The 241,398-nt window shown below is 42.9% G+C and overlaps 1 protein-coding gene and 1 non-coding gene across 2 annotated transcripts; both read right to left on the reverse strand.

Moving 5' to 3' along the window:
- Window positions 1-38,038: 38,038 nt before the first annotated feature.
- LOC126162174 (probable glutamate receptor) lies at window positions 38,039-165,735 on the reverse strand. Its single transcript, XM_049918529.1, has 10 exons — window positions 165,660-165,735; window positions 156,773-156,951; window positions 150,276-150,911; window positions 137,609-137,724; window positions 122,629-122,796; window positions 81,827-82,101; window positions 70,583-70,779; window positions 59,012-59,286; window positions 54,222-54,425; window positions 38,039-38,132 (listed from the first exon to the last, which is right to left on the reverse strand). The coding sequence occupies exons 2-10, from the start codon at window positions 156,854-156,856 to the stop codon at window positions 38,039-38,041; spliced, it is 2,049 nt and encodes a 682-aa protein (XP_049774486.1). The 5' UTR covers window positions 156,857-156,951; window positions 165,660-165,735.
- Window positions 130,985-131,058, reverse strand: Trnas-cga (transfer RNA serine (anticodon CGA)). The gene has a single exon. It is a non-coding gene; the product is annotated as a tRNA-Ser (tRNA).
- Window positions 165,736-241,398: the final 75,663 nt, after the last annotated feature.

Consider the following 241,398-nt stretch of genomic DNA (forward strand, 5'->3'; position numbering starts at 1 on the left):
TTACTTTCACTGTAATTAGTTAATTCGAAGAGTGCAGTCATGATAATTACCTTAGTGCAAAGTCAGGTTCCCTTACCATTTGTTCTGTACCCAATATATTTCTCATTACTTCTTGTAATGACTTTATTTATCACTGATGCATCATTATCTCTGTATTCAAAATTCTTGATTATTATCTCATTACTTCATTATCTCATTAAACAATAAAATAAACAGAGCTGCTGGTAAACATTTTGGGATGTGAGGTCGTGGTCCAAGAAACTCTTCTGTTGGCACAAAGAGTTTCTTGAATCATGACATCACTTCCCGAAAGGTTTACCATCAGCTATGTCACCCAGTCATGAGAGCCTTCATTCTATGAATAAATAAACACCTTTGCTACTGTGGAGTGTTATTAACGCTATACATTACTCAAGAAGCAAATCATATTCTTTGTGATACAACAGACATTATGTTCGCAGAGTTCTATACTTTGTTTTGTACCCTCATATAATTTTGAACTAGGGCTTGAAGGCCAGTATAGATACAAACCTTGCTTCTTTTACTTACTGAAAACTGGGTAACTAGGGTATGACACATTCCTTTACAGATGTACTTTCTCACAAGTGCTGTAATTTCATCTAATTTTTTATTAGTGGTTGAAAACCAACCTTCATCTATCACATTTTGCCAAATCAGTGCGAAATAAAACAAAATTTCTGTTTATTTGACTCCTGCCTTACACTAGTACACTGACCATTTTGTGTCCAGTAAACACAAAAACATTCAACAACACTAACAATTACTGCTTGTACATTTATGTGGAATGTTACTTTTTGCAAACTACTGAATCCAGCATTACATCCAAAAATTCTTTCCACCAGCACATCCTGTGGGGCCCCCTGCGGGTCCGGGGTTAGAATAGGCCCAAGGTATTCTTGCCTGTTGTACAAGGCAACTAAAAGGAGTCTCACACATTTCAGCCTTTATGTGATGGTCCCCTGTAGGGTTTGACCTCCATTCTTCAAAATTTTCCCAAAGAGTGAGCCAATTGGGGAAGGGCGCCTTACAAGGTGCATCGTGTCCATTGTGCATTGAGATCCTTAGCCCACTTTCTCGTCGTCGCATTGCAGTCCTGCCCATTCTCCATTTCTTGCATGAGGACACCTTCCTGGGTGCATTTTCCACCACTATGCAGTGTCGATTTCTGCGTCGACGATGACTGTGGCCTTCTTTGCACCTGATATCCATCACGGTAGACAGTCTGTTGTGGTGGGGCCGCCATGTACCCAGTTGGTTGTAGCCCCCTGACCACACAGGGATTGATTGCTCTGTCGATGCCTGCGCCATTAACTCCCCACGTATGCCAAGGGGTAGATGCCCATCCCCCTGGGGCATTGGGACTTCCGGCAATGGCCATCCTGCCAGGTGGCCTTTGCTGCAGCTGGGTGGCGCCCGTGCGGAGTGCCCCTGGTTGGAGTGGGTGGCATCAGGGCAGATGACACGCAATGAAGCGTAGTCATTATCTCTTGCTGGTGGTAAAACACCAGCTGTCTCTAAGTGATCAGGAGCTCAACTCAACACTCAGAAGTACGACCTCTCTGGCCACACCATGGGAGGAACGTCAGGCTAAGGATGGCAGCAGATCTTATTCGCCCTGGTACCTCGTATGTTTGAGAGCTGATGGGGAATCTTTCATGACAATGAAGCCTCAGTTTTTTATTGAGCATTTAGAGGACAAGGTTGGGGATGGAGGGCTTGTTCAGAATGAGATCTGGATCCGTCTTGATCAAAACAGCATCCTCTGGCCAGTCATGGGAGTTACTCACTTGTGACAAGCTGGGGAATGTTTCTGTAACTACCACACCCCATAAGAGCTTAAATATGGTCCAAGGTATCATATTTCACAAAGACCTGCTTTTTCAGTCCGACAAGGAGCTGCGCACCAGTTTAGAGAGGCGAGGTTTACATTTCATCTGGCGTGTCCACTGGGATCCAAAGGATAATCAGGTTGCCACCAGTGCCTTCATCTTGGCCTTTCAGGGTGATACATTGCCCGAGAAGGTCAAGGTGATGGTCTACCGGTGTGATGTAAAGCCCTATATCCCTCCCCGATGAGGTGCTTTAAGTTCTGGAAGTTCGGTCATATGTCTTCCTGCTGTACTTCCGACGTCACATGCCGAGATTGCGGACACCCATTGCCCATCACATCACATCCCAATACTCCATGTGCCCCACCTCCCCTCTGTGTCATCTGCAGAGAGCACCATTCGCCTTGCTTGCCTGACTGCAGGATTCTCCAGAAAGAAAAGAAAATCATGGAGTACAAGACGCTGGACAGACTGACCTACACTGAGACTAAGAGAAAATTTGAATGCCTGCATCCTGTGCATGTGACATTGTCTTACACCGCCGCTACAACAGTTCTGGCACCATCAGCTCCGCCAACCCTGGTCACCTCTCAGCGCCGGAAAACTACACCTGCCCTCTGGTGGGGGGCATTTCCCTCCCTGTTGCTCCTGCACCACCTACTTTGGGAGCAACACCCCTCCCCCCCCCCCCCCCCAACCATCGGGGACGTCCGTCCCCACTTCTAAGCCAGAAAAGCGTAAGTCTTCTTCAGCTTCTCCCGCTAGGAAGGGGTCCCTTGGGTCACTCCCTTGCCAGGTTTCTTCTAGTGGGAAAGACTACACCCACCAGTGGCTGAAGAGCCCAAAAGCAGCTGGTCGTAGGGCTTCATGCTCATTCTCAGTCCCGGAGACTGAGCTAGTGAAGTCCTCCCAGCCAGGGAAACCCAAGGAGCAGCGAGAGGAATCCAAAAAGAAAGGCCCTAAGACCAAGGAAATTGTGGTGGCACCCACACCACCGCTACCTACAAGCTCTGTGGCTGAGGATGGGGTGTAGATTTTGGCATCCGCTCATTGAATGTTCCATGCCTTCCCAGTCTCATGATGTCATCCTCCAGTGAAATGGCGGCAGTTTTTTCCACCGCCTGGCTGAGCTACGGCAACTGTTAAGCTTTACACCACCTATCTGCATTGCTGGAAACCTGGTTCCCAGCAGTGCGGACCCCTGCCCTCCGCGGCTGTAATGGATATTACAGGAACCGTAGCGACGATAATCAAGTGTCAGGTAGAGTTTGTGTTTATGTCCTAAACTCGGTCTGTAGTGAACATGTGCCCCTTCAAACCCCTCTTGAAGCTGTGGCTGTCAGAATAAGGATGACGCAGGAAATACGAGGCGTGTTTCTTAAGTAAGCACCATTTTGAAATTAAAAAAAAGATGTTGTAAGATATCTCAATAATTTTATTGTTACATGAAAGCCTATACCTTAATCTATGCACTGACGCCATTACAGTCTGATTCTTCCTTGTTTACATTGTGTACTGAGTGTTTAAGACGCCTCCAATAATCGTGAGTCCCACCGACTGTGAAGTACAGGCTGTTATAAGATTTCTTAGTGCTAAAGGCCTAAAAGCGATCGATATTCATCATGAGATCTGTGCAGTTTACGGAGAAAACATTATGAGTGATGGAATGGTAGGAAATTGGGTGAGAGCATTTAAAGATGGCCACACACACGTGAATGATGAACAACGGAGTGGGCGTCCTTCAGTCGTTAATGAAAGTTTGGTGCAGGAAGTGGACAATAAGGTGAGAGAAAGCAGACACTATACAATTTCCCCTTTGCGGAATGGCTTTCCCATTGTTTCTTGTAGTGTTTTGTATGGCATTGTGAGCGAACACTTGAATTACCGAAAATTGTGCGCACATTGGATACCAAAAATGTTGATGGATGTGCACAAAACCAAACGTTTAGACAGAGCATTGACTTTCCTTGGGCGATACCACAATGACGGTGCTGATTTCTTAAGCCAAATTGTTACAGGCGATGAAACATGGATGGCCTACTTCACACCAGAATCAAAGCAACAGTCCCATGGAAGTTGAGCAAGGGCATCGTTTTGCTTCAAGATAATGCCGTCCGCATGTGGCGAAGCAGACCAAAGATCTCATCACACCTTTTTGATGGGAAACTCTAGATCATCCTCAGTACAGCCTCGATCTTGCGCCAAGTGACTACCATCTGTTCCTGCACTTGAAGAAACATCTGGGCGGTCAACGTCTTCAAGACGATGACAAAGTCAAAACAGTGGTGATGCAGTGGTTAACAAGTCAGGCGGCAGACTTCTATGAGGAGGGTATTCAAAAACTTGTACAAGGTTATGACAAGTGCCTCAAAATTGACGGAAATTATGTAGAAAAGTAGATTAAGATACAGGCTTTCATGTAAAAATAAAATTATTGAGATATCGTAGCATGTCTTTTTTTAATTTCAAAATGGTACTTACTTAAAAAACACGCCTCATAACTGTCTGCAATGTATGTCTTCCTCCAGATGGTGCAGTACCCCTGAATGTATTAGCTGCACTGATTGATTAACTCCCTAAACCTTTCCTACTTCTGGAAGATTTTAATGTCCATAACCCCTTGTGGGGTTGTACCGTGCTTACTGGCCGAGGCAGAGATGTCAAAACTGTACTTTCACAATTCGACCTCTGCCTCTTATATACTGGGGCCAAAATATATTTCAGTGTGACTCATGGTAGTTACTCGACCATTGATTCATCAATTTGCAGCCCAGGACTTCTCCCATCTATCCACTGGAGAGCACACGATGACCTGTGTGGTAGTTATCACATCTTCCTGTCACTGCCTCAGTGTCAGGCGCACGGACACCTGCCCAGATGGGCTTTAAACAAGCCAGACTGGGGAACTTTCACCTCTGCTGTCACTGCTGAATCTCCCCCACACGGTAACATACACTCCTGGAAATTGAAATAAGAACACCGTGAATTCATTGTCCCAGGAAGGGGAAACTTTATTGACACATTCCTGGGGTCAGATACATCACATGATCACACTGACAGAACCACAGGCACATAGACACAGGCAACAGAGCATGCACAATGTCGGCACTAGTACAGTGTATATCCACCTTTCGCAGCAATGCAGGCTGCTATTCTCCCATGGAGACAATCGTAGAGATGCTGGATGTAGTCCTGTGGAACGGCTTGCCATGCCATTTCCACCTGGCGCCTCAGTTGGACCAGCGTTCGTGCTGGACGTGCAGACCGCGTGAGACGACGCTTCATCCAGTCCCAAACATGCTCAATGGGGGACAGATCCGGAGATCTTGCTGGCCAGGGTAGTTGACTTACACCTTCTAGAGCACGTTGGGTGGCACGGGATACATGCGGACGTGCATTGTCCTGTTGGAACAGCAAGTTCCCTTGCCAGTCTAGGAATGGTAGAACGATGGGTTCGATGACGGTTTGGATGTACCGTGCACTATTCAGTGTCCCCTCGACGATCACCAGTGGTGTACGGCCAGTGTAGGAGATCGCTCCCCACACCATGATGCCGGGTGTTGGCCCTGTGTGCCTCGGTCGTATGCAGTCCTGATTGTGGCGCTCACCTGCATGGCGCCAAACACGCATACGACCATCATTGGCATCAAGGCAGAAGCGACTCTCATCGCTGAAGACGATACGTCTCCATTCCTCCCTCCATTCACGCCTGTCGCGACAAGTATGGTGGGTCTGACACACCGGTGTCAATGTGTTCTTTTTTCCATTTCCAGGAGTGTAGATGTGATGGTTGAGCAGGTGACTAGCACAATTGTTTCTGTGGCAGAAAACGCGATCTGCCTGAGGCGTAAGGCAGTCCCTTGGTGGTTGCCGGAAGTCGCTGAAGCAATTAAGGAGCAGCATAAGTGGCACCCTTCCCTGGAGCAACTCATAGCCTTTAAACGGCTGTGTCCATGTTAGCTACCTTATCAAACAATGGAAGAAGGAGTGTTGGGAGAGATACGTCTCCACCATTGGGTGCCACACATCTGGGCAAAGATCAAACGTCTGTCCCTGGTGTTACCATAAATGGCGAGTTATGTACCGACACAAATGCAATTGCCGAGCACTTTGCTGGAGCCTCTGTGTCGGAGAATTACCCCCGAGGCCCTTTCGCACACTCAAACGGCGGCTGGAAGGGAACATCCTTTCATTCACCACACGCTACAGAGAATCCTATAATGCCCCATTTACAGAGTGGGAGTTCCTCAGTGTCCTTGCACATTGCCCCAACACAGCTCCTGGTCCTGGTCGCATCCACAGCCAGATGATTAACCATCTCTCATCTGACTACAAGCAACATCTTATCATCTTCAACCGGATCTGGTGTGTGATGGGGACTCTCCATCGCAATGGCCAGAGAGCACGATCGTTCCAGTGCTCAAACCCAGTAAAAATCTGCTTGATATAGATAGCTACGGGCCCATCGGCCTCACCGATGTTCTTTTTAAGCTGTTGGAATGTATGGTATGTCGGCGGTTGGGTTGGGTCCTGAAGTCACGTGACTTGCTGGTTCCATGTCAGGGCGGCAGCTGCCAGGATCGCTCTACCACTGACAATCTTGTGTCCCTCGAGTCTGCCATCCAAACAGCCTTTTCCAAGATGACAACACCTGATTGCTGTACATTTTGACGTACGTAAAGCATACGACACGACTTGGCGACATCGTATCCTTGCCACATTGTATGAGTGGGGTCTCCGGGGACCACTCCCAATTTTTATCCAAAACCTCCTGTCGCTCCGTATCTTCCATGTCCGAGTTGGTGACTCCCATAGTTCCATCCATATCCAGAAGAATGGATTCCCGCAGGGCTCTGTATTGAGTGTATCTCTATTTCTAGTGGCCATTAACGGTCTAGCAGCAGCTGTCGGGCCCTCCGTCTCATCTTCTCTGTATGCAGACGACTTCTGCATTTTGTACTGTTGCTCCAGTACTGTTGTTGCTGAGCGGCACAGGCACAGTCATGGGCTCTAGCCCGCAACTTCCAGTTTTCAGTGCAATGTCGTGTGTCATGGGCTTCTGTCGGCATCGTACCGTTCATATGGAACCCACACCTCACCTTAATGACGATCCACTCACAGTAGTGGAGACATATAACTTCCTAGGACTGGTGTTTGATGCTCGATTGACTTGTCTGCCTCATCTTTGTCAGCTTAAGCAGAAGGGCTGGCAGCACCCGAATGCCCTCTGTTGCCTGAGCAACACCAATTGGGTTGCAGATCGCTCTACGCTGTTGCAGCTCTACAGAGCCCTTATCCAATCCCGAATTGTCTATGGGAGTGTGGTTTATGGTTCAAAAGCGCCTTCAGCATTGCATTTACTTGACCCTGTGCACCACTGTGGGGTTCGATTAGTGACAGGAGCTTTTAGGATGAGTCCGGTGACCGGTGTACTGGTGGAGGCTGGTGTCCCTCCACAGCAGATCAGACGTGTGCAACTGCTCACCAGTTTACGCAGCACACATTCATAGTTCCCCTGAGCATCCAAATCACCGTCTCCTTTTCGCGCCCGCAGCAGTCCATCTCCTGCATCGGTGGACCAGATCAGGGCTAATGATTGCAGTTCGCATGCAGTCCCTTCTCTCCAAACTGGAGTCCTTCCCTTTACCACCTCTACTTGCAGTCCGTTCATGTATGCCTTCATGGTGTAGCCTCAGCCACAGTTTCATCTAGACCTTCTGCATGGCCGTAAGGACTCCATTAACCCTGCCACTCTCCGCTGTCACTTCCTCTCGATTCTTGACGTGTTCCGGGGCTCTGAAGTGGCAGATGGTCACATAGGCTTCGCATATGTTCATAGAGGACATATTGAGCAGCCCTCCTTGTCAGTTGGGTGCAGTGTTTTCACTGCAGAGATGGCAGCCATATCTTGTGCTCCTGAGTACATATGCTCATGCCCTGGCGAGTCATTTCTCCTGTGCACTGACTCATTGAGCAGCCTACAACCTACCGACCAATGCTACCCTCGCAACCCTCTGGTAGCATCCATTCAGGAGTCCATCTATGCCCTGGAACAGTCCTGCCATTCCGTGGTGTTTGTGTGGACCCCAGGACACATCAGAATCCACTGCAACGAACTTGCCGACAGGCTGGCCAAACAGGCTACGCGGAAACCGCTTCTGGAGATAGGCATCTCCGAAGCTGACCTGCATTCTGTCTTACACCGCAGGGTTTTCCGGCTTTGGGAGATGGAACAGCATAACAACATGCACAGCAAACTGCATGTCATTAAGGAGACTATGAATGTGTGGAAGTCTTCCATGCAGGCCTCTTGAAGGGAATCAGTTGTCCTCTGTCGGCTCCGCATTGGCCATACGTGGCTAACGCATGGTTACCTACTCCATCGCGAGTACCCACCTCATTGTTGCTGTGGCTCCCAAACGACAGTCGTCCACCTCATGCTGGACTGCCTGCCCACTTTTAGCCACTCTGCGGCAGACTTTTAACTTTCCCAGCACCCTGCCTTCGGTGTTGGGCGACAATGCCTCCACAGCAGCTTTAGTTTTACATTTTATCCATGAGAGTGGGTTTTATATTTCTATGTAGGTTTTACCGCATGTTCTTTGTCCCTCTGTGTCCTCCACACTAGCGCTACTATTAGGGTGGAGGTTATAATGTGTTGCAGAGTGGCTGGCTTTCCCTATCTATTCTCGTGGTTGGCCAGCCACTGTAATCTGCTTTTATGTTTTACTCTCTTCTGTTTCTAGAGTCTCTTTTGTTGCTTTTAGTGTCTGTTGCCTTCCCTTAGTTCTTGTGGCTTTTCCTTTCTTTCCGTTTTGTGCTATATGTTTCGTCCATTTTATTCTCACAGTTGTGGCATTGTTTTATTAGGAACAAAGGACTGATGATCTCATAGTTTGGTCCCTTATCCCACCTTTAAACCACCCAACCAACCGCATCCTGTGGTACATTCTCCTTTCCATTTCTACTATCAGTTACTGTTAACATTACACAAGCTACCCAGAAATACAGTTAAGCTTCTATTCATTCCCATTTTTCTCTTATATGGGTCATAAATTTCACTGCACTTTTACTACCAAGACACATTCTGTTTCAATCTTAATTAGTTTAATCCAGTTATCTGTGATTTATCCACTCTGCTGACCACTATCATGTACAGTCAAACAAATGATTACATTTTCAGAAAAATTGGATGGTTTATTCAAGAGAAAGTGCTTCAAAAACTATGCAAACAGCTATTCAGCTTCGTGTTGATAACTGGATTTGTTGGATGTCCTTAGGGATATCATGCCAGATTCTGCCCAATTGGTGTTCTAGGTCATCAAAATCGTGAGCTAGTTGGAGGGCACTGCCCATAAGGCTCCAAATATTCTCAGTTGGGGAGAGGTCCAGTGACATTGCTGGGCAAGGTTGGGTTTGGCAAGTATAAAAACAAGCAGTAGAAACTCTTGTCAGTGCAGGTAGGCATTATCTTGCTGAAACGTAAGCTCAGGATGACTTTGCCATGAAGGGCAACAAAACAGGGCGTACAATGTTGTCGACGCACAGCTGTGCTATGAGGGTGCCACAGATCACAGCCAAAGGGATCCTGTTATGAAAAGAAATGGCACTCCAGATCATCACTTGGTAGTTGTCAGGTCATATGGTAGGTGACAAATAGCTAGACCACCATTGTCTGGGTCATCTCCTGACACATCTTCACTGGTCTACGGGACTTGATTTGAAGCAGGACTCATCATTGAAGACAGTTCTACTCCAGTTAATGAGTTCTGAGGCCAAAGATATGTCTACAGATGCCTCAGACAGAAGTGGAATGCCAGCCTGACTGTCATTCACCATATGGCCTGACAGCTAGGGGTGATGGTCTGGGATGCCATTTCTTTTTGGGGCAGGACCCCTTTGGTTGTTGTTCGTGGCACCCTTACAGCACATGGTAAGTCAGCAATATTCAACAGGCCATTTTGTTGTCCTTCATGGCAAGCCATCCTCGGCTTACATTTCAGCAAGATAAAGCCTGCCTACCATGGCAAGAGTTTCTACTGCATGTCGTCATGTTTGTTAAACCCTACCTCAGGCAGCAATTGAGAATGTTTGGAGCTTTATGGACAGGGCCCTCCAACCATCTTAGGTTCTAACATGCCAGCTGGACAGAGTTTGGCATAATATCCCTCCTCAGGAGGACAGCCAAAACCTCTTGTAAACCAACACCAAACCAAATAAGTGCTTGAATAAAGGTCAGAGATGGACCTATACATTATTGACTTACTCAGTTTGTGAAGTTTTTTCCCTTGAATAAATTACCCAGTTTTTCTGAAATTGTAGTTGGTTGCCCGTTTGTACATGTATGTCACACCTACCAATTTCTGTTCCATTTAGATAATTCCTTCATGGCGCATACCTCTTTTTTTTTTCCTGGGAGTGTATTTCAGTATCCTTACCTGCATCAATATTTACATCTACATTCTTTGTAGCAACCCCCATTTTTTCAGTATCGACAATTTTGAGTGCTTTACTTCTAATAGCAGTTTGGACCACAAAGAAAGACACTTAATTTGCTTTGATTTCTTCAGTTGTTTGTAATTTTGTCAGCATCCTCAAATACCTTCCTGTAACTGTCTGTACACTGAGTAGTTAAAAACAATTCCTCCCTCACTAATTTGATCTATCATTCTGCCTACTTCATTCTGCATTATAGGATTTGAACTACAAGAAACACTTTTACTCAGCACAACATGATCTACTTTCTTAACTAACCCCATTACTACTGTTTACTTTCGTATGCTCAGAAATTACAGTACAGATATTTACAAATGACTCGTCCCTGTGTCTTGCCAAGTGTGAGTGCCAACAGGAGCAATTCCTAGTTTAAATGACCTAACACAGAATTACAATTATTTGCAATATATCTCCTTGAGAATTTCTTCTACCACTTATATTTCAATTCGGACCATTGTCCATTCATTTATTCCTAGGACCACCATTGTTCCAAATCTACTCTATTCATCCTATCTATATTTACATAATAAACTGTCCTTGAATGGTTCCTATGTTATGAGTTCCTCCCATTTTCTTTTACTGAGGGCTTGGCTCTTTTTTTTCATCATATAGTTCACAATATCATTAATATTATTCCTAGGAGCAGGCATAAGCAAATTTCTAATTCTCTGTGGAAGTTTATTTTCCAACCCCATAGTTACTGATTCACTACACAGTTCTTTTTCTAAATATTTCAATTTGTTAATACAAAATTGACATAGACCCTTAACAGTACCTCTCCTATGATTATATCTGTTACCTACTGAAAATTCACTCAAAATTCTTTCTTGTTCATTTTTGGACCTACATTCTTTTAAAAATTATTTCTGAATCTCTTCCCATGAACTACAAGATACTGCAGCTACAGACGCCCAACCATAAACATCAGACTTCAAAAATCCCCTTACAAAAGAGATTTTCTCTTTGTCAACTTTAAGGCAAACCATTAAATATCCCAACAGATGCCATTCTCTTTTTCACTTAGTTTCCAAACTCTGTTATTGGATAAAACATTCTCGGTTTTCAAGTTTTCATGACCATCTCCGCCATCGTCGTCAGGAGTGTTGTCAGGAGTTCACTGACTGCTGGGGCTGCTAAGATTTCTCGCTTATATGGGCATCATGCCTATATAAGTGAGAAACTGTAGCAGCCCCGGCAGTCAGTGAACTCCCAACGATGATGGTGGAGATAAGTCATCAAAAACTAGAGGAGTTTATTCGAATTGACGTGGCTTGAAAACCGAGAATGTTTTCTTCATGTATGCAGTTGCGAAAGACTCTGAGGACACAAACTCTGTTATTGTTATCCATACAAGCACTGCTAACCTTATTCAGTTTCACTTTTGTATCCATTATTACTGCCTTTATCTTGTCCTCACAAGGAATGTCCAAATACAATTATTTTCTTATGTTGTTTAGTAAGATTAATTGATTACACTAATTTCTCTCTCTCTGTCTTTCACATCACCTTTTAAACTATCAGTATATTCTTTAGTATACATTTTTGATTTCAAACTAACCACGTTTCAAACAACTGATGTCATTTTTCGGATCACTCCTCATTTCTTAAAAAATTTTCTCCTGTTGTTTCATGAACTGCACCAGTAATGAATTAATGTCCTGATTTCTCAGCTTATCTTGCATTTCCTGTTTTGCATCACATGCTTCTTGTGTAATATTAACTTGTTCCACCAATTCGGTCCTGTTCACTACTTCATTCACACTACAGTGAGCAGTGGGTGAAACCCTAGACATTTTGTTCACAATTTGGCTGTCATCAAGTTCATCATATAAAGATGAGTCTAACCTGCTAAATCCACTCCTATCTTCAGGCTCAGCTTTACTGTTTTATGTTCATCTACCAAGTGAAACTCCTCTATTATCTCCATAAAAACACTATTTTGCTCAAGTCCATCCTCAGTGATTACTACTTGTCCATCACCACCCAACACACTGTTTTTAATCTCACTGTCACACATTTTTATAAAATAATTAAATGTCAGTTTACCTTAATAATGTTCCTCACCTGTCACAGCTGCTGTTATGTCATCTGTTGGCTGCTACAGCTTGAAATCTCCATGCTGGCTCAGCTTTCCTTATTGTTTACAGCCAGTCATGATGTGACATTAGCTGAACTCATGCTGTCAGTCATGGGCCCACATGTTGATGGACTGCTTGTCCAAGACGGATGATTGGTTTAATGATTAAAGGGACAAAAGTACAAGGTCATCAGTCCCTATAAGATGGAGCCACAAACATTTTTTCCATAATGGCTTCCACTTCTGTCCATCACATATCAGCTAGTAATAAAATTTCAGTCCATCCTAGAATTTCAGTCCATTCTAGAATTCAACTGTGCACTGCCTTATCTTCAGTTCATTTGTGCTACACAAAAAAGTAGTTGCTTCCTCTGCCCACTGTTCATCACATGTCATTGTTAAAGTAACTGTTACTTCGCCAAACATTTTGTAAATTCATAAATCTGAATTGTGCCTAGATGGAGTATTCCAAATCTGAAAAAGAGCACCCAATGTAGCTTTGGTGCCACATGAAAATACAGTTCATTATTCAACAGTCACTTTAATAGTTCTAAAGCCACTGTAATGTCACTTGAAATCTTAAAATCATATTTTCACTGTAAAGTCTCTTCAAACAGGATAACATTTGTATGTGACAATGGGGTGTTATAAACAAAGTTTATATTATTATTGTTGATTAAATGGTGATTTAGCTCATATAATTGAAGTTCATTTTATTTTTGTGTAACTAAACTGATAGTAAACTGTGAATTTGCCCATACATGTTTACCTTGGTAACATAAAGACAGCTATTCTTTACATATGTACAAAGTCCACCACACGCCCACTAATTGTTATAAGAAAAGGTGCAACTGCTTGAAGTTTAATATAGAAATTCTAAGAGTCCTCAGAGTATATTTTGCAAATGTCCAAAAAGAACACATACCATGCTTTCATATAATTGATTTGCCTTGATGAGCAATAAACCCACAAACCTCAGTGCAAATGCATATATACACTCGATCTCCAGTGGGAATCTGAAATTAGCGGACACGGATGCCCTGCATGGGGCTGTGGATAGGTGGCACTAGGTGGGAATGTGAGTTGGTTGGGGAGCTTACCGAGGTAGTCCGCGCATTTGTGATAAACACTGTGTCTGGATGGCACAGTGGCTAATGCAGCTGCCTAGGAAGCAGAAGCTCCTGGGTTCGAGTTCTGGTCTGGCACACATTTTCACTCTCACCACTAATTCCACACAAAAAATCCTGGTGCAGCTGATATCATGAGTTCCTTCCCTTCCCTTCCTCTCCCCCCCCCCCCCTTTCTCCACCCTTAATTTACATAAAGTCTTCCGCTTGGCAACAACTAGAGAATGCGTTAAAATTCTGTAACATGGAAAATGTGATCCACTGACCTACAAGAATAACAACAGATACTAGACCAACTTTTCTTATTAATGCCAACATACCATCATTATGAACATTAAACAATATTTTTAATGGTTTATTAGATCATAACTGTTTTATATTGAATATGTCTGTACCAAACACAGATACACAGACGAAAAATTCCAATGTCTGTACAAACAAACAACAGTGGGCAACAAAAAAAAAGAAACTTTCACAGATTTGCTCAATAATTCTGACTGGAGAGTGTTTATAGTGCCTGTGAAGTTGATAGTATGGTATATGAATTGATGGGTACTCTGCAGTACTGTTATTATAAATCATTTCCAGTCAGGTTTTATTTACACAACAGCAATGCAAGAAAAATGTAAGAGATGGTTAATATTATAAAAGCAAATCTCTTTGGAAAATGAGAAGGGTATGATATTCCTGGCTGTGGCCACCAGTATTTTATTTTGCTAGAAGCTTACCTTGATGTAGCTTAATACACGTGAAGTAGCATCAAGTACAAAAGTGGAGTGAGGTACAAGCAACAGGTCCCCTGGGAGAGTCCACCAATTATACTGAACTTGCTTCTGATTGGTCGGCACATTCGGGTGATAGACATCAAAACACCTAACTTCTGTTATTAATTATTTATATACTTTTCATTGTATTTAACCCAGTTTTCAGTATGACAGTCTCTCATGATTACCCTACGAGTCTATCATTTTTATTTATTAAGTTTCACTAGTTTGGAAAACATGAGAGTAATCATATTGCAACCAAAGTGGTTCGGACACCTTCGGGTCACTTTGGCGTGCCTGAGAGACGAAGTACTTCAGCTGCGCTATTCACTCTGTTTCGGGTGTCCTAGAGGGACAATCGCATAACTCTGTTTTTGGCATTCTGGAGGGACAGACACATCTCTATGTCGGTCATTCTACAGAATTGGACATGTATCTCTGTTTCGAGTGGACATGTTGTACTCTATAGCGGAAGTGGATAGAAAAGTTATCGTACAATTACGAAAGCTATGTTGAGTTTTGTAAAAGACAGTGTAAAATGTGTGATTATTTAAAGTATAAACAAACAGGATACATTAATGAGAGGTATTTCCTACCATCATTGTCAGTAGTACAGATCTTGTCCTCTGTAGATACAGAGACTAACCTGGGCAAATGGCATCCCATAAAAAGCACAATCACAGGTTCAAGTTGACAGCATAGCAGCCTCCACTGAAGAAGATCTCATGACTGACGAGTTGTCTTCTGGGCTCGGGACACAAGTTTAGAAGACAACAGGTTGGTGGAAAGAACAGGACTCTTATTCAATCTCTCCAGTATCCAGATCTGACTTCCGAAGCATGCATAATTTATAAGGGTTACTCACATATTGCAGAACTACTGACAAAAAGTTATTTTAGATTGTAAAATAATTTTAACAAGGCTATTCATGAAGCTAAGAAATTGTACAGCTCAAGGAATAAATCAAAATTCATTGAGACAGTTGATTAGAGAAGCAAGTGTCACTCAATAACACACATTAAGAATGAGGATAGTGTTACCCTTGTTTCTGAAGAAAAAGGTGAAATATTTATTTCTTCAACCAGCCAAACCATGTGAAATCTGCAGTATTATGAAGCAGAAATCAAATTCATGTGGTTTATGTTGGTGTATCTGATTACCTTTTCACACATATCCGCTATCATATCTCTTATGCACTGTCATATTTAATAAAACCACCCCTTTCTCTCTTAATGTCCCTGCTCACAATATAGACAAATATCAAGTTAAAATTTCAATTGAAAAATTAATTATTTGCAATATCCACATCATAATATCATAGTTATTGCCACATGATAAAAGAAAGCTTTAGAGCAGGAAAACTCTATATTTATGATTGGTTACTTACCTTGTTGAATCAGAGGTGACAGGGTGTTCATAGAGGAATGATCAGTATTAAGGTATATCATAGGAACCATCATCTGAAGTTTATGTGGTCATATATAGACACATTTAATGTGCATTATTATTTATTTTCTGTATTATGGAATACATCATCAGGTGTACACATGTACAACAGTTAGTAAACATTACATGTATTTTACAAAGTATCAGTTGAAAAATAAATATTTTTAACACATTTACGAGTTGTCTTCTGGGCTGGGGACACAACTTTAGAAGACAACAGGTTGGTGGAAAGAACAGGACTCTTATTTACCTCCAAGCACTATTGTGCATGTCACATTACAGCTGTTCTTCAATGCATATTTGCATTCTTGGAAGAACATGTGTTGTTTGTATGAGTTCCTCTGCACATCCTGTAATGAGGGCAGGAGCATCCATGACGCAATGAAGCAGTTCATCTCACATATTCACCTTTCATTTATACACCACAAACTTCATCCAAGTCCATGGCGTAAGGTCTGGCTATTTCGTTGGCCAATTAATTGTACTGCCATGACCAATCCAGCTGTTAGAGTAAAGCCAGTTGAGATGTTCCATCACACATCTAGTGGAGGGGCTTCGTCATGCTAGAAGTGCTTTGCGGTCCATGTGGCCAAAAGAACATGATTGAGGTGCACAACAAATGAATTTTCAAAAAAAAAAATTAAAGTACGTCTGTCCCACCATTCACTCTTATAAAATGACTGGATCTATCAACATGTTATGGATCATGCTGCACGAAACACTGATCGAAAGAGGAACTTGGAAATTGGTTTCCACTGTAGCTTTTGGATTTCTTTGTGACCATTGATCATTATTACTTGTGTTGTGGACTGCATTCCATGTAAACATGGCTTCATCAGTGAATAATATTAATGGAAGCAAATTACAATTGTCGTTTAGCGAGTGACAAAATTCAAATAATGTGTTTTTGCTGATAATGTGAACATGATGCACGTGGAATGGTTAGAAGTTTCCTACATGTAACGTTCCATTGGCACATATTCGTGGATTATTGATACATGCAGAGAGTTGCTCTTTGCTGGTAGTAGAACTATGTTGCAGCATTTCAACAATGTCATTAGGTTGGATTCCGTTAGTAACTGTTGCACTTAGTGACTGTGAAATGATTATAACCAGGGATGAACACAGCAATTGGTTGCATGTCAGTCTGTATTTTGTTGCAGGTATAGCTAGATTTCAGCTACAATATAGCCTTAATCAGTGCATTTAGTAGCAAGCCTTGTAGACCCAGAAAGCCGGTATAATCTGATGATGATAAAATAAACCTGTCAATATCTCAATTCACACTGTTAAAACAATGTTAAACTGTCCATAGTTCAGTTTGGTGTAACCTGAGCTCTGGACATTTTAATGTCATTATAATGACATACATTATGTGATCAAAAGTATCCAGACACCCCCAAAAACATACATTTTTCATATTAGATGCATTGTGTTGCCACCGTCTGCCAGGTACTCCATATCAGCAACCTCAGTAGTCATTAGATATTGTGAGAGAGCAGAATGTTGTGCTCCATGGAACTCACGGACTTCAAACATGGTCAGGTGATTGGGTGTCACTTGTGTCATATGTCGGTACGCGATATTTCCACACTCCTAAACATCCCTAGGTCCACTGTTACCAGTGAAGTGGAAACATGAAGGGACATGTAGAGCACTAAAGTGTATAGATCGACCTCGTCTGTTGACTGACAGAGCTCACCAACAGTTGAAGAGGGTCATAATGTGTACCAGGCAGACCTCTATCCAGACCATCACACAGGAATTCCACACTTCATCAGGATCCACTGCAAGTACTATGACAGTTAGGCGGGAGGTGAAAAAACTTGGATTTCGTGGTCCAGTGACTGCTCATAAGCCACACATCATGCCAGTAAATGCTAAACTATGCCTCGCTTGATGTAAGGAGCGTAAACATTGGATGACTGAACAGTGGAAAAACATTATGTGGAGTTACAAATCATGGTACTCAATGTGGCGATCTGATGGCAGGGTGTTGGTATGGCGAATACCTGGTGAATGTCATTAGCTAGCATGTGTGGTGCCAACAGTAAAATTCGGAGGTGATGGTAGTGGTATGGTGTGGTCGTGTTTTTCGCACCCCTTGTTTTGCATGGAACTATCACAGCACAGGCCTACATTGATGTGTTAAATACCTTCTGTTCCCACTGTTGAAGAGCAATTAGGGGATGGCAATTGCATCTTTCATCACAATCAAGCACCTGTTCCTAATGCACGGCCTGTGGCAGATTGGTTACACAACAATAATATCCCTGAACCTATAGAACACCTTTGGAATGTTTTGGAATGCCGACTTCATGCCAGGCCTCAGTGACTGACATCGATACCTCTCCTCAGTGCAGCACTCCATGAAGAATGAGCTGCCTTTCCCCAAGAAACATACCAGCACCTGATTGAACATATGCCTGTGAGAGTGGAAGCTGTCATCAAGTCTAAGGGTGGGCCAACACCATATTCTTAAGAGCAAGGCGAGTATAGGAAAAGGCAGAGGAGACATGTTCAGAAAGTAAGTTATTGAGCAAACAGGGTGGAACCTCTTGAGGAATGCATGCATCACAGTAGCATGAGCAATAGGTCACAGCCTAGCAGAGCCACAACACACAGACAGTCTGATGTGTGTGACATGCATAATGTAGGGAAAGAATATGAGGCAAACGCGAGGGTACGCTTCCTGTACAAACATCAGGCAAAAGTTAACCTTTGGCACTGTGTGGTGGCTCCTAAATGAACAAAGTTCCAGCTAGGACAACCTGTGGCCATTGGATTACTGTCTCAAGGTTCTTCCACCTTAAGAGGCAAGTCAGCTAAACTGTGAACACAACTGCTAAGGCCTAATTTGTGCGATAAAATGCCAGAAGAAAACAGGTAGTTTACTTGGGGCAGCAGTGGTAGCAGGAAGCCAAGCCTTCTGAGAGGAATTCAGTCTGTGAGTAGCACTACGGAGAGAGGTAAGTGGGAATACCTGTTGACATGTTGTGAGTGGCTGTACCATATGTGATTCATGTGTGAGGATAAGTATTCTGAAACTTAGTAAGTGTGACTCGAAACACACCATTTCATTTGTGAGTTGACACAGCTTGTAGTAAGAGGCAAAGTATCTGGAATTTTCTGTGTGCTTTTTAGTTTAAACTCTTAAATTTCAAGCATGTTTGTGTGTTTATCATGCATAGTTTTGTGCTTTAATAACTATCTAGAGTGTACTAGCGCCAGCTTTAGTATATTTAGGAAACATGACTGCTCTGTTTAGATGCGAGCTGAGCTGGTGACCATTCATTCACAGCTCCGAGCAGTATTGGCTTTGGTCATGTATCTTGAGTCTGTTGCCAATGGGTGCCACCATGGGGGGCCAGACATGGGGTGCAAGAGACATTCAGCATAGATGTCTCCCAATCAGTCCACTACTGTGTCTGTCCCAGGTATTGCCCCCATTCAGATTCACCCCTAACCTTGATTGTGTGGGATGTCATTCCAAGGTGTGGCAGGAAGGGAAAAGTGTTTTTTGGGGGTGGGGTCAGAGGGGAGGGGCGGGGCATTATGGGGCCTAGCCAGTTTTAAGGGGAGACACTCAGCCCACAACATCTGGGCTGTCACAGAGGGTGAGATTATTGGTAGTTGGGAGCTTGAATATTAGGCACATAATGGGGTCCCTTAGGGATATGGCTGCCAAGGGGAAGAAATCCAGTTTGTACTCTGTGTGCACACTGAGAGGAGTCATCCCACATGTGGAGTGGGTGTTTCTGAAAGTCACAAGGAGCACAGGGTGCAGCCAACTGCAGGTGGTGGCTCAAGTCAGTACCAATCATGTGTGTCACTTGGGATTGGAAGAAATTCTCTCTGCTTTCAGGCAGCTATCTGAAGTTGTAAGGACTGCCTGTCTGAACTTGCATGATGAAGGTGGAGCTCACTGTCTGTAGCATAACTGACAGGGCTGACTGTGGACCTTCAGTACAGAGAAAAGTAGAGGCTCGGAATCAGAGGTTGAGATTCATTGTCTTGCCCCACAGTGTGGTGAGTTTTTGGATCCTATTTAATAGGTCAAGGTGTCCAATACAAATGGGTAGTAGGGGCTGAGTGGAGGGGACTGGTCCATATTTCATTTTATGATTTTTTTTTCTTTTTAAGTTAAAGGTCCTCAGGACTCTACAGGAATGGTATCAGTTTAAAAGGGTGCACAAAACCTTGCTGATGCTGAAGTTCAGTCAAATATTATGCTAAGGACCTAATGGTGTTCAGAAAGGACAGATTAAAGACATGTTGAAAATGTGTGCCCCAACCGGGACTCGAACCTGGGATCTCCTGCTTACATGGCAGACGCTCTATCCATCTGAGCCACCGAGAGCACAGAGGATAGTGCGCCTGCAGGGACTTATCCCTTGCACAATTCCCGTGAGACCCACATTCCCAACATGTCCACACCACTACATTCGTAGTGCGCCTAATAGATGTTTGCCCATCATACTCATTACTCATGGCAGATTAATCTACCAAGTCCTCTAAGAGTTCAGGCATAGCGTGTGGGTCTCACGGGGAGCGTGCAAGGGATAAGTCCCTGCAGGCGCATTATCCTCTGTGCTCCCGGTCGCTCAGATGGATAGAGCGTCTGCCATGTAAGCAGGAGATCCCGGGTTTGAGTCCCGCTCGGGGCACACATTTTCGACATGTCCCCAATAAAGTATATCAACGCCTCTTTGCAGCTAGGGTGTCCATTTAATTATCATTTCATTCTAGCAAAGCTGCATGGTCACCAAGGGTAACTGTTCTTTCGGGAACAGATACTACCATCATATATAATTAATAATAATTGATTCCTTTTAATGACCCACTGACTTATATGATATAGTTGCTGAACAGTTCAAAGAAAATGTGAGCCTCATTCTAAATAGGTACCCCACTCATACAATTAGAGTTAATGGTGACTTCAATCTACCCTCGATATGTCACCGAAAAGAAATGTTTTAAGTCAGTTGTAGGCATAAAATGTCATCAGAAATCGTCCTGAACGTATGCTCTGAAATTTATTATTGGCAGTTAGTTCAGGAGCCTACTTGACGTGTAAACAGCTGTGAGAACGTACTTGACCTCTTAGCAACAAATAAAACTGTGTGTATAGGAAGCATCAGGAAGGATGCATGGATTAGTGGCTATAAGGTTACTGTAGCAAGACTGAATATTAGCAAGTCTGAATACTATAACATCCAGATCCAACAAAAATAACCACAAAATATATCTGTAAAAAAAATAAAATAAAAAATAAAATAAACCAGATAAAAATTCACTTGACACTAAGACAGAGTTTCTACTCCTTCAAATCTGACTATCTAAGCATAGAGTAGATATAGTCTAAATTTAAAGAAATACTGAAGACAGAAATTGGGAGATATGTACCAAATAAATTAATAGCAGATGGTACAGATTGACTACAGTACACAAAACAAGTCAGAACACTGTTGTGGAAGCAATGAAAACAGCATGCCAAATTTAAAAGAACTAAAATCTACAAGATTTGTGATCTTCTACTGAAGCCCAAAACTTAGTGCAGACTTCAATGTAAGATGGTTTAATAGTTTCCACAACGAAAGCTTTTCTTGAAATCTGGCAGAAAGTCCAAAGATAGTCTGTAAAGTACACCAGCAGCAAGACATGATCAATACCTTCAATGCATTATAGCAACGGCAATGTTATTGATGACAGTGTCACTAAAGCAGAGTTACTAAACACAATTTTCTGAAGCTCCTTCACCAAAGAAGATGATGTGAATATTTCAGGATTCAAAGAAGAACAGTTGCCAATATGAGTAACTCAGTAGTAGATATCCTTGGTGCAGCACAGCATTTTAAATCACTAAATAAAGGCAAGGCCTCCTGTCCAAATAGTTTACCAATTAGATTCCTTCCAGCATATGCTGGTACAACACCTTCATACATAGCAATACTATACAACTGTTCATTCAATGAAAGATCTGTACCAAGGACTGGAAAAGTTGCCTAGATCACACGAATAGTCAAGAAAGGAAACAGAAGTAATCCACTGAATTACAGACCCATACCACTAATGTCGATTTGTTGTTGGAATAAAAATAGCCAAAATGGATTCAGAAAATATCTTTCTTGTGAAACAAAACTAGCTTTATTCACATGAGGTAATGAGTGCTGTTGACTGGAGATCTAAAATTGAATCCATATTTTTAGATTTTCAGAAGGCTTTTGAATACCATTCCTCGCAAGTGACTTCTAATCAGATTGTGTGCCTGTGGAGTATCATCTCAGTAGCACAACTGGACTCTTGATTTCCTGTCAGAAAGATCACAGTCCATAGTAACTGACAGAACGTCATCAAGTAAAACAGAAATGATATCTGGTATTCCCCAAGGAAGTGTTACAGTGGATCTGCTGTTCCTGATTTATATAAACCATTTAGGAGACAATCTGAGCATCCTTCTAAGGCTGGTTGCAGATGGTGCTGTAATTTATCATCTGTTAAAGTAACCGGATGATGAAAACACATTGTAAAATGATTTATACAAGAGATGTGTACAGTGCAAAAAGTGGCAATTGACTCTGAATAACAAAAAGTCTGAGGTTACCCACATGAATACTAAACAAAATCCATTAAATTTCAATTACATGATAAATCACAAAAATATAAAGACTGTGAATTCAATAAAATACTTAGGGATTATGAAACAGACTTTAAACTGCTGTAAGACTGCTCATTTTTTTTTTTTTTTTAATTTCTTCACCGTTTCTTGTCATGACATATTTCGGAATCATCCCATCATCTTATGACCATAGAGTACATATGTACAACATGACTTTGACATATGAATTGTGTATTGTCAAGACTATAAGTTATGCCTGTTAGGTTTCTTGTTAGTATTAAATTTTAAATGGATGAAGCTTAAGCTTCAATTGATGTTACACAACTGGTATGTCAAAGTTGTGTTGTACATGTGTACTCTATGGTCATCAGATGATGGGATGATCCCGAAATGTGTCATGACAAGAAACAATAAAGAAATTCACAAAAAAATCAGTCAATATTTTTTAGCAACATTGCAGCATTTTCAAAATTACTGTGATAATGATTACATTCCTCTGTAAGGATTTTCAATCCAATTTAGGTTAAATTACAATTACAAATAATTTAAATTGGAATGGTCACATAGATAATATTGAAGGGAAAGTGAACCAAAACTGATTTATTGGCAGAACACTTGGAAGATGCAACAGGTCTCCTAAAGACACTGCCTGCAACATGCTTGTCTGCCCTCTTCTGCAGCATTGCTGCACAATGAGGGAACTTTACCAAAGATGATTGACAGATGACATAAAAACTTCAAAGAGGAGCAGCTTGTTTTGTATCATTGTGAAGTGGGGAGAGAGTGGAAATGAAGTGCAAATTGAGGCTGCAGTAAAGGCATTTTTCATTGGGATGGGATCTTTTCACAAAATTTCAATCACCAACCTCGTCCTCTGAATCTGAAAATATTTTGTTGGCATCCGTTTGTGTAGGGAGAAGTTATCATTGTAATAAAATACGAGAAATCAGAGCTGGCACGGAAAGATTTAAGTGTTTGTTTTTCTGAGTGCTATTTGAGAAAGGAATGGTAGAGAAGTAGGTGGAAGTGATTTGATGAAGCCTCTGCCAGGCACATAATTGTGAACTGAAGAGAAGTTATATAAATGTAGATGTAAAAAGCCTCTGCTGTTTGGTGAGTGATTTCCTCTACTCCTAAATTATTTACATTCTGCCCGAACTATCCTGACTAATAACAGGGTACATTCAAACAAACGAGAGACTTTATCTGCCATATGAAGTCATCAAAATCCAATGGAAATTATGTTAGTATCGTTGAATCCTGTGGTAAACATGGTTTTATTAAGATTACGTGGAAGGTTGTTATTTTAGGAGATTGTTAACTTTCTATATTGATATAAAATCAGCCAATATATAAAAAATACATTGATAATTTCCTATGTGAGTCTGCAAGTAGGCATAATGGACAATGCCAACGCCACTAGTAGTGGCATCCGTGACGTATCTGGCTGTGATGAGAAACTCTTCCATCAACTATTCCAATTGTGAATCAGTGTGAAAGTTGCTAACCAGATTCCCTAGTGGGACCTATAGGAAACCATGACAGAGTGACTACATTCCCTTGCTGGTCCCATGTATGATAACGAATGCAGTATTGGTAATTTGATAACTGAAGTGTTCAACATTGTAGTAACCTCCGAGATATCCATTCAGGAAACTTTGACTTAGGGCCAAATATGGATACAGTGGCTTATAATCTGTGACAAGATTAAATTAGTTGCCACAGGAAACTGCAGAATATCTGGATTCCAAAGATAATTTTCAGTATCTCCTTCCTTACCTAGGAATAATTTTTTTGTACTTTGATGAGCATATTGGAAACAAATACAATGGGCCATTCTGAACCATTCAGAGACAAAATGGCCTCAGCGCCATAGGATGATGTGTCTGTGGCCAACACTAGAGGTAAATCAGGCTGATACAAAAATCAGGCAAGAGCAGTTTGGAGAAATTTTTTCATCATAAGAAATGCTTGGTGACAATCCCTGGCCCACTGGAAAAAAAAGAACCTGTTTGCTCTGCAAATGATTGAACTATAATTGCAATTTAGTTAATAACTTGTGCATAATGTATAAACTTTCCTATAAAGACCAGCAGGTCCTTAACATTCTTTGGTACTGGAGTATATTAAATGGCTGCCACAACTTCTGATGTCAATTTGAGGCCTTCCTGACCAAGGATGTGTAATATTTACTTAATGCAAAGCTGAAAGAAGGAACATTTTAATAAGTTGCAGTTTAATCTGGCTTTCAACGAATGGAAAATACATGCCTTAGGTTCAATAAATGTTCCGTCTTAGTTCTTCCTGTCACTGTTATTTCATACACATAATTAACCCACTGTAGAATGTTGGCAAAAATTGTTCTAGAAACTTCTGAAGGACTCCTTTTATGCAAAGAACACAAAGTGTAACCTGTTACATTGACAGAGGCCAGCCAAAAGGTGTACTTCATACCAGAATGGCTTTAGAAGCTTCATCAAAAGGAAATTGAAAATATTATTCTGAAATATTGATGTTAGGGAAATACTGACACCTGCGTTTTGTAAAAAATTCATTAGGACATGGAAAGTGGTCTGAGTCAATAAGTGACTGCGCCTTTACTGTGTTTTTTAATTCCCCACAAGGTGTAACACACTACCTGGTTTATTAACACTGACTAAAGGTGATGTTCATCTGCTAAAAGGGATTGACGACAGCGCTTTTAACTCCTCTAAGCAATGGAGTTCTACTTTAACCTCATCCAGCATGGTTGAAGTTATTGAGTGGGTTTTGAAAAATTCCAGTACTGTTGACTCCTTTATTGTAATGTGGGTGAAAAGAATTAGAAGCCATTCCCAGGACAGAGAAAATAAGAGTGCATACTGAAAACATATAGAATCTACTTTTGCACACGGAACATTGTTAAGAATTGTTTGGACTGAGTGTTGGACAGAAAAGACAAAGACAAAAATTCACATCCAGGCTGAAAATATTTTCCATTGTGGGTTGTTCTACTACAGAGAAAATGAAAGGTTCTGGTTACTTGCTTATATATTAATTCCAGGACTACCTCGCATATATCAGAATTTTGTAATGAATGGGAGTCTGCAGTTTAGGTGATACTGATTTTAAGGGTGGAGATCCTTAATCAGAGAAACATAGGCTGATTAATAATTTAGACAGAGGCCTCAGTAACAAAAATGAATAAAATGGGAATACAATTAACCACTGCCAACAGCATAAGATGGTATGGTGCTACCCTTGACTCTGTGATGTTGTTTATTTGCATTAGCACACTTAACTGCTAGTGATGTGGCTGGCTGTGGAAAAACTGTTAACAGATATAATTCATTTATGGGCAACTACTTCTAGCATGTAGAGAAAAACAGTCAGAGCAACTGGGCAGAGAGTGGAAATATTTTTGAGGCTGTGTGCAGAAACTGTTGTGCTGTCACCTGGATTACATGGCACGTGATATTTTTTGGACAACTCCAAATGGTTCCCGACAGTGGACGAAATATTGGCAGCTGCGGAAGGATTCTAGATACTAATAAAAGTGCTCATCCCCAGTTTTGATCTCGACTCTGTAATTAGGATGGTCAGTGCCTTCACGTAAAAACGTTTGCGGTTGCATATGGAACCATGATTATACCGAGGCGTTCACGTCTTTCAAAGCAAATCGAAGGCCACGAATGTCTTTCCTCAGGGTTCCAAAAATACGGAAATCGCTTGGGGGTAGATCGGAAATGTATGGAGGATGTATAAGGGCTTCCCAACGAAACTTCTGCAGCATAGTCGAAACAACCTTAGCAACATGTGGGCGAGCATTGTCGTGCTACAATATGATGCCATCCGTCAACATTCCTGTGTTTGATGGCGTGTTCAGTTTTTGCGACGTGTCCACGTACCGCTGTGCGTAACCTTGCCGCCGTCATCCAGAAATTCAATGACCAGAGGATTATTTAAACCAAGGAAAAAGGTCTCACAACTTTTACAGAGCTGGTGGGCTTGTTGTTTTACCGGTACTTCAGACGAAGACATGCACGCCTGAGTACAATCAACAACCGCAAACATTTTTCCATGGAGGCACTGACCGTCTTGTTTCACAGTGGGATAAACGTATTAACAATACAGCGATAACTTTCAGAATACTAAACAGTTTACTTTCTTTTTCCATCGGTTTCGTTTTCATAAGGACTCTATATCGGCCTAGAAGGTGGTAAGATTCTGTTGTGTATCAGTGGCGTATTAGTGACAGTCATGCAGTATTGGGTTAAAGTTGCTGAAAAAATGGTGGCATATCTGTTCGCAGGTGAACACAACGTTGGTGGTATATGTGCAAGCCATGATAAATAATGCGACTAACCGTCGCTTGTTGACATAACAACGGAAAACCTCCTTTTGTAATAAATGGTGGAAGAAATACTGAACGATAATACTAGCCAACAGAATTTTACTTTTTTTTTTCTTTAACCAGCATGGAGACAGCTATCTTTAAATTTTAGTGCGTGCTGATAACGTAAATATTAATGAAAATGCAAGATTAGCTCTCGTTTTGAATTTATGATAACTTTACGTTATTGCCTCTACATAAGCTTATGAATGTATTTACCTTGGTGTTATCCCTCGGAGGAAGGTTGGTGCAACCGCTTTGACTGGCAAAGTTTTATGCTGGTGATTCCCTGATTAGTTCGAGCAGCAATCGCTGACATAGATGCGCTCCATTTTTCCTGGTATCTCATTTCCACGTCCGAAGTTTTGCTGGTGGAAACGTTCTCCGTACTCGTCGGCTATAGCAACAAAGTTGTCAGCAAAGAAGTTCAGGTGAGTGTCTAGGACAGGGCCGGCCAGAAATTATGCACGCGTGCGGTGGTCCTGCACATGTGCAACTTCCGGGTCACAGCGTGCACGCCGCAGCCGTCAGCGTTCATGTAGTGCATGTTTCTACGCACAGATGTCGCTTTATCCACTTGCTGGGATACTCTGTACCGGCACATTCTAGTGCTCTTTCCGCAGCTTGCAAGCCAACCATGGGAAGGTATTTCGCGTATTAAACATTTAAAATACTGTCACAGTCTACTCATTGCGACGTCTACTTTTATGTTAACAGTTTAACCCTGTAAGACAAGTAATACAGTTAACAACCGTGGGTTTTTATTAAGGCAGCTTGACTGACGGCACGTAAATATGCGTAATGTTTTTGATCTAGTATTTAAGAAAGAGAGCACTTAGCAACTTCGAACGAACCTTATTCATATTGTCAAACTCAAGGCTGAAGAGCGGCGTACTCTGCTGCTGACAGCCCGCCTTTGTATAAGGTGTTTAAAATCACAATAAAGAAAAAAAACCTTATTCATGATTTCAAATAACATTAAACTAATGCAAGGTTTTCTATAACTAATTCTCGGTGCCCTCAGTTACACCCACATAATTTCTGCCTCACTGACCTCTGAACAGAATAACCGCAGACCTCTCGATGATCACCTGTTATTTCAATACCGTTATTGCTATATCTTTCATCAGTTCCGTCTGAAATCTGCATAATAACCGACAATTAGATGAATGTTACGTTTTATTGACTTCAGCTGAGCGTAGCCCTTCAATTATTAAAAAAAACCCTAAATGTAAGTATACATTGGAACAACCGGTTTAATGACCAACTTTCCTGATAATAATGTAACATGGAGTAGAATGAAGCAATAATGCACAATTAGTAAACAATAATTTTTAATTATGAAAGGAATAAATCCAAACACGTTTATCACTGGTCATGAGAAATGATAATCCGGTTTATGTGTCTCATCCATTTTCTTAAGGACATTTAATTTTGCTTGCCGTTCTTCACTGTAGAGTACATTACACTCGTCTTTGTGATATGTATTGTAGTGTCTTTCAATTGAAACCTTACGCTGGCAGCCTATTATTCGGCTGCATAGCAAACACTATGAGTTTTCACCAACGGCTACAAAAAAGAATTGCAGTTCCCAGTCATTTTTAAACGACTGAGAACATAGATCTCCCTTCCTTTTTTTCTCTTTCACAGCACCTACCATTTCTCAGTACTCTGTTAAGGTTAAGGTTACGGTTACCAGGGGTAAACGAGACTGGGTGTGTTGCGCTCTTGCTTGTACCACATAAACAGGGAAGTGGAGCCGCCGCCGTTCATTTAGGACACATGTCTAATAACAGATGTCGCTGTTGCTCGCTGTCGCATACGTGCGCACATGTGCAGCACTTCCGCACGTCTGCACACTGTGCAGCGTTTGGCCGGCCCTGGTCTAGGAAATGTGACGTCCGAAGTTTTGTTGGTGGAAACGTTCTCCGTGATCGTTGGCTATAGCACCGAAGTTGTCAGCAAAGTAGTTCAGGTGAGTGTCTAGGAAATGTAGCTTTAAGGAAATGATGCTCCCTAATTTATTGCAACAGTACAGGAAACTTGCCACAAGATCCTAGTAGTTTTCTGCCCTCTTGTTTCCTAGAAAGTCTGTTGACACTTGAACAAATGCATCCCAAGCTAACTTTTCATCACCTTTCAAGACGGTGTTGAAATGTTCATCCCGGTACAGTTTGAGTATCTGGAAACCGACGAAAATTCCCTCTTTTATTTTCGCCTCACGTGGTCGAAGAATTTCTCGCACAAATAGAGAAATGTTTCCCCAGTTTTTCCAAGGTCTTAACGAAGTTTTCCATTAGGTCCAATTTTAGATGAAGAGCTGGGAGAATTATTTGCAAGTTGACAAGTGCTTGGTGCATAACATTGTGAGATCCTGGTCCAAGTGATTGACGCTTATGCCAATCTTTCTTGTACTTTCAATCTTTCTTTTATAATGAAGTGCTTCGGTGCGACTATGCCACAGGCGCAGGAATCAACAGAATTTGGTGTAGCTGTGTTGTAGCCCAAGTAATACGGCTGTGACCTTCAGATCCCCGGAAATCTGTCATTTAAACTTATCACAGATCAATCTTAATAACAACTCTTTCATCATATCATGTTTTTCGTGTAAGGTGCTTACCTAATCGGAGCCGATGGTAACACGTTGCCATTATGCAGTAGCACACACTTGTGACTTACTTTGGAGGAGTCGATGAACAAACTCCACTGATCACTTTTATAGTCAATACCCATAGCTGCAGCACTATAAAATACCAAGCTCTTTTCACTTTTGATAAATTGGAGGAGCACCATATGACTGTTACGGAACGTAGTTACATTTACCGTCTTACCAAGACGATTCCCCCGGGTTCCCGGGTTCGATTCCCGGCGGGGTCAGGGATTTTCTCTGCCTCGTGATGACTGGGTGTTGTGTGATGTCCTTATGTTAGTTAGGTTTAAGTAGTTCTAAGTTCTAGGGGACTGATGACCATAGATGTTAAGTCCCATAGTGCTCAGAGCCATTTGAACCATTTGAAGACGATTCCACTGTTACAGTGCTGATGCAAACAGTTCAACTTTACCTTTCCGCAAATTCAGATGTCTCACTAGGTCATTAAGGTCACACTGTGTTATTTTGTGTATGTCTGTACACTCATTTTCACACAAAGTCAGAATCTTTCGAAGAATTGGGTTTTGAAGATGCTGGTACAGCAATAGTGTCACAGCCGCCTTTGTCACTATCAGAATCTGGTGGGACAGGAACAGGCAGTCCGTCTCAGTGAGCGACCGCTCGCGTGGCCGAAGGTATGTTAGGGTACGTCGAGGAAGACTTTTCTTGGGTCAACAGAAACATCCGATCTCACGCGTCGGCTTTGACCCGTGACGTAAGGGTGTTGTGGTGTGTGACGTCATTACGGCGCGGAGTTTGTTTTGTGAGTGTGGCGTGTTTGTAGATGTTGCCTCGTTGAGGTTACCTTAAGAGTTTTAGGGCCTGTAATATATAGTTTACCTTTTTACTGTACTTTTTGTTTTAACGTCGTCTGAGGCTTTTATCAGTTTGCCATTAGATTGTTCAATCTTTATGGTCTATATGTTTTGTCGCTACTCGTTATGTCTAATGAATCAATATTGTTTTTTCCTTTTTTTTGTTTCTTTTTTTTTATCTTTTGATTGACCTACACGTTGATCTGTAGCGTAGCCCTGAATACGAGGTTAGGTTGGGAGTTTTTTTTTGGCGGGGGGGGGGGGGGGGGGGGGCGCAGCCCCCCCTGCCTGGCCTTGAGTACCACTTGTTTATTATTATCTTTGTTTGCTATCAATGTTAGTAGATTGTTCTTGTGAAACCTTTGTGTGTGTTGTTTTTCTATGTGTTTTCGTCTTTGTGATACGTATGCAACGTTTTTATATCCGCCATATTGGAATTGTCGTTTATGGTCGTTTCCGCCATATTTGTGACGTCATGGGTCAAAGCCGACGGGTTGGATCGGACGCTTCCGTATTTCCCTTTTCTTGGAAATACCATGTGTTAATGGGTTCGTCATACAAACGTAACAATCATTCACGTGGTCTGATGGTTTTCGCCAGATCTTAGATATAGCAAAGTCCATGGAAGATCTTTTACGATTGAACCACGAATGAAGACTCGAGACACAAAATACATGAGGAGCCCATGGCTTGTCCTGGTCCCTGTGTTCGCAGCCAAAGTACAGTCTGTACGATTACCTAATGTATGGCGTTATTGACCTCATTTGCAAACCAATGCAGTCTGTCCGCAAATGCACCAAAAATTGTCTCTACTGTTTACGCATTTGCGAGATACATTCAGCCACAGGAATTATGACTACACGCACTAGTTACACTTTAATAACACGCCTTTTCAACGCATGAACAGAACACGGCTTGTAACAGACTGAAGCTACGCTTATATGAAACCTGCTCCGCACCTTACTCTCTACCACTTCGCCTTGTTGCTACGATCCTAGGCTAAAAAAAACGACAAAACACAGGCAGCTGTTGTTGCATGAAATTCATCGTTCTGTCTACCATCAGCGATATTTCGAAACCTATTTGAGAAGTGATTGACAATGAATGTTAATAAAATACGAGCTTTCGTTATCAGCAAGCTAACAAATATATATTTCGTCCTAGTTGTTTTTTCACTGTTGGCTAATGTAAAAAGTTAAGATTTCAGTATGGAAATGCTCATTATTTCAACCTGTAACATGGCAGTGAGAATATTGACGCTTAGGAAGCTATAAAATTCGTCTCAGTGGGCTGGCTGGGTTACAGAATGCGATCCCTCACGGCAACATGCCGTATGTTGCATCTGTTCTCACTTGATAGTCGAAGGCTGCCAGTTTCTTACGCTCTGCAGATCGTTCAAGTTGCAGAGCAACCAGTGAATTAATGAAGTCATTCGTCTACACCAACTGACATGCAGTTTTGCAGAGCCTTTCAGAATAACAACAGTTAACTGTTGTACGATTCTCAGTTTTGTACTTGATATAATTTTGAAGATGTTTAAAATTACCTGAAGACTAAAGCCCGTGTCATTTTGGAAGGCTGTCCAATTTTCAACCGTTCTGCGCATCCCTCTCCACTATCCACTGGCAGCCAATAATATTCATTCTCTTTCCGAGCAGCTAACATCAAGTTACAGCTAGACAGCGAGAATCTCGCTCCTACATGCTGAAATGTTACCGTACTTTGCAACAACCGAATTATTCATTCAACTTTTTTTTTACTTGTAGCTGTATAGAGGTGAATGTATACCTGTAAATGCTTAAGTGCGATTTTTCTTAAAAAAAAAAAAAAAAAGGCCAGGTGATGGCAATAAATGTGAGGTGCTTCACAAGCAGGCGAGGGGTATTATTTACCGCATTTATAACTTTTTCAAACGTGAATTTGAAAAGAATGGGTTTAACAACGACGTTTCAAAATGCTCCACCTGAATGATGAATGCCCAACATCAGAAAGACGTGTTACAGTTATGCAGGAGAAAAATTACTTCTATGGTAAACACTTCGTCAATCTAAAGAATTTAAAAAAAACGTTGGTTCCTGATATGTTAAGAAGAGTTTTTAATTCAGAGAAGTGACATAGGTGCAGCACGAACTACATAGCATATACAGATTCACGATACAATAGGAGGAGATAGTTCAACAGTGTATTACTTTGATGAAACGTGGGCCAATTAGAATCATTCCAGGAAGATCTGCTGGAAAATGAGTGGTGGTACTGGCGGTTTTAAAATTCTCGTAGGAATAGGTTCCCGGATAGTTATTCTGCACGCTGACTCTTCTTGTGGTTTTGTTTCTGAGAGTGAACATGCATCTACATGTAAGAAAAACAGCAATGACTACCATTCGGAAACGAACGCTGTCAGTTTCGTGAGTTGATTTACAATTCTTGTCCTACCATGCTTCGAAGTCGGCCGTTATCAGTTATAATTCAACTGTTACAGAGAAAACACCAAGTATAAACACCAGAGAAGAGGATATTTTTCGCTGGCTTAAAAATAAAAACATTAAGTACAGTATAAAACAGACTCATGCCGACCTCCTGCAACTCGTTAATTTATACAAGTTACGTGACAGAACATACAAACGTGACTTTCTTGCTCGTGAATGGGGTCACACAGTTTTGAGTTCACACACGTGTCACTGTTAATGTATCCCTATGGAATTAATTTGGGCAAAGGATGTCTGTGGTTTTCGATGTTATCTGTCATCATTCCCCAGAGTTATTCGCAGGTGATGGTTAATTGTTTGCTTATTCAATGGATTATAAATGCGGTCTCTCACTGTAATGTCGAACGAGTTAGTTTACACCCATAATGCCCGTTAACAGCGAAAAATATGACAACTTAGTGGCCATTTTTACGATAGTCTTTTCATTAGTCTTTCCTACCATTAATTCTTTTTTGTGCACAGTGATTGCTCTCAACAACAGTCAAACACATCAACACACACACCTTATACACATTTTTAAAAATTCTATTGAGTAGAAGCAGTTGTCAAGCAAATATAACGATTTCGTTTGTGCTTGGAGTTAATTTTGTTGTGTATTACATTTTTACTTATAATACAGTTCAAATCACAATAAATGATAATTATTGCAAGCAGTTTCATAAATCTTGTCGTTAGACAATTGTCATTTTGAGAAAAATTGTACTTCACGTCTTCACAAAACTGAGTCAGCTGTTCTCGCCTCCTGACGTCAGTCAGAGTAAATCTGTGGAGCAGTGGACACAACGTCAAGACGTAAATTAATATTTCTCTCATGACGACTGATCGAAATTGGTTTTAATATTTACTATTTCCCTCATATGTTTGAACGTACAATACGATGTACCGCAGGCAAATGAGCCTTACTGTTGTCCGCAGCAACGCAGTTCGGCAACATAGACTTTGCCAGCTCTCTGCTGCCGCGCATCCGCAGTTCTCATTCCTCCACTGCTCCGCCTCTGTACGCGGAAGCGCCTTCTTACATGAGGTGAGCTGTAATCTCTTTTCACGTTCGTATTATAATCGACCTTCAGTGGTTTTGATACATATTTGTAGTAATTTCATCAGACAATGGCTTAAACCCAGTACTTAATCACCAAAAGAATTAATTAAAGAATATTTTGTATAACGGTGTAAGTTACACAGTGTTCTCAGTGTGTTTGAAATTATTAGCTTGGTTTATTGCGCTTATAGAGTGAGTGAGGGAGTCAATGCAGAGTGTACGTCACATATGCATCATGAATAATTTGCTTTTATTTATGATGAAACAGCGTATAAATTATGTTGTATAACTAAATGTTATGTACAAGACGATATTTTTTTGTAACAATTTTCGGGTATATGGCCGGATCCCGTCGACATTCTGCCACAATATTTCGGCCCAGAGACGTCTTGCCATCTTCAGGTAGGTACACAACTACTGAAGAGCCCAGGTGCATTCATGGTATTTACGCTGAGTCTTGTGCATGTGAAATTTGATGGCACCATGAGTCAGTCGATGGCACGCGCGGGAGTGCCCAATAATATGTGCTACATTCGATGGTGGAAGTGAGAAATGATCTAATCATTGAGTATCGAATGAGCCAGTCTAATCCGTTCTGAATGGATAATTTTAATTATAGGGTTCCGATTTTTATCCAGTTGAGAGCCATTGTCACGATTTGTAAGATTATTCCACCAATTCTTTGATTACTGAATCCCAAAAACTGTAAAGTGGAGCTGAAATTTTTGTTCTATTGTGTTCCATTGAGTGTCTCATGGAAATACAGTGTTCAGCTGATTTTAACGGTTGCCGAAGACGGGTTTATCTTTCTTGTTCTGTACAACGCTCCTGGACAGTTCGTGTCGTCTGGCCTATACGTAAGTCGTTTTTAACAGATCCAACCAGGGCCAAGCTATGAGCTGGTGGACGGATGATATCCTTGATTTCATTTTTTCCTAGGCCATCTGCCTATTTTAGAAGACATAGTTGATTTGTAATCGTCATCAGTGTCCTCAGTGCTTTGCGTCTTATTATTATATAGTTGTGCATGGCCGTTCTTATTCGATGTGCAGTGTAGCCATTATCTTTAAAAACCTTCTCCAAGTGTTCTAATTCTGCTTGGAGGTTTTCATCGTTCAATATTATGTGCTCCCGATGTATTAAGGTACTAAGAACACATGCGGTTTGGGTGGGCTGATGGCAGCTAGACGCCTAGTGATATAGATCTGTGTGCTTGGGTTTTCTGTGCTCAAAATGTCCCAATGATCCATCATACTACAGCATACTAGCAAGTCTAGAAAGGATAAAGGCCCATCCTTCTCAGTCTCCATTGTAAAATTGGTGTTCTCATGTAATGAGTTTAAGTGACAAAGGAATTCTCGATTTCTTGTCTGCCATGAGCCCATACAACGAAAGTATCGTCTACATAACGCCAGAAAACCGTGGGCTTTACACCAGCAGACTCAAGTACTTTCTCCTCACAGTCCTCCATTAGAAGATTAGCCACCACAGGGAACAAAGGGCTCTCCATGGCGATGCCGTCTGTTTGTTCATAGAATTCGTTTTTAAATAACAAGTAGGTCGAGGAGAGAATATGTTCAAACAACGCCATCAGGTCAGCACTGAATAACTTGCCAATAAGATGTCCATTAAAGGCACTCTGGCAAAAAGTGAGCCACATCAAAGATAACTAGTAAATCCGAGCTGCTTATCTGAACTGTCATCAAGTAATTGACAAAATCCTGTGAATTACATGTATGGTGACAACACTTACCCACATACAGTTTGAGTTTTGCACTCGAGTAGGTTGAGGCAACAATATTACTTACTATTAATCGCATTGGGAGACCATCCTTGTGAATCTTGGGAAGACCAAGTGGTCTTGGTGGTAACGCTCTCTGTGGTCTCAGTCTATTGATAACTTGTTTAGGTAGAGAACTATCGTTCAGAAGAGTAGCAGTTTTTCTTGATCTACAGCTCGTTGGGTCCTTTTCGATTTTGTGATACGTAGAATCACTTAGCTGATTATACATCTTCGTGTAGAAGGCTTCCCTTATCAAAAGAACCGTGGCATTACCGTGATATTCGGGGAGTACGACAGTGTTAGTATCCTCTCGGAGGCAGCGGAGAGCAGCTCTTCCAGCTGGCGAGACGTTACTACATTGTGGCGCACATTTCACCAGCGTTCGGCAAGATTCTCGTCGAATCCACAGAGACAGGTCTAATGGCTTCCTCAATAGAAATGATGAAATCCATTAAAGGAGCTGAAGTATGTTTAGGAGCGAAGTTTAAACGCTTCTAAAGCACTGATATCGTCGCATCGTCAAAAAACTTATTCGTTATGTTCACCGTGTATCATCCAGCACATCTCGTATGCGCGAGGTTCGTTATAAATACGGTGAGTGCCCCTGGGCTCTTCAGTAGTTATCTATTCATCTGAAAATGGTAGGACGTCTCTGGGCCGAAATATCGTGGCAGAATGTCAACGGTATCCGGCTGCGCAGCCGAAAATTGTTAGAAGAAGAAATACACCGGGAAAATTTCAGAAACTGCAAAGTGCAGATTAATTTCGGTTTATTTCATTTCAGGAAATACAGGCTCTGGGAACTGATGTAAGTAAATTTAGAATTTAGATTGGCTAAAGAAGGTCATTACCAGGTTCAGCGTGAAAAACAATGAAGCTGGTTTGCTACAACACGTTTCAGTCAATCAGCAGGAAGATCGTTCGCAGTCTGAAGAGCGAGAAATTTGTGGGCTCTATTGTCGGCGGGGGGGGGGAGGGAGGATCACCTACCGTAGCGTGTGGAAGTATGCTTATGCATGCTACCAAATGTTGTAATTTGGTTCCGCTAAAAAGCAGAGTGGTTCAGGAAATGATTACGATCTGGCCTAAACAATGTCTCCAGAAGTTTCCAGATTTTTGGAGAATTTTGCGACTTTCTTACGATGCGCTTAAAAATTTCGTGTGGCCTGCTATGCAGTCGTAATTCCGAACACAGATTGCTGAATGTCTGTGAATTTTGTAGTATTGCGCAAGTGTATCACAACTGACAACCATCATTGCAAATACAAAGCATTTTTTCACTGTTGTAAGTCGCGGTTCTTTAGACAGCAGGTCGCGAGATCTGTTCTTGTGCTACTACTGACAGAATGTGCTACGCACGTCGGCGTGATAACGCAAGCTATGAGCAAATATTTCATTTTGCGTCAAGCATTGTGATATTTCTGCACTTGGTAGCATAGGGTTTATCGTTCAAATGAGGATATAGCACAAACACTTTAGATCAGAACTTATTTCATTCTGTTGCTTCAGTTGTACATATAGTTCAGCCTTTCTTTTAAACTGATTTTCAGATTGAAATACATTGTATGTCGTTCCAGAACAGGTTATGATTCTAAGGGAACTTATGGAAGTAAGGAATAAATTACGAAAGACATACTAGACCCGCGTTGTTTCAAATAGTTTAAAGAATACCCAATGCGAAAAATTTGAAAATAGTAGGTGATTATATACATGAGTAAAGGACAAGCAGTTACATAGGCTTATGTTTACTTTGGCTTTACTGTGCACATGAAGTCAAATATCCGTGTTCCTGTTGGATGTATTGAAAATATAAGTAATATCCCAACACTCATTTTTAAATAACTAGCCAGATCGACATTTTATTAAGTGCTCAAATGCACTGAAAGTTACGTCTGAGAGGTTGCTGATGCACAATTTATTGCATTTGAGTCAAGAGAGTATACATATGCAGAGTATGCAGTACCAACGCTAGTTTAGAAATTTGTCATTTTGTATAAGTTCGTAGGCTTCCACGGCCATTGTCACTGTAAAACTCAAAGCTTCAACCTACTTGCTGCAGTCTTCTTCAGGGCCGTTCAACGCCGTGAAGAAAACTGCAGCAAGTCGGTCGAAACATCGGCAGTTTTTTTGTTTTACAGTGAAGCAGCCTAATATCCAAAATTATTTCATTCAAAATTGACATTTAACGTTAACTATATTACGTATCAGTGCTGTGGATAGGTGTCTAGCGGATAGTAATACCCTCCAGAATTACATTTTCACATAGTTTATTGAAACCATAGGATAGAAATAACAGCAGTGCTTGATATCCAAGCTGACACATAAACAGCAGTTTTAAATTAAAGGCCGTGATCGTAATAACAAGCCTAATCAACGCAGGAGAACGAGTGTTGGCCGTGAAACAAGAATCCTAAAAATTCTGAGCAAATATTTTGTATTTGGATTAGATGGTAAAAAAATATTTTGTTCTAGGTAACAGTAGTATTCATAATTATGCCATGTCTTTCCTTTAATTTATTGGAGTGTACGTATTGAGAAACTCGATGTTTTACGATCTTCATTACGTCTTGTGTTCATGACGGTCACAGTTGTTGTCCTCTTCACTTTTCTGGAAATAAATTGAAAGCATTAATAGCGTCAAATTAAAAGAAGAGATCCACACAGCGGATACAGTGCTGCTCACTCTGTTAAGTTTTACTGTAGTCAGCGTAGAGTGCAAAACAAAAAAAAAAAAAACAAAAAAGAATCATGTTACATTTTATCCGTTTCTTAATTTAAGGGACAGAGAACGCAGATCTAGTAACATTCATACATAAATTATTTTAATAGGATCTTGACGCTGTATCAACAAATTTTTAATATATGGCTTGAATTCAGTTAGATTTAATCTTAAATCTCCTGGATAAGTGTCTTCCAATCTGTTTTTAGGGTTCTGTATCTCAGTCAGTAAAAACAGAACCCGTAATAAAATCAGTTTGTTGTACGAGTGTCTAAGTCAAAAGATACGGCCATTAATGTCACCTATTTTGATATTCGCAAATTCACTTACCAAAACCTACAGGTACGTCCCATTGGCCTAGAATCACGAAATTTGCCAAGAAGGATGGTTGCACAGCACAGTCAAAGGAAAAAAATTCGAAAACTGTAAATCTCTAATTGTACCACACGAGAAAGATATTTCTTTTGTCATTTGTTATCCAAAGCCAAGCTTGGAATTAATACAGTCTGTAGTTTTGCATTCAGGCTGACTGGTTCGCAATGGTAAAAGTTTAACATCAGGCAAGTAATGACTTTATTTGCTTCATTTGCAGACTAGTCTGCGAATGTTGGCTTCATATACAACTTGAAACGCCATATCTACGTGTAGCAATGGCTCTTGGAAATCTGATAATGGATGAATTCCGAAATGCATCATATGAGCAATAGAGTCATTGCTTGGCTGATGTTTGTCTTTTACCATTGCGACCCACTCGACTTGAATGCAGAATTATTAATTATTATAATAATGGCTGCCCTGCCTCCTGCATGACTTTGTCACATTTATGTTGCTAAAGTTAGGACATTCTCGACAGTCTTGAAATCTCTGAGAGCGATATCTTGCCAATGCCAATGTCGATAACAGGCAAAAATTATCCAGATTCTCGATTCCCGGAATGGCTGAACTGTTTGTATACATAATTAAGTCTGTACGGAACTACCAGTGTGCGAGTCCTACAGGCACATGGTCATTTGTTTGTTTAAATCCTTGTATTTGTAGTTTATTTTATTTTTGTAATAATTTTAGCAGCTGCACTGAAATTCCGTCCCACGATGTACGAAGATGGAAAAGTTATCAAAAAGCGCCTTGCAATAGTTTGTAATACATGATAAGTAGTAGGTATGTCTCTCTGAAGCCAGAACTGCTTCCAGAATGTACCTTAAGTTGTTCGTTAGTGCTTAATACAGTTAGTTCTGACTATAATGTGGCATCCAGTTTTTCAGTGTGGCTGGTAATCTACTAGGGTATTTCCATACTTACAACATCTTCAAACATACTTTCAAAGCCTGTGTGAAGTACGTTTATATGTTATAGGTTGGAACATCACCATCCTGGCAGTTTGTCTGTCGCAGACAGGAAAACTAGAAAAACTCGCTCCGGGCAACGTTTTGCTTCATAAGTTTAATTCGGTCAAGACGAGCTGAACTGATGGACTTTGTTTTTGATCAAATTCACACTGTCACCCTGTAACTGCAAGGTAACTTCATTAAATATAGTAAACAAATCTGATAAATTAGCAATGACTAGTTTACAATTAATTAAACTTTTAATTGGCCTATGCATCCACGAAAGCAGCCAAATGTGATAGGTGCTCCATCTGCTGCCCCTGATGTTACGAGGGTTGTCCAGAAAATAATGCACTGCATTTTTTCTTCAACAATTCTCTATTGAACATAATGAGAATTTCACGCACGAAAGAACGGTGTTTTATCTACACACCCTATTAGCGTCCGCCCTCGCGAATGACATCAGTTCGCTGCAACATGTCAGCTGTGACAGCCGTGGATTGTCTCCCTGACCGCTGCAAATCGTGGAGTTCCGCCGAACCGCCGTCTGATGACCTCATCCTCCGTGCCCAGTGGCTAACGGTACTTCTGTCGACAGCAGATTCTCCATAGACTTTGCACAAGCGTTTGTGGATATTCCCCACAGTTTCTTTCTCTGCAATGAGAAAGTCAATGACGGCAGTTGCTTGTAACGCCATTTTGAAACTGTCCTGCAGCTACGCTATCTGTCGGAAGTGGCGGAAACTTGGCGCGCTCCCTCAGGAGACTTCAAATAATACATACGTAACGTTTCGCATTCGTAGCATTGTTTTCGGCGGAGAAAACAAAAAATGCTGTGCGTTACTTTCTGGGCAACCGTCGTACATTCTCCATAAAATAATCTTTCAAAACATTAAATCCTGACTGACCTTTAGTGCCTGTTGTCACTGTTTTCGTGAAGAGCAGTTCTTAATGGATTTCTTGGTCCACAACAAAGCAAAAACTTACCAATAACAGTGCTTCATTACAAGGGAAAGTTGATTCGTCCAGTTATGTGGAAAAAGGGGCCCTCTGCAGATAACTACATAAGATGCTTCCAATATTGTCTCATTTCATCAACACGTCTTTGAACTGTGTTGTTGCTTAAAGGAATTCTTTTGATTATATCATAAGCAGGCTTATGTAGAACAGTTTTTGAAACTTCTTCAGTGGCTTGCAAAATTAGCTGTTCCCTAATAGTTCCTCGTTCCCTAGATTTTGCTGTAAGTAGCAAGATATTGTGTGATGCCAGCAAACCATCATTGTCTCTCTGTGACACAGAAGTGAACATGCTGTTTACTCTGTGTCTCTTTAGAAGCTTTTCTTCAAGTACACTAACGAAAAAGAATCGTAACATCAAAAAAAGTAATATAGTTATGTAATTTCAGGAATGCATTTGTCTAGATAACATGTTTAAGTGATTGACCCCGCAAAATCATAGGTTAATATAACCGCGAGATAAGCCATTGCACGTGTGAAATGCTGGTACATTAATAACCGGTGTAACCGCCAGAATGTTGAATGCAAACATGGGAACGGGCATGCATTGTGTTTACGAGTACCAGATCACTTTGTGGGGTGGAGTTCCATGCCTGTTGTAATCGATCGGTCAATATAAGGGCGATTAATGCCCTTTGCGGATGACGCTGGAATTGCCATCCGATGACGTTCCGTATGTGCTCGATTGGACACAGATCTGGTGATCGAGGAGGCCAAGGCAACATGTCGACAATGTGCAGAACTTGTTGGGTTACAACAGCACAGAGTCCTCCTGCTATTATATGAAATCGCATCCCAGACCATAACTACAGATGCAGGTCCAGTGCGTCTAGCACACAGACAGTTTAGGTGCAGGTCCTCAACTGCCTCCTTATAACCCACACACAGCCATCATTGGCGCCGAGTCAGAACCAGCTTTCATCAGCAAACGCAACAGGCCTCCACCCTGAGCTTCAATGGGCTCTCGCTTGACACCAATGAAGTTGCAAATGGCGGTGGTTTAGAGTCAGTGGATACACGCTACAGGTCGTCTGGCTCGGAACTGTCCTTCAAGTAACTGATTTTTAACAGTGCGTTGTGTCACTGTGGTGCGACCGTACATTCTCGTGGCCACCGCTGCCAGCAGCTACGTACAGTGGCTACATTACTGCCAGATCTTTCTGCGATATCGCAGAAGGAACATCCAGCGTCTCGTAGCCCTATTACACGACCTCAATCAAACCCAGTGAGGTGTAGATAATTGCGTCTCTGTGGCCTTAATGATATTCTTGACTAACATCAACTCACCACGTCCAGTCTCAAAGGCAACCAACGCTGACGACCTTTACAGTGCGTATTTAAAGCATCCTCATAGTGGCGCTACTCTTGTACGACTGGCTTGAAATTTGAGTAGATATCGTCTTTCAGACGTAGAAATACGCCTACCAATTTTCGTTGTTATCGCACAACTCCTTCTTGGTGCTGCGATTTTTTCTGTCAGTGTATTTCAAAGTATTTCAAATTTTTACCTGATTTATCAGGGTGATACATTTAGAGGTGATCCTCCAGAGTGGATGGTTTCATGACGTTATTACTTAGCACTTTGTCGCATAAAAGGCACATAGGTAACCGTTTGTCTGACAGTGATGGAATGAAGTGAAACTTCAAATAATCGACCGAGGGAGGTGGTGCAGTGACTAGCGCCCTGGACTCGCATTCGGGAGGACGACGGTTCAACCCCGCGTTCTGCCATCCTGATTTAGGTTTTCCGTGACTTCCCTAAATCGCTCCAGGCAAATGCCGGGATGGTTCCTTCGAAACGGCACGGCCGACTTCCTTCCCTGTCCTTCCCTAATCCGATGAGACCGATGACCTCGCCGTCTCGTCTCCTCCCCCAAACAACCCTCAAATAATCGACACTGTACTATCTACCTTTCTTTCTAGATTCATCAATTTTGGCGAGATCCCACGAGCCATATGGTTTTATACCTGACTGATGCAGTTTCGCCGTCAGTTCGCTATTCAGGAGCCAGTGCTGATTAATTAAGCTACGCAATGGAATTTAATAAAACGCTATATGTTATGGGCCGCTGAGCGCTGTATCTTAATTTGATCTCACTGAACTTTCTATTACTCCTACATACAGAGATGTTAATCATGAACTACGAAATGAAAATTATTGAGTAAAGTATATTTATAATTTATTCCGCAACTGACATATTACATCATGAAGGGATTAAAAATTCATTGCTGACAGTTTCAATTCAAGTAGTACATAATGGTCACATTGGTGACAGTACCTAGTTATTGGTAAGGCTCTGAGATGGATGGAGGTGGTAGTTTGGTTACGACAATTTACTATCATTGTTGCTAAATCGCGAAGGTGTATGACAGGTGTACAGTGACTGCAAGGCGTGAGAATGACAGAAAATGAGGACAATCATCTTACTGGGGCATAGAGACAGACAGAGGGTTCGCTGCTGCCGTAAAAGTTAACAAGTTATCGCACGTGTCTGCGCCTACCATGCTGGCACTGCAGTGTGTTCTTACTGTAAGCAGCGATTGTCGACGTCGAACCACAGTGGCGTAACTTGAGAGAGTTCTGTCTCTGCCAGTCCGGCGTCTGCTCCTCTGAGTCTGCCCGTCTCCGAATCTCAGGGTCCAAAAATTCGACCCCAAACGTATCTTGTTCCGGACTCCATGACCAAATGTACGTGAATGTCCTGTTCTTCCTTCCGTGCCCAAAAGTTTGCGAATATCATAAAAACGCACTCCTCCATGCCCAGCGACAGTTCTTCGCGCGCTTAATATTTCCAACCAATCACCCAGTTTGCCTCCCACACTGGCTAGCGATATAATATTGTAATGTGTTTCGACCACCCTCCAGCGGGTCCTTAAAAACTCCTCTCCCAGTCAGTTTTACTACCCTTCTCAGTCTAAAAAGCCGAACCTCAGGACGTACGTCAGAGGCCGTCTGCCAGTGACAGACTGTGTTTTTCCCACCGGCGCGACTTCGTCATTGTGGGGAAAAAAGAAGAAAAAAAGCCCTATTCTCTCGCTATCGGTTTGGCGAGCGACCAGCCAAACAATACAGTCAGAATCAGTGGTCTTTTTGATACACTAACGAAAGATGTGATCTGCAGATTGAGCCTATACCTTTGCACTCCCAGAGTAGCATTTCTTTGAAATTCCTCACACAACCAGGCCACGTTTCCTTGTTAACCAGAGGGTGTATTTCACGGCCCGCTGGTTACACTGGACGGGAGCTATATGGGTTGCGTTTTTAGCACAGTGACTACATCCTGACATATAGTCCCTAGCCCTGGCAGGCTGTGGCTATTTTGTACAGGAGCAGAAATGATAAGCGAAAACGTAAATGTAGTAATCAGAAGTTGTACGTAACTTGTAAGTTTCTCGAAGCATTGCGAAGAAATTTTACAAGAGAACAAACGGTAATAAGGTCCAGCTACAACCAGAAGCAAACTAAAGAATATGGTACAGTGTGAGGCTCCACTACTAACACACGAGCAAACTGTCGAAGGCTGATGAAGAGCGAAGACTGTTTAAGACTGCAACTGAGGTGGGCCATGTAGCTGTCACCAGGCATCTTATATCACGACGGCGGAGGGTGTTCATAGTCGGAGCCACTGAAGACATGGCTCAGCGGGCGTGTATCATTGGATCCGCTTGGTCCCCGCGCGACAGCTATCGCCGTCTGTCGGAAACGTGCGTTTCCAGCTTTGAGACGCCAGTGGGGCTCGTATCGATCTGTGATATCACAGTGGAATATTGCCGGCCGGCAACTGCGCAGCCACATGCACAAAGCCCCGTCCTTCTGATTTCCCTCTGCTATGGGTTCACTGTTCAGCCCATAAAAGACACAGCCTGCTGCGTCCTAAGGGACTGACCCTCTTGCCAGTCCTTCACTCTCTCTAGTGCTCGCCTGCCCCTGCCTCTACGTGGTTTAATAAGATACATACGAAATCCCATCAGAACAGAAAACCACAGAGAATTAGTACTGTCCCTGCAGTAACTGCCATATCCGTCTTTAAGATTCCAAGTACAATTGGCGTGTTCAGTTGTCGTTAGCATACTAATATGTTCCATCACTGCTTACATGGATGACATGTGACTAACCAGAATGATTACCCACCTCTCAGTTTGTGGACAAAATTAAGCTGTTTGGGTAAATATCATAAGACATAGTAACCAAAATCAACTCTGTCAAACTCAAGTCGTGGTCAGCACATCTCTGCGTAATAGAGGATAGTACAAAAAGAAAATCTGATAAAAAAAATAATTTACTTACTTTTCTATGGCTCTGTCAGACAACGTAAGACTGACTCACTGTAACTTTCAGATACATACGCAGATCTTAATTTGTAATCCTATCCATTTATTTCTGCAAACATATTTACTGTGCTGTTACAAATGATTGAAGCGATTTCATAAATTCACTGTAGCTCCATTCATTGACATATGGTCACGACACACTACAGATACGTAGAAAAACTCATAAAGTTTTGTTCGGCTGAAGCCGCACTTCAGGTTTCTGCCGCCAGAGCGCTCGAGAGCGCAGTGAGACAAAATGGCGACAGGAGCCGAGAAAGCGTATGTCGTGCTTGAAATGCACTCACATCTGTCAGTCATAACAGTGCAACGACACTTCAGGACGAAGTTCAACAAAGATCCACCAACTGCTAGCTCCATTCGGCGATGGTATGCGCAGTTTAAAGCTTCTGGATGCCTCTGTAAGGGGAAATCAACGGGTCGGCCTGCAGTGGGCGAAGAAACGGTTGAACGCGTGCGGGCAAGTTTCATGCGTAGCCCGCGGAAGTCGACGAATAAAGCAAGCAGGGAGCTAAACGTACCACAGCCGACAGTTTGGAAAATCTTACGGAAAAGGCTAAAGCAGAAGCCTTACCATTTACAATTGCTACAAGCCCTGACACCCGATGACAAAGTCAAACGCTTTGACTTTTCGGCGCGGTTGCAACACCTCATGGAAGAGGATGCGTTCAGTGCGAAACTTGTTTTCAGTGATGAAGCAACATTTTTTCTTAATGGTGAAGTGAACAGACACAATGTGCGAATCTGGGCGGTAGAGAATCATCACGCATTCGTGCAGCAAATTCGCAATTCACCAAACGTTAACATTTTTTGTGCAATCTCACAGTTTAAAGTTTACGGCCCCTTTTTCTTCTGCGAAAAAAACGTTACAGGACACGTGTATCTGGACATTCTGGAAAATTGGCTCATGCCACAACTGGAGACCGACAGCGCCGACTTCATCTTTCAACAGGATGGTGCTCCACTGCACTTCCATCATGATGTTCAGCATTTCTTAAACAGGAGATAGGAAAACCGATGGATCGGTCGTGGTGGAGATCATGATCAGCAATTCATGTCATGGCCTCCATGCTCTCCCGACTTAACCCCATGCGATTTCTTTCTGTGGGGTTATGTGAAAGATTCAGTGTTTAAACCTCCTCTACCAAGAAACGTGCCAGAACTGCGAGCTCGCATCAATGATGCTTTCGAACTCATTGATGGGGACATGCTGCGCTGAGTGTGGGAGGAACTTGATTATCGGCTTGATGTCTGCCGAATCACTAACGGGGCACATATCGAACATTTGTGAATGCCTAAAAAAACTTTTTGAGTTTTTGTATGTGTGTGCAAAGCATTGTGAAAATATCTCAAATAATAAAGTTATTATAGAGCTGTGAAATCGCTTCAATCATTTGTAATAACGCTGTATTTTTCTATAATATAATTTATGTAATATTTAATTCCTGTAATGTTTATTTATTCTGTAATATTTACTTAACTGCAAAACTTATTTTTCTATAGTAGACCTAAGCTGTGGATACTTTAATATGAATAATAGTACTACTGCCCGGCTAGCCGCGCGGCCTAATGCTCTGCTTCCCGAGTGGGAAGGCGTGCCGGTCCCCGGCACGAATCCGACCGGCACATTAGTGTCGAGGCCCGGTGTGCCGGCCAGCCCGTGGATGGTTTTTAAGGCGGTTTTCCATCTACCTCGGCGAATGCGGGCTGGTCCCCCTTATTCCATCTCTGTTACACTATGTCGGCAGTTGCTGCACAAACAGTGTCTCCACGTACGCGTACACCATAATTGCTCTACCACGCAAACATCTGGGGCTACACTCGTCTGGTATGAGACGTTCCCGGGGGGGGGTTCCAGGTTCCACTGGGGGCTGAACCGCACAATAACCCTGAGTTCGGTGTGGCCTGGCGGCTGGGTGGGTGGGCTATTTGTGGGGTTGTAAACCACTGAGGGCTATGGCGGAACGAATCCTATCCGTCGTTTCTAGGTCTCCAGTTTAAATACATAGTACAATACAATGCTACTTACATAACACCATAACAAATTTGTAAAACTGACGCAGTCCATATCCTGCGATATATTCACAGCATGGATCATCAGAAAACTAAATAAGAAATAAAGAAAAAAATATTCGTATGGTACATAACCGTAGTCTCTTCACAAAGATATGAAAGAGGGCTCCCTAATTCTAGTTCGACCTCCGCCCACAAATGTCTTGCGCCTGTCCACTGTGAGCCTCAGCGATGTAACACAAAACCTTGCATATATAGCCATATTGGATTCTTGTGCCACTTAGTGTTGTGTTGCAAATTGATACATCTCCTGATAAGTGACAAAGCAATTCCGGGACCATCATGGGCTGCACAAGATACTTTTTCCACTACATGGAGAAGGGTAAGGGGTAGTATTTTACGGTATGGAGCTAGAAGAATAATAATGTTGGGAGCAGGAAAGCGAAAATAAGGTTGCTCCAGCCTCTTCTTAGCAGATGAGACGAATAGTGATGCACGTACAAAGAAGCTAGCTTCAGTTCTGTGAAAAGTATTAGGAATTCTGCTTGGTACCTGTCTAAATGAAATACATTTTCGTGGATCCCATTTAAATCTAACGCATCCCCCAGTTTTTGTTTCCTCTGACAAGGATGCCTTGCAGGTCGGAGTCGACCCATGGGCGTCGATACGGATCGCTTTTGGACACACTGCTCCAAAAATATAGCTTGTGTGTAAATAGCCGCAAGAGTAAATATTAGGGAACCAGCCGACCGAAGTGGCCGTGCGGTTAAAGGCGCTGCAGTCTGGAACCGCAAGACCGCTACGGTCGCAGGTTCGAATCCTGCCTCGGGCATGGCTGTTTGTGATGTCCTTAGGTTAGTTAGGTTTAACTAGTTCTAAGTTCTAGGGGACTAATGACCTCAGCAGTTGAGTCCCATAGTGCTCAGAGCCATTTGAACAATTTTTTTTAGGGAACCATGAAAATCCCTCGTACCATTACATCACTCTAGAGGTGGCAGTAAATTTCTGGTGGCCGTGATTCGTATACAAAGCGATGGTGGCCTAAATTGCATGGTTATAACTGCAACACGCCCGGGTTTCCGGGTTCGATTCCCGGCGGGGTCAGGGATTTTCTCTGCCTCGTGATGACTGGGTGTTGTGTGATGTCCTTTGTTAGTTAGGTTTAAGTAGTTCTAAGTTCTATGGGACTGATGACCATAGATGTTAAGTCCCATAGTGCTCAGAGCCATTTTTTTATAACTGCAATGTGTCGGAGGAATTCTGTGAGACTCATAGACAAAGTGATGGTGGAATAAATTGTGATGCTAGAGCCAGAATCAATGCAGCGTGGATAGGATTACATGAAGTCATAGGAATTCTGTGTGACAAAAAAATTCTATGATTCAAGCGCGGAAATGGATTCACGTTCTCAGTACAGGGCGAGTTCATCCCGCTATTCCTAAGGGGCAGCTGCCTTAATTGCCTGTTACCTACTGAGCTATGTGCTTCATCCTTTATGTCGGTTCATTCTCTGTACATCTCGGCTACATTGTGGGATCGGAGGCGTGCGCACGCCGGCTGTACTGCAACCTTTCTTAAACGATTTTAAACGATTTTTAAGAAACTATTCGCTGAAAAAATTTAATTCTCCTTCCATCTCATAATCTCATGCGCCAGCTTCATGATGAACTAATATCATTTTAAGCAAGATACTGCATTAAATTTGAATATTTTTCAATTAAATTTACGGCTCACCTGAAATTGCGTTTAATCCGTTTTAGACCACATAATGCTGCCGAAATTTTGACACGCAATGCGTAGGATGCAATGCGGCAGGCAATGCGTAGGATGCATGCAATGCGTAGGATATTTTTCCATGAACACACAAAACTTTCTTATCTGTTGCGATATACAAGCGACAACAGTTTTTTTCAATGAAGTAATGTAATTATTTTAAGAGTCACCGATAGCTGGTCACATGAGAGAACTATTTCAGGTCTGTGACAATATAAGTGAAGGAGAAAAGGACCGAATAAGTAATCAAAGGGTAATTTTCTAGGAGTCGGGGCGTGGAATGTCGGAAGTTTGAACGTGGTAGGGAAACTAGAAAACCTGAACAGCGAAATGCTAGGCCTCAGTCTAGATATAGCGATGGTAGTGAACTGAAATGGAACGACGACAAGGGTTTCTGGTCAGAAGGGTGTAGGGTAAAAGCAGCGGCAGCCGAAAACGGTATAATAGGAATATTATTCGTTATGAGTAGGAAGGTAGGACAGAGTGTGAGTTACTGCGAACAATTCCGTGAACTTTTCAGTCATGGAGGACTGAAACGCAGTTTTAGGGGAGGGAGTAGAAGAAAGGGTTACGGTAGAATACGGACTTGTTAGTATGAATGAGAGAAGAGAAAGAAGAACTGAATTCTCCAATGAATTTCAGATGGTAATAGCGTATACTCTGTTCAGGAACCACAAGAGGAGGAGGTATACTTGGAAAAGGCCGGGTGATACGAGAAGATTTCAGTTAGATTACATCATGGTCAGACAGAGACTCCGGAATCAGATACTGGATTGTAAGGCGTACCCAGGAGTGAGTATAGATACGATATAGTAATGATGAAGAGTACGCAAAAGTTTGAGACATTAATCAGGAAGAAACAATGCGCAAAGAAGTGGAATAAGGACCTACTAAAGAAGGAAAAGACACGCTTGAAATTTTCTGAGGCTTTAGCTACTACGATAGAGAATAGCTCAGTAGGCAGTTCAGGTGAAGAGGAATGGACAAATTTAAAAAGGGAATCATAGAAGCTGGAAAGAAAAACATAGGTACAAGGAAGGTAAATGGGAAGAAACCATGGATAACAGAAGAAATACTTCAGCTGATCGATGAAAGAAGGAAATACAAAAATTTTCAGAGAAATTTATGGAATGCAGAAATGCAGTCATTTAGGAACGACATAAATAGGAAGTGCGGGAAAGCTAAGGTGAAATGGCTACATGGAAAACGTGAAGAAATTGAAAAAGAAATGATTGTCGGAAAGATTAGCTCAGTATATAGAAAAGTCAAAACAGCCTTCGGTTAAATTAAGAAGCGAGGGAGATAACATTAAATGCAGAGATGAGCGGATAGGTGGAAAGAATACACTGAAGGCCTGTGTGAGGGGGAGGACTTCTCTGATGTGATAGAGGATGAAACAGGAATCGACAGGGAACAGATTGGGGACCCAGTATTAGAGCCAGAATTTAAAAAAAGCTTTGTAAGATCAAATAACGCAGAAGGGATGGATAATATTCTATTAGAATTTTTAAAATCATTTGGGGAATGGCAACAAAATGACTACGCATGATGGTGTCTAGAATATATGAGACTAGCGAACTACCATCTGATTTTCGGAAACGCTTCATCCACAAAATTTTGAAGACAGCAAAAGCCGACAGCTCATGCATGAACACTTACAATAATAACACACAGAAAATGAAAAAGAAATCTGAGGATCTGTTGAATGACCATCAGTTTGGCTTTAGGAAGGTAAAGGCAGAGGCAGTTCTGAGGTTGCGGTTGATTAGTGGAAACAACACTGAAGAAAAATCAAGAAGCGTCCATAGGATTAGCCGGCCTGGAAAAAAGTTCGACGATGTAAAAAGGAGCCAAACGTTCAAAGTAGTGAGAAAAACAGGGGTAAGCTGTAGGGAAGACAGGTAATATACAATATGTACAAGAAGCAAGAGGGAACAATGAGACTGGGACACCAGGTACGATTTTTTCGCATTAAAAGAGGTGTAAGACAGATATGTAGTCTTTCGCCGTACTGTTCAATCTATACATCGAACAAGCGGCGATGGAAATAAAAGAAATTCAAGAATTGGATTAAAATTCAATGTGAAAGGGTATCAGTGACAAGATTTGCTGATGACATTGGTATCCTCTGTGAAAGTGATGAAGAATTACATGTACTGTTGAATGGAATGAACAGTCTAATTGAAACTAAGTCGAAGACAGAAGAAAGTAATAAGAAGTAGTAGAAATGAGAACTGCGAAAAACTTAACATGAGGATTGGGGGTCACGAAGAAGACGAAATTAAGGACTTTTGCTACCTAGGCAGCAAAATAAACCATGACGGACGAAGCAAAGAGGATATAAAAAGCACGTTCGAATCCTGCCTCGGGCATGGATGTGTGTGATGTCCTTAGTTAGGTTCAAGTAGTTCTAAGTTCTAGGGGACTGATGACCTCCGATGTTAAGTCCCATAGTGCTCAGAGCCATTTTGCTGGACTAGCACTCTTGGTAGAAAGGATATTTTGGAGGAATGGCTTGACCTCAGTCTGGGGATGTTTCCAGAATGAAATTTTCACTCTGCAGCGGAATGTGAGATGATTTCAAACTTTCTTAGTAGATTTAAACGGTGTGCCTGACCTTTTTCTTGTTTGGGTATCTCCGCTGGTAGAGCACTTGTCCGAAAAAGTTAAAGATCCAGAGTCTGAGTCTCAGTACGGTACACAGTTTTAATCTGCCGGGAAGTTGGATTCCTTCACGTTTGACGTCTTCCCCGACGGTGATGGCATCTTCGAGCAGGATAACTATGCATATCGGACTTCCAGAACTATGCTACAGGACTTTGAGGAGCGCGATAGTGATCTGATACTGATGACTTGGTCTCCAGAACTATCTGATCTCAACCTGTGTCAGCTCCACCCCATAAACACCGGCCCATAATTTACAGGAAGTATATGAACAGAATGTACACATCTAGTGCTACATATCTCCTGAGAGGACTTGGCGAATCCACTCTGCGCGGGATCTCTGTTACACTGCGTTCCACATTAGGGCACGCAAGTGGGCTGGTGGTCGTAATGACTTGGCTCAGCGGTGTAGCTCGACGAGTGTTCACATACTTCTGGTAATCCATCAAGCAAAGTGGGACTGCAGCCGGACGTGAAGTACTTGAATAATGATAACAAAACTAGTGGTTGAATTTGAATCCAACGTCGTTTATTCTTTTTATTCTTTTTAGCACATGCTACCTGTTTCGACAACAAGTGGTGTCAATTTCAGGCCCTAAAGCATAGTGGCTAATGAATGTCTTTGAACAGTAGTGTGTAAAAGTAGGATGAAGCAAACAGCTTGGTGGAATGATACAGTCAAGGCAGCCTGTAAAAGGAAAAAGAAGGCGTATCAAAAATGGCTACATACCAGAACCCAGGTAGACAGAAAGTTATGTTGAAGAAAGAAACAAAGCCAAACAGATAATTGCAGCATCCAAGAAGAAATCGTGGGAAGACTTTGGAAACAGGTTGGAGACTATGGGTCAAGCTGCTGGAAAACCATTCTGGAGTGTAATTAGCAGTCTTCGAAAGGGAGGTAAGAAGGAAATGACAAGTATTTTGGACAGGTCAGGAAAACTGCTGGTGAATCCTGTGGATGCCTTGGGCAGATGGAGGGAATATTTTGAAGAGTTTCTGAATGTAGGTGAAAATGCGATAAGTAATGTTTCAGATTTCGAGGTAGAATGGGATAGGAATGATGATGGAAATAGGATCACATTTGAGGAAGTGGAAAAAATGGTCAATAGATTGCAGTGCAATAAAGCGGCTGGGGTGGATGAAATGAAGTCGGAACTCATCAAATACAGTGGAATGTCAGGTCTTAAATGGCTACACAGGATAATTGAAATGGCCTGGGAGTTGGGACAGGTTCCATCAGACTGGACAAACGCAGTAATCACACCAATCTTTAAACATGGAAACAGAAAAGATTGTAACAACTACAGAGGTATCTCTTTAATCAGCGTTGTGGGTAAAATCTTCTCAGGTATTGTTGAAAGGAAAGTGCGAGTATTAGTTGAGGACCAATTGGATGAAAATCAGTGTGGGTTTAGGCCTCTTAGAGGTTGTCAGGACCAGATCTTTAGCTTACGGAAAATAATGGAGAAGTGTTGTGAGTGGAACAGGGAATTGTATCTATGCTTTATAGATCTAGAAAAGGCATATGACCGGGTTCCTAGGAGGAAGTTATTGTCTGTTCTACAAGATTATGGAATAAGAGGCAAACTTTTGCAAGCAATTAAAGGTCTTTACATGGATAGTCAGGCAGCAGTTAGAGTTGACGGTAAATTGAGTTCATGGTTCAGAGTAGTTTCAGGGGTAAGACAAGGCTGCAACCTGTCTCCACTGTTGTTCATATTATTTATGGATCATATGTTGAAAACAATAGACTGGCTGGGTGAGATTAAGATATGTGAACACAAAATAAGTAATCTTGCATATGCGGATGACTTAATTGTGATGGCAGATTCGATTCAAAGTTTGCAAAGTAATATTTCAGAGCTAGATCAGAAATGTAAGGAGTATGGTATGAAGAGTAGCATGTCCAAAACGAAAGTAATGCCAGTGGGAAAGAAATATAAACGGATTGAGTGCCAAATAGGAGGAACAAAGTTAGAACAGGTGGACGGTTTCAAGTACTTAGGATGCATATTCTCACAGGATGGCAACATAGTGAAAGAACTGGAAGCGAGGTGTAGCAAAGCTAATGCAGTGAGCGCTCAGCTACGATCTACTCTCTTCAGCAAGAAGGAAGTCAGTACCAAGACTAAGTTATCTGTGCACCGTTCAATCTTTCGACCAACTTTGTTGTATGGGAGCGAAAGCTGGGTGGATTCAGGTTACCTTATCAACAAGGTTGAGGTTACGGATATGAAAGTAGCTAGGATGATTGCAGGTACTAGTAGATGGGAACATTGGCAGGAGGGTGTCCACAATGAGGAAATCAAAGAAAAACTGGGAATGAACTCTATAGATGTAGCAGTCAGGGCGAACAGGCTTAGATGGTGGGGTCATGTTACACGCATGGGAGAAGCAAGGTTACCCAAGAGACTCATGGATTCAGCAGTAGAGGGTAGGAGGAGTCGGGGCAGAGCGAGGGGAAGGTACCTGGATTCGGTTAAGAATGATTTTGAAGTAATAGGTTTAACATCAGAAGAGGCACCCATGTTAGCACTGAATAGGGGATCATGGAGGAACTGTATAAGGGGGGCTATGCTCCAGACTGAACGCTGAAAGGCATAATCAGTCTTAAATGATGATGATGATGAAGCATAGCATGCCATCCACAACAGTTTTGGCCCGCTGTATATTATTCTGTTCATTGCGCAAGTAAACGGTTGCGGATGGCAGGTTATGCTTGAGGCCTGAAGATGAACCACCTGGTTTCGAAACTGTTAGCATGTACTAAAAGGAATGTTGGATTCAAGTACAGTGACTGGTTTTGTTATCACTACGCAAGTATTCACATAGTTTTGTTCAAGGAGGCGCAACGTACCTGCGGTGGAATAGTATCTCGAGCAAGAGGGCGACGACGGCGAAGGCGACGCCGTAGACGGGCACGAGCAGCGCGGGGTAGCAGTCGGCGATGCCCACCGACACGAAGCTGCTGCCGCGGCCCGCGGCGCACCGCGGCTTCCGCGTCGTGTACAGCCGGGACAGCTGGCGGTGCTGCAGGCCGCACTCCCAGATGCGCCGGTACCTGCAGGGCACGCACAGCAGGTGTCAGCGAGCCGAGCGCCACGACCGAGGGCGGCGCACACTGCTCAAGCCACTGGACTAGCGTTCGGGAGAAGTGAGGCGAAGTACTGATGCTAAGCCGTGTTCGCATCGACCCTCTGTCCATAATTATGTTGTATAAACGGAGATGATGTTTTAACTACTGACGACGCCTTTGGCACAATTGTTTTATGAATCTCCACTGCAGGGTGTATTTTACTTCTGATGAAGGTATATTTAGGTATACCGAAACTGTGGCCAAAAATTTTAATAAATCTATAAACTGTTTTGGCTGTCATCATTTACCGTTTGATGGCAGTTCCTATTGATCGGGATGGAGGCTTTGAACTGAATAAGGCATGGGACCTGGCGACTTCCTTAGTTTCTTTGGAAAGGCAATGTTTTACACTTAATGACAAATCTAGTTACTGTTAATGTTATTATGTTGACATCTGAATTTCAAATCAGACCCGTAAGCTGACAGAAGGCATACAAGCAATATCATTATTATGCATGCTACTGCACGCCACAGATGGAGCAGCACTCTAAGAGGGAGCTAAACTCGACAGACGGCGCTAACAATGCAGGAACCTAAGTACACACATCAAAAAAAGTTTTGCATCACCCTGGTTCCCAAAACTCCTGAAGATAGACGTTAACTGTAGATACTGTATCACAGACACAGTCCTTTTGACTATTCAGAGATGTCACTAAACCCGCCCAAAGATGTAAAAGACCTTGCATGAGCAGCGCCTATTGGCCGGAGGGGGTCCGACAGCCGATCAGTTCCAGTCATTCCACCAGGAAGGAGGTACACGGCTCGTGTTGTCTGTAGTTCAACCATGCCTAGACGGTCAATACTGAGGTTCGATCGCGACCGCATTTTACATTGTGCAAGGTGGTAATAGAAACCAGTACGTTGTCCTCGATGGTGAGTGTTCATCGGAGGCGAGGGTATCATCTGGAGTGCCCCAGGGAAGTGTTGTAGGTCCGCTGTTCTTTTCTATCTACATAAACGATCTTTTGGATAGGGTGAGTAGCAACGTTTGCTGTTTGCTGATGATGCTGTGGTGTACGGGAAGGTGTCGTCGTTGAGTGACTGTAGAAGGATACATGATGACTTGGACAGGATTTGTGATTGGCGTAAAGAATGGCAGCTAACTCTGTAACACCCCACCTGTCACTTATCTGGTTTTGGCGTGTGTTCGCTCCAACTAATTGACTAACAGATCAACAGAGAGTGCAAAACTGCCGCAATATCGGATAACGCAAAAAAAATAATAAGGCTCTGTGACTGCTGATTGAACAGTGTGGCAGTGTTGACATTAATTGATTCAGAATTAATCACTTTTAATTAAAATGGGGTGCACATTGATGTTATATTCAGCTATTGAACACCAGATGCAAATGTTGAACATAAAATTAATTAACAAAGTGACTTGGGATTTCAACTACTTCATTGAAAACAGATGCAGTCGATTAGCAAAAATTTATTTTAACTCCAGACCTTAAATCATCACATTACAAGACTCTCCTATCAGGCAGTGGTAGTAAATTGCGTTTGCGTGGAGTAAAGCGCGATAACTCAAAAGTAATTCCTATCGACTGACCCAGGCGTAATGCGAAGTGCGAGAAGAACTCTACAATACACGGCCCATGAAACCCTCGAGGAAACTTTGCCAGCGTGATCCAACAAATTAATCAGTGGCCGGAGTGGGCGCAATATCACCGAATACAGCGTGGCGGAGCGGCATCGTTGTGAAGACTTCGGACGACCTCGTGGTGCTGCAAGGCTGCGCTTGTCTATCCACTCCTAGCTATCTTGCTCAGCACATAGCTGAACCAAAACTTCCCGTCTCCAAGCTCAATCGTTCCATTTGCTAAGTCCTAAACCGCAGAGATGCTCACTCTTTCTCAGGCAAGCTGAGTAAAGAACGCCACGTCCGCACTCTAGGCGAGCTGGGAAGGAAAACCAGTCCGCTCTTCACCTCGGTTTCCCCTCCAGCAAAATCACTTACGCCAACTGCAGTGCAAGCCGCATCAATTATGCGTCGCTTCTCAGCGCCGACCAATGCCTGCTCTGGGAAGTGAACAAATTCCCACAAAATTTCCCTTCCTCTCAACTTCTGCTATTTAGCTCCTCCCAGGCCACCCATCAAGGTTAACGTCTGCACAAAACACAATTTTTCCAGAATTCTGACTCCCAGGACAGTACTTCAAATTTCTTGGTCCTATGTTCCCATCGGAGGCCGGCATATTTCATTCTGTCGCTCTTCACCTGATTTGCTTCAGACTCTGTGGACCATGAATTCAGCGTGAAGTTGCTACAGTCACGAACATGCATATTTCGGCCTCTGTTGACCGCTCCACTGTAGCTTTGCACAGCTTACTCGCATGTTTCACTGACAACGGGATGACGGACATTTATCAACAGGCGTACAAGTTCTCCATCTACTTCCCGGTACACCAGCATGGGGTCAACCACCCACTCGCTCATCTTAAGGCAGCTAGAGGCCACGCCCCGTTACAGCTTTCTCAGAGCTTGAGCCGCCCTAAGCTGCCTATTGCCGCTTCCCATCGGCGCTCCCCAGCCAGCCCACTTTCCTGGGATAAACTAGCCTCCAGTAAATCGATGTGTTTCCACCAAGTTTTCATGTCGTGTGAATTACTTTAAAACCATCACCCGAGATTAATTATTCCAATACGTCCATATTATACCCTCTAGAAGATGCATTGTGCCTTGTCAGTCATATTTGTTCCACCCTACTGTTCGCTCAACGTGAGTTAGGTGATCTTTAATGACTTCATGTAAAGGGTATAGTTCTTGCCATCTTACAACTCTAAATATAGATAAATGTAAATTAATGCAGATGAATAGGAAAAAGAATCCTGTAACGTTTGAATACTCCATTAGTAGTGTAGCGCTTGACACAGTCATGTCGATTAAATATTTGGGAGTAACATTGCAGAGCGATATGAAGTGGGACAAGCATATAATGGCAGTTGTGGGGAAGGCGGATAGTCGTCTTCGGTTCATTGGTAGAATTTTGGGAAGATGTGGTTCATCTGTAAAGGAGACCGCTTATAAAACACTAATATGGCCTATTCTTGAGTGCTGCTCGAGCGTTTGGGATCCCTATCAGGCTGGATTGAGGGAGGACATAGAAGCAATTCAGAGGCGGGCTGCTAGATTTGTTACTGGTAGGTTTGATCATCATGTGAGTGTTACGGAAATGCTTCAGGAACTCGGGTGGGAGTCTGTAGAGGAAAGGAGGCATTCTTTTCGTGAATCGCTACTGAGGAAATTTAGAGAACCAGCATTTGAGGCTGACTGCAGTACAATTTTACTGCCGCCAACTTACATTTCGCGGAAAGACCACAAACATAGGATAAGAGAGATTAGGGCTCGTACAGAGGCATATAGGCAGTCATTTTACCCTCGTTCTGTTTTTGGAGTGGAACAGGGAGAGAAGATGCTAGTTGTGGTACGAGGTACCCTCCGCCACCCACCGTATGGTGGATTGCGGAGTATGTATGTAGATGTAGATGTAGTTGGAAGGCGCCAATACAGCTGTACGATACGCGAATCCATTCTCCGACAGATCGTGCAACCATATCGGCAGCATATTGGCGAGGCATTCGTCTTCATGGACGAGAATTCGGCCCCTATCGTGCATATCTTGTGAATGACTTCCTTCAGGATAACGACATCGCTAGACTAAAGTGGCCAGCATGTTCTCCAGACATGAACCCTATCGAACAGGCCTGGGGTTGATTGAAAAGGGCTGTTTATGGACGACGTGACCCACCAACCACACTGAGGGATGTACGCCGAATCGCTGTTGAGGAGTGTGACAATCTGGACCAAGAGGCCCTGATGAACTTGTGGATAGTATGCCACGACGAATACAGGCATGCATCAATGCAAGAGGAGGTGCTACTGGGTATTTGAGGTGCCGGTATGTACAGGAATCTGTGCTACCAGCTCTGAAGGTCTCGCTGTATGGTGGTACAACATACAATGTGTGATTTTCATGAGCAATAAAATAAGTGATGTTTACGTTGAGCTCTATTCTAATTTTCTGTAGAGGTTCCGGAACTCTCGGAACCGAGGTGATGCAAAACTTTTTTTGATGCATGTACATACGCCCCCGCACAAACTATTGGTGTAAACATTCTCCAATGTAAATTTTCGCCTCAAGATGGCTAAATCATTGTCTGCCGAAACATCGTGCCAAGACGTCAGCGACACCTGGGTGCAATTGCAAAACTTCATCTGTGATAGTCGGTGGTGTAGGATGACACACGTCACCATTCCCCTACTAAGGTACTACGTATTTGAAAAAAGAAAAGAAAGAACATTTTTTTCTCCTGCTTAATCTTTGTAAAAGTTCAGTGTCAGAGAAAACAGAACCAAAGACGAATGAGATTTTCACTCTGCAGCGGAGTGTGCGGCACACAGTTTTAATCTGCCATAAAGTTTCAGAACCAAATCGTCCTGTAATTTAGAATCAGAAGCACAATAGTTTTTTTTGATTGATTTTAGTTGAGAGCGGCGGCGACACTCACGCTATCTTGAACATCTCCTTGTAGGCGCCGTTCTTCTGCACGGCGATGTAGGGGTGTATGAGCTGCAGGAATGGGATGGCCTGCAGGCCGCACTTCTCCTCCTCGCGGAACGTCTCCTGCACCAGCTGCCAGGCGGGGCTCAGCTCCGAGTGGAAGGCGAACGGCTCGGTGCGCATGCGCCGCACGCCCTCCTCCAGCGTCATGAAGTGCGGTTCGGAGCCCGGAGGCGCCACCTTCTGCCGGTACAGCGCGCGCCGCACCGGTTCATCTGTCGCCTGCGACACACGGCGGGGCGGCGAAGGTTTGCACGGTGAGGATATTGTCTCAGATCGAGGTGAACCTTTCTGCTTACTTGAATCTGATAGATTAACAAAATGGTTCAAATGGCTCTGAGCACTATGGGACTTAACTTCTGAGGTCATAAGTCCCCTAGAACTACTTAAACCTAACTAACCTAAGGACATCACACACATCCATGCCCGAGGCAGGATTCGAATCTGCGACCGTAGAGGTCTCGTGGTTCCAGACTGTAGCGCCTAGAACCGCTCGGCCACCTCGGCCGGCGATGGATTAACACTTGGATAGGAACAAATACAGTGCGTTCCGGGGAACAACCGCTTGGGAGGAGGATGGGCGGTTCGAACATCCGCTTGTGGGGCGAATATCGCTTTTTTCTGCCATTTACTAAGCCATTGTTTAATTTTAGATTTCGTAAAAATAAAAATATATAAACTGTTCAAATTAGAAGAAGCTAATTGTTTATTGTATTTCAGAACGAAAATCCATCAGTGTGAAATAAAATTTCATCAGTTTTGTGCAATATTTTAGCTATACACAAATAAGGAAGAGTCACTTCAGTAGTCCTAACTAATTCCTACATATCTCAATTTATTGATGAGGTAGATAATTGCTTTCCTAGTGTAAATAATACAAGGTTGTTCTAAATAATGGACCAATTTTGAAAATTTCGTATTTTTTCAAAAACAAATCCAAAATGAACAAGATTTATTTCAATGAAAAGAGTAACTTTCAAAACAATTTCATAATGTTTGATACCAATTTAATAAATTTGTCGTGTCACGGACTGCGCCCCTCCCCTCCCCACCCCTAGCGGGGCGGTTAGAGTCCTGCTTCGGGCATGGATATGTGTGTTGTTCGTAGCATAAGTTAGTTTAAGTAGCGTGTAAGTCTAGGGACCGATGACCTAAGCAGTTTGGTCCCTTAGGAATTCACATACATTTGAACATTTAATTAGTTTATATTAATTATTTAATAATCAGAAACGTGATAAATGTTATAAATGTTCAGCGTGGCCACAGTTGGCTGCACGGCAAACTACCACGCGGTAGCCAAATTCATCCCACACACGCGAAAGCATATCTGCTTTTACTGAGTGCGCGGCAGCAGATCGTTCAGAGTGGTTGGTAGAGGCGGGACGTAAACAGCTTCCTTCACATAACTCCATAAGAAATAGTCGCAGGGTGTGAGATCAGGAGATCTCGGTGGCCAGAAGTGCAGAGCCAGTTTCTCAAGTCCCTTGCGACCGATCCAGCTCTGAGGAAGGGAGTCATTCGAAAAGCCTCGGGGGGGGGGGGGGGGGGGGGGGAGCTCCTTCCTGTTGGAAAATGAAGTCCTGGGAATCTTCTATAGCTTGAGGGAACCTCCATTGTTCCAACATATGATGTATGGTGCGGCATTATGGAAGGAAGGATAGCCCGCATCTCGTGGTCGTGCGGTAGCGTTCTCGCTTCCCACGCCCGGGTTCCCGGGTTCGATTCCCGGCGGGGTCAGGGATTTTCTCTGCCTCGTGATGACTGGGTGTTGTGTGCTGTCCTTAGGTTAGTTAGGTTTAAGTAGTTCCAAGTTCTAGGGGACTGATGACCGTAGCAGTTAAGTCCCATAGTGCTCAGAGCCATTTGAACCCATTTTTGGAGGAAGGATAATTGGCCCCATTGGCAATCTAAATGGTACAATGTATGCTGATTTCCTACGTAATGTTCTACCAATGTTACTTCAAGATGTTTCACTGCATGACAGAATGGCGGTGTACTTCCAACATGACGGAAGTCCGGTACATAGCTCGCGTGTGGTTGAAGCGGTATTGAATAGCATATTTCATGAGAGGTGGATTGGTCGTCGAAGCACTACACCATGGCCCGCACGTTCACCGTATCTGACGTTCCCGGATTTATTTCTGTGGGGAAAGTTGAAGGATATTTGCTATCGTGATCCACCGACAACGCCTGACAACATGCGTCAGCGCATTGTCAATGTATGTGCGAACATTACGGAAGGCGAACTACTCGCTGTTGAGAGGAATGTCGTTACACGAATTGCCAAATGCATTGAGGTTGACGGACATCATTTTGAGAATTTATTGCATTAATGTGGTATTTACAGATAATCACGCTGTAACAGCATGCGTTCTCAGAAATGATAAGTTCGCAAAGGTACATGTGTTACATTGGAACAACCGAAATAAAATGTTCAGACGTACCTACCTTCTGTATTTTAATTTAAAAAACCTACCTATTACCACCAGTTCGTCTATAATTGTGAGCCATATGTTTGTGGCTATTACAGCGCCATCTATCACAAAGCGAAAAAAGTGGTCCAACTAAAACATTCATATTTCTTTACGCACTACACGAATATGTAATTAAAAATGGGGGTTCATATTAAAAAAAACGCAGTTGATATTCGTTTGACTTACGGCAGCGGCATCTAGCGCGCCAACCATAGCGCCATCTGGTTTCCCCCTTCAAGCTAGACAAGTTTCGTTCTTTGAAAGTTTTTCATTTGACGCTTATTTCGTGAGATATTTGGCCCAGTCACGATCAATGGGCCACCCTGTATATGAATATTTAAGGAAGACTGACATTGTCACGTACACCTTGTCAATAGTTGTTAACACTTATTGCATGAAAGGTGATGGATTGTCTTTATTATCAAAACTGCGTAACGAATGATTGCCTATAATAGCAGAGGTTGGAACGCCAGTGGAAATGAAACGGCAGGCGTAACTCAGACCCTGGGTGGAGAAGCCCGCACAGGTGTGTTGGTCCTGCTTAACACAGGGAGCAGCCCAAGACAAACAGTCGGCGCACCTAAGAGCTGAAGCGCAATAGGTTGGTGGCTGGCCGGTGTTGTAGCGAGGCCGGAAGGATAACCGGATAATACTTCAGAAACTCTGAAAATCTTGGACGTGACAGAGAGGAATGAGGTAGCGTTACCTCGTAAATCACGCAGGCTGGGTTATTTCCGAGGGTTTTTACTCTGAGAAGTGTACCATTGTATGAATTCCTAATTAACGGGAACAGGTATTTCCTCGCAAACTTTCCGCGCTGGACGACAAAAGACTAAAGTATGGTTGGTCGGCGTTTGGAAGAGTCTATAGAGAGGGAGAATATTCCGTGGTTTCGAGGATATGATTCGCCTTTTGCAATTACGAGGGAAGAGAGCTGAGCTTTGCTGGGATGCCAGCAGTGGAGAGAAATCGGTCTTCCGTTTTGAGCGCCCGTGTTTGACAGTCGCTGCTCCGTATCAACTTTTGTTGGTGCAGACGGACTTGCTGTCTTTCGTCTCAGGACGTTTGATAGTTAGTGAACGATTAGACACTGTACTTTTGAGAACTTACACGATTCTCCACTGCGCCTCTCGGTGCGGAGTCATCGTTAAGTACGCATCGTTTAGTGATTGAGAGCACTTCTTCCGTCTATACTCACGTTGAGACGTTATCTAAACTCCGTTCTTGTGGCTTGGACTTGGCGTTTCTCGTCTGCAGAAGATGACAGTATTAGATTATAGTAGTCAGAGAACCGCCTTCTGCCATCCTAATGTTTGAATGAGTTTTTATATATACATTTTGTGGCTGATTTGGTACCTAGATGATGTCAGTCATGTGTCGTATTTGTATTAGATTGCATAGCCATGAAAAGGGCATGTTTGGGCAATTGATCTATAATATTAGTTAGGAAATTCATTTATATCTCTTTATGTCTGTTGGACATTGATATATAAACATGTACGATATATAAAGGGGTTTTAATCTACAATATCTGTATAAGCATAAACAACATTTATCATTTTGTAGTTACTAGTTCCCCTAATCATTTATTTATGTTTTATGTTGTAATTTGTATGTTAAAAAAATAAGAAGGAGGAAATAATATTAACAGTAAGACCTCCTAAGATCTGTTTCAGGTGGTAGTCAGACAGGGCCAAATCTTCATTTTCGCGTTCTGTATTTTCCATTGCGCACATTCATTTCTACACCCGCCCGCTTGGACTAGCATCATGGAAACTCCGAGCAACACTCTGTGTCGTCCTGCACTATTGGTCGGCGACTAGCAGCTACCACACTAGGGAGTTACCGACCTACGCATAAGCTGCCGTTAACACCACAACGCAAACGACTTCGTTTGGAGTGGAGCCGCGAGCGGGAAGCGTGAAATACTGACGAAGGCGTCGCATTGTGTTCAACGACGAACCGGTGTTCCACCCCTCTGCTTATCATTTCAGGTCACGGCTGGTAGGGTGGTTGGCAGGATTCTGATGGCACAACGCCTCCTCGTGTGTAGCTTCTCATGTAGCAATATTGTGTAGCCATATTTCAGCAAGAAAATGGTCGTCAACAAATGGCAGCTGTCTCTATGTACTGATGAGGTGGTAGTGTGGCCAGCGAGATCTCCTGATATGATAGTGACAAAACATGTGTGGGGCCAGTACAGAGATCAACTCTGTCCCTGTGTCTATATTCCATATATCAAGGACCAGTTACAGCATGGAAATGGATACAGAGGCTTTTGTGGGCTTTATGACACACTTACCACCCGAATCAGTTTATGCATACGGGCTAGAGCTGCCGCAACTTCATATTCGTAAGAGGGTTCATACGGCCAAGCCCTTGGTAAATTTGGCTCGATTTTGTTATCACCAAAATAACGTCACATATCCTCTCAACCCGTGAAATTCAATTTCAATTCCTCTTCTCCTTCTGGCTGCTGCACTTTTTGTGTCAGGTTGAGTACTAGTGTGCCTTCTACATGAATCACGATAGAACTTGGGTTAAATTTTAGCTTGCACACCGGAACTGAAAGTTTGCCTTGCTGCCATTTGTATGTTGCCTGACGACATGGTTGCCGATTAGCGTCACCATGGTGCTGCTTGTAACACAATTTAATGCCTTACTTATTTTTCAGCTGTATTCTAAGATAAGTCGAATGGTCAGTATTGCCTCGCGTGTCCCTACATTTCTCCGGAATCCAAACTGATCTTCCCCGAGGTTGGCTTCCACCGGTTTTTTCATCTTTCTCTAAATAACTGGTGTTACTATTTCCCAACAATGACATATTAAGCTGATAGTTTGGTGCTGTTCACACTTATAAGCACCTGCTTTCTTTGGCATTTTCTTGAAGTCTGGCGGTATTTCGTCTGTCTCATACATCTTGCACTACAGATGGAACAGCTTTGTCGTGGCTGGCTCTCCCTAAGCTATTAGTAGTTCTGGCGGTATGTCATCTGCTCCTGGAGCCTTGTTTCGACTTATGTCTTTCAGTACTCTGTCAAATTCTTATCGCAGTATCGTGTCTCCCATCTCATCTTCATCTACGTCCTCTTCCATTTCTATAATATCATCTTGAAATTCATCTCCCTTGTGTCGATCCTCTATATACTCCCATCTTTCAGTTGTCTTTGCTTAGGACTAGATTTCCAGCTGAGCTCTGTATCTTCATACTGCTGCTTCTGTTTTCTGCAAAGGCCTCTTTAATTTTCCTGTTGGCGGTATACATCTTTTCCCTAGTGCTACATACTTCTAAACCCTAACAATTATCTTCTAGTCATTCCTGTTTAGTCACTGTTAACTTCCTGTCAATTTCATTTTTTTAGACGTTTGTATTCCCTTTCTTCTAGTTCATTTGCTACCTTATTTAATATGCTGTCACTATTATTGTACTATGTGGTTTTATTTTACACCTCAGTTACTGATTACCGTGTATTTCCTGTAGTTTTTAGCACTGAGGATGGCTATTCATCTGAAATCTTGATCTGTAACAAAATACATATTTGATTTGCGAATAATTGCTGAATTCTTCTTCTTGAAATATACTACAGTCGCTGCGTACAACTGTTCTGATGGACTCCATGTTTGTTAACCAAAGGGAAGCCTTAATTGGTTTACAAAGGGCATCAGTATATAGCGGACTATGTCAACAATGATGATAAAACTTACTGGATTTGTGTGAAGGTTATAAAGAATAAATTCAGAGGAAGACAGCAACAAAAAATAATAATGGTTCAGGCGACGATGACCATGCTTGAATTACAGGCGAAACAACAAATGAAGTGCGAAAACATCCTGCAAGCGCAAAAAATGATACTACAATTTTGCCAAATCGTTTGAAGACGTAGGGCAGCTCTACAAACGAGGTTACAGATTAGTAACACCGTTATCATCACGCAGAAGTGCGAGTCACTAGCTGAATGGTATTAGGAGAAAATAAGTGGGACCTAGCAAGATACGACCGATTCTGGAGCAATATTATTTGAAGAAATTATTTAGTTATGAATGATGGGAGCAAATTTTTTATTTGTAGATGACAACAGAGGACCGAATGAGACAACGTTGCGGTCTGTCAGCGAAAAGAGACTCTTACGTTTGTCAAACTGTGGCTCATTCCTTGTGGCTGGTACGTTCAAGAGTTCCAACAACCAGTTTGCACTCGTGTTTGTTCCTAACACCAAACGAAGAAGTTCTTGGGAGGAAACTAATACTATTCCAACTGGCTATATTTTGCTGCTGAACGAAAGTCGAGAAACATATGCATTGGTCACACGCTCCTATAACATTTGCACGTTGTCGATGGCTTAGACGTACAATACACCAGTACCAGGTCCTCCAGCATAGCCTCCCAGTTCACAAGAACTGAATCCGTTGAATTTCTGATAAGGGAACATTTAAGGGCATTGGTGTATGTCCAACACATCGGTAATGTGCGGACGGTATAGGCGCTTGTGACCGATGCATATGACACTTCCGAATGGAGGGAGGCGTATTTGGAAGAGGGCGTGGTTGATTCAGTCGGGCGAAATGATGCGTCACAAGATGAATGGCATCCACATGTATCACTGCCTGCTGTGTCTGCTTCTACGGAACACATAGGAAGGAGTGAAAAGATTGGTCAATATCTCAAAAGGTATTGGTTTCCGGACATATCACTATAGGAACTTTTGTTCTACTTTTGACCGATACCTCCTGTAGAAATATGTCACACTTTTCCAAGCACTCTGCATACCTTAATCCAAAATCATTTACTTCATGGATTTCGTTATTCATTTCGCACTATCTTACGTTAAAAAATACAATAGACTACCCTAAAATTTAAACTTTTCCTATGGTATTCAGTAGTTTCTGTATTTCGTCGATCTCTCCTTGTTGGAAACCTTTAAGCTGTAGCAAGATCACCACTGAACGACCATTCCACAGCTGAAACTGTGTTCAAAATCATTGTTGTACATTTCAAGAGATGTTGTTTCTCCTACGTCATATACTTAAATGCTGAAGGCGACTGCCAACAGCTGTTAAGTAGTTTATGAAATGATTGCCACTGAGCTATCTGTATGTCCTGCATTATAACTACTGGTTTCGGTTAACAACCATCACCCCAACATAAACGTTCATATATTTCTTATGTATCATGTAATGTTGCATCAATAGCGCCCCAGCTGCATTAATGACATTGCCATACTGATAAGATACGACGTGATACGCAAACAATATACATTATATGCACTATTGACCACTAGATATCAAAACTGACTAAATCCACAGTTAACTATCTGGCCGAAATGGAGAGGCAGTCACAGCTAATTTAAGACTAGGCAGATCTCATTTACTGGAGCGCAGGTGCGCGGGCTGTTCAATAAAGAATGATCATAATTTTTTTGACAACATACCTTTACTCATCCTCATAATTTTGATGGTCCTTCTCAAAGGAGTCTCCCATGAATGCGATGCAATTGTCCCAGCGTTACTGCCAGTCATCAAATACATGCTGGAAACCATTTTTTGAGAGGTCCTTCAAAATCGGCTCCGCAGCCTTCACCACTGCTTCTGATGATTGATAATGCCTCCCACGAAGGCGTTTCTTCGCGTTAGGGAATAAAAAAAGTCACATGAAGCTAAATGCGGAGTATAGTTAGGGTGAGGGATGCACTTGACATTGATTTTTGCAAGGTATTCAGCAACAACACTGGTAATATGCGGCCGCGCATTATCGTGGTGCAGCATCCAGCGCGCTTCATGGAAATGTGGTCTTGTGCGCCTGATATGGACTTGCAATGTTTTCCGGACATCCCTGTAGTATTATCCAGTTACTGATGTGTGCGCAAGTACAACATTCTGATAAACCATTACATGACTATCAAAGAATGAGGACTATAACTTTCCCAGCAGAAGCAACCACTTTTGCTTCATGGGGGTTGGTGATGGAGATTTCCCCACTGAGTTTTGCTGTTTGCTCTAAGGATCCAAATTATTTAGCCAAGTTTCATCAGTAGTGACTACATTTGAAAGAAACTCCGGATATTCCTCTAACATCAGCTATAACTGTATACAGACCTGCACGCTAATGTCCTTTTGTTTGGGAATCAACAGTCTTGATACCCACCACACACAAACACGTAAAACTAAACGGAACTCCTCCCGAACAGACCGTGAAGGGACAACGGTACCGACCGGCCACCGTGTCATCCTCAGACGACGGGCGTCACTGGATGTTGATATGGAGGGGCATGTGGTCAGCACACCGTTCTCCCGGCCGTATGTCAGTTTCCGAGATCGGAGCCGCTACTTCTCAGTCAAGTAGCTCCTCAGTTTGCCTCACAAGGGCTGAGTGCACCCCGCTTGCCAACAGCGCTCGGCAGACTGGATGGTCACCCATCCAAGTGCTAGCCCAGCCCGACAGCGCTTAACCTCGGGGTACTGACGGGAACCGGTGTTACCACTACGGCAAGGCCGTTGGCAAACAAACACGTATCATATGTAATTTTTCTGTTACCCACGTGTGGGTGGCACCCAATGAAATGTTCAGTATTTCAGGAGGTAATTCGTCGATCCTCTCTCATAATGACGGCAGTAGTGTTGATGTTTTCTTCCGTAAGAGCAGTAACTGGAGCACCGGGTTCACCTTCCTTTGAAACTGATTGTCTCCCCTCTTCAAGCATTTTAAACAACCTTCCAGCTGTGCTGTAGGGAAGAACAGACTCTCTATAACATTGTATAGGCCTCAGCTGAAGTGTTATTGAGACAAAAGCAGAATTTCAAAGACGCATTTTGTTCCTCGCGTGTTACCTCCGTTGCAGCAGTAGGCGATACTGAACACCTCTGACCCTGCCTGCGTCTGACAGGCGGGAACAAGGAGTGTCAACAATGAAACTAGTACGGCGTGTTTGTTGCACATTAAGCTAACAGAATATCATAAGATTAAACTTTAGCGCGAGAAGTCATGACCATAAAAAAATTATGATCATTCTTCATTGAACATCCCTCGTAAAACGTCGCACGAAATCAGCGGAAGGATTCATTCGTGAGTTTCAAAATACTAGGCGCAGTCTAACTAGCACAATGTCTGTTCTTAGGGAGGTAGAAAGAAGGGAGTACAATGATCGTGCTGTTCCTCATAACCCACACATTTTTGTAGCCAACGCTAGCGACGTTTGGGATCGTATAAAGAGCGATGCTGCTGGTTCAAGAACGATTCAAATCGCTCTGAGCACTATGGGGCTTAATATCTGAGGTCATTAGTCCCCTTCACTTAGAACTACGTAAACCTAAGTAACCTAAGGGCATCAGACACATCCATGCCCGAGGCAGCATTCGAACCTGAGACCGTAGCGGTCGCGCGGTTCCAGACTGAAGCGCCTAGAACCGCTCGGCCACACCGGCCGGCGACGCTGCTGGACGTTGGGTGACTGTAAGCGGACCTGTGATAAATCACGCTGTAACCTGTAGCAATCCGATGGAAGTGTTTGGACTTGGAGTATGCCTATAGGATGTTACCTGCTATCATGTATAGCGTTAGCAGTGAAATACGGAGGAAGTGGTTACTGTACTCTCCTTAATGTGCTGAAGAAAGGCTAAATTTGGAGAAGAGCAGATGTTACAGCATTGTGTAATGTATACAGTAGAGGAACAGTTCGGAGACGATGACTGCTTGTATCCGGATCACAGTGCACCCTAGGAAATGGTTTGTCGACAATAACATTCCTGAAATGGAATGGCCCGTCTAGACTCCCGACCTGAACGCAACGGAACACCTTCGGGATGACTTGTAGAATTCTGGCTGAGAGATTGGTTTTTGAGTTATCATACTTCTGAGTGGTTTGCTGCGGCCCGCCGCGAATCCCTCACATGTGCTTCCAACCTACATCCTCAGTTATTGCTGCATGTATTCCAATCCCTGTATTTCTCCACAGTTTTTACCCTCTACAGGTCCCTTACTACTGTGGAAGTTGTTAGCTGATGTCTCAACATATGTCGTTTTGTCCTATCCTTTCTTGTGTTTTCCATTCACCCTTTCCTCGTCGAATCTGCGGGGAACCGCCTCACTCCTTACGTCATCAGACCACCTAATTTTGTACATTTTCTGTAGCACTACATCTCGATTTATTCGACTCTCTAATTTTCGAGTTTTCCCAGAGGCCATGTTTCACTACCGTACAATGCTGTGCTCCAAACGTACATTGTCATAAATTTCTTCCTCAAATTAAGACTTAGGTTAGATACTAGTAGACTTCTCCTGGCAAGGAATGTCCTTTTTGCCGGTGCTAGTCTGCTATTACGCGATAATAATTCGGCAAAAAATCTTATTGCCATCGTCAGGTGGTTCCTGATGACTGCTGCTCCTCTCCTGTCGGCGTCCTATGTATGCTGGCCGTTAGCCCCTCCGCCACTCCGCTCCTAGTGCTGTCCTCGAGGCGCCCGACATGGATGGTGGCGGTGGTCTGGATAGCTGCCCTCGGCTCTCAACTCCTGATTGCAGTGTACGTGCTATCGCTGTCGGATACGGACCTCACTGTTCGGAAAGGCTTTTCTTTTTCTAGGTTCAGTGCAGGGTTCCACGTCTGACTCAATTGTAGGCCACTATCTTTGTTTTGGACCCTGATTTCAAAGACCTCTTTAGTCACGCAGTCCCAGAAGGAGGAAGATTGCCTAAGTATTTTAGTGTTGTTGTAGTCCATAGTATGGCCATGGAGTCATTACGAGATGACCCTGCTGGACTCCCGAGAACTTACAAATACGCTAGGAGCACGTGGGATACCTTCGGGATGAGTTAGAATGTTGACTTCAGTCCAAATCTTATCGTCCTACATCAATTCTTTTTCTGGTTTCGGTTCTTGAGGAGGAATGGGCCGCTATTCCTGGACGGGCATTCCAACACCTCACGGAAAAAGTGTCCCCAGTACAGTTTTGATACTGTGATGGTTGCTATAATGCTTTGCCATTTATTTCGTAAAACATCAATACTGAAATTGACAGAAACTCCTGGTTTACTTTCATCGCCTTATTACCGGGAAGAAGTGCCTGTTGTAGACGATGTCGTGGACGCCGAGCCCGAGCGGGCTGTAGAGCAGGTCGGCGAGCGTCCGGATGGAGGTGGTGGTGGACTGCAGCAGCACCACGATGCTGGCCGAGTAGGAGGTGTACAGGAACATCACCGTCACCAGCAGGGACAGCGTCACGATGCGGCCCGGCACGCCGCGGCTCTCTGCTGGCGAACCTGTGCAAGAGGAGACCGAGCCGGTGCTGCCGGATTCTCGCGATTCCCACTGCCACGGCGTCATCCCGAAATACTGGCGCCAGCAGAATATACAGTACAGCACTGGTTCAAATCACTAAGTGTGAATTACCGTGACGCGGTATACGTGGATCGAATGAGATGTCTGCTAGAGGCGTTCCAGGCTAGAAATTTGCGATCGTAGTTTTCGCGCGGTTCCATACTGTAGCGCCTAGAACCGCTCGGCCACTCCGGCCAGCGGAGGAGGAGGAAATCGGGTTTGGTCATTTAATGATAAGTTAGCATCCTGGGTCATATGTTTATTGATTTCAAGTTTTTCCATGAGGGTCATATTTCTATTTTTCTTAACAGTAAGTAGAGCGTAAGAATCTGCAACCTATGTGTATTTTCCTGTTAAAAGATGTTCGCCAAATGTTGAATCTACTTTAATCCATGTCCAGCGTCCCTGAAGAAACCACACATATGTAGATTGTGAAGTTTTACAAATAGTTACGAAAGAGTTCGACAGTAAAAACTGGCGTAAGATGTTCTAAAATCTGAGAAAAATATGGCTAAGCTATAGGGAAAAACGGGTAATATACAATATATACAAGAACCAAGAAAAAACAACTACTGCTCAATCCATACGTCGAAGAAGCAATGAAAGAAACAAAGAAAGGCTCAAGAATGGGATTAAAATTTAAGGTGAAAGGGTATAAGTGATCAGATACCTGAGATATTGCTATCCTCAGTGAAAGAGAAGAAGAATTGCAGGATCTGTTGGATGGACTGAATAGTTTAATAAGAACAAAATATGGATTGAGAGTAAATGGAAGAAAGACGGAATTAATGTAAAGTAGTAGAAATGAATATACCGAGAAGCTCACTTTAGCCCAACTGTGCAGGTGAGCTCAAGGCAGCCCGCCGGTGGACACATAAGCGGATTCATCTCCATCTACATCAGAATTGATGATCACGAAGTACATGAAGTTAAGGCATTCTGCTACCTAGGCAGCAAAATAACCAATCATGAAAGGAGCAAAGAGGACGTAAAAAGCAGACTGGCACTGGTGAAAAGGACATCCCTGAAAAGGACATTCCTAAGATGTAAAACTTAATTTGAGGAAGATATTTATGAAAACGTACGTTTAGAGCACAACATTGTATGGTATTGAAACACGACCTGTTGGAAAACCGGAAGAGAAGATAATCGAAGCGTTTAAGATGTGGTGCTGCAGAGGAATGGTTGAAAATCAGGTGGGCTGATAAGGAATGAGGAGGTCCTCCACAGAATCGGCCAGGAAAGGAATGTTTGGAAAGCACTGACAAGAAGAAAGGATAGGATGATGGGACGTCTATTTAGACATCACGGAATAACTTCCATGGGACTAGAGGGAGCTGTAGACGATAAAAGCTTAAGAAGGAGACAGAGATTGGAATACATCCAACAAATAATTCAGGACGTAAAAGAATAGTAGGGAAGGCAGCAACAGTGCTCGACAGGGTGACATTTCATTGTGCCCAAGACATTATCACACTAAGTTCAATGCCCCTCAAGGTACGTGATGTGGCTGTATGATCAGCTGAGCGAACATTTCTGTCCCGTCGGGCGCTAGTACCGTGGGGCCTGTGTGGTACTGCATGGCACAATTAATAACGCGCCGATTGAATATTCGTATGACAATCGTAGGATCCCTTCCAACACGAGTAGAAATACCGTGGAATAATAAACCGCAGTCTCGATGAACCACGATTCTCGTCTGTTGAATTCCGACATGTGCTGGGTATTTCACTTGTATACGTTAGACAACACGACATCGTTAAATACGATTCCTGTATTAGAAACCTGTCGTGCCATATTTCCTTTTCCCTTATATACAGAACATGGATGATATCGATCACAATTATTTTCTGCAGTTTGTAAGAGGTCCGAGCAGATGTAATACAGATGTAATTTTATGTAAGAGGTCCGAGCAGATGTAATTTCGATGTATTGCTCATGCGCCGCCTGCGATATGCAAGGTACAAGAGAATCGCTGACCAGAGAGCAGTGTTGACTGAGTAGTAACTGTGTAGCTGTAGCAGTAAGTAGTTGCTAGTCTGCGCTTGTGTGGAGTCTGCTCTGGTCTGGTCTGGTGTATCGTGTTGGCTGGTCGGTCGCGGTGCAGCGATGCCGGAGCCTGAGTATTATTGTATAAGGTAAAAAGCATCCTCGCGCATATCTAGTAATGTTATGTGAACTCCGATGTAAATGTTTTAAAAATGTCCTAATAATAATCTTTGTGATATAAAGTATTTTTTTTGTACGAGCATTCATTTCAATTTAAAGAATTTACTAATTTCTCCAATCCATGATCATTCCGATTGTTGCAAAAGAAAAATCAGTTGCTTCCTTTCATAAATGACAAATGTATCGGCCAGCATTGCACAGAGCTGTGCCGGAAAAAGGTTATTGTAAGAGCAGATAGTTGGCGACTTTATTGAGATAAGAATTTTTTTTGCTTTTTGATTCAGAATGGTCTTACATGGCCATGACGCAGCACTGCTGTCGTCCAAAATTTACCAGGTTACTGAATTTATTTTTTATTACGAGGTTTAGGAATTTTTCTGTTTCGAGCTTACATTAAATGAGTAACAAATTTTGTGTGGAGGTTAAATGTGAATGAATTTCTGTAGGGAGGTTATAAATGGGAACCAATTTTGTTCTGAGGTTATACTAAAATTAGATTCATATTCATATTCATTATTATTATTTATTATAATTTTGTGGGGAGGTTACACTAAAATTAGAATCATCATATTATATATACAATTTTTTGTGGGGAGGTTACAAGTTGCACTCAATATCTAAGCACCTGCATATCTAAGTATCTAGTACACTTCACCAGTTCGAAATTCGTTGCATGCTGTCCCAATCTTAATGGCCATCAATATATTGTCGTTAAATATTGTTCACGTCCAGTTCTGTAGCGTTGAGAACGTTATTAATCCATGGAGCGATGACATGCTGCACCTATCTGTTCCAAGTCCCAAGCACATCGATGTCGAACCTGCCATACCTTTTCCCATTGAAAATCCCATCACCTTTTGAACCATTGCCCTACCTGTATGTAATATTTTTAATCCCATTCCACCTACTGCCATAAAACTAATGCCAAACGTCCTCCGACTAAACTAGAACATACTGTCCTCATCCGCCCAGCTTACACATTACTGCATCCAAAGAATTCTGCCTGTCCCACTCTTGCTGTAGAAGACACTGTCCCTTTCATTTTCACCACCCATCTGAACATCTATGCTTTTTAGTGACCCCATATCCTTCAGAAAATAACCCTGGGGATCTGTATTCCACCTAAATGTCACCTCAACATATCTTCAAAATCACTACCCTTTACTATTCACCCATCTAGACAACGAAGTACAATCACTCCTCCAGTTTGTTTCGTGCAGGACATCCCATCCTTCTGAACCCATTTACATTCCACAGCAATATCTTTCCTCATTTACCTTCGCCTAAAAGCTTATTCCCTCAACCCTTGGGTTAGGTTGTTCCAACGCTGCCCCATAGGGCTCCGGCACTTCTAGTGTTCCTCGGCTCAATTGCCAGCAGACCCAGATAGTGTGAATACAGGCTACCCGCCATTCGGTGCTATGACGTGCATTCTACGCATGTACTAACACTTGGCCAGTGCTGAAATGTTGCATAGGTTCCAGTCTGGCTGCCCGTGTGTCAGCTGTTTGCTCGCTTTTGCCCACCTGTGCAAGTGGGCTCTAGGTCGGTGGACACATAAGCCGATTTATCTCAATCTACATCTACGTGATTACTCTCCAGTTCACAGTTGAGTGCCTGGAAGAGAGTTCATTGAATCACTTTCAAGGTATTTCTCCACCGTTCCAACACTCTCGAACGGCGTGTGGAAAAACGAGCGCTTAAATGTTTCCATGTCAGCTCTGATTTTTTTTCTGATTTTATTGTGATGCCCATTTCTCCGTACATAGGTGATCGAAATATCCTGAGAAGATTCCGTCGTAATATAAAATGCCATCCCAATTCATGTATCATATGCGTGGCACTCTCTCCATTATTTCGCGTTAATACAAAACGAGCCGCCCTTCTTTGAACTTTTTCGATGTCCTCCATCAGACGCTCTGATGTGGATCCCACACTCCACTGCAGCACTCCAGAAGAGGGTGGACAAGCGTGGTGTACGTAGTCTCTTTAGTAGTCCTGTTGCGTTTTCTAAATGTTCTGCCAATATATTGCAGTCTTTGATTTCCTTTCCCCACAACATATCTACGTGATAGTTCCAATTTAGGTTACTGTAATTGTAATCCCTAACGAATTTGTGGCACAACTTGACTAGAAGAAGGGATCGGTTGGCAGGACACGTTCTGAGGCATCAAGGGATCACCAATTTAGTTCTGGAGGGAAGCGTGGGGGGTAAAAATCGTAGAGGGAGGCCAAGCGATGAATACACTAAGCATATTCAGAAGGGTGTAGGTTGCAGTAGTTACTCGGAGATGAAGAAGCTTGCACAGGATAGAGCAGCATGGAGAGACCTGTATCCAACCAGTCTCTGGACTGAATTTACGGCCTTTAGATCTGTGTGATTTAAAGTGTAAGAGAAATTTAGCAGATTTCTTTTAGAACTCATGTGGAATCATTATTTAGAGTCAATTCCACTTTTCGCACCACACAGATGTCTTGTCTAAATCATTCTGCACTTCATTTTGTTCATCTGGTGAGTTTACTAGACGGTAAACGCCGGCACCATCCGCAGAAAATCAAAGAGGGTGGCTTAGATTATCTCCTAAATTGTTTATGTAGATCAGGAGCAGCATACGCCCTATAGGGAACACAAAATGTCGGCCGTGGTGGCCGAGCGGCTCTAGGCACTTCAGTCTGGAGGAGGAGGAGGAGGAGGAGATGAGTGTTTAACGTCCCGTCGACAAAGAGGTCATTAGAGACGGAGCGCAAGCTCGGGTGAGGGAAGTACGGGGAAGGAAATCGGCCGTGCCCTTTCAAAGGAACCATCCCGGCATTTGCCTGAAGCGATTTAGGGAAATAACGGAAAACCTAAATCAGAGTGGCCGGAGACGGGATTGAACCGTCGTCCTCCCGAATGCGAATCCAGTGTGCTAACCACTGCGCCACCTCGCTCGGTACTTCAGTCTGGAACCACGCGACCGCTGCGATTGCAGGTTCGACTCCTGCCTCGGGCACTGATGTGTGTGATGTCCTTAGGTTAGTTAGGTTTAAGTAGTTCCAAGTTCTAGGGGACAGATGACCTCAGATGTTAAGTCCCATAGTGCTCACAGCCATTTGAAACAAGATATTATTTCTGTTTCACTCCACGACTCTTCGTCAGTTACTATGAACTGTGATTTTTCAGAAAAAAATCATCACGAATCCAGTCGCAGAATTGTGTCATAGCCCATATGCATGAAATTTGGTTAGAAGTCGCTTGCGAAGCATGGTGTCAAAAGCCTTCTAGAAATCTAAAAATATGGACTCAATTTGACATGCCCTATCGATAGCACTCATTACTTCGTGAGAATAAAGAGCTAGTTGTGTTTCAGAAGAATGATATTTTCTGAATCTGTGGTGGCTATTTGTCAATTAATTCATTTTATTCGAGGTAATTCATAATGTTCGAACACAGTGTATGTTACGAAGTGCTACTGCAAATCGACGTTAGCGATATGGGTCTATAATTCAGTGGTTACTGATATGAGTCTGTAATTTAGTGGATTACTCATATTTCCCTTCTTGGGTATTGATGTGACCCGTGCAGCTTTTCAGCCTTACGGTACGGATCTGTTGACGAGCAAATGGTTGTATATGGCTGCCTAGTATGGAGCTATCGTATTAGCATAGTATCTAACGAACCTAACTGGTATACAATCTCGGTCGAAGCTTTGCCCCTAATAAATGATTTAAGCAGCTTCGAAAATGGTTCAAATGGCTCTGAGCACTATGGGACCTAACATCTGACGTCATCAGTCCCTTAGAATTTAGAACTACTTAAACCTAACTAACCTAAGGACATCACACATATCCATGCCCGAGGTAGGACTCGAACCTGCGACCGTAGCGGTCTCGCGGTTCCAGACTGAAGTGCCTAGAACCGCTCGGCCACTCCGGCCGACAAGCTACTTCGATACACCGGCATGTATACTTCTAAGATACCGATGCTGCCAGTTGTTCTTGATTAGAATTCTGGAATATTTATTTCTTCTTCTTTTGTGAAAGAATTCCGGAAAACCGTGTTTAGTAGATAGCTGTGTCATCAGTAACATCACCACTGTTATCGCGAAGTGAAGATACTGTTGCGTTTTGCTGCTGGTATACTTTACATACGACCAGAATCTCATTGGGTTTTCTGCTAAATTTCGAGATATACTTTCGTCGTGGAAGCTGTTAATAGCATTTCGTCTTGAATTTCACTCTAAATTTCCAAGTTCTGTAAAACATAGAGATATTTGGAGATTTTGAGTTGTGTTAGATTTGGCAGATTTTTTTCGTTGCTTCTGTAAAGTGTTCCGACCTGTTTTGTGTGCCGTTGGGGATCAGTTCCGTCTCTTATTAATTTACATATATGTCCTTTAATTCCTATTTATCTGGATTAAAACCACATCTCGTCTCCCTTACATAGATTACATAGTACAGTCTGCCTTACATCTTAATCAAATCCTTATTCACAAGCCATCCGTCCGACCTATTTATCTAGTCATCGAACTTCCTGATAACCGCACCAATCTCCATCACCACCAACCTCACTGGTCTCACCTTTGATACGAACAGAAAAAGAAATCGCAACACCTAGAAGGAGTTGTGTGACATAAACGAAAGCTGGTAGGCGTGATACTACATATGAAAGATGATGACTATTCAGATTTCGCGCCAGTCGTGTAATAGAGGTGCTATGAGGATGAAAATCAGGTTTGCTTTAAATAGACGCTGAAACGCTCGTGACCGTTAGTTACCTTTGAGACTGGACGTGGTAAGTTTATGTTAGTCTAGTGTGCCATTACAGTGACAAAGACGCAGTTATCAACACCTCACTGAATTTGAACGAGTTGGTGTAACAGGGCTACAAGAAACTGGATGTTTCTTCCGCGATACTGCAGGAAGACTTAGCAGGAATGTAGGCACTGTACACGGTGCACTGTGGCAGGCAGCGGTGATCAAGGGAATGTACGGTTGGTAGAAGACTGGGCTCCGGACGGCCAACGTGGCACCACCGAGAGGGAAGGCCATTGTACGGCTCTGGCACATCGTACCGCATCTGCACCAGCAATTTGAGCAGCAGTTGGCACCACAGGGACGCAACGAACTCTTACGTGTCATGTACTTCAAGGACATCTCCGAACCAGACGCCCTGTGGCGTGCAATCCACTGCCCCCAAACTACCGCCATTTGCGACGTCATTGGTGTCAAGCGAGAGCTCACCGGAAGGCAGGCTGCAAGTCTGCTGCATTCTCTGATGAAAGCTGGTTCTGCCTCGGTGTCAGTGATGGCCCTGTGTCGGTTAGAAAGAGGCCAATTGAGGGCTTGCAACCACTTTGTCATCGTGCTATATACAGGTCTATTACAAATGATTGAAGCGATTTCATAAATTCACTGTAGCTCCATTCATTGACATATGGTCACGACACACTACAGATACGTAGAAAAACTCATAAAGTTTCGTTCGGCTGAAGCCGCACTTCATGTTTCTGCCGTCAGAGCGCTCGAGAGCGCAGTGAGACAAAATGGCGACAGGAGCCGAGAAAGCGTATGTCGTGCTTGAAATGCACTCACATCAGTCAGTCATAACAGTGCAACGACACTTCAGGACGAAGTTCAACAAAGATCCACCAACTGCTAACCCCATTCGGCGATGGTATGCGCAGTTTAAAGCTTCTGGATGCCTCTGTAAGGGGAAATCAACGGGTCGACCTGCAGTGAGCGAAGAAACGGTTGAACGTGTGCGGGCAAGTTTCACGCGTAGCCCGCGGAAAATTGGCTCATGCCACAACTGGAGACCGACAGCGCCGACTGCATCTTTCAACAGGATGGTGCTCCACCGCACTTCCATCATGATGTTCGGCATTTCTTAAACAGGAGATTGGAAAACCGATGGATCGGTCGTGGTGGAGATCATGATCAGCAATTCATGTCATGGCCTCCACGCTCTCCCGACTTAACCCCATGCGATTTCTTTCTGTGGGGTTATGTGAAAGATTCAGTGTTTAAACCTCCTCTACAAAGAAACGTGCCAGAACTGCGAGTTCGCATCAACGATGCTTTCGAACTCATTGATGGGGACATGCTGCGCCGAGTGTGGGAGGAACTTGATTATCGGCTTGATGTCTGCCGAATCACTAAAGGGGCACATATCCAACATTTGTGAATGCCTAAAAAAACTTTTTGAGTTTTTGTATGTGTGTGCAGAGCATTTTGAAAATATCTCAAATAATAAAGTTATTGTAGAGCTGTGATCGCTTCAATCATTTGTAATAACCCTGTACAATGGAACTACACCCGGAATTATGGTCTCGGCGGGCGATTTCTTATGACAGCAGGAGCACTCTCGTAGCTTTCCCACAACCGTGAGTGCAACTTTCATCTACATCTACATGGATACTCTGCAAATCACATTTAAGTGCCTGGCAGAGGCTTCATCGAACCACCTTCACAATTCTCTATTGTTCCAATCTCGTATAGCGCGCGGAAACAATGAACAATTATATCTTTCTGTACGAGCCCTGATTTCCCTTTTCTTTTTATCGTGGTGATCGTTCCTCCCTATGTAAGTTGGTGTCAACAAAATATTTTCGCGTTCGGAGAAGAAAGTTGGTGATTGGAATTTCGTGAGAAGATACCGACGCAACGAAAAACGCCTTTCTTTTAATGATGTCCAGCCCAAATCCTGTATCATTTCTGTGACACTCTCTCCCATATTTCGCGATAATACAAAACGTGTTGCCTTTCTTTGAACTTTTTCGATGTACTCCGTCAGTCTTATGTGGTAAGGATCCCACACCGCGAAGCAGTATTCTAAAAGAGGACGGACAAGCGTAGTGTAGGCTGTCTCCTTAGTAGGTCTGTTACATTTTCTAAGTGTCCTGCCAATAAAACGCGGTCTTTGGTTAGCCTTCCCCTCAACATATTCTATATGTTGCTTCCAATTTAAGTTGTTCGTTATTGTAATGCCTAGGTATTTAGTTGAATTTACGGCTTTTTGATTAGACTGATTTATCGTGTAACCGAAGTTTAAGGAGTTCCTTTCAGCACTCATGTGGGTGACCTTACACTTTTCGTTATTTAGGGTCAACTGCCACTTTTCGCACCATTCAGATATTTGTTCTAAATCGTTTTACAGTTTGTTTTGATCTTCTGCTAACTTTATTAGTCGATAAATGACAGCGTCATCTGCAAACAACCGAAGACGGCTGCTCAGATTGTCTCCCAAATAGTTTATATAGATAAGCAACAGCAAAGCGCCTATAACACTACCTTGGCGAACGCCAGAAATCACTTCTGTTTTACTCGACGACTTTCCGTCAGTTAATGCGAACTGTGAACTCTTTGACATCACAAATCCATTCACATATGAGACGATATTCCGTAAGCACGCAATTTCACTACGAGCCGCTTGGTGTCAAAAGGCTTCCGGAAATCCAGAAATACGGAATCGATCTGAAGTCCCTAGTCAATTGGTTTTGATGCTCGTTATTAACTCAGGATTATTTGTTGCTAAGAGGTCAAGTGCGTTTTCACAACCGTTTACTATTCGCGTGCGCTTATGAACTAACTGCTCGAAATAATTTTCAGAGAATGCGTTTAGCACAATTTCGGATGATATTATATGCGTACCTCCGGAATTAAACATGTATTTTCGGCAACATGTCGAGGGTAAATTAAAATCACCATCAACTATTATCGTATGAGTCGGGTACGTGTTTGAAATCAAACTCAAGTTTTCTTTGAACCTTTCAGCAACAGTATCGTCTGAATTGGGAGATCGGTAAAAGAATGCAAGTATTATTTTATTCCGGTTTCCAACAGTGGCCTCTGGCCATACTAACCCACAGGAAGTATCTACTTCAATTTCGCGACAAGATAAACGGTGGTGTCACCGCCAGACACCACACTCGCTAGGTGGTAGCTTTAAATCGGCCGCGGTCCATTAGTACATGTCGGACCCGCGTGTCGCCACTGTCGGTAATTGCAGACCGAGCGCCACCACATGGCAGGTCTAGAGAGACGTACTAGGACTCGCCCCAGTTATACGACGACTTTGCTAGCGACTACACTGACGAAGCCTTTCTCTCATTTGCCGAGAGATAGTTAGAATAGCCTTCAGCTAAGTCCATGGCTACGACCTAGCAAGGCGCCATTAATCATATCTAGAGAGAGTCTCACTCGTATCATCAAGAATGCTGTATACAAATGATGGATTAAAGTTAAGTATTCCAGGAGCTACGTACTTTTCTTTATAGCATTCATTACGTATCCTGTTTCAGACCTACCGCCCACCTGCGTGAGTTGACGCGTGCATTTCGGCCTCCTTCTCTAGCTATATAACATAAACTACTTCTGAAAGCAACAAAAAAACTACGTCTTTCTGGTGATTCGACCTGTTGTACCGCCATTCGTGAATAGCATTCCAGGGGCTGTTTTCTAACAGGATAAGGCCCGTTTGCATGCTTGCATTTAACATTCTGGCAGTTACACAGGCTACATATAAATGTACCAGTATTTCACCTTTTCAATGGCTTCTCTCGCGCTGACGTTAACCTGTGATCTTGCAATGTTAATCACTTAAATATGTTATCAGACAAATGTTGTCCCGTAACTGCATTACTCGTAATTAATTACTTTTTGGTGTGGCGATTTTTTTTCCCGTCAGTGTATAATTACCACCAGTTTCAAATATTATTCATCCTTACCACAGATGAATGTTTTAATGACTGTAACTTGTAAACCAGTATGCCCGACGAGTAGCCACATTCTTGCGCCTTTGATTTGTACCTGTTAGAGAGCGTCCACGGACTGACTCACCCTGCTGGCAGACGGCGCCCACGGCGAGCATGGCGACCTCGCCCCACTTGTCCCGCAGCTGCGCGCCGGCCGCGTGGAACTGCTGCAGGTAGGCCGTCAGCTGGGGGTCTCCGCGGTGCCGCTCCCAGCGGGTGGCGGCCAGCAGCAGAGCGGCGCACATCGCCACCAGCACTGCCGCAGAGGCCCAGACGGCGCGGCTGAAGGGCAGCGTGAACAGGTTGCTCACCAGCGACAGCGGCGGCTGCCGGAACACGAACGCCGCCCTGCAAACACCGCAACAAACCAGTGTCCAGAGGTCAGTCACGATACGGGAACACTTCGCAACCAGACGAGACAGAGTCGTTTTAGACGATCCAACACTGAAGTGTGTGGTGCCACCGCCGGACACCACACTTGCTAGGTGGTAGCCTTTAAATCGGCCGCGGTCCGCTAGTATACGTCGGACCCGCGTGTCGCCACTGTCAGTGATTGCAGACCGAGCGCCGCCACACGGCAGGTCTAGAGACACTTCCTAGCACTCGCTCCAGTTGTACAGCCGACTTTGCTAGAGATGGTTCACTGACAAATTACGCTCTCATTTGCCGAGACGATAGTTAGCATAGCCTTCAGCTACGTCATTTGCTACGACCTAGCAAGGCGCCATTATCATTTGCTATTTATCTTGTGATGCATGTACCGTCAGACCGATGTTCACCAATTATGGATTAAAGTTAAGTATTCCAACAGCTACGACCTTTTTTGCTAAAGCCTAACTTCCTTAAATGTTCCAGACCTCACGCCAGCCTGCGTGAGCTTAACGCGTGTCTTTCGGCTACCAATCATAGTAGCTTGGCTGTCTTGCCAAGTCACAACAAAGTGGACGTGCGATTGCTGCTGGTCATGAACTTGTAGAAACACCAACAGCCGTACTTCATTAAAACATGTGAATTACGCGACCCGTTTCGACACTAAATTAGCGTCATCTTCAGGCACCTATGGGGTACGATGTATATTCATTCGCTTTAAGGATTTCTATATACACAAAACGTGCACTTCATCCATCTAACAATACACGAACATACATGATACCCGTCCTAATGCACTGGGTGGTTTGGATACCACCATGAACCATTCATGACTCGTGTTCCCGCCATCATGTATTTTACACCCAATTTTAACATACTTACACCTCACTACGTTAATTACTACTGTCCCTGAGTTGCTGCTTTGCCTGACCATGAGCAGCGTTAGCAGCGCGTTTCAACATATCCCCTATCGTAGTATCTTTGCTCGACTGCTATTACTTCCCGTTCGTTGTCTGTCCTAAGGAGTTCGTGTCGGGAGTTGGGGTCTGCCAGTCAGTTGGAACGCGTCTGGAGCGCAGTCCGGACCTGCCAGTCGGGGAGTTGCAATGAGGCACTAGTCCAGTCGGGTTGGAGCAGCAGTGAGGTCTGCGTCGACATGGCTCGCCCGACCATTGCCACCACGCATCACTTGAGCTGGGCCACGGTCTTGGTGGATCGTCGGTCGGTCGTCCTACCGGACGACGCGTTTTGGCTCGCCGATCGTCCATGAGTCGGCTGTGTGTGTGTGTGTGCGTGTGTGTGTGTGTGTGTGTGTGTGTGTGTGTGTGTGTGTGTGTGTGTGTGTGCGTGTGCATCGACTCCCGATTTCTCTTCGTGCATGCTTAGTAATTGTTGGGTATCGTTCATGTCTTCATGCAAGTGTGTCTCAGGTTGTGTGTGTAGTTGGTGTTATTTCCACTGACGACTATTTTAGATGTTGTCGGCATTCTGAGGAGAGTCGGTCGGTTGTTGCGGACCAGGGAAGTTATCTCCACGCGGTGCAGTCGGCTGGGTCTGCTGACGGTCCGTGCGCACAGTCGGAGCATGTGTGGAGCTGTCCGATTGCTACGAGCCTCGTGGTTCACCGGCCCAGGACGTCAACGTTGAGTAGTGGTGTCAACTTCACAAGGCATGTCCATTCGTGTTGGGGAGTTCGTTTCGGTGGTTCGTTGTTGGGGAGACTTTCCTGTGAGCAACACCGAGTGTTTCTATTGCTGAAATTTGCCGCCATGCGGTGCAATTAACGATTTTGGATGACTGCAATTCAAGTACACCAGTGGAATTTTCTGCCTTGTGGCCGTTAGTGTTCCGGTTACCTGCCCTGGCCACTAACGTAATTCCAGGCAGCGTCCTGTTATTGCTGTCCAACATGGTGTGTAATTTTGACAGCTAATACATACTCGATTGTGGATTATCACGTTTGTAACCTTTTCTGTTTGAGTTCTCATGTACTGATTGATGGGAAGCAAGTCGTTTTGTCGGTCGGTCCGTTGCTGTCCCCTGGTTGGGTTCCGATGGATCAAGTGTAGTTGGGCTCACCACCTGTCTCGCGTAAGTCAACGAGGGCAGATCGGCCTCCCTGTAGGCGTCTGAGTGCCGTTGTCTTTATTGTCTTACCCACCGGTGTTTAATTATCTGTTTTCAGATACTTAAAATTTAAGGCTTATGGTTATTTTTCCTTGTTCTATTAAAAATTTTGAAAAATTGTGGCCTTTCGATCTTGCAACCTTATCCTTAAAATTATCTTTCAAGCTTAAACAATACGGCCTTCTGCCTTTAAAAGATTACGGTAATATATTTTAAAATTTTGAAACTTAATTGCGGCCTTCAGCCATTGCTATTGCACGTTGCATGTGTTTGTTCTATCTGCTTTGCCTTGAGCTTTCCACTTAGCCGTGATATATGTTTTTTTAAATATATTTATTTGTTTTTTTTTTTAATTGCATTTTGTCTTGTTGATTTTAAGATTTCTTGTTTTTAAACAGTGTCACCTTCTGCCTGTAAAAGTCTATGGTAATATATTCTAAAATTTTGAAACTTTATTATGGGGTTCAGCCATTTGTATTGCACCTTGCATTGTTTGTTCTATCTACCTTGCTTTGAGACTTTCCACCTAGCTGTGATGGATTGTTTTAATGATTTCATTGCAATTTTCTTTTCATTTTTATCTTGTTGATTTGTTAAGATTTCTTATTCGGAGGCCTTCAGCCGTGAAAGAGTTGCATTTGGTAAAGGTTCGGCTATGTGCCACTTTGGTTGTAAATGTGTTATTAAATTACAATAAATTACAATTAGAAGGTGAAACTGACCCCAACCTTATTTGGCCCTTTCCACAATCCTAATTACCTGTTCTGCCCAGCGAGTTTGGCGGGCATCTCACACCATTCGCTTTGCACAGCGGCCTGAAGATGACGGGAATGTAGTGAAATAAAATGAAATGATGGTATGACATCGATGGTGTGGAGGCCCCACTTGGGGTAGTTCGGCCGACGAATTGTCTTTCAGGTGACGTCGTACTGGATGGCTTGTGTGTCGATGATGATGAACTGATAATGAGGACCAAGTAACACCCAGTCTCCGAGCGAAAAAGAAAAAACTCCGACTTTGCCTGGAATCGAACCCAAACACGCTCGTGACAACCGAGTGTACACGCTGAGTACTCGGCTAAGGAGACAGGCAACTAATATAGTGTCGAAACTGCATGTAATTAATATGTTTTATATAAAGTACGGTTGCTGGCATTCGTAATTTCTCAAAAAAAAAAAAAAAAAAAAAAAAAACGGAATCATGTCTGGTGACTTGTGTAGAGTAGCAAAGATTCGAAAGCAACAAGCTGAAGTAGTGAAATGGCGATCACACAAGACGCCCGAGCCACGGACGCAGTTCGGCCAGCAAGTCGTTTGTCGAAGTACATCGGCGGAACGATCAGAAACCAGTAAAAAACCAAAGTCGTCAAAAGGCAAACTCTTAAGTACCAAGAGAGAATTCCGAAAGTGTAGTCCAGTATAGAATATACATGATCGCTGTGTTGGCACCGTTATGGCACCTGTTCAGTAGCGTTACAGACATACTGCAAGTAAGCCTATTGGTTTTGCGAGCTGCGTGATTCTTTAAGACGGGACGTTAATGAAAAACACACACTATTTAAACGACGCTCCAGATCCAGAATTGTACAGATACGGCAATGACATTTTGTCCCATGCTTTACGTGAAATTAACATACTTACATGGTGTCCATAAATGAACATCCAATTAATGATCTATGCCACATTAGCTGGTGTAAATATTTACAGACTCACAGGGATAACAGCCTTTACTTAGATTATATATATTTAACTTTTTATGAAATTTAAAAATTTAATTTTCAGAAAATGTGTGTACCATTTTCTCAGAAACTAATGAAGAGATTTCTAGAAAATTTTCTTTGTTTAATTTATTTATGTATGTTGAGCTTCTCGCATGAGGCATTTTGAATATGTCGAATAGGACAATTTTAATAACTTTTTAATTATAGTTCTGTAACTTCAATAGAAAATCCATGCAAAAGTCCAAGCCCTTTGCTCCATATTTTAGTTTACTCTCAGAATTTCAAAATTTTGTGTTGAGACAACATTTATTGTGCTTATCGAAAGAGTGTACAAAATTTCATAATTCTGGCCTTCATAGATCCTGAAAAAACGGTATCTAAATTTATAAGAAAAACATAATATTTTTGAAATGCAGTTTTTAAAGTTCAACTTAACGTTTTTTCTTCTGGCACCTCTTCAGAAGGTTCTAGATTTGTATTCAGGGTCCTCTTTCCCATCAAGGCTTCTCTTCTGTTTTCTCGTTTTCTTCCTTCGTTTGTTTACTGGGTCTTCAACTGACTTTTCAGATACAGAGAAGCACTATAAATGTATTTCTCTCCTAAGTCTTGAGTGAAATTTCCTATCTTAAAGCCCATTTACTGTAACACATTTATCTTCTCCACGTTCCCGTCACTTAACACAAGAACTGCATCGTAAATTGCAATTCTGACAACTGTAACAGATGAAAATGTGGTTTTAGGAAACCGTTATCACACCAGTGAATTTATAGAATCATCTGGATTCCGGGTTTTGCTGTTAACACAATTTTATAGAAGTTCAGGGTCGGCAAAAACCTGTAAGTGGGCTTGACAACATCCAGGATACAATTTGACAACCTCTCCTTGTGGATATGGGAGTTGTGACCCCTTTGAGCCCATAGATATTTACACCAGCTGATGTGGCACGAATGATGAATGGGTTGTTCATCTGTTGACACCGTGTAGAAATATTTAGCCCATACTGCATAGCTTCTGTCAGACAGCCTTGTCGTAATACACTTGCAGAGCGTCTCTTGTCTTCTTTGTGTGTCTATTGTGTCCACCAGCGGAATTGCTACACCATAAACAAAGTATCTGCTTTTTTATTGTTTCTAAGATATGGAACAGAGCCACAGATGATATATGAAACTAAAGAGTGTAACAATACCAGCGAAGGAAAGTTGCTACTCACCATATAGCGGAGATGCTGAGTCGCGATAGGCACAACAAAAAGATTCACACAATTATAGCTTTCGGCCATACACAATATAGTACACAATATACTCGTCCATCCTTACACAACCCCTGCTCCCAATCCCTTACCTCATGGCTCATACCCCTGTAATAGGCCTAGATACAAGACCTGTCCCACACATCCTCCTACCATCACCTACCTCAGTCCAGTCACTAACATCACCTATCCTATGAAAGGGATAGGTGACCTTCTCTCCTGCCCTCCGTCTAAGCTGCAACACTTCACTGTCCGCCACTCCCACCATACATCCCTCCCCCTCCCCTCCCCAGCCTCCTCCTTACCCCCCACCCAGTCGCCACTCCCATCATGCACTGGTGCTGCTGCTCACAGTGTGGTTTCAGTTCTCTGAGACTGCAGACGTTTGTCCAAGTTGCGTTTGCGTGTGTGTGTGTGTGTGTGTGTGTGTGTGTGTGTGTGTGTGTCTACTGCTGACAAAGGCCTTAATGCCCGAACGCTACAATTGTTGTGTCTATCGCGACTCAGCATCTCTGCTATGTGGTGAATAGCAACTTTCCTTCTCTGGTATTGTTACATTCCATCCTGGATTTTCCATTGATTGAAACCAAAAGTGTGTATCACAGCCTTCTACATGTATCCTGTGCAAGTTTACTTGAAAGTAATCCACGAAATGTTGTTCACCAAGCTAGTACTGAAGTGTTGTTTCAAAAAGAACGCGTGCAGGAAATTCATGTCATGTATTTAATTATTTTTTAAGTACTTCAAATGCGACTTCAACACTGAAATTTTCGGGAATTATTATCTATGTGTACTAGTAATAAACAAAAAATTAATTGGAAATTTATATTTTTGGGCAATTCCATGAACGTTCTCTCTTAAAGCTGCTCACCTGCTTGTTTGTGAACGTGTCCAACATACCTGTCACTGGTGCCTCACACGTCTACGATCTTAAGACGTATGTCTCTGAGTTAATACTGACTTCCTAAGATACTAAAGCCTCCCTCCTTTAACAGGCACGTAACGCTCTAAAGTTCCAGCGTGATGACGTTGGAGGCGTGACTAGTCGGTGGACGAGATGGGCGTGATTGATTTAGTGTTTGCGAGGCATAACGTGGGCCGCATTCGGGGAGATGGGTGCCAGGGGAGTCCAGATTGGTGACCATGGTTCTTTCTACATTGGCAACCATCGTCACTCAATCGTCGTTTTAAGGGCGCAAGTGGCTTGTGGTGGGTTCGGGGGTGGCACTGCCACCGTGTCATCGGCATTGGTGTGAGCGGCGGTGGTGGCAGGTTGTGCCTCGCCAGATGGGCTACGGGAATCTCTGGGATCCTGAGTATGTGTGTTGCTGACTGGATGAGGTGGAGGCACTGTATAATTCTGATTCTTATAACGCACTAGCTTCTGCAGTCCACGACGTCCAAACACTGGCCACCATGTGACCAGTTACTTCGCTTTGTATACACCCCGAGACTCGGCGAAAGGTGCGAGCTCAGCCTTGGAAGACCGCACAATGTTTGTAAGGAGCGTAACGATGTTTACCCATCTCAGATTAATGATAAGTGCAAGCACAACAGTTTGATAATGAATACGCATCTATCCTTAATGAGTGTACTTCTTCTGAGGGTGTAAGTAGGCTGTTTAGATTTTTATATTGGTAATGCCACGCAGCGCTCTGTATGAAAATCACTGGCTGTGCTGTGTGCAGCCTGTGGCTAGTTTGCATTGTTGTCTGCCATTGTAGTGTTGGGCAGCGGCAGCTGGATGTGAACAGCGCGTAGCGTTGCGCAGTTGGAGGTGAGCCGCCAGCAGTGGTGGATGTGGGGAGAGAGATGGCGGAGTTTTGTAATTTGTCGTGAACTGCTATATATATATATATTATGACTATTAAGGTAAATACATTGTTTGTTCTCTATTAATATCTTTCATTTGCTAACTATGCCTACTAGTAGTTAGTGCCTTCCGTAGTTTGAATCTGTTATTTAGCTGGCAGTAGTGGCGCTCGCTGTTTTGCTGTAGCTTGAGTAACGAAGATTTTTGTGAGGTAAGTGATTTGTGAAGGGTATAGGTTAATGTTAGTCAGGATATCCTGTGATTCACATTACTGTAAATGACGTAAAATTTACGGCCGTACTTGACTCTGGCAGTCCCATTTCAGTAATTAGTGAAACAGCTTTTAGCAAATGCAACAAATCGAACGATTGCCCCACACTTCCGTTACGTAAGATTAAATTACAAGGTGCAATCTTTGCAAAAAGTGTAGATGTACGCCAACAAACCAACTTAGAATTCTCTTGTCAAAGCCACAGCTTCTCTATGAACTTTCTTATTGTTCCATTATTGTCGACGGAAATTATACTGGGAGTAGACTTTTTGAATGAATACAAAGCAATCTTAAGCTTTCACGATGCTGAAATAAGTTTAGAGAAAGAAGGTAAGTCAATAGCTTTGAAATTTGAAGACTGGCTCTCAAACCATGATGAGGAAATTAATCGGCTTTACGTTCTGTTAGACAACAGTTCGAAATTTTCTACGGAACTAGACACTAACAATCACTCTGCAAGTACTGACAGGGATGATATCGACGCCATATTTGAAATTAATGAGTTAATTCAGAATAAAATTCAAACAATTGAGAATTGTAATGACACTGATAGGCAGGACCTTTTGAGATTTTACAAGCACATTCCACAGTTTTTACTCACAAAACAGGAACAATCAAGGGATTTCAATACCAATTTCGTGTTCGTGAGCATACTAAATTTTGTGTTAGACCATACGTAATTCCAGCACATTATAGGGACCGTGTTAGAACAGAAATACAATCTATGCTTGACGAGGGCATTATTGAGCTTGCAGTAAGCTCATACAACAATCCGTTACATGTTGTTGAGAAGAAAAATGGATCGATCAGGCTTGTCTTAGATTCGAGGCAAATCAATACTATCATTATTCCTGAAACAGAGAGACTGCAGACGATGGAAGAACTTCTTCAAAATTTTAATGGTGTAAAAGTGTTGTCTTCCATTGATCTCAGATCCAGCTTTTATCAGATCGAACTTCATCCAGAATGCAGAAAATACACAGCTTTCCTTTGTTTCGGCGTTTGTTATCAGTTTCGGAAACTTCCTTTTGGTTTGAACATTTCTTCGGCAGCATTCATTCGCGGGTTAAATTCCATATTACCTGAGTTCTTAAAACGTCACATCACCTTATATGTGGACGATATTCTAATAGCAGAAGCTTCATGGGAACAACATAACCGCATCCTCAACAGTTTGTTACGTATTTTTGCAGAATCTGGAATTACAGTTAACTTGGAAAAGTCTGAATTCGGTACGTCAAAGGTGAAGTTTTTGGGACATATTATTTCTTCTGAAGGCATTCAGCCGGATCCTGAAAAGTTAGAAGCAATCAGAGCCATTCCAGTTCCATCCACAAATAGACAAGTCCGCAGTTTTCTAGGTCTCGTAAATTTTTACCGTCGTTTTCTGAATATGCAAATTCTTGTTACACCAAAACTTTTTTCTCTCACTGGAAAAAATACTATTTGGAACTGGGACGAACAAGCACAGTTGGAATTCAATTCTTTGAAAGAAGCGTTACTTCACGCGCCAATACTAGCTCATCCAGATCAGTCACAAGATTTCTGCCTTAGCACGGATTCTTCTAAAGTCGGTCTTGGTGCCCACTTATTTCAAGAAGCCATAGAAAATGACACTACCATTCAGAAAACCATTGCTTTTGCTAGCCGAGTGCTAACAAAATCTGAAAAAAAATTATTCCGTTACTGAATTAGAAGCTTTAGCGATCGTTTGGGCATTTAACAAATTCCGTTTCTTTCTTTCTGGTAAGGACGTAAAAGTATACAGTGATCATCGTGCATTACAATTTCTTATGTCTTCAAAATTAAATCATGACAGGTTAAAACGTTGGGCATTGTTTCTGCAAGAATTCCGCTTCACAATAGTCTACATTCCCGGCAAGGAGAACATTGTTGCGGACGCGCTGTCACGCGCACCGGCTGGGCTTGAGAAAAGTAACACAGAAGGCAACCTCGAGAAAAATTTCAGTATTCTTTACATTCAGAAAGTCGCTTTGAAAACTTCATCACCACATCTTTAAAGGACATTGCTCATGAACAAGATAAAGATCCGATTTGGAAAGACATCAAAAGTAAATGGCATGAAAAGACACACACTCAGATTCGGCATTATTACCTGGTTAGAAACAACATACTGTTCAAACGCTGCACTGTTGATGACAAGCTATGGGTACTTTGCATTCCAGACGATTTTGTTAATAAGCTCATTTGGTATATTCATTTCAGCTACGCACATTTTGGTCGACTAAAATGTTATCATATTCTTCGAACGACTTTTGATTTTAACAATATGGAAAAGAGAATTCGAAGAGTCTTGTCTATTTGTAAACTTTGTCAAAAGGCGAAACCATCTACTGTCTCACATCGTGCTCCGCTGTTTCCTATCATTCCTTCTAAATTAAAAGAATTTGCTGCTGTTGATCTTTTGGAACCCCTTGTCAGAACATCGAATGGATTTTCGTACGTTCTAGTCGCTGTTGAACTTACTTCAAAATTTGTTTCTTTCACACCGTTACGTAATGCCACTGGATGGTCTGTATCCAACGCCTTTGTTAAAAATTTCTTACGTGAAGTTGGACACGTCAGTAAAGTCATTTCAGATAACGGACCGCAATTCAGATCTGCTGTTTGGTCACGCATGCTTCGGAATCATAAAATCAAACCTGTTTTTATTTCATTGTGCTCACCACATAGTAACCCATCTGAACGGATTATGAAAGAAATCAATAAGCTTTGCAGACTTTATTGTCACAGAAATCATCAGCATTGGGACAGATATTTACACTTATTTCAAAATGCGCTGAATGAAATGCCTCATGATTCCACTGCTTTACCACCTACTCTTGTACTGAAGAATGAAGAACCACCGAACAGAATCAGAGAGCTTGTACCTTTCCCGAATACACGTAAACTTCGACACAAAGACATAATTGATTTGGCTCTTAAAAATATAAAATCTGCAGCAGACAAAAGGAGAAAACTACACGGTAAAGCAAATGCAAAGAAATTATATATTGGTCAGAAAGTTCTCATTAAAGCTCATTCATTGTCACATAAGAAGAAACACTTGAGTCACAAATTCTTTCTAGTTTACAATGGACCTTACAGAATCCGACGTATACCACATGATAATTGCGTTAAAGTCGAAACTCTGCGTACTAGGAAGAGTAAAGGTTTACACCACATTTCACATGTAAAACCATTTATTGACAGATAATCTGCTTTTTAACTTAGTCTTTGCAATTTTCACTTCACACTACTTGTGGAATTTGTCACACTGAGAAACTGTTAACATGCAACAATGTTTTGAAGTTCAATATCCACTCAAGAACCAAGAGAACTTATTTAAACAGAAATTACGAATGCATTGTTATTGCGAACAGACGACACAGTGTTACTGTGTGTGTACATTCTTACTTGGTAGTTGCACGATTACGTAACGACTATGAGGCTTACATACTTAGGACATATACTGGTACTGCTAATGAGATTTTAATGAACATTTTGGTTTACGTGAAAATACATTCCGAATTAAAGTACTTTTTGAGAGATACCAGATGACACAGTGGTTAGTTTGTGTGACAGCTACACGATTTTATCACGACGCTACTAATGAGTGACAATTTACAATGTTGCCTTTGCAGTGTTTCTGTTTTATATCTGCACAGTTTTTCTGAATTATTCTGGGAAGTAAAAAATGTTTTAGTAATAACTTTTGTGGTATAGCTACAATGAGACAGCCTTTTCCGTAGCACAACAATACGTTACAGCACAGTAATTTCTTCATCACAACAATAAGTGTAATAACTAAGAAATCTATACGCAAAGCATTTCACTTTTGTTTACCATGAGGTAAGTACATTGGCTTCTGCAGAACTTAGCTTTTGGAGGAAAATAACTACGACACTTCCACAGAGATTATCTTACAACAAGATGCACATTTAGTGCTACAGGACACGCATTTCAGTGATTAATTTTGTACTTAAAACATTTATTTTTAAAGATTTTTGAATTACAAAGAAAGTTTTCTGTGATACATTTCATTCCATTGCTGTAATCTGTAACACCTGAGGGTATAATTACATTAATCCTCAGGGGGGTACACGCTTACTTTGTGTACCATGTGTCTGGCAAGCACAAGGAGCCCTAGCTAATATGGTATTTGCTTATACAACTTTACACATCGGTACCATATTTCTCTAACACATAAATTACACAGCTATCTGATCATTTAACAGAGAAACAAACATCTTTTTACTACGTCAGTGACACATGTTTACGCAATTACAGAGTTGGATTACTTCACACTTACGAAATTGTATTTTGTCTGTGCACTGTTCATATTTTTTCGGGACCCATTGTGATATTATGAGAGCTTTGAATGATATATTTGGCATGGTATCACGATTTTTAAAGTACGTTTGAGGCAGATGACACTTTTGACATGAGCAGAGAATTTTTTTAATTATTGGAGGAAGCTACGACGATTTTGAGATTTGACTGAGGTGTTATGATGTTATTAGTACGATGACGATGTGTATTATGCTGCTGAGGTATGTTTGTGATTAATAGGCTGATGCTATATGAGTTATTTGATTATGCTACGTATCTCTTATGATGAAATATTGAAGAAGTGTCGACGAAAATATATATATTTATAATGAGGTAAGGAATAATGAGTAGTGGATAGGGACTCTGACTTGTGAAAAAGGATGTTGGAAACCAAGAATCGTACTTTAAGAGTTATGAAATGTGTGTAAATGCGTGAATGTATCACAATGCCGGCGAAAATTTTTTGGACACTGTTATATTCACAGGATTTTGTTTCTACAGAACTGAAACGCAAATTCTCGACCTGTGAAATATTTTTATATGAGACTGTCACTGTAGAAGAAACTGCTGTTGTAAATATTTCAGTAAGAAAGGTAAGTGACCTTGGCGTAATGCGTTTTGGGCGCCTAGCTGAGAGGTAGTCATCTGACAAAAGAAAGCCATTAGGTGGAGAAAAAAAAGGGAGGCCATTATCCTCGCTATTGACGTTCCTTTGTAGAAAGCATTGCAAAAACGACATGGTCGAACTTGAAAACATATGATTACACTGTGGAGCTCTTAATTTATGATATTAACTGAAATGCCTAATGAAATGACGAGAAATATTTTTATGTCTATACACCTGATTATGACTACTGTCTCTCTAGCTGAGACATTTTTCTACTAACTTATGAAATGCCTCATGACTACTGAATGATGTTCTTATGCTTTACTTTGTACATAATTGATTATTTCATTTGATACCTGTTTTCCAGCTGTGTTGCAGCATTAGTTTTATAAAATAAACTTAGATACATTTGCTAATGTGAACACTTTCTGTCAACAGATCTATTAAATAATTATTTTATGATCCACATTCTTCGAAAAAGGAGCTTTTGGAATGGAAAGAACAATAAGAAGGGACTGATAACAATAACTGCATATATAATTTTCTTTTCAACTACTTGGTAATATTTTTCATAGAGTAAGTTGTGTTGCACCACTTTAATTACATAGACATTAAGATGTGAATAGACATTTCCCTTTTCTGCATTGTTGTTTTTACTGTAATATTTTTTCTGCTTGAGCTATGTCATGTTTAGATATAAGTTTTGTTGTCCGCCGCTCGTGGTCTCGCGGTAGCGTTCTCACTTCCCGAGCACGGGGTCCCGGGTTCGATTCCTGGCGGGGTCAGGGATTTTCACCTGCCTCGAGATGACTGGGTGTTTGTGTTGTCCTCATCATTTCATCATCATCCAGGAAAGTGACGAAATTGGACTGAGCAAAGGTTGGGAAATTGTACGGGCGCTGATAACCACGCAGTTGAGCACCCCACAAACCAAACATCATCATCATCATAGATATAAGTTTTGTTATTTGGTGCTGCTGTTTGCCAGGCATAATGTTACAGAATTTGACTTTGTATTACGCTAGTTTTACTACGGATTTAGTTTTCTTTTTTGCTGCACAGTGCCTTATATTAGTTGTAATATTGCAATTGCTTTGCCAATTTGAATTTTTTTGTCATTGATGTTTGTGTTAATTGTTTTGTGCTGCTGCATTGCCTCGTCCCTTAGTTTAGCATCTGAGCTCAGTAGATTTAAGTTAGCTTAAGAGGGGGTAGACTATATAAGAGAATGAGTTGCGATGAATTGGAAGAAATGCATTGAGAAGTTATACGAAAAAAAGTTCAGAAAACAGGTTTAGGTAGGATTTTCTTGGAAATAAATGATGAGGTAAGAAATGTGTGAACATATAAATACAGAAAGCATGCTTAGATAGAATTTTTTTGGTGGAAACAAAGGATGAAATAAGAGGAAAGATATATGGAATGAAGTTTTGGGGTGGACTGCAGTACCAAATGTTACACTGAAAACAAACCCTGTCCTTTCCTTTTGTGTTATCCCACTATGTGTTTGTGTACCCTTGTGTAGTTGTTTTCTTCCTGTCTCTGTGTAGTTTCACAGAATTTTTTCTTCTTCTAATACTAAGCTATATTCACTATGATGAGGAATACTGTTATCCTCAAATATAATTGGCATTAATAATATGTTATTTACCTTGTAAAGATGCTTAGACATTATTTATTCTGTTTTGTTTTAATGCTCATGTGTAAAGTTGATGTTTCAAAAGTTATTCTGATCGTTTATGTATTTACTTATGTCATAATTCCTGTAACACTGATGTATATGTTTATTTCTATTCTGTTGTAAAGCCTGTACTACAAATGTTATCTGTATTGTTATGTTCTTTAATGACGTATTTTGTACCTTTGTAATTGTATTCTCATGTTATAAAATGGTAATTGACACCAGTTCATCATATTAGTAACTTGTAAGTTACATTTCACTGCACATGTTTCCGTTGGTCATAGTATATGGACAATATGTGAGAAGTAGGGACTGTTAGTGTTTGCACGTGTGTTTGATAATTCAGCAAGGGACTGGATAACAGCATTGCTGGTTCTAAGGACAATTCCAAAAACTTTGTGAGTGCACAAGTGGTGGTTATGGACTTGCTATATTCTCCGCAAGACTCTTCGATGGTGAATGTGCACCTACACAGTTGCAACAGATGGCTGCTGGCCATCTCCACAAGGACTACAGTGGGTCTGCATCTTTGATGGCCCACCAATACCATTATCGCTACAAGGACTACAGTGGGTCTGCATCTTTGATGGCCCACCAATACCATTATTTCTACAAGGACTGCAGTGGGTCTGCGCCTCTGGAGGCCCACCAATACCATTATCTCTACAAGGACTACAGTGGGTCTGCATCTTTGTTGGCCCACCAATACCATTATTTCTACAAGGACTGCAGTGGGTCTGCGCCTCTGGAGGCCCACCAATACCACAATCTCTACCGGGACTACAGTGGGCCTGTCCACAATCTCTACCAGGACTACAGTGGGTCTACTCTGTGATGACCTACCTACCAATATTCTTCAAAACGTCGAATGACTCTGTTGTGGGTTTGCTCTGTTGTGACCCATTACCTGTCAGCATGTCAAGAGTCAGCACTGTCTTTCAGTTGGAAGGACAACACTACTTCTTCAAGACTGCATGGAAATCCACTACTTCCCTGTGCATTGTCTTTTACTGCTCAGACTATGAAAAAAAAAAACACTGAAATTTTACTGTGATGAACAATCTGGACTGTCTTTATGGACTGTGAGAAAATTTTAGCTTTTGACCAACATTGTATTAATAAGTGTGTGCATTTGATTTCTTTGTTATTGTAATTGTGAAAAAAATTTTCACAAATATGTATTGGCCAGTGCCCAAACAAATTTGTAAAATTTTTTGTGGGGAGCATGGGGGCTATGTAAGTAGGCTGTTTAGATTTTTATATTGGTAATGCCACATAGCGCTCTGTATGAAAATCGCTGGCTGTGCTGTGTGCAGCCTGTGGCTAGTTTGCATTGTTGTCTACCATTGTAGTGTTGGGCAGCGGCAGCTGGATGTGAACAGCGCGTAGCGTTGCGCAGTTGGAGGTGAGCCGCCAGCAGTGGTGGATGTGGGGAGAGAGATGGCGGAGTTTTGTAATTTGTCATGAACTGCTATATATATATTATGACTATTAAGGTAAATACATTGTTTGTTCTCTATTAATATCTTTCATTTGCTAACTATGCCTACTAGTAGTTAGTGCCTTCCGTAGTTTGAATCTGTTATTTAGCTGGCAGTAGTGGCTCTCGCTGTTTTGCTGTAGCTTGAGTAACGAAGATTTTTGTGAGGTAAGTGATTTGTGAAGGGTATAGGTTAATGTTAGTCAGGGCCATTCTTTTGCAGGGATTTTTGAAAGTCAGATTGCGTTGCGCTAAAAATATTGTATGTCAGTTTAAGCACAGTCGTGTATAAATTGTTCTAAGGGGACGTTTCAAGGGGAAAAGCCATTCAGGAACAAGGGAAGTCATCAACCAACGAGTCATTCCGCTAGCCGTCTCGACCGAAGAATATATGTCACACGCAATCTTAACGCTGACGTGCTAGAAGCAGGGCTGTGGCCTACAGCCTATAACGACCATACAGCATTAATATGTACAATCTCTCTCCGGCGACAGCAAGCGTGGTGTAGCCGCGGTCCTTGGTAAATGAACGACACACGCCCGCGGGAACCAGCTTGTCGTGACTTCATTGAAGATGTTTGGAGATCTTGCGAACGACACGACCCTAAGTTGGTGGATGGGTTGCGCCAAACCGGCGCTGCCCCGTGCAATGATGACATATGGTCGTGAGCAGGCAGTGTGGCGACGTCAGACGATGGACTTCTTTTCACGGTGCTACGGGAATGTGCCGAACAAATGCCTTCTCCGAAGTGGGAAGAGGCGGTACAACGAGAAAGGGCCAAAATTATATCCGTCATGTGACGCCACCTCAAAGGTACAGTGGTCAGGTCACGGACACTAGATCGGTTTGCAGCAGAACGCCCATCGATGCATCACATCACCAACGAAAACAAAAGACGACGAAGAGCCCTAGTACATGCCGTGGACACGGGTGATGGGATACACCTAACATCGCAACAAGGAATAGGCAATGCCTTTGTACAACATTACACTCAACTTTACACCGCAGTGGATACCGATATGGCGGCCATTAACAAAGTTAGGCATACGGTTTTCGCCACCATTGATCCAGAGGCGGAAGCACAACTGATGGAGGAGATTAGAGAGGAGGAAGTGATGGAGGCCATTGGTAGGGGAGCGGTGAACAAGTCGCCTGGATCAGATGGCCCCCCTCTGGAATTCTACAGGTCCTTTAGCTGTGTGATCACACCGCGATGGAGTACCATCTGCCGCGAATTAATGTCTCCTGATTTGCCCTTACCGCCGGCTTTTGTGGAGGGGCTGGTTATCCCGATACACAAACCCTCGGTTGGTACACTGATACGGTACTACCGACCACTGACGCTCTTTAAAGTATTCACCAAATTATTAGCAGCACGCGTCCGAAGAGTATTACGCCAATACTAAAAAAAATGACTCTGAGCACTATGGGACTCAACTGCTGCGGTCATAAGTCCCCTAGAACTTAGAACTACTTAAACCTAACTAACCTAAGGACAGCACACAACACCCAGCCATCCATCACGAGGCAGAGAAAATCCCTGACCCCACCGGGAATCGAACCCGGGAACCCGGGCGTGGGAAGCGAGAACGCTACCGCACGACCACGAGATGCGGGCTTACGCCAATACTCGATCAAACTTCGCTCGGCGGTGATAACAACATCTAGACGGCGCTTGTTAATGTGATTTGATCGCCCTAGGAAAGGCGTGCCGCCTCCACGGAGGAGGAGGAGGAGGAGGAGGAGGAGGAGATTAGTGTTTAACGTCCCGTCGACAACGAGGTCATTAGAGACGGAGCGCAAGCTCGGGTGAGGGAAGGATGGGGAAGGAAATCGGCCGTGCCCTTTCAAAGGAACCATCCCGGCATTTGCCTGAAGCGATTTAGGGAAATCACGGAAAACCTAAATCAGGATGGCTGGAGACGGGATTGAACCGTCGTCCTCCCGAATGCGAGTCCAGTGTCTAACCACTGCGCCGCCTCCACGCCGCACTAGCATCAATAGATTTTGATCAAGCCGTTGATAGTCAGCCACAAGTATCTTGCAGAAGTCTTGACACGCATGCGATTTCCACGACCATTTATCGCTGTCGTGATGCGGCTATCCAACAATGCCTCCTCGAAAGTGCTCGTCAATGGAGTACGATAAAATGTCTCGTCGTAGCGAGATGGATCAGACAAGGACGGCCCCAAGGATGTCCCTTATCAACGACATTATATGCACTGGCTCTCGACCAGTGACTTTGCGGTCTACGACACCGCTTGGCAGGACTGACTTTGCGAGGATACACATTTACGTGCAAGTCATACGCGGATGACCTGGTGCTGATAGTATGGAATGAAAACGATTTGAGTGTGGCTTTAGATTGGATACGCAAGTATGGAACGGCCACTGGCAGCCGTGTAAATATGGAGAAGTCCGTAGCGACGGATATCGGTGTTGAACTGACGGAAGAATGTGTGTAGCACCCTTAAGCCTCATGGATACCTTGAAATGCCTAGGTATTGTTTTTAACAACGACATATGTCGCACAGCAGCGTACAACAACAAGAGACAACTACAGTCAGTCCGGATGGACGTTAGAGGCAACATCACATGGGCGTTAGACATGATCCAGCGGGTCACGTATGTTAACGCCTACCTGGCGTCACGAATTCCGCATTTTGCTCACGTTCTCCCAATGCCGGTGACGATAGCACGTCGAATACTGGCGGCGTTCGGTTCCTTCGTGAGTGCAGGTCTACTGTTTAAGATACGACGCCCTTATCCTCCATCTTAGTAGGCATGGACTTGATCTTGCGCTTGTTCGTGATCGAGCGGTGACACTATATATCAGCACGATGTTGAAACTGTGGAGACGACATCAGACTTGTCTGACAGAAATCGTAATAGAAGAAGTAACACCAGTTTCTCGAATGGCGCCAGTGGCTGTCCGGGACATTTCCCAGTCACTCCAGGATATACGCACTTTTTTCATAGAGTACTGCTACGTCCAGACCGCTCTGCCGGAAACCAGACCTGCAACGGCCCTTGACATATATCGGATACTAAAGACCGGACGGTACAGCAATCCTATTAAGACGAAGCATCCACATATCAAGTGTGTTTCCAAAGCCCCGCATAACTGGAACGTTCAGGATAGGATAAGTTAAATTTTCGATGCGAAGAAATAATGAACAGAAGATAAGAATCGGTGGATACATTATATTTACGAGAAGACATACCCGGATGACATACGAGCGGGGGGATTGGAAATACGATTCTCCGTTGTGACGTGTGTTTCTTTCTGTATGTAATGCGACAATAATGTTGAGTTTACTAGTTTTCAAGCAATACTGACATTATTTGTAGTATGACATTGCAGTGGCTGTTACCGAAATTTAACTTCACTTAAATGTTACATGTGAACCAGGATTTGCTTTAATTTGTGAAAGACTTTCATTGAAATTTGAAGCATAGTTGGAGAAGTATTTCTTTTTAAGGTAATGTGTTTTTCATTTTTTACGTATGATTACCTTTCCAAAGCTTACTGCTTATCACAATGTTAATTTTATGTCAGTCTGGTTTATAGTTATCCTCTCAACTTATATGTGTATATGATAAAGATATTGTTAATTTCATTTTGTAATACCAACATAAAGGTAGTTTTTTTATTTCTGTTGTTCCTGTTTAAATGTAAGAAAAGGCGATAGAGCACTTGCCTGCAAAAAAAAAAAAAAAGTAGGAAAGAAAGGTAAGCAGGCGACATGAATTCGATTCCCGTCAGTGGAACAAATTTTCACTCGCCACTTCAGTCTACATACATAAAACCAAATGTTATTTTACTTATACCTTCTGTCTGGATGATGTCAGTTTTAAATAAGGTTTTAACGATGTCTTGAGCTGTCATGACAATTAAGCTAATCAAGAATGCTTTTATGATCTGACGATGTTCATGTGTAGTTGAAACTAGAAATAAAATGAAATAAATTATTTGCGATCTTGGCCGGCCGTGTGTCCTTAGGTTAGTTCGGTTTAAGTAGTTCTAAGTTCTAGAGGACTGATGACCACAGCTGTTAAGTCCCATAGTGCTCAGAGCAATTTGAACCATTTGCAATCTTGACTTACAGAATATTCAACGCTTCATGTACCAAATATGTCAGTCGGTGCTGGAGCAATGCTAGTGTAAGAGCGTACTTGTTTGTGAATTAACTGTCCTCTTAGCGGCATCCGCTGACCACTGTAGGATGTCACTTGTCTCTCTGTTCTGCGAAGCCGAGTGGAGCCAGTCAGCCGGCGAAAGTTGATTAACGAGACGACTTTCTCTTTCTTTTTGAGGTGTTTGAGAAATACTGTTAACTTTGGTCGCTGGACTACTTGGATGAGTGATTTAAGAGTAATTTTATTTCTTCTTCGTATTTAGTTGGCCTATGGGCCCTATGGTCCTTTTACGCCTACCTTGGTAAGGTTACTACATATTTTAAGTTATTGCGATTCCTCTATTATTTTTCATGGTACTTCAATTCGATGCCATCTTTCTGATGCAACAGATACTGTATAATCAAGATGTCCGTCTTAGTAAAAGCGTTTTTTTCCGGAAGTTTTTGTATACGCTTTGTGATTTGATTCTGGGTTATATCCCTGTCTAATTCTTGGTGCACCTCTTGTGTTCGTGCTCATCTTATCATTCGGAATCATTCATTCTGTAGAACTTGTTAAATTTTGATGTCGGTGTTGCTCGTTGTCCCTTCACCTAGAGCAGCCTCAGGAAATGGCCGGAACTATTGTTGCCTTGTATGAACTTACGTTTGTTCTGATATTAATTTGTGAACATGTTCAGAGCGTTTTTAGTAGGCTGGCGATTTTTCCCCTGTAAAGGTGAGTGAGGTAGGCTGCCAGGCTGTGGGCTGGGTTCTCTGTCGATGGTGGGGGATGTGGACAGCAGCAGAGGTGGGTCATGGTGAAGATACAACAATCCTTTATTAGTTCTTTACTGATTCAGACCTCTTCTGATTGTGCTCCATCCTCTAGTGCGGCCCGAAGTCCCCTCGTAATATTCTGGCGTCGTAGCTGCAGACGTTGACGTATGGCCGGTGGCACGCACGCGCCGCTCCGGAGTGTTGCACTGTGTCTCCGTCATGTGAGGATGTGGCCACCATGTCTTCTCTAGCTCAGGAGGCCGCATCGTTCCAGTGGCACGAAGATGACGTTTCTCCAGCCGGGGTGGCCGAGCGGTTCTAGGCGCTACAGTCTGGAACCGTGTGACCGCTACGGTCGCAGGTTCGAATCCTGCCTCGGGCATGGATGTGTGTGATGTCCTTAGGTTAGTTGGGTTTAAGTAGTTCTAAGTTCTAGGGCACTGATGACCTTCGAAGTTAAGTCCCATAGTGCTCAGAGTCATTTGAACTATTTATTTTTGATGACGTTTCCCGGAGTCGAAGTCTGGACCGACGGTGAGGAGCAGGGGCCGGCGGATGGAGCGGTGTTGTGTGCTCGGACTGGGCGGATAGGTAGAGGTCCCTCCTTTGTGGTTCGGTGGCGGCAGAGTTCACAGCGAGGATTCCCGGCTGGCACAAGGCAGGAGCCGGGTGTGGCCCCCGAGCGTGGTGTGCTAGGCTGGGTCAGCGTTTAACTACTAAATGCTGGTTCCCGACACAGAATTCGCAGAAGGGCTGGGTTTTGTGAGCCATTGCGAATCATCTGGAACAAGGCAATGTTCGCGTCTAGCGCAAGTCAGTCGAGCCGGAATGGCTTCTGGAAGGCCGACCCCGGGGCATTGACACCCGGGACAGTGTCACGCAGGTGTTTCTGCTGCTCAGGGGTGCTGATCATGCAGGAGCGACGGTCGGCTGCGGCTGATCCTGTCGTGTGATTAGGGCCTCCCGTCAGGTGGACCCTTCGCCGGGTGCAAGTCTTTCGATTTGAGGCCACTTCGGCGACTTGCGCGTCGATGGGGATGAAATGATGATGATTAGGACAACTCCACACCCAGTCCCTGAGCGGAGGAAATCTCCGACACATCCGGGAATCGACCCCGGGCCCTGAAGATTGGCATTCTATCACGCTGACCACTCAGCTACCGGGGGGACGGGGGGGGGGGGGGGGGGCGACGGCTGCGGCTGATGTCCGTGGCTTGATTTCGGCGCTCGTGGTTCGACGTCCAGCATCTGCTGTCTGGCTGCGGCCTCGTTGCAGTTCTGGGCCCTGATTTCAGCTTAAAGTTCTCCTACAGTTTTGTCCTGTTACACCCCTCTTGTTTTGTATGTGCATGTTATACCAGGTGATCAAAAAGTCAGTATAAATTTGAAAACTGAATAAATCACGGAATAATGTAGATAGAGAGGTACAAATTGAGACACATGCTTGGAATGACATGGGGTTTTATTAGAACAAAAAAAAATACAAAAGTTCATAAAATGTCCAACAGATGGTGCTTCATCTGATCAGAATAGCAGTAATTAGCATAACAAAATAAGACAAAGCAAATATGATGTTCTTTACAGGAAATGTTCAATATGTCCACCATCATTCCTCAACAATAGCTGTAGTCGAGGAATAATGTTGTGAACAGCACTGTAAAGCATGTCCGGAGTTATGGTGAGGCATTGGCGTCGGATGTTGTCTTTCAGCATCCCTAGAGATGTCGCTCGATCACGATACACTTGCGACTTCAGGTAACCCCAAAGTCAATAATCGCACGGACTGAGGTCTGGGAACCTCGGAGGCCAAGCATGACGAAAGTGGCGGCTGAGCACACGACCATCACCAAATGACGCGCGCAAGAGATCTTTCACGCGTCTAGCAATATGGGGTGGAGCGCCATCCTGCATAAACATCGTACGTTCCAGCAGGTGTTTATCAGAGCCAGGCTGGGGATGATGCGATTCTAGAACATATCGGCGTACCTCTCACCCGTCACGGTAGCAGTTTTGCTGTCCAGCGCCATCTGTCGGACATTTTGTGAACTTATTTTTTTTTTTGGTTCTAATAAAACCCAATGTGATTCCAAGCATGTGTGTTAATTTTTACCTCTCTGTCTACATTATTCCGTGGTTTATTAAGTTTTCAAATTTATACTGATTTTTTGATCACCCGGTATATAAGCTTTTTATCTATTAATCACCAATGTACCTGACTTCGTGTGTCCAGTTAATGGCTGCGTTTTTGATAATGGGTCTGTCACACGGGGCTGGTCTACATCTTATGAGCACTATAACTTTAGTCTCCTCTGCATTTAGTTTGATTACGTTTTTACTTGCCCATTGATCTGTTGTGTTGAGTTGTCTTTGTAGCTGCGTAATTGTTGCTTTTATCCTTCTATTGCTTATTAAGAGGGCAATGCCATCTGAAGACTAGGCTAATACGACGTGAGGTATTACTGATCAGTCGTTTATGCACATTATGAACAGTGGAGAGGTGGGGGAGTAAATGAGAGAACCTTAGTGACACCACTGACCCTTTGTCCACCTAGAAATTCATCTGCTGATTGCTGATGACTAGCTGAATCATTGGCCTAGTTGGAGCTCCATATGCTGGTGCTAACGGTGTGGTGTGCAAAGTGGAGAGCTACGCCGAGCAACCGTCGACGGATTCTTGGTCAGGCACACACTGGCTAGGCGGCCTGATTGGCGGCGTACGTCACACTTGACGTCATGATACAGACTCTGATAGAGTTCGTGTTTTGTGTAGAACATTACCATTTACATAAATTTATGTTACAGAGCCGTGTAGGCGACGACGTGGAGGAGGAAATACGACATGTCGCAACGGCTCACTACCGACCGTAAACTTTATACTCCTCTACTGGCGCATCTGTCAATGTAGTGGTGGGAAAATTATTCGCTACTTTGTGGCGCACTGAGAGACTTAGAACTACCGAATCTGAGGATGATATCCATAAATGTGCGTCATCAGTTGGATAACAACTTTGGCTTCTGAATAATCTACTGATATTAACGTTATTTTAGAAAGAAAACAGGATGTTGTAAACATGTAAACAAGATAAGTTTCTAACTTTACATTTTTGTTGTTGCACCTGTTTTTCGCTTTGTTTTTCATTTCTTTTTTCGTACGAATGGAGAGGAAAGACAGCAAACACCACCCAATTTGCTGCTCTTCAGCCTAGTGCTTTTAAAAATAGTCCCATTAATTGTGATATGATTCTGTTGAACTGATTTCTCTTTTCATCAAATATCGATTACAAGCAACTTATTGATTGCTTCAGACTTAAAGCCTTTTGTCCCTTATAACCTAAATATCCACATAATAAAAGGTAGTTCTGATGTCTAACATTGCTGACAATTATTAAAAGTCAGAGGCTCCTTTTATTTATAATGAGATAATAACTTCGGTGGCACATTACTTCCATGATATAATGCCAACCAGCCTGACAGAAACGCGATGCTCTCTTTTTTAAAACAGTTAGTTGAAGACATCGAGTTATCTCATTTAAAGCAGCAGGCCAAAATACCTCGGCTGAGACAATCGTTTCACATGAAACACGTTTTAATTAATATCAATTAATCAGTCCGTGTACGATAGGGCACAGAACCAGCATGTTCAATAAAATTTCATTCTTCAGGGGGTCATATCTCGCCTTCCGTTGATCAAGTTTTTGGATAGCTCTTGGCTTACTGATTATTTGTATACTTATGGAAGGAACTGGTATACTGTAGCTGCAGTACAGTACAGTCCCGCGCAGTCAAATTGAGAAAATCTGTTGGGGCTTTTGGATTAGTTGCGGTCTAGGGTGGGCCTTTGACGGAATATAAAAGCACCATTTGTTCATTGGCGGTTCCTGAGAAACCCCGAAAAACGATTATTTCTGTGTCCCAACAGTACCAATTGTGGGGATGGCCACTTGTGAAATTTCTATTCATGACAAGCCGTCGAAATTTTTATCATATGTTCTTGAGATGATTTTTTTTTGGGGAACTCTGAAACTTTTTTCGATATCATTATCTGTTATCCAGATCCTGAAGTTTAAAGTTAACGTACTTAGGCGCGTAAAATATGCACATAATAGAGACGTAAACGTAGTTTTAACTGGCGTAGTAAACGCGTAGAAAAGGTTCTAGGGTCATCGCGAGGGTTCTGACATCGCCGAACTAGTTGCCATTTTTTCACCAATAGAACTTTATAACACACAGTCTCTGTGTAATGAACACTTCACGCCTGTTTTGACTTGGAAGTTGTTCGATGTTGCCACCTGACTGCGCAAGCACTTTAACAAATTATTTTGCCCTATGAAATTCTTTGTACTTCCAAATCAGTCACCTCACTTTTTGTCATACTCTAGTTGTAGCCTAAAAATGTTGTGCATTCTTATGTAAAGGGAACTTGCGTTGGATGAGAGAAGATTTTGTTTTAAAATTATTTTATTCGTATTTATATGTTGTTTATATTTGTTCATATGATTTATGGATCATATGTTGAAAACAATAGACTGGCTGGGTGAGATTAAGATATGTGAACACAAAATAAGCAGTCTTGCATATGCGGATGACTTAGTTGTGATGGCAGATTCGATTGAAAGTTTGCAAAGTAATATTTCAGAGCTAGATCAGAAATGTAAGGACTATGGTATGAAGATTAGCATCTCCAAAACGAAAGTAATGTCAGTGGGAAAGAAATATAAACGGATTGAGTGCCAAATAGGAGGAACAAAGTTAGAACAGGTGGACGGTTTCAAGTACTTAGGATGCATATTCTCACAGGATGGCAACATAGTGGAAGAACTGGAAGCGAGGTGTAGCAAAGCTAATGCAGTGAGTGCTCAGCTACGATCTACTCTCTTCTGCAAGAAGGAAGTCAGTACCAAGACTAAGTTATCTGTGCACCGTTCAATCTTTCGACCAACTTTGTTGTATGGGAGCGAAAGCTGGGTGGATTCAGGTTACCTTATCAACAAGGTTGAGGTTACGGATATGAAAGTAGCTAGGATGATTGCAGGTACTAGTAGATGGGAATAATGGCAGGAGGGTGTCCACAATGAGGAAATCAAAGAAAAACTGGGAATGAACTCTATAGATGTAGCAGTCAGGGCGAACAGGCTTAGATGGTGGGGTCATGTTACACGCATGGGAGAAGCAAGGTTACCCAAGAGACTCATGGATTCAGCAGTAGAGGGTAGGAGGAGTCGGGGCAGACCGAGGAGAAGGTACCTGGATTCGGTTAAGAATGATTTTGAAGTAATAGGTTTAACATCAGAAGAGGCACCAATGTTAGCACTGAATAGGGGATCATGGAGGAACTGTATAAGGGGGGGCTATGCTCCAGAGTGAACGCTGAAAGGCATAATCAGTCTTAAATGATGATGATGATGATGATGATGATGATGATTATAGTTGTCAAAGTATATAAAGGTATCAACGGTACTGACATAAAGAATTCGTTAAGCAGCACACCCTGCTGTAAGAAGGAAAAGGAAGTAATCAGTTGAAAAGTACTCCTGACGGAACACAAAAGGGCGAATATTTTCCTCTTTAAAATACTGTGACACAAAAATGGGGACCCAACTGCCTCAATCCTCGCTCCACCTTCTCCACCAAAAATGTTGGCATGCGAACATATTCGCAATTTTTTGTGCTAAAAGAGAACAGCAGAAAGACACTGATGGTGGAAGAGAGGGGAGACGGTGCCAGTAGGAGGGAAAGAGAGAGTAGGTATTAGAAATGGAAAAGAGAGCTTACCCCATCACACATACCCTCATGGTAAAGTTTCCCGGTCAGGAGGTCAAAACCCTGAGCGAACCATCCAAGAGGATATGTGCAGAAGGAAGCCAATGGTGGGTGAAGAAAGAGTCAGCACACTGTAACCGAGAAAGAAAGTGAAGGGGCCAATGGGAAATGTCAGGCAGCAACAGCCGGCCGAGACACACGCATCAACAGGGAAGTAACCAGTTTTGTGACTTTCACGAGTTCTCAACCAGGAACGAATTTTATAATATCATCTGTGTGCTTTAACAGTGTAGTTTCTTGAGATTCTGCGTGCTAATTTAATATCTAGTACCACAGTTCTCGCTTTTTCGGAAACGATTTTGTGACATACTAAAAGTTCTCGATCAGGGGAGAGTCATCTAGTTTCACCTGAGTGCTTTGGTAGTTAGGGTTTTGAATCTATGCATAATAATGTAATTTATTAGACCCAGTTCCTGCGTTTTCGTCAGCGTCTACATTAGAGTTCCGCAGCACGTGCCAATAGTCCGTTTATCTGGATAGTTCAGCTTTCCACGGTCTTTAGTATGGACAGGAACTGTGACTGTTGTGTGCGGATGCGAGCCGCGTTGGTGACACTTCACTCTCTGCTCAAGGCTGTGATGGCTTCGGTTACACAGCTTGAGGCTGCAGTGGATGGGCACCACTGTTGTGGGCCGGCTGTGGGGATTCAACGGACGTCCAGCACGTCCGAGTCCTCCGATCGGTCCTCACCAGTGGCTAACCCAGTTGCTGCTCGCACTGAGGGTGACCCCTCACCGGTGGTCGAGTGGGAGGTCGCCCCTGGGCGTAGCAAGCTGCGAAAGACTTCCCAAGGGGCCGCAAAAATGGTTCAAATGGCTCTGAGCACTATGGGACTTAACACCTGAGGTCATCAGTCCTCTAGAACTTAGAGCTACTTAAACCTAACTAACCTAAGGACATCACACACATCCATGCCCGAGGCAGGATTCGAACCTGCGACCGTAGCAGTCGCGCGGTTCCAGAGTGAAGCGCCTAGAACCCCTCGACCACCACGGCCGGCAACAATCACGGAAGGTGGGATTATTGATGGTTGGGAGTTCCAGCGTTAGGCACATTATGGGGACCCTTAGGGGCATGGTTGCCAAGAAGGGTAAGAAAACCAATGTGCACTCCGTGTGCATATCGGGAGTCATTCCAGATGCCATGAAGAGCACAGGGTGCAGCCAACTGCAGGTGGTTGCTCACATCGGTACAATGATGTGTGTCACTTTGGATCACAGCAGATTCTCTCTAGTTTCGAGCGGCTAACAGAAGTGGTAAAGGCTGCCAGTCCTGCTTGCGAGATGAAAGCAGAGCTGACCATTTCCAGCATAATCGACAGGACCGATTGCGGACCTCTGGTGCAAAGCCGGCTACATGGGTAGCAGGGACTGTGTGGCAGGGACTGGGACGTTTTTTAGTTAGAGGGTCTCGAGAAAACACAAGAAGGGCTTCAGTCACAAAGGGTCCAGACCGAACACAGGAAAAACATAGACACAGGAATCACCGGTATAACGTAAATTGTCATAGCTGTGTTGGGAAAGTAGCAGAGCTCCAAGCGCTAATAGAAAGCACTGATGCTCAAGAGACAAATGTGAGATAAATAAATGATGGACTGATTTAATGCGAAAAAGACCAAGAAGACAAAGAAAAGGCGCAACGGGAAGCATTCATTCGAGTGGGGATAAAATCGGCAATGTGATGTACATATACAAACAAATTAATACTATTTCAGAAAAGCTGGCTAAAGCCGGACATAGCTCAACCGGATTAAGAACCAACGGCGTTTCGAAAGGATAGGCTAAACACGATTGGCGGTGGCCTGTTTGTTGTCCTTAGAAGTAGTTTATCTTATGGCGAAATTGAGTAGGTAGTTCCTGTGAGTTAGTATTGGCTGAGGCCATTGTTGGCAACCGGAATATAATAATAATAATTGGATCCTTTTACCGACCTCCCAATTCAGATGACACAGTTGCTGGAAGGTTCAAAGAAAACTTGAATTTGATTTCAGACACGTACCCGACTCATGTGATTATACTTGATGGTTTAAATTACCCTCGATATGTTGGCGGAGATACATCTTTAATTCCGGAGGTACGCATAAACATCATCCGAAATTCTGCTAAGCGCGTTGTCTGAAAATTATTTTGAGCAGTTAGTTCATGAGCCCAATGCGAATAGTAAACGGCTGTGAAAACACTGTTGACCTCTTAGCAACAAATACTCCTGAGTTAATAACGAGCATCAAAACGGATACAGGGATTAGTGAACACAGGGTCGTCGTAGCGAGACTGAATATTGTAACCTCCAAATCCTCCAAAAATAATCGAAATAGATAGAATATGTCTATTCAAAAAAGCAGATAAAAATTCACTTGGCGCCTTCCTCAGGAACAGTCTCCACTCCTTCCAAATTAACAATATAACTGTAGAGCAGCAATTGAGAGATTTATACCAAATAAATTGACAAACTACGGAGCTGATCCTCCTTGGTACACAAAACGGGTCAGAACGCTGTTGCAGAATCAACGGAAAAAACAAATTTAAAGAGACGCAAAATTCCCAAGATTGGCGATCTTTTATAGAAGTTCGAAATTTGGAGCGGACTTCAATGCGAGATGCTTATAATAGTTTACACAACGAAACTTTGTTTCGAAACCTGGCAGAAAATCCAAAGAGGTTCTGGGCCCATGTGAAGTAGGTTAGCGGCAAGACACAATCAATGCCTTCTCTGCGCGATAGCAATGGAGATACTATCGAAGACAGTGCTGCCAAAGCAGAATTTCTGAACACAGCCTTCCGATAAAGCTTCACAATAGAAGACGAAGTAAATATTTCAGAATTCTAATCAAGAACAGCAGCCAACATTAGTAACGTAAAAGTAAATATCCTAGGAGTAATAAAGCAACTTAAATCAAAACTTAAATCACTTAAAGAAAAGCAAGTCTTCTGGTACAGACTGTATACCAGATAGGTTCCTTTCAGAGTATGTCGATGCAATAGCTCCATACTCATTAATCATATACAACCGTTCGCTCGACGAAAGATCCGTACCCAAAGACTGGAAAGTTGCACAGGTCGCACCAATATTCAAGAAAGGTAGTAGGAGTAGTCCACTAAATTACAGGCCAAGGGAGAAACGATCACCATGATAAAATAAGGGAAATCAGAGCTCATACGGAAAGATATAGATGGGCGTTCTTTCCGCGCGCTGTACGAGATTGGGACAGTAATGTGAAGAAGGTTCGATGAATCCTCTGCCTCGGACTTAAATGTGGTTTGCAGAGTATCCATGTAGACATGTAGATGTAGAAAAGGAAGGGACAAAGAAAACGGTAGTGGGACAGAGGGGCTGTGAAACTGGCAGAGAAGGAGACAGTGGTAAGGAAGAGCTAGAGAAAAGGCTGAAGATAGTGAGAATGGGAGACAGACAGGAGAAAATACCAATGGGAGAAAAAGCAGGTAGTGGGAGAGAGAGAGAGAGAGAGAGACAGACATGTGTAGACAGTGGCAGTGAGAGGGAGATGCTGAGCTTGAAGGGTTCACTACAAAGGGAGACGGGGTAAAAGGATTTAGTGCGAAAACATTCGCTGCGGAAATTTTTGGTGAACATGGAGGAATGAGGATTGAGGCGGGTGGTTCCCCAATTTTATGTCAGTATTTTAAAGAGGTACAAATTCACCTTTTTGTGTTCTGACAGAATTTTTCAGCTGGTTATTACATGAACAAGAATACTTCGACAACATTGCTTTCATAAAATGTCATTGTAGATTCACACTACCCAAATCAGATCCTATCGTGTAATACACATAATCACACATTCAATTTTTATTTTGGAAATTAGGTAGTTAATTTAATTTTTCCAGTTTTTTACCCTATCTTTTTTCATATCAGTCCGTTTTAATGAAGATATTATATACGAAATTTTCACGCAAAAAAGATGAGCATTCGATGAGAAACTTCCATTTTTGTTACGATTCGTTTAGTCATGTAGACAACTGGCCTTCATTTTAATTTAAAATCATGTAAAGCTGAACTAAAAGACATGTCTTCAAGTGTGGCTTGGCTGATGCCGAAATACGCTATCTGATCAAAGGAATCCGGGCGACTGTTAGAGGACATTAATAAAGGATGTACTCACCATTCGCTCTCCTTTAATGTTTCTAAAATCGGTATCTCTCTTTTCGTATCTCTCCAAACCTTCTTTAATTCAACACACTGTTCTCTGGTGATTACTCGTATTTTACGATCGGAGCAGGTATTCGCCCCAGGGTAATGTTTTGTCTTTCTCGAGCAATTTCTCGTCTCCATACATGTCTTCGAGCTGGAATCCAATTGACTTGAACATAATTGTCTTCAGTGAGAAGTTCCGCTTCGAACTGAGCCCCGGTGGCCAGCGAAGTCTTTTCTGGAGACGGTCCCGACAGGGTGGGATACCAACCAACCTGAGTGTCGCCCGCCATACGTCCCCACAACCAGGAGTGATAGTCTGGGGTGCCATTTCATTTTATAGCAGGCCTCCTTTGGTTACCGCCCGCTGCACCCCTTCGGCACAGCGGTACATCAACGATATTCTACCCTCCATTTTGTTGCCATTCTCGCCAAGCCATCCTGGACTTCCATTTCCCGACGAATGTGCCTGTTCGCACACTTCTTGTCCTCGTGCTTGCCAGACACTCCCTTGGCCAGCAGGGTCGCCTCGTCTCTCCACAACTGAGAACGTTTGGAGTATTATGGGCTACAACCATATCGGGATTTCGACGATCTAACGCGCCAGTTGAGCAGAAGCTGTGACGATATCCCTCAGGAGGACATCCAACAACTGTATCAATCGATGCCAAGCCGAATAAGCGCTTGCATAAGGGCCATGGGTGGACCAACGCCTTATTGGCTTGATCGATTAGTGAGGCTCCTTCTCTTGAATAAATCATCCAACTTTTCTGAAAAAGTATTCATTTGTTTGTATACGCACATCACATTGCCGATTTCCTCCCCACTCGAATGATTGCTTCCCGATGCGTCTTTTTTTTTTTTTTTTTTTTGTCTTATCATACAATGAAGGCTTTCACGACCGGATGTTTCAGCTGCCGAGAATTCTTCCGGGTTGTATGGCCGTGGTAAATGGAACTCTTTTATCCCTGACGTTTCGTCCAAACCTACGTTGGACATCTTCGGAGGTCACCAGTAAACAGCAGCCATCATGGGTGCATGAACCAAATGCTTTCCGGGCGGGGTGACCGACTGGTTCTAGGCGCTTCAGTCTGGAACCGCGCGACCGCTACGGTCGCAGGATCGAATTCTGCCTCGGGCATGGATGTGTGTGATGTCCTTAGGTCAGTTAGGTTTAAGTAGTTCTAAGTTCTAGGGGACTGATGGCCTTAGATGTTAAGTCCCATAGTGCTCAGAGCCATGTCTTCGGAGGTGCTCCTGGTTGTGCTGAGTCTTGCCAACTGACGAGTCGGAAGTCGAAGGGCGGCCTAAATTCCGTGGAAAGTGGGCGTGGTCTAGATTTCACGTGATGGCACAGATAAACCTTGTCAAAGATAAAATATAACTATCGATCATAGTACGCCAAAGATAAAAACTTCTCATCGATTTTGTAGCGCCACTGTCCATATGTCGCTGAGTTTCATGGCTTCTTCTTTTCTGTTAAAATTATATCCATGTTTAAATCTTTCGATGGCTTCTCTATACAGCCGTTGATAATAGTTCGACTTAGCACATAAAACTTTAGTTTCTACGTGATCACCCGACTGAATATCACGTTCCGCCACGTCGGACTTGTATGTTTTCCCTTGTCGGCAAAGACTTTTATGTTCCTTCAACCGTGTATTCACACTTCTCTTTGTAGTTCCAATGTAGACCCTACCACATGTACACAGAATCTTATACACTCCTGGAAATTGAAATAAGAACACCGTGAATTCATTGTCCCAGGAAGGGGAAACTTTATTGACACATTCCTGGGGTCAGATACATCACATGATCACACTGACAGAACCACAGGCACATAGACACAGGCAACAGAGCATGCACAATGTCGGCACTAGTACAGTGTATATCCACCTTTCGCAGCAATGCAGGCTGCTATTCTCCCATGGAGACGATCGTAGAGATGCTGGATGTAGTCCTGTGGAACGGCTTGCCATGCCATTTCCACCTGGCGCCTCAGTTGGACCAGCGTTCGTGCTGGACGTGCAGACCGCGTGAGACGACGCTTCATCCAGTCCCAAACATGCTCAATGGGGGACAGATCCGGAGATCTTGCTGGCCAGGGTAGTTGACTTACACCTTCTAGAGCACGTTGGGTGGCACGGGATACATGCGGACGTGCATTGTCCTGTTGGAACAGCAAGTTCCCTTGCCGGTCTAGGAATGGTAGAACGATGGGTTCGATGACGGTTTGGATGTACCGTGCACTATTCAGTGTCCCCTCGACTATCACCAGTGGTGTACGGCCAGTGTAGGAGATCGCTCCTCACACCATGATGCCGGGTGTTGGCCCTGTGTGCCTCGGTCGTATGCAGTCCTGATTGTGGCGCTCACCTGCACGGCGCCAAACACGCATACGACCATCATTGGCACCAAGGCAGAAGCGACTCTCATCGCTGAAGACGACACGTCTCCATTCGTCCCTCCGTCCACGCCTGTCGCGACACCACTGGAGGCGGGCTGCACGATGTTGGGGCGTGAGCGGAAGACGGCCTAACGGTGTGCGGGACCGTAGCCCAGCTTCATGGAGACGGTTGCGAATGGTCCTCGCCGATACCCCAGGAGCAACAGTGTCCCTAATTTGCTGGGAAGTGGCGGTGCGGTCCCCTACGGCACTGCGTAGGATCCTACGGTCTTGGCGTGCATCCGTGCGTCGCTGCGCTCCGGTCCCAGGTCGACGGGCACGTGCACCTTCCGCCGACCACTGGCGACAACATCGATGTACTGTGGAGACCTCACGCCCCACGTGTTGAGCAATTCGGCGGTACGTCCACCCGGCCTCCCGCATGCCCACTATTCGCCCTCGCTCAAAGTCCGTCAACTGCACATGCGGTTCACGTCCACGCTGTCGCGGCATGCTACCAGTGTTAAAGACTGCGATGGAGCTCCGTATGCCACGGCAAACTGGCTGACACTGACGGCGGCGGTGCACAAATGCTGCGCAGCTAGCGCCATTCGACGGCCAACACCGCGGTTCCTGGTGTGTCCGCTGTGCCGTGCGTGTGATCATTGCTTGTACAGCCCTCTCGCAGTGTCCGGAGCAAGTATGGTGGGTCTGACACACCGGTGTCAATGTGTTCTTTTTTCCATTTCCAGGAGTGTATATACCACTCACAGACAGATGGTGACGAAGTGCTTGGCTTATTTTCTTAGTTGGTCTGGAAATAGGTCGATATATTTTACCTCTGACAAGGTTTATCTCTGCTATCACGTGAAATCTATACCACACTCACTTTTTTTGTCTTCTTGGTCGTTTTCGTATCATATCAGTGTGACATTTATTTATCTTAATATTGTATCTTTTCATGGTTCATGGCGTGGGTTCCTGTAGTCATGTCCTAGTTCATGAACCACGGGCAACGTATGAGTGGCCAAGTAAGTGGTCCCGACAGTCGGGATACCAGTTACTTTGGGATAAGGCTGGGCATCTCGGACATATTCTGAGTCGTGTTCACCTTTGTGCTCATACGGCAAAGACTACCAAATCCACCGGTTAGTCCCTCAGCCGTTAGGGGTAAAACCCAATGGGACTCGGGGCAAGTAAGGCTAGCAACCTGCTTCCCTGGTACTTTAAATATGATGCTAGCAACAATCAGAGCAAAATGCCTCGGACCTTTGGAGGTGACGGAGTCCCACCTCTAACTGACAAACCAGAGACTCGTAAGTTACGACTTGGCAAACAAATGGTAATGAGATGGGGAGCTATTAATATCAATGGGGGCTACTCTGGGAAGAAGGTAGAGCTGGCAGAGGCTGCAAGTAAGATGGGGCTGGACGTTTTAGCTGTTAGTGACATTCGGGTAAGGGGTGAGAAAGAAGAGGAAGTGGGAGAATACAAGGTCTACCTGACAGGAGTCAAAGCAGGAATAGCACAATGGGGTGTAGGGCTTTACATCAGGAAAGAAATGGAACCCAGCGTAGTTGCAATAAGGTATGTAAACGAACGACTGATGTGGATAGATTTGACAGTGTCTAGCAAGAAAATTAGGATTGTGTCAGTATATTCGCATTGTGAAGGGACAGATCAAGATAAGATGGATAGTTTTTATGAGGCACTCAGTGATGTAGTTGTTCTTTACTCTAACAGTGTTCTGCTCATGGGTGATTTTAACGCCAGGATTGGAAATCGAACAGAAGGGTATGAAAAGGTTATGGGTAAATTTGGAGAGGATATGGAGGCCAACAGGAACGGGAAACAACTCTTGGATTTCTGTGCCAGTATGGGCTTAGTAATCACAAACTCCTTTTTTAAACATAAGAACATTCACCGGTATACTTGGGAAGGCAGGGGAACCAGATCTGTCATTGACTATATAATAACAGATCAGGAATTCAGGAAGGCTGTGAGGGACACACGTGTATTCAGGGGATTCTTTGATGACACTGATCATTATTTAATCTGCAGTGAAATTGGGATTATGAGGCCGAAAGTGCAGGAGGTCAGGTCCATATGTAGGAGGATAAGAGTGGAGAAACTTCAGGATAAGGAAATCAGGTACAAGTACATAACAGCGATCTCAGAAAGGTACCAGTTAGTTGAATGTAGTCAGTTACAGTCATTGGAAAAGGAATGGACAAGGTACAGGGACACAGTACTAGAAGTGGCTAAAGAATGTCTTGGAACAGTAGTGTGTAAAAGTAGGACGAAGCAAACAGCTTGGTGGAATGATACAGTCAAGGCAGCCTGTGAAAGGAAAAAGAAGGCGTATCAAAAATGGCTACATACCAGAACCCAGGTAGACAGAGAAAGTTATGTTGAAGAAAGAAACAAAGCCAAACAGATAATTGCAGCATCCAAGAAGAAATCGTGGGAAGACTTTGGAAACAGGTTGGAGACTATGGGTCAAGCTGCTGGAAAACCATTCTGGAGTGTAATTAGCAGTCTTCGAAAGGGAGGTAAGAAGGAAATGACAAGTATTTTGGACATGTCAGGAAAACTGCTGGTGAATCCTGTGGATGCCTTGGGCAGATGGAGGGAGTATTTTGAAGAGTTGCTCAATGTAGGTGAAAATGCGATCAGTAAAGTTTCAGATTTAGGAGTAGAATGGGATAGGAATGATGGTGGAAATAGGATCACATTTGAGGAAGTGGAAAAAATGGTCAATATATTGCAGTGCAATAAAGCGGCTGGGGTGGATGAAATTAAGTCGGAACTCATCAAATACAGTGGAATGTCAGGTCTTAAATGGCTACACAGGATAATTGAAATGGCCTGGGAGTCGGGACAGGTTCCATCAGACTGGACAAAAGCAGTAATCACACCAATCTTTAAACATGGAAACAGAAAAGATTGTAACAACTACAGAGGTATCTCTTTAATCAGTGTTGTGGGTAAAATCTTCTCAGGTATTGTTGAAAGGAAAGTGCGAGTATTAGTTGAGGACCAATTGGATGAAAATCAGTGTGGGTTTAGGCCTCTTAGAGGTTGCCAAGACCAGATCTTTAGCTTACGGCAAATAATGGAGAAGTGTTATGAGTGGAACAGGGAATTGTATCTATGCTTTATAGATCTAGAAAAGGCATATGACCGGGTTCCTAGGAGGAAGTTATTGTCTGTTCTACAAGATTATGGAATAGGAGGCAAACTTTTGCAAGCAATTAAAGGTCTTTACATGGATAGTCAAATGGTTCAAATGGCTCTGAGCACTATGGGACTCAACATCTTAGGTCATAAGTCCCCATGGATAGTCAGGCAGCAGTTAGAGTTGACGGTAAATTGAATTCATGGTTCAGAGTAGTTTCGGGGGTAAGACAAGGCTGCAACCTGTCTCCACTGTTGTTCATATTATTTATGGATCATATGTTGAAAACAATAGACTGGCTGGGTGAGATTAAGATATGTGAACACAAAATAAGCAATCTTGCATATGCGGATGAATTAGTTGTGATGGCAGATTCGATTGAAAGTTTGCAAAGAAATATTTCAGAGCTATATCAGAAATGTAAGGACTATGGTATGAAGATTAGCATCTCCAAAACGAAAGTAATGTCAGTGGGAAAGAAATATAAACGGATTGAGTGCCAAATAGGAAGAACAAAGTTAGAACAGGTGGACGGTTTCAAGTACTTAGGATGCATATTCTCACAGGATGGCAACATAGTGAAAGAACTGGAAGCGAGGTGTAGCAAAGCTAATGCAGTGAGCGCTCAGCTACGATCTACTCTCTTCTGCAAGAAGGAAGTCAGTACCAAGACTAAGTTATCTGTGCACCGTTCAATCTTTCGACCAACTTTGTTGTATGGGAGCGAAAGCTGGGTGGATTCAGGTTACCTTATCAACAAGGTTGAGGTTACGGATATGAAAGTAGCTAGGATGATTGCAGGTACTAGTAGATGGGAACAATGGCAGGAGGGTGTCCACAATGAGGAAATCAAAGAAAAACTGGGAATGAACTCTATAGATGTAGCAGTCAGGGCGAACAGGCTTAGATGGTGGGGTCATATTATACGCATGGGAAAAGCAAGGTTACCCAAGAGACTCATGGATTCAGCAGTAGAGGGTAGGAGGAGTCGGGGCAGACCGGGGAGTAGGTACCTGGATTCGGTTAAGAATGATTTTGAAGTAATAGGTTTAACATCAGAAGAGGCACCAATGTTAGCATTGAATAGGGGATCATGGAGGAACTGTATAAGGGGGGCTATGCTCCAGACTGAACGCTGAAAGGCATAATCAGTCTTAAGTGATGATGATGATGATGATGATGATTGTATCTTTTCGTTACCTTCTCGTGACTGTTAGTATTTCAGGTCTACAACTAGCAGCCCCGTAGTTCGCTGAGCAGTAAAATATAAAATCTCCACTGTCGCCCTCTCCGCTGTCTCCCTGCCTTACTTCGCTCAGATCGAGTTCATTTCATTTATAAACTTTTCATGATGTCAGAAATAGTTCTGTATCTACATAAACACTCCGAAAAACCATTGCACAGTGAATGGCGGAGGGTTCTTAATACCAATGTTATCAACAACCTTTACAATTCGATTCCCGTACTGAGCGAAGCAAAAACGATCGCTGTATGTCCCTGAGCGCTTCCTAATCCCTCTTATCACTTACGATCTCAAAATTTACACAATAATGTTTCGCAGGAAGTGTATCATCTTTCTTCCACGTATTTACATTTAAGTTCGCCCCAAATGTCTGTTACACTTTGGTATGGGTTATACACACCAGTTACGATCCTAACAGCACCTCTTTCGAATCTTTCGATTTATGTTGTCACTAAAATTAAAATTTAAAACAGTCTTGATCGCAATCTTGTTAAAATATTTTTTTATTGGAATGAGTGACCGGTTTCGACTCTATGAAAGAGTCATCTTCAGACTCTGTAAAGATATATTGCTAAAATAGTATAGACGTTATAATAAGCATATAAAATATATATAAATAAGATAAATAGTAATAAATTATACCCAGAGCGGTGGATGGACACTGCTAGATGAGTTCCATCGACCCTCGACGCTCGTGTAACTGCTGACTGTGCACGGAGGGAACGGGTATTAATAGGGCTGGTCACACCCACCGTTCTGAGTATGACATCGTAAGTATTCAATCAGAAAACACATTCATGATTAGAAAGCTTAATACATAACTACGAAGGAACAGTTACAGTTGGAATATATCGTAATGTCAATTATTTATCATTATTCGTCAATGAATATAAATTATACTACTAAAATAGTTCATTGGTATGAAATAAGGCTTAGAGTATGCTGACCTCTAAACTCAGACCTACAAAATCTGCTCTAAAGATTGTCGTTGCCCAGAGTTTACGTGGGTAATCGAGGGTTACCATTGAAATGGCGTCCTGTTCCGCTGTGGACGTTAGTGGTGCTGTCAAAGATTGTACTAGGGAGAGATACGTCGTATGTTACGGTTATGTGATACCATAAAAATACGGATAATTTTGCTCTCTTAAGATGTCAGCGCCATGGAAAATAACTGTTCTGTGGCGGAATCACACCAACATTTCTGTAATAACAAGATTGCGATCGATACTGCTTTAAATTTTAATTTTAATTACTTTTAAGATCGCTGACAATGTATTCAAAAATTTCAAAAATCTTCTGTTGTCACGCCTACTTGATAAGAACTCCAAACACTGGAACGGTAGTCTATAATTCGTGCCATTAGTATTTTGTACGCAATTTTCTGTACAGATACACTAAATTTTCACAGAGCCTTTGCAACAACTCTAAGATTTACACCAACCTCCTGTAATATAGATTATAAGTGATCTTCCCTTTCATATCGCTTCTTAGTATCATGATTAGATTAGATTAGTTTTTCGTTCCATAGATCCGTGCGGAGGAGATCCTCGTGGATGTGGAACATGTCAATTTTTTTTAAAGCTGAAATAACAATACTAATAGTACGAGCATATACAATACATTATTTTTTTAAGCTGAAATAACAATACTAATAGTATGAGTATATACAGTAAATCATTTGATTCTATTAAAAAATTCATCAATGGAGTAGAAGGAGTTGGCCACTAGTAAGTCTTTCAGGCTCCTTTTAAACTGATCTTTATTTGTAACTAAATTTTTTATGTTTGCTGGCAAATTATCGAAGATGAGTGTTCCTGAGTAGTGGACCCCTTTTTGAACTAAAGTAAGTGCTTTTAAGTCCTTGTGCAGATCATTTTTGTTCCTGGTATTGTATGTATGAACTGAGCTGTTTGTTGGAAAAAGAGATATATTATTTAGGACAAATTTCATTAAGGAGTAAATATACTGAGAGGCAGTAGTTAGTATACCCAGTTCTTTGAAGAGGTTTCTACAGGACGTCCGTGAATTTACTCCGCAAATAATACGTATTACAAGCTTTTGGACTCTGAAAACTTTTGTTTGACTTGAAGAGTTACCCCAAAATATTATACCATATGACATTATGGAATGAAAATATTCAAAGTATGCAAGCTTTTTCATTTTTATGTCGCCTATGTCTGCTAACACTCTAATTGCAAATACAGATTTGTTAAGGCGTTTCTGCAGTTCTGTGGTGTGCTCCTCCCAACTGAATTTATTATGAAGTTGTAATCCCAGGAATTCAAGACTGTCAACCTCTTCTATCTGCTCTTCTTCATACTTTATGCATATGCTGGGTGGAAACCTCTTACAGGTTCTGAATTGCATATACTGAGTCTTTTCGAAGCTTAATGTCAGTGAGTTGGCTTTAAACCATTTACAGGGTGATTCAAAAAGAATACCACAACTTTAAAAAAGTGTATTTAATGAAAGAAACATAATATAACCGTCTGTTATACATCATTACAAAGAGTATTTAAAAAGGTTTTTTTTCTCTCAAAAACAAGTTCAGAGATGTTCAATATGGCCGCCTCCAGACACTCGAGCAATATCAACCCGATACTCCAACTCGTTCCACACTCTCTGTAGCATATTAGGCGTAACAGTTTGGATAGCTGCTGTTATTTTTCGTTTCAAATCAATGGTGGCTGGGAGAGGTGGCCGAAACACCATATCCTTAACATACCCCCATAAGAAAAAATCGCAGGGGGTAAGATCAGGGCTTCTTGGAGGCCAGTGATGAAGTGCTCCGTCACGGGCTGCCTGGCGGCCGATCCATCGCCTCGGGTAGTTGACGTTCAGGTTTCATAACTAACCTTTTTCGTAGGACTCTCCATACAGTTGATTGTGGAATTTCCAGCTCTCTGCTAGCTCTGCGAGTCGATTTTCCTGGGCTGCGAACAAATGCTTGCTGGTGCTTGGTACATTTTCATCACTCGTTCTCGGCTGTCCAGAACTTTTCCCTTTGCACAAACACTCATTCTCTGTAAACTGTTTATACCAACGTTTAATACACCACCTATCAGGAGGTTTAACACCATATTTCGTTCGAAATGCACGCTGAACAACTGTCGTCGATTCACTTCTGCCGTACTCAATAACACAAAAAGCTTTCTGTTGAGCGGTCGCCATCTTAGCATCAACTGACGCTGACGCCTAGTCAACAGCGCCTCAAGCGAACAAATGTACAACTAAATGAAACTTTATAGCTCCCTTAATTCGCCGACAGATAGTGCTTAGCTCTGCCTTTTGTCGTTGCAGAGTTTTAAATTCCTAAAGTTGTGGTATTCTTTTTGAATCACCCTGTATTAATATCCATGAAAATATCATTAGCAGATCTTTCTAGAACTACACTCGACATACTATTTATTGCAATACTTGTGTCATCCATAAATGTTTCGAACACTGTTTGGATTGAACTTCTTTTGACTAAGGAAATTAAGTGGGTCTGTTTCAGAGGGCTGTACACGTAATGAGGCGTGACGGTGACGTGGGCGAGCGAGAGCTACTCACACGGAGGGCGTGGTCATGGCGATGTAGTCGATGAGCCGCATGCGGTCCGCCGTGACGAACAGCGCCGTGCCGCCCACGTCCGCCTCCGACCGCTGCAGGCTGCCCACCATGCCGCTCCACGAGCCGTTCGACTCGTAGCCCCACTCGTCCGCCACTGTCAGCTCCAGGCTGTGACAGCACACAGGCAACACGCTCGAAACGCTTGCACGACACTACTGTCTACTAAAACTGCTACACGGGGAAGGATACTTATTGTACACCTGAGGTTGCCCTCGCATATCAGTAGTGTGAAGTTGATGCATTAAGTTGTTCTGAAAGCGGTGCTCATATTTAAGATAATAAAAGCGGGTTAAAAGCTGTGAGCTATCTGGGGGAGTTAACCTTGCAATACTGAGCAACTGTTTCACCATGTATCCAGTCTAGTTTACCAAACTGCCAACTAGACTAACATTAATTATAATCTTTTAATAGTCATCTTATGACAACTATTGATATATATATATATATATATATATGAATATAATAGAGGGAAACATTCCACGTGGGAAGAATATATCTAAAAACAAAGATGATGAGACTTACCAAACAAAAGCGCTGGCAGGTCGATAGATACACAAACAAACACAAACATACACACAGAATTCAAGCTTTCGCAACAAACGGTTGCTTCGTCAGGAAAGAGGGAAGGAGAGGGAAAGACGAAAGGATGTGGGCTTTAAGGGAGAGAGTAAGGAGTCATTCCAATCCCGGGAGCGGAAAGACTTACCTTAGGGGGAAAAAAGGACAGGTATACACTCGCACACACACACACACATATCCATCCGCATATACACAGACACAAGCAGACATGACTCCTTACTCTTTACTCTCTCCCTTAAAACTCACATACTTTCGTCTTTCCCTCTCCTTCCCTCATTCCTGACGAAGCAACCGTTTGTTGCGAAAGCTTGAATTTTGTGTGTATGTTTGTGTTTGTTTGTGTGTCTATCGACCTGCCAGCGCTTTTGTTTGGTAAGTCTCTCTCTCTCTCTCTCTCTCTTTTTCTTTCTCTCTCTCTCTCTCTCTCTCTCTCTCTCTCTCTCTCTCTCTCTCTCGCTCTCTCTCTCTCTCTCTATATATATATATATATATATCTCTCTCTCTCTCTCTCTCTCTCTCTCTCTATATATATATATATATATATATATATATATATATATATATATATATATATACAGGGTGAGTCACCTAACATTACCGCTGGATATACTGACGAATCGATTCCTCAGACCGAACGTGAGGAGAGGGGCTAGTGTAATTGGTCAATACAAACCATAAAAAAATGCACGGAAGTATGTTTTTTAACACAAACCTACGTTTTTTTAAATGGAACTCCGTTAGTTTTGTTAGCACATCTGAACATATAAACAAATACGTAATCAGTGCCGTTTGATGCATTGTAAAATGTTAATTACATCCGGAGACATTGTAACCTAAAGTTGACGCTTGAGTACCACTTCTCCGCTGTTCGATCGTGTGTATCGGAGAGCACCGAATTACGTAGCGATCCAAAGGAAACGGTGATGGACCTTAGGTACAGAAGAGACTGGAACAGCACATTACGTCCACATGCTAACACCTTTTTATTGGTCTTTTTCACTGACGCACATGTACATTACCATGAGGGGTGAGGTACACGTTCGACGGGCGTTTCATAGGACGCGGAGGACGCATAAATTGGCCAGCCCGTTCTCCTGATCTTACATCTCTGGAGTTCTCTCTGTGGGCTACGTTAAAGGAGAATGTGTACCTTGATGTGCCTGCAACCCCAGAGGATATGAAACAACGTACTGTGGCAGCCTGCGGCGACATTACACCAGATGTACTGCGGCGTGTACGACATTCATTACGCCAGAGATTGCAATTGTGTGCAGCAAATGATGGCCACCACATTGAACATCTATTGGCCTGACATGTCGGGACACACACTACTCCACTCCGTAATTGAAAACGGAAACCACGTGTGTACGTGTACCTCACCCCTCATGGTAATCTACATGTGCGTCAGTGAAAAAGACCGATAAAAAGGTGTTAGCATGTGGACGTAATGTGCTGTTCCAGTCTCTTCTGTACCTAAGGTCCATCACCGTTCCCTTTGGATCCCTACGTAATTCGTAATTCGGTGCTCCGATACACACGATCGAACAGCGGAGGAGTGGTACTCAAGCGTCAACTTTAGGTTACAATATCTCCGGATGTAATTAACATTTTACAATGCAACAAACGGCACTGATTACGTATTTGTTTATATGTTCAGATGTGCTAACAAAACTAACGGGGTTTCATTTAAACAAAAAAAACGTAGGTTTGTGTTCAAAAACATACTTCCGTGCATTTTTTTATGGTTTGTATTAACCAGTTACACTAGCCCCTCTCCTCACGTTCGGTCTGTGGAATCGATTCGTCAGTATTTGATGTGGTTTACGAAATATATCCAGCGGTAATGTTAGGTGCCTCACCCTATATATATATATATATAAACTTTGATCATTGTTCCGTTAAAATTTCAGCATATTAAACTTTATTGATAACTAAACTGGTGCCTTATTTAGGATTGTGAAAATGTGAGTTTGTAATCTTACGGAACACATCAAATATGGAGCCAAGATTGGGAGACTCCATGCAACACTGCATTCATAACATAACCCACGAAGAATGTTGAAACATATGCAAGAGGAAATTAACCACAACTGACCGATTCGATTGTCAACCCAAAGAAGTTATGGTCGTAGCGCAATCCTGTCTGTCATGAAATTACCATACACTGGTATACTGAATTCATTATAATTGTCTGTGTAATCTTCTCTAAAAGAATAGCTGAGGGCTACTTTGATGATTCCACCAAATGCTTCACGTGGTCAACTTGGTTTACACAAAGAGTGTAACTTTACAATAATTTTGATAATTAAAATAAATTACATCGAAATACAATTTACAAAAGAAAAACCTCCAACTGGTTACTATCGTCATACTATTAACCTGATGGGTCAAACAATTATATAAGCACGTGGTACTGGTCTCACAAAGTACACACCACATGGGTTGAACATAAAGAAAAGTTGCTATATTGAAAAATATTGTCAAGACGAGACTTTATAGTCTCACCCACAATCGCATTTAAGATTGATGATCTTAGGTAGAATTATGGATCATCAACACGTGGTTCCACTTTGCTCACAAAGTAGTGACAAAGCAACTACTGGAAAATATTCTGAACTTCACACTCGAATTACACTGTGTTGCAATTTAAGATAACAGAACATACTTTAGATCTAAACCTGAAACAAAGGTGATTAAATTTTCAGTTAGGCTGACTTTAAGAAATCCATTCGCCTATGGACTTAGCAGAGACGTGCTTAGCCAGTGATCTTACCACTTCAGACGCTCGCCGCAGACAGACTGGTGTGGGCCCCTACCGAGGGTGCCTCACAGATACAAACGGAAATGACCAGAGAGGCAGCTTCCTATACCAACATAACAAGGGACGGGCAGGACCATACCAAGAATAGAAATCTCTTTGCTTTTAGAAAGCGTAGCTACCTGTTCTGACGTTGGTCCTACTGTTCTCTAGGAGACAGGCTTGTCTGCTACCATCAAGCATGCAGCTAGAAATACATTTGCTCATCCTTTCACACACAAGGGAAGGGGGATGACAGTATCTTATCATATACACTATATAAAAGAAAGCGGATGCAGGTTCCATATGAGACTGTGTGACAGGAATTACATATAAACTGTGTTTTAAAGTGTAGTAGTGTGACAGATCGTTCTTCTTTATGTGTAAAAGTAACACGTTCCACTGCTCAGTCTCCTCCCAGATAGTCAGAAACACCACAGTAAATTTAGAAGTGGAATGTAAGATGTAAATGACAACAGATTTAAGAAATTAAGATGAAAGGAATCCAACAGAGACCTTTCAGCATGCTGACCTTGTATAGGGCAGTAAAACGGGTAACGTTTTCAGAGTCCCAGAGTGAAGCTCTCACACTACAATACGACAACGACGTAACGATGCAATGAAAAAATTTCGCCACTGAGAGTGGGTCAGGGCAAAATACAACATCGGCATTTCTGGCGAGCCAGGCAGCAGACTTAAGCAGAATCTAGTGGTTCAGAGCAGCCAAACAAGGTCATGTCACCTTCGTGATCAAAGAAAGGCTAAGACAAATGCAACAAATGGTAGCAAGAGCTTTTACGGACCAGTTCTGTAATGTAATAAACTCATTAAGCGAGCACGGCAGCAGGAAAAAGTTCAAAACCCAAAGACAAAATAACTTTTTCAGAGTAAGTATGTAAATTTGTGTTACATTCAATACATTTGTCACTCAGTTAAAAAAAAATTACGTGTCATCTATTTGTCCTTCGGTATACTACGCCGTGACGAACGTATCACTGAGATAAATATCCGAATGACTAAGCTGCTCTGACTATTTTAGATAAAACTTTAAACTACGATATCTTCTTTTCCGTGTTCCGATTTTGATGAAATAAAGCCTGTATGTTGCCCCAAGCTATCCTCACGTTACCTGTGGAAGCTCCATGAAAATTCCTCTATTAGTTTTGGAGAGTAGTGTGTCAAACAGACAGACACGACGATTTCAGCGGTGGAGAGGGAGACACTGACAGTGAGAGAGGACAGTATTAGTATGACAGAAGGAAGGAGACGGTGGCTGAGAGACGGTTGCCGGTGACAGCTGGAGGGACACAGAGAGATGACGACAATGAGTTGGACTCAATTAGTGAGAATGGGCAAGTGAAGTGGACGGATATGAGCGACTTACAGCGAATCTTACTGAAAAGAATCTACAAAGGTACGTATAAATGTTCGATACGGTTAAAAGGAAGCTCCTGAACAAAACCAGGAAAGGAACAGTGCTTAAATTCTGTAATACAGGGTATTCAAAAAGAAGGAACAATTTCAAACATTTGTTGCTTCCAAACTACAAAATATAGAAAGACATTTCCAACGTTCCTGGAAGGAGAAAAGTTCAAATTTATATGCATTCAGTGTGAGCACCTTATATTACACGACAAATATCGAAACAGTGACTAAAAAAAAATGGTTCAAATGACTCTGAGCACTATGGGACTTAACATCTGCGGTCATCAGTCCCCTAGAACTACTTAAACCTAACTAACCTAAAGACATCACACACATCCATGCCCGAGGCAGGATTCGAACCTACGACCATAGCGGTCTCGCGGTTTCAGACTGAAGCGTCTAGAGCCGCTCGGCCACCCCGGCCGGCCAGTGGCTCATTTCCTGCCACGCACGAAACAGCTGGTCTCTTGTTATCGAATTCAAAGTTTCAACAATGCGATGTCGCAGACTTTCGAGAATGCCAGGCATAGGGCGAATAAAAACGCTGTCTTTTACGTAACCTCACAGATAAAAGTGAGGTCTGGAGACCTGGGAGGGTAACGGGGATGAAGTTCATCTTCTGATCCTCCTCTGCCAATCCAACGTGCTGTGATGGTGCCATTTAGGTAATGTCGGACGTGCTTAGAGAAATTGTCGTGTGTGTTTCTATCTTCTGTTGTTTGGAAGCAACAAATGTTTGAAATCTGTTCCTTGTTTTCCAAATGTTTCAAATGGCTCTGAGCACTATGGGACTTAACATCTAAGGTCATCAGTCCCGTAGAACTTAGAACTACTTAAACCTAACTAAACTAAGGACATCACACACATCCATGACTGAGGCAGGATTCGAACATGCGACAGTAGCAGTCGCGCGGTTCCGGACTGAAGCGCCTAGGACCGTTCGGCCACCTCGGCTCGCTGTTCCTTGTTTTTGAATAGCCATGTACTATGCCAATACCTCTACTACTGTATGGATCGGAAGTATAGGTTTTTAACGATCAGACAGATGTGCCGCACTGGCAGGGATGAGACTTCTGACACATTTGGCAGGATATAAATTAGATCATGAGGGGAACAGTAAGGTAAGAGAGGGGGTCCATGTTCTAGGAATAGTGGTGTGATAAGCGTTAGTTGCTTCTTTTAGGAACAGGCAAATATGTCTAACACGAAAACGTATATAAGAATGAATTTTATCAAAAAAAAAAAATGGTTCAAATGGCTCTGAGCACTATGGGACTCAACTGCTGTGGTCATAAGTCCCCTAGAACTTAGAACTACTTAAACCTAACTAACCTAAGGACAGCACACAACACCCAGCCATCACGAGGCAGAGAAAAATCCCTGACCCCGCCGGGAATCGAACCCGGGAACCCGGGCGTGGGAAGCGAGAACGCTACCGCACGACCACGAGATGCGGGCATGAATTTTATCTTTCGTGGTTCTACACAATATAGCCACCATGTTACACAACGTTGCAGAATACATAACGGAATATTATACGTCTCACAAATGAAAAGTCATCCTTTTCTCTCTTATTTTGCTTTAATGCTACACGTGGCTGTGAGCAGCCAGGTTGCTGTTATTTAGCCTTGGTTTACAAGAGTAAAAGTAGTAAAAAATAATTGGTGGAATGAAGCAATGGTGATATAAATGACATGATGATAATGATGTATTTGTTCTGCTCTGCGAGGACGGTGATGATGGGTCCTCCTTGTAACTGACGAGGAAGAGGGAAGTATGCAAAAAAATGTTACATCGAAACGGATGTGGGATGATAACAGAGATGCAGGAATTAGTCGGTTGGATTTCAAGTAGGCTGGAACAGGATGCAATGGAGTCTTCGTTTGCGATGGAACAGGTGGTATGAGGCTCAGTTGATAGGATGGACAGATCTTAGGAATTATTTCAGTGCCTGGAAGACGGAGGAAAGCCTGTGAAATATTTGGTGGTGTCAAAAGGTGGGACTTGTGGATAGAGGTGGTGCAGAAAGAGGCAAGTTTATGAAAGATGGGGAATGCAATTCGAATGTTGGGACTCTAGGTTGTAGGAGATTTAGGCCAGGTGTTGTAGGCATTGGCTCTGAGCACTATGCGAATTGACTTCTGAGGTCATCAGTCTGTTGTAGGCATTTGAGGAGGTGATCTGAGTTGATTCTATACGTGATACAGGTGGCAGAAAGTAATCGGTTGTGGAATGTTTGGCAGAATGCACGTAGTTCAAGGATTTGGGAGGTGTCCTAAAACTTGTGAGAAGCAGAGGAACATCGGTGTTTGTGTGTGTGTGTGGGGGGGGGGGGGGCGGACGGGAGGGGAGGGCTGCAAATTAGAGCCTTGTGCGTGTGGATGATTGTCGTACCAAAATAATGTTTGATCTAGTGTTAGTCTTAGGTAGTTCAGTGTTTTAGTCCGCTGAAGTGGGCGGCTGTGAAAGGTTAGAAAAATTCTAAGGAGTGGAATGCACAGGTGGTTTATTCTATATTTATTACTAGGTTTTTCAAAGGGTAGATGAAAGACTTCTGCTGGTTACACTAGAAGGTATTTTACGCGCCCTTGGCATTTGAGTGATTTCATTTTTATTACGTATAGTCTGTTAGATATTTAATTAATTATGACAGTCACAAAATATGGAAACCAGTAGTAAAGGTATGAATTTATACAACGAGCATTGTTCCATAAGCTATTGTAAAGTAGCTCACGAACCTGGCAAAGGCAGGGTGTTATTTCCCGAATGTCTATTAAAAATGAAAACAATAAATATATTGTTTTCGTTGTGTAATATCGAAAACATTTCATTTCCATGTATTCGTAAAGACACCACTGAAATCAAGGAACATTCGTACAAAGAAATATGCATAATGTACAAATGTATAAATACAGTATTCAAATTAAGAAACATGATCTGGAAAATAATGTTGCAAACAGATGCTTCACGTGTCTACAATATTATTTTGTAAACATCTCTAAAGCACTGCCTCTTCATAGCCCTGTAACTAGCTACTGTTTTCGGCTACAGCACATTGCGCTTTATAGTCGAAGCGTGTCAAAAGCACTGCCAGCTGTCAGGGATTGCCTTATACTGAATCGACTGTGGGAGTTTCTCAGTAGTAACACATACGTGTATTAAAACTTCATACATTATGCGGGAGTTTTCATTCAACGTAGTGTTTATGACGTCATATCTCCTGAAATGTGAGAGGTAGGTAGTTTTTACGCCCGCCCCCCCCTCTCCCACTCCGATTTTTACCTGATAGGACGATGTGTATGTACCAAGTTTGGCTGAAATCGGTTCAGTGGTTTATCCTCTACAGTCCTCAGGTATCATATACACCTACAAATTTTTTTTTTCCTCGGGTGTGTATGCAGCTGTACCTTTTCTGGCCTGTGGTATCATGCACGATACTCACTGCACTTGCCGCAGCCCACTTGTAAATCAAACTTCCTGGCAGATTAAAACTGTGTGCCCGACCGAGACTCGAACTCGGGACCTTTGCCTTTCGCGGGCAAGTGCTCTACCAACTGAGCTACCGAACACACTCCGCTGCAGAGTGAAAATCTCATTCTGGTCACTTGTAAATCGTTCTGTCGAGCACCACAAAGTAGCACGTAGCAGTACTTGTTGCATGTGGTGTCACCGCCAGACACCACACTTGCTAGGTAGTAGCCTTTAAATCGGCCGCGGTCCGTTAGTATGCGTCGGACCCCCGTGTCGCCACTATCAGTGATTGCAGACCGAGTGCCGCCACACGGCAGGTCTAAAGAGACTTCCTTGCACTCGCCCCAGTTGTACAACTGACTTTGCTAGCGATGGTTCACTGACAAAATATGCTCTCATTTGCCGAGACGATAGTTAGCATAGTCTTCAGCTACGTCATTTGCTACGACCTAGCAAAGCACCATTATCAGTTGCTATTGATCTTGATAATCATGTACTGTCAGACCGACGTTCACCATTAATGGATTAAAGTTAAGTATTCCACCAGGTACGTCCGTTTTACTAAAGTCCAATTTCCCTGTCCTGTTCAAGACCTCACGCCAGCCTGCGTGAGCTAAAACACGTGCCTTTTGGCTTCCTCTAGTATTCCTGGGTTGGCTCTCCTGCCAACCCACAACATTTGGCGACGAGGCCCCCGCGTTCTTATCGATATTGCCCTGATTTACTTGTGTAATGGCTTCGCCACAGTCTCCAGATGTACTGTCCGAATTTTATCGCTTACAGAATCAGCAGACGCAGGCCTTACTGGATGCCCTTGGACAGCTCATCCAGGGTCAACGTGCAATGCAAAACGATGCGGCAGCCGCCGCTCCACCGCTAACGCAGCCACAACATGCAGTTGCACCAACTTTTCGACCTTTTGATGCTGCACTGGAAAGCTGGACGGAGTGGTCACACCAATTTGGATTCCCTCTCGCAGCCTACAGAATTCAAGGTAACAAGCGGCAGCCTTTTTTATTGTCCTCCATTGGGGTGACCACGTACCATGTGATAGTCAAATTATTTCCCCGAAGCGACGTAGCAACTCTGTCCTACGACGAAATTTTGTCTGCATTAGATGCATTTTCAAAGAATCAGTCAATGTAGTTGCAAAAAGGTATACCTTCTTTCGTACAAAACGTACGGCAGGTCAGACTAATTGGGAGTGGGTTGCAACTTTGCAAGGCCTTACTAGGGATTGTGCTTTTGAGTGTCAATGTGGACTCCCTTATTCAGATACTATGGTACGTGATGCAATTGCACAGAACGTTTCTGATGTTCGTATAAGGGAGCAGATTTTGGAACTAGTCAATCCCTCCCTTCAACAAGTGATAGACATATTGGATCGGCAGGACACACTTGACTTTGCTCAGGAATCATTTGAAACTTCGCCACCCATGTGTCAGGTTAACCGGCCCGCCGGGCGAGCTGCACGGAACAGTAAACAGTCCTCGCGCCCGGCTGCGCAACTGCCGCCAGGCTCTCAGCCACGCGTGCCGCGCAGGCAAGCAAATGCAGTGCTAAAATCATGCCTGCAGTGCGCTACTAGACATTCGCATGAGAATTGCCCGTCACGCCAAGCTATTTGCTTTTTCTGTAATAAAAAAGGACATGTTCAGAGTGTTTGCCAGAAAAAGCTCAGATCAGACACTCACAACCATTCCAGGCCCTTTGCTTCGCGCCGAATTCGAACCAAGGATACTCAGGCTCCTGAAACTTCGCCCATGGATATTCATGTACTTCATTCCACTCTGCCCAGTGCCCCTCTCTCTAACAGTGACTGTGTTCGTCCCGCAAATAGTGTGCGTCGACATCGCCGGAAAGCCCATCAAGTCGCAAGTGATTCTGTACCAGTGTCAGTTCACGTTGCACGAGACAGTCGCTCTTGTCATCAGCAGGACAATAAACTTTTTGTAGATTTGGATATTAACGGCAAAGTGAAACCATTCCAGCTCGATACCGGAGCTGCAGTTTCACTGATCAATCGAGACATGTACAAACAGCTGGCCACACCTCCGTTGTGTGCCGCAAATGTTAAGTTAAATAGCTCTTCAGGTCCTATCAGTGAACCAGACTGTGCCTTCAGACAGCGTTTCTCGTCTATGTGAAGAATTTGCAAACATTTTTGCACCGGGCCTTGATTGCGCTAAGAACTGTAAAGCATATTTGGAACTGAAAGTAAACACGCAACCGAAATTTTTCAGAGCGTGCAATGTTCCCCACGCATTGCGTGATGAGGTCGCAAAAAAATTACACGATTGGAATCACGAGGTATAATTGAACGTGTGCAGGCTTCTCTCTGGGCATCACCCTTAGCAATTTTGCCAAAACCTTCCGGAAAATTGAGACTTTGTGTGGACTTCAAGGCAACAGTGAATCCGCAACTAGTGATTGCAACTTTTCCTTTACCCCGCCTGGAAGATCTTTTTGACAAACTGTGCCTGGGTAATTATTTTTCGAAGTTGGACCTAGCAGATGCGTACTTGCAAATACCGGTGGACGAAGAATCCCAGCGCATTTTGGTGGTTATCTCGCATCTTGGTTTGTATCGATTCAAACGACTGCCATTCGGGTGTGCATCCGCCCCTGCATTGTTTCAGCAATATCTACAAGCTGTTTGTGTGTCGGTCCCTACTGCAGCAAACTATCTGGACGCTATTGTGATCTCCGGAAAGACAGACGAAGAACATTTAGCCAATCTCAGAACATTATTTCAGGTCTTCTGACAAAATGGTCTTCGCTTGCGGAAGGACAAATGTGTGTTTTTTGCTCGCGACTTGCCCTACCTGGGACATGTACTCAATGCCCAAGGCATACATCCCAGTCCCGGGCACCTCCGTGCCATACAAGACTTGCCTTCGCCGCAGAATTTGAAGCAGCTACAGATTGTGCTGGGAAAAATCAACTATTACCATAAATATGTGCGCTACGAGTCTTCCATTTCAGTTCCGCTTCATCGCTTACGCCGTAAAGGTGTTCCGTTCGTCTGGACGACGGAATGCGAACGCGCCTTTCGCCAGTTGAAATCGGCGTTGCTATCCAATACTTGCCTTACGCCATTCGATCCCCAGAAACCCGTTTTGTTGATAGTGGATGCATCGGATTTCGGGATCGGTGCTGTGCTTGCGCACAAAGATGGATCGCACGATCGCCCTGTTGCCTTTGCGTCCAAATTGCTTTCGTCGGCGCAAAGAAATTATTCACAGATCGAGAAAGAAGCATTGGCTCTCGTATTTGGTGTTACAAAGTTTCATGATTTCTGGTATGGTCGTCACTTTATCATCATCACAGACCACAAACCTTTGACATCGCTTTTTCATCCGAACAAGCCTGTACCTCCACGTACAGCGCAGAAATTCATTCGCTGGTCTATTTTCCTCTCGCAGTACCGTTACGATATCTGGTATTGGTCCACTGCTAAGCACGGAAACGCCGATGTGTTGTCCCGTTTGCCTGTTGCTGAGGATAGGGCATTCGATTCCTCCGAACTTGCTTGCATGTTCATTGATGCGGAAACCGATGACGTGGTCGAATCGTTTCCGATTGGTTTTCGTCGAGTAGCTACAGCCACAGCTGCTGACCCCGTCCTTGCTACCGTTCTGCGTTTTGTTGCTATGCAATGGCCCTTGTCAAAGTCACGGATCTGGGATCCGTTGGTTCGCCGATTATTTGCTCACAAGGAGAGACTTTTTGTACGACGTGCTGTTTTGCTGTTGCGTTCTGATAATGATCAGTCCAGGGTCGTGGTACCACGCTCGTTACAGTCCTCTGTCTTACAGCTTCTCCACCAAGGACATTGGGGTATAGTGAGAACGAAACAACTTCAAATGTCTCTGAGCACTACGGGACTTAACATCTATGGTCATCAGTCCCCTAGAACTTAGAACTACTTAAACCTAACTAACCTAAGGACAGCACACAACACCAAGCCATCACGAGGCAGAGAAAATCCCTGACCCCGCCGGGAATCGAACCCGGGAACCCGGGCGTGGGAAGCGAGAACGCTACCGCACGAGCAGAATTTCAGTCATTCTGCAAGGCCAATGGTATTCAACATCTGATGTCCGCGCCGTTTTCGCCACAGTCAAACGGTGCCGCTGAACGATTGGTCAGGACTTTCAAGTCACAGATGTTGAAGTTGCGAGAGTCGCATTCTCGGGAGGACGCGTTATTGCTCTTTTTGTCCTTGTATCGCTCTCAGACCCCAGATGGTTGATCGCCGGCTGAGTTGCTCCACGGTCGTCATCATCGAACCTTGATGTCTTTCCTACATCCGCCGCATCAGGTTCTTGTGCAGCGGCAGACACGTGCTTTTGATCCAGGCGACGTTGTCTACTATCGTCACTACCGAGGTTCACGGCGTTAGCTCGAAGGGCACGTTCTTCGCTGCCTCGGCCGCGCTATGTATCTGGTTTTGGGGGCCTCTGGTGAGGTGCGCCAGCATCTCAACCAGCTGCGCCTCTGTTTTCGCACGGGATCTGCCGCTCGCCGTCTGCTTTCAGCGACGGTGCCGTCCGGTCAGCGCCCTGGGGACCCATCTACTGGCTCGCCTCAGCCCCTGGTGTTACCGACGCTGCCTTCCATTTTGCCCCATGGCGACGCGCCGCCGCGGCCGCCGCCACCTGTTCTCCCGCCGGCGACGCCCGCAGTAGACGCGTCGCTGCAACCGCCGGGCGCCTCCCTGGGTCACGCGCCGCCGATCGCTTCCCCTGACCAGTCGTCCTCCGACATGGAACTCTTGCCCGATCCGGACCATATGTCGTCTTCGCCCGTCGGGTGCCCCTGCCCGATGGAGGTCGACCCTTCGGCCCCTCCTGTCTCTCTGCGGGCGCATACACCGCATGTTGGCGTGCACCCTGGAGCAGGTTTTCAGGCGTTTCCTAGCTCCCCTCGGACCGAATGGCAGGGTGCGGGTGGCACAGCCTCGCCTGTTGTTAGGCTCCCCACCTCGTCGCATACGTCAACATGGGGTCCTCCCCGCGGCGGGCGGAAGCCTTATAACACGACCGTACGCCGATTTGCGGGGGAGGAATGTGGTGTCACCGCCAGACACCACACTTGCTAGGTGGTAGCCTTTAAATCGGCCGCGGTCCGTTAGTATACGTCGGACCCGCGTGTCGCCACTATCAGTGATTGCAGACCGAGCGCCGCCACACGGCAGGTCTAGAGAGACTTCCTTGCACTCGCCCCAGTTGTACAACCGACTTTGCTAGCGATGGTTCACTGACAAAATACGCTCTCATTTGCCGAGACGATAGTTAGCATAGCCTTCAGCTGCGTCATTTGCTACGACCTAGCAAGGCGCCATTATCAGTTGCTATTGATCTTGATAATCATGTACTGTCAGACCGACGTTCACCATTAATGGATTAAAGTTAAGTATTCCACCAGCTACGTCCGATTTACTAAAGTCTAATTTCCCTGTCCTGTTCCAAACCTCACGCCAGTCTGCGTGAGCTAAAACGCGTGCCTTTCGGCTTCCTCTAGTATTCCTGGGTTGGCGCTCCTGCCAACCCACAACATTGCAAAATTCGACTTCTGCAACCGCACAGCGTGTCTCGGCGAAATAAAGGTAAAGACATGTCTTTTTCCAATTACAAATGTTTTCACATGCTTTAATAATTTATTAAAGCTGTGCGGACACTCCTCAGTTACTGGCTAACTGTAAATTAATGTTATAATGGATTTATAACCACTGAACTTTTGGGTATCAAATATACCTCAGGACCCAATGTTAACTTTTTATCTCAGTGGAAGTGAGGCTATTTTCATTTTAGTCTGATTGCCAGGCTTCACTGCCATTTTGAGAAGAACAGGTCAAAGTGCCACGCAGAAGGCTGCAGAGGCCTTATCTTTGTACGGTGTGAGGAGAACGAAGTATTTTGACAGGAATTGCTTTACATATACCACAAAAACTACAATTAAATTAGCACAAGTAATATTAATTTAATACAGATCCATGTGATAATATTACGAAAAATAAAAATGCGTTGAAAAATTTTGCTACGGTAAGTTTGTTTACGTATTTTTATATGTTTACTTACAGTTGTTGAAAGTTTTGATACCAAGAGTGTATTTTGACCAATCTTGAAATCTACAACAAATATGAGGAATGTATGTATAAATGTTTTTTTTTTCTTTTTTTTTTTTTTTTTTTTTTTTTTTGTAGCAAAGCAACATGAAGACGCAGAGTTGTATGAATAGTTATCCTGCTTACGTCCTGTGGTATCATATATGCTACGATCCATAAAAATTTCGGTGGTTTCAAAAAAAATTTTGATGTCATTCATTGTCAACTAGCATTAACGCAAAGCTATTAACAAAATAGTAGCGCACTTTCAATTTTTAACATGTGCTTGGGTTTGAGGAGGTTACGAGGAGGTATGGAACATAAACACACACACATACACACACACACACACTCAATTTTATAATACGCGTGGATGTATGAATTTAACTTTGTCTGATGGAAAAAATGCCTCAAAAGATATTTAATCTGATTAAGTAGAAGAATTTTATTGTGTGTTCAGTGCAAACCAAAAGTTGAAGGTTATAACATATGAACATACGTTCGTTTTCCACGATAAAGAGTTCGTGCATAATACTCACCTAGCATTCAAAACGTCGGTTGCGTGCAGAAGGAGAAGGTAGTTGAGCTTAGTGACTGTATCGATGTGCCTGTTGTGAAGATCATTCAGGTGATTTAGCGTCTCTGGGTTGGTGACCTGTAAAAGGCAAGTCCTGAAACGCAACAAAAACTCGAGAGAATGTTGCTTTTGGACTATGAATTGATAAATGTGTGAACACCATGAAAGCATGTAACATTACACGGCGGACTGGGTTTGTTTCCCATTACCGAAAAGCATATTTCCTTGGTCCAAGAAGCCACTGAGCGGCTTGTTGGTGAGAGGAAGCAACTGGTCAAGTTCTCTGAGTGTTTTTTTTTTAAATTTGTGTTAGGGACTGAAAACCCATGAAATCAAGATTGCGCACGAAATCTTTATTTGGATTGCTTAATATTTTAGGCTAACAATCTAACCATCTTCAGATCATAAAACATTCTTGATTAGCGTTGGTGCCATTATAGCTTCACACATCAATAAAGTCTTTCTTAAAGTGACAATAGATATACACGACATAATTAAAAACAGCTTTTCATCGTCCGTGGCCAGTGTAATTGAATGATGGTCATGAGATCATTATATGCAGGAACTTATATATGATGACCTCTGTTACGAAATTATGTAAATACGGATTGCGTCAGTTACTGACTTGTAACGACATAAAGACATTGTTTTATGACCATGCTTCAATTACATGGGCAACGAACGATGAAAAGCTGTTTTTAATTGTGTTATGTATGGATGCTGTCATTTTAAGGAAATTTTGGACATTTGTGGCGAGGTCCACTTTGGTCCGTGCTGTGGTCGTCGGCCCTAATCTTACACACTACTTAATCTAACTTAAACTAACTTACGCTATGGACAACACACACAGCCATGCCCGAGGGAGGACTCGAACCTCCGACGGGGGCAGCCGCACGGACCGTGACAAGACGCCCCAGACCGCGCGGCTACCCCGCCCTGCGTCATTTTAAGAAAGATTATAACGATATGAAAATCAGTAATGGTACCAACCTTAATCAAGAATGTTTCAGGATCTGACGATGGCTTGATTGTTAGCCAATCAATCCAAATAAAGAAGATTTCATGTGCGACGTTGATTTAATGGGTTTTCAGTCCCTAACAAAACTAAAAGAAAAGTTATAACAGTTGCTCAACTGTGACAGACACGCAACGTTGTTAGGAAGCAGTCATGCGTGCGGTGTAGACCGGCAGTTGTAGGAGATATTAGGTAAGGACTGCTGAGTCATCATCATTTTTAAACTAGATTCTGGGGCCATTTAGGAGGTCAGCAAATTTTACTGCTGAAGGCCCTATACTGAGATTGTAGGGCAGTATCTCGGGCCACCTATGTACCTATCTTATTATTAATTGTTAACTTACATAAATTAGTACGTTATGAGCCTCCAACAGGCTAGATGTAGTAACTACACGGTAAGGTGGCCTCCGGCCCCTAGATATTCACGGCTGACAGTCGCTTCTTGAAGTTCTCCACGAGTCTTGTGTTGCAGGAACTGTCAGGAAGTAGACGGCACTACGTAGAAAACCGTCCAGACATGTTCGCCAAGGGAGGGGAAAAAGAACAGCAAGAGGACAGACATGCAGCATGGAAGGGAAAAGATGCTGCAAAGGCTGGGGCCCGGTGATAGCCAAGAACGAATCTGCCAGAAAGCGGCGAGCCCCCTTTAGGGATGATCTGTTAAGCTGATTGTGCGATAGTTCTCGCACTTATCGGCTCTTGTAGTCTTCGGAATTGTGTGGATGATATTTTTCCGAAAGTCAGATGTATGTCGGCAGACTCATACATTTGACACACCAGCGTGAATAGCCGTTTTGTTGCTATTTCCCCAAATGATTTTAGAAATTCGGATGAAATGTTATCTACCCTTTCTGCCTTATTTGATATTAAGCCCTGCAAAACTCTTTTAAATTCTGATTCTAATACTGGATCGATCCCCTATCTCTTCTAAATGCACTTCTGTTTCGTCTTCTATCACATCAGACAAACCTTCCCCTCATAGAGGCCTTCAGTGTACTCTTTCCATCCGTCTGCTCTCTCCTCTGCATTTAAAAGTGGAATTACCGTTGCACTCTTAATGTTACCACCCTTGCTTTTAATTTCACTGAAGGTTGTGTTGATTTTCTATATGCTGAGTCAGTCCTTCCGACAATCATTTCTTTTTGAATTTCTTGATATTTTTCATGCAGCCATTTATTTCATTCCTCAGCGACTTGTATTTCTGTATTGAATTTCCATAAACATTCTTGTACTTTTTTCTTTCATCAATCAGCTGAAGTATTTCTTCTGTTGCCATGGCTTCTTCGCAGCTACCTTGTTTGTACCTATGTTTTTCTTTCCAACTTCTGCGATTGCCCTTTTTAGAGATGTCCATTCCTATCCAACTGTGCTGCCTTCAGGGCTATTCGTTATTGCAGTATCTACAGCCTTAGAGAACTTCCAGTGTATCTCGTCATTCCCTAGTACTTCCGTATCCCACTTCCTTGCATATTGATTCTTACTGACTAATCTCTTAAACTTCATCCTACTCTTCATCACTACCAAATTGTGATCTGAAACTATATCTGCTCCTGGATATGTCGTACAATCCAGTATATGATTTGGGAATATCGTCTGACCATGATGTAACCTAACTGAAATCTTCCCATATCAGCCGGCCTTCTCCAAGTATATTCCGCCTCTTGTGGTTCTTGAACAGAGAATTAGGTATTACAGGATGAAATTTATTATAGAACGCAATTAGTCTTTCTCCTCTCTCATTCCTTGTCCCAAGTCTCCTGTAACTTTTTCTTCTACTCTTCTCCCTACAACTGCATTCCAGTCCCCCATGACTATTAGATTTTCATCTTCCTTTATGTATTGTTACCCTTCCAATATCCTCCTATACTTTCTCTATGTGTTCATCTTCAGCGTGCGACGTCAGCATGTATACCTCATCTATCGTTGTCGGTGTTGGTTTGCTGTCGATTCTGATAAGAACAACCCTATCACTGAACTGTTCCCAGTAACACACTCCCTACTGATTATTAATCAGTGTTTCGAATCTGGGGCCGAGGATGATTTAATTACCAACCAAAGTGGCTACCCCCCCCCCCTTTTTTTTTAGAACCTTCCCGGCGTCCAAATGGAGGGATGGGAGCGAAGTGGGCAAGGGTCGCAACCCAAGGCTTGGCCACCATGCCCCACTCCCATTATCCAGGAACCAAGGAAAGCGTAGGTACAATGAACATCGTTTATTTATTTATTCTCCTTTTCGTTTTCTTTTATTTTTATTTATTTATTATTTTTGTCGTTAATACCACCGAGAATATCAGGAAGCCGGCGTCACGAGAGGAGGAAGGCTCAGTAAGACGTCAGACTAATGGAGACTATCAACGTAGAGTTCTTCCGAGTAGGACATTCCGGTGACCAGCGAATACAACGGCTCTAAGTGTGGATGAGGCAGAGATCAACTCTTCATGACCGGAACACCTCAGGTCTGTGGTGTGTTAAGGAAGACATCAAAGGAAACTTGAGAAAAATTGTCTGTATTTTGGATTGCGGATAACTGCACAATGGCGTTCATTAAGGAACTGCCAAAAGTCAAGGATACATTTCGCGCCATCAACAAATCTCACAGAGTTCGTCTTTGGTTGCGGGAAGTATCCCGCTTCCGGTAAGAGAAGCAGTTGAGTAGGTATCTGATGAGGAGTCGTATGGGTAATTAGGGCAACATCTAACGGACCAAGAACCAGACACCTCTCGCCAATGTTCACTCCATAACATCAGAGAGACACACAACAGGATGCCTGCGAGGTGAATCCTGTGAAGGCGTGACCGGCGTACTTGCTTCCCATTGACAGTAAGGTACCATGCAGACTGGACGCCCGTGTCAAGATAAGGAGCGCAAACCGATTGCCAAACGGCACGCCAGTCGACGTGGGGAAGCTTCCCCTCAACCACATTCGGTGAACTGCGCTGCCGAAGGAAACCATAGATCGCCTTCGTGGAAGTCAATTGCGCCAGCAGTATCACAGTACGGACGTAGCTCAGCTCAGGGAAGAACTGACGGGAGTAAAAGAAGGGCGGCGAGAGAGGTGCTGAGAGAGAGTGTGGTGCAAGGGCCTCCAGCAATAGGGTGGTAAAGCACGTAGGGCTATGGTGTCACAACGTCATGTGCTCTGTCAGGCACATGACACAGACCTAAACTGCCCCTGCACTGCGGGAGGGTGAGGGTCTCGTTCCTCATCTTGAACAGCAAGCCTTGGCAAACAAACAAACCCAATCCGCTTGCATGCGGCGGGCAATGGATGGCGGAATATGAAGTGTCTGTGCCACTTGGGGGATACGTGAGGCCAAATATAGATTTACGTATTTTGTGCGTTGCAGAAGATCGAGTGCTCGTAAACGGTGATCTAAGAGTCCAGCTCGTAGTTGGGAAAGTTGATGTCTTCAGTTGAGGGCAATTGTCCGCCGCAGATCACTTGCGAAATCGAGTCCTAAGCATGGGAGAGTATCTCCTACACGGAAAGGAGCAACACTGTTCGCAGGAAGCCCCCACCTATAGCCATGGCGTTCGATTTTCGGACGCTATGACAGCTACTAGAAGCTTCGCCGTAGCTGGTAACCCATGCCAGTGACTCCCTGCCCTCAGCACCGCTATGAAGAACGATGACGAGATCGTGTGCATAAGCAGTGCAGCTGAATACATGGTCACCGAGAACGAGAGACATCCCAGAGGGGCGTTAACGGAGGCTGCACAGCAACGGTTCCATGACGAATGAATACAACAGTGCAGAGAGCGGGCAACCTTAATGCACTGATTGACGGGTCGGGATGGGTGGAGTAAGACGGCCATTGTAGATTACACGAGACGTAGCTCCACGGAGGAGACGGATTACGACGTCGACGGTAGTATCGGGGTAGCCCATATTGCGGAGTACACTTTCCAGGAAATCGTGAACAACTCGAACGAACGTGTGTCTTAATTCAAGAGCTGCCAAAATTCCAGGCATACCACGAATGTGAGCAAGAGGTTGGTTGGTTGGTTTTTTTTTGGGGGGGGGGGGAGGGGGAAGAGACCAAACAGCGAGGTCATCGGTCTCATCGGATTAGGGAAGGACAGGGAAGGAAGTCGGCCGTGCCCTTTCAGAGGAACCATCCCAGCATTTGCCTGGAGCGATTTAGGGAAACCACGGAAAACCTAAATCAGGATGGCCGGACGCGGGATTGAACCGTCGTCCTCCCGAATGCGAGTCCAGTGTGCTAACCACTGCGCCACCTCGCTCATGTGAGCAAGAGCGAGTAAGTCCAGATGCTGACAAAGGGGAGTGCTGATGTTATTGGCAGTTCCCAATGAAGTTTGATCGGGAGAAACCAGGTACTAAGTTGTTTATTTAAGCAGCGCAGCCAACAGCCGGGTAAAGGTCTTTGTATCATTGTTGAGTAATGTCAAGAGGGGATAATCGCATATCCGTGAGGTACCCCTAGGCTCGTGGCTGGGAATGAGGAAACCATCTAGGAAATCGTCTGGAATCGGCGCAAAAGGTGACATAAGGTTCTGACAAATTTCCGTCCACACTGGTGCCAGATTGAGACGAAATATCCGATAAATCTCCAGTGGGAAGCCGTCAGTGCCAGGCGACCTTTTCGTAGAACCCTCCTGCATAGCAACATGGACTTCGTCCTCGGTGACGTTAGCAATCAGATCCATCGTCGTATCTACGGGAACCGAGCCAAATGAGAGTCTGGAGACCGCCTTAATGCTGGCAGGGCGATGACGTAGTTCAGAGTACAACGTAACATAATTTGCATGGAGGAGAGAACCAATATCCCGTTGGGTATCAAAACGTAGCCCATCATCAATCGTAAGAACATTAATCAAATTCCTCCGACGGTGGCGTCGCTCCGCTATGACATGATACATAGATGGACGCTCTTGCACTAACCCATCGTATGTGCGCGACCTGACTATAGATCAAGGTGGCGGCAAGAGAGGGACGTGGGCTGTGACTTGGCACGATTCTCTATCACCTGGCGCTCTGGCGAATACGGCATCATAGTAAATTCCCAGAGAAAGGTGAAATAGAATTCCTGAGTTCGTCGCCGCCACGCCGCAACCTCTCTTCGGTAACTAAAGAAAACAATGCGGAAAGCAGGCTGTGCACAGAGCACCCAATACGACAGCGCAGACTGACAGGCATCATGACGTCGACGACTAGCTGCTCACGTGGTCTCCATGAGCTGCCGGCAGTTGGGTGGAGTAAGGTGGATCGTGACCCGTCTCCGTGGTCCACGGCCGTGCTACACCCTTTGGCGGCAGAGATTGATGGTGCAGATATATGCGTCATGGTCAGAGATCGCAATGGGCCAGACGTCAGTAGCCTGAACCCCACAGACAATATCGCGGGAAATGTAAACACGATCGAGTCAGCTGAAAGAATTGCTCCTGAAATTGCTAAACCCCGGATGCTACTAAAAGTGAGAACCATACCTCTGGCATCAGGGATATAGTCAACTGCATCAGAGAGGATACCGCCACGTAAGAGGATCGTCACCTCACTACTTGTAGGGGAAGCATGAGACACATGTGCCGTAAAACCATGAGGAGCACAGAAAGTTGCAACATGCACCTCCTGAAGGAGAGCTACGTCATCATCCATGGCCTACAGCATGTCATGGAGTCAAATCAGGATGTGGTAGATACAGCTTGCAGGCTTTCAAATAGAAAATGAATGAAATGAGGTGGCCCTCAACTACGTACCCTCCGACTCAGAGTTGCAATATTGAAAGTTTTGGTTGGTTTCGTTGTCTAGGGGCTGGGATACGTAGTTGCCGCATTACAAGCCCAATACTGCTGAGTCTACAGTATATGATAAGAATACACACATGAGTCGATTGGTCGAACGTTTCTGTCACTCCGCAATTGCGAATTATGAATGTAACATATAAATTTATAAATGAAAAACTGCAATTAAATAAAATCTGCACGTACTATCTTAACGACTTTAAATGATGAGTACGATAGTAGAAGTACTTTTAAAAATGCGGTATATTTCGGCAAAACACTTATTGGTGTCGATGGTCCAGCAATTAAATAAAATACAAGTTGAATAACAGGGAAACGAGAGATTCCTACTGCATGTAATAAGTTACGAACAACAACATAGCTCCCAAGATATTCACTTCCAAATGCGTACTACGTGTTCACTGCAGAAGCCACGGAAATCTCACAAATACACAAGTCGGCACTACGAAATATTTGTATCTCTCGCGATCAAGCGCGAACTGATCCAGTCCAAGTCTTTCCCGCCACTGTCTGTCCGTCGCGCCATCGCGTTCAGCACTTCCTGTGTCCTGTGCCGTTCTGTCCCTCACGCCACACTCTTCCGAACTCCCCATTCACGAGCGCTGTTATTGGCTAGAGCGCTCGCGCCATGTCTTCAAGCCAACACACCCACACACAAACGTATTGAAACGTATACGAATACTTCAGTCGACGCCACATTGGGCGACTTGCGCGTCGGTGATGAGGATGAAATGATGATGAGTACTACACAACAGCCAGCCCCCAGTGGAGAAAATCTCCAGCCCGGTCGGGAATCGAACCCGGGCCCACTTGCATGGGAGGCGTGCACGTTACCACCCAGCTAAGCCGGCGGACACTTTTAGGTATTATTGCCGATTCACCACATGTGTATGTTACTATATTACTCTTACATTTGTAGTTCTGTTTTGTATATATCTTGTGAACCGCACTTACGTAAGCAGACTGACCAGTAAACTCCCGTTTCCCGCTCTCTGCAGCTATTTTCTTTGGTTCCCCTTCTCACTGGCTCCTACTTCAGTCGTTTCCGTCGCCGCTGTCATCTGGCTTCTGGGCCGTCTGCACTAGTTACTGCCATGCGGGGTAGCCGAGCGATCGAAGGCGCCTTGTCATGGTTCGCGCGGCTCCCCCCATCGGAGGTTCGAGTCCTCCCTCGGGCATGGGTGTGCGTGTTGTCCTTAGCGTAAGTTAGTTTAAAGCTGTTTGGTTCCATAGTACCTTACCACAAATTTCCAAATTTGCACTAGTTACTTCCGTGTCGTGCCGTCCAAGCGGTCGCTGCGACTGCTAGTCCTACTCGTGATTACAGTTACTTATATTTACAGTATTACCGAGTTCATTTCTGTCGAGAAGGTAGCGTTTTTGTTCGAGTCCCATGTGGTGTGATTCCTCATGACTCAATGGCCCGACCGCGACACATTTATGTTCCGATAATTAATGCGGGTACACCACTTCCCGCAACTGTAGCTTTCATTCTAGTATATTAGCCACATGTTATCTGTACGTTAGTAGCCCCTCTTGTTGTTCATATTGGGTGCCACCTGAAGAGAAGGCTTTAAGCTCCGAAACCGACAGTGGAATAGATTAAGAAAACTACTGGTAGCTGAAGCGGATATTATATACAGGGTGTTACAAAAAGGTACGGCCAAACTTTCAGGAAACATTCCTCACACACAAAGAAAGAAAATACGTTATGTGGACATGTGTCCGGAAACGCTTACTTTCCATGTTAGAGCTCATTTTATTACTTCTCTTCAAATCACATTAATCATGGAATGGAAACACACAGCAACAGAACGTACCAGCGTGACTGCAAACACTTTGTTACAGGAAATGTTCAAAATGTCCTCCGTTAGCGAGGATACATGCATCCACCCTCCGTCGCTGCTGATAGTGCCTGCACACGCTGTACATAGTACGGAAACAACTGGTTCTCCCGTAGCACTCTCCATACAGTGACGTGGTCAACGTTACCTTGTACAGCAGCAACTTCTCTGACGCTGACATTAGGGCTATCTTCAACTGCACGAAGAATTGCCTCGTCCATTGCAGGTGTCCTCGTCGTTCTAGGTCTTCCCCAGTCGCGAGTCATAGGCTGGAATGTTCCGTGCTCCCTAAGACTCCTATCAATTGCTTCGAACGTCTCCCTGTCGGGACACCTTCGTTCTGGAAATCTGTCTCGATACAAACGTACCGCGCCACGGCTATTGCCCCGTGCTAATCCATACATCAAATGGTTACCTGCCAACTCTGCATTTGTAAACATTGCACTGACTGCAAAACCACGTTCGTGATGAACACTAATCTGTTGATGCTACGTATTGATGTGCTTGATGCTAGTACTGTAGAGCAATGAGTCACATGTCAACACAAGGACCGAAGTCAACATTACCTTCCTTTAATTGGGCCAACTGGCGGTGAATCGAGAAAGTACAGTACATACTGACGAAACTAAAATGAGCTCTAACATGGAAATTACGCGTTTCCGGACACATGTCCACATAATATCTTTTCTTTATTTTATTTGTGTGCGAGGAATGTTTCCTGAAAGTTTGGCCGTACCTTTTTGTAACACTCTATATATACAAGGTGAGTCACCTAACGTTACCGCTGGATATATTTCGTAAACCACATCAAATACTGATTAATCGATTCCACAGACCGAACGTGAGGAGAGGGGCTAGTGTAATTGGTTAATACAAACCATAAAAAATGCACGGAAGTACGTATGTTTTTTAACACAAACCTAGGTTTTTTTAAATGGAACCCCGTTAGTTTTGTTAACACATCTGAACATATAAACAAATACGTAATCAGTGCCGTTTGTTGCATTGTAAAATGTTAATTACATCCGGAGATATTGTAACCTAAAGTTGACGCTTGAGTACCACTCCTCCGTTGTTCGATCGTGTGTATCGGAGAGCACCGAATTACGTAGGGATCCAAAGGTAACGGTGATGGACCTTAGGTACAGAAGAGACTGGAACAGCACATTACGTCCACATGCTAACACCTTTTTATTGGTCTTTTTCACTGACGCACATGTACATTACCGTGAGGGATGAGGTACACGTACACACGTGGTTTCCGTTTTCAATTACGGAGTGGAATAGTGTGTGTCCCGACATGTAAGGCCAATAGATGTTCAGTGTGGTGGCCATCATTTGCTGCATACAATTGCAATCTCTGGCGTAATGAATGTCGTACAAGCCGCAGTACATCTGGTGTAATGTCGCCGCAGGCTGCCACAATACGTCGTTTCATATCCTCTGGGGTTCTAGGCACATCGCGGTACACATTCTCCTTTAACGTACCCCACAGAAAGAAGTCCAGAGGTGTAAGATGAGGAGAATAGGCTGGCCAATTTATACGTCCACCACGTCCTATGAAACACCCGTCGAACGTGTACCTCACCCCTCATGGTGATGTACATGTGCGTCAGTGAAAAAGACCAATAAAAAGGTGTTAGCATGTGGACGTAATATGCTGTTCCAGTCTTTTCTGTACCTAAGGTCCATCACCGTTCCATTTGGATCCCTACGTAATTCAGTGCTCTACGATACACACGATCGAACAACGGAGGAGTGGTACTCAAGCGTCAGCTTTAGGTTACAATATCTCCGGATGTAATTAACATTTTACAATGCAACAAACGGCACTGATTACGTATTTGTTTATATGTTCAGATGTACTAACAAAACTAACGTGGTTCCATTTAAAAAAACGTAGGTTTGTGTTAAAAAACATACTTCCGTGCATTTTTTATGGTTTGTATTAACCAATTACACTAGCCCCTCTCCTCACGTTCGGTCTGTGGAATCGATTCGTCAGTATTTGATGTGGTTTACGAAATATATCCAGCGGTAACGTTAGGTGACTCACCCTGTATATATATATATATATATATATATATATATATATATATATATATATATATATATATATATATATATTTTCCTCAGTTGCGAATATTCACCTGATCAGATATTTGGTACTTGCTGTTTATGTTGTAAAATTGTGGGATACGGGAAAAAACTCAAAACTGGTTCACTTCGCATCTACAAAGTAGGAAGAAGACGGTTATTCTCCATTGTCAACGAGATTTATTTAAAATTACAGCAAAATCCAGACCTTTAGCTGCTTACAGGCGTTGATAAATATCAAGGTGGACAGTTGAAAATGTGTGCCCCGATCGGGACTCAAACCGCGGATCTCCTGCTTAGACGACAGACGCTCTATGCGTCTGAGCCACCGAGGGTACAAAGGATAGCGCGACTGCAGAGACTTAACTCTGGCACGCTCCCCGTGAAACTCACATCTCCAACTTAACTGTCCACACACATTTGTAGTGCCCTACCCACTGTACTCATTACTCATGGCAGTCGATCTACCGATTCCCGTAAGAGTTTGGGCAATGTGAGTGCATCCGCACTGCAGAAGATCATTGGCCGGTAAGCCTCATATTGTATCTGTTCTTTCGGAGAGTAAGAATGATCACCACTGTTTCTGACGCCGAAACTCGAAGACTTGTTGTTTACTTTGGTTACTTTCACTCAATTACTCGTATGGTGCTGCGTTTTGCGGAACTCTGTTAACCCACCAAGAATGCTGTCAGCCCAGAACCGCGCGGTCAGACTGATCGGTGCTGTCAGTTTGGTAACTTCGTGTAGGTCGTTGTTCAGATGTTTCGAAATTCTAACTCTGCTGTCCCTGCACACGTACTGAGTCATGGCATACGTTGTTGACAATAGTGATTCACTAAGAATAAACTGCAGTATTCATTCAGTGAGCACTAGACGTAAAAACAGTATACGGTTGCATAGCACTGTACATTGTTCAGAAATGTTTGCCTCAGCCATTGTAAGTAAAGGTGTGCATAATTCAGCCGGTTTCATTTTCAGTAGGCTTACTCTGGAATGGAATGAAGTGTGATAAACACATAAGTACTCAAAACCAAGTTGAAAGGTTTCCTCGCGGTGCGAGCCTGGGCGGGAGAATTGAATTCTACGTTGTACTCAGAGATCTATGACATCACTAACTGCCTGAGATCCGCCAGTGCAAGGAATGTGGAATTCTGCGTTGTACTCAGAGATCTATGACATCACTAACTCCCTTAGAGCCGGCAGTGCAAGGAATATGGAATTCTGCATTGTACTCAGAGATCTATGACATCACTAACTGCCTGAGAGCCACCAGTGCAAGGAATGGGTTCCCCATAGTAGTAATGTCAGCTGCAGCTATTGGGTAGAACCGTACAGGAGCTGTTCGGAGTATTACCTATAATGAGTTATTTATTGGTATAGTCCCAGTTTTTTCGTGTTTTATTAATTCTTTAACTCTTCGTTTATAATTTTTCTAATCACCATTCCGTAAACTACGTGCTGATTCTTTCCGTAACTAAGGAGCTGCGGTTCGCATAGTCCGACGGAATCAAAGAAATAAAGAAATAAAAGCAATGCTCCGAGATGAGTAAGCTGACTGTGTGCCCCCCTCCCCCCACCCCCCTTTTCCCGCCTCGACCCATTTGTTGTTGCCACTGATGCACGGGCAGAAGCTGAAGCAGAAGTCATTCAACAGGGTGAAGACCTCCATGATGTTTTCTGCATGGAATAGATGGATAATGTTCAAAGTCACAAGTCAGGGAACGTAACTAAAGTCTACGCTGCACTCAGGAACCTATGAATTACCAACTATCTGAGGGTCGTTGGTGAAACAAATGAATTCTCAAAAATAGTAGTGTCAGCTGCACCTAACGCATGGAACTATGTAGCTTTTTAGTAACGAATGAGACTTAAAAGATATCTACTTTGTAATTATGTTGAAACTTACCACAATGGATGCCACCACCTTTGTGCGCTTCAGGTCAAGTCTCCTTACCGCTACTTCGCGGACAGCTTTCCAGACGACGGCAGCTGACCTCTCCCAGTACCCCAGCTCCGAAACAACGAGTTCGCCGTGTTTTCTACGCCTGTAGGCTTCCAGAATTGTGTACTTACTATCTGCATCCCTTCTACCCACAAGCACCTGACTGTCAACGAGGATGTTCAGCTCACGAAATACTTCACAATAAAAACAAATTTCTACAGTCTCATCCACTGGAGTATCGTCACTAATTCCTTTAAAGTTGAATTCAGAGTTTTCCTTGCTGGTGCGAAAAGGAATTTTAGTCACGTGCATACTGTTACTGTTTGTGTACCCCGTGTTTCTTATTGAACTGGTCCCATCACTTAGGTCACAGACTTCCGCCGAATTGCAATCTTTATCTCCCAGATTTATTACATCCGTCGTTATTGTATTGTTGAAAGTGGGCACGGTAATATGTTGTTCTTTTACAAAGTTCCTTCCGTTGTTTATCCGTGTTGATACAGGTAACTTAATGTCAGAGACAGTATCTGTGAGTCGCAGAGCACCTGCAGGAGAAGCATCGTGCAGGATCAGCCAAACATGTGGAGGTTTGAAGAACTCCTGTAAAGAAAGTGGTAAATGACTTTTAGAAACCGTAGCCATTATTTTATTATAAATTACAGATTTAGATTATGATGATAAGCATATAAGAGAAAAGGCGGATTATCACTGTGCACATTCAGGCCTCAGGACAGTGAGAAAACATAAGACAATAATTTGATTCAATTTTTGGTGTTTGATTTCCACGCCGTCTCTCTGGAGATCCTGATAATATCTCAGCATTTTGCTTAAAAAAGGCACTTGGAAGTAGAGTGGATCACTGCCTCTGAAAAATGCTCGTCTGCTCAATGTTTTCATGTTTTTGTTGTTGTGGTCTTCAGTCCAGAGACTGGTTTGATGCAGCTCTCCATGCTACTCTATCCTGCGCATATTTCTTCATCTCCAAGTAACTACTGCAACCTACATCCTTCTGAATCTACTTATTGTATTCATCTCTTGGCCTCGCCCTACTATTTTTGCCCTCCCTGCTGCCCTCTGAAACTAAATTGGTGATCCTTTGATGCCTGAGAATGCGTCCTACCAACCGATCCCTTCTTCTACTCAAGTTGTGCCACAAATTCCTCTTCTCCCCAATTTTATTCAGTACCTCCTCATTAGTTACGCGATCTACCCATCTAATCCTCAGGTTTCTTCTGTAGCACCACATTTCGAAAGCTTCTATTCTCTTCTCGTCGAAACTTGTTGTCGTCAATGTTTCACTTCCATACACGACTCCATACAAATACTCTCAGAAAAGACTTCCTGATACTTAAACCTATACTCGATGTTAACAAATTTCTCTTCTCCAAAAGCCGCGCGGGATTAGCCGAGCGGTCTGATGCGCTGCAGTGATGGACTGTGCGGTTGGTCCCGGCGGAGGAGTCCTCCCTCGGGCATGGGTGTGTGTGTTTGTCCTTGGATAATTTAGGTTAAGTAGTGTGTAAGCTTAGGGACTGATGACCTTAGCAGTTAAGTCCCATAAGATTTCACACACATTTGAACATTTTTTCTTCTGCAGCAAGCTTTCCTTGACATTGCCAGTCTACATTTTATATCCTCTCTACATCGACCATCATCAGTTATTTTGTCTCCCAAGGAGCAAAACTCATCTCATTACCTAGTCTAATTCCCTCAGCATCACCCGATTTAATTCGACTACATTCCATTATCCTCGTTTTGCTTTTGTTGATGTTCATCTTATATCCTCCTTTCAAGACACTGTCCATTCCGTTCAGCTGCTCTTCCAGGTCATTTGCTGTCTCTGACAGAATTACAATGTCATCGGCAAACCTCAAGGTTTTTATTTCTTCTCCATGGATTTTAATTCCTACACCAAATTTTTCTTCTGTTTCCTTTACTGCTTGCTCGATATACAGACTGAATAACATGGGGATATAGGCTGCAACCCTGTCTCACTCCCTTCCCAACCACTGCTTCCCTTTCATGCCCCTCGATTCTTATAACTGTCATCTGGTTTCTGCACAAATTGTAAATAGCCGTTCGCTCCCTTTATTTGATCCCTGCCACCTTTAGAATTTGAAACAGAGTATTCCAATCAACATTGTCAAAAGCCTTCTCTAAGTCTACAAATGCTAGAAAGGTAGGTTTGACTTTCCTTAATCTATCTTCTAAGATAAGTCTTAGGGTCAGTATTGCCTCACGTGTTCCAGTATTTCTACTGAATCCAAACTGATCTTCGCCTAGGTCGGCTTCTACCAGTTTTTCCATTCGTTTGTAAAGAATTCGTGTTAGTATTTCGCATTCGTGACTTATTAGACTGATAACCTGGTAATTCTCACACCTGGCAACATCTGCTTTCTTTGGGATTGGAATTATTATATTGTTCTTGAAGTTTGTGGGTATTTCGCCTGTCTCATACATCTTGCTCACCAGATGGTGGAGTTTTGTCATGGCTGGCTCTCCCAAGGCTATCAGTAGCTCTAATTAGATGTTGTCTACTCCCAAGGCCTTGTTTTGGCTTAGGTCTTTAAGTGCTCTATCAAATTCTTTAAGCGGTATCAAATCTCCAATTTCATCTTCATTTACGTTCTCTTCTATTTCTATAATATTGTCCTCAAGAACATCGCCCCTGTATAGACCCTCCATGTACTCCTTCTACCTTTCTGCTTTCCCTTCTTTGCTTAGAACTGAGTTTCCATCTGAGCTCTTGATATTCATGCAAGTGGTTCTCTTTTCTCCAAAGGTCTCTTTAATTTTCCTGTAGGCAGTATCTTACCCCTCGTGATATGCGCCTCTACATCCTTACATTTGTCCTCTAGCCATCCCTGCTTAGCCATTTTGCACTTCCTGTCGATCTCATTTTTGAGACGTTTGTATTCCTTTTTGCCTGCTTCATTTACTGCATTTTTATATTTTCTCCTTTCATCAATTAATTTCAATATATATTCTGTTACCCAAGGATTTCTACTAGCCCTCGTCTTTTTACGTACTTGATCCTCTGCTGCCTTCACTATTTCATCTCTCAAAGCTACCCATTCTTCTTCTACTGTATTTCTTTCCCCTGTTCCTTTCAATCGTTCCCTAATAATCTTTCTGAAACTCTCTACAACCTCTGGTTCTTTCAGTTTATCCAGAGATAGCCCACCTGCTTAAATTCCCACCTTTTCGCAGTTTCTTCAGTTTTAATCTACAGTTCATAAGCAACAGATTGTGGCCAGAGTCCACATCTGCCCCTGGGAATGTCTTACAATTTAAAACCTGGTTCCTAAATCTCTGTCTTACCATTATATGAACTATCTGAAACCTTCCAGTGTCTCCTGGCCTCTTCCAGGAATACAACCTTCTTTCATGATTTTTAAACCAAGTTTTAGTTACGATTAAGTGATGCTCTACGCAAAATACAACCAGTCGGCTTCCTCTTTCATTCCTTATCCCCATTACATATTCGCCGACATATTTTCCTTCTCTTCCTTTTTCTACTATCGAATTCCAGTCCCCCATGACTACTAAATTTTCGTCTCCCTTAACTATCTAAATAATTTCTTGTATCTCATCTCGTCGTCTGTGGAGCTAGTTGACATATGAACTTGTACTACTGTGGTAGGCGTGGGCTTGGTGTCTGTCTTGGCTACAATAATGCGTTCACTATGCTGTTCGTAGTAGCTTACCCGCGCACCTATTTTTTATTCATTACTAAACCTACTCCTATATTACCCCTATTTGGTTTGTATTTATAATTCTGTTTCACCCGACCAGAAACATTGTTCCTCTTGCCACCGAACTTCACTTCCCACTAATTTTAATCTATCCATTTCCCTTTTTAAATTTTCTAACCTACCTGTCCGATTAAAAGATCCGTAGAACGTCAGTTTTCTTTCTCCGGATGACGACGTCCTCCTGAGTAGTCCCCACCCGGAGATCCGAATGGGGGATTATTTTATCTCCGGAATATTTTACCCAAGAGAACGCCATCATCATTTAACCATACAGTAAAGCTGCGTGCCCTCAGGAAAAATTACGGTTGTAGTTTCCCCTTCCTTTCAGCCGTTCGCAGTACCAGCACAGCATGGATTTCGAAAACATGGTTTATGCGAAACTCGTATAGCTCTTTTCTCACACGGATCAAGGCAAGCAGACGGATGCAGTATTCCTGGACTTACGAGAAATATTTACTCAGTATCACACGAGTACTGATAATGGTACGACCACATAGGATGTCAAACGAAATCTGTGACTGGATGAGGATTTCTTGGTTGAGAGGATGCAGCTTGTTATCTGGGATGGAGATACGTCGACATACGTAGAAGTAGCTTTGGGCGTGATCCTTGGAACTGCTTCGGGACCCTTGCTGTTCATGTTGTATATTAAAGATACGGGAGACAATTAATAAGAACCTCAGATTTTTACGGATGATACAATTGTCTATAATGAAGTATTCTCTGAAAAAAAAACTACACAAATATGCAGTCATATACTGACAAGATTTCAAAGTGAAATAAAAATTAAAACACCTGCATTTAATTTATTTATGCAATAGGTTCCGGTGTTCCATAACAGCATCTTCAGGCCCCTTGATCAACGTAAATTGGGTGGAATCCAATCTCGCGTGCCCTCATAACAGGAATAAATATTGAGTCGTCGGTTGATGAACGAAGGGATAGTGTCGCGTAAACCAGAGATAATAGTGTCTCCTGTTATGACTGCACACGAGATTGGATTCCTTCCAATGTACTATTGTCAAGGGGCGTGAAGGTGGTGTAACGGAACACCGAAATTCACTGCCTAAAGAAATGAAATGCAAAAGAGACGGCTGCAGTTGTTTTTAAATTTCATTTCATGTTAATAAATAAATGGTTCAAATGGCTCTGAGCACTATGGGACTTCACTTCTGAGGTCATTAGTCCCCTAGAACTTAGAACTACTTAAACCTAACTAACCTAAGAACATCACACACATCCATGCCCGAGGCAGGATTCAAACCTGCGACCGTAGCGGTCGCGTGGTTCCAGACTGTAGCGCCTAGAACCGCTCGGCCACCCGGGCCGGCTTTCATGTTAATAGCCTGCGTCCTTGTAACCATATATTACAAGGAGGGACATACAAACAAGTTTCAGAGTGTTTCTAAGACCAGCTGAACTAAACTCTGCGATCGGGCCTGGAGGAGCGCGCAGTGAAGTTCGTCCGCCGTGCCATATGGTGTCATTCGGCCGGGCTGCTGTGTGGGTGGGCGTGTTGATAGACACCGGCCTCCCGGTCGTCGGCTATTCAGACTATGGAGGAGCTGTTTCGCATTCAAGCAGCACGTCAATTGGCATCTAGAGGCCGAGCGCACACAGTTCAAGTCTTTCCACGAAGAACAAAAATTACTGACAGTACCGGAAATTGAACCAGGGTGCTCCGTATGATCCTTAGCCGCACTGATCACGCAGCTACTGAGGTGTACTGCAAGAGTGGCTGCTTGCTTTAGAAGTTCAGAAATGTAAAATGTGCCCTCCAAAAAACGTAATATCCTACGATGAGAACGAGTCACTTGTAGAATCAGTCAGCTCGTATAAATAACTGGGTGTAATAGTTGGTGAGGATTTGAAATAGAATGCTCTCATAGGTTCAGCCATAGGTAAAGAAGGTAGTTATCTTCGCTGCATTGGTGGACTACAGAGAAAATGTAATCAGCATGCAAAGGCTTCTGTTTACAAAACATTCGCACTACATGTCCTAAATATTGTTCAGTTGTAAGGGATTCATACCTAATAGGAATATCGAGGGGGGGAGGAGGGGGTCGGAAGCATACAGACAAGGGCAGCGCGACTGATGATACGGCAGAGCCTCACGAAGATGCTGAAAACCTGAAGTGGCAGACGCCTGGAGGTAGCCGACAACTATACCAAGAAAACCTACTTGCGTAATTTCAAGAATTAGTATTAAGTGAAGACTGTAGGAGTATAGTACAGCCCCCTACATATCGCTCTTGTAGAGAAGGCGAAGACAAGATTGGACTAATCACGGCGTGCACAGAGATCTTCAGGCAATCATTCTTCCCATGCTCCATTCGCAAATAAGGGAGAAACGCTAATGAACGACACCAGCGAAAGTGCCATCTTCCATCCATTCCTCATTATTTTGCAAATTATGGATGTAGATGTAGATTTGATAACATTCTAATTGAGTACAATACACTGTAATACGGACTACAGAGCCATCTAGTGTAAAGACATAGACGTTGGTTATACATCCCAATGATGCATCATTATAGTTAACTGTAATACTTAAATGCTGTATGTTATAATACAAACGACGTTAAAGTTAGTGGAATGAAACAGAAATACACAGCAGACATGCCGAAAGAATAGACGACAGCATACACTTATACGTTTTTCTGTCGTTCTATTCACTCTATAAAATTATTTTATACTAATACTTACCCCGTTTTCCCCTGCTTTCTTCAGGAGAGCGGAAGATTCTTTACATTCCAAGTCAAGAATGAAGAGCAGAGAATTCCCGTCCATGTGAAATGTGGGAAGCTGTTCCCAGTGCTGCCAACCATTGTACACTGACGATAGTACTCCATCGCGTGAGAGCGCCTTCAGTAGTTGGAGGTCACCTGCAATATGTAGGAATCACGAAGACCCATACGAGCAGAAACGCATTTTGCGTGTACAGAGACATACTGAATGTAAGTGATTTAACCCTTTGAGTAGCAGTGATTTGTATCTGAAACCATAATTTTATTAATTTTTTCTTGAAGTACCAGTGCCTTTCGCACGAAACTACCGATGCCATTGCAAGACAGGGACATCTAGCGGTAAACGGAGGTACTTTTACGGATGTAGTGCATTGTAACACTCACTCACAACGTTCAAAGCAACGGTCGGCGTGAATAATGTGCAACATGACTGTAGGAGATTGTGACAAGTGGTTTTTCATATAATGATCATATTGAGGAGACCTCTGACAGTGAGTGTAGTGTATCTATAGTTACTGTAAAGTAAATTTGAGTTTGTATTAATACTTTTATGAGCGGTTTGGAAATGAAAATACTGACGCAGTATGTGCTTTTAATACAAATATATTAAATTTTAGGCCCATTTTTGCTTGTTATTTAGGACCATAATTTGTTTTAATCATTATAAGCCCATGGAAGATACGAGATGTGGGATTGTTTCTAGGAAAAATGCGAAATTGCTTTTTATTATATATCATGAAGTGAAAGCTGTATGCCCCATTGGATACAAAGTGAAACCACCCGCTTCAGGCAACTGGTCATTTACTTTTTGCCAGTTTATTCCCGTGTTCATTGCTTACTACGATGATTACGCTCAGTTTTGTGAAAAGATTTAAAATGAATCTTTTTCTATATTTTTCGGCTCACAGGGTTAATAGAACATTAGGAAAGTAAAATTTCGACCAGAAACAGCAAACAAATGAATTGCTATATAAATAACTCGTATTCAAAGAGATAAGCTACTGATTGAACAGTAACAAAGTTTACTAGTAGTTTCAATTGAACAGATCATCATCAGCTACCATGAAATGTTAGGCAAGTTTACATACGATGTATAATACAATGTTGTAAATAAAATGTAGACTGTAGGATACAACAATCATAGTTACCATGCTATGTGGTCTTTTACTGGTTACGATTATAACAGGACCTCACATGTTATATTTTGTGATTGGCAATAGGGTGTCATAGTATACGGTAGCTATTGTCATTGCAGGCTACTAAAATAGAAACGTCAGGAACGACAGCGAATAGGAAAATTTTACATATTGTACATGTACACTGTAGTAGGTAGAATTCAAAAATTTGTATCTGATTTGGGGTTATGCATAACTTCGAACTCCAGCTATGGAGTCGAGTGACCATAGATGACAGACAGGAATACGTCACTGCTTCAGCGCTATACAAGAATACATAGATAGTAGTGGCTGACGAATGCTGGGATGTCAGCCTCTCCGCTGCCAAAGACCAGCTGTTTTCAGTGGGTGAGAGATTCGGAAATCGTGCTGGGCGGGGCTACAGTCAAACATCCTCTCTATCGAGATAGGTCAGGACAGCACGGAAACATTCTGTCTTGCGTTATATTGTTGATAAACGATGCCACGGAAACCTCGTAGATAGGTCATAGCCAATGACCTTAAAAGTGAACTCATCTGTCAAAAGTACCGGCTGTATGAAACAAAAGTGATCGTATTGTGTACCGAATGGCATCCCATACCATAGAGCCAGGAGCTGGGTTTGTATGGCAATGGCAAATTCAGTCTGGCAATGTTCGTTCTCTTCTGAGCATCCACACCTGGGAACCTGTATTGTGATGATTTACACAGAACCGGGAATAACCTGTGTCCTGTTGCACGAGGCGTAACACAGTTTTCTTACAAATAACCAATACTCAAATCCAATTTCTGAAAGGAAAACTCGCTGCTTAGTCTATTCTTACATACAAAACGTGATGATGCTACTCTTACCAATTATGTCATTTCCCTATCCAAGCATGTAGTACACTACATGTCAATATGACCTTTGTTTCATGCCGCCCCAATGCAGTTGAAATTTTGATTTATCATTGCGTATCTTTTGTATGCTCGAAACCGGTAGTATGTAATTTTTTTGTTCAATCAGCAGCTTAAGGGGTATGATTTTCTTTACACATTTACATGCTTGAATACTTCGTTCATAAAGAACAGCATCATGACGTCTACAGTTGGTGAAAAATATAAATACAACAGTTTACTGCGTAGGTCATTTATTTATTTTTCCAATAGACATTTCGTTGCTTCACACCATCATATTCAGTTGGAGAACTGTGTGGCTATATCGCAGGCGTTAGTGACGAATACAGACGCTTTTTCACAGCAGAAGACCAAGTGCAAGGCAGATTATGTGCTGTTGACAGAAATGTCTTTTCAAAAAAGACACTGTTAGTGTTAAAAACATGAATTTGCCAGAGTAAAGGGTACTTACAGGAGTGGTAGAGTGAAAAAAAATACTGCATACTGCCGCTCAACCACTTTGAGCTCACACGTTTCACAAAAAACCCATCATTGATTCAAAGAGCTCAGTTATAGAGAAAATATGTAATTGTTGAATTGAAAAACAAAGATTATGTCCAGGACGTCCTCCAAACCTTTAATGCCAACTTTCATCTGTGAGCATGAAATAAATAATACTATTGGCTTACTTGATCTAACCATCACGAAGAAAGGTGAAAAAGTCTTATAAATTGGCAGGAAACCAATCACCACTGAGATACATGCACATGCTCCTTCCTGCCCCTCAATTTGCACGAACTACCAGCATAGCACTAAATGATTCATTAAGCTCTGAAAATCCTATTGACTGATGTGAGCCTTCAGAATGAAATGAGAATCAGAAAACAACTAGCTGCAGCTAATAGACATAAACCCACACTAATGAGCAGTTTAGCTATAAAAGTGAAAGAGAAAATGAACAAAATAGCCATCAAGAAATACAAAAATACAATGACAACATGCATCTTCTTCCTTGGTTATCTCCTAAGAAATTGCCCATGTCTTCAAAGAACGTAAAATTAGAATTGCATTCCAAATAAAAAATAAATTAACAACAGACTACATCATGATAACCTAAAAACTAACCATGATAAATTTAAACGTCTAACATATACAAACTCAATTGTAGTACATGTCCAGCTAAGTACACAGGACAAATTGGCTGTAGCTTCCACATCAGATTCAAAGAACACATCAATTTCTGCCAGTACAACACGCTACACAAATCGCCAATAGTCTCCATTATAGAAATACAGGACATCCATTTGATGGTGTACAGAGCAATCTTAAGATACTACATGCAGTAAACAAAAGACAGAAGATGTATCTCAGTGTGAAGAACTAGAAACCTGAATGCACAGAAAGAAACGTGGTTAAAATCTAGTCAGTGACAATAATGAAACTTGCTGAAGCCACATTTTCAAAAGCTTTAACGAAGCACTTTAAACATTATCCTAATTTATGATGAGTTTCAATGCACAACAATTTATTTAGTCTCTTCCATTTACATTTCAATAACTTCCACCTACAGTGTTTATACAGAACCTGTTATAACCAGCCGTGCAACACGAGAAAGATCTTCAAAAATATAGACACATAGGAATACGTTTTGTTAATACAACAATGCAAATAACCAAAGTATGGCGCATGCAACATTATATTGTTAGATGTTGAGCGTTTCTTTCTTTAAATCCACAACGTATTTATAACTAGCAAGTTGTCTAAATTTAGGAACAAGTCAGTAAATTAAATTATTTTTGCTGCTACCATTGATGACAAGTCAGTAAATTATTATTGCTGTTACCATTGATAACTTTGTATCACGCTTAAGCACAAATCGATCGTGTTTTGAAAATGAAAGAAAAAATATTTATGTACACATAACCATTTAATATAATATCTGAACTGTGATGTATAGAAAACAAATAGCCAAGCTCTAGAAATTGCTCCATTCATTTGTATTCAATGTAGGCAAGCATAACTCTGACATGACTCGTATAACATCTTTGAAGTGATATTTAAACAAATGTTCAATGAAGAGAACATACAACAAGCGGCAGTATGCAACATTTCTTCGACTCTGCTTACCTTTTAAGTACACTTTACTCTTACAAATTCATGTTCTTTAACTTTAAAAATGCCTTTTCTGAAAAAATAATTTTGTCACTAGCAAAAGGCGTACCATAACCTACCTTGGACTTGGTCTACTGCTGCGAAAATACGTCTGTGCTCTCCACAGCAATGTAGCTACACAGTTCTCCACCTAAAGATGATGATGTGGAGCAACGTAATGCTCAATGGAAAAATATATAAGTGATTGATGCAGTAAAGTGTTTCATTCGTGTACAAAAGTTTTGTGCCATCTTATAAAGGGTATGTAAATAAATCAGAGTCTCGTAATTATTAAGTGATCTCTTCTCAAGCCCATTACCCAAACCAGGTTTCGTCTTTTCAGATGTTATATATAATCTACTCCACTATGCTGTTCTTATACACGTGGTGCGATTTCAAAACCAACATCAAACTCAATGAGAATAGAATAATCAACGACTTTTACGCCCCGTCGAGATTGAAATCATTAGACTCGGAACACAAGCACAGATGTACACAGCGAGACAAGGAGATTGTTGTAGACACCGTACGGGCTTTATTCTCAAGTCGTTTATAGAAACCACGTAAAACTAAAATGAGTGTAACGTAACGGGGACTTCAGCAGCACTCTTCTGGAATATGATATCTTTATAGGTTGAAAACCGCGGTTTTGTGGGGCTGCAATATTTTTCCAAACATTAAAATTCATTAGCACAATACACTTGACCAATTTAAAGTAATAACAAAAAGCTACCAAAAAGACATACCTCGAAAATGGTCAAACTGGCCCATCTTGATATATCAATAAATTTGAATTTTTGGCAGAAGATTGCAGTCCTGACTAAAACATGGTTTTATCAGTTAACAAGTTTACAGCAGGTGCGGAAAGTAGCGTGAAGACGTTGAAGCTAAAAAGTTTGTTTCCGTCAACTGTTCACATAAATTTGTTAGCCGATGGCTGCGTTTATGAGTGCCAGAGCTCAAAATTTCATTAAGGCTCTTACTAAGAGTCACCCTGAGCAATGTCCGCCCCTGGTAGCTGAGTGGTCAGCGCGACAGACTGTCGTACCCAACGGCCTGGGTTCGATTCACGGCTGGGTCAGGGACTGGGCGTTGTGTTGTCTTTCTCATCATCATTTTATTCCCATCGACACCCAAGTCGCCAAAGTGACGTCAACTGGAAAGACTTGCACCAGGCGAACGGTCTACCCCACGGCAGTGCCTAGCCACACGGCTGAAACCCTTAGCAATAATGTCGCAAATATAAGGGGTACTCAAAAAGAAATGAGCCAGGGACTGTAAAATGAAAACTACTCTAATGATCGGGAAGGGAAGGGAAAGGAAGGTAGGGAAGGATAGGGAAGAAGGTATTGTCTCTCTAACAGTGCTGAAGCCCCATACTCGCCGCTAGGGGGACATGGATGTGCACCGACGTGACGAGGGAGCGAGTGCATCTACGCGTCGACCGTCTACTGCGCTCGGTATTGCTAAATGCAGAGAAATGGAGGAGTCAAAAGAAGAGCAGTGGTGTGTAGCAGAAAGAGAGAATGGAACAGAAATTCCTCCAAGAGCGGCGCAAGTATGCGGAGACTACTGAAAGTCTGTTCCAATTCCGACTCTTACTCCAATCTCTGGGGCAATGGCTGCCACCATAACCCACCGGTCTTCATTACTGAGGGCATCCACCTGCTGAACAATGGTAACGCCGTTCTAGACCGTGTGTCATCTACGTCCGTCCTTGTGCCACGGCTTAACCCTTACAACGGACATGTGTTGCTCTTGGTACACCTATTCTTCGATGAATTTACATTGTCCTTACTCTGTCAGGAAGTGCAACGCACAACCTCTGCTCTTTATGAAGTCTCCATTTTTTTAGCACTGCTGATCGCAGTGGACGATCAAAGCGTACACGTTCTCACTCTATCGACATTTTGGTATGCGCCCATGTCCATTTAGCCTCAGCTCTCTTATAGGGGCCACAGCTTCTTCCGTAGGGAATGGCATTATGATCCCTTCAGCAGTTTCGATTTTACAGCGCCAACGGCCTCGCCACATTGGTAACACCGGTTCCCGGAAGTTAAGCGACGTTGGGCTGAACTAGTACGTGGATGGGTGACTTTCCGGGGAACGCCGGATGCCGTTGGTGTTCCGGACACGCAAGTCGCCGAAGTGATTACCAATCGAAAGACTTGCATCAGGCCGCGGTGCCACAAGACATTTACCTTATTTTACAGCCTCCGACTTGTTTCTTTTTGAACAAAAAAAGAAATTGATCTCGAGTATAGGCACTGCTCTACCACAACGACCACTCAACCACTAGCATAAAAAATTAAGATTCTAATAACAATAATAAATAATGAAACTTACTGGCAGATTAAAACTGTGTGCCCGACCGAGACTCGAACTCGGGACCTTTGCCTTTCGCGGGCAAGTGCTCTACCAACTGGGCTACCGAAGCACGACTCACGCCCGGTACTCACAGCTTTACTTCTGCCAGTACCTCGTCTCCTACCTTCCAAACTTTACAGAAGCTCTCCTGCGAACCTTGCAGAACTAGCACTCCTGAAAGAAAGGATATTGCGGAGACATGGCTTAGCCACAGCCTGAGGGATGTTTCCAGAATGAGACTTTCACTCTGCAGCGGAGTGTGCGCTGATATGAAACTTCCTGGCAGATTAAAACTGTGTGCCCGACCGAGACTCGAACTCGGGACCTTTGCCTTTCGCGGGCAAGTGCTCTACCAACTGAGCTACCGAAGCACGACTCACGCCCGGTACTCACAGCTTTACTTCTGCCAGTACCTCGTCTCCTACCTTCCAAACTTTACAGAAGCTCTCCTGCGAACCTTGCAGAACTATCACTCCTGAAAGAAAGGATATTGCGGAGACATGGCTTAGCCACAGCCTGGGGGATGTTTCCAGAATGAGACTTTCACTCTGCAGTGGAGTGTGCGCTGATATGAAACTTCCTGGCAGATTAAAACTGTGTGCCCGACCGAGACTCGAAGATTTCTTAAACAGGAGATTGGAAAACCGATGGATCGGTCGTGGTGGAGATCACGATCAGCAATTCATGTCATGGCCTCCACGCTCTCCCGACGTAACCCCATGTGATTTCTTTCTGTGATGTTATGTGAAAGATTCAGTGTTTAAACCTCCTCTACCAAGAAACGTGCCAGAACTGCGAGCTCGCATCAACGATGCTTTCGAACTCATTGATGGGGACATGGTGAGCCGAGTGTGGGAGGAACTTGATTATCGGTTGGATGTCTGCCGAATCACTAAAGGGGCACATATCGAACATTTGTGAATGCCTAAATTAACTTTTTGAGTTTTTGTATGTGTGTGCAAAGCATTGTGAAAATATCTCAAATAATAAAGTTATTGTAGAGCTGTGAAATCGCTTCAATCATTTGTAATAACCCTGTATATATATATATATATATATATATATATATATATATATATATATATATATATATATATATATATATATATATATATATCCACTTATGAAAAGGCATATTGCACTTCATATCTTCGTAACGAAGACATTTACAAGAAAGGCAGTCATGCTGGTTAACATGCTCCTGATAGCTAAACAACATTTACTTCATACCTTTTCCGTTTTACTTCTGGACAAACGGTTATTTGCAGTGTTCTAGATACATGGGGACATCCAATACATCTCATCACTTTTCGAGTCTCTCTTTCTCTCTCTCTCTCTATACGCTGACACCAGTCCACTCACACTACTTCCCAGCTCACTTCGTCAGCTTCCTGCCTGCCCGACTATCCGACTATCTGAAATAATCGAAAAAGAGAAACGAAGTACCTTTCTTGAATATTTAAGGCATACAGCGTAGTTCCAGAAGGCGAAAACATGATACTTGTTACGCGGAATCTGTTGAAAAACTTATAAAAAACATGGAAAATAATTATGTGATGAAATAGAAACCCCTTTCCATCCCAACAACCGTCCGCCCCCGGTAGCTGAGTGGTCAGCGCGACGGAATATCAATCCTAAGGGCTCGGGTTCGATTCCAGGCTGCGTCGGAGATTTTCTCCGCTCAGGGAATGGGTGTTGTGTTGTCCTAATTATCATAATTCCATCCCCATCGACGCGCAAGTCGCCGAAGTGGCGTCCAATCGAAAGACTTGCACCTGGCGTACGGTCTATCCGACGGGAGGCTCTAGTCACACGACATTTACATTTACTTCCTAATAACCATAGTCACAAGTTTTGGACAATCTCGTTTGATTTTGGACAATCTCGTTTGACGCATGCCACAGTAATCGATTCGCTACAGCAATTACAAAGTCACATTGAGTTTATATTGCTGTTAGATTCTGATATGACCGACAGACTGATCAAATACATTCAATAAGAACTGATGTGATAGCTTTTTCCCCGAGAAAGTCCGTTTGTTTCTTGTTTCCTGTCCACCTCTGCCCCTCCCCTCTCCACGAGACAGAGTGATCTTCTACAACGCCAGCCACTCATACTGAGGAAACATCGGAACAACAACAACCGCACAACCGACAGGACGCTGAAGGGATGCTCATCAAGCAGCGACAAACAAAGCACCAATCAAATAAATCTTTAAGTGTGTTAATACCGGCTGCTAAAGGCAACACAATGCACACATACGAAGTAACTATTGCAGCTTTTTGGCGCTGAACATACCTGCATTCCAGCAGACGAAAGCGTGAACTCCTTTAACGAAGGATGCTGTGCTCGTGTGGCGGATGAAGTCGAGAATAAAATTAATATTGCTACTGTGATCATTTAGACGTTTACAGAGAACTGTGGACGTTAAACAAAGAATGAATGCCACCCTTATTATGAATGTGTTGCCAAGTAGTGCCATAGTTTCCAAGCCCATTCAGCACTACATACGTGAACCTTAGACAATGAATGGACTCTCCGTCTGTGCTAGTCCGTTTCTCACATCAAAAGCGCTTCCAGGTGCTTCCTCGAGACCTTTCTCTTCCTCCATTTTTAACGAAAATTAGTTGGCAGAGGGCAACGTGGCCGGTAATAAGACGGGGAGCGATAGGGACGACAGCCCGAGCATTACGCATTCGGTAACAAGCGACGCGAGCTCTTTGTTATGGAGATGACTAGGCTGCTCACTGAAAGCTGAACCACTGCCATGTAATTTTTGTCATTGTCATCGGAAGCAGTAGCGACTACGTCTGCCGTGTCGTGTGCGCGGTTTCGAGTAAATTATGAATTTCCGGTGACCCTGAGAATCACCACAACGGTATACACGGAGCAGAAAGCTTGTGAAATGAGACATCTACGTCAGTACCCTGCGCCTTGCAAATTTTAATGATCCTAATAGCAATATAATGTAATTACAACTAGATGATAAACGGTTTCGGTTAACTAGCAACCACCGCAGATCATGCTTACAAAATAATTGGTACCTTGGAACTGTGTCAACGACAGCAACTATGCGTAACTTACCAATATTTAAAGGCTGATAGAACTACGTCTGTTGGCGTACGAAACCAGTATGAGATTCTAAACACGAGACACTAAACATCGCGCTTTGACCTGGCTTTTATTATTCACAAGATACGCTTATTAACGGTATTGTTGTAGTTAACACAATACCTAGTTACTAATTGTTCCGTAAGCATGACCGGAGGGTGGCTATTACTCAGGCGAAACAGGTTATGAGAAGTTTTAATTACATTATATTGCGAGTAACACCACTAAAATTTGTAATAAATAATAAAGACCACTATTGAAAAGAGATTCTGCCAGGGCTAGACTCAGAATTACGAGTAAAATGTGTATTTGTTTTTTGAGAAGTCTCTACTCCTTTCCCGATTTTTAAAACCAAACAAAGGCGCACACATCAAGACCGTACTTCTACCTGTTTAGTTAACTCCTCCGATTACTGCAGTTTCACGTTTCAAATTTTTTTAAATATACATATCCACTGGTAGAAACCGACCTCGGAGAAGATCAGTTTGGATTCCGTAGAAATGTTGGAATACGTGAGGCAATACAGACCTTACGACTTATCTTAGACGGAAGATTAAGGAAAGGCAAACCTACGTTTCTAGCATTTGTAGACTTAGAGAAAGCTTTTGACAATGTTAACTGGAATACTCTCTTTCAGATTCTAAAGGTGGCAGGGGTAAAATACAGGGAGCGAAAGGCTATTAACAATTTGTACAGAAACCAGATGGCTGTCGAGGGACATGAAAGGGAAGCAGTGGTTGGGAAGGGAGTGAGACATGGTTGTAGCCTCTCCCCGATGTTATTCAATCTGTATATTGAGCAAACAGTAAAAGAAACAAAAGAAAAATTCGGAGTAGGTATTAAAATCCATGGAGAAGAAATAAAAACTTTGAGGTTCGCCTATGAGATTGTAATTCTGTCAGAGACAACAAAGGACTTGGAAGAGCACTTGAACGGAATGGAGATACTTGAGACACTTGAAGTACTAAAGGAGTTTTGCTATTTGGGGAGTAAAATAACTGATGATGGTCGAAGTAGAGAGGATATAAAATGCAGACTGGCAGTGGCAAGCAAAGCGTTTCTGAAGAAGAGAAATTTGTTAACATCGAGTATAGATTTAAGTGTCAGGAAGTCGTTTCTGAAAGTATTTGTATGGAGCGTAGCCGTGTATGGAAGTGAAACATGGATGATAAATAGTTTGGACAAGAATAGAAGGTTTCGAAATGTGGTGCTACAGAAGAATGCTGAAGATTAGATTGGTAGATCACATAACTAATGAGGAGGTATTGAATAGAATTGGGGAGAAGAGGAGTTTGTGGCAGAACTTGTCAAAAAGGAGTGACTGGTTGGTAGGACATGGTCTGAGGCATCAAGGGATCACAAATTTAGCATTGGAGGGCAGCGTGGAGGGTAAAAATCGTAGAGGGAGACCAAGAGATGAATACACTAAGCAGATTCAGAAGGATGTAGGTTGCAGTAGGTACTGGGAGATGAAGAAGCTTGCATAGGATAGAGTAGCATGGAAAGCTGCATCAAACCAGTCTCAGGACTGAAGACCACAACAATCCACAATAATCTCCTACTTTTCTGGTATTCATTGATTAAAACACAGGGCTTCGACCAAAACATCGAAACACCACGAGAAATGTATGCTTCATTAGAAATGCAGATGCTAGCCGAGGCTGCAGGTTGCACTGTTGATCACGAAACGGAGGCTGTCCGATATTCTCAGCACGTTGCAAGTGACGGTCGTGGTCAGAACAGTGGCTTTATATTGTTGTAAGTGCTTTGCCAGACCTAAAGTGGATTTGAAAGTGGGGAAATTGCTGGTGGTCGTTTGGTGGGTACTTCCGCAACGAATGTAACCAAAGTGTTTGGTGTTTCAAAAGGCACGGTGTCGGAGTTTTATACCACGTACAGGGAAAGCAGAAAGACATCTTCCACTAAGTCAAAGCGCGCACCAAAGCTTGTGTTGGGAGATAGTGACAGACAGTCATTGAAGATGAAATTAAGAGGACGACAGTTGTAGAAGTCACTTCAAAACTGGATGTCACACTCTCGAACCAGGTCAGCACCAAAACAACACGCAGAGAAGTTCGTATGCAAGGAATTAGAGAGCGAGCTGGAATTACATAACCACTCATCAGTGATGCAAGTGCCCTTAAAAGGAAAACGTGGTTCCGAAGCCATAAAACCTGTACTATTGTGACGTCCCCTCTCCCCTTTTTGTTTTCGCTGTTGATGTTCAGCCGCTACTGGTTCAGCTCGGTCGATGGAATGGAGACGCGACGCGCAGTGATGGTTGTCCCCGTCGGATAACGTGGAACAGCACCTGAAAATCTCTAAAGACAATTGTTCCTCGCGTAATGTATGAAAGTCCATTTGCGAGTGCGTAAAGTCTTCTCAGCGATGCGAACTGCTGATTTTAATTGTCTGTTATGGTTTTATGATGATTTGCTATGCCCGGTTAGTTAGTTATTGCCGTATTGAGTGAATAATTCATCACCGGCGTCATTTCACACCACTGAAGCGAGGAAAAATTCACTTGCGGTTCAGTATCAGTAGTTGTTATGTTGCTAGACAGAATTGTTCACTACGGCACGACGCAAACCCAGAGATAATCTATAATGCTGTCTTGCTTTCGTGCGTCGTAATATTATTTCGGAGAAACACTCCTTTGAATGCTCAATGTTCATCAAGTCACTCTTTCAATTAAAATGTTCACAGTTAATTGATTTTGATCATCAGCTATCACACAGTTCAATTAATGATGGAGCCAAGACGTGAGATTTCCATCACTGACGAACAATTTTTATTGTTCCTTCATTTCATCACACCACACACAGACCGATGGATCAGATCAACTACAATTCTTTTCAGTTCGGTGATCGTGACAATTACAACAACTTTTACAATCGGTGTATTAGTATTATCGTCGTGTGGTCGTATTAACGTTTCCTACTCAAGGCTAATCAGGTATTGCAGTCTTCGATACTACGTCCATTCTTCGTTGTAACTGTTCACTTTGATGAAGGTTGAGTCCAACAATAATATCTCCAATAATTAAAGTTCATTAACTTGTCGAACACTATTAGAATTTCACTTCATTTCAAGTTCTCGAGTCAGAAGAACTGAGAACAAAGCCCGCGCATCTCTATCACGCAATAATACTTTCTTTGAACAGAAACAATCTCGTTGCGTTCCGTTTGTAGTACTATAACAAACGATGCTCTCTGACGACTTGATAGCAAGCAAGCTAGCATGCGACTAACATTTCCATGATCGAGCATTGTAGACGCATTGAATTACCTTTCCGCAGCGTTTACAACTCTGTTTCACAATAAACGTTATCTCTGACCGACATATTACTTTGGACTTAACTTTCGTCGTACAAATTTGCGGTTATTACTGAGATGTTTGATAGCTAATTAAAAATAAGCTTTCTTTCTTTCTACCTTTATATCGTGACGTACTCAGTAATTACTGAAATTGGTGTTCATCAAAACTTTAAGGTGTTATATTATTGTCGAAGTTGTCGTACCTGTCAGGATAACACTGTTCCCTACTTTAAATTGTCATGACATTCGTATCTGGGTTTTCGGGTTTCTTGGGGTGTTACACTATGGAGCAATGGAAGAAAGTAATTTGGTCGGTCGATCCTTGTTTCACGAACTTGTGGACGATTTTACGTGCCAAAAGTGAAACGTGATGGGCGTTCGATGATAATTCGGGTACAAATATCGCGGTAATCGAAGTGCCCCATGGTTACGCTGCAAGGCCGTATTACAGACAAGGATTATGTAACCGCTTTGGCTGATGAGCTCCAGCCCGTGATACAACGTTTTTCTCCAATGGTGATGCTGTACTGCAAGACGACAGGGTTCTCTTTCACACATCTCGCATCGTCCGCAACAGATTTTGTGAGCAAGAAAATGAATTGTTGCATCTCCCTTGATCACCAGATCACCAGATCTCAATATTACTATCTGTGGTTTACTTTCTAGAGAAGGATGCGTGATCTCTCTCCATTATCGTTATCATCGTTACCTCAATTTGCCTTTCTTTCGCGGAAAGAATGGTATAAGATTCCTCTGAAAACAATATGTGAGCTGTACTTATCCATTCCGAGGTGACTGGAAGGTGTTACGAATGCCAACGAGTTTCCCACAACGTATTATGCACGGTAATGTCTTGCGTTTTTAGTTTCCATATTATTGGATAGCCCTTCAGTTCTTCCACGTTTGAATATCGACAACTTCCATTACATATAAATGAATAAAATATCTGGTTTGAGTAGTGCTAAGCTCGTACTAACTAAAAGTTTTACGTAAGTTATATTCTTGCTAGTATTTCTGTGTTTCACATTCGTGGAATGACACACAGGTGGGGTACTCTGAGGTCCTCCTAGACACTCCGTACGATGTTGGTAGCTCCGTGCTACACCAACTATGATATAAAGATTTCTGCTGTTGAATTCAACTAGCCACTCGCTGACAAGGAGTACCTCAAATAAATAATAAAAGTATAAAACAGACATTTTAACAAATCTATACGATTTCATCTAAATGTAAATAGCAGTTTTTTGTATTATTTAGCTATTATTATAATTGTAGTAAATTTAGTTTGTCGCACGCTTACTTATTTATAGACGAGGAAGGTGTAGAAACTTTAGCACCTCTAATGTTTATGAGGAAATTTAATTCAGCCGAATTCTATACCCTCGCATTGCGTCTCTCGCAGATAGCGATGTAATGACTTACAAATACTCTATGAATTAGTATAAACATTTTTCAGAGATACAATAAACTGCGTTTGTGTTTTACACATGGACGGAATGCGAGAAGAACGGGTCTGAACGTATCTTGGTTCGAACTTCACATCCTCTGGAGCGAACTGAAGAATATTTAATCTTCGTTCATCCATATTTAAATTGGATGATGGTGGGACATCAGATGGTATAATTTTTATTAAATATGAAACTCCTCTAGCTGTACTTAAGATTTCATATTTATTTGGCTACTAGTTTCGACGTTGCGTCAACGCCACCTTCAGGCCCTATATAAAACACCATACATAAAACAAACAATGTGAGACATCGGTAGTCTGTGAGCTATTGTACAAAATAAATATATTATAAACATATTATATAAAGGATGACTTCATTAAAAGTAGTTACATTCCGTTTATTTTTATTAAGATGCAACTTACCTTGACATTAGCAGTTTTATGGAACAAACAAGTACAAATGCGGTTATATATACACGGCTATTTCCATTACAGATCAATACCAGACATTTGCATAAAATATGGGTATACATAAGTCTAGGTGACAAACCGTTACTCTTAAAGGTAATAATATAAGCACGAAACAGTACTAAAATTGTGTTAAAAGCGAATGATAATACGCTAAACCCTTCTTTGTGTGCACAATTTAACTAACAGGAAAGAAAATATGCATTACCAATCAGACACATGTAACGTATGATCCCACTGTTTATAGATAGTGAAAGGTGGGAAAGGTGGACAGGAGTTACGTTTGCATAACACTGTATCGTCATCACTATTAAGTAACAAAATGACATAGGTTGCTAAAACCACATCATCTACAACGATACGAAACACAAGTGAGGAGGAACTGGAAGAATGGTATGGAACCCATTCAATTTATTAAAAGTTAGTCAGTGCTGTAAAATAAATACACATGAGTCAATTCATGAATCTACTCATTCCAACAAGAGAAATGTAAGCTATAATGCCACCAAAATGTGCATTCCATACTGAAAACAAGTCGTTGGAGTTTAATAAGTCTCATTTCTACTATTTTTTGATTTTGTTTCTTTAAGCACGTGTCTATGAGCTGAGCTTTCCTCAGTTCTGCTTCATTCCCGCACCAGTAAGTCAAATGAGTGGCCATTTACACTGCCGTATTTTGTGTGCGTTCGACGGTCCTTTTAGTCTGTCCTAACGTTGATTGCACATGTTTCAAAAGTATTCCAGTGCATCCCTTATAAGTATTTTGTATGTAGTCTGCCATTTGCCAGCATCCTGTTAAGTAAGTGAAGGTTCAACGTTTTCTTTACCTGTCACTCGTCTATGTAATCCGTTCACACCTTACCCAAATACATTATTATACCGAGGTATGTGTGTGTGGTGTCACCACCAGACACCACACTTGCTAGGTGGTAGCCTTTAAATCGGCCGCTGTCCGCTAGTATACGTCGGACCCGCGTGTCGCCACTGTCAGTGATTGCAGACCGAGCTCCACCACACGGCAGGTCTAGAGACACGTCCTAGCACTCGTCCCAGTTGTACAGCCGACTTTGCTAGCGAAGCTACACTGACAAATACGCTCTCATTTGACGAGACGATAGTTAGCATAGCCTTCAGCTACGTCATTTGCTACGACCTAGCAAGGCGCCATTACCAGTTAATATTGAGATTGTAAAACCTGTACCGTAAAGAGCGATGTACACCAATTATGGATTAAAGTTAAGTATTCCAGAAGCTATGTACTATTTTTGGCTACTATAATTCCTTGTCATTTTCCAGACCTCACGCCAGCCTGCGTGAGCTTTAACGCGTGCATTTCGGCCTCCTCTAGCTATACGGTGTTGGCTCTTCTGCCAATACATCAGTGTGTGTGTGTGTGTGTGTGGTTTGAGGTTTTCGGGCGCTAAACAGCGTGGTACCGAGGTATGACAGGACTTACTACAACTATGATTCGTTAACTGTGTAGTCAAAGTCTGTCAGCGCTTCACTATTCGTGAAATTCACAACTTCGCTTTTCTCCAAATTAAGTGCTGATTAGCAGTCTCTGAACAAAATTCATACGTTTTTGAAGGTGCGGCTGTTTCTTACTAATTTATAGTGAATAATCAGATGGTTTGAGAAAAGCATGAAACTGCCTCTTGTATGTTTCGATAAGCCATGACTGTACTCCGTGAACAGAAAATACAGTATCATACTTGCACACAGTATCATACTTGCATGGGTCTAATCCAAAATCACGTCCGCTTCTGTTGAAGAGTCTCCACCTAGAATAACGCGCTACGTTGTGCCAGGCAAGAAATTCTCAGTTTATTTGGAAACCCGGTTGAAGGATTTGTACGACATTATTTTCTTCGCTAGAAGTTGGTTGGTACTAAACGAAACGCATTTCGAATGTCAAGAAATACCGAATCGTCGTGTTTATCGCAGTCATGTGAGCAGATCACCGGTTGAGGTTTTAAAGCTCGAAATTGGGGAATCCATGCTGGTCCCATGGAAACGAGGGTTGTCAGGTATCCTGATTTACGCGGGATTGTCACGAATTTCTTGTTGAAAACCCGACACCCGATTACACCTAGTCGGGATAGGTAAAAATCCCGATCACAAACAATCGACAGCATTTCATATAATATTGTAGTCTCCCCTTTAAATTGTTCATTGTGGATTAAAAACTGAATGGAAGTCTTGTAAAAGTCACTAAAATATCAAATTTTGTTTTTAGTTCAAGCGCTTTTAGTCAGAACACTAAGTTGGCAAACCTGAGCCAACAGCCGTTGTTTTCGGGTAGCGAGTCAGAAGCCGGGCGTAACAGTGCTTAATCGTTCTCTGCAAGAACAACTAAGTAGTGTTGTGCAGTTTGCTCCCTCTGTGGCATCCTCGGTTGTCGGTAACAGATGATTGTTCCAAACCATTCAAAGGAGAAAAGGCCGATTACTTGCAGTGTGGTGTGGACTACCTTGACAAAGGATTTGACGTTTTTAGAGATCATGTACAAAGCTTTCAAACCATTTTCATTAACAGGCAAACAGTGCTCAGTTTCAGAATTCACAGAAGTGATTTCTCGATATGAATTTCGTGTAGATGAGGATTTGATGTTCGCAGAATGTGTACATTCAAACACTTTTCTCAAGAAAGAAGAGCAGGCGTTTTTATAAGTTGAAGTATGATGATAAGTGGGTGAATTTTTTTCGTTGTTATGAAAACTGTGAAAACCTGTCGAAAGTTGTTTGTCTTGCCTTTCCTATATCCCACTGCAAGGGGATATAGGCGAGTTGAGAGAAACCGTTTGTCTATGGCGACATTAAAATCAATGGTGAAGAGAAATTACTGAGTTACGTGCCTGCAGTTTCGTCGTTTTCTAGACGGGGAAGAAGGGACGGTTCTAATAAGGAGAGGGCGGAAATATTGAAAAGGTAAAATGCAGTGCTTTGTTATATTGTATTTTTGAATTTTATACCTTCTCTTTTCTCTAGATTTTGTAAAAAATTCCGATTTTGTTCAGAAAAATTCTGCAACCTGATGGAGACGCCGCAAGAAGGCCGTTATGCCAAGATGTAGAAACTGTTCTAGAATAATGATACATATACTTGTAAAGGATAAGGACAGTATTTTTGCAGATTAGTTTTACTGCCCATTCTGCGTATAGATGTGACCAGTGAGTTTTTCATGTCACTGGGAACATTTCCCCGTTCACAGAAATCGTCGTGAATAATGAATAACAACAGCCTCAGCAGCTCGCGGTAGCTGGCTCTATATCCTGGGGCCGCGATTTCGATTCCCAGACGGGCCTCGGATTTTCTTCGCTTGGGACTGGATTAGAGATCATTTATCTCATCTTCATCAGACGCGAACGTCGCCGAAGTGGCGTCTAATAAAAGGACTTGCAGCTGGCGGCCGAAAAACCCCAGATGGCGTCTCCCTGCCAATAAAGCCATAGGAGCCTTTAATTTCATGGGGAACTTTTGAGTTAATTTCTTGGTAACGCCTGAATAGAAACTGATACGTACTACGTAGGAGATTCGTATCTCTATCTAAGTCGATATCTCTCTTGTTTGCTGTGACATGCCAGATGAACGATGGAAACATGATTTTCGCTTCTGAAAAAGCTTTTGCAGAATTAATCTTTTAATGTTTCGTATGGTCCTAGGTTTTCGAGGCCAGAGTCAATTTCAATAGAATTCTTGTAGGTTGTATGCAGTCTCACGTTGTAAAACGTATCAATCAGCCGGTTACTGTTGCAAGTGGCTCTCACCAGGCTACACATCCTGATGAAGGGTACGTCTAACAGTGGCCGAATCAAAGGTACATTTTACAACGTGACACGGTCTAAGACCTAGAAGGTTTTTGTGGAAATATGGTCTTTTGTTTGTCATTTTCTTTTAGGTATCTGTCACATCAGCAGGTGCCCTGGTATTAATTTGTAATACCTCTGACTGACTAAACGGTCCACCAGTCCTTATTTGCGTTTTTGAAGGTATACTACCATACGATTTCTATGATAGGTTAAAACAGTCAACTGGTTGCAACAAAATTTTACTTTTACCAAGTTTCGACACCGAATGTGGGTGTCGTCATCAGAAAATCCACAGTTACACATAGTGACTAACGAACAACTTTAATAGGAACAATGCACTCGTCACATAAAATACTTCATTAATAATTTAGTATTAAAACTACATAAAATTAAAGACACAGAAACTGCGATAAATCTGGCAACTACAGTAAAATTATAACTGCCTGACGTAGCACAGTACACGCCGCTCAATGCTATGATAGCTATTAATTTACTAGCAGTTACCAGCTTTATGTCAGTTTCAGTGTCTTTAATTTTATGTGCTTTTAATATTAACTTCTTAATGCAGTATTTTATGTGGCATTATTGCTCTCAGATTTGTTCGTGGGTTTTCTGATGAAGACATCCACAGTCCGTGGCGAAACCTGATAAAAATAAAATTTTGTTGAAACCAGTTGGCTGTTTTATACTTAACGTATTCTCGTAACGGAGCTAACAGCCATGTTAAATAATCACACAATTCTTTTAAAGTCACTCAGACTGCCTGTTTAGCTAAATGGTTAGTGTCACTGACTTGGGTCCAGAAGGGACCGTGTTCAATTTCCGGTAGCTTCTCGGATTTTTCTAAGGCAGGGAGGTCCAGAACAGAGTCTTGTGGGGCTGTTTGAATATGTTTATGTTACTTATGTTGTGTCGGCTACTGTCGGAGTCAGCACCGACGCACGCAAGGAACGAGGGAAGTTGTGACGGCCGGTGGCAGGTAACTAAATGATCTGCACATAACATTTGCAGATTAATGGAACACTTTATTTCTGAAAGGAAACAAACATAACTCCTCGTTATGAGGTGGCTTGCAGTACTTCCTGTGCCTCCTACTACTCACAGAACGCAGGCTAAGTATCGTCTCCCTATTACTCAGTACAGATGCTCTGGAAGTCTGCGACCGGACTGGGATCCACCAGCGATGGGCGGCTGGGTAAGTCAGCGTTGGCAGGGGGCGCTGAACTCTCGTCCTCCTGGAGGTGTGGCGCTACCCGCTCTTTCCACTGCCTGACGGGTCAGCGACTTCTCGATGCCGTCTCACGGCACCGCGCTGGTCGGCGTGCAGTCAGCGCTTTAGGACTGCACGACTTATTGGTGCCTTCACGCATTTCTCCTTTCTGATGGCCTAGCGAGTTTCGATTAACATCTTCCTATTAACGTACTGAAGAAACTGCAAAAAGGTGGGAATTTAAGGAGATGGGACCTGGATAAACTGAAAGAACCAGAGGTTGTACAGAGTTTCCTGGAGAGCATAAAGGAAATGGAAGAGGATGTAGATGAAGATGAAATGGGAGATATGATACTGCGTGAAGGGTTTGACAGAGCACTGAAAGACCTGAGTCGAAACAAGGCCCCCGGAGTAGACAACATTCCATTAGAACTACTGACAGCCTTGGGAGAGCCAGTCCTGACAAAACTCTACCATCTGGTGAGCAAGATGTATGAGACAGGTGAAATTCCCTCAGACTTCAAGAAGAATATAATAATTCCAATCCCAAAGAAAGCAGGTGTTGACAGGTGTGAAAATTACCGAACTATCAGTTTAATAAGTCACGGCTGGAAAATACTAACGCGAATTCTTTACAGACGAATGGAAAAACTGATAGAAGCCGACCTCGGGGAAGATCAGTTTGGATTCCGTAGAAATGTTGGAACACGTGAGGCAATACTGACCTTACAACTTATCTTAGAAGAAAGATTAAGGAAAGGCAAACCTACGTTTCTAGCATTTGTAGACTTAGAGAAAGCTTTTGACAATGTTGACTGGAATACTCTCTTTCAAATTCTGAAGGTGGCAGGGGGAAAATACAGGGAGCGAAAGGCTATTTGCAATTTATGCAGATAGCAGATGGCAGTTATAAGAGTCTAGGGGTATGAAAGGGAAAGAGTGGTTGGGAAGGGAGTGAGACATGGTTGTAGCCTCTCCCCGATGTTATTCAATCTGTATATTGAGCAAGCAATAAAGGAAACAAAAGAAAAGTTTGGAGTAGGTATTGAAATCCATGGAGAAGAAATAAAAACTTTGAGGTTCGCCGATGACATTGTACTCCTGTCAGAGACAACAAAGGACTTGGAAGAGCAGTTGAGCGGAATGGGCAGTGTCTTGAAAGGAGGGTATAAGATGAACATCAACAAAAGCAAAACGAGGATAACGGAATATAGTCGAATTAAGTCGGGTGATGTTGCGGGCATTAGATTAGGAAATGAGACAGTTAAAGTAGTAAAGGAGTTTTGCTATTTGGGGAGCAAAATAACTGATGATGGTCGAAGTAGAGAGGATATAAAATGTAGACTGGCAACGACAAGGAAAGCGTTTCTGAAGAAGAAAAATTTGTTAACATCGAGTATAGATTAAAATGTCAGGAAGTCGTTTCTGAAAGTATTTGTATGGAGTGTAGCCATGTATGGAAGTGAAACGTGGACGATAAATAGTTTAGACAAGAAGAGAATAGAAGTTTTCGAAATGTGGTGCTACAGAAGAATGCTGAAGATTAGATGGGTAGATCACGTAACTAATGAGGAGGTATTGAATAGAATTGGGGAGAAGAGGAATTTGTGGCACAAATTGACAAGAAGAAGGGACCGGTTGGTAGGGCATGTTCTGAGGCATAAAGGGATCACAAATTTAGCATTGGAGGGCAGCGTGGAGGGTAAAAATCGTAGAGGGAGACCAAGAGATGAATACACTAAGCAGATTCACAAGGACGTAGGTTGCAGTAGGTACTGGGAGATGAAGAAGCTTGCACCGGATAGAGTAGCATGGAGAGCTGCATCAAACCAGTCTCAGGACTGAAGACCACAACAACAACAATTAACGTACACCAGTATGCGGATTTATTCTTTCCCTTTTACCTACTGTGCACCTGGCACTGTTTCAATGATACAGTGCTATAACACAGCCTTAGCACACTAGGTAGCACGAATTGAATGAAATGTTTTGTTTACATGGAAAATGGAGCAATAATACACTCAAACCAGTATGTAAATAACCATTTTTGATAGATCTATAGTAAAATTTTTCCCCCTTATACAACAATGAAAGGCTCAGCACTGAGCCCAACTTATTCCATTACAGTTTGGGAAAGTCTCAGAGCCGCGCGGGATTACTCGAGCGGTCTAGGGGGCTGCAGTCAGGGACTGTGCGGCTGGTCCCGGCGGAGGTTCGAGTCCTCCTTCGGCCATGGGTGTATGTGTTTGTCCTTAGGAGAATTTAGGTTAAGTAGCGTGTAAGCTTAGGGACTGATGACCTTAGCAGTTAGGTCCCATAAGATTTCACATATATTTGAACAAAGTCTCAGAATACTGTATTAAGATGCAGGTTGAATAAGGGCAATAACAAAAAACAGGAAATATATTGCAAACTAATGAGGGCAGGGTTTATTTTGCTGTTGAAGAGACATTAGAATGCAATTAAGTGTATCAAGTTGTATACTAAAGATTGTCGATACACGTGTCATATGTCAGTGATAGATGTCAATATTCTGTCCCTTTTAACAAGACTGAAGTCCTTCATTGTATTTAAAACATAGTTTAGTGAAATTAACTTATATGAACAAACTCTTTTATAATTAATGAAATAATATTTTGTACAGAAATGAAATGGGAAATCTATCTTTGTTTTTTTTTTATCAACAGGATTGGAAAAGTCTGCTAAGTAACAGCTAATATTTAAAATTTGAAGCCATATTGACAGTTAATCGTCTGTGACCTTTTCAAAACTATGAAAATGTTTTTCAGAGACTGCTACCAGGCAAAAACTCTTGTTGAGTTACTTAAATGATTTAATAAACATTATTGTTGAGGCACAGACCTCATCTTCAGACAACAAAGGCAATTCAAGAACACTTAATAGAAGTGCACATAGATACTAAACTTGTTTCTTAGAGTCTTAACATGTGCTGCCATCATTATTGTTCGTATGAAATGGTTGTCTGCTTGTGGTGTGCTCAGTTAGATCCATTGCTACAGCTCCTGTTATAAACTTGCGAAAGACACTTAAAACACATCATCACGATCAACTCTACTATGAAGTAGAAGCAAGCTGGCGGTCGAACAATCGATGCGTCGACCCTGGTGTTATGTGTCACATGCAATGTCTTCTTCACACTTCCCTGATGCATCTCAGATTTGGTCGACGAAACATATTACAACAAGAGCGACTGTGACAATGTAACGATAATAACGACAATATGTAAATTATTTTAAAAACTACAAAGATATTCTTATTGGAACTCAGGATCATATGTACTCTCATCGGTACGTATTTTCCGTTTTAACAATACTGAACTGAAGTTTGTGAAGACATGGGATATCTTGAAATCTCCAGTATTATTTGTGATCTTGTATTTCCGTATTTGGCAGTGGCTGAAGATACGTATTTCCCCAAAGGTGACCAATCTCCAGCTGTTCTCTGGAGTGTGCAGTATTTTGAAATCGTTATGTATTGCAGTGCTGGGTCCTTTCTCATCTGTGTGGTTTGTTATAATTGATTTGTTAGCAGTCAATATGTTTCATAAACCAGCTTTTAAAATTTATGCCCATTTGACCAACATAGTATTTGTTACAATGAGTGCATATCACTTTAGATTCCTGACTCGCACAGTTTTTCAGATAGTTGTGAGATGTCATGAGCAGTTTCGTCTTTAGGTTGTTGTTGGTGGTGCCAAAAGTGATTCTGGTATCCTCGTTTTTAAACAGCTTGTTTATTTTGTCTGGAACGACCACTAATATGGTATTTTTATAAACTGAGCTTTTTGTATGTTGCTGGGTAGTGGCCTTGTCGGATTATTTGTTCTGTTTTTTCTTATGTGTTGCGAAAGTCCTGCTGCTAAGCAGCAGTCACGCGCCAAATACTGAAGGAAAAGCAAGGTGGAGATTACCAGGTTACAAGCACCACGAAACTTAGTGCCAATCTTAGCCAGGTGACAGAGAACAAAGGGGCTTTGTGCAGAGAGTTTGAAGAATAGGACCACGTACTTATAGCAGGAAGGGAGGGAAATAGCCTGTCTAGCAATTCAGAGTATAGCAATAAAGGTGATCTTTAGGAAAGAGTTGCAGCAACAGCACACTCTTTTGTGGGGTTTGTGGAGGTTTCCAGCACGGTGACGAGACACAACTGTCAGCAGTGTAAGAGCTGGCAGGATTGACGGAAACAAAGTTTTATATCTGTGCTCTACTTGTTACTGCAATTGGGAGATGGGACTTAATAAATCATGGCCTGCACATGAATAGACGGAGGAAGGACAGATTAGCTGAGCATCTTTCAGAAAGGGTAAGGGAGGTCACAAGCACATAAGGATAAATCCCTGTGGTTACTGGACACAGAGAGGCGCAATTTTAAGTTATAGTCAGGTTATAGACGGGCAGTCTTGAAAGAAAAATGGTTCAAATGGTTCTGAGCACTATGGGACTCAACTGCTGTGGTCATAAGTCCCCTAGAACTTATAACTACTTAAACCTAACTAACCTAAGGACATCACACACATCCATTCCAGAGGCAGGACTCGAACCTGCGACCGTAGTGGTCGTGCGGTTCCAGACTGTAGCGCCTTTAACCGCTCGGCCACTCCGGCCGGCGCTCTTGAAAGAAGTTACAGTAGAATAGGACTATAATACATGTAACAGTTACCAGAAAAAAAGTTAGTTTGTTTCACCAGAACAACAGGAGGCTAAAAAACAAGCTTTTGTATGCCTAGAATTTGTAAAACTTTCTGAAGTGATAGATGTTCTATGCCTCCCTGGACACGATATAACGACAGGGATATAGAAAAATTAAATATAAGGGATTATCAACTGTTGTGACTGACAATTCGTAATTTTTCACAAACACAACTTTTATTGATGTAAGTTCACAAGGTTGATGACAGAACAACAAACGAAAGATAACAATAACGATGGCAATACAAGCCTCCTATTTGAGGCAAACAAAAGTTCACTTCTATTTTTCCACGAAAGTTCGTGGTAACAAACACACACACTAGTAACAGTCCAATTCAGAGACGAAGACGTAATATTCAACGGTCGCAGTACACGAGGTCGGCACCCGGCGTGAACTGAAGTTTGGGTCTGGTTCTAATCCCTAAATAGCTGTCTCCAGCCAATCAGGTTTTGGAGTAGTGATACTTCCTGCAGGCCGTGGCTCGAGCTCTCCATGCAGGAAGTAGTGCTCGGAATGTCTTGTATGTAATTAGCCGGTGTTTACCATGGTGCTTTTGATACACCTTGGGCATAGACAACCTCGTCGTCTTTGGTGTAATATGGGTTGCCGGCCCTCAGGGGCTACCTAGGCTCCGGTATAACATAAACTAGCATCATTTTCATGTGGAGTAAATATGTTAAGGACGAGTTGCAATTGTACTACCTCACTGCCTACTCCTTTCGGTAACTAACCTACTTCGATATGTAGCTGTCCAATGAAGACTGTAAATTATCATTTGTTACGTAAGGATTTTTTTGTTAACGCTAAATTATTGCCCTACAGACTTCAAAAGATGTTGGACTAGTAAGATAATAACTACAAGGAATATCGTTAAACGGACAACAGGAGAGCCAATCAGTGAACAAGGTATCATAACAATTAAATTAAATGACAGTGTTGTGACTAATAATTCACAAGTTCCAAGTACTTTTAACAATCCATTTCTAAATGTATCACCAAAAGCAGGATTAAATTACCTACTAAAAATGTTATTCCACAAAACTTCAAGCAACTTTCAGTAGCACCAACATCCTTGACTGAAATTTATAGAATTATAAAAAGTCTAAAAAACAACAGCCCATATTGTGTTGATGGAATTTCAAACAGAATTGAAAAAAGTTGTTCTAACGTAATAAGTAATGCCCTTAGCAACATAGGTGTATACATCATTGGCACAGAGAATTTTTCCAAACAGGTTAAGAATACCGTATGCAACTGTTCAGCCTCTTCATACGAAAAGGGACAAGAAACACTTAAGTAATTATAATCCAATATTCCTACTCACATCTATTTCCAAAATGTTCGACAAAGTAATGTACTGAATATTAGTCTCACTTTAAGTTAAAAACAATTTACTTGGCTTATCGCTGTTTGGATTCCAGAAGGGCTACTAAACTGAGAATGCTGTCCATACATTCACCCGTCCAACACGAGGGGCATTCAATGAGGAATGCAACAAATTTTTTTCTCTGTCAATTTCGGTTAACAAAATGCTGAATTTGTTGTGGTATATCGTGGAATATTTGCACCATAGCCACTATAGTCTGATGTTCTGTCTTAATATGTCAGGGTCCTATTGGCCTAATTCGTAAAGTTATTTTGCTGCCTAGTGTTAATAAAAATCTTAATATAAGTGATGTTCAGCCTTTATTTGGCCCGGTCCTTTTACATATACTGCAAATACTGGCATTGCTTTTGGCTAGGCACAGTTTGTTGTTTTCTGGCTTTGGGTTCCAGGTGCATTCGTCTGTCATGGAGGCTTGAGTCGTGGTGGGGTGAGCAACTTTCGCAAGGACCAGTTGAGATACGAAAATATAATCCGAGGGTTGGTAGAGGATGGGAACGTCGCGGAGCTGTGGGTGAGTCCTTGCACGGCGTTTAACATTTCGCTTTGTAAATAAGATTCGCCTTCTCTTCCTGCACTGAATTTTGTTCTCCAGACGCGTTTCGCCTTTTTTCTCTTGAAGGCATCATAAGCGGTATCTATAACGATACCGTTATGATACACTTTTGTTTTGATATGTATTATTAGTAGAATATAAAACAGTTCACTTTTCGCTTATTATGTAAGTGAGTGATTACTTACAGTTTTGTGTGTCTTTAGTTGCCTTCTGCGTTAACTCACATCTGGTCACCTGCTGGAGATCGCAAAACCGCTCTGTTTACGAAATATAACCATGGAATTCCACTATGAAATGCAGAGGAGTGAGCGGATAGGTGGAAAGAGTACACTGAAGGCCTGTGTGAGGGGGAAGATTTGTCTGATGTGATAGAAGAAGATAAAGGAATCGACTTAGAAGAGATAGGTGATCCAGTATTAGAATCAGAATTTCAGAGACCTTTGGAGAACTTAACATCAAATAAGGCATAAGGGATAAATAACTTTCTGTCAGAATTTCTGTAATAATTGGCGGAATTGGCAACAAAACGACTATTCCCGTTGGTGTACAGAATGTGTGAATCTGGCGGCGTACCATCTGACTTTCGGAAAAGTATCAACCATACGATTCCGAAGACTGAAAGAGTTGACAAGAGCGAGAAATATCGCACAATCAACTTAACAGCTCATGTATCCAAGTTGCTTACAAGAATAATATACAGAACAATGGAAAAGAAAATTGAGTGTTAGATGACGATCAGTTTGGCTTTAGGAAAGGTAAAGGCGCCAGAGAAGCAAGTCTGACGTTGCGTTTGATAATGGAAGCAAGATTAAAGAAAAACAAGACACGTTCATAGGATTTGTCGACATGGAAAAAGAGTTCAACAAAGTAAAATGAGAAAAATTGGGGCAAGTTATAAGGAGAGACGGATAATATACAATATTTACAAGAACCAAGAGGGAGTAATAAGAGTGGACCAAATATGAAGCTCGGATTAAAAAGCGTGTAAGACAGGGCTGTAGTCTTTCGCCCCTACTGTTCAATCCGTACGTCGAAGAAGCAATGATGGAAATAAAAGAAAGATTCAAGAATAGAATCAAAATTCAAGGTGAAAGGATGTCAATGAAACGATTCGCTGATGACACTGCTAACCTGAGTGAAAGTGAAGAGGAATTACAGGATGTGCTGAATGGAATGAACAGTCTAATGAGTACAGAATGTGAATTACGAGTAAATCGAAGAAAGACGAAGGTAATGAAAAGTAGCAGAAATGAGAACAGCGAAAATCTTAACATCAGGATTGATGCCCACGGAATAGATGAAGTTAAGGAATTCTGCTCCCTAGGCAGCAAAATAACCAGTCTACATCTACATCTACATCCATACTCCGCAAGCCACCTGACGGTGTGTGGCGGAGGGTACCTTGAGTTCCTCTGTCGGTTCTCCCTTCTATTCCAGTCTCGTATTGTTCGTGGAAAGAAGGATTGTCGGTATGCCACTGTGTGGACTCTAATCTCTCTGATTTTATCCTCACGGTCTCTTCCCGAGATATACGTAGGAGGGAGCAATATACTGCTTGACTCCTCGGTGAAGGTATGTTCTCGAAACTTCAATAAAAGTCCGTACCGAGCTACTGAGCGTCTCTCCTGCAGAGTCTTCCACTGGAGTTTATCTATCATCTCCGAAACGCTTTCGCGATTACTAAATGATCCTGTAACGAAGCGCGCTGCTCTCTGTTGGATCTTCTCTATCTCTTCTATCAACCCTATCTGGTACGGATCCCGCACTGCTGAGCAGTATTCAAGCAGTGGGCGAACACGTGTACTGTAACCTACTTCCTTTGTTTTCGGATTGCATTTCCTTAGGATTCTTCCAATGAATCACAGTCTGGCATCTGCTTTACCGACGATCAACTTTCTATTATCATTCCATTTTAAATCACTCCTAATGCCTACTCCCAGATAATTTATGGAATTAACTGCTTCCTGCTGTATTATAGCTAAATGATAAAGGATCTTTCTTTGTATGTATTGGCAGCACATTACACTTTTCTACATTGAGATTCAATTGCCATTCCCCGCACCATGCGTCAATTCGTTGCAGATCCTCCTGCATTTCAGTACAATTTTCCATTGTTCCAACCTCTCGATATACTACAGAATCATCCGCAAAAAGCCTCAGTGAACTTCCGATGTTATCCACAAGGTCATTTTTGTATATTGTGAATAGCAACGGTCCTTCGACACTCCCCTGCGGCACACCTGAAATCACTCTTACTTCGGAAGACTTCTCTCCATTGAGAATGACATGCTACGTTCTGTTATCTAGGAACTCTTGAATCCAATCACACAGTTGGTCTGATAGTCCATATACTCTTACTTTGTTCATTAAACGACTGTGGGGAACTGTATCGAATGCCCTGCGAAAGTCAAGAAACGCGGCATCTACCTCGGAACCCGTGTCCATGGTCTTCTGAGTCTCGATGATGAATAGCGCGAGCTGGGTTTCACACGGACGGACGGAGTAAGGAGGACATCAAAAGCAGAGTAGCATTGGGATAACTGACCAAGAGAAGTCTACTAGTATCAGACATAGGCCTTAATTTGAGTAAGAAATTTCTGAGAATGTACGTTTGGAGCACAGTATTGTATGGTAGTGAAACATGCACTGTGAGAAAACTGGAACAGAAGAGAATCGAAGCATCTGAGGCGTTGTGCTACACTCGAATGTTGAAAATTAGGCGGACTGATGATGTAAGGAATGAGGAGGTCCTGGGCAGAATCGGAGAGGAAAGGAATATGTGGAAAACACTGACAAGGATTAGGAAGAGGATGATAGGAGATCTGTTAAGAGATCAGGGAATAATTTCCATGGTGCTAGAGGGAGCTGTAGAGGGCAAAAACTGTAGGTGAAGACAGAGATTGGAATACATTCAGCAAGTAACTGACGACTCTGAGGTGAAGAGTTTGGCAAAGAAGAAAAATTCGTAGCTGGCCGCAGTAAACCAGTTAGAAGATTGATGACTCAAACGAAAAATGCATTATTTTATATTTCCTAAACAGAGCAGTAGTAAATTTAATTGTCGTGTGACTAGGGCCTCCCGTCGGGTAGACTGCTCGCCGGGTACAAGTCTTTCGATTTGACACCACTTCGACGACTTGCGCGTCGGTGGGTATGAAATGATGATGATTAGGACAACACAACACCCTGTCCCTGAGCGGAGAAAATCTCCGACCCAGCTGGGAATCGAGCCCGGGTCCTTAGGATTGACATTCTGTGCGCTGACCACTTTTTTTTTATAAGTGGACTTTTTTTCCATAATGGTGTAACAATAAAAAACATAAACTGCTTCTATCAGTTTTTTTATATAAGACGATGACCTTTATAAAATAATATATTTCTAGGAAACGTAAGTAAGTGGACTTTTTATGTAATAGTGAAAAAAAAATCCTCCTCCTGTTAGTACAAAACAATAACGCGCCACGTTCATCTTCTTGGGCGCGTACCTCGCTAATCCCGTTATACCTCGCGTTGGTGTCTGGTACGTCTTCACGTGTGGTGGTGGATCCCCTCCGCTGTCCTGCTCCTTTCTTGTTCTGATACTTATAGGCAATAATTACATTCTACTGCCCGGGACACCCCAACTGGGTGGGGGATCTAGGAAGGCACTCCCTAAAAAAAAGCGTAATATGTTCGATATCTCGGATGTCTCATAAGCTGTGAGTGATGTTCTTGTAGTACGGCCCAAAAGTCGAGTACATTCTTACTGCCGTCTCGGAAAAGCACAGTCAAACCTCGAATCCAAGTCACTGCGTTTGTCTTTGTTCGGCTATCACAGGTCATATCTGGGAGAAGTAGTATCCGTGGTTCTATTGCTTCCGGCTCCACCCGAAGGAGGAAGGCGATCATTTTTTGGACCAAACACCTACGTCCGCCGAAGGCCTGCATATCAGGCGATGTTCCTCTGTGTCTATAACATTGCACTGCGGACACAATGGCTCGCCCGCCTTATGAATTGTATACAACCTGGAACGAGTTACGTATTTCCCATTTACCACCTGATACCACAGTGCGCGCGTTCCCGTATCATGGTGTGGGTGGTGCACTGTACGCCATGCCACTGACCACGTAACTGTTGGTTGGCGGCGCTCTACGGCATTATTCGGCCGTCGTCGAGTCAAGATGCGATGTATATCACGTGCCGTTGCCGTCCTGGTAGTCGGTAGTTCCATATGTACATAACTGTGTTCACAAAAAAGGTTCGCATATGGGCAAGCGATGGTGAGATGTGAGACACTGCTACCAGTGCCGAACGAGAAGGTGGAGCCAGTTCGCCTATCAAGGTGCCCGTCAGACTTGTCCGGTGTCGTGTCCACATCTTTATCATTGTGGTTACATAAATAGCCACTGCTCGGTCGCGTACGTGGTCTAGTACAAGACCTCCACGACTACGAGGAAGGGTGAGGGTTTCGTATCCGCCATTAAAAAGCAGATCTGTGCTCACAAAATATCCTAGTGCCGCCAGGATGCGCGCCAACACCACCGGCATAGGAAGAACTTGTGCCAGGTGGGGGATGCGAGAAGCTAGATAAGTATTGGCAGTGGTCTGTGACTTCGGACACTCGCACGAATTGTTTGCAGAAGATGTCTGTAGCTCAGTGCCGCCGTGCGTCGAACGTCTGTAGCGAAGATAATTCCTAGGCATCTCATCTTGTTGATCGGCTGTAATGGTGCTGCACTTACTGTCGGGAGTCCTCTCCCGATGTTCATCGCTTCCGACTTTGCCATGTTCATACGACTTCCCGTAGCCATACAATACAAATTAATCCAATGCAGGGCCGCTCTTGCCTCGTCACCTAACCGTGCTGAAAACACTAGGTGATCTGCATATGTTCTGCACATACACTTGTTGTGCCTTATGGTCATTCCTTGGAGTCGATTCCGGAGCCCGTAGAGCAGCGGCTCAACAGCGATGGCATACAATATCGTCGACAGCGGGCACCCTTGTGTGACCGATCTTGAGATGGTGATGGGCCCCACCAAGCGTCCATTGATGAGCACTCTGGATGCGGCTCCGTGGAGTAGTCTCATAATGACGGTGACAAAATTTTCTGGAAAGTTCATTTGCGTCATCACTTCCGTGAGATAACCATGGCTCAGCCTGTCAAAGGCGCGATCGAAGTCTATCGATACCAGTGCACCCCGGAGACGACATGTTGATGCCAGTGCGATAACATCGCGGTATTCGCTGAGTGCCGTCTGTATATTGCTATCCGCTCCTAGCTGGGTTTGGTCGAGTGACATAACTTGGCGTATTACGCGTTTAAAGAGTGTTGCAAGTATCCTGGTGTAGATCATGTAGTCGCAATTAAGAAGGGTCAGTGGCCGGTAGGCCTGTAGCCCTGTGCCGCCGGATGGTTTGTGGATGGGGATGATCATTCCTTACACGAAGGAGGGTGGAAAAGGCACATTGGGAGACATCAATTCGCAGTACATGGCAGTCCATCGTGGAGTCGTCATCACTCCATGTCGGGCCCCGGCGATTTGTGCAACGCTCCCTAATCAAGCTCTTCCATTACGTCGTGAACTGTGACTTCCCCTGTTAACTCCCGGTTGGCCGTCTCGTCGAGACACGCGGAGAGCGTTCGTCGGACCTCATGAAAGGCTGCCTGATAGTGTTCCGCTTCTTCATAAAGATGACCGTAGTGTTCCATAAAAGCGTTGGCAATGTTTTTTGCGTTGCCATACGGCGATTATCTGGCAGTACGACCGTCTGTGTTAAGGTTCTGCGGCTACGTTGTTTTTCTCTGATAACGTGATAAATCGACGGTGATTCTCCACGATCTCGTTCAAAGGCCCTTGCACGGATTGCGACACCCTCGAGACGACGGCGCGTTATGGAAATTATTTAGGCCTGCGCTCGTTTTATAGCAGCACTACGATCCTGTGAAGGCGCTTGTACAGAAAGTTCGCGGAGCATCGTGAAATAAAATTCCATCGTGTGTCGCCTCCACATCATCTGCTCTCTTCCGTATGCAATTAACGCGCCTCGCAATGTAGGCTTAACGCATTCCAGCCACCACCGCAACGTCGTCGGATATGTCGCGAAGCGTTGTTCACACATGTGCCAAGTGTCTTCGATTAAGCGTCTGCACTCAGGTTCCCTGATGTGTGCTGTATTCAGTTTCCAAACACTGCGACTCCTCCACACTCGTTGACGACTCCGGGAGACAGTGCATATATATTCTATGTGATCTGAAAAGGCAACTGACCACAATTCCGCATCGAGGATCGCAGATTTGAGACGATGTGTTACGTAAATGTGATCGAGACGACTTGCAGATTGACTTGTGACGTTGGTGTATCCGCGTCTGTCGCCATGTATCGTCTCCCATGTATCAATGAGATTTATGTCCTGTATCAGTTGCCGCAGCTCCGGGCATGAATTATAACGTGGGTGTTGATCTTTTAATGCGAGCACGCAGTTGAAGTCGCCTCCAAATAAGACATGTTCATATCGGCCTAAGAATAGTGTTGCAATCTCCTCTGCGTAAAATCGGGAACGAGCGCGCCGCCTGTCGGACCCCGACGGAGCGTAGATGTTAACGATCCGTACACCCAGCACTGTGAGCGCCAGTCCTCGCGCTGACGGCAGGTACACCACGTCCTCCGGCTACTATGCCGCTACGTAGAAGTATCGCTGTTCCGCTGCCGCCGGCGGTAGTAGGTGTAATGTATGTATCGTACTCATAGAGGTCGGGGAAGCTCTCTGTGGTGTCACAGCCAGACACCACACTTGCTAGGTGGTAGCCTTTAAATCGGCCGCGGTCCGCTAGTATACGTCGGACCCGCGTGTCGCCACTGTCAGTGATTGCAGACCGATCGCCGCCACACGGCAGGTCTAGAGACACTTCCTAGCACTCGCCCCAGTTGTACAGCCGACTTTGCTAGCGAAGCTACACTGACAAATGCGCTCTCATTTGCCGAGACGATAGTTAGCATAGCCTTCAGCTACGTCATTTGCTACGACCTAGCAAGGCGCCATTACCAGTTTATATTGAGATTATATAATGTATCAACAAGAGCGATGTTCACCAATTATGGAATAAAGTTAAGTATTACTTCAACTACGTACTTAATTTGCTATATTAACTACATTGTAATGTTCCAGACCTCACGCCAGTCTGCGTGAGCTTAACGCGTGCCTTTCGGCATCCTCGCAAAGTGACTTGGCTGTCTTGCCAAGTCACAACACTCTCAACACATACTTCCTGCAGTAGAACGATGTCGATGTCTGACGCATGCAACATGTAATAATTGCAATTCGACCGGCGTTCTGGTTGTATTAATATTAATAGAGGCTGTTCGATACGCCTGCCGCTGTTCCTCAGTGCGTAAAGCGCACATTAACGCTTATGTTAATTTGTGTGCCGTTGCTCGGCGACATGCTGTCTGTGCGGCAGTCTGCATCTTCTGCGTGGTTAACATCCGGTGGACGCAGCACTCGCCATTGCGGGTGCGTCGTCGGTCTGTGGGTCAGTATCGGATTCGTCGGCCCAGTTCCTGTGCTGGAGGTCCAGCTCCCGTCGTGGTTCTCCGGCCGGGCCGACCGAAGGCGGTGGCGTTGCTGCGGTGGGTGGAGGGACTCTTCCGTCGGCTCTCGGTCCGGTGTGTCTGTGTTCAACCCCTGTCTAGAATGATTCGCGTCGTACTGCTGTGAGGGAGGTAGAACTTCCTGTTGCGCAATCGGATGCACTGTATCGACGTTACACGCAAGTCCGTCTGACGTGGACTGCAGTACGCAGGTATCCGACGGCGCTAGCCGTCGTTTCTTGTGGCGCTTCGGCGATCGTTGTTTGCGCGTGTGCGCCTCCGTGTCCGAGTGCGGAAGTGACTCCCGGTGCTCAGGGACGAAAGCAGTTGTCGGCACAACTGTAGAATCAATTTCCATACCTCCAACCGATCCCTTCCGGTCGGTTAACGGCGTCGTCGGCGCCGGAGTGGCAGAAGTGTACGTCGTTTCGTCACAGGTGGCGGTCTCTGCTGCAGTCGGTTGCCGTAAACTGTCCGGATGTTGGAGCTGGTCATTCTTCGGGATGGGATCTGTTCGAAACGCGTCCGCATACGTTAATGTCAGCGGCGTCAACGTGGACGTAGGGACGGGTTCGTCAATTGGTACTTGCACAACCCTCCGCTGCATACATTCAGAACGGACGTGGCCCTCTTTCCCGCAGCCTGAGCATGTTTTGGGTTTTCCATCATAGATGACTATTGCTCTACATCCGCCGATGAACAAGTATGGCCGGCCGAAGTGGCCGAGCGGTTCTAGGCGCTACACTCTGGAACCACGCGACCGCTACGGTCGCAGCTTCGAATACTGCCTCGGGTATGGATGTGTGTGATCTCCTTAGGTTAGTTAGGTTTAAGGAGTTCTAACTTCTAGGGGACTGATGACCTCAGAAGTTAAGTCCCATAGTGTTCAGAGCCACTTGAACCATTTTGAACAAGTATGAGGGTACATGTTGTGTCAGTTCTATTCTGATTTCACACACCCCATTGAGAACTGGGTAAGTCGTGAAGTTGGACCATTTTTCCTCTACGTGGCTAAGCAGTCTTCCATATGGGCGTAAGGAGTCAATGACTAAGTCAGACGGAACCTCGAAGGGAAGTTCGAAAATAATATGTTTCGTAAGCCCAGCCCTGTGTGATCAATAGTTACTTCTCCAACATGTCAATCAGAGTGACGAAATTTGAGTCCATGTTTAGTATCTCGGATGAGTCTGTCACACACTGCATCGTTAATCAGTTAGATGTAAACGACACTGCTCACTATGGAGAGGTGTTCAAAAAATGGTTCAAATGGCTCTGAGCACTATGGGACTTAACATCTGAGGTCATCAGTCCCATAGAACTTAGAACTACTTAAACCTAACTAACCTAAGGACATCACACACATCCATGCCCGAGGCAGGATTCGAACCTGCGACCGTAGCGGTCGCGCGGTTCCACACTGAAGCGCCTAGAACCGCTCGGCCACTCCGGCCGGCTTGAAGAGGTGTACTCCAATAAGTTCGTTGTAGTCAAGTTTAACTTCGTCTCATAGGCTTTCGGTCTCGCATATTCATTCGAAAAACTAATCTTGAGAGTCGACTTTCGGTATGCATGTGCCACTCTATATCGAGTCGTATAAAACTGCGAGTACGCCGAATAGGTAAACAACTGCGCGAGCGCTAACTTCCCCGACAGGGACGTAAACAGACGTCCGTGCCGTAGCACCGCCGAAGGCAGACTGACCACTCAGCTACCGGGGGCGGACGGAGCAGTAGTGGCAAGTCGTTATCTCACCTCGAACCTACCTCCGGCCCCGTTTCCGCTAATGAGCTGAAGTTCTCCCAAGGTAGGTGTTATCGCTGTGGTCGACATTGTCGTTTTGCTCGACAATGCGAGGTCAACAGGAAGAGGCGCTCCGACAGCTGACGCCATAGGCAGGGACGGCGTGGCACCTTTTTCACCTTGCCGTGCACGTGCGATAAAGTAACAGGAGTGACCTATAATTCTCTTCCGTTTGTGTGCTCGTATGTCAATCATCAGCCGCCCTGTGCGCTATTGGATTCCTGCAGCAGTCTTTCCGTAATGAGCCGTACGTGGTACTCCCGGTACCGGATCATTAGTAAGTTTCCCAATTTAAAGTCCATGGGTAGAACTTCTAGAACTGTTAATGGTCAAGCTTTTCCTTTGATAGGATACCTGCGCATTTTTTGTCGGCTCGGTGAGTTTTCTTTGGCCATGGAGATGTTGGTGGGGGAGGGATTAAGCACCGACCTACTCGTAGGGCATGAGGGCATGATTTTGTAAGTAAAGTGGGACTAGTTTTGGCGTATGGCTTTGGGAAATTCTATTTTGTGTTTCGGCTTGAGGTGAAATTTCGCTTGTGTTGTCATTCTAGAAGGTAATACTAACATTAGTGGGGCGGAGGTTGACATGGCGCCTTTATCTCCTGATCAGACTGGGGTTCTCATTCAGATGTTGAGTGCTTTTCCAGAAGTGTCGACAGATGTAGTAGGTGTGAGTAATCCTACTTAATAGCGGATTTTACTTTCTGGCCGTCTTACATTCAGACAATCACCCTACCAGCTGTCTTCGCCTAGGACGAAGGTATTGCCTGAGTTGGTAGATAAACTCCTGGCTGTGAGGGTTTTAAGGCTGTCCGCTGTCCACCTCGCCGTATGCATCGCCGATATTTCTGGTGCCTAAGAGTAATTAGAGAGGAGGGATTCAGCCCCGTTGTGGACTATCATGTCCTTAATCAGAAAGCAATCTTGGAGTCTGTCCCTCTTACTGATCTACATAGGTGTTTTTCATGGTCTTTCGGAGCTCACTATTTTTCCGTTTTCGATCTTAACCACATGTATTCCCAGATTCCCTTTGCCGATGAATCCAAGGCAGCCAATGACTTTTTTGCTAACTGGAACTTGGATGAATTCAACAGGGTGCCTTTTGGCGTTTCTACTGGGGTGGGAGTACTTTCTAGGTTACTCGATTCCATGTTCAGAGATCTAAGGTTCAAGTGTGTGTGCCACGTTCTCCGAGCATTTGGAACACTTGCGACTGGAGCGTATGAGGCAAGGGGGCTAACTGTCAAACCGTCTCAAGTTGCCTTAGGTCGTTGTGAGATATCTTTTCTCGTGCATCTAATCTCGGCTGAGGGGATCAGGACTGATCAGTCTAGGACCCGAACTTTTTACAGTTTCCATCCTCCAAACGAGGGGTAGCTCATTTCGCTGAAATGATTAAGGTCTTCCGAAAATTTTTCCGAAGTTTGCTGAACTAGCCGCTCCGTCAAACCTGTTCCAAAAGAAGGGCGATCGGTTTGTGTGGACCGATAGCCAGCAGACTGTATTTGATGAGCTTAAGATAGTTTTGAGTAATGACCCTCTTCTGGCCATTCCTGATTTCCGTCAACGTTTTGTGGTCAAAACTCAGGGGTTGCCGCCGTGTTGCTTCAGGAGCAAATTGGCGAGCAGAGGCTCTTAGCCTACGCCTCTAGGTGCCTGTCTCCAGCTGAGAAGAAATTACTTATGAGTTGGAAGCGCTGGCTGTCCTCTTCGCTCTAGAGAAGTTTAAATACTACCTCAAACACCGTGAATACACACTGGAGATACACAACGAGGCCCTTAGTTCGGTTCTGGCTTGCCGACGTAAAATTGGGCGTATTGCAAGATAGGCTGTCCGAATTTCCATCTTCCGCTTGATAGTGTGCCACATTAGGGGGTGCGATAACATTGTAGCGGATATCTTGAGCAGATGTTCGAAGAGGAATAGGGTTCTTCTCTCCCCTGTGACGAGGTCGGTCTTGTTAAATCAGTGCTGATCGAGGTTCCGGTACTGTTTCCTGTCTTTGCACAACAACAAGAGCAAGACCCCAAGTTGGATTCTATTAGAAAGCAGTTGAGTTCCTGGGTACAAATTGCGTAAAGACATTCTCTGCCGCTACGGGCGCGACGATGAACAGCTAAAAATCTGTCTTCCTACCGCACTTGTTCTGATTGTTTCCAAAAATTATCATAAATCTATTCTGGGGGTGATCTGAGAGTATATAAAACAGTTCACAAGATCCGTGAGTCCCTAACATGATCCACCCTGTTTCGCGATGTTAGAAAAATGGTTAGTCAGTGTTGGGATGGCTAAGCCGAATTCCGATGGGCGTAGAGGGTTGCTTCAATCCACACGGGCGGAGGACGCCATGGAGCGTATTTTTATTGATTACGTCGGTCCTCTTCCGCGGACCCAAGGTTAGGAGCCGTATACGATTTGGTTGTTGATGATTTTATTCGGTTCAGCTCCCCTATAGTGATTCTACTACAGGGCGAAGTATTAGGCACCTGAGTAAGATTTTCTCTTGGTTCAGTCCTCCAAAGGTCATTGTCATCTGTAAAGTACCTTGTTTCCCTTCGGTAGAGTTTCGGAACTTCTGTTTCCGATAGGGATTAAACACGTCCCCGCGACACCTTATTACCCGCAACCTTCGTTCGCGGAGTGGGTTAATTGTAACTTACTCTCTGATTGTTTTCCACTCTGAGGCTCAAACTAAATGGGATTTTTCCGTATCAAGGCTGAACCTAGCCTTTAATACCGCCAGACATGAGGCGCACAGAGCTACTCCTGTTTCTTTCATGTTTACCTATCCCCTTAATTCCCCTATATTAAATATCTGATCCATACGTGATTTGTTGCCCAATGATATTAGTTCTGAGTTAATCTACGATAATTGGTGTACAGCCATGGGAAGTATTTAGATCGTCTATAAAAGGGCGCGGCACATCCAGGGCGGACATCCGGGGAATATTAGCTCGGGGTGTAGTCTACGTAAAATGGCGCAGGACTGCGGGGCAATGGGCCAGCCATTTGTTCTGCTGCCCGTGTGACTTAAGAGTTGGTCAGGCTGAGCATCTTCGGACACGTGGGGCGTGCACTGGCAACGGGAGTGGACACATTGTTCCCCTGGTCGCAAAGGTCTGGAGGCGAGCGGTGGATCGTCGTCATCCACACACTTCATCGCGTCTCCAAGTTTTTTCACTGTTTGTCATCCCACACCGGCTCTGTATGTTAGGCGAGCTACTTTTAGTTCGTTGCTTTGGTGCCGAGACTACGAAACATTCGTAAAGATTGATCTTCCTCCCTGCTGTGAATGTAATAATTGTGACTGGTTCGCTTCCTGTCCGTGTTTGTGATGACTTCCATAATGGACTCGGTTTAGTCACCTGTTGTTGTTTTCCTGTTCCTGTGTCAGGCCAGGCAATTTGAGGAGCGTGCCGCTCGTATCAAAACGTAATAGCTTCGGTTTGTTGGTAGTCATAGAGCTATAATTTGACCGTGTGTTTTAACTTAATGGGGTTTTGTAAATTAATTTTATGATAAATTTCATTAATTGTGACGTATAAAGCATTTTTCTTTCCTAGTACTTTGTGTACTAAATCGCCAAGTCGCTTTCGTTAGTTATTTGGAGCCTGCAAGCTTATGCGCCCCACTGGGACAAATTTTGTTGCTTTTATTTTGGTGGCTTATACTTCCAAGCCAAGCTTGTGTTTTGGTGGCAGACGTTCAAAAACTGGTTCAAATGGCTCTGAACACTATGGGACTTAACATCTGAGGTCATCAGTCCCCTAGAACTTAGAACTACTTAAAACTAACTGACCGCGGTCGCGCGGTTGCAGACTGAAGCGCGTAGAACCACTCGGCCAAAGCGGCCGGCGGGAGAGGTTCATCAGGCAACTGTTCACGTCTTCCTTCCATCTATACAGTGTGTTTATAAATTAATATCGGGGTTCTAACGCTTTTTAATATTTATTATATTAAACTTACAGTTATAAATGATATTTAAAATGCAAGAGCAACTCAAACAGTTTTACCAAGAACCATATAAATGTTCAATGTGAGCACCATTTATCACACGGCATACACCAAGTCTATAGCCGAGTTCTTCCCAAATGATGATAAGTGTGTCTTCAGTGATTGTAGCAACAGCTGCTTCAATCCGGTTTCTTAATTCAGGGAGATCTGCTGGCAGCGAAGGCACGTACACACAATCCTTGATGAAGCCCCAAAGGAAAAAATAGCATGGAGTAAGGTCAGGTGAATGTGGAGGCCATGCAAAGCAAGCCCTGTCATTGGGCCCTTTGTGGCCCATCCAGCGCTTGGGTACAGTGAAGTTCAACCTATCGCGTACTTTGCTATGCCAGTGAGGTGGCGCATCATCTTGCTGGAAAATGGAGTTCTGTGGCTCATCTTCTTCCAACTGAGGGAAGAGCCATTGCTGTAGTGTATCAAGGTAAGAAGTGCCAGTTACAGTAGGTTCACCAAAAAGGAAAGGCCCATAAACTTTCCACCAGTATATGGCACAAAAAACACTTTAGGGGAACCTCGTTGCATTTTTACCACCTTGTTAGGATTTTCTGAGCCCCAGATGCACACATTGTGAGTGTTTACATGTCTACTAAGGTGAAAGGTCGTTTCATCACTTAAGACAACACAATCCAGAAAATCTTAATCGTGATGAAACACCATTTCGTTTGCGAAGTTGGCATGTAGTCCATGGTCTGCTGGCTTTAGAGCCTGTAATAACTGTAAACAGTAAGAACATGGTTGTACGCGTTTTCTTAAAAACTTTCCAAACAGTCGATGTGGGAACTTGTAATTCACGACTAGCCTTCTGGACTGATTTCTTTGGGTTGCGAGTGAACGACTCTCTCACTCGCTCAACAGTCTCTTCACTAACTCTTGGTCGTCCTTGTGCTCTTCCCTTTACAAAGGCAGCCGGTATCTTCAAATTGATGATACCATCTACGAATGTTATTATCACTTGGGGGATCACAACCGTACTTCAGGCGGAAAGCACGTTGCACAGTAACTACAGATTCGGTCTTTGCAAACTGCAAAACACAAAACACTTTCTGTTCACTAGTCGCCATCTTCGCTACTACCGCTATCTAGAGGATTTCGGCGGAAACATTGCGCTCTGCGCATGCGCACTGGTGCCAAACACAACTGTCTGAGTTGCTCTTTCATTTGACATATAATTTGTAACTGTAAGTTTAATGTAATAAATATTATAACGCTTTAAAACCCCGATATTCATTTATAAACAACCCGTATTTTCCGTCCTGCGCGACGGTTAAATATTTACCGTTTCCGCCTTTTCGATCAGTTGTAAGTGGGGTTGGTTGCCTTGGCCAGCTACCTTGTTATCTTTTAGTGACTTTTTACAAATATTTTGTCGATGGTGCCACCGTACAATCTCTTGACTTAATCTCTTCTCAATTAAAAATTACTTCTCTGTTCATTAGGCTAAAATTGTATGTTTATGGTTCAAATGGTTCAAATGGCTCTGAGCACTATGGGACTCAACTGCTGAGGTCATAAGTCCCCTAGAACTTAGAACTACTTAAACCTAACTAACCTAAGGACAACACACACATCCATGCCCGAGGCAGGATTCGAACCTGAGACTGTAGCGCCAGAACCGCTCGGCCACCAGCGGCCGGCTGTATGTTTATGCCTCGGGGCTTAGGAAAGGAGGGGTGTGGTGAGCAGCGTATTGCGCCTACCCTAGGTAACATCGGGTGCATCCCGATGCGTGTTGGCTTTATATCAAGCAGTTTCATTGTTTTTGTTTTCTTTTAACGAACTCCTTTTTAGGTAAACCTGAATTATTTGTTCTACTTTAGTCAAACACTGTCTACCTACCTGAAGATATGTTCTTAGAACCTGTGAAGAGATTATTATGTAATTTCAATTGGCGAAGTAATATCTTGCTTCTTTCATTAAAATTTTCTGTAAATGTTTCAGCAATAGTAACCAGTGGCACGTAAGATTTGGATATCTTGGTAAAGAGAATAACATTTGTTGCAAATTTAAATTTTCGTACTTCATGTTTCCATGAATGATTTTGGAGAATTGAGAGCAAGTATTTGAATTAACACTTTAACATTTTGTTATTGGATATCACGGAAATATTTGATAACTTTGTTGTTCAATTATCAGTAATTGTCATTAGTTAATTTTATTTAAGTGAACAGTTCCGTCTTAATATATCAAGGTCCTGTTGACCTAATGGATAGCGTAAGTGTTAATAAAAATCTTGATAGCAATGATGTTCAACACGTAATTGGCCTCGGCATGTCCATCTTCTCAGAGATGGTTGTGAGACTCGGCTGGTCAGTATGAAACATATTTCAGCCGTCTAATTTCCAAACTGTTATTTTACTTGGCTACCAGTTTCGGCGATTTACTACGCCATCTTCAGGCCTCCTGACCGACATGTAGGAAGATTCCAACATCATTTCCGGTCAAAATAGGGGCCATCATTCAAATACTGCTATCTGCAGATTTCTGCTTCATACAGCGATCACTTCAAGCATCATATACCTGATTATTCCACTCCCAGGCAACCTTACACCAGTAGTGCGTACCACCAACCATGTCTTGATTGCTGCACATTTTTACCAGGTATTGTACCAGATGGTCTTAATGGCCCAGAACACCGTAAGCGTCGTTTTGAAACGAAGAGGAATTCTTGTAGATCGCGTGCGCGACGCTGGCAGAAAACGTACACCCACTTAAAGACATGTCCCTTTATTCGTTTCCGAAAAAACAAAACGTATCTGTGATGTTTTATTGCAGGCTCAGCTGGCGAGCTAATATAGTGCCGACGCACGAAAGCCTGGATCGTAATAATAGGGAAGTATGGCAACAGCCGTACTGTGCGGAAGAAATCGATTGTGACTCGGTGCGCGTGAGGCCGAGCGACACGAGTGTGGCTGCGTTATTCGTCCCTCATTGCAATAGACTAGCGGAACTTCTCATTTCAGTACACAGCTCCACTCTTCACGAACGACGGGGAAGTTGTTTAAGTGATGTCAGATGACTCGTTCGAACGTTATAAAGAAGTCAACATTAACTCGGCTACTCATCTTTCTTAAATGAATGATTCTGCTAACTGTGTGTTACCAGGTAGCAGTCATGCACAGTAACACGGAAAAGAAAAAAAAAGTAATTTGTCCATCTCGGTTTAAGAGTGCTTGTAAATTACAACAATGCTACTAAACTAACAATTCATTCTCATTTGTGAGCGCAACGAGGCACACAATTGGTTTGTAATTACTGAAGCAAAGCATATCGAGAAAAATAATTATAACAATTAATTTTTTCTTCTACTTAGAGGTAAAAGTTAGGGTAATTTCAGCGCCTTAGAAAACGTTTTTCCCGCTGGTGTAATGACTTTCCATAGAACTGCTGCAGATGTGCTTCTTCTATGCGAATGAAAGGTATTAAGAGATAATTGTATAACACTTATACGCCACATCTTCTCACGACAGACTTTTGTTTTCTTTCCTTCAGATCTAGGATATGGCAAATTCGTGTCTCCCACTCTTGCGTTTTACTGGACGTCCTCTACCGCCTAAAAGTCTCCCAGTCCCTGCCACTCGATTCCCCAAAACGACGGTGTCAGCTTTCGTACACCTTAATATTAATCAGGATGAGATGTTGGCCAAATCGTGTGAGCTGCACCTGAAACGTCAAACAAAGAACTGGGGTCATTACGTCTCACCACGACGATCGAAAGTTCGTCATAAACTCAGCAATGTGTAAGTTACGATGACTCTCGCATACGGATGTGATGCTGTTTGTCGTTGTTTTGTTCAGTCCAGAGACTGATTTGGTACAGTTCTCCATGCTACTCTGTACAAAGCTCTTCATCTCCCACTATCTACTCCAACCTACATCCTTCTGAATCTAGTTACTGTATTCATCTTTTGACCTCCCTCTTCGATTTTAACCCCCCCCTCCCTCCTCCCCGCTTCCCCTCCAGTGACAAATTGATGAACTCTTGATGTCTCAGAACGTGTCGTACCAACCGATCCGTTCTTCGTCATGCTGTGCCACAACTTTCTTTTCTCCCCAATTCTATTCAGTACCTCATTAGTTATGCGATCTACCCATCTAATCTTCAGCATTATTCTGTAGTACCACATTTCGAAAGCTTCTATTCTCTTCTTGTCTAAACTGTTTATCGTCCATATTTCACTGCCATACGTGCCTTCCTACTTTTAGGAAAGGCTTCCTGACACTTAAATGTATACTCGATGTTAACAAATTTGTCTTCTTCAGAAACGTTTTTCTCGCCATTGCCAGTCTACATTTATATCCTTTGTACTTCGACCATCATCAGTTAATATGCTTCCCAAATAGGAGAACTCATACACTACTTAAAATATCTCATTTTCTAATCTAATTCCCTCAGCAGCACCTGTTTTAATTCGGCTGCATTCCAAACGGATATCGTTCTCCAACGGCAGACCGTCAGTACACTGTATCACTGATAATTTGTGGAACGCAATCTGAGATCAGCTTTAGAAAGGAGCAGTGACGATTTCTGCGAAGCTCACCCATCATTTTGCAGAACAATGCTCGGGTGCACGTGACGCAAGATGTTTCTGATTTGTCCAATCGAAAGGGCTGTTCCATTCACCGTAATCCCTGGACTTAATCCCTTCTGTTGGAAGAATTACTTCATAGAATTCACTTCAGTACTATTTCCCTGTTGTTAGCATAAAGTTTCATAACTCGCACATTAGCGAAGACTTACGTAGCTCTGGGATTCTCCGCACGCGGTTTCCTAATGTGTTGTGAACATTATTTATTTTTACATTAGAAACTGGTAGATGTAAAGCTGTGTGGGCGGGTCGTAGGTCGTATTTGGGTAGCCCAGTCAGTAGAGCATCTGCCAAGTGAGAGCAAAGCCCCAGGTTCGAGTCCCGACCCAGGTTACAGCTTTGATCCGCCATTATGTATTTATCTGGTGACAAATGAAGCCGCGAACAAAGACAACATGAGATGTGATTTGCACCCATGATAATTCAATATTATAAATTAAAACGTAATCTTTTATGAATCAGTGTAGAGTGACTAACTGCGGTAAAAGACGTTTTTTTAAAGAAATTGTAGAAAAATAAGATGAACAGTGCTCTAGTATCATCTTGGAGAGATTGGTTCATGGAAGCTGTCCCACGAAAAACTACTGAAACGTCCCCTTAGAACAATTTATACATGACTGTGCTTAAACTGACACACAATATTTTTTAGCGTAACGCAATCTGACTTTCAAAAATCCCTGCAAAAGAATGTTCCTGACTAACATTAATCTATACCTTTCACAAATCACTTACCTCACCAAAAATCTCCGTTACTCGAACTACTGCAATACAGCGAGCGCCACTATTGCCTGCTATATAAAAGATTCAAACTACGGAAGGCACTAACTACTAGTAGGCATAGTTAGCAAATGAAAGATTTTAATAGAGAACAAACAATGTATTTACCTTAATAGTCATAATGTATACAGCAGTTCATGACATCCATTTTTACAAATATCAAACCTCCGCTATTTCTCTCCCCACATCCACCACATCCCCACATCCAGCTGCAGCTGCCCAACACTACAACGCCAGCATTGCACGAAGCTGTGTCGAAAAATATCTAATTAAGAGCAGATATATTTGCAGTTTTTATTGAGGTAAGAATTTTTGCTTTTACTTATTCAGAATACAGGGCCGAAGGTCAGCGCTGCTGTCCTCATAAAATTTATCAGGTTACTAAACTTTTTTGTTATTTTGGTGTTTAGGAATTTTTCTGTTTCGAACTTGACATTAAATGAGAAAAGAATTTTGTGGGAACATTAAATGTGAATGCATTTCTGCACACAGACTATAAATGGGAGCCAATTTTGTTCAGGGGTTACAATATTAGAAAAATTCATTTAATTATTATTTTGTGGGGAGTTTACACTTGGCTCATTATCATTTTCATTTTTTATTTTTGTGTGGGGAGGTTACACTTGGCGACATCCGGCCAGGATCGTATTTCTTTGTGAATCTTCTGAGAAGTAGTCATATATCTGCTCTTATTTACGACAACCTTAATGAACAGAACGAACGACTTAGTGAACAGATTACAGCCGTTGCCGTGCAACGTGATGATACTAAAGAACAATTACGTGAGGATACTAAGACTTGTGCTACGAACAATAGTGAAGAAACTAGATCTGTTGCGCAAGAATTAGGTAATAGACATGCAGGCACAACAGAATCATTTAGAGATAAAAGTAGTGCAGTCACTGAACAATGTTCAGAAAACGCAACATAGATACACGACGAGTTTAATTTAAAGTCACCAGAACTTTCACACACTCTGGATACGGAAGTCAATAAGAAATGTGAACAACAGAACAAGCAAATTGACGAACGTATTAAAGTGACAGAAATGAAAAATGTTTCAGTCAATAACACGTCACAGCATACGGCACATTCCGAACATTTCTCACACTCACACAGCCAGTATAACTTAGGTAATTTACAGAGACTACGCGACTTAAAATCCGAAAAGACACAGACAAACAGATTCTTATGCAATCGTGAACCTGTTTACACATTCAGAGACGATAACGATTACGAGCAATTTTTATCCGTGAGAAAATTTATGGTATTTAAAAATGACAGAGCACAGGTACACGCTTTGGACTGGATATGACAATTTGCTTTTGTATTTTCAACAGCATTGCCTGTAATGCAGAAACTAGAATTAGCATGGATACAGCAATTTGCTTATGAATTTTCACCGGCATTGCCTGTAACGCAGAAAGTAAAATTTATTTATAGCGCGTAATAGACCTCAGGGGATTCATTACGCTTCGATGAATATGTGCCGTAGCGTGCACAGGGCCCCGAGCCGTAATAGTGCTGTTTCATCTTCAGTTTTCTGCACTGCTGCCTTCTCTTCTACTATCCTTTATATCTATCTGAATAGCTCTTTAACTATCGCTCTATCTAGGATTAAGAATGAGTAAAGAAAACCTGATATGACAAATTTTACCGAAAGTGACAATTTTTCATTAGACGCTCCAGAAATGACAACCACGAGACCTTTAATAACAGACAAAAAAAAATTTTAATTATCAGTATCGTCAAAATTATCAGCAACAGGAATCACATTTTTGTAACAATAGACGTTTTTCACCGCAACAGCATGAAAGCCAACCGGTTAGCATACCTAACCAACAATGTAATGTACAAGGTCAACCAAGCTTTAATGTTTCGCCGCGTGCACGTATAGCATCAGCTCCAACGAATAGTAACGCGCAGCAACAAGGGAATCAGTACGTACAGAAAACACACCATTTCAATTCCTATCGCACTGCACCGTATAGAAATGATTATCATGACAGACGTAAAAATAATGAGCACAATTTTAAGCGTACATTTAATAACAGTCGATCTCATCAGCAGCAAGAACATCAGCAACAACATATTATCATGAATGAACCAGACAGTAGGTATCATCCAGAACGTAATACGTCAGGAAGAAATAATAGAACAGTATAAATAAAGGAAATGCCACAGCATCCTCCCGAAAATAATAGCACGTCAGATCGAATTTGACTAGATACAGTACAGGTTGCATCTTCCAGTAACGCAAGCAATACTTTTGACACGCAGAATCTTGTTCACGAGAATGTTATCTGAAACATGCTTTGTTGAATGCACCACTTTTATCGCACCCAGATCTTACCAGAAAATTTTCCATTACCACCGACAGTTCTAACACCGCTTTAGGCGTACATATTTTTCAGGAAATTGAAGAAGATGGTTGTACAGTAATTAAAAACATCGCTTTTGCAAGTCGCATTCTGTCACCTGATGAACGAAATTATTCTGTTACAGAACTTGAAACATTATGTGTTGTATGGGCTTTTACCAGATTTAGGCATTTTCTTTATGGAAGACACACTACCGTTTACACAGATCATAGAGCGATACAATTTTTACTTTCGGCTAAATTTACACACGACAGATTAAGTAGATGGAAACTTTATTTGCAGGAATTTAATTTTACAATTGTTCACATTCCCTGTACACAAAATATTGTAGCAGACGCACTATCCCGTTCTCTTAACAACAATCAGCAAGACATCGCAACCAACTTCTGCAAAGCAAATTTCAGCGTCATGTACATTCAACAAGTATCATTTGAAAATTTCATTTGGTCGTCATTGCAAGTCATAGCACAAGAACAGAGTAAAGACAACGTGTGGAAAGAAATTAAAGAAATTAAACACCTTTGACAAGATAGGAATAATGTTACCATTAGAAACCATTACACTGTATGCAATGACATTCTGTTTCACCGCTCTCATCCTGACAGCAACAATTGGTTATTATGCATTCCTGACGAACTTGTTAACAAATTAATCTGGTATACTCATTTAAGTTACGCGCATTACGGAGCCAGAAAATGTTTTCTTATACTGAGACAGAACTGTTATTTTACCAACATGGAGAAACGTATACGACGAGTTTTAGCGTCATATAAAATCTGCCAGAAAGCTAAATCAGACACGACTTCACATTACATCCCATTGTACCTGTTAAATTGAGACATATGGCCGCTGTAGACATTTTTGGTCCGATTCCCAGAACTAATAGAGGTTTTTGCTACATCTTTGTCGCTGTTGAACTCACTTCAAAATTTGTTACCTTCACTCCGTTAGGCAAAGCTACTGCTAAAACTGTTTCGAAAGCATTTGTAAAACATTTTCTGTTTCATGTAGCGCATGTGTTGAAAGTAATTTCCGACAATGGATCACAGTTTCGATCTGCTATATGGACACGTATGTTACGAGCTAGAAACATTTCTCCGATCTATATATCCAGGTACCATGCTTCTTCTAACCCTTGTGAACGATTAATGAAAGAAATTGGCAAACTGTGTAGAATATACTGCCATAAAAACCATATTGATTGGGACACATACGTACTCTCATTCCAGGATGTATTTAATTCCATACCAAATGAATCTACTATGCTATCTCTGTCTGTTATACTGAAAAATGTTGAACCACCTAACAAAATTAAAGAATTAGTTACCTTTCCTACATCTCGTCGACTACGACACCATGAAATAATTGACATTGCGCTGAACAACATCAAACGTGCCGCAGAGCGCCGGAGAAGACAGCAAAAACAGGTTTGTAAACGCCGTGACTTTCACATTGGACAGAAGAAATTAGTACGTGCACACAATTTATCCAACAGAGGAAAGAGTAGATGCAGTAAATTTGAGCTTCTATACGCAGGTCCATATCGGATTCGCAACATTCCTCACCCCAATGTAGTACACGTCGAAACTTTGAGAATCAGAAAAACCAAAGGGAACCACCACGTCTCCAAAATCAAACCTTTTATTGAATGAACGTACTTTATGATTTATCACATTGTAATGCCATTTCCTAATTCTTTTTATGACCACTTATGCAATTATTTTCACATGAACACTTACTGATGATTATCGTATTTTTTCTTGGCAAGTGCCCGGCAAGGTAAGGTTAGCAGGTCGCTCTTCTTGTCGTTACACATCAGACCGTGCATATTTTTCCAGATGAACTTACACATTTTTTGACCACTTATGCAATTATATTTATGTGAGTACTTACTGATCATTGTCGTATTTTTTCTTGGCAAGTGCCCGGCAAGGTAAGGTTAGCAGGTCGCTCTTCTTGTCGTTACGCATCAGACCGTGCATATTTTTCCAGATGAACTTACACATGTGGTTCCTGGTGTGGGTTCCTGTAGTCATGTCCTAGTTCATGAACCACGGGCAACGTATGAGTGGCCAAGTAAGTGGTCGCGAGAGTCGGGATACCAGTTACTTTGGAATAAGGCTGGGCATCTCGGACATATTCTGAGTCGTGGTCACCTTTGTGCTCATACGGCAAAGGCTACCAAATCCATCGGTTAGTCCCTCAGCCGTTAGGGGTAAAACCCAATGGGACTCGGGGCAAGTAAGGCTAGCAACCTGCTTCCCTGGTACTTTAAATATGATGCTGGCAACAATCAGAGCAAATTGCCTCGGACCTTTGGAGGTGACGGAGTCCCACCTCTAACTGACAAACCAGGGACTCCTAAGATACGACTTGGCAAACAAATGGTAATGAGATGGGGAGCTATTAATATCAATGGGGGCTACTCTGGGAAGAAGGTAGAGCTGGCAGAGGCTGCAAGTAAGATGGGGCTGGACGTTTTAGCTGTTAGTGACATTCGGGTAAGGGGCGAGAAAGAAGAGGAAGTGAGAGAATACAAGGTCTACCTGTCAGGAGTCAAAGCAGGAATAGCACAATGGGGTGTAGGGCTTTACATCAGGAAAGAAATGGAACCCAGCGTAGTTGCAATAAGGTATGTAAACGAACGACTGATGTGGATAGATTTGACAGTGTCTAGCAAGAAAATTAGGATTGTGTCAGTATATTCGCATTGTGAAGGGACAGATCAAGATAAGATGAATAGTTTTTATGAGGCACTCAGTGATGTAGTTGTTAGAGTAAAGGACAAGGACAGTGTTCTGCTCATGGGTGATTTTAACGCCAGGATTGGAAATCGAACAGAGGGGTGTGAAAAGGTTATGGGTAAATTTGGAGAGGATATGGAGGCCAACAGGAACGGGAAACAACTCTTGGATTTCTGTGCCAGTATGGGCTTAGTAATCACAAACTCCTTTTTTAAACATAAGAACATTCACCGGTATACTTGGGAAGGCAGGGGAACCATATCTGTCATTGACTATATAATAACTGATCAGGAATTCAGGAAGGCTGTGAGGGACACACGTGTATTCAGGGGATTCTTTGATGACACTGATCATTATTTAATCTGCAGTGAAATTGGGATTGTGAGGCCGAAAGTGCAGGAGGTCAGGTCCATATGTAGGAGGATAAGAGTGGAGAAACTTCAGGATAAGGAAATCAGGCACAAGTACATAACAGCGATCTCAGAAAGGTACCAGTTAGTTGAATGTAGTCAATTACAGTCATTGGAAAAGGAATGGACAAGGTACAGGGACACAGTACTAGAAGTGGCTAAAGAATGTCTTGGAACAGTAGTGTGTAAAAGTAGGATAAAGCAAACAGCTTGGTGGAATGATACAGTCAAGGCAGCCTGTAAAAGGAAAAAGAAGGCGTATCAAAAATGGCTACATACCAGAACCCAGGTAGACAGAGAAAGTTATGTTGAAAAAAGAAACAAAGCCAAACAGATAATTGCAGCATCCAAGAAGATATCGTGGGAAGACTTTGGAAACAGGTATGAGACTATGGGTCAAGCTGCTGGAAAACCATTCTGGAGTGTAATTAGCAGTCTTCGAAAGGGAGGTAAGAAGGAAATGACAAGTATTTTGGACAGGTCAGGAAAACTGCTGGTGAATCCTGTGGATGCCTTGGGCAGATGGAGGGAGTATTTTGAAGAGTTGCTCAATGTAGGTGAAAATGCGATCAGTAATGTTTCAGATTTCGAGGTAGAATGGGATAGGAATGATGATGGAAATAGGATCACATTTGAGGAAGTGGAAAAAATGGTCAATAGATTGCAGTGCAATAAAGCGGCTGGGGTGGATGAAATTAAGTCGGAACTCATCAAATACAGTGGAATGTCAGGTCTTAAATGGCTACACAGGATAATTGAAATGGCCTGGGAGTCGGGACAGGTTCCATCAGACTGGACAAAAGCAGTAATCATACCAATCTTTAAACATGGAAACAGAAAAGATTGTAACAACTACAGAGGTTTCTCTTTAATCAGTGTTGTGGGTAAAATCTTCTCAGATATTGTTGAAAGGAAAGTGTGAGTATTAGTTGAGGACCAATTGGATGAAAATCAGTGTGGGTTTAGGCCTCTTAGAGGTTGTCAGGACCAGATCTTTAGCTTACGGCAAATAATGGAGAAGTGTTATGAGTGGAACAGGGAATTGTATCTATGCTTTATAGATCTAGAAAAGGTATATGACCGGGTTCCTAGGAGGAAGTTATTGTCTGTTCTACAAGATTATGGAATAGGAGGCAAACTTTTGCAAGCAATTAAAGATCTTTACATGGATAGTCAGGCAGCAGTTAGAGTTGACGGTAAATTGAGTTCATGGTTCAGAGTAGTTTCAGGGGTAAGACAAGGCTGCAACCTGTCTCCACTGTTGTTCATATTATTTATGGATCATATGTTGAAAACAATAGACTGGCTGGGTGAAATTAAGATATGTGAACACAAAATAAGCAGTCTTGCATATGCGGATGACTTAGTTGTGATGGCAGATTCGATTGAAAGCTTGCAAAGTAATATTTCAGAGCTAGATCAGAAATGTAAGGACTATGGTATGAAGATTAGCATCTCCAAAACGAAAGTAATGTCAGTGGGAAAGAAATATAAACGGATTGAGTGCCAAATAGGAGGAACAAAGTTAGAACAGGTGGACGGTTTCAAGTACTTAGGATGCATATTCTCACAGGATGGCAACATAGTGAAAGAACTGGAAGCGAGGTGTAGCAAAGCTAATGCAGTGAGCGCTCAGCTACGATCTACTCTCTTCTGCAAGAAGGAAGTCAGTGCCAAGACTAAGTTATCTGTGCACCGTTCAATCTTTCGACCAACTTTGTTGTATGGGAGCGAAAGCTGGGTGGATTCAGGTTACCTTATCAACAAGGTTGAGGTTACGGATATGAAAGTAGCTAGGATGATTGCAGCTACTAGTAGTTGGGAACAATGGCAGGAGGGTGTCCACAATGAGGAAATCAAAGAAAAACTGGGAATGAACTCTATAGATGTAGCAGTCGGGGCGAACAGGCTTAGATGGTGGGGTCATGTTACACGCATGGGAGAAGCAAGGTTACACAAGAGACTCATCGATTCAGCAGTAGAGGGTAGAAGGAGTCGGGGCAGACCGAGGAGAAGGTACCTGGATTCGGTTACGAATGATTTTGAAGTAATAGGTTTAACATCAGAAGAGGCACCAATGTTAGCACTGAATAGGGGATCGTGGAGGAACTGTATAAAGGGGGCTATGCTCCAGACTGAACGCTGAAAGGCAGAATCAGTCTTAAATGATGATGATGATGATGATGATGATGATGAACTTAAACATTTTATGACCACTTATGCAATTATATTTATGTGACTACTTACTGATGATTGTCGTATTTTTTTCTTGGCAAGTGCCCGACAAGATAAGGTTAGCAGGTCGCTCTTCTTGTCGTTACACATCAGACCGTGCATATTTTCCATTTTTCATGTATGTATGATTGTTTTCCTGTTTTGTTTCTATGCACTATGAAATATTTAAGATATAACAAACACCAGTTGACTTTAACATTTTGCCTTATGATATCTCAACATCGTGACTACACTGTGTACATTTTTTGCACCTGCACACTGTCTATGTTTTTTTGACATATTACGTTTTCTGTCATGCTATGCTGTATGCTCAGTTATGTTACTATAAACCAGTTTTTATTTAATGGGTATATGATTTAAATGCAAGACATTAATCTTTGTTCATCATTTTCAGAAAGAAATAATGTGTAAAAGAAATAAATTAAACAGAAATGGGAATTTCACCTTCGGAATGAACGAAAGAAGATGCAATACCTCGTGACGAAGAGTAAATGGATCAGAATTAACAAGCATTAACAAGAATATACTATACACATCGTAGAATAGCAGTCTTAACTAATTTTTTCTTTCAGAATACGAGGCGATTGATGCAGGCTGTCAGACAGAACTACACATCTTAGTTTTAGTGATGAAATATGCTAGAAATAAGGAATAGTTGTATAATGAATAATGAAGTGACTTTTTTGCAGATGATAATGTATGATGATGAATAGTGATGAAGAGTATGCTACTATGGTTAATGAAGTTTTTCTTTACAGATGATGATAATAATGGAGTTATGATAATATGGATAATGAAGTTTTTTCTTTGCAGATGAGGATAATGTTGAAGTTTATGTATTTATGCTATGTAGTTATTTAAGTATTTGTTGCAGTTCGTTTTGACAGTATGTCTTATATCGCATGGTATGATGACTGAAGGTTTTGGAAAGGACAGCTAGAGAACATTGATATTTTTTATACGCATTTCACTACCTATTAATTCGAAGTTCACTACTTTTCAGCATAATATGCGTTTCTTCTTTCAGTTTAATAATCCATTTTGTATATTTTGCAGGAGAAATTATTTATGAAATTAATGTGCTATAAGCAGTTGTTCATTAAACCTATATCATTTATGAATGTGATCACATATACTCTACTTGTTTCATAACCTTGCTACAGCTGACTCATGACGAATGACGTTACACATCTTCATTTGCAGCAATAACTCAAACGCAAATAATGTTATGCCCCAGTAATTAATTATCGATCCCAACGCAATGCATTGCTAATACAAAAAAAAATGTATTACCAGTCCCAAATAATGCTACCAGTTTAAGAGAGTTCTGAGTAATACTGATCAGCTCTGAATAGTATGTCATTTGAATAATGAATTCTGAATAATACTGAATGATGCTTTGTAATAATGCATAAATACTATGCGCATAATTTCTGTAAATAATATTTTTGTTATACTCTATAAATGCTATGCCAATAATTGACTCTCATTTTGAATGATCTGAATAATACTGAATAATGTTTTGTAAAACTATATGAATACTTTGTAAGTGGCCAATGAGTGCCAATAATTACCGAAAGCAGATGAGTTATGAAAAGTGTTTTGTAATATTCAATACTTGCTGCATGCTTTGTAACTGGCCAATGAATGGCACTGATTACTGTAATGAGATGACCTATGATGGCAATGATTACTATAATTAGATGAATTATGTGTAAATGCTATGCCAATAATTAACTCATTTTGAATGATGACTTCTGAATAATGCATAAAACAATGCTTTGTATCTGGCCAATGAGTGCCAATAATTACTATATTCAGATAATTTATGAACATTATTCTGTAATACTACATACATGGTACAGAAATGTTCAGTAACTGGGCGATGAGTGCCACCAATTACTCAAATCAGTTGTTAGACTAGTGTAATTCTCAATGAAGACTAGTATGTGACTTAATGTTCTTCACCTTCTGACCTAATTGCCAGAAATTACTGCAATATCCGTTTGTCCTGTCTATCCTCATGATCATGGAGCACTATATTTGGTTTTTGCACTAATTCTAAGTTGGTGTACTTTACAAGAACGTGGTGTTGACACGACATGCTGTCCACCACCTTGAGCGATGGAGGTGTTATTATGGTCCCACTAATTGGTGTACCTAGTGTACTACCAAAATGATAGCATGGAATATTATTACGACATTTCAGTGTCTTGGCTACACTGATTAATACTTCAAGGAAAAGAACTTCAGATTGTCTCACTTGGTGTTGTGCTTCTATAGAAAGATATGGACTTTCAGTGCAGCTGCGTGCAACCTAAAGTGCTACAACCATGACACAATCCTTCCCATTCCTTTCCTAGTTCTTGTAAAATGGTAAACACTTATACAATGCGTTTAAATTTATGTAAAAATGCTAAAGACTTATACAGTACGTGTGCACTTTATTTCACTCCATGATGTGTTACGTAAAAATGCTAAAGACTTCTACAGTGCGTGTGCACTTTATTTCACTCCTTGATATGTTTATTTGTTGTAAAAATGCTAAAGAGTTTTACAGTGCGTGTGCACTTTATGCCATTTGTGCTCATTACGTATACATTTTGTGATTCCCAGATATGTTCTGTACTACAGTGCGTGTGTACTTTCGTCATTTTGTTTACATGATTTGTATTCATTGCACATACATTTTTGTGATTTGCTGATATGTTCTGAACTATTGTGCGTGTGCACTTTTGTCATTTGTCAATATGATTTGTACTCATTACGTTTATTTGTTGTAAAAATGCTAAAGAGTTTTACAGTGCGTGTGCACTTTTGCCATTTGTTAATATGTTTTGTACTCATTGTGTATACATTTTGTCATTGCCTGGTATATTCTGTACTCAGTGCATGTGCACTATATTTTATTTCATGTTCTGCACCTATATATACGTATATATTCTGTGATTGTAAAGTTAGTTAATTAAGAAAAATTTGTTGCTCATGGCAAGTCCAATTGACTCACCATCGCTCCCAAATTTTTACCCCCTCCCCCCCCCCCCCCCCCAGTGGAGGGTTATGTAAGACGTATGCTTTGCCGGCGATGGGCGAGGCATGACAGAATCTCTGACCAAAGAGTAGTTTGTCGTTAGTTGTTGCTTGTCGCTAGTCTGCACTAGTCTGCGCGAGTCGACAGTAGTAGTCTGGTGTACTCTGCATGAGTCGGCGGGAGTCGGCATGTGTCGGATGTGTGCTCTGCTCGCGACTCTGGTCAGGACTCTGGAGGATGAGTATTGTTGTACAAGGTAAAGAAGCAGCCTTGCGCATATTTAATAATGTATGTTAATTATCATTTAATTTGTTCCAAAAAATGCCCCAATAATAATTTTTATAATATAAAGTAACTCTTTTAAAGAAAAGCATTCATTTCAATTTAAAGAATATTTCCAATGCATGATCATTCCTTCCAAGAATTATATATATATATATATATATATATATATATATATATATATATATATATATATATATATATATATATACGGCAGCATTGCACGAAGCTGTGTCGAAAAATATGTAATTAAGGTAAGAATTTTTGCTTTTGTTTATTCAGAATACAGGGCCGAAGGTCAGCGCTGCTGTCCTCACAAAATTTATCAGGTTACTACACTTTTTTGTTATTTTGGTGTTTAGGAATTTTTCGGTTTCGAACTTGACATTAAATGAGAAAAGAATTTTGTGGGAACATTAAATGTGAATGCATTTCTGCACACAGACTATAAGTGGGAGCCAATTTTGTTCAGGGATTACAATATTAGAAAAATTCATTTAATTATTATTTTGTGGGGAGTTTACACTTGGCTCATTATCTTTTTCATTTTTTATTTTTGTGTGGGAAGGTTACAATGTATTTCATTGGATGCTGTAATCTTATGTTACTCTACTGGCCATTAAGATTGCTAGAACCCGAAGATGACGTGCTACAGACGCGAAATATAACCGACAGGAAGAAGATGCTGTGATATGCAAATGATTAGCTTTTCAGAGCATTCACACAAGGTTGGCGCCGGTGACGACACCTACAACGTGCTGACATGAGGAAAGTTTCCAACCGATTTCTCATACATAAACAGCAGTTGACCGGCGTTGCCTGGTGAGACGTTGTTGTGATGCCTCGTGTAAGGAGGAGAAATGCGTACCATCACGTTTCCGACTTTGATAAAGGTCGGATTGTAGCCTATCGCGATTGCGGTTTATCGTATCGCGATATTGCTGCTCGCGTTGGTCGAGATCCAATGACTTTTAGCAGAATATGGAATCGGTGGGCTCAGGAGGGTAACACGGAACACCGTGCTGGAACCCAACGGCCTCGTATCACTAGCAGTCGAGATGACAGGCATGGCTATAACGGATCGTGCAGCCACGTCTCGATCCCTGAGTCAACCGATGGGGACGTTTGCAAGAGAACAACCATCTGCACGAACAGTTCGACGACGTTTGCAGCAGCATGGACTATCAGCTCGGAGACCATGGCTGCGGTTACCCTTGACGCTGCATCACAGACAGGAGCGTCTGCGATGGTGTACTCAACGACGAACCTGGCTGCACGAGTGGCAAAACGTCATTTTTTCGGATGAATCCAGGTTCTGTTTACAGCATCATGATGGTAGCATCCGTGTTCGGCGACATCGCGGTGTACGCACATTGGAAGCGTTTATTCGTCATCGCCATACTGGCGTATCACACGGCGTGATGGTATGGGGTGCCATTGGCTACACGTCTCGGTCACCTCCTGTTCGCACTGACGGCACTTTGAACAGTGGACGTTACATTTTAGATGTGTTACGACCCGTGGCTCTATCCTTCACTCGAGCCCTGCGAAACCCTACATTTCAGCAGGATAATGCACAACCGCATGTTTCGGGTCCTGTACGGGCCTTTCTGGATACAGAAAATGTTCGACTGCTGCCCTGGCCAGCACATTCCCCAGATCTCTCACCAATTGAAAACGTCTGGTCAATGGTGGCCGAACAACTGGCTCGTCATAATACGCCAGTCACTGTTCTTGATGAACTGTGGTATCGTGTTGAAGCTGCATGGGCAGGTGTAACTGTACACGCCATCCAAGCTCTGTTCGACTCAGTGCCCAGGCGTATCAAGGCCGTTATTACGGCCAGAGGTGGTTGTTCTGGGTACTGATTTCTCAGGATCTATGCACCCAAATTGGTTGATAATGTAATCACATGTCAGTTCTAGTATAATATATTTGTCGAATGAATACCCGTTTATCATCTGCATTTCTTCTTTGTGTAGCAATTTTAATGGCCAGTAGTGTATTTTCGTTGTTTTGATATCAAACGGAAAACTCCACAAACTCGTGGTTTGTTTTTTGTGATGATCGCTTCGCCTTCTCCTTCTCTTTATCTTTATCCCATTACAGTGCTATGTAACTGAAACTGTTTACTGTTGTATCGTTCAAAAGAAAATAAGAAGGATGATTTCATTATTTGTATAACCTACTGCCGATAGCATAACTGTTAAAAAATTATTTTAAATGGGACGTATATTTCTCTCTGTACTCGAGGAGGAATAAATTTAGCGAACCATTTATTCCTCCTCGAGTTCAACAGGACATATACGCTCCGCTTAAAATAATTGTGAAACTATAAACAACAATCTAAATTTAGGAACATGGACTTACTCAGTTACCATTCCAAAAGCAGAAAACCAAATTAATTCGGTCGCGAAATCATTAATTGGCCTGGTATATGGATTAACATTCATGTCTGTAGCCGAACAATCACTGTGTGTGTAATGCATAAGGCAAAGGGTCAGTTGTTAGTTATTTTGTGCATCAAAGTTGTAATTGGTTTGATGCAGCTGTCTGTGACTTCCTATCCTGCACCAGCTTCTTCGTCTCAGAACTGCACTTACACCCAACAGTCTCAACTACACTCCTGGAAATGGAAAAAAGAACACATTGACACCGGTGTGTCAGACCCACCATACTTGCTCCGGACACTGCGAGAGGGCTGTACAAGCAATGATCACACGCACGGCACAGCGGACACACCAGGAACCGCGGTGTTGGCCGTCGAATGGCGCTAGCTGCGCAGCATTTGTGCACCGCCGCCGTCAGTGTCAGCCAGTTTGCCGTGGCATACGGAGCTCCATCGCAGTCTTTAACACAGGTAGCATGCCGCGACAGCGTGGACGTGAACCGTATGTGCAATTGACGGACTTTGAGCGAGGGCGTATAGTGGGCATGCGAGAGGCCGGGTGGACGTACCGCCGAATTGCTCAACACGTGGGGTGTGAGGTCTCCACAGTACATCGATGTTGTCGCCAGTGGTCGGCGGAAGGTGCATGTGCCCGTCGACCTGGGACCGGACCGCAGCGACGCACGGATGCACGCCAAGACCGTAGGATCCTACGCAGTGCCGTAGGGGACCGCACCGCCACTTCCCAGCAAATTAGGGACACTGTTGTTCCTGGGGTATCGGCGAGGACCATTCGCAACCGTCTCCATGAAGCTGGGCTACGGTCCCGCACACCGTTAGGCCGTCTTCCGCTCACGCCCCAACATCGTGCAGCCCGCCTCCAGTGGTGTCGCGACAGGCGTGAATGGAGGGACGAATGGAGACGTGTCGTCTTCAGCGATGAGAGTCGCTTCTGCCTTGGTGCCAATGATGGTCGTATGCGTGTTTGGCGCCGTGCAGGTGAGCGCCACAATCAGGACTGCATACGACCGAGGCACACAGGGCCAACACCCGGCATCATGGTGTGGGGAGCGATCTCCTACACTGGCCGTACACCACTGGTGATCGTCGAGGGGACACTGAATAGTGCACGGTACATCCAAACCGTCATCGAACCCATCGTTCTACCATTCCTAGACCGGCAAGGGAACTTGCTGTTCCAACAGGACAATGCACGTCCACATGTATCCCGTGCCACCCAACGTGCTCTAGAAGGTGTAAGGCAACTACCCTGGCCAGCAAGATCTCCGGATCTGTCCCCCATTGAGCATGTTGGGACTGGATGAAGCGTCGTCTCACGCGGTCTGCACGTCCAGCACGAACGCTGGTCCAACTGAGGCGCCAGGTGGAAATGGCATGGCAAGCCGTTCCACAGGACTACATCCAGCATCTCTACGATCGTCTCCATGGGAGAATAGCAGCCTGCATTGCTGCGAAAGGTGGATATACACTGTACTAGTGCCGACATTGTGCATGCTCTGTTGCCTGTGTCTATGTGCCTGTGGTTCTGTCAGTGTGATCATGTGATGTATCTGACCCCAGGAATGTGTCAATGAAGTTTCCCCTTCCTGCGACAATGAATTCACGGTGTTCTTATTTCAATTTCCAGGAGTGTATTTGTTGGATATATTCCAGTATCTATCTTGTCTCAAAATTTTTACTTTATACAGTTCCCATAGATACCATACAAGTTATGCCTGATGTCTTAACACATGTAAACTCAGACTATCCCATCTTATTGTCAATGTATTTCACATGTTCCTCTCCTCACTGATCCTGCGAGTAAACTCTTCATTTTTACCTGTCTACTTAATTTTCGAATCTTAATCGATTCAGTTCTCTCCTTTCCCGAGTTTACCACAGGCCTTGATTCATTTCTATACAACATTCTTTCTCATGAACGTTTCCTCAAATTACGGGCAATTTTTGATATACTCCTGTTGCTAGTAACGTAGTGTTTATCTTTGCTAGTCTGTTTTCTTATGTCTGCTTTGATTCATGTGTTGTGTGTTATTTTGTTTTCAAGATAGCAGAATTCCTTTACTGTCTCCTTCGTGGTTCCCAATATTGATGTTAAGTCTATCGCTATTCTCATTTCTGACTTTCATTAGCCTGTACACTCCGCTGAACGGGTCCCATAATTTTTCATTACTTCACTGAAGATAGTGAGGTTATCAATGGGTCTTATCATTGATACTCTTTTCCCTAGAATTTTGGTACCAAACCTGAATCTTCCTCTTATTTTTGTCTTTATTTGTTTTATGCATTGACTGGACCATATGTAATCCTAGTACTTGGCTCTTGGTCTAGCTGTCTTTGCCTAATGCTTGCACTTATTTTCCAAAAAAAAAAAAAAAAAATCGATCATTTTGCGCCATTTCAAATTTTCATACGCTTTCCTTTTTAGCCACATTCTAAGAAAGTGTTTTGATTTTTCTTAAGTTTTGTTTCTGTATTGGAGTGAAACATTGGAAGTGTCTCTCTGGTGCATTTATCTTTGTTAAAGCGAAACATCATCACCTAGGAATGTGGCATTTTGAGAACCCATCACATGGAGCAAGAGGAAAATATAACTGTTTCTATAGCTAGTGGCAGCTGGCTGACTGGGGGAGAAGGACCGGCTGGCCAGCGGCTGATATGCTTGGGGGTTTTCCTTGGTGTTATCAACCAAACCTACCACAAAACGACTCGATCTGTTATAGTTCTCCAAGACTGAAGAAGCTGCGAAAGTGACGTGTTAGTTGAACAATATCCAAAAGAAGGACTTTGATGACATTTTGACACGTTTGTATGAACGTTCTGTGCACTGTAAGCAAGTGAGAGGAGACTATGTAGAGCACCTGAAGCATTAAAACCAACATTTTAACTTTTATCTATTTTTGTTAATCCGGTACCGAAACTTTTTGGACTGACGTGGTAGGCTGGTAATTGTCCTTATCGATCAGAAGGCCTTATGCTACCTCCAAGAATGCAAATTACTGAATAATGTGTTAATGAAATGGACTATGTTTCTGCAGCAGTTCAGATGTGTTGTAACATTTATCAAAGGAACAGAAAATGTGTCAGATGTCTTGTGTCATCTACCTATAGATTACAGTGAGCATGGGGAAGAAACAGAAGATGATAGAGAGTTCAAAATATCATAAGTAAAAGGACCTGAAGAAGAAATGGAAATGAAATCCATTTCCGAGGATTTACACATAGTCCAAAATTGAGCGCCACTAACAATATTTATTCATGTTAACATTTAAAAAGCGAAAGGGGCCGAAAGACACCGTTCAAAATTTATTTACATAGTTAAGGATTTTTTTATATTTTTACATCAAATGTTGTGACTTTTCTTTATTTCTGCCACTTTTGAAAATTATATACTGCAGTATGCTGAAATTTAATGATTTAACAGAAATTTAATGTATTATACCTTGAAGTGTAGGAGGATTCAATTGACCTCAGGTGTAACTACTTTTTTAAAATATTGCTGTTTTAATAATTACAGAAACATTTTATCTAATTTTTGCCTGAGTCAAGTATCATCGCCTCAAATGATGATGTATGCATTGTGGTGAAGGTTTGCACCCTGGACACTGTTATGTAACTTTTCAGCTATGATTTACATGCTGCTCTCATTATTCACCTCATCAATCAGATGGTGTCTTTCTTTTTGTCAGGAACAGGAATTTTAAATTATGTAGTGTCAAAGTTGTTTCGCATATGTGATTTATATTATTCTGAAGAACTTAAATATTGGATAAGGAAGTGGCTTCCTGGATTCAGATATTGATTTTTTTGCCAGAGTTCAACAGTTGATATGAGACTGAAGAGGAGTTACCGTAAGTACATGCCTCACCAGCTTATGTCTCCCTACAGCAGAGACAAAAGGACATCCTGGAAACTGCTGCAGAATGCAAAAAGAATTCAAAATAAGAACACACAGCTCTCAAACAATAGAAGCAAAGCAGTTTGGAATACAGTAAAGCAAAAATCTGATAATTCAAATATAATACAGATAAACATGAAGATCTAGAAGTAAAGATGGTTTAATAAATATCCCTACAGAGCTGGTCAACTTTGCAAAACTGCAAAAAAAGGCATAAAAATACAACATACAGCTATAACTAAAAAACCAATACAGTTGCTACCAATCACTGGAGAGGAAATCAGTGGGATCATTTATAAATCCTTCTCTGGTAACATAATACTCTAATCTTTCTTTCGTGCATAAATTTAAGAATAAAATTACCACAGGTATAGATGGGGTACCAATGTGTATACTAAAAGGCAGCATAAAACCTCCCTTAACTGATATTAGAAATAAGTCATTCGCATCTAATAGCCTCCAGTTTCATTACTGTCTTCTTTTTCAAAAATAAGAGACATTATTACTACAGACTTGTGTGTTATTTAAGTAGGTATAATATTTTGGACAAAAAAGCAGGTGTGGGACGGGAATAGAACCAGAACCTGCTGAAGTAAAATTAATAAAAGTGGTTTTAAAAGGCTTAGATGAAGGGTAACGTGTAACAAGTATCTTCCTAGAACTAAATAAAGCATTTGACACTGCTGATCATTAAATACTTATAACTAAACTTGAAGCACTGGCAATTGGATTGTAAATAAATTGTCCAGGTGTTACCCAGCAAGTAGAGTGCAGAGGGTAGAGGTCTTCCAGATTTCAAGTGGCTCAAAATATATGGCGGGCCATCTTCCAGATCCATAATATTTTAACATTTGAGCCCCTCAAAGGAGTATTTTCGCCCCAGTACTGTTTCTCATTTACATTAATGACTTCCAACTGTGGGTCACACAAGATGGAACAGTGTTATTTTTGATGACAGCAACATGATAATTACAGACAGGACATTAGAAATATTAGAAGTAAAAGCTGACAAGGAGCTTATGGCTTGTATAACTGATCAACAAACAATTGGACAACTAATATAAAAAAATTAATAACTTGAACTTCTATATAAGTAAAAAATGAAATAGAATAGGTCTTAATGTACACAATGAGACCATGGAGTTGTGTAGCTAGCACAGAATTTTTAGGTATGTATGATGATCAGCAATTAAAATGGGATGAAGATATTTGAGTAATTGGAAAAAGAATTAGTACAGTATGCTATGCCCTATGAATACTAGCCACAGTGTCTAATCACTCATGCCTAAAAAACATATTCACACATATACAGTGTATCATCAGTTATGGCATAATATTCTCAGGTGCAAATGCTCATAATATGTAAAAATGGCCCACTACAACAATGAGCAAGAGTTACAAAAGGCCCAATGCATTGAATTGTGTGAAATTGAGGTTTGACAGTTCCAAGTGAATACATCTTTGAAACTACAGCTTTTATACAGAAAAATGTAGAGCAATATTCAGCAAACAGCTCTAGATGATCCCCAAATCAGTGCTGCTGGCACCAAGATAAAAAGAATTAACCACTATGTTTCACCAAGAAGTCAAGCAATATAATAAAGTGCCAGAAAAATCCAAAACATAAGGAACTGTATAAACTTGAAACATATATCAAAGGATATTTACTAAAAACTAGTTTTTACTGGCTAAAAAGTTCATTCAATAAAAAACTATTACAAATAAATAATCATATTGAGCCATAAAATGTGACCAAATAAGATGGAGTATGTAAGTTACACAGAACAAGTCTAGATTTTAATTTCTTTTCATTTGGGTCATCTGTCTTCTGACTGGTTTGACGCAGCTCGCCACAAATTTCTCACCTGTGGCAACCTCTTCAATTCAGAGTAGCACTTGCAACCTACGTCGTCAATTATTTGCTGGATGTATTCCAGTCTCTGTCTTCAAATGGTTCGAATGGCTCTGAGCACTATGGGACTTAATTGCTGGGGTCATCAGTCCCCTAGATCTTAGAACTACTTAAACCTAACCTAAGGACATCACACACATCCATGACCGAGGCAGGATTCGAACATGCGACCATAGCAGTCGCGCGGTTCCAGACTGTAGCTTCCTCTAGTACCGTGGAAATCATTCTCTTAACAGATGTCCTATCATCTTGTCCTCTCTCCTTGTCAGTGCTTTCCACATATTCCTATCCTGTCCGATTTTGTGGAGAACCTACTCATTCCTTACCTTACCAGTCTACCTAATTTCCAACATTTGCCTATAGCATCACATCTCTATGCTTCGATTCTCTTTCGTTACGGTTTTCCCAAAGTTCATGTTTCACTACCGTACAACACTGTGCCCCAGGCGTAAATTCTCAGAAGTTGCTTCATCAAATTAAGACCTATGTTTGGTACTAGTTGACGTCTCTTGGCCGGGAGTGACCTATTTGCCAGTGCTAGTCTTCTTTGTATGTCCTTCTTGTTACGTCCATCATTGGTTATTTTGCTATCTAGGTAGCAGAATTCCTTAACTTCATCTGCTTCCTGACCCTCAATCCTGATGTTAAGTCTCCCGCTGTTCTCATTTCTGATACTTCTCATTACTTTCGTCTTTCTTCGATTTACTCTCAATCCATATTCTGTACTTATTAGACTGTCCATTCCATTCATTAGATCATGTAATTATACTTTCACTCAGAACAGCAATGTCATCAGCGAGTCATATCACTGATAACCTTTCACCTTGAATTTTAATTCCACTCCTGAAGTTTTCTTTTACTTCCATCATTATTTTTTCGATGAACAGATTGAACTGTAGGGGGCAAGGACTACATCTCTGTCTTACACACTTTTTAATCCAAGCGCGTCGTTCTTGGTCGTCCACTCTTATTATTCCCTGTTGGCTCTTGTACATATTGTATATTACCCGTCTCTTCCTAAAGCTTATTGATACGCCCTGCTTAAGTCCGCTTGACATAACAGGTAATTGTAATTGTGGAAAGGGGCCAAAAGGGGGCTGTCAGTTACACTCAAACACATATAACTTTACTTAGTTGTCCAAACAATACAGGAAAAATTTTTTGGACTTAGATTTTGGCTGAATAGGCCACACTGTTTTATGCCTTAAGGGTACAACCGCTTAAATTTAAAAACGGCTGAAAGCCATTCACTAAAAATTCAGACTCAAAACAGAATATTTAGAAGGCAGAAGGCCTCACATAAGTAAGTTTTATAACTTGGCTGAAGGCCCAACAAATCTAACATTTGAAAAGCAAACAAGTTTAATTTAAAGACGGCTGAAGGCCCATGATTTAAGACTGCAGGTAAAATTAATTAAAAAAAAAAGCACAAGGCAGAAGGCCTTATCTTCAATCAGGCTGAAGGCCCCACACAGTCTGAAACTTGAAAGACAAGAAGTTTAATTTAAATATAGCTGAAGGCCGATTACTTAAAACAGCTAAATTAATTTTTAGTAGGCAGAAGGCCTAAGGCTTCATCTTTAAACAATATTTTACACAGGCTGAAGGCCCAAACAATCTAAGATTTAACAAGTAAGGAATTAAAATTTTAAAGCGGCTGAAGACCCATTATTGAAAAACACAACTTCAATAAATGTTTAAAAGGAAGAAGGCCCAAAGCTTTATCTAAAAAAATATTTTAAAAGAGGCTGAAGGCCCAAACAATACAAGACTTGACAAGTAAGCAACCTCCAATTTTAAAGCGGCTGAAGGCCCATTATTTAAAACGCAACTAAAAGCATACAAATTCAAACCATCGGCTATAAGCTATTAAAATACACCATCAAACACCAATAAGAAAAGGCAGTACAGACAGCGGCGCTCATAAGTTTGCGGGGGTCGGTCTGCACTTGAAATATTAACTTTCACTTAGGGGAGACAGGTAGTCTGCCCATCTATATCCGATCCGTCGGCAACCCAACCAAGAGACAGTCAACAGACCCTCCAACAAGACGACTTGCTTTCCACCCGACCAGTGCACAAGGAACTCCAAAGCCAAAACGTAAAAGGCGAGGCCGCCCACAAGCAAGTATGCATAAGCTGTCAAAACTACACACACTCGTTGGACAGCGACAACACGGTGAGGAAAGTACACTGCCTGAATTTTACGTCAGCAGCCAGGGCAGGTAACCGGAACGCTAACGGCCACAAGGCAGAAAATTCCGCTGGTGCATTTGGACTTCAAATAACCAAATGCAGTTAAATTCCACTTTCGCTAACTCGAACATTCGCTGTTGCTCACGGGAATACCCCCAACAGCCAACCATGAAAACCAACCGCACAATGTGAACAGTCTGGCTTCAGTAATTACATCACTACTCAACTTTGATGTCCTGGGTCGGTCAGCCACGAACCCCGTACCAATCGGAACAGCTCCCACACACTCCGACACTGCGTAGAGACTGCCAGCAGGCCCAGCCCACTGCGCCGTGAGGAGATTTCATGGTTGGTCCACACCAACCGACCGACTGCCGCACACCGGCTAGCCGGAAACTATAAGCACCAGACAAAAAATAGTACAAGGTGCGAATATCGATACACACCACTGCTGCCACACGTAGAAACATGAAGAACCACGGCATAACCACAATAACAAAATGGTTCAAATGGCTCTGAGCACTATGGGACTCAACATCTTAGGTCATAAGTCCCCTAGAACTTAGAACTACTTAAACCTAACTAACCTAAGGACATCACACACACCCGTGCCCGAAGCAGGATTCGAACCTGCGACCGTAGCAGTCCCGCGGTTCCGGACTGCAGCGCCAGAACCGCTAGACCACCGCGGCCGGCAACCACAATAACAGCGGGAAACCAAACGCAGAGTAACAGTCAAGGTTTAAAGCAACGCTTAAGCCAGGTCCAGAACGGCTCATCCTCCCCCTCTCAAACTTAACCCAGGGAGGGAGTAATCCAAACCCTGAGCTACTTGAACTTGACTAAGGTGAACCTGATATTGCTTATCTGAGCTGTTTTCCTTGACCAACAGACTTACCAGGCCCAATATACGCATGATAGTGCAAGGCCCCAAAAAACGAGGAGTAAATTTACTAAGATTCCCACCGCGCACCTGACTCCCCTGGAAATTGCGGACACAAGTTTGGTCCCCCGGCCTGCCCTTAAAGGTTTCCAGATTACGATAATAACGCTCCGCTTGCTTATTATGGGCTCTGAGTATTTTTCACCTGGCCGTGTTCCAGTTTTCCTTGATAACATGCGGATTAATATTGGCTGGAATTATATCTTGAATTCCCCACAAGTTCGAAAGAGGAGAATTTACTGGATAGGAAAAGATCAAGGACGCAGGCGTAGCTCGTAAGGCTTCATGACTGGCGGTATTAAAGGCAAAACTAAGCCAGGGAAGACTGGAATCCCATTTACTGGGGGCTTTCTGATGATAAATAATCAAAGTGGACTTAAGATTTCGATTAACTCCCTCTGTAAAGGACCCCTGGGGATAATACAGGGGGTAGTGACGTTCTTGACACCATACTGAAAACATAAAACATCTTTGATGTCCTGGGTCGGTGAGCCACGAACTTCGTAGCAATCGGACCAGCTCCTATGCACTGCGTCACTGCATAGAGACTGCCAGCGGGCTCGGCCCACTGCACCGCGCGGAGATTTCCTGGTCGATCTACACCAACCGACTGAGGCAGTGACAGTGCAATAACAAGGACGAATCACGATTCAGCACACGCAGCCAACCTATAAGCGATCGTCAGCCAACAGACACGTCGTCCGACCAGACGACCGACTGACGATCAACCAAGGTGGTCCACACTCAAGTGATATGTATCGGCAACCGTCGGGTGAGTCATAGCTGTCTTGACCCAACTGCAGCCGTGCCCCAACTGAACTTCTGTCGCATCCTAACTCATACGCTGCCAGGTCCGAACTCCACTGCTAGCACGTTCAAACTGACTGGCAGAGCCGAACTTACTCCGACAACACAAGAACCAGGAAGTAATAGCAGTGAGCAAAGATAATACGCCATGGCTTATATCGATAAGCGCCACTGCTGCCGCTCACGGGCAGGCAAGGCGGTAACTCACTGACGCCAGTAATTGAAATTAATATAACAGAGTAGTAGTACAGTAAAAACAGGATGTCAGATGAGATATGGCACGAACACGAGTCACGCACGGCTCAACCTCCCCCCCCCCCCCCCTCCTTCCTTTCCCCCCACAAACTCCAACCTGGGGGTCAAATGCCGAAATGAAATGGCTAGCAGCTGCTAATGAAAGTAAGACAATGGCCGAGGAAAGTCGCAAGCGAAACACTCACTCGGACCCACCCCTGCTGAGGGAATACGCCCACTGGCTACCCGACATCCCTGCACCAGGAAGGGACCGAGCTAAGTCCCACAAGACTAGCAATTCAAAACCATTGCTAAGTCAACAACGAAACTAGCGCGATAGCCACTCTGACTTCAACACTCCAGAGGAAACTTGCTAATAGGCACCCCAACACTCTTACACTGAAGAAGGCTCTGTGATAAGGCTCACAAGATGACGAAGTTGAACTATTTGAAGTTGACACCCAAAGAGCTGCCAGAACCCTAAGACCAGAAGAAGATGTCTTGGACTAACGCACTAACAGTGCCCGCACCCTGTCCAGTTGACTGTCCGTAGGTTGCGTTCTTTGCAAAACACAATAGTGTCTTCAAGGCCTTAAGAAAAATTTCAATTGCCACTCCTGTCTCACCCACCACCGCCGACGTGACGTCAACCGGTTGAAGAACGGCAGCGCCCAAACGGCTACCAATTTCGGAAGACTGCCCTCAATCGATTGGTGCCTCATTGCCCACTCCTAAACAAGGTGGTCCTTTCTTAGCAAGCTGATCCCCGGGCACTGTCTGACTGCCATTACGGTAAGCACCTGAAACACGTAACAGCCAAAGCAATACGGTACCACCAAACACAAACAGAAACCAGAGTGAAACTGACAGCAACTAGAATGGCAAGCACAGGGGCAACCACGCTCTGCTACCAGTGAGATGCCCAGCTTAAATCCGCAGGACAATTTTAAAGTGGCTGAAGGTCCGTTCTTTAAAGCCCAGCTAAAAGCATACAAATTCAAACCATCGACTATAAGCCACTAAAATACACAATCAAACACCAATAAGAAAGGCAATACAACCAGAGGCTCTCAGAAGTTTCCGGTGCTTGGTCAGCACTTGAAATATTGACGTTCGATTAGGGGAGACGTAACCGGAACACTAACGGCCACAAGGCAGAGAATTCCGCTGGTGCACTTGGACTTCAAATTACCAAAATACAGTTAAACTCCACTGGATGGTTCAAATGGCTCTGAGCGCTATGGGACTTAACTTCTGAGGTCATCACTCCCCTAGAACTTAGAACTACTTAAACCTAACGAACCTAAGGACATCACACACGTCCATGCCCGAGGCAGGATTCGAACCTGCGACCGTAGCGGTCGCGCGGTTCCAAACTGCAGCGCCTAGAACCGCTCGGCCACTACGGCCGTCCGCACTGGATGGTGGCCAAACTTTTGCCATCGCCATCGCCATCATGTGAGTTCGACCACTTTAATGGAATATTTCTAAGCACTTTCCCTAAGACGAGACTGCTGCATTTATTTGCTTCGAACGGTAATTCGAAAATCCTTACTGTTCTTATACGAAACCGACATGGGTAACACTAACTTCACTAATGTTTCCGTCAGAATGCTTGAATCTAATGGTTCTGCCACTAGATTCGAGAATTTTATCACAAAATTGGTATTTATCAGTCTGACACACCAAGTAGTAGACACGATCGAGAAATAGATACCGACTAAATCTTCACAACTTATTTTCACAGATTCTTCAAGAAAAGAAACAAATTCTTAAGAGTTCGGTTTAATAAAGTTTAGATGGAAGATGAACTTCAAAGTGGTTGCTCTATTAGGCTGACTCATAATTGTATCTTCTGATATTAACGCATAAACAAACATCACAGTGGAAAGCTGTTAACAAGCGCTCAGATTTACCGTAGGCGGCCACAGCTTGCACCAGAGATCGGTACGCGACCACCGCCGGAATCAAATTACGCACTCGGCCGCGTCACCGTTGCAACTGCTCCTCAGAAAATCCTCATAATCTACACCTGCACAATACGTGACCCGCACTTTCAAAGATAAGTAATGACCTGGTGCAATGAGCTACATGCCAGTCATAGTGCCGGAAGGGATGACGTCTCAACAGAGGTTGGTTGGTTGGTTTGGGGAAGGAGACCACACAGCGTGGTCATCGGTCTCATCGGATTAGGGAAGGATGGGGAAGGAAGTCGGCCGTGCCCTTTCAGAGGAACCATCCCGGCATTTGCCTGGAGTGATTTAGGGAAATCACGGAAAACCTAAATCAGGATGGCCGGACGCGGGATTGAACCGTCGTCCTTCCGAATGCGAGTCCAGTGTCTAACCACTGCGCCACCTCGCTCGTCTCAACAGAGCATGCGCGGTAGAAAACAGACAGCCGCGTCCCTTACCTGTCGAGGAGAACACGGAAAGTGCCATAACCCTTTGTCCCAGGACGTTCGCTCAGTGTAATAAGCGGACATGTGTCTTGGCTTATCCATAGATACTCGACCGTGTCCGGTAATAAGTGAACATGTGTCTCGGCTAACCGTAGTTACTCGACCATGTCTGGGGAAATGACTGACAAGTCTTTTGACGTAATTTAAATGCCTTGCAGCGGGAAATAACCTTCGCACAGCTGGTGCTGTAGTGTGCAGCGTTGCAGCCTCTCATTTTTTTTGTGTCCTATGTTTGAAACCCGATTATTGTTCATATTTTTTTGTTCTTTGGTTTCATTTCTACCCTTGTCCATAGAAGGTTTAGTTAGGGAATACTAGGACGTTGTATTAATTGTAAAATTACAACTGGGTTCCACGACAAGTGCCATACCATTATTATACACGGTGTTACAAAAAGGTACGGCCAAACTTTCAGGAAACATTCCTCACACACAAATAAAGAAAATATGTTATGTGGACATGTATCCGGAAACGCTTAATTTCCATGTTAGAGCTCATTTGATTACTTCTCTTCAAATCACATTAATCATGGAATGGAAACACACAGGAACAGAACGTACCAGCGTGACTTCAAACATTTTGTTACAGGAAATGTTCAAAATGTCCTCCGTTAGCGAGGATACATGCATCCACCCTCCGTCACATGGAATCCCTGATGCGCTGATGCAGCCCTGGGGAGTGGTGTATTGTATCACAGCCGTCCACAATACGAGCACGAAGAGTCTCTACATTTGGTACCGGGGTTGCGTAGACAAGAGCTTTCAAATGCCCCCATAAATGAAAGTCAAGAGGGTTGAGGTCAAGAGAGCGTGGAGGCCATGGATTTGGTCCGCCTCTACCAATCCATCGGTCTCCGAATCTGTTGTTGAGAAGCGTACGAACACTTCGACTGAAATGTGCAGGAGCTCCATCGTGCATGAACCACATGTTGTGTCGTACTTGTAAAGGCACATGTTCTAGCAGCACAGGTAGAGTATCCCGTATGAAATCATGATAACGTGCTCCATTGAGCGTAGGTGGAAGAACATGTGGCCCAATCGAGACATAACCAACAATGCCTGCCCAAACGTTCACATAAAATCTGTGTTGATGACGTGATTGCACAATTTCGTGCGGATTCTCGTCAGCCCATACATGTTGATTGTGAAAATTTACAATTTGATCACGTTGGAATGAAGCCTTATCCGTAAAGAGAACATTTGCACTGAAATGAGGATTGACACATTGTTGGATGAACCATTCGCAAAAGCGTACCCGTGGAGGCCAACCAGCTGCTGATAGTGCCTGCACACGCTGTACATGGTACGGAAACAACTGGCTCTCCCGTAGTACTCTCCATACAGTGACGTGGTCAACGTTACCTTGTACAGCAGCAACTTCTCTGACGCTGACATTAGGATTATCGTCAACTGCACGAATAATTGCCTCGTCCATTGTAGGTGTCCTCGTCGTTCTAGGTCTTCCCCAGTCGCGAGTCATAGGTTGGAATGTTCCGTGCTCCGTAAGACGCCGATCAATTGCTTCGAAAGTCTTCCTGTCGGGACACCTTCGGTCTGGAAATCTGTCTCGATACAAACGTACCGCGCCACGGCTATTGCCCCGTGCTAATCCTTACATCAAATGGTCATCTGCCAACTCCGCATTTGTAAACATTGCACTGACTGCAAAACCACGTTCGTGATGAACACTAGCCTGTTGATGCTTCGTACTGGGCCAACTGTCGGTGGATCGAAGAAGTACAGTACATACTGACGAAACTAAAATGAGCTGTAACATGGAAATTAAGCGTTTCCAGACACATGTCCACTTAAAATCTTTTCTTTATTTGTGTGTGAGGAATGTTTCCTGAGTGTTCGGCCGTACCTTTTTATAACACCCTGTATAACGTATGCATGAATGGTATTTGCAAGGGTTACAATCTTCTTAAATTCTCATATTTTTATATTTAATTGTCATAACAGTTCTCAATTCTTATGTTATGGTTATTCTTCAGGAAGATTTCGTGCATTCCGCTGCGTGATAATGAACGTAGAAACATTCCAAACATAGAAATTCTGAACACTATGAACATCGTGCGAAGACAGGTTTGCCACAGCGACATTTCTTCACATGAATTTCGCTTAAGAAGGACACGTCGTTAACAATGCTGAAGATTTCAGACGTTGCCAATGCTACTGCGGCGCACTATACATTACGGATCACTTCCCCGAAAACTGGTGCTTGCAGCTGATCACAAGTCATGATACACTACAAAAATTTCACCGAAATCAACTTAAAATTATTTTTGCATTTATTTATTTGTTTATTTATTTTTTAATTCATCCAGCAGACATACAGTTAGCAGACGAATAAGAACAACGTTATTTCAATATACACTGGAAAACATTCGCACAGTATTCTTCTGCGGACTTTGGTCATAAATGAAAAACAAGATTGGTGATTTCGTGTCAGAGAGGTAACAGATTTTAGTAACTGAGGAAAGCCATCGAGCAAAACAGAAGTGATTTCTAGCGTTCCACAAGGTAGTGTTATTAGCCGTCTGCTGTTCCTCATCTATATAAACGATTTAGGAGACAATGAAATGATAATTAAATCAAGACCCTAAGCTGTCGACAGGAGTTGACATACAACGGGCACAGTTGAAAATGTGTGCCCCGACCGGGACTCGAACCCGGGATCTCCTGCTTAATGGCAGACGCTCTATCCATCTGAGCCACGGAGGGCACAGAAGATAGTGCGACTGCAGGGATTAATCCCTTGCACGCTCCCCGTGAGACGTTCCCAGCTGAATGTCAACACACTACATTGTTAGTACCCCTGCCCATTACACTCATTGCTCGCGGCAGACAATCTTACTGAGTCGCGTAAGAGTTTGGGCTATGCGTGTGCATCCAGCCCAGAAGAAGAATGTCAATGGCCGGTTAACCTTAACTATGTGAAGGTGGTATATGTTCTTTCGGACATGTCCGAAAGAACAGATACCATCTTCATATATTTAGGAGACAATAATGAGCAGTCGTCTTAGGTTGTTTGCACATGATGCTGCCGTTTAGCGTCTAGTAAAGTCATCAGAAGATCAAAACAAATTACAAAACTATTTAGAAGAGATATCTATATGATGTGAAAATTGGCAGTTTATCCAGTGTGGGGTGATCCACGTGAGTGCTAAAAGGAATCCATTAATTTTCGGTTACACGATAAATCAGTCAAATCTAAAAGCCGTAAATTCAACTAAATACCTAGGAATTAAAATGTCGAACTACTTAAATTGCAAAGAAAATGTTGTGGGGATGGCGTACCGACGACTGTATTTTATTCGCAGAACAGTTTGAAGATGCAACAGATCTACTAAGCAGATTGCCTACATTAGGTTTGTCCGTTCTATTTTGGTGTACTGCTACGCGGTGTGGGATTCTTACATGATTAACGAAGTACATCGAGGAAGTTCAAAGAAGAGCAACACGTTTTGTATTATGGAGAAATAGGTAAGAGAGTGTCACTGAGAATACAGGATTTGGAGTGGACATCACAAAAAATAAAGGGGTTTGTCGTTGCAGCGCAATCTCCTCACGAAATTTCAATCACCGGTTTTCTGCTCCGAATGCGAAAATATTTTGTTGACACCGACCTACATAGGTAGAAATGATCACCACGATAAAATAAGGGAAATCAGAGCTCGTATGGAAAAATATAGGTGTTCGTACTTTCCGCTCGCTATAGGAGATTGGAATAATAGAGAACTGTCAAAGTGTTTCGATGAACCCTCTGACAGGCACTTAAATGTGATTTGGAGAGCATCCATGTAGATGCAGATGTAGATGTAGCCCTTTGTTACCCATTATTAAGGCCATCAGTGGCCTAGAAAGTGGTTCAAAATGCGTCAACAAAAAGGTTTGATCATTTGTCCAATACCAGAAAATGTCTGACATTTAGCAAAGCGAGCTGAACGCCGACCGATATGGGGAGAAACGATCATAATTATAAAATGAGGGAAATCAGAAATAGGTGCTCATTATCTCCGCGCGCTGTTCGAGATCGGAACAATAGGGAATTATTGTGAAGGTGGTTGGACGAACCCTCTGCTAGGCACTTAAGTGTGATTTGCAGAGTATCCATGTAGATGTAGATATAGATGTAGATGAAAAATAATAATCCGGTTTCGATCACTGTGCGAAAAACTGTGAAGCTGTGGCTCTAGCCACTGTGCATCCACTTCAGTTGTATTAATTACTCGCTGAGGGGGCACATAAAGAAAGTCAAAAACTCTGACCGTCGTTTTCACAGGAATATCTATGGACAAACGGAGACACGTGTTCGCTTATTTTGACCTCTCCTCCACTGAGCGAAGTTTCTGGGAAATCGTGTTATGGCACTTGCCGAGTTCCCCTCATGAACTGATGGTAGCGCGGCTGACCCTCATTTCAGCACTCGGCGCTGGTTTCTAGTTATCGCGACGAGAGCGCTGCGAAACATGTTTTCATTCGTTTCATTTTCATACCAGTACGCAGTACAAGAGACATGGTATAACTTCAGTGGTATTTCAGGTACGCATTCTAAGAGGAATGGCACTCTCATTAACGATTTGCATCTATTTGCTTACAATATCCAACTGACACGTAAAATTCTGCCAGCAGACCATTCACGGCGCAGAAATTTCACCAATTTGATTACTGAACAACAAGTATTCGCCGATGTTGTGGACAAAATCGTCATCACTGACGAATCCTATTTTCACCTCGATGTCTTTCTTAACAAGCAAAATTTCCGCTTTTAGGTACAAGAATTCGCTAATGACTGATGAGAAAATAATGCATACCCAACGTGTCTCTCTCTGGAGTGCTTCGTGGTCTGGAGGAAAATTCGGCCATTTACCTTTGAAAAAAAGGAAGATAATTCATTAACGGGAATGGACGAACGTTGTCCTAAGATAATAACCCAGTTCCTTGTATCTCAATTCGAAGATATTGCAGCTGAAAGCATGTGGTTAAAGTAGGAATAACCGTACCGCCCGCGAAACGTTGACGGTCTTGCACGTGTCTTTTCCCTGTCGTGCCCTCTCGCGTTTTGGTGACCAAAATTGGCCATCACGATTTGCGATTTAAAGATCTATTCTTTTATTTTCTACAGTGTTTCCTGAAGTATCAGGCTAGGTTCACGCCAACAAGCCCACGACCTCCCAAGTTTAAAAATCAAAACTGATCGCTGTACCGACGAAATACGACATTCATTCAAAATTGTAAGTGCTCCAGGAAAGTACGCGTGTGTCACCTAAGCCGTGGCGGCCATTTAGAGGATATGTTGTTCCATATCCCCCACCCCCAATGTCTAAATTATAATTCAGTAAATATTATAATGCTCCGCTACTTAAAATTCAAATTTTGCGCTTTAGTTTTAACACCTTTGTTATGGTTCATTAATTGTTTATAACTTGCTAACAGGTAGTATAAAACTTCAGGCAATAAAAAGCCTTCTTTTGTTCATCTACATCTACATCTACATTTATACTCCGCAAGCCACCCAACGGTGTGTGGCGGAGGGCACTTTACGTGCCACTGTCATAATCTCCCTTTCCTGTTCCAGTCGCGTATGGTTCGCGGGAAGAACGACTGTCAGAAAGCCTCTGTGCGCGCTCTAATCTCTCTAATTTTACATTCGTGATCTCCTCGGGAGGTATAAGTAGGGGGAAGCAATATATTCGATACCTCATCCAGAAACGCACCCTCTCGAAACCTGGCGAGCAAGCTACACCGCGATGCAGAGCGCCTCTCTTGCAGAGTGTTCCACTTGAGTTTGTTAAACATCTCCGTAACGCTATCACGGTTACCAAATAACCCTGTGACGAAACGCGCCGCTCTTCTTTGGATCTTCTCTATCTCCTCCGTCAACCCGATCTGGTACGGATCCCACACTGATGAGCAATACTCAAGTATAGGTCGAACGAGTGTTTTGTAAGCCATCTCCTTTGTTGATGGACTACATTTTCTAAGGACTCTCCCAATGAATCTCAACCTGGTACCCGCCTTACCAACAATTAATTTTATATGATCATTCCACTTCAAATCGTTCCGCACGCATACTCCCAGATATTTTACAGAAGTAACTGCTACCAGTGTTTGTTCCGCTATCATACAATCATACAATAAAGGATCCTTCTTTCTATGTATTCGCAATACATTACATTTGTCTATGTTAAGGGTGAGTTGCCACTCCCTGCACCAAGTGCCTATCCGCTGCAGATCTTCCTGCATTTCGCTACAATTTTCTAATGCTGCAACTTCTCTGTATACTACAGCATCATCCGCGAAAAGCCGCATGGAACTTCCGACACTATCTACTAGGTCATTTATACATATTGTGAAAAGCAATGGTCCCATAACACTTCCCTGTGGCACGCCAGAGGTTACTTTAATGTCTGTAGACGTCTCTCCGTTGATAACAACATGCTGTGTTCCGTTTGCTAAAAACTCTTCAATCCAGCCACACAGCTGGTCTGATATTCCGTAGGCTCTTACTTTGTTTATCAGGCGACAGTGCGGCACTGTATCGAACGCCTTCCGGAAGTCAAGAAAAATAGCATCTACCTGGGAACCTGTATCTAATATTTTCTGGGTCTCATGAACAAATAAAGCGAGTTGGGTTTCACACGATCGCTGTTTCCGGAATCCATGTTGAGTCCTACATAGTAGATTCTGAGTTTCCAAAAACGACATGATACTCGAGCAAAACACATGTTCTAAAATTCTACAACAGATCGACGTCAGAGATATAGGTCTGCATATGCTGTTATTCTTTGCGTTTGGTACGATGGCGGCTAAGGTGGAGGGTGCCAGCACGTTGTCCATTCGGAGCAGAGTAAGTAGTTCCATTTCGAGAGTATGGCTCGTTAATAAAAGTGCCTAACTTCGATCGTGGCACGTTTCGCTGGACAAATTTCCCTGGCTTCGTGTAACCGTTCTTTCACAAGTGGACATTGTCACCTAGCCTAGAGCAGAGCAAGAACTGAGACTGAATGCGAAAGTGACGCAGGTCACTGAGGAACATGTGGCAAAATCTCGGTGTACTCTCAGATCCAAAATAGCTTCGCAACGTATAGGTGATAAGATTGGCGGACTCAAGACTCAGAAGATAAGATATTTGTAAGAGTTGAATAACACATCCTTAAGATAAAACGTTCCATGAATTGGCGGTTCTGAACGAAGGTGACGGACAATTCACGGCTTTAAGCACTCCCCAAATTAGCCACACTTCTTTATCTGATCCCGGATGCGAGTTGTAACTAACAAAACAGTTGGGTCGTTTTCTCGAAATATCAGTCATGGGGTCTTTGATCCAGGATGTGTAATATAATTGTCATTTCGTACAAGTTTTTTCAGTATAGGAAAAGACTGGGTGGACATTGTCAGTCTTATCATATCTGAAACGCTTAGAGAAGGGAAAATACAAATTATGCTTAAATGCAATACACGAATTGTAAGAGCAACTCAGTTTACAAAAGGAACACAAGTTATTAGATAATATCGTGAGACCGCACTCATCGAAAATGAAGATCAGTGTACCAGTTGATCACAAAAGTGGCAACAAACACAGGTGAAAGTACCGTATACGGTAATAGAAGTAAACATGTAGGAAACACGGGCGTGAAAAGGAACTGTTTGTAAGGTAATATCCACTGTGTTGTTGAGAGGAGGCACTGACTCCAGTATGGTGTGCTATACCATTTAACACAAATGTATCTGAAATGTGAAGTTTTCGATTAAGTCTCCATGGAAATGGTCTCAAATTTCATACAAGGTCTATCAAAAAAAAATCAATTTTTCTATAATTATTGACCGAATTTGATAATTTAGAATCTGTCATAATTTATTTTTAGGAGGCATAATCTTATGTTAATGGTTCAACACATTAAGGCAAATATTACAGTCATACTCCGATTAATATATGCGACTGACGTTTTAGCGAGTCGATTGGTAGGGGCCAACCGCAATCCAATCGTAGTTGTTTCTTGAAACTCATGTACTCATTGTGTTGCCTGTTTTGTGGGTACGTCAGTGCCTCGCGAAGCGTGGCTGGCTGCATTCGCCAACACTGACGTCGTCCGGCCTCCCCCAATGCAATATGCCAATCAAAAAGCAGTTTTAATCGGGGTACAGAAACTGTGTATACAGGGTGGTCCATTGGTAGTGACCGGGCGAAATATCTCACGAAATAAGCATCTAAGGAAAAAACTACAAAGAAAGAAACTCGTCTAGCTTGGCGCTCTGCTTGGCCCGCTAGATGGCGCTGCCATAGATCGAACGGATATCAACTGCGCCAGTGCGGACTGTATTTGCTTCGTGATACATTACCCGTGTTAAAATGGACCGTTTAGCAATTGCGGAAAAGGTCGATATCGTGTTGATGTATGGCAATTCTGATCAAAATGGCCAACGGGCGTCTGCTATGTATGCTGCTCGGTATCCTCGACGACATTATCCAAGTGTCCGGACCGTTCGCCGGATAGTTACGTTATTTAAGGAAACAGGAAGTGTTCAGCCACATGTGAAACGTCAACCACGACCTGCAACAAATGATGATGCCCAAGTAGGTGTTTTAGCTGCTGTCGCGGCTAATCCGCACATAAGTTGCAGACGAATTGCGCGAAAATCGGGAATCTCAAAAACGTTGGTGTTGAGAATGCTACATCAACATCGATTGCACCCGTACCATATTTCTATGCACCAGGAATTGCATGGCGACGACTTTGAACGTCGTGTACAGTTCTGCCATTGGTCACAAGAGAAATTAGGGGACGATGACAGATTTTTTGCACGCGTTCTATTTATCGACGAAGCGTCATGCACAAACAGCGGTAACGTAAACCGGCATAATATGCACTATTGGGCAACGGAAAATCCACGATGACTGCGACAAGTGGAACATAAGCGACCTTGGCGGGTTAATGTATGGTGCGGCATTTTGGGAGGAAGGATAATTGGCCTCCATTTTATCGATGGCAATCTAAATGGTTCAATGTATGCTGATTTCCTACGTAATGTTCTACCGATGTTAATACAAGAGGTTTCACTGCATGACAGAATGGCGATGTACTTCCAACATGATGGATGTCTGTCACATAGCTCGCGTGGGATTGAAGCGGTATTGAATAGCATGTTTCCTGACAGGTGGATTGGCACGCACGTTCACCGGATCTGACGTCCCCGGCTTTCTTTCTGTGGGGAAAGTTGAAAGGTACTTGCTATCGTGATCCACCGACAACGCCTGACAACATGCGTCAGCGCATTGTCAATGCATGTGCGAACATTACGGAAGGCGAACTAGTTGCTGTTGAGAGGAATGTCGTTATACGTATTGCCAAATGCATTGAGGTTGACGGACATCATTTTGAGCATTTATTGCATTAATGTGGTATTTACAGGTAATCACGCTGTAACAGCATACATTCTCAGAAATGGTAGGTTCACAAAGGTACATGTATCACATCGGAACAATCCAAATAAAATGTTCAAACGTAACTACGTTCTGTATTTTAATTTAAGAAACCTACCTGTTACCAACTGTGCGTCTAAAATTGTGAGCCATATATTTGTGACTATTACAGCGCCATCTGTCAGAAAGCGAAAAAAGTGGTCCAACTAAAACATTCATATTTATTTACGTGCTACACGAATATGTAATAAAAATGGGGGTTCCTATTTTAAAAAACGCAGTTGATATCCGTTTGACCTATGGCAGCGCCACTAGCGGACCAACCATAGCGCCATCTGGTTTCCCCCTTCAAGGTAAACGAGTTTCATTCTTTGTAGTTTTTTCGTTTGACGCTTATTTCGTGAGATATTTGGCCCGGTCACGATCAACGGACCACCCTGTATATTTTGAGGCAGCGTCGGTGTCACTCACTGCGCGCAAATTACCCTGACTATATTTATCTCGTAATTAAATATGAGGGCGCTTCGCCACTTTCATCGAAATTTGAACATAATTTCAAATCATTATCAAAAGGATCCTGTACACCTCCCGTAAACTCGATCCTCCTTATCCGCTCGTCTCCCCGATCCTCTCCCACCCCCGCCCGCTGCCGCGCCTGTATTCCCACGTCCCACCCGGTCTCCATCTCTCCACCCTCCTTACCCTCTCCCAAGGTGGCTTCCGCCAGCTCCCCCTCCCTGATGATGTCCTCCTCCCCTCCATCTACCCCTCCTATCAACTTTTATCCTCCCCCCCTTCCTGTGTCCTTTCCTTTAGGCACCCTCCCTCCCTCCCTTCCCTTCAATTTCCTTCCCCCCTTCCTCCTCCCCTCTTCCCCAGGCTTCCCCTCCCCCTTCCTCCCTCCCCCCCCCGCTCTCCTCTGCTCATGGCATCTCTGCTCTCCCCTCTCCCATTCCCCTCCTCCTCCTCCTCCTCCACTCTTGGCAGGTCCCCGGACTCGTACACGCTCAGTGAACATTCGCGCGCCGGAGATCGTCGCCGTCAGTGTTTCGTGTGTGTGCCTTCGTTTGTGTGTAGTGTTGTTCCCCGTCAAGCCACCACCGTTCACATGCCGTCGCCATCATCCATGTTCTGTGCACCGTGTCGCCTAGTGTTAGTGCTGTTTTTCGGCAAGCGTGAACGGCTCCATGTTTTTTCGATTTTTAGTGTCTACATTTTTGCCCACCGTTTTGCTGTCTTCTCTGTGCCACCTTTATGTACTACTTGTTGTCAAACTCGAGGCTGAAGAGCGGCGTATTGTGCTGCTGCCAGCCCGCCTTTGTATAAGGTGTTTAAAATTACAATAAAGAAAAAAAAATCGTTATCAAACGTTTTCCCTCTGAAACCTGCATAAGTTGATGAAAGGAAGAAAGTTTACTGCTTACTACATCGTAACTGTTCATGCTGTAAAACATCGGCATCAGGCGTGAGGTGTTAGTTTATTTCCGACCGGGATGGCCGAGCGGTTCTAGGCGCTACAGTCTGGAACCGTGCGACCGCTACGGTCGCAGTTTCGAATCCTGCCTCGGGCATGGATGTGTGTGATGTTCTTAGGTTAGTTAGGTTGAAGTACTTCTAAGTTCTAGGGGACTGATGACCTCAGAAGTTAAGTCCCATAGTGCTCAGAGCCATTTGAACCATTGTTAGTTTATTACTTCTTCACAACTAATACTATCTGCGACACACTTTGCAGATAGTGTTGAGATATATCACTGCGCTGGATGTTCATCGTTCCGGCGGTTTGAATCCGCTCTTCCATCCGCCCGACGGTGGCGCTGGCCTGCAACTCACCTCTACGTTGACGGCGGAGAGGCCTCTGTAAGAAGGGTGGGCAAGCAAACAGCGGCAGTTGGCCATGGGATTCATTATGTCCCGTTTGCGAGACGCTGGTGTGGTGTACGGCAGTACGGTTGGCACTCTGATTTGTGGAAGGGGACCAAACAGTGAGGCATCGGTCTCATCGGCTTAGGGAAGGATAAGGAAGGACGTCCTCAGTGCCCTTTCAAAGGAACCATACGGGCATTTACCTGAAGCGATTTAGAGAAATCACGGGAAACCTAAATCAGGATGACCGGACTTGAGTTTGAACCGTCGTCCTGACGAATGCGAGTCCAGTGTGCTAACCACTGCTCCACTTCTCTCGGTACGTCAGTACGGCGTCGTAGCATGGAGTGTTAAAATGTTTTTTTTTTTTTTGGAACACAGCGTTGGCAGGCAATGGCGAACAGCAGAACCCAATAGGTTCACTGAACTATCCGTATAATACAATTGTTTTATTTTGCCTGTGGTACTGTGGTACTAATAATTATTAATGCAAAAGCGGACATTATGAGTTTTTTTTTTTTTTTTTTTTTTTTTTTTTTTTGTTGACCGGTATTTTCTGTTTGTCGGTGAGAGTTCTTAACGTCGTTGTATCAGTCAGTCGGATTTGTACAGGCACGCCCTCTAAGGTGATATTCAGTGGTGCATACAAATGCATTTATCACACTGTGTTCCGTTTCTGAAGCCTTCCGTTTCACTGCGTCTCAGAGTGCTCGCTGTTGATGTAGACCCGCAATCGGTACTGCAAGGTGGTCTGATTGTACGAGCTGCATTCAAGTTCTAAGGCCTCCGATTTTTTTTCTCTGGACTGGAAAGAGATAGAAACATGCGCATTGTTTTAAAATGAGGCCTCGTTCATTGTCAATACGTCCCAGAGATGGCAGCACCGTATGGCAGATGGAATTTTACCGCCAGCGGTGAGAATGAGAACTGTTTTAAATACTTAAAATGGCGACGTTTTCCTTACTCGAACAGCGTGCAATCATTCGTTTTCTGAATTTGCGTGGTGTGAAACCAATTGAAAGTCATCGACAGTTGAAGGAGACATGTGGTGATGGAGTTATGGATGTGTCGAAAGTGCGTTCGTGGGTGCGACAGTTTAGTGAAGGCAGAACATCGTGCGACAACAAATCGAAACAACCTCGGGCTCGCACAAGCCGGTCTGACGACACGATCGAGAAAGTGGAGAGAATTGTTTTGGGGGATCGCCGAATGACTGTTGAACAGATCGCCTCCAGAGTTGGCATTTCTGTGGGTTCTGTGCACACAATCCTGCATGACGACCTGAAAATGCGAAAAGTGTCATCCAGGTGGGTGCCACGAATGCTGACGGACGACCACATGGCTGCCCGTGTGGCATGTTGCCAAGCAATGTTGACGCACAACGACAGCATGAATGGGACTTTTCTTTCGTCGGTTGTGACAGTGGATGAGACGTGGATGCCATTTTTCAATCCAGAAACAAAGCGCCAGTCAGCTCAATGGAAGCACACAGATTCATCGCCACCAAAAAATTTAGGGTAACCGCCAGTGCTGAAAAAATGATGGTGTCCATGTTCTTGGACAGCGATGGCGTAATCCTTACCCATTGCGTTCCAAAGGGCACTACGGTAACAGGTGCATCCTACGAAAATGTTTTGAAGAACAAATTCCTTCCTGCACTGCAACAAAAACGTCCGGGAAGGGCTGCGCGTGTGCTGTTTCACCAAGACAACGCACCCGCACATCGAGCTAACGTTACGCAACAGTTTCTTCGTGATAACGACTTTGAAGTAATTCCTCATGCTCCCTACACACCTGGCCTGGTTCCTAGTGACTTTTGGCTTTTTCCAACAATGAAAGACACTCTCCGTGGCCGCACATTCACCAGCCGTGCTGCTATTGCCTCAGCGATTTTCCAGTGGTCAAAACAGACTCCTAAAGAAGCCTTCGCCGCTGCCATGGAATCATGGCGTCAGCGTTGTGAAAAATGTGTACGTCTGTAGGGCGATTACGTCGGGAAGTAACGCCAGTTTCATCGATTTCGGGTGAGTAGTTAATTAGAAAAAAA

This window comes from Schistocerca cancellata, chromosome 1 (genome assembly GCF_023864275.1).
Source record: "Schistocerca cancellata isolate TAMUIC-IGC-003103 chromosome 1, iqSchCanc2.1, whole genome shotgun sequence".
NCBI lineage: Eukaryota > Metazoa > Arthropoda > Insecta > Orthoptera > Acrididae > Schistocerca > Schistocerca cancellata.

Bases quoted from the DNA above. Each gene is read 5' to 3' on its own strand.
- LOC126162174 (XM_049918529.1), bottom strand. From the start codon at position 156,856: ATGGACGGGAATTCTCTGCTCTTCATTCTTGACTTGGAATGTAAAGAA. The intron at 122,797-137,608 runs GTGAGTATTATG...GTGCTGTCACAG, and splicing joins ACCGACGTTTTGAATGCTAG to CCTGGAGCTGACAGTGGCGG. The intron at 54,426-59,011 runs GTGAGTGTCGCC...CGTGCCCTGCAG, and splicing joins AAGGAGATGTTCAAGATAGC to GTACCGGCGCATCTGGGAGT.